We start from the raw sequence: 266,318 nt of genomic DNA, 5'->3' as shown, positions 1-266,318 counted from the left end.
TCTGTCCAGTCCCCGCTTCAACCCTCTGTCCTGCCTCGTGTCCAGTCCCAGCACCCAGCCTCAGTCCAGTCACCCATCCTGTCTCAAGCCTCAGTCCTGTCCCCTGTTCAGTCACCTGCTCCTGTCCAGACTTCTGTCTCTAGTCCCGTCCTCAGTCTTGTGTCAGTTCCTGTCCAATGTGCAACCCCAGTCTCCTGTCAAGTCTTGTGTTTCCACTCCCATCCTGTCTAGTTCGTTCCAGTCTCTAGTCCCGTCTCCTGTTTCATTGTGTAAGTTACCTGTCCAGGCTCTTGTTTAGTCTCCTGTCACTACCCTTTGTCAGTCTCCTGTCCAGTCCCGAATCCAGTCTCCTATTTCCTGTATTTACCATTCGGTCCTGACGTGTCCCCAGTTCCTGTGTTTGTTCCTATCTTGTCCTGAGTCCTGTCTCCTGATGGTTCCTTGTCTTGTCTTAGTCTGTCTTGTTTTCCATGCTCTCTCCTGCACCAGCTCCTGGGGGTTCTAGGTGTACGCATCCCGGAAGTTGCGTGTTCAGGAGGGGGCATCTGTCACGCCCTCATCCTGTCATGTCTGTTTTCCCTGCCATGTGCTCTCTCTGCACATGGCTCTGTTTGGTATTGTCCTTGTCTCCGCCTTTGTTCCGCCTCCTTGTCCGTCATCCTCATTATCCGTTTCAGGTGTGTCTCATCTGTTGATGTATTTAAGTCCCCTTGTGTCGCTTCCTGGTATTGGTTATTTGTTTTGTGTTATTTCAATTCCAAGTCGTGTTGTTCTAATTTCTAGTCAGTTGTTCCTTGTTTTCGTTGCCTCATTTCATGTTGTTATTTCAAGCCCTTTCATTTATTCAGTCGCCGTGTTTGCCCTCAAGTTCGTTTGTGTTTGTTTTGTTCTTTCATTAATAAAATCACTGTGTTTTAGCGTTTGCGTCCGCCTCCGTCAGTCCGCCGTCTGTGAATCATGACAAACAGTGAAGATTTAAGAGGAAAAAAAAAGAATGATTGTTTGGAAAAAGGAACTGTTTATTTCAAAATTATATCTACTTTCAAAAGCCGTTATTTTTTTATTACAATTAAAGTTTTGACACAAATCTAATTCAATAATTCAGAGCATTTTGTATTACAGAGTTCTGGTGGAGATCTCTTTCAACACACTTTCAATGTGAATATGCTTATCCTATAAAAACCCTATGGGAAAATGGAACAACTCTAAAGCTTTGTTTAGCATATTTAATGAAATTAAATATTTCACCAGTAATGTTGCCAATCCTACAAACATGCCATCCTTACATACTGCAGGAGTTAGCGATAGTTAATAAGAAGTGGCTACTCATAAAACGAGTCCGAAAACCAGTAAGAAATAAAGGTATGGTGATACAGTGTCCTAAATTTTGTATGTTGTCCTGGTCTAGTCAGTAAAGTCTAAGGTTATGCTGATTTTGATTACATATCTCAGAATTAAGATGTATATTTTAAAGTATACTGCTGATACTTTTAAAAACTGTATCATTGACAACATTCTCTGTATACTTTAAAAAAGTCATTAGAATCTTGCAGTGTTAATGATGTTTTAATTACTCTTCAAATTCACTCACATTCATCTGAAACATCAACTCTAAATAATAACCATTATAAACTGCTCCTCTGCAAAGTATTTACAAATACACATTTCCAATACAGAGGTCGCCATATCCCCAAAAGTTCCACCGTTACTCTTTAACACATTTAACATTCTTAGAATCAAAGATCACATAAAACCTAAAGTATTATAATATTTTGAATTAATACACTCCTGTCGTGTTCACCACAGATGAATACAAACATTTTTTCACGTGAACAAGCGAAGTTTTGCTCTCCTTGAAATTTCTCCTTCAATTTCGTGATTAAAACAAGCCACTTTTTTCCGCATGTACCTGCTATCTCTCTAATTCAGCTCACCCCTGCACTGACTCATTGACTGACTGACGCTCACAAGGCTTGCAGACGCGGAATAAAACGAAGGTAACGTGTCTGTCCGGGTTCACTAAGACGCTGCGTAAAATGGTAAACACTGGCGTTCCGTCCACAGCCACTGCAGCAGCGTTCACTCTCACTGCAATTAGGAGTTGATAAGTGCAGCAGCAGCTCCGAGTAAAGCGCTATCAAACTACACACTGCAGCAGAAGAGCTCAAGCTCATAACTCCTTTAAAGCACTTACCAGTTCAACTCTCAGGAATGGAGGCGGGAAAAACGGCGGGAATTTCGCTTTTTATCGAGCCAGGTGTTAACTGTGTCTTTCTCAATGACTAGTCTGTCCCTCTCACTGTCTGTCTGTCTGTCGCTCTCTCTCTCTCTCTCTCTCTGCGGCGGGCGCAGGCGTAGGCGTGTTGGAGCAGAAAGTGCTCATCTTGCACCAATACTTCTTTCTGTGTTTGTTCCTTTTTTTCTAAACTAAAACATTTCAAGACTAGAATTACAGAGAGAAAAAAAAAAGATTGATTCACAAGTTCAACCTTAAATGTTTACATTCATTCATTCATTCATTCATTATCTGTAACCGCTTATCCAGTTCAGGGTCACGGTGGGTCCAGAGCCTACCTGGAATCATTGGGCGCAAGGTGGGAATACACCCTGGAGGGGGCTCCAGTCCTTCACAGGGCAACATACACACATTCACACCTACGGACACTTTTGAGTGGCCAATCCACCTACCAACGTGTGTTTTTGGGCTGTGGGAGGACGTGTTTTTGGGCCTGCTGTGCCACCGTGCCGCCCCTAAATGTTTACAGGAATCCTTTATTTTCTTTATCTACACTATTTTTATAAGAAATACTGATTTGGATTATGACATTATTTAGACAGGCCATTTTATTTTCATCCAAAATCTACTAGATATAAAAATAAGACTAAATTATACTTCCACAGACCCTTGTTGTTAAGGGCTTGCTTCATCTGAGTTTCCACCAAAAGCTGATGAAAAGGGGTAATCTAATGGCTTACCAAATATAGTCTTGCCCATGCATTTTTGATGACTTTCTCAGTGAGTTGGACATCCAGGAAGAATTGATTTTTGTTTGAGACAAGGTCAAAGAGGGCAGAACTGCACAACGTACTGATAATACGGTCGTAAGTGTACACAGAATAAACTCTGTCACAAATCATTACTCTTCATTGCTGAAACAATATAAATCTGGCTTTTCGTAGACCATCTTTTTTGGAATTATTTACAAACCGGATTCCAAAAAAGTTGGGACATTAAACAAATTGTGAATAAAACCGGAATGACATGATGTGGAGGTGCCAACATCTAATATTATATTCAGAATAAAACGCAAATCACAGATCAAAAGTTTAATCTGAGTAAATGTAACATTTTAAAGGAAAAATATGTTGTTTCAAAATTTCATGGCATCAACAAATCCCAAAAAAGTTGGGACAAGGCCATTTTTTACCACTGTGTGGCATCCCCCCTTCTTCTTACAACACTCAACAGATGTCTGGGGACAGAGGAGACCAGTTTCTCAAGTTTAGAAATAGGAATGCTCTCCCATTCATGTCTAATACAGGCCTTTAACTGTTCAATCGTCTTGGGCCTTCTTTGTCGCACCTTCCTCTTTATGATGTGCCAAATGTTCTCTATAGGTGAGAGATCTGGACTGCAGGCTGGCCATTTCAGTACCCGGATCCTTCTCCTACGTAGCCATGATGTTGTGATTGCTGCAGAATGTGGTCTGGCATTATCTTGTTGAAAAATGCAGGGTCTTCCCTGAAAGAGATGACGTCTAGATGGGAGCATATGTTGTTCTAGAACCTGAACGTAGTTCTCTGCATTAATGGTGCCTTTCCAGACATGCAAGCTGCCCATGCCACAAGCACTCATGCAACCCCATACCATCAGTGATGCAGGCTTCTGAACGGAGCGTTGATAACAACTTGGGTTATCCTTGTCCTCTCTGGTCCGGATGACATGGCGTCCCAGTTATCCATAAAGAACTTCAAATCGTGACTCATCTGACCACAGAACAGTCTTCCATTTTGCCACACTCCATTTTAAAAGACCCCTGGCCCAGTGCAAATGTTTGAGCTTGTGGAGCTTGCTTAGAAATGGCTTCCTCTTTGCACTGTAGAGTTTCAGCTGGCAACGGAGGATGGCACGGTGGATTGTGTTCACTGACAATGCTTTCCGGAAGTATTCCTGAGCCCATTCTGTTATTTCCTTGATAGTGGCGTTCCTGTTTGAGGTGCAGTGACGTTTAAGGGCCCGGAGATCACGAGCATCCAGTAGAGTTTTACGGCCTTGACCCTTACACACAGCAATTGTTTCAGATTCTCTGAATCTTTTGATGATGTTATGCACGGTTGATGATGATAACTTAAAAGTCTTTGCTATTTTATGCTGGGTAACAGCATTCTGGTATTGCTGCACTATCTTTCTGCGCAACAATGGTGGAATTGGTGATCCTCTTACCATCTTGGCTACAGAGAGACACTGACACTCTGAGAAGTTCTTTTTATACCCAATCATGTTGTCAATTGACCTAATTAGTGTTAATTGGTCTTCCAGCTGTTCGTTACATGCTCAATTTCCTTTTTCCAGCCACTTATTGCTACCTGTCCCAACTTTTTTGGGATTCGTTGACACTGTGAAATTTTGAATCAATGCATTTTTCCGTTAAAATGTTACATTTACTCAGATTAAACTTTTGATCCGTCATCTATGTTCTATTACGAATAAAATATTGACATTTGCCATCTCATTCAGTTTTATTCACAATTTGTTTAGTGTCCCAACTTTTTTGGAATCCGGTTTGTATATTCCAGAATATTTGGCAGGGTTAAAAATCAATACTTGACAAACAGACAGATTTTACTTTGGTTGAGAAGCATCAGAGAGTAGGAGCTTCAGAGATTAAAACACATAAAGCTCTTTTCTGCTTGTGTGTAATCCCTCCATCATGAAATGGGACATCAGATCATATGTATGAGGTCTCATAATTGATAATGTTCTCACAGTGATCGCACATGATGGTGAAACAGATTGCTCTCAGTTGTTGTCTTAAAGTGTGATTTAACCATTTATTTCCTTTACTGAGCCATTTCTACACTGAATAAAAGAAATGGGCACTGTCAGCTGTCATAAAGCAAAGCCCATCACCAGATTTTAGAGTAGAATTCTGAATAAAGGGTGCCGTCCTGCCATCTAGTGGCAGAAAGTCGAAAGCCTAACACATGCAGGAGGGGCTAATATGGAATAATATGAGAGGGTTTTATATGAGAGAAGTTTTTTTTTAATGTAATTTAACAGCCTTAGTACATTTAGTTTATTTACAAACAGAAAAACATCCATTACTGAAAGTATGCTGTTGGACATCCACTGAAATGGTTAAAACTGCTGGGCACAAATCATTTTCAGGTACCAGTTTGAAGAGGTCAGTGATTGTTTTGGAGCTGCTGTTTCCTTTGACATTAAGAAAAGATAAGAGGCAGTTAATAAATATACACCAATCAGCCATAACATTATGACCACCTCCTTGTTTCTACACTCACTGTCCACTCTCTCCTCTCAACTGATTATACAGGAGCACTTTGTAGTTTTACAATTACATACTGTAATCTGCCTGTTGCTCTTCATACTTTGTTTGCCCCTTTTCACCCTTTTCTTCAATAGTTAGGATCCCTACAAGACCATGACAAAACAGGTATAATTTGGGTGGTGGATCATTCTCAGCGCTGCGATGGTATTGATGCGGTGATGGTAGTGAGTTGCTCGTCCTCTAGCCCTTCATCATTGATCATTGGACACTGCCCACATGATGCTGTTGGCTAAATATTTCTGGCTGATGGTCTGTTCTCACCTCAGCAGTGGCACTGAGGGATTTAAAAACTCCAGCTGCACTGCTGTGTCTGATCCTCTTATACCAGCTCAGCACATACTAACACACCACCATGTCAGTGTCACTGCAGCGCTGAGAATGGTCCACCACCAAAATCATACCTGGTCTAAGGTTGTCCTCTGGGAGTCCGGACCATTGAAGAACACGGGGAAAGGAGGCAAACAAAGTATGCAGGGCAATAAATGGACTAAGAACTTTGTAATTCTACACTTACAGTGAACGCAGAAACAAGAAGGTATTCATAATGTTTTGGCTGTGTGTAGGTGTTCAACAAAGTATGATACATTTATGCTTCTTAACTTAAGGTACAGAAATCACCTCAGTGACTGTTTTTCAGAGAGTGTGGCGGTGCGAAATGCTCACACGTTGTAATGTAAACTGCATATATTAAGTGTTAGGTACACAATACATAACTTACCTTTGCAGTTTCTGGAGAGAGGTCCTATCTGACATGTGTGTGTTTGATGGCCGTGGGACCAGCCCCAGGTCTCCAGGTTTGTAGTGAGACAGGTGGGAGGTCTTCTTCAGTGGGGGAAGTGGGCTTGTTCTTTAACAGTAAAGAAAAGAATGAGAAATATGACAGCAATGACCCCTTTCTTTCCCCACATAGAGGATTACTTCCTTTACTGGGAAATACAGGTATTGTTTTCTAGGACTGAAAAATATCATTCTAATTTCAAATCAAATCAAATTTATTTCACGTTAGTGTAATGCATCAAATCTCCCCCAAAAGAACCCTTAAAGAGGGTCATGTAGTAATTTTGTAATCACCAAAAAAATGATTACCTTTGCATGCTTGGCCTTGTTGTGAGGACAAATTCAGAGAGTGCAGGACCTTTGCCAATAGCTGCAGCACTATTCAGCACAGACAGTAGCTTTTGCATCATCTGATTTCGCCGGACAAGAACAAGCACTTCTGAGTCTTCTTCTTTAGGGACCTCCTGTAATGATCAAGTAGATTAAAACAACTGTTCATTTAATTTAACAGCTCCATCATTCCACAACTGCCACATCTCTTGTAATATTACCGTCAAGGCTTCCTTTAAAGCCACAGCAGCCTCCTGCAGAACCGTCTCCAGCTGTTCTCGCTGCATGTTCACCTCTTGAAGCTCCTTTTTCAGATGTTCGGCCTCGGCTTGTTTTTGGTTGAGCTTGTCCATAATGGATTCCTGTTCCTCTCTGAGTACATCAATCAATTCATAAAAGAGATATACAATGATTTCCCAGTATGAACGTGATGCCAATAATAATTTGCTTCTTAATTCTCTTCCACCAGATGTTTAGGGAAACAAAACTGTAAATATGTTGTCAACACAAATGATCATATTTTCATATATGACCAGTGTGCAATCACTATAATGGGAGTTACACACATTTTCAAATTTTCTGCAAAGACCTTCCATTAATTCGTTAATAAAAACACTCCAAGCGGTTTTATATGAAATTTGAAATTCTTGAGAATTACTGAATTCACTGATTCTTGAGAATTACTGTTCTCAGTGTTTTTGACAGAAATGAGCAAGGCTTTGTAAAAAGCAGATTTCAACTTTAACACACTGAAAAGCATTGTTTTTATACCTCTGTGTTAGTGTCAACTTAGCTATAACAAAGAAACAAATCAAATGTTCATTCATTCATTATCTGTAACTGCTTTATCCAATTCAGGGTCGCGGTGGGTCCAGAGCCTACCTGGAATCATTGGGCGCAAGGCGGGAATACACCCTGGAGGGGGCGCCAGTCCTTCACAGGGCAACACACACTCACACTTTTGAGTCGCCAATCCACCTACCAACGTTTTTGGACTGTGGGAGAAAACCAGGGCACCTGGAGGAAACCCATGCGGACACTAGGAGCACACACCGACTCCTCACAGACAGACACCCGGAGCGGGAATTGAACCCACAACCTCCAGGTCCCTGGAGTTGTGTGACTGTGCCACTGTGTCGCCCACAAATCAAATATTGTTCTGAAAACTGAAAGCGTTTTGATGTGTAGTGTGTGTCAAAAGAACCCTGTCACGCAGACCCCACCTGAGGTTATCATGCTTTTTCTGTAGTGCAGAGTGGTCCTCCAACAGCTGTTGTTGCACTTGTTTATGTCTAGCAAAGTTTTCAAGCTCAGTTTTCATCTGCTTGCATTTTTCTGTTAGCTGCTTCACCACCTTCAATCAGAAGAGGAAGAAAACTCTTTAATCTGTCAAACTCATTTAGAAAATTAGAGAATTCAGGCTGCCGAAATAGATTTCACTACAAACCTTTTGATTTGCAACACTTTTCTTCGTCATTTCCTCCATTAGAGACTCCGTAATCTCGTTTTCTGTCATGAGCTCTTTCTTTTGGAGTGTCAGAGCATTGTTCTCCTTGTAGAGCTCTTCGTTGTTATATGAGAGATCTCGGAGTTGCGCTGTAAGTGATGCGTTCTCATGGATGGCCCTCTTGGTTGTTTCTGGCATACTCCTCTCTGTGACTTCCCAAAATTCTGCAGCAGCTGTAGCCACACGCTGCAGCATCTCTTTCTTCAGTCTGTAGAGTAATGTATATCACATAGCTTTAAACATAGGAGGGTGAAAATATAAAAATATAAGTTTTGTTCTTAGTCACAACTGTAACCAGTGGGAAACTAAAGGATATGGGAGGACCAGTTCATTCATTTATTCGTTCTTCATTTCTGTGATTAATATATGGCTACGCTGACCTCTCATTGTCCAGCACAGCCTTTTTCTCAAGGTTGTAGATGATTGCCTGGTGCTCCTCTTTCTGACGTTTCATCTGTTCTTTCAGAGATGTCAGTAAGGTCATGAGCTCCTCCTTCTGCACAAGGAACTCCTCCACAGATGCAAGCTTCCCAGCTGGAAATGGAGAAGGACATGAGAGTCATGATTGGAATGAATACCAAATCACAACCCCTTTGCTTTAGCTGGGAAGAATACATTGATAATGCTAATGAATAATGAATATGCCATATTAAATGTATTCAGCAGTGTGTTCAGAATATAGTTTAAAACAGTATAAGACTTGAAATAGAATAAAACCAGTCAGCTTTTATCTTCATGTAATTCTCCTATCAATGTTTCTCAGAATCAGTTGTTTTTGTGATGTATCTCATGCAATGGGCCAAGTCTTCAGAATTGTCCCCCTCCTGGTCTGAGTCTTTCCTATCACAGTTTATCTGAGTGCACAAAGATGAGCTTGAACCAAGTAAAACCGAGCAAAACAAGTGCAGAGAAGCAAGTGTACATTTTTAAATATGCCAGAAACCAGCACAGAGAAGAAAGAGGACTAAAGGAAATGGCACTTGGGCTTTTGTGCAGAACTGAACTGTGGCTGGGACAGCACAGTGCACAATAGGTAGTTTTTGTGTCACACAGCTCCAGGGTCTTAAGGTTGTGGGTTCAAGGCCTGCCTTGGGTCACTGTCTGTAGGAAGTTTTCTCAGTTTGTTTGTATCAGTTGCCTCTGAGAGTTCTGTGCTCCCACAGTCCAAAAACACAAATTGGTAGGTGGATTGGATATGCAAAAAGCATCTATGGGCATGACTGTGCAAGTGTATTTTGCCCTGTGATGAATTGGTGCAGGGTGCATGATGTTTTCCTGCCTTGGGCCCAGTGATTCTGGGTTAGCTCTGGTCCCACCGTGACTCTGACATGGATAAATGGTTGCAGACGTGGAATGAATGAATAAATGAATGAATGAATGAACAAACTGTGGGTCATTATCATTTAAAGGTGATGAAACAGAGCTGTTAAACTGTGGGAGAGCTATACTGTTATTTATTCTAGTGGTGATTTGACTAGAGCATGTATTTAATAAGGTAAAGAAATATGTAAAATGCACACACGTCCTGTTAAACCCCTAATACCAAACTGAGGAGAGTAACTGTATGATACTTCATTTCTGTATTCTGTATACATGAGCAATTCTGTATGTGTATTAGACAGTATGTGTTAGAATAAAGAGCTGCTGAATTTCTTGTAGAATATATGAAGAGCCATTTTGGGCTTAATTTTCTGCTTTGAGATATTAACTGATCAAGGCTGGCTAGGCTAATAAATCAGTTAGACTCTGTGATTTAATACCTAGAGCCATGTTCTCTGAAATTAGCTTGTCCTTGTTCTCCTGGAACTCATGTCGAAGTGTGCTCAACTGCATCTCAAATGACTCTTTCTCTGCATCTTTGGCCAGCTGCAATGCCATGAGCTTCTCTGAGAGATCTGTGAGTTCATCGTCCTTCTGGGCCAAGAAGCGTTTTAGATACTGAACTATGTCCTTCTTCTCTCTCTCTGCATTGTTGTAGTTAGTGGAGAAATCCTTCTCTCTGATCTCCAGCTCATCACATCTGTGCTCATACCTGGGGAGAGAGAAAAGGGGTATAAATAAGATTATTGCAAGTAAAAGGAAGGGTTTCCTGTGATAGCAGAGTGAGTCAGCTGTTGTTCCATAAGGGTGAGGTGCTGCACCTGGTTAATAATTTGTGAATAGCCTATGATCTTGTTCTTGGTTTCATTTTAACTTCCTTATGAGCCGTGCCATAATGATGGACACGTGGATAGTAAAGCAGTTCTGAAGTGAATCTAATATATTTTTTAATAAAATCACTGGAACTGGTTAGGAGTCTTCTGCCAACTACAGCTTGTCTGGTAAGTGTAACTTAGTCTAATCAATTAATTCTGTACTGTTTAAGGTAGTTTAGATTGCTGGATAAACAATGAGCTCCACTAATTACAAACATACAAAGGCAGAACTGGATTAAGTATACTGTCTAGAACAGAAGCACCGTGTAAGGCAATTGTTGGCTTGAGTTTTCATGAGGCTAGCTTGTGAAAAGCTGCTGGAGAGTAAGAACTAAATCCAGCTCTTTTGTCCTCACTTCTCTAACTGCGCCTCCAGGTCTCGTATTTGAGCTATGTAGAACTCTTTGCTGCTCTCGTTTAAACCGTCGTAGGCAGCAGGTTTCTTCACAGACACGGCTGCCTTCGGGGTATTTTCTCCGCTTTTCTTTCTGTTCTTTTTAGAAGACATTGCTCGTCTCTCCTTCAGTCTCAGTAAAGTTTAGGGAAACTCTGTCACTAAACAAATGAACAAATGTCCAGGTTGCGCTGGTTGCCATGGACGGTCATGTGACGCAAGCGGACCCGCGGTGCTCGAGACTGTTCTCTTTTATGACGCACGGATTCTGACAAAACCCCACCTCTTTTCTGGCCGTCATTCTATTCTCCAGCCCGTGTCCAGTGATATTGTAATGTAAAAAACATATTGAATTGTTGTTTCAGGTTCTTAGTGAAACATTATATATTTTTTCCTGCAAGTTGTGAAGAGCCCCTCCATTCAAAAACAATTTGTATTATTTTTGTATTAATGTTATTATTATTATTATTATTATTATTATTATTATTATTAATATTATTGTTATTATTATTATAGTTTAGCTTTGATTTAATATTCATATACAGAATGAAGGCAAAAATGTACATAATATCTAAGCCACTTAAGGCAGAAGGGATTGTAAATATATCACTATGATGAACGGAGATTAGTATTTGGTGAGATGAATATATGAGGGACTTTGAGTATTATTATGGAGTTATTTGCAGTAAGTGTGCCTTCTCTTCTAGTAAAGCTCTACAGGTTGGAACATTGCTGTTACCATATTCATGATATTCAGCCTCAGGAAAATTAGTGAGGTCAGGCCCTGATATCAGACAACACAAATCCCACTTCAGTTCATCCCAAAGCTACTTAATGAAGCACCATCACTCCGGAAACCACAGTTCTATTGGTCCAAAGCCCAGTGCCCAGGGGTCTTTACCCCTCTTGATGAAAACTAGCATTGAACTGGCATTGAATTGGTTGCTTCAGTGCCTGTCCCATTTCATGTCAAACATTTTCTATGGAGATTATACAAACTGTGTACACATATGAATATCTGTGTCCACGATGAGTCTATAACTCCCTTTACTCTCTGAAAACTTGAGCAGTGTTAAGGGCATTTCTTGAAAATACAAATCCATCAGCATCCCAGTGACTCAGGCCTGCATGAGCCAAATGTAAATACAGGTTCTTTACAGTGTAACTAATGTAAAGTAGACATTTTGTTTTGCAATGTATTAAAATGAGAGGCTCTTTTGAGTCTGACTCTGAGCTAACTGCCACTACTAACTTGCTCTCTTACAAAGCAGCTCTGTTATCATTAATGGAAGAGAGAAAGTGTATTTGTATGGTATAGTGGTGGCCTATAGAGCTGATTATTCTCTCTGCTACTTGAGAAGCCTAGACAAAGACTGTGCTGTAAGTTAAAGTTTCTGTCTTGCAGCTCTTCCCTCATGTGAAAAATATGTAAGAAATGTTCCATTTCCTTTTTGATAAGTGATGGCTCCAGAAATGCCTGGAACAGCTTGGATTAAGCTCTGTCTTAAACATCAACCCACTCATTAAAGGGCTTCTGTGAAGTTAGGCAAAATTTCTAGTACATATTTTTAATTCTCCATAAAGTAAGCACATTGACTATAAAAGATACAATCTTTTTTTTCTTTTAGACATAATTTAAACTTGCCTTTCTCCTCTCTCTCTCTCTCTCTCTCTCTCGTGCAGCTGTAATACATCTACTGAGATGAATAAGGCTTTGAATCTAAGACGAGTAAACAAACTGTCCAGCAAAACAAAAATGACTTTTAAAAATAAAAGAGACATTTATTCAGCATGGACTGATACCACAGCCAGCAGCACAGATCTTCTGTTGTAAATAAACAGGGAACTATTTTAGTCATGCGTTGTCTATTGTGATATCCCTGATAATGTATTTTAAAACCGTGACAGAATGAGGCTGGCCAACAGCCCAGGGAATGAACCGATTCAGTTCAGTTTGATTCAGTAGCCAGTGCACATGCGCAGTGTTGCGATCCTTGCAAATGTCAGATTTGACAGACTCTCTCCTGAACAGCGGGGTTTTCACAGCATGGAGCCGAGCACCGAGATTTGAAACCGTACTTTTCAGTTGTGTTTTAACCCCTAAGGTAAGATAAACACGCCTGCCTCCTTATCAGGACTGTTATTCGTATTATTATTATCATTAATATATTGTTATTATTTTTTTTATTATTTTTTTATTGCTGTTGTTGCGCACGCAAACTTTGGTCGAACTTTTATAATGTTCTTTACTCAGTAACGATGATTCTACACTTTTTATCGACACGTATTTTATTTTTATAAATTACATTTATCTGTTCCATTCTGATGAAAGCTATATTTTCCTCAGTTTTAGTCTAGTCTTTCTTAATTATTTCCTAAAGTAAGTAACTATAATCTTTTTATATGTTTATCTTCATTGTTTTCATTGCTCCCTGCCAAGGAGGGTTCTTTCAGGGATGTAAGGGTCCTGTACAACAACTTCATCTCAGAATTATAACATGGAGTATTTAGAAGATTTTGAACTTTAAGATTCTTCACATGCACACATCCTATTATACGTCCATTGAAGAGTTCTTTAAGGAACGACATAGTGTTCTTCAGTTTTTAAAAGAGTGTTGTTCCAGTTTCTGCACTTATATTTTTATACCGTTCTAGTGGGCAGTAACTATTTAAGATATTCAAACTAATAAACATAGCACAAAAAGTAAGGATATTTTTGTTTGGTAGATTATTTCTTTGTTGTAACAATTCCTCTTGGCAAGCGGAATTAACAGGCTTTCGTATCAGATCAGATTTATTGCCCAGAAGCCTTGTTACAACAAAGAAATAATCTACCAAACACAAATTTGTTTATTTTAAATTCATGTTAATTTAAGACTAAATGAAACTTAAGTGACCTACTTAGGGCATTCCTTAATAATAAACTTAAAGTGAATGATGTAGTGGTGTCACGGTGGCGCAGCAGGTAGTGTTGCAGTCACACAGCTTCAGGGACCTGAAGGTTGTGGGTTTAAGACCCGGACCCACCGTGGCCCACCCACAGTCTTCACAGCTGGACCTTTGATCCAGGTTCCATGCCAAGATTTTACTATGGGCGGTTGGTATGACAATATACCTGGCAAGTCAGGTTCTTTAGCAGTTGTAACTTTAGTTTTAAAATTCCTGCTGTCAATTTTAAAATCCCAGCCTGGAACAAGGATCTAAGATCCTAATTTGAAGACCTCTGCTATAGTGCATTGGTCAAGGCGACCTTCAGTGGACAAGAAGGCGAACCAGAACGACAAAGACAGCCAACACTGTGCAGAATGCTGTTTTTCATAAAGGTTTTCTCAGGCACAGAATGCACTTGTTCTGGTGCCATTGCTAAAATCAGTGTTTTAGTCACTTTAATCATATTTTACTGTTCTAATGTAAGATAGATAGTTGATGCCTACTGCACATTTAATTATGGGAATGAGATATTTAATGCATGACTTCATAAATAAAGAGTCTAACTAGTTTTTGAGATGCTACTTTGGTTCTCCTACTCAAGTTGTTGTGGTTGTTTTTGGGAAGGTCCTATTATATTTACTGCATTAACTCATTAATCCAAGTAACAGATCTTTGACTTTAGTATGGATTTATTTTACTCAACTTCATGTAATGTCTTTTGCAGGAATGTTTTAGAAGGTATACCGTATTTTAGGTGTTCATTTGTTTGGCTATTTTTAATTGTACTTATGCTGAGTGCTTAGCTGATCTAAAAGAGCTTTTCTTGACTGTTGTTTTTGACCACTCTGTCTGTGCAGCAAAAGATGGGCAAACATTCAGAATAATAGGTGTTTGTAGTAGTCCTGCAGAGGAGAGAAAGGTTTAAGGAGAGAGAAGTGTGGACGTTATGTAAGAGCTGAGCTTAGGAACTTGTTTTTGTGCTGCAGTTTTAGAGCGTGACGTTGCTCTGGGCTCAGATGTGGTTTGAGTTACTCAATGTGAAGTAATTTCCACAATGAGAGAGAGCAGGCTTTTTGTGCTTACTTACATTACAGTTTAAGAATTTTTTAATATTATATATTAATATATTAACATTAGGGGCAGCAGCAGGTAGTATCACAGTCACACAGCTCCAGGGACCTGGAGGTTGTCAGTTCGAGTCCCGCTCGGGTGACTGTCTGTGAGGAGTTTAGTGTGTTCTCCTCTTTTCCTCCAGGTGCTCCAGTTTCCTTACACAGTCCAAAAACACACATTGGTAGGTGGATTGGTGACTCAAAAGATTTAGTTCATTAGATAGTTCTTTTACTTTTAAGTTGTTTTTTTGGGAACTTACAGTTGCTTCTACTGCAATCTTTAATTTATGCAAGTAACAACACTTTGAATTGAGTGTGGATATTAACTTTTTTCTCTCTCTCTTGAGACCAAATAATCATTTTCTTGTAAGAAAAATGACCTTGGTGAAAACCCAACCTGGTGCTTTCAGGTTGTTCTCTGTTCTCTAGGAAGTAATCATTGGAAACAAGTGTTTACAAACACGCTTAATTAGATGAAATGCTTGATTTACTAGCTGAAGAAGTTCACTATTGTGACAGTTCTCAAATTGCACGCTTGCTGTATGATAGACATCATTTTGATTGGTGAGTTTAATGTACATTTATTGTTCATGCAGGTGTTAACCTCTGTATCCAGTGTTTAATTTTTGTCTAAAAAGAAAACCTTGCCTTTAGAACAGGACACTCTTAGCAGCCATACCTGAGCCTAAAATCACCATGCTCAGTGCCAAGTGTTGGCAAGAGGAATATAAAACCCCAGCATTGAGCTGTGGAGCAGTGAATCTGTTCTCTGGAGTGTTGATGCACCATCCAATATATTTAGTATGTGTTGATGAGTTTGGACTAGTGTAAAGGTGGTCAATGTGGAGTGGTATAATCTCAGACTAATTTCCAGCATCAGTGCCTGACTTCACTAAGGTTCATGTGGCAGAATGCAATTAATCCTTATAGCAATGTGCCAACATCCTACCCAAAAAAGTAAGAGCTGATAATGCAACAACCAAGAAAAAACTCTGTATTAATTCTGCTTACTTTTGTACATGCAACATTTTTTTCAGTAATTAGTCCATTGACTTAATTTAATTTATTCCGTTTACAGTGAGGTGGGGTTCAGTATGCCTGAAACAATTGTAATCTGATCTGTGAGCTCATAAGATGAATGGACATTGCCTGTGGCTCATTGCCATTTTTTGTTCCATGTAGTGCTTTGTTTGGTTTTGTTGGTTAGTGTTGTTTTTACAAGAAAACTGAGAATAAATCTTTGTGAAAACTGAAACCTGTAAACTGTTTAACATTTTTTACATCCATGCCCTAAATGCATTCTTATCCAAAAAAAGCAAGAATTATGCAGCAAGTCTTGGAAAAGAATATTGATTTGATTATAAAGCTCCATAAAATGAGTGTTGCAATCTCAGAAATATTCAGTCAGGCCCTACCCAAGGCTTTAACCCCATATTCTGAGTAAAGAAGATGTGTTTGGGAAAGATCATGTCTGTTGTTTGGTGGTGTGTGTGTATATGTGTGTGTGTATGTGTGCATGTGTGTGTGTGTGTGTGTGTTTAAAATTACTGGGCCAAACTATAAATGTGCTGAGTTGTGTAACACGCCCCCTGATGCACTGAGGATCTGAGTGGTCATGGGAAAGAGCAGCACAGTCTGTCCCTCTGAATATTTCCTGTCCAGAAGCCACCTGGCATCAGCACATGAACTATACAGCGCATACACAAACCCTGCATGGTCATGTGTGTTTTTCATGCATGGGTGTTACTATGAGTCACAAACATTCAAATATGTTCTTACTGTGAGACACAGTGATCATTCATTATCATATTAAAGCACAGAATGGTCTGTAATGCTGCATACATTACACTTTGACTCTGCTTTTCTTCTCTTCATAGTTCATCTGAATCCATGGAAAACAGAGGCGAATATGTGATGGTGAGTTTTCCCTCATTTTGAATTGAATTCTTGGGATGAGCAGTGGGTTTAAAGCCTGCTGAACAAAATGCAGTTTTCATAATTCTAATAAGATTTGGTTTTGAAATGTATTTATTTTTGGTTTTCTTAAATGGTTCAGTTTTCAGAAGTCTAAAATTAGGCAATTCTGATGCAGTTTAATGTTTCATTTTTTAGGCCTAGCTCTTAAATGAATGTAGTATTTGAGCTTCTATGATGAGTCAGCTTTAATGTTTAATTAAGATTCATTTTCCAGGCTGCTTATAAAATATTTCAGTGTTTGTAAAACGATCCTACACCGCAAATTCACCAGTGTAAAATCAACACTAAATCAAATGTTACTGCAATAATTTAACACCCTCAGTGTTCAGTTTACAATAATAGTGTTGACTATTATTAACACTGGAGAATTTGCTGTGTTGTATGTTGGAGCATCTGAGAGAAACTTCAGCTCATGGGACTGTAAAGTTTTTTTTTTTTTTTTACTGTTTGTTGTACTTGAATTCCTTCATGGAAGGCCAGAAACAGGGAGGAATCTCAGTGCAGCTATAATTGAATTAAGATGGGTGACACAAAAGGGCTTGGAGCCATGCCCATATCTCTGGATGCCTGCAGTCAGCTTGGGTTTCTATAGGCAACAACCACGCTCAGTGTGAAAGCTTACTATATTGTAACTGAAAAAATACAGATACTGGTTCCTTTTATGCTTGGATTCTTTGTCTCAGGAGCTCTGATTGTTTTTAGCCTTCCCACCATTTACATTCTGTAGTGTGTATGTTGCCAAACAATAGTTCCACTTTTCCCACAGTCTAAATTTCTCACAAATCAAGTTTACAGTTGTGAATAAACATTGATAAATATCCACATATTTTCAGCTTAGAGCGTGGGGCTCTCTTGCATTACTCTTTTTTTGTAGTCCTAGCTTGAGCCCTAATAATGATGTCGAGGTTAACCGATTGCTGCAGTGATATATTAGTCAATGAAGTATTGTAACACAGTGATGTCACCATAACAACTGGACAGAACTGTAGATGTAAGTGGTGAGAAGATGTGTCCAGTTGAGGGCAGTCTGGCTTTGGGGAGCAGGAACAAGTACAGATATCCTGGGCTCTTATGGAGGAATGATCTCTATTATTTTGAGAAAAGATATTCATTTCCTTTCCCTTTGGAAGTTTTCGAAGGAAACGTGCCTGTTGGACACTCCATCAGAGAAACTCCGCAAAGAGCTGGAGGAAGAGCTGAAACTCAGCAGCAGCTATATACAAAGCCACGGATGGTACCATGGACGTATTCCTTGGGAGGTGAGTCTGAACATTATACATGTCTGCAAATGTATGGATGCCTCTGGTCTAATGTTGAGCATTTTTGTTTTCAGTTTTAATGCACAACATCCCTTTATTTACGTGTTGAGTTAAAATTGGAATTGTAAAATACAAAGTGTCCTACACCATTATATATGTTTTCTCTAAAATATTCAGCAGATAAACTGTGAATTAAATACATTATTGTGTTCAGTATTCAGTTTTTTGAATGAGTATCAATTTTGTTTACATATATCAGTATTATTACAACACAGTAGCAAAAAAAAGGTGTTTAATAACTCTGGAGGGCTAAAGTATAATTAGAGCTCAGTTGTGCCTGTGTGGGGGTGGGGTTCAACATTTGATTGCAATAAGACACTTTAATATGGACTCTTTAAGATAAATCAGAATTTTGAGATGTTATATCACAGATCTTAAAATAAATTTAAAAAATTCATGGTACAGGATATTTTTCTATACATAATTTAGATTTATTATTAAGTAATTAATCTTAAAGGGCCCTCATTCTACTTTATATTCTAGCGTGTCATTTTCTCTCTATGTATCACTTATTTTTATACTTGGTTTTACATTCCAAAATCTGAAAAGTAAACATAAATTTAAAGAGTTAAAACACAAGCCTTAAAATGATTACAAATGATAATCCTAAAGGATGCTTTTCTAGACAGACATTAAGCAACACCTTAGATACCTTCAGGGCATTTCGGAGAAGTTACTGCTGGTGTAGTTTATTGTAAGAATAAGTATAATCTCTGGGCAGAAATACGGCCTCCTGCAGAGGTGGAATGTAATTATGTCTCAAAGCTATTTTATTTCCCATTTTCCCACACTGCAGGTAGCAGAGTCTCTTGTGCTTGAGGATGGCAGTTTCCTCATTCGTGACTCTCTCACAAGTTCGGGAGACTATGTCTTAACCACCCGCTGGAATCAGAAACCCCTCCACTTCTTAATCAGCAGAGTTCTGCTGCGCTCCAGTGATACCTACAGTCGAATGCAGTATGTCCTGGAAGGAGAAACGTTTGACTCCATTCCTGCCTTGGTTCATTTCTATGTGGGAAACAAGACGCTTCTAACCCAGCAGAGTGGGGCACGTGTCCTCTCCCCAGTGAACAGAACTCTACCCCTTTGTTATCTGGAGAATATGTTTGGTCAAACTAGTCCAGAGAGGACTCCAGTAAACTCCCCCACGCACAGGAAGGAAAGCCTTAAGAATAGAGAATGCACAGGAGCAACTGAGGCCCTGGCAATAGAGCTAATAAACCCACAGAGGTGAGAAAAAACTAAGAGCCATATCTGAAATGTTACATTTTTGCTTTGTTCCATATGTTCTCTGGATTTGTCTGAATAATTCTGAACATTCAGAACAGAGTAAAACTGTTAAAAAACAGTTAAAACTGCTAATTTTACAGTGAAGTTGATAGGAACCAGTGGTTGTGATGTCTACCGTACAAAAATCTAAAAATTTAAAAATAGAAATGTAACTTGCTCTCCACAACAACAACCAGTGACTCTACATGTGCCTCTTGAGTTTTCATATGCAGCAAATAAGTGGTAAATATGAAGTCTAAAGCTACAATAGCACATTTGTTTCTGTAAAGATAAAATGTATGTATTTCCCATTGATTTGTTTCACTTTTGCTTTGAGGTAGTGATGATAAAGTTAAATGTTTTTAACCACAGGGAGGCAGTAAAGAGCTTTGCTGGAAACCTAGAACAGCGTGTTGTGGTCACCTCATCTCCAACACCAATAAACACTTGTAAGTGCTACTTTCAAGATTTTTCTTTTAAAGCTTTCAAATATAAGGAACAGAAATAAATTAGCTATGTTCAGAATGTAAGCCGTGGTACTTCCATCCAAACTGACTGAGAAAATGGTGATATTATTAATTGTTCTAAAAATTATAATAAATTGTATAAACTTATAATCCATTGTAATATATATATATACTTATATATTTCAATAAAGTTTTAGCTATCACCGCTATGAAAACAAATGTTTGTATCTTCAGTAGTAACTTTAAAGTAGAAAGAAAAGGGTATTAATTTTGAATTAAGTTAATGATAAAGACATTTCTCAGTGCATTTAACAGTAATTTATTCACCAATATAAAGAGCAGATGGTTAGCATGTATTAATAATATGACCAGTGTTCTCTTGAATAGTAGTGAAAATCTGAATTAAAAGTTTGATCTCTCTCTCTCTCTCTCTCTCTCTCTGTGTGTGTGTGTGTGTGTATGTGTGTATGCTTAGTGTACAGACGCAGAAAGAGTCCATCAGGGAACAGGAAGTTTGTTGTAGTCCCTTCGTCACCTGTTCTGCAAAGACCCCTCGAAACTCAACTGTGCACTTCTCCCACTGACAGAGCCGTCATCTACCTGGAGCCTACAGACAACATCTGGTCCACCATGACCAGGTCTAGTCAGAACACCACTGCAGAGTCCAGCAACCTGCTGTGCAGTCCAGCCAACACCAGTCAGATACAGCACAGTGGACAAGAGGAGCAGACAGTGACTGGCCTCCCGGAGGAGGACAATGAGGATTACTTAATGCCTCTTGTGGTTGAATCAGCCTCCAGTTTCTTCCCCAGTGTGTACCAGTCACCACTGCTTCCCACAGAGAATAAACCACTAGAAACAAGAGTCCTGAGGAGAGTGAAGGAGGTGCTTACAAATGCAGATACAAAAACAATGGCTCTGAACATCACCAAAGTCGACTGCATGGTAGGGCTCTGTTAGAACCAGCAGCAGTAGAATCACAGTGTCCTTTTAGATGATGCTTGTGTAAAAAATGGTTTGGTTAAAAAAAATATTTTTAAATATGCAGTTTTAATAAAGAGATTAAAATAGAAAAAAATATGACGCCTAACATCCACACAAAACCTACTTGTCCACCTGATAAACAAGAATTAAATAAGCAATATTTCATCTTTGTGAGATAGAGGTTAAAATCAACTCTTGCATTAATTAAATATGTCCACAATTATTTGATTCCATCTTTTCAACATGAAAAATCATCATCACTATCATGTAGCATGATCGCAATTTGTAGCATATTGTTGTTGCTGAGAAATGGAAATAGACACAAAATAATAGAATTTGCTAATCAAAGTAATGCCAGTGTAAACAAGCCACCTGATAACTAATTAATGGGATCCGTTAAATGCTAAAACTCCCTGACACAGTGTTATATAGGGTATTAAACCCATCTTCATTCTGCAGGTCGCTAGAATACTGGACACAGCTGTCGACAGAACAAGAGGGATGGGAGTTTGTTCAGGAATTGAACTGCTTACACTTCCACATGGACATTACCTCCGGCAAGATCTGCTGGAAAGGTGTCCACATATGAACAAAGAGCATTTTGCTGATGTCAAATACTTTATATCCCTTCCATGTAAATGTAATGGAGTTTACTGACCTCACTTTGCTTGCCCTAGGTTCCACACCATGTCCATCCTGCTGGCGGTGGAGCTGCTGGGTTGTACTGGGAGTGTGGAAGAGAGAGGAGCTTTACTGCACAGAACTATTACGCTGGCCTCAGAGCTAAAGACTAACCTGGGAAACATGTTTGGCTTCACTGCAGTAATGAAATTCCTGGAACTTCCACAGGTACAAGATAAATTAACACAGTTGCAGGTTTAAACCATGTACACTGCTAGTTAAAGGGTTGAAGCTCATTAATTCATTGTTTTAAATCATATAATTTAGGACATTTTTAAGGCTTAAAAACTTCTTAACCACCTTCAAATATTTATAGTTAACTACATTATTATTATTATTATTTGTATTTTGGAGCAAAGCCTTGGGGAAAAAAAACCTTTATTGGATTTTCCTTTAAAGAACTAATCTGTGTGTATGAAAAACCTGGCGTGAAAGGTTTTAATTGTTTTTTGGCAATACATCTTATTTCCAGGACCAAAGTTCCCAGCCATTAATTATGTTGTAAATTTGATGTTTATGAGTGTTACACATATACCACTAATCCTTCTCTAGATTTCACGTTTGGAGGAGACGTGGGCAGTTTTAAGGCAGAAATACACAGAAAGTGCCGTCCTGTATGAGAAAACCCTAAAGCCAGCTTTGAAAAGAATGAATGATGGAAAAGGTACTCTGTCACACTTCACACCACAAAACCTAATTGAAGTCAGGGGAAGGCATGTAGGTCTGTCCAATCTCCAGTTTAATGTTACATACTTTGTTTAATGCCACTTTCTGATAATCACTCTCTTTTTATATCCTTGAAGAGATGTGTGATCTCTCAGAAACCACTATCCCTCATGTGCTCCCTCTGCTTCTACTGTTTGAGAAAACTGGAGTCACTCTTGAGGGATCAGAGTCATGGGAGAGCCTGGATGCTGGGATGGACTGTGTGCTGAGTCATTTGGATGCAGCACGAACCATTGCATGCCACGGGGAGATGTTCTGTACAAATGCAAAGGCAAAACTACAAGGTAGGTGTCCAGGGTCCCTGTCTACATGTTACATGGGAGCGCATGGTAATATATTATTGCTGTTGTAATAAAACCTGAAATGGTCATAAAATATGGGCAAAATATAACAAGATTTTATTGTGTCACAATTTACCATAGGTGTTAATAATAGAAATGACTTTTTGATGCTTTAAAACATTTATGATTTACGAGTTCTGTTTGTCATGTACAGATTTCCAGGAGCAGCCAGACCTTCTAGAAATTTTCATCACAGAGTTTCAGATGCGTTTGCTTTGGGGCAGCCGTGGGGTGGAAGAAAGCAGGGAAGAACGCTATGAGAAGTTTGATAAAGTGTTGACTGCTCTGTCTAACAGACTGGAGCCACCTCACCCATCACAGTGACTTAAAGCAGTGATCACGTTACATATCTAAAGATAAAATATCTGTCTCCACTTCTTGAAGAATATCACACCATGACATAAGGAAGCTATCATGGTCCCACTCAGAGTAACTGAACAATGTTTTAAGTTATTTGTTTCTAACTTTTATACAAGTTTGTAAATATTGTAGATCAAGATTTTATTCAAAATATTTTTAAGAATAATTAACATGATTTAGTTATTTATCTATTATATCAGCAGTCGTAATATCTTTACAGATGTTTTTATATTGTCAAAAACATGCATTTTTTTACTGACAGTTTTGTAACCTTTTGTAAGCTCATTCCCATCTACTCTGATTAAACCAGATCTGCTTTAATTGTCTTTTGTGTCACAATGTTTGCTTTGTATAAGAAATGTTTATTGGGCAGCATGTTGGTGCAACAGGTAGTGTTGCTATCACACAGCTCCAGGGTCCTGGGGTTGTGGGTTCGAAGCCCACTCTGAGTGACTGTCTGTGAGGTGTGTTCTCCCCATGTTTGCATGGGTTTACTCTGGGTGCTCTGGATTCCTCACACAATACTTGTTGGTAGGTCAGTTGGCTATTCAAATGTGTCCATATGTGTGAGTGTGTGTTGCCCTGCTGGTTCATTTTTTTATGATATTTTACCAATAACAACAACAGTCTTATGCCTACAGGTGTTTAACAATACAGTGAGGTTCTAAGCAGTGCTTTAGAGTGGACTGCTTTTTTGCAAGAGGTTTCCTATCATAATAGAGGACATTAAAGTGTTTGAAAAGCACTATATAGTTATTCCTCATCTTATATTTTGTATATTGTTGCTGTCCAATGACTATAACATTAAACTCCCTTTTCTTTTAATACATCATTTGACCACAGCAGCTGTTAATGATATTGTGTGAAATTGTAATGATTAATGGACCAGTAGAATTCCAGATTTTTTTGGAATAAAAGCTTTTTACATTGACTTACACTGGAAGCTAAAATGTTTTTCCCCTGTATTTACTATTTTGGAGAAACATGTTTTGCATTGGGCAGCAACAATCTTTCAGTCTAAATGACACATTAACTAACACTTGTTTAATTCTAAAGGATTTTTAAAAATAGTTGGAAATTGCCAGGGAAAAATAATGATGATTCTTTACATATAATCACATTACCTTAATAATTAACAGTAGCAGGTGGGCAGGGGTTTACAAGAAAAAATATATAATATGAACCCTTAAATATATCCTCTTACTTTGTAATTATTTTATATGGTGGGTATTTATATTAATGGTGGGTAAATTGTGTAACAATTTAAGAATTTCCTCACCTGTTTTCTCAGGCTGAAACCTTTATCAATTCACTTATCTTGTGTTGCGGTTCAAATGGCTAATTGCTCCCTATGTAGTGCACAACATATGGATTAAAACATTGGCTCTTGCACTCAAGAGAGTGCTTAATACGTCAAAGAAAGGGCTTTTTGGTTTCGGGGCACGAATCGCCGTGTGTACAACCCCATACTTGGTGAATACTAAACTGTTTCTACAGAGAAAATAAGATTTCTTAATTCGTGTAGTGAACTACGTAGGGAGAATGGAGCCATTTAAGATTTGACCTTAGACTTTGTAGCTAAGTGCCAACGTGTAGCTTATAATATCACACGTCTGAAGTTCAGTAATTGTAACTGAAGTAGCTGCGAGACTTGTGGTGGCCCTGTTAGAGTGTTTTCCTTCCTTTTCTTGTCTTGAAATAGAAATATTGAACAAATATTTATGTTTTACCTGAAGAAATATGCGCCCCTTGTGGGTGAATGAAGCATTGAACCTGTTCCATCTTCTGTTCTACAATGGAGCTGAGGTCTGAAGGAGCAGGGATGATATTCACACTTTTCTGGGTTTACTGTACATCAACAGTTGGTGGTTTTGAAATGAAGACGATATATTGCACCATATCTGACAGCTGTGACTGCGACTTCAAGCCCAATATTCAGGGTAAGCTCAATAAACTTCTCGAGAAACCTGTAGTCTTTTGCTTTTAGCACCAAGCTAACTGGTAACAGTGATGTTAATGCGTCTATATGTTGTTTAAGAAATACCAGACATAATTACTAGCCACAAAGTATTCTTTATTATTAAATTCATTGTTTTACCATGTGGTTTAGCTGGCCTGAATATATTTGCCAGTCTGAAAGCTCAGTTGTTGTGTATCATGCTAACGTTGCTAATAAACCAATAGGCTTCCGTTAACAGTCGTCGCCAATGCCTACGTAACGTTGTCTGTAGTTCTGAAAATTCGTGTTAATAAATACTCTTTATTAAAGGTGAATTAAATGCTATGCTGAGCATAGTTTGAATGTAATACACAGAATGCCTGTCTCCGAGACATTATTAAATTAACTAGGTAGCTACTCAGAGTGTGTTTTGTTTTGTTTTCTTATTCGAAATTTTGGTTCCACTTTAAATATATTCCTTTTAAATAACCGAACCTTCATTTAAGGAGGATCTGAAAATGTGAAAGAAATCAGCGGAATCTGTTATTAACTGCGTGCTGGTAGTGATATTTATGTCATATTATGACACTGTCTTATCAATATTCTTAAAGAGACCCTTCAGTGAATTGTTTTACGTTGTTAACATGTGTAGTGACATAAATACGTCAGAAGACTATCACGAGTGAAATACGCAATAAACACCACAGAAGAGCTTTTCCATTTTGAAATTGCAGTGTTCAAATACAGGGCCAAATGGGCAAATTCAGATAGCCAGGGCTTCTTACATCATAAACCTAAGGAAACAATCGCATCAACGTGGAGGACTGGGCTTTCAAACTGCATGTGATTAGCTGAAGTATGGGGGAGATAGAGGTGGTGCTCCCGCAGTGGGGAAATTCACAACAGTACCTGCTCTAATTGACTCTACTTTCATTTTCCTTGGTTAGTTTTCCATTTTAAAGCCATCTGACTCCAAAAAGCCTTCTGGCTTTGAATGCCAAAACATTGGTGGCTGTAATGTTAAGAGTTGTTTTCTAATTGTGTATTCTTGTTTTGTTGTTGTTATTTGGGACTGAACATGGCTCTGCTCCACAGTTCAGACAGATCAGTGGAGCTTTTCCATTCCTTGTTGCTCCATCCGTCTCTTGCATGTTTATTCAGTTGGCCACCAGTTTCTTTTGAACCTTTTCAAAATACCACTGCACACTTTTACAAGCTGCCGTAATGAGTCTGACAAAACAATGTGATCGCTACTGTAGTTGGAGATTTTACAGATCGTTAGTTTGTGCTGATCGTCTGCATTTTGCAGTGTAGACAAGTCTCTCCGGCCAATCAGTGTTCTGTAATGTTTATATGTCACATTTAGTCCCTACTCTGCCCGCTTGGAGCCAGGCACAAACAGGAAGTAAAAATATCAGCTTTCAGAGGCTACATACCGGCTTTGCCTACTGGAAAAGCAAAACAGGTGTGTAGGTGCCATGTAGCGTAAAAGCGCCAATAGATCTGGGTTTATTAGATGAAGGTCAAGGTATACAGTTACAAAAACATATTTTGAACATGAATCAGAAAATAGCAAGATTTTCTACTTGAACTACTCATTTATTTCTTCCTTCACACAGGCTTGGAGTGGGATCTTTATAAAAATGTATATGGGCAGCATCTGGTGCGGGATATTGTGTCAGAGACTGTTGTTAGTTTCCTAAAAAAGGAAAATCCAGACAGACCACTGGTGCTGTCTTTCCATGGAGCTTCAGGGACTGGTAAGACTATGGTCAGCACAATGCTAGGACGCCACCTCTATGGAACAGCCATGGGAAGCCCTTATATCCACCAGTATGTCCCCACTCTGCACTTTCCTTTAGCTGACAGAGTGAAGCAATACAAGGTATTGTAGTTTTATTACAATTATTTAATCATATTCTCTGCTTTAAAACTTACAGATGTTTATTCAGTAAAGCTTCTGTAGAAAAGGCAAAAGTATGATACCTGCTATGACTGTAACTGTATGCTAATTATCTTTATCTTTATAATAATATTTATCATATTAATCAGACTGCTTCTTTAAGAAAGGCCAAGCTTTCAGACAGCATAATCAAAACTAGGACCTGTGTTAATCATACATCTTAAATGATTAATTGATTGCCTGCAGAATAAATTTTCATGAAGCCATGATTGGGCCATATCTAATAAAATGTTACTGATGTGTCGCTCATGTCAACAGTTTCTCTCACTTTTGTTTATAGTCAGATTTAAAACACTGGGTCCAGGGTAATCTCACTGCTTGTGCTCGCTCTATCTTTATCTTCGACGAGATGGAAAAGATGCCCCCTGGAGTGATTGACATATTAGAACCCTTTCTTGGCCCTTCACATGTTGTTTTCCAGACCAACTACCGTAAGGCTATCTACATCTTTATCAGGTAGGTAGGACAGAGTTTCCATTCATCTTTTTTTTGGACTGTCTTAGTGTTTAGTATGATTATCCATTACATTAGAATCTAAAAATTGTAACTCTTAATAATGACATTACAGGTACATTATAAAAATAAGAATGATTAGAATCAGGGCATTGTTTCAGACATTTTTCACACTATGTCGACATAGCAAGAGCCACGCTGACAGATTTTAGGAACTTGTAAATTACATCAAAAGTATTTTTCTGTGAACTGTTTCATCTTCATCGTTATCATTTTGTAAAGCAAAGTTTTTTTATAATATAAATAATTTTTTAATGATAAATAACTTCAAAACTATTCGAAAAATAATTATATTCCCTTACTTTGATGTAGAAATTGTTTGGAATAGGTTACAGATTAAATTTCTAAAAGGTTAACCAGTCTTTACTAAAACATGCCCTCTCAACCCTGGCAATAAATCTGTTACCAAATTGCCACCCTGACCGACAGTGTTGCACAATTGTAACTGAGCATATGAGCTGGTCTTTTCTTCCTGATTTTGTTTGCCAGAACAAAACGTGTTACTTTAACCACATGGACATATTCCTTTCATCGTTTTGGACATTTGCATGGCTGATGTGATATTCCATTGCTTTAGCACTGCAGGTCAAGAGGTCATTAACAGAGTTGCCCTAGAAAGTAGGCAGGCTGGACGAGACAGAGAGGAGATCAAGCCAGAAGAGCTTGAGGAAGCCATTGCAGAGTCTGTGTTCAACAATAAGAATAGTAAGTGACACAGGTGATGTACTAGAGATATTTTTATATTGTAAGCTGATTAATGTAATGTATTCTAGCACTATAACTAAAACAGTGTCATGATGTTTGTTGTATATACATAATTGCAGTGCCAAAATGATAACTTCTTTGTCCAGACCACTCAGTAACTAATGAATGAACTTTTCTCCTTAGGTGGATTCTACCACTCCAAAATAATCTCAGAAAAGAGGATAGCTCATTTTGTGCCATTCCTGCCCTTGTGTCGGCGCCACATTGAACGCTGTGCCCAGCGGGATTTGTGCCAGCGTGGTGAGTGCCAGCGTAGAGATGTGGCAGAAGCAGTAGGGGGCGCAGTAACCTATACTCCACAGGATGGTCAACACTTCTCAAGTACTGGGTGCAAACTAGTGCCTGCTAAAGTCAATCTTTTCTTATGAAGACAGAGATGAAATGTTTCTGGACACAATATGAAGCAGGCCAGGTGGAGTCCAACAGCGAACAGTCTTCTGTGGAAGTGAAGACCTGAAAATCAGAATTACTGCTTTTGGATTCTGCCTTTTTAAAAAACCTAAGTTTACAGCTTGGATCAAGAAGTCTTGAGATAAGAATTCATATAGATACTTAAGTACCTCGCTGGCGAGGTTTGCCTCTTCTAAGCAGAATTCTAAAACCATTGTTTGCCACATCACTCTGCTGGCGCAGAGATCATGGACTTTTTCTGCTGTTGATCATTTTAATCGACTGAAGCTCAAAATATGCCGTCGATTGCTTTGGCGGAGTTTTGAATCAAAAGGGAACAGCTATCTGGCTGAAATCCTTTTTTCCTGATTGAGAGTAATTTTAAGATATTTGGCTGGTTTAAAAATCAGGAATGTTCATGTATTTATTTTCCAAAGAGTTTGTTGGAGTGAAGTACTGTGTTTTACATTTTTACCTATAGGTGACACTGTTGTCATATTTGATTTGCAAAGCCATCTCAGTTTTCAAAAGCCAGAAATTGTTTTATTTGATTTCTGATGTAGAACCTTGTTGGAATATTAACTGATTCATATACACTTAAAAACATTAGAATATTGTGGAAAAAGTTCATTTCTGTTCATAGTTTAATTCATGACTGAAGTGTTGCATATTTTATATTTATTATAAACAGAGTGACATATTGAATGGTTTTTTATGTTGATCAGTATGGCTTGTAGTTTAGGAAGATCAGAAATCCGGTATTTATTAGAATATCTCATTTTGAGTCTTAGCCTACTACTACTCAAACAGTATAAATACTGTGTATATCTCTGTCAAGCACCAGCAACCTCAGCCCTGGGGAAGACTGCTGAATTCACACTTGTCTGGAACTGGAAAACTGTCCACAGAAAGTCCCTTCTGAAAAGCTTCCACAGCCTGTGATGTTTGGGGGTTTTATGTCATTTACTGCGGTTGGTCCGAAGCCAATGCAGCAGTCTACCAGGAGATTTTACACCACTTCATCCTTCCTGTCTTCACTTCTGCCGAAGAGCTTTAAGGAGATGCCAACTTCCTTTTCCAGCAAAACATAGCCTCCAATGCCATAAGTACTAACAAATATTTTTCTGACCATGATATTACAGTGCTTGATTGACCAGCCAACTCACTGAACCAGAATATGGTCAAGAGGAATACAGGAAACACTGATTCTCAGCAGTGTCACAAACTGTTTGCTGCTGTGTTATTCCTCATTGATGCAGTACTTCATAGAATAGGAACACCAACCAAGTATTGTATGTATGAGGGTATAAATGAACATGCTTTTCAGAAGTTGGACATTTCTGTAATGTACATACTATTACATTTGTTCTCATGAGATATTTTAATAATTTAAAATACTGGATGCCTATAAGCCATGATCAACAAAAACAAAAAAGGCTTGCAATATTTCACTTTACAGGTAATAAATGTAAATTATTTTTTTTAAATTCAAGAATGAATACAAATGAACTTTTTCACAAAGGTCTGATTATTTTAGATGTATATTGTTGGAAGTAGGACTGGGCGGTGTAACAGTAATACTGTGGTATTTAAAAATGTGTATTTATGTTATGTTGTGTTATTAAGTACAAGGCCAGAGATTTCATTCTTGTGCATTGAAGAGAGCCACAGGGAGGGGGCTCTGTGGGAGCTCACTGACTGCTGGGTGGGTTAAAAGAGAAAGGAATGAAACTGAAACACAAGAAAACCTTTCAGTCGACTCTTGGCTCATGGTCTTTATCCTCACTCTCTCACACTGAGCCTCAATTTGCTGGAAAATCATCTGCTGTAGTGTGCTAAACCACAATTGCCTTATTAGCTAGCCAGCTATGCTTCTAAACAGTGTAGTATTTTTGTTCCTCCAGCACCAGTCACTGAAATTAGCTCTCTAAGAAACAGGCTTTTATCATCAGCACGTGTGTCAGCGTGCACTGTCGGGCTGTGCTGGGCTGAACTGCAGAGCACAAACACACAGAAAGCCCTTCACTCGACTTTGTGCTGACAGATATAAGGCTCAGTGCGGCCTGACAGTGCACCCCTCTAGACACACCGTCCCTACGTTAACACCATATACCTTGACAATACATAGAGGGTATGACAAAAATGTGGATACCGCTCATTTGTATTTGGAAGGTTTTGTCATTTTTTATATATACAGGAGGTCCTCGGGTTACGTCAGTCCCGAGTTACGATGTTTCGTGGTTACGACACATCTCCCATTTTCTGTATAAAGCCTTGTTTCGACGTAAGTGATTTTGCGTCTTAAACGTCGTAACGTGAACTTCGTGTTTGGTGTGCGCGGCGGAAGAATACACGGTTACGACGTAGGAACGGATCAACGTTGTAAGTCGAGGACCCTCTGTATGTGTGTGTGTGTGTGTGTGTGTATATATATATATATATATATATATATATATATATATATATATATATATCCTCCCCTCCTTTCTCCATTACCACCCACTAAGTTTCAGTACAGTTCTAACTGCCTATTGATCCTCAGCTTCATTTTTCAAGTTGCACATTGCCCATACCAATTCAGAATCTGTTTCATGGATGGGAGTAGTGAAATAATGACACTACTAAGGGTGGATAAATAGTTTGTTTATAAGAGGAAACACTTGTATATTTTCAAAGCAATAAGGTATGTCCTGAAATGTCTTGAACATTCTGCTTGCCTTTGCCGACTAAAACAAATTTATTCAGTATTCAACCACAACTCATTTGAAAAAAAAATTGATTCTTTTGATGTTTTTTTTCATTCACAACATTTCAGCAGAAATGCATAAATTATTAATGTTTATTATACCATAATTATGTCAGACCAAGGCATTCATAGCTGCTTTGCTACTTATTCATTCTCTGTATCATGCACTCATCTAGTATGTGTCCACAAGAACGCAAATCCCCCTAAGTATGTTCATTCTGATATCTCTGCACTTATTGCTAACGTAAGTGTTCAAATTTACACAGAAATCACCACAGAAAAAGTTGGATCACTAGAAAGGGACATTTTGTAGCAACTGCTTATGAGCCTAAGGTTATCATGCCCAGTGCTAAGCATTAGTCAGAGGGATTCAAAGCCTGGGCTTTGAGTGGCATTCGTGCTCCAGAACTAATAATCTTACATCAGTACTTAACCTCTCATTCTCTTTTTCCTGTATGGGGTTAAATGAGCACAGAAAAATTACAGCTAAAAGTGCAGCGGCACAGAAGTGGTTACTGATTTAAAGAAGGGGTGTGCTCCATATGAGTGCCTTTAATTTCAGAACAAGCATCATATGAATGTGTTTACAAACTTTTGGAAATGGGAGAGGAGCCTGTTTCCAAAACAAAGCTTAAGCTTACGCCAAGACTAAAAAGTAATTTCATTTGAAATGCGTAGGATGACTCTTGGCCCCAGAAGATGCCTTACAGTAGTAAGATATTCTGACATCACCAGTTAAGTCAAATAAATCCATATCTGGGGAAACTGGCTCATGTGTATTATTGGTGCTAACTGTGACAAGAATAAAGAAACCCTGCTGTATCATGCCTGAAAAAGAAATCAAATTAAACTCCTGTTTTCTTCTTTTCTTATGAGATTTTACTTTTAACTGTCCAACACTTGACTGGATACTAGAGACATTCAATATATATATACAACAAGTCTTAGATCAGCCAATTCATTTTGCAATGCTATATAGAGAGAGAGCCTGCATTCAGCTTCACTAAATCCTTAAGTATAAGTGATATTTCTGGATTGGTTTTGCCATGTTTAAGGATATGATGACTAATGTAGGTAGGGACAGTAAAGACCCAAGTTCTAGATCCTTTTACTTTGATGTCCTTTGTAAGTATGGGGCCAGCTGTCATCTCTTTCTGATGGAAGATCTCTGCTAGATTTCCCCATCCGCCTTCTGCCACAGGAAATTAGTCGTTTCTCAACAGGAAATGAAGAGGTGTCAGATGGTGTGTGGTAGTGGTCTTAGGAGAAGGATCCTCGGGCTCGGAGAGCCTGACTTAACGCTTTTCATCAAAGGACCTAAACAAAGGTTTTTCAGTAGAGGATAAAGTTCTTACAAGTTAGCTTTCCTCTCTGTTACACCTGCATACAAAGCCCTGGTATAATACCCACTTTGAGAACTTCATCAGTCCTCATCTCTATGTGTGGGGAGGAAGATTGAAGAGAGAAGCGTCTCAAGCCTGAATGCCCTTTAACCTCAGTGTAGCGTTTAAGGAAGGATTTTCCAATGTTTCCAGTGCCCTTACAAAAAAGCCGACCGAGATAATAACAAAATGACCCCCCACTCCCTTTTCTCCACACTTGGTTTGACCCCCACGGCCTGGTTCACACGCTCTCCAGGACTGCTGTCCTCGCCTGGCCTCTGGCCCTTCCATTTGGACACCTCTCCCCATCCAAATCAGGTTTAAAAAGGCACCTCACCGCCTCCCCCTGGCAACAATGGCCTACAGCACCCCCCTCAACATCTGTGAGCTCCCCTCTGTCTGCTCATTTTCTCCCTAACCGCTCCATTATTGGCTCCCTTTCACTTGTAAATTTGGCTGGTCACAGCGCTGATGGGGCTTTCATGTGCGTGGCCAGGGTCAGGGGAGAGCCAGCGGCCGGCTGAGGGGCGGGATAGGGGCTGGAGGAGGCCATGTGTGGGCCAGGGACGAGGGACAATCACCACAAAGAGGGAAATCCTTTTGGGGTGCAGTCATTCGGGACAGTTGGCAAAGCCAACTTTTGCTTCCCTCTGGTCAAAGCTCCACCAGACCTACTGTTAAAATGACGCAAGACAACTATTGACATTCAGTTTCTTCCATCCAGGGGCCAGTGTGTTCTCTGGGGGTTTAGTTAATAGGCCTGTGGTCAGAAGCACAACTTAAAATATATTTACACAGTTTGACACCACTGGACATCCTTCCTAAGCTCTTTTATAAACAATATCCTATTTTGCTCACAATACAGGTTTTCACCGTATCAATCCCTTTTGCGATCACTGAGGGCTTGCATGCCGCTTCATCTCCATTCTCACCACAACAATGGGTGGTCTCGGTGGCAGTGGAGTCTCCAAGACAACAGGTGGACAAAGGGTGAAGGGAGGAGGGAATGCTGGGAGTGGGCTCCAAGGGGCAGCCAAGATGCCCTTGGCCTCTATGTGGTCAGTAGGGGACATGGGCCTCTCAAGGACATGGGAGAAGATGGGACACTCTTGCCTTAGCCTAAAAATGATTGATAAGCCTCCAAGCCTGGGAGAATCCTGAACCACCCCCACCCCCCACCCGCACCCTCCAAAAACGAAGGAAAAGAAAAAGTCTTTGACATTGTCACAATCCTCTCTACAGATGATATATTGCTTCATTTGCTCTCAGGAAAAGTAGTCCCACTGATAAGAGCATATTCCACTTGCACAGCAGCAGCTTCTCATTTCAACTCACTGACTCTTTCCACACAATGAGGCCATAAACCTTTCAAGTCTGTGCAGCATGCCTGAAGAACAACCTCTGAGAGAGCTTCATTTCACTCTGTGTTAATGTCTTAAGACCATGCCTTTTATCTCAGATGCAAAGAAGTAACAAGCACAAAAATGGCTTTTTAAAATAATAATAATAATAATGTCCTTGCTTTTAAAGACAAGCTTTTTTATTAATTACAATATTCTGAATTCACTTAAATAATTCTGGATTATCTGTCTACAGTTGTCAGTTGTCTGACCAGTTGTCAGCTGCAGTATATATATATATGTATATATCCTTAAAAAAACTACGTAATTAGACCTGCTGAAAGAGGTTTAAAGACATTTAGTTCAAAAAACTGAATAATTATTGTATTTCTGATGGTAGTTTAAAAATATATATATTGTGTGATTTCCTATTGTGTGATTTTTGCTATATTTCCCAGACCTACAGGAGACGCCTGTTTTAACTTTAATAATAATCAAAATAAATTGTAAGTGGTGGATATGACAGCAATCCCATCAGGTCAACTAATGAATAATGCTCACAATGATTGTTCAAGGGGGGATAGGTTAATCATATAAAACATACAATAATTATATTAAAAGAAATTAAAGTGACTGTTTAATTATTTCAGCTTGATACTTACTGATTTGTGGCGAAAATAATGTATGGGTATTTCAATCTATAACTAGATTCAGGGTTTTAATCTTTCAATATCAGACATTAGTTTGTTTTTGTGTGTTTCAGGGTAATTTATTTATTCATTCCATTATTCATTTATTCATATTCTTCATACGACTTCATCTTGTTCAGGGTCGTGGTGGGTCCGGAGCCATTGAGCAGAAGGCAGAAAAACACCCGGTACAGGGCAACAGTCCAATGCAGGGCTGCTTCAGAGTAATTTCCAATTAAATGTTATCATTAGAATTAATTTATTATTATAAAGGCTGTTAAGAATAACAGTAATAAAATATGCATCGATACCAGTAACTCGCACACACGATCAGGTTTAAATAATCCATGACTGCAAAAACCTGTTTCATATTTACATATTATATATATAACTTAAATGCATTTGTTTCCCAGATAAAAATTTGTATCCCAGTTATTTCAAGGCATTGTAAGTGTTACTTTCGATTGTGTAGTTAATGCAACTTTGATAAGGCTCATTTTAAAGCATATAAGAATAAACGCTTTAAAATGATTATGTTTAAATGTTAACAGAGTTGCTTTTCTAAGAAACATTAAAACTATATAACCAATAAATGAAAACACAAATAAGGAAATAGATTGTTTAATGAATTTGTCTGTCATGCCACTACCACTTTCACCTGCCTGAGGAGCACAAATCATAAGGTGTCAAAATAAAATAATACGAAAATAATATGCAAATATAAAATAAAATAAACTGCTTTACATGGTGTTGTTACCAAAATGTATACATTCAGTACATTCAGTCCTGTTATACTTTTTTCTTTTTCTTTTTTTTTTTTTTTTTGTAATCAAAAGCCTTGCCAAGTGTGTATAGTCCTAATCTCGTTTAATCCGATTGGATTAACACGCCATGTCATTGTTAGCCAGCCTTCCAGTCTTTGGTCCTTGCTATTCAAACAAATAAATATGACAAAACCGTCCAATCGCCCCCTACTGAAAATCTGACCCAACAGGATTTTTCTTACAATTTGTATTTTTAGCTTTCATTAATTGTATATAAATCGTTCGTGAGTTCAACTGATGAAAATTATTTAAAATATTTGGGTTCAGTAACACCAAGTCAATTGCATGTTACCACGTCAAGCATTTTAGGCTTAGGTTTTAGAGTAGCAGTATTCCTTTAGAGAGGCTTAAGACATGAAACAAGATTAATTTGTAAAATGTCACCTCAAAAGTAAGATAATGTCTTTATTTTTAAAAACTGTTTTTAAACTCTTATTTTATATTTAATAAAGTACAATAACCTGTTAGTGACTTTCACAAGAAAACACAATTCATATATTAAATGATAATTAAGTCTGTCAATATCTTAAAAAATAAAAGCAAAAAAACTAAATAAATAAAAAACGTAGATACACAGAAATGGACATATTGTATTTTTGTTATTTATAAAACAATGTTAAGCCTTTGAGGAACAAAAAGAAAATCTGAGCTTGTGAATCTTCGTGTATATTAGATTTTTATTTTCATCTGTTGCTTGAGAACCCTCATTTGACCAGTTCATCCTTCATAATGGATTTATAAATGGTTTCACAAACGTTTTAAATTGATGTCAGAAAACTACGTGCTGGGGGAAAAAAAAGTTATGTTTTCTATACAATTTTATTGGTTTGATGATTTTTGGACACTAGTAAAAAGCAGTGAAATATGAACATTTATTAATCGAACACCAAATTTAGTCCTGAGTAAGACTGATGTAAAATATAATAAACCATTAACTCCAGGTGTTCTGAGCCGAAGCACTCTGAGGATTTATAGCGTGCAGCAGATGTGTGGGAACCTACAGCAACAGATGTCCATGCACAATTCTCGATTTAACGTTTGACATTTCACAAGAATTGCGTTTGGACAATCAGTAGCTTGGGCTCATATAAACAGCAGACACGTAGGCGACAAAAAACATTAGACTGTTATTTAAAACGACATTTGCAAATTTGTTCTTACGGGTTGATGCACTAACAAGTAAATCAGGCCTTATGACACAGAATCCGATAAACCTACATATAAATGAGCTGAAATATTGTTGGAATAATTTACCTCATATTAAAATAATTTGAAAAAAAAAAATAAATAAAAAGACATAATGTGTTAAATTATTGTTCTCCCAAGCCTAGCCCTGTTTTAAGTACACTGTTCGTTGATTAAATAAAAACATGGTATTTTACTATTAAAATGAGCAAGTAATAGCACATCAGTTATAAACACCGTATTTAAATCAATATTGAAATAATCATCTCTAAAAAATAATGATTTCTAAAGAAATTAACTGCAGAAAATTGATAACATTAATTCGTCTCTGTTCTAAAGCCAGAAACATTCATTTAGTTGGAGATAAATTCTTTAGTTTAAAAATTAAAACATGTCATTAGAATAGCAGCTTGGTAAACGTCGCGTTAAATTGTAACATTTTCTCCAACGGTCGCAGTGACAACGTTAATTTGCAGCACGCGGGCTAACCGTTAGCATAGCTCACAGAAGCCGTTCGCCATTTCTGCACCTGTAAAGCTACTCCTTCACCGCAGCGCGGGAAAGCCACATAAAAATCAGCTTCGTCAGCTTCAAATCCATCCATGAACAGAGGACCGAATACCACGATGTTGAATTGCTTTCAGCTCTGCGGTTTCTCCAGTCTGGACAGGGGTATTAGCCAAGCTAGAGTGCTGGAGGTTTGGCGTTTGAACTAAAATGGCAGTAAGTAGCATGTGAAGTTCCTCTGCACATCCCAGGTAAAAAAATAAAAAAATAAAAAAAACGCAGCCTGGGTGATATCTTCGAAGTCCACTTAAAGACCACCAAGAGGAAAACCTGAGGTTAAAAAATCCAGAAAATGATCCAGTATGAAGAGACTGAGCAACAGGAGAGAGAGAGAGAGAGAGAGAGAGAGAGAGAGAGACCAAGATGCTGAGCAAGTCCCATTTAAAAGAGGTGCAGAGACTAAGGCTAGAGCTGGAGTGGGGCTGGTGGTCGCCTGGTACGAGATTTGAACACCACCATCGCCAGCGCCGCGGTGATAAATGGTCATTGTGTGATGGAGAGAGTGGTGATGAATCTCCGCCGTCTCTCTTTCAGCTCGCGCTCCCCAGCAGCTGCGCGCGGACCAGCAGCCCCCTCTAAAGACACTAAAGGCTATTTTCTGCTCTAAAGCAATTACAATCCAGCACTGTGCATCTCTGTGCCATTAGGCTTTGTGCGCCCCAGTGACGTTGCCCTCCTTTTCTGTTTTTTTTTTCTCTCTTGCGCCCAGAAAGAGCCTCGTACAAAAGGATTACCTGACACTCCATTACAAAGGGAGTTGTTCATTAACAGTTTGTAAATGGAGTATTTTTATAGGCGCACATTAGCAACAACTAGCAAACAAAACACAACAGTTCTGAATATCATTGCTGTTTTTCTTAGAAATAATAAGACATTAATAAAATATAATATACATGTTACTACAACATTGAAATATTTTAATAACAATGTACATATATCTTATGTTGTTAATGTAAAAATAGGCAAATATTACTGTTGTCATTGTTATTTAAATTCAAAATGTAAATATAGAATACAAAAACAAATTTTATTAGTGAATAACCACATTTTGTTAGTGAATTACAATAAGTATTACAACATTATAAACACTTTAATAACATTATTTTGTGTTATTTAAAACCTGTATTATTATTATTATTATTATTTAAATTATTAGTGGTATGGTTAATCATAATAATACTAATAATATTGCTTTTAATTATTGTTGTTTTTGTTGTTGTTTAATTTCGTTAAAGACTACATAAAGAATACATTGCCAGCTGTTGGTGTCCTGTGCATAATGGTATCTCCAATAAATTCAAGGGAGTCTTTAGATCCAATGATCACACTACAGAAGAGTATCATTAATAATATGTATTTACTTAAATATTTAAAAACCCATTGAAAAACCCATTATGAACTGAGGAACAGATTTGAGTACAAGCAGCTAATAAGTGACCACATTTACTTTGTAGAACCATTGTAAGCTTTGACTGTTCAGGTGTCCTTTCTGTATTTATCTAGTAAAAAGTACCCAGGAAAGAAATAATGAAATGAAAGGTTGGATTACATGTGTATTATTACACTCAGAACCACTCCTGTGATCATACTGGGCATATATTAAAATGCATCATAACACATTGGTTAATGTATTAGAACATTATTATTCTTATAGCATTTAACTCTAACTATGTTTATGCTTTATGTGTGCTTGGGAGAATTGTTCAGATGTAAATCTTTTATTCAAACAGTGGACACCTCCAGCAAAGCTGGGAGACTCTTTCTGAATAAATTAGCAGTGTTCCATCAGCCCAGTGTCCAGCCGGCTCATGACCTCTGACCTCATGGGGAAGGACTGGTAAAAGTATGATTGAACTAACCAACACTAACCACTAAATCTGAGGAAAATGCATGAGAAAGAATAGCTTAAGAGTGTGTATTTTTTCAAGACTCTGCAGTCAAAGCAAGGAATGTGTCATAAGAGTTCTTATAGATGGGAGTCTTTTCTTCATCCCCTCCTGTCTCTCTTGAACTAAGATCTTTAGACAGTCTTAAGTGTAAGTTAAATTTGTTGCCAATTATTTCATGAATAATACTTTTAGTATTAATACGTTTAGATAGCTTCATACTGGCCCCTAAGTTCCATATTATTATTTTTTAAAAACACAATCATTTGTACCATCCAAAAAAACATTTAATTGAAATCTACTACAGTACTACATTTTCCAAAATTGCAATTGTGTTTTCTTTTCACAATAAGTAAGTACAAAGACACACTTGTTTTCATGTCTCTATTTTTTATATAAGGAAAATGCCCATGTATTTGTTTTGGTATATTTTTACAAAACAATGCAAACTACTCATTCTGTTTAGCTTAGCTGTCCTCTTTTGTGCTTAATTCCAAAGCAACACATATTTAAACATTGCCGTATATTTCACTGACATTTATATATAAAGTATATCAGTACTTTTGAGTATATCCATTGTTTTCAATGTGTCAACACTTTATTTTTCAGCCACTCACATTCATTTGATCAAAGTTCAGTCTTTGAAGCCGATTGATTTTTTAGTTCTTCACGATCAAAATGTCCACCATGTGCAGTGTTCCACCAAAGGCTCAAACTCTAAAGATCACAGACTTATACATCTTTCAGAAAAACAAACCTGCAGTAAAATTGGCAGAGTACAGGCTGAGGGAGCCACTCACAAATCTAGAACTGCTTTGAAGAGGTGGACTTCACAGGGCATAGGTCTTCATAAAAGTCTTCAACCTGTTTCTGACTCTGGTGATGGTCCTAAATGCCTGAAGTCAGTAGTCATAGTTCCAGTGATAAATTAAATACCATTAACCTCAATAACCTGGATGCCCTTAAAAACACAGTAATGCTTTGAAAAACTGGTTCCTTCTTCATACTGTCCTGACTTACCTTGAGACACAGGGCACATATATGAGGATGCTGTGGATCAGGGTCCTGACATGTCCTGTCTGATGATTACTAAGTGATAAGTCTGCAAACCCACCTGTCCCTAAGAACATAACTTAGTACTGGTGGAAAAGAGGGAATGAATTTTAAGCCAAAGTTTTCTACTTTTTCTTTACAGGTGCTGAACTTAGCTGGTGCTCAGAGAAAAACCTGTCCCTCAACAGTGAAAAAACTGACAGGAGAGGGTGTCCAGCTTCAGATTTCTTGTCATTCACATTTAGGAGGACCTCCCATGTTCCTCTAACACTACTGCACTTATCAAAAAGGCACAACATCATTTAAAGTATTAGGTATCATTCAGGTTTCCTGAGCTGGTGACCTCTAACCAATGCATTACAGAGAATATCTTAACACACTAAATCTCTGTGTGGTATCTCAGCTGTATAGCAGCTGACAGGAAAGCTCTGCAGCTGCTCATCTTCTGTGCGTACAGTATTGGGATATATGTCTCAGTTCAGAAGATATCTACAGCTCACACTGGCTCAGGAGAGTACCCAGCATCAGCAAAGCCTCCACTTATGCTAATGTCTCTTTGATTTATTTCCATCTAAATGCAAACCTATAGTCCAAGATTTCTTCCCAAGAGCAATAACAGCTCTGAATCTGTCCTCATCTCATAGTCTGCCACAATTGACTTCTCATACAGATGTGCATCACTTTCAAAAAGCATAAATGAAACATTAAAAAATTGGGTCCACTCTCCCCTCGTAGCATTATTAAGATTATAGTAATTAAAAGAAAAAGTTAAAAAAAAGAATGCAGTAGTGAGAATGTGGGTCTCGAGCGTATCTGTGACCCAGAAAGAAACATACCCTGGACAGGGCACCAGTCCATGACACACACACACACACTTTCACACAAATTGGCAGTTTTGAATAACCAATCCACCTACCAACATCTGCTTTTTGAACTGTGGGAGGAAACCAGAGCAGTTACAGGAAATTCACACAGTCGCAGGGAGAAGACAACAAACTCCTCATGGTGACTCGAGGCAGGGTTTGAACCCAGGACCCAAGAACCCGGAGCTGTGTGACATGGTAACACAACCTGCAGCACCACTGTGCCACTGAGTGGGAAGTTGTAGCAATCACTATAAAGTCTATTAAATCAATGCAAAACACTAATTCACAATCTCAATTTTTTGAACCACATAAGCTTTTAAACCAAAAAAAAAATAATTTACAGTACTCTGCAGAAGTCATAAGCAGCTAAGATAATTCTATATATTTAAAATAATGCCTTCTCAGCAAGAGTGGTGCGTGTATAAAGTTGTATATAATCACAGTAAATACAAAATAATAATAATATTTACCAAATAAGAAAGCGTGGCATGGTGGTGCAGCAGGAAGTGTTGCAGTCACACAGCTCCAAGGACCTGGAGGTTGTGGGTTCGTTTCCCGCTCCGGGTGACTGTCTGTGAGGAGTTGGTGTGTTCTCCCTGTGTCTGCGTGGGTTTCCTCCAGGTGCTCCAAAAACACACGTTGGTAGGTGGATTGGCGACTCAAACCTGTCCGGAGGTGTGAGTGAATGTGTGCGTTGCCTTGTGAAGGACTGGCGCCCCCTCCAGGGTGTATTCCCACCTTGCGGCCAATGATTCCAGGTAGGGTCTGGACCCACCGCGACCCTGAAGGATAAGCGGTTACAGATAATGAATGAATGAATGAATGATAAAACTAGGAATTGGATGATAACTTCAAATAATACAGAGTTGAGATTTGGAAAAAGTTAAACTAACACATTCACAAACAGAATATCACACTCATTGGAATAATGTTATTTGGTTTTATTCAACTGTGGGGCATTATTTGTTGTTTGTTTGGAATTTTTCCCTGGATGAACTAAGCCAAATGCTTAAAGAAATAGAAAAAAAACCCCCAAAATATAATATATTCCAAAGCTTGCGGAAGTTCTACAAATAAAGAGAACGGGCAGAAATGGGAGGACACTGCCAGGAACATAAGTGCCTGTAGTACAACAATGAGATCCGCCATTTACACTGACAAAATGGCATGATTTTTCTAGTCAAGCTAAAAGAAAGGGAGCAGAACTCAGGAAAGAGAGGACTAAGACTGGTGGGGGTCAGTTATCTACACCAGCCCTTACTCCAGAACAGGAAAAAGCCTTTGGAATACTAGGCCCAACAGCAACTGAAAGGATGTCTGGTGGTGTAGATGTGTGTTTAAACGGGTTCCCATCTACCCCACCTCAACCTACATCTCCTGTGCAACCTTCTTCACCCTGCAACACTCCTGGATCATCTCCTGGCCTTTCCAGTCCACAGCCTAGTCAAAGGGCTCCTCATGCTCCAGAGACTCAAAATAATACATGTGGATGTAGTGAATGTGTCCTTCCTCTCCCTCCTCATCATCTTCCTCACTCTCCTCATCAGGAAGGTGTATGCCAGCCTGCACTGCAATGTTATGAAGCACAGCACATACAACAATTATGGCACAGCTGCGTTCTGGTGAACACCAAAGACCCCCTGATGACTTGAAAATGCCCAAAGCTCTCTCCACAACACTGTGGGTTCTGAGGTGTGCCATGTTATATCACTCCTCAGCCTCTGTGTGGGAATTCAGGACAGGAGTAAGTAAATAGCTTCGGAGTGGATAACCGCTGTCACCCAGGACATGTCCACCAGTGAATGCACCCTCCCTTGACATCTGACACACTTCAGAACTGGCCCAAATGAAGGAGTCATGAATAAATCCAGGACACTTGGCCACAATGCCCGTAAAGAGGCCTTGGTGGTTGCATATGACTTAAACATTCAGTGCAGACAGGTGTAATTAGGGCTGAAGAGGCTGGGAGTGTGTATGGGGATAAGTGTACCATCCACCACACCAACAATTCCAGGAATGTTTCCAATTGCATGAAACTAAGTGGACTAAGTGTAGAATTTCTCCTGGTGACACTTGTCAACTTCTCCCGTACTATACCAAGGAGAGCCATGGTCTCATCCCTAGGCAGACAGTATCTGTCACACAGCACATCATCAGGGAAATAAAGTTGGTCCAGATTTAAATGGAGAACTGCATGAAGACGAACTGCCTGTCCTCATGGATTACAGCGTCTCCTCAAATGGAGTCTTTGGTTTAGGAACAATATTCTTTGTACTGTGGCCATGTTCATCACATACGCACCTTTGTCAGCCCTCCTCTTGTTTACTTATATGTGTACATAATTAATCAGTAAATTTGATTGGTTAACAAGCTCAATAGGCCAGTCTGTAACCATTGCTTAGAAAATAATATATGTATTAATTTACTACTATGACTGTTACATTGGAGAATATATCAATAAATTATATATTTTACTTTGAGTAATTTCAATTGATTCACAATTGTCTCACGTGAATAAACAGTTTTCAACCCAGAAATAAAAACAAATTCATGTACACTTATGTGCAGGACTGAGCTCTTCCCACTACACCATGATACAAGCAAATAACTGTTTGTACCAGACGTACACTGACTACATCATCAGGCTGTTGGATTAGAATTATGGTGCTGCTGGATGCAATTTACGTGATTCATTAACGCTTTCAAATGTAAATTTAAAACTTCATGAATTAATGTTTGTATTAATACGTGTGTGGTGCTACTGCGCACGAAACCATGCGTCAGTGTGTGTTTAAAAGGATAATTAGCGGCCTCTATCGTTTTAAAGAGAGAACTGCACATGAACTTCAAGTTAAGAACTTAGCGAGTTACGAGTGGGTCAGACTACTCTCACATAAATACTACGTTAGTTACGAATGCTTTTGAGAAACGTTCTTAATTTTAAGAATGTTTTTATATATGAGGTTACGAAGTACTTAAGAACCCCATATATATATATATATATATATATATATATATATATATATATATATATATATATATATATATATATATTGTTGAGCTGAACCTCAGCACAACATAACTGAAATATATTTTATTTACAGAGCACCTGTAGTACTCGACTTTGAATAACCTGTGCATTTAAATAATACCAAAAATTGCTGTCTATATCTCGAGATATGTACTTCTTTATTTGCTTATCTGTAACACGCTGTTAAAACTAGCCCCACTAACTATGTTTAGTTAAATGAAAATATGCCCAAAAATGAGTACATATACTAATAAAACGAGCACGGCAGATATTCATATAATTTGTACAGGGGTTGGACAATGAAACTGAAACACCTGTCATTGTAGTGTGGGAGGTTTCATGGCTAAATCTTGCATTAATTGCACATTGCGCCAATAAGACCATGCGGATCCAATGGTACAAATATTGTGTCCTGAAGGCGGTGCCGTGTATCAGGACGACAATGCACCAATACACACAGTAAGACTGGTGAAAGATTGGTTTGATGAACATGAAAGTGAAGTTGAACATCTCCCATGGCCTGCACAGTCACCAGATCTAAATATTATTGAGACACTTTGGGGTGTGTTGGAGGAGCGAGTCAGGAAACGTTTTCCTCCACCAGCATCACGTAGTGACCTGGCCACTATCCTGCAAGAAGAATGGCTTAAAATCCTTCTGACCGCTGTGCAGGACTTGTATATGTCATTCCCAAGACGAACTGACGCTGTATTGGCTGCAAACGAAGGCCCTACATCATACTAATAAATCATTGTGGTCTAAAACCAGGTGTTTCAGTTTCATTGTCTAACCCCTGTATATAACAAATAATATTTATTTTACGGTTACCCAGTGTTAGAGGCATGAAAAGGATGTTTTAATGCTGGGTAGAACCTTGAGGGTGAACTGTTTCATACATATTGTACAAAGTCTGGGAAAGATGTTTTAGGAAAATATTTTCGACTTCACAATGAGAGCAGGCAGAATATTTGGGAGCCCCTGCTGAAAAAAAAAAGTGATGACTTCCTAAAATAAACCAATCTCTTTATAGAGAATAAATATTTTCATATTTTAATGCACAATTACTGTTTATTTACTTCCTTTAACATTAATAAATTCATGTTAATCCATAAAATAGTGCACAAAAATAAGAATACTTTATTCAGTGTATACTGTGTAATAAATTATTCAGATTTAGAAAATTAGTAAAAAATGTAATTTGACCAGGGGTTTCCAAACTTTTGCATGATATTGTGTATGGTTTAAAACAGTATGAGCCAATGGTCTACTAACAAGAAATGGACTTTCATCATAAACAAAAATATGTCCATATATGATTATTAAAAAATATATTTAAAAATCACAAGGAAAAGAGCACCATCAAATGACCAGTAAGATCATTCACATTTGCAGGTTATTACAAATGAATAAGTGTGGGGTCAGCTCTGAGTCTTCTCTTCAGCAAGATCATGAGGTGGAGGGGTTCTCTCTTTCTTTCTGCCTGCTGCTCTTCTGCCTCCTGCTGGAAAAGTCTGGAGCTGCTCTTCTGTGATCTGTGCGAGTAAAAGGTCCACACTCTGCTCCAGAACAGAGCTCAGAATGAGCTGCTCTTCTTTGGAAAATCGTCCCAAAACATGTCTGTCCACAGTTGTCTTTCCAGAGGGTCGTCCGATACCAATTCGTAGTCGTGGCATAACCTTCAATATGGCATAAGTAAGATGAGGAGAAAAAAATAAAACAATAAATATATATATATATATATATATATATATATATATATATATATATATATTATAAAGAACTAAAGTGTGGATTCACATAGTTAAGAGGTTTAAGATTTAAACTAAAGTTATTTTCCTTTTTTTTGTGTCAGATTGCAGCTGTATTTAATAAAAGCAGACTTACATCAGTTTGAAGACAATCAACACAGGATCGGACACCATTATGACCCCTGTCAAAGAAGGATTGAAAAGACTAAAGAAAAGAATTCTAGCAAACATTCAAGCACAAATACATTTAATAATCCAACATCAAGAGTTAAGTCTCCAGGAGAGTAGACGCTGCTTCTGCAGCAAATGGAAACAAGCACTGTCGTAATACCCCTGATTTTATAAGTGTTGAATAAGCAGGGATCAACATATTTTAGGCCATATAGCCTTATTTGTTTGCAAACTATAGAACTGGGCATATTTGATGTGGTTCTGTTAAATGAACACATTCTTTTGATTTGGTTTCCTTTATCACTGTGGATAAGAACGTCTGCAGAATGAGTTTGTGTACTTTAATATACATCTTACTCTATCAAACACTTTCTAAAATGCTGTAACAAATTTTGAGGTATTTATAAGAATAATATAAAAACAAATAATATTTGTTTATTTGGGATAATAATATCCCAAATAGTACAAATGTATTAATCATCACTGATTTTGGTGCAGTTACAATTAATGCAGTGTGAAAAGACTAAACATTCCGAATGATGTATTTTTTCTTCCCTATTTTCAAAACTACATGGAGCCATTACAGCACACGATGCATATGACATTCTGCATAGAGTATGTTTGTCTGTTTCCAGATGGAAAATAGGAATGAAAGAACTCCTTCACAAAACTGATGTAATTTGGAAGTAACTCTGACCTTGCACTCCCTCCATGTTTAATGCCGACTTTCCCAAGGGGTTTATCAAGTTCATCATGAACCAAGACAATGTGTTCAGGCTGCACAGAAAACTTCCCGGCTGAAACAAACACAGTCTTTTAACTCTTTGTGTATACAGTACATTGTTGAACACAGGCTATTATTATTACTCCTTGTAACTGTAGAGAGAAAATCTTGCATCTCCATTTTTTTCATATCTACATTTTCATTTTTCTACGTAACTGGAGAATTTTATACCATGAATATTCATTCATATTCTGTAACTATTTTGTGTTGTTCATGGTCACAGTGAGTCCAAAGCCTACCAGGAATCATTGGCTGCAAGGAAAAAACATGCCCTGGACACTGCATCAGTCCATCACAGGAAATCACACACTCATATAATAAGTCACATATTCACACCTATGAAGATTTCATACAGCCGATCCAGCTACATGTGTTTTTGACTGTGTGTGGAAACTCATACAAACAGAGAAGAGAACACACCAATATCCAGACAGACACACATAGTTACACAAGGTGGGGAATACACCCCAGGAACCTGAAGTTGTTTGGTGGCCATGCTGGGCCACTGTGCAGCCACAAAATAATACCATGTTTTTAAATATAGTGATATTTGTCCTACCCCTGAAGAGTGACACTGTTGGAAACACACGGTGTCTGTTTGACAGAAATGTTTTAAATAATTTTGTAACAAATAACTGCTTACAAACGGGGCGACACAGTGCTGCAGCAGGTAGTGTCGCAGACACACAGCTCCAGGGACCTGGAGGTTGTGGGTTCGATTCCTGCTCCGGGTGACTGTCTATGAGGAGTTGGTGTGATCTCCGTGTCTGCGTGGGTTTCCTCCAGGTGCTCCAGTTTCCTCCCACAGTCCAAAAACACACGCTGGTAGGTGGATTGGTGACTCAAAAAATGTCCGTAGGTGCGAGTGTGTGAGTAAATGTGTGACTGTGTGTGTTGCCCTGTGAAGGACTGGCGTCCCCTCCAGGGTGTATTCCCGCCTTGTGCCCAATGATTCCAGGTAGGCTCTGGACCCACCGCGACCCTGAATTGGATAAGCGGTTACAGATAATGAATGAGCGAATAACTGCTTACAAACCCATCTATAAACTTATGGTTACTTTAGTAAGCCATTCTGCTAGATGCCACTCACCTGCCTTAGCTACACTCACTCCGTTTACATTCATGAGCAGCTTTGGACGAAGAAGCACAAGCTGAGTGTCCTGAAAAACTGAAATGATGACCTCTCCTGACACCTGTCTGTCTGACCTCCACTGGTCAGCCACACCCAGTCGCTCGGCCAGTGCTGAAATCACAGTCATCCCGACACTGTGCCTTGAACCATTCATCCCAGGGTTACCAAGCCCTACCACCTGAAAAAAACATTAGACATTTATTTACCAGTCAGAAAGTTGCAGCTGTACGACTCATTTTTCAAATTTGAATGTTATCAAATTTAGAAAATATCACAAATAATTATTGGCTCAGTTTCCATACGGGAGTATCCCTATGCTCCCTAGTGGCTATCCTTGTCCACCTTCTACTCCAAGGTTTACTTATGATGTTTGTGTTCAAGACATTCAATAAACCACAGTGGGCTGAACAAGTTTTAACACATAACTATAGGTAGAACTCAACGATATGGGCCCTTTATTAAAACGTTAAAGCCCGTTAATATAACCTTTAAATATTCACTGAGTCAGTATTTGAGGTAATGTATTTAAAAATAAAGTACAAACCAGTTTCCTTCTAGAACTGTTCACCACATCACTGGCCATCTTCTCAGACTGGACTGTGCCCAAAAGCACACGGTTCATCAACTTATTTATCATCCGCCTCAAAGCCATCGATAACAGCCTCCAAACCTGAGACAAAATCGCCAGGAGTTTTACCTTCCTCGTTTCGTCACTCATCAGCTACGTTGAAAGTTACAGTTACGTTACATCAGCATTAAAACCACCGCGTCATTTTCACTAAACAAACACACGAGACTGTCAGCGGTGTCCCTGTCTTTACAACGTGTCTCGCTTCCTCTCGCAGCTTCTTTATTCACGTTCAGTGGAGTTTAGACCGACCTTCACAGTCAAAGCGCTCGTCAGTTCATTAAAACCCCGAATGACTTCATGCCGCTTACTAGAATTGTTGGTTGCCAGATTGTAGACTAATCATTTTCTCCTTTAGGATTTTCTGTCCACAATCTACTCAATGCGTTTTAGTACTTCAACGGCGGACTTTTATATCTTTAAACTAGATTGTTCTTTACGGTGCATGACGAAAGGTCATCTTTTAATCTTTTATTTATTTCCTTAAATCATATATAGTGACACAGATCTATTCTAAAAAACATGGCAACCGGAAACGTCAGATGTGACACAAAAAAGGAACTAAAAACCGACACCGCCATCTACCGAGGAGGATCGGTCAGTATAGACGGATATAAAAACATTTATTATTACAAGATAATAATGGTTATGAATATAGTAATAATTCCATTGTGTTGTTGGTAATATACATTAACACCTCTATATTTAATCAAAATAATTATAATGAACATATACTGTTTGTATAAATTTAATGCAATGACATGTGACATAAATATTATAACAATCAACTGATAATACTTATAATACTACTGCTACTATATACTACTAATAATACTGCTAATTATAATAATAATAATAATAATAATAATTATTATTATTATTATTATTATTTTAATTATTATTTAAAAACAAAATGTGTGGTTAATTTCGTTATTTATTTATATATTTAATTAATTACATCATTCATTATTTTCTAATTTTATAGATAAATATTATGACCTAGCTATCGCTAACGAACTTCTCCACCACTCAGTATCTAGTTACAGTTGAAGATGGTGTCTGTTTGAGTAGGTTCGCTTACTTCAGTCTGCAGCAGGTGAGTCCTTCTCGGCTTAAAATTGGCTTAAAACATTCTGCGCCCGAAAGAAGATCGTTGTTTTAGGAGCATTAATCCTTCTGAAGTCTCGTAGTTTCCTCCTTCGAGTTTAACCACTAGGAAAAGTAGCCTTTAACTCCAGAGCAGCCTCCGTTCACCCAGAGTAAAGTAGGGTCTACCTGGAAGACCGCCATCACTGAGTGATATTACAGAGGGGTGAGGGGGTCTATTTTAAGCCGTCAACATACACTTTTCAAATAGCTGTTAGAGTGTTTTAAAAAGGAGATTTTGTATATTGCAAAATATCCGTTTTGTTTACAAATATTTAGAAAATACCACTGTATATATATATTGCTTTAATACAATTCTGCACTAAATAGAGGTAATGCTAACTAACATGTATTTTCTTTACGTAAGAAATGTGTTTTGTGTATGTCAGGACTGCCAAAATGTCTTGCCCGTGTGCACTGTTTTGGCTTTGAATCAGTTATGATATCAGATATATAAAATTGTATTTTGTAACACTACCTGGCCTATATTTTGCATAAGATATGTTTTACCATTAGAAGGTAGGGGCGAGGGTTCACACTTTTGGCAGCACTGTTCTAACATATTAACATATCCAAGCCTAATACTGACTAGAATTTTATTCCCACAGTTTCAACAGTGCATAAATGGCATCTCCACCTCATCTGCCCACAACAAACATAGACAACTCTTTACAGACTGACCATACAGGCAGCCAAAGGATGCAAGATACGGAGAGTTATGCTCAACATGAAAACTACTTCCAGCCTTTAAATGATCATGAAGGCCTTCTTAGTGAGCATACACCTTTAACTCTAGGTTCAACTCCCTTTGTTGCAAGCAATAATACAGTATTTCTGGAAGAGTTATCCCCAACGGGAGTCACCCCACAATCCCTTTCTCAACAAAAAAGTCCTATGTTTGAAATACAGCCAGATGTCACTTCAAGTGGCCTCAACCATGGACCCTCTTCAACTGATAATTGTGATCATTTTACTACGTTTTCTTCTACTCCACCCAACTCTTCACATCTGTACAACAAATCAGCTTCAGAAACTGAAAGATGTTCTCCACATCTTCTCTTACCATCACAGGAGGTCATCACATATACACAATCTCAAATTCAGCTTGACCAATGCTCTGGACATACGTCAACGTCATGTTCAGAACAACTACCAGAGAATTCTGAAGCAATATGTTGGCATTCCTATGACGAAAGGGCAAAGTCAGACCTCCCTTCTGGAACTTCTGTGGCTCCAATCCAAGCAAGCACTATGAACTCTATACAAGGAGATGTACAGGAGCTAGAAAAACACAACAAATTGGATTACAACTCAGATGAGGTGCTGAATTTAGGAGGTGAAATATTTAAATGTATTGACATTTCAGATCCATCATCATTGCATCAGGGTAGCCAGAAGTGTGAGAAAGAGGACAAAGGGGACTGCGTCTCAGAAAAGGGCCTGACTCCAGGATCGTATAACTATAAACCCAGTCATTTGCCTGATCCGCCATCACTGAATAATGAACATATAAATGTTCCCGTGGAGGACCATGTCAGCATTGTAAATACAAAGAGATCCTATCAAGGTGGCATTAAACAAAGTGATTTGTCATCTTCAGAAACATCCTTTGATATGTTGTTAGCCCCTGAGATGTGTCCCCAGGTCTCTGATATTAATGTAAATCAGGTTGAAGAGTCTGATCCTTCTGATATGAAGCCACCAATTCTACCTGAAGCCAAACCAGGAGGGTCAACAGATTACATACCTGTCTTATACCTCCAAGTCACAAAAACTCTGCAAGAAGATAATCAAAGAGCAATTGATACTAACCAGTCTCAACTCCCACATGTTTTCTCAGCCTCAATCCAAAATGAAGTATGTTCTGGACCTTCAGTTGCTTCAGATCATTCTAATATTTCTACTCATGAACTGGAAGATGTTAAAAATAATGGCTGTGAAAATCTGCATGGTGAACAAGGACTGGGCAAAAATCAGGACAACCCACCTGAGGTTGGTCCCACATCAAGGAAGGAGAACATAAAAAAATCTTCAACAGATATCAGTCAGCCTGTATTTCCTGGACTAAAGACACAGCAAATTCACCGGACACCTCACACTGTATCTGCAGAAAGTTACAATAGCTACTATGGATCTACCTACCGTGATTATCAAAATGCAGATCTTCCATTATCACACAACTATTCCCTCCATTATTCCAGGGCTCCATATACCTGGATGAATTTACGTGGTCACTGGCCACAAATGGGATCTGAAGCTCAGTTTTATGACCAGGTAACAACAGTTCAGACAACTCCATTTACAATATATTACCTTTTCAATGCTCCCAAATAATGTCTGTTTAACAGAAATATCAAAAAGAGGAGCATAAGCAGAAACAACATGAGCAGTGCACTTCAGAACACAGCCACAACTCACAGCTAAGGTTCGTTTAATGTTTTATTTTATCCTTTTCCTTGTGATTAGTTATTGTTAACTTATAAAATTATCAGATTTAATGAGAATTTACATTTGCTTCCTGAGCATGATATAAATTATATAAATGATGTCACTAAAATTATTTCATGGATATCATATATCGGCTATTAGATAAACTTTATATATGCTTACTTTAGGTTGACATTGAAGTGGCAGCTTTTTTTTCTTTTCAAACAGGCAGATGAGGTGCAGAGACAGGTCTATGAGCACTGACAGAAATAAAACCTCAACATACTGGTCAGAAAACTACACTGACTATTATAACTATGGAGGTAATTCATTTTTATACTGTGGTCTTGCTTTGCATCTGCATATTTAAACAAATAGGATGCCAGCATTCATGAAAGTTTGTTTGATTTTTTATTATTTTATAGGTTGGAATCCTCAAGGACAATATTCTAATGCCTACTACCAAGATTACTACTATCCTTGCACTTATGGATACCAAACTGATTTCTCCAAAAGCAACAGTCAACAATATAACACAAAGTACACTCAATATAGCAGTCACAGCTAAATATAGTTAATTTATCTATATATCAGTAAAATTGCCAGCTTTGCCAGTTATTCAGATTACTTTTGTAATGTTTTGTCTATTATTTTTTAAGGCCTTACAACTATGAAGACTGGTGGAGATATGACCCACGTTATGATTCATCCTTTGACTATGATCAGTTCACCCAATGCCAGCTGTCTCCCTGTGATCAGAATGACACAGAAAGCAGCCACAGTGGCTACTCTACTCAGAGCATGTCTAGCACTAACAGTCAGAGTAGTCACTTTAGCTGGCATTCAGAACAGGTAATAGACTCCATACATAAATTTACCTCCATGGTTTTTAGCTTTAACATACAGTCCCCGGGAGGAAAAGAATGTAAATCTTCAAACTAACATTATTTTACAAAAATGTATTTTTAAAGGAACACTGTATCTCCTACACAAACCTACTGGCCTTTACCGATAAGAGTTTTGGCATCTAAACCATTTTAAGCAACGCAGAGTAAGTTTATAGTATATAGGGTAAACTGAATCAAACAAGCAATTTAATTCTTAATTTCTTAATTGCACTTTATTGTTTTGCAGTTTTCAGAATTATGTTTGCTAATTTTGCTATAAAAAAATGACTGATGGCTCATTTACAAAACTTTCAACTAAACAGTTATTTGGGAAGACAAGGGTTCTAGTTCAATCACCCAAAAATCCTTTTTGACTCCTTTACTTTTAACCACATAAAGAATGTAATACATATTTTCTATTAGTGTTAATGGTATTGTGTTAATTATTTGTTCCAGGGCTGGGGATACCCAATACAGCAGTACACTGACTATCCACATTATGATGGCAATATTCAGTCTCCAGCTCATTTTGTCGACCATGCTCATTTAGAGAAAGAATCCGGAAAAATCACAGTTGCATGCTCTTTAAAGGGTGAGATTTAATACACTTTCCTCTTTCCTTTTACCATACCATCACATACACTGTTTATAGAGTTCCACTATTTTTTCTACATTTCAGTAAAGTTGAATTAATGAAGTTGAAGATGTAATTACAGTGATTTAGCATAAAATAGTTTTGGAATAATATATTTTGGTCTAAACATATTTTCAGAAATTCAATGTATTGTACATTTTAAGCTCTACAATTATTAACATTAGATATAAATCACAATATGGTGCATATTCTCTGGTTATTTTGGTCATTTTGTTTGTATGAAATTTACCATTTCACTTTAAACCACTCTAAATAACTTGTTAAATGATGCAGATATTTTTATGAATAAGTTGAAATCCTCTTTAAAGAATACCTTTCCATGTTCTTCCCATAGGTCCTTCCACCTCAGAGCAGTTCCCCTTCCTTCACTGCTGTGCTCGGTTTGGACCTGGTGGACAGCTGTCTGTTGTGCTTCCAAATCTTCCCTCTGAGGGCAAACCAGCACTGGTGCAGATCCACAGCACTGAGGTCATTTCCATACATTCAGGTTCACTGTGTTTGTGTGGTGTTTATTAAGCAGTTGCCTCCTTTTAATCTCACACTAAAGAGGCATTTTTACTGGCTATGCTTTATAATCTGCTATGTGGGTTTAGCTCAAAGTGAACAATTGACTTCTCAGCAGATGATGCTGCAAGGCTGCAGGGACCAACCAGAACTCCAGGGCTTCCCAGGACCTCTAATAAAGTAAATGCTAGTTTTAATAATTAATATAAATAAGAGCTATAACATTAATTCAGAAATGTAACTTGAGGACTTATGCGCAGCTAGATAAAGGATATATTATAGAGGACTTGCTTTAACTCCATGATAAGACTTTGGAGATAATTTTAAGACATTGCATAATTTTAGTGTAAATCCAGTGGCATATCTATACTGTTGGCAGAGGAGAGAACCATGAAGTTTTTACAAAATATGATCATAATCTGGTGCTATACATACATTAATTATGGAGTTTGTGAAACTTTCTCACTTCCAAAAATTCAAAAAAGATTCTAGAAGTATTTAAATGGGGCGGCAAAGTGGCACAACAAGTAGTATCACTGGCGCACAGCTCCTGGAGTTGTGGGTTTTAGGCCGACACCAGTTGACTGTGAGGAGCTTAATGTGTTCTTCCTGTGTCCACATGGGTTTTCTCTGGGTGTTCCGGCTTCCTCCCATGCTCTAAAAACACATACTGGTAGGTGAATTGGCTACTCAAAGTTATCCATAGATGTTTGAGTGAATTAATGTGTGAGTGTATGTTGACCTTCAAAGGACGGGCGCCCCCTTCAGGGTGTGTTTCCACCTCGCGCCCGTAAAAGAATCAGAAACATCAGTGATGTTTAAATACATTAATTTGTTCATTGTATGTAAGCGTTTGTCCAGTTCAGGGTCGCAATGTGTTCGGAGCCCACCTGGACTCACTGGGCGCAAGGTAGGAACACACCCTGAAGGGGGCACCAGTCCTTCATAGGGTGACTCACACACACCCACACACACACTCACACACACACTCACACCTATGGACATTTTCGAGTTGCCAATACACCTACCAACATGTGGTTTTGGAACATGGGAGGAAATCTGAACACCTGGCCTGGAAGAAGCTCAAGCAGACACTGGAAAAAAACACCAACCTACTCACAGAAAGTCACCCAGAGCAGGGCTAGAAGCCACAACACCAACACGACCTGTTGCGCCACCGTGCCGCCCATGACACATGTTGTTTTTAATTAATTTGTCTCATAGACATAAGACCCATAAATCCGAGGTGCTGGAATTCATCAGAAAGAAGAGACAAGAATGCTTACATAATGAAACACTGGTAGAAAAACAAGCGTCTTGCCTAATATGGAAGCTCATGGAATTAATATGCAAACATAATGGTGTAAGTTATAATTTATTATATTTGGCATTTATAATTATAGCATATAATAATGTAATTATATAATGACATGATATGCTAATAACATGTAGCAAAGTGTAATGAGGTATATGGTAATGTTTTACAGAAACTTGTGGGAACTGATATATCTCATCTTTTGTTGAGAAATTCAGACTCCTCCTCAAAAATTAGCACCTCTGATCTTATCGATTTTTCAAACGAAGCACTCAGTAGAACAGTGGAAAATAAGACATGTGATGCTGAATCAGCCAGTCAAGATGATGTTTGGGCAATATCAAATGACACAGAGAAGGATTTACAGTGCTTCAGAGAGCTGTTAATCTTTGGCAAGAAAAAGGTAAATATGTATTGAATTTAATTTAAAATGCATATTTTAAAACAAAGGGTAATGCAGACATACTGCTTTGTCTGCTTACAGAAACAGTTGAGTTAAACATTGCTGTTGTTCTCAAATACCTGACAAATAGGATGCTCTGGAGACAGCGATAAGCAAAGGATTGTGGGGACATGCTTTCATGCTGGCTGGTAAAATGGATAGCAGGGCCTGTTCTAATGTGATGAGCAAGTAAGTTATAACAAATTACAACATCCTTGAAATATGCATTTATATTACACTATTTATATTACACTGCCTTGCTCCCTATTTCTTACAGCTTTGTAGCTAGGCAGCATTTCCAACTTCTCCTAAGGTGTCTCAAGTATCAGTGTTATACAAGAGGATTATACTAGCTAAGTGCAGGAAATCTAGCCTGCATGCTTATCTAGAAATATATTTAATTTGTTAAAAATAATAAAGTGACTGAGCACAATGAAAATAAGGAGTATGGAATAACGTTAAACACTGCACAGCTCTGCTTGTATATACAGCTTACAGATAGTTTCAGTATCATGCTTAATTCCTTGAATAGGTTCATTGACAGTTTAGCAGTGAATGATTCATTGCGGACCTTTTATCAGCTAATGTCTGGAAAGATGCCATCATCTGCAACTGTGAGTATGTCTTTTTTATGGTAATGTTTATTTTAGAGTTCCATGCGGCAGAAAGTGGTTTATATGGAATGAATTTGGCTTCAGTGTTTACTTTTTAACAAATATTTTGCCTGGGGGGTTTATATGAGTATTTTCTCTAGTGTTGTGAAATTAAGGACTGCGGACATTGGCACATCCACCTGGCCATGGTTTTATCAAACCACACCCATTTCAAACATCTACACCAGAAAACCATTACTAGGATGGGAGACACACTGGGTAAGACAAAACATATATGGTGTAAACATTAACTGTAGAATTGTAAAATAAACAACTGCAAGCTTCCTTAAATATTTGCATTCTTACAAGCTTAAACTGTTTACGTGTTTGTATATTGATTCAAAAATTAACAACCCCAGAAACTTTAAATAAAAGCGTTTAAATAAAAAGTTTGATTCAAGTTCAAATTTAATAATTTTTAGTCAACCTGTTTTATTTAACAGTGCATGCTGTATGTTCATAAAAATATGTCCAATGTCTAAATAAATAACATGAACTAACTTGCTTTTGCAAGAAAGTTTATAATATACTTTCATTCTTAGCTTCCCAAGGATGTTCTGTTGCTGCAAGTTTCTGTTACATGGTGGTTCAACTAGGCACGGACACACAGAGTAACAAAACAGACACCTGTCTTTTTGGGGTCAATTCCAGGTCAGCTGTTATGCACTAACTCTTCTTTAGAGTTGCCATGATTACTTGAATATTATGTTGTATTATATTATAATACAGTAAGTCCTCTACATACTAAAGAGTTCTGAAATTTCATTCATAACTCTAGTTCCAACAAAGTTAGCTTAGGCATCCAATATTTTAGTAAGCCTTCAACATGTAGCTCTATATGGCAATAAATAAGAAGATAGCTTAATAAAGTTTCAAGACAGCAGTATCAAGAGAGCCATGAAATAAAATAATACATAAAAATCTGTTATCTTGGACTGGTAGACATGTCCGCTTCTGGAGGTATAATTATTGACAGAATACTTGAACAGAATATAATTACACTGAAGACAACAAATACTGGTTAGAAAACCCCACATGTATGGGGTAACATTATTACAAGCTCACAAGTAAATAAATTACATGTGTTACATAGCAAAAATTCAACTGTATTCACAATACATTGATTCTAAAAGGTATGCCATACGCATGTGCCTAATGTAAACGTTTACTTAAACCATAGAATTTTGAATTTTGCACTAATTTAAACAAATTATAAACAAATGGACATGGACGTTATTTGTTTTTGAAAGTATACAATTGAAAGTTTTGTATGTTAAGGACTTACTGTATATTAGTTTTTACAGTGGGCCCAAATGTATTAAAACCTGGAAATACACAACAAATTTAGCAAAATTGGAAACACTAATTAAATTATCACAAGATTTTTTTACAACTATATCCATCATTATTTTTTATCAAATCAAAAGTAGCACAAAATAAATGTCCAAGATATTTGGACCCCACTGTACATTTGTAAAAATAAATAAATAAATAAATAAATAAAAGGCCTGAACTGATCAGTGTTTAATATAATTAACTTCCACAGTTTTAATTCTAGTTTACCAGCCCTGAAGTATGCTACCAATGAAGCAATCCAGCGTACTGAAATCTTTGAATATGCCCTGTCTCTTGGCTTTGATTCAGTTCACCTTTATAACTTTCAGGTATTTTTTTTTAACTTCCTAAATCTAACAAACTAAAAGTTTAGTATTTTAACATTAACATGTAATCATTACCATCTACTTTTAAAAGTTCTTTTTGTGTGCTTTAGATTTTCAAATTTATTTATGCTTGCCGGTTAGCTGAAGCCGGACTTTACATTCAAGCGCTTCAGTACTGTGAAGTGATCTCTAAAGCACTGCTAGCCTCAGGTTCAGGACACTCTCTGACCTTGATAAGCCAGATCATTGAGGTAAAAACATGACAACACACTTACAGAAGTAAAAAATTAATTAATATGTAGTCTTATGATTTTATGTCATTTTGAGGATACAGGAATTCAAAGGTTTAGTAGCAACCTTTTAGTCTGCATGTTCACACTTCAATTCCTTATATTTTATTGTTGTAAGTTCCAAAATTTGCAAACTTCAAAAGTAAGGAGCCCACGTATGAAAAGGCCTGTCCAACCTGTGTATTCCATGGGTTCACTGAGGGTCAAGCATGTAAACATGCAAGTAATTACACAAATAATTTAATAACAGACTCATTATAACATTAACATCTGGGTAACACATGAAATAGTGTGGCACTGCTGGGCTCCTAATTGCAGAAAAGTGGAGATTTTCTTTTAGGCCTCACCCAGGGTTATTTAATGGGATTATTGACATAAGTGAAAAATCAGGAGAAACTTAGCAGAAAAAGACTTTAACATTTGGCCCACTTTTTATTTAATGTGCACACATTGGCCACTTTATTAGAATCCCTTAACTCATAGAGCTACAAAAAGATGCATTATTGTATTAATATGATTGTGTATGTGTTCTCTATGTGCTCACTTTTCTGATGTCTAAATGGCAGTAGTTTATCGTTATGTCCGCTGTGCTGTTACTTATAATCATATAGTTGTCTACAAAAATGAGATACGTTGACCAGCAGTTTAAAGACATCCCAGAAATTGAATTATCATCAGAACCAGAATGGCTGATCAGCATAAGGAAACTTCACTGCCATATTTTAGTAAGTTTCTTGTAATAAACACTAGATGTCCTATTCTTTATGTCAAGCTTTTGGGTATGTAGTCTATATATGGCACATTTTAAACTTTCTGGTTTTATCATATCTAACTTTTAGGAGGAACTGAACACACATGGCTCAAAGACACAGGATACAAATCTTCCTATGTTAGAGACAAACTCCCAGGGCACACCACCAACAATTAGAACTCTACCTTCATATCAAATTTCCCTTCTGACTACAGAGAAGCCGGACCAAGAAAATTATACTCCAGATGTGCACCTAGTACCACCGGGTGTGTTTACATCTTACATGCTTGCATTTTATCCTGATTAAGAGACTATATTAATTTTTTCTGCATCTTCTTCTATGGTTTCAGCATCACAAGACATTCTTGAATATAGAGACAAACCCATGATTCCAAAGTCAAGCCAAATACTTGATCCAACTTGTTTTCAACTTAGCAAGAAGGTTAGGTGTTTTCTAGTATTTTTTAATTTTGTCATTAAATCTCAAATTCCTTTGGTTGCATATTACAGGAAATTGCACTTGTGTAGGTCTACATAGATTTTGTGTAATTGCTGCATCTTTTTTAGGCAGTTCCATTGTCTGTATCTCCAATTTACCAAATGTCTTCTCACCAAGAAAATCTAAATGGTTCACCAGTGGAGGAATCAATTCAAGACAAGCCACCAGCAGTGTTGGAACCCCAGATTCAGATTTTGCTCACTGATGTAATGCAACCTGAAGGACTAGTTCACACAGATGATTCAAACGATTTGCCAAATGATGATTCCAGTGAAACCAACGCGTCAACAAATACTCTGGTCCGTTCACAGCCATCTCCATCAACGCTGGAGCCAACTGCAGGTGATCTCCAATCCCAGTCTCTGAGCATTGTTCCTAAATCTACACAACATACACTGGATCCTCATACATTGCCTTCAGCAATGTTATCTTGCTCCAAGTCAGTGGCAACAGAATCAGAGATTCTGCCTCAGATAACTGCTCCAAATATAGAGCCCACAACACTGGCTTCTACAATGTCAGTGGCAACAGAGTGTGAACCATTACCTTGGTTGATTTCTCCTTATAAAGAGTCCCAAACAGTGCCTTCTACAACATTACCTTCCATATCATTGGAAACAGAAATTAAGTGTGTCCATCCGACAATTTCACCAACCACAGAGACAAATATGGTGGCTTCTACATTATCTTCTTCCATGTCACTGGTACAAGATTCAGTGTGTATACCTCCATCGTGTGGCCCATGCACAGATCTAAATTCATTGTCTTCTACAGTATTACCTTCATCCAAGTCCCTGCCAGCAAAATCAGAGTCTATTCCGCAGTTAATTGTGCCACTGCCTGTTACACCATCTTTTGACCACATGGGTAAACGGTGTCAAAAACACCATCCAGTAACTCAACCAAGTGTTGCTGTAGCTCCACTCCAAATGGTATCTGATAATAATCAGTGTTATTATTCTACAAAGCAGAACTTGTCTTCACCCGAGGTACAACAAGTGCATCCCAAGACAACACCCAGGCTGTGCCCAGCCTTTGAGCCCCAGTCACTTCATTCAGCTGTGTCCAATGGAAAATCTCAGCGAACAGATACTGTGGACTCACAAGCAGTGCCTCTTCTTACTGTGCCTTTACCTGCATCCCATATTTTGCCTCCAATCAGCAAAGATTATTCAGCAATCCAGGGTCAGCATGCAGCAGAGACAGAGATCAGACCTGCCCAGATGTCATGCCTGTTGGTAGACTCAGCTCTAGGCCAGACACCTCCCAGACTTTTCAGTGCAAATCCCTATTCCATGGGAGAGAAAATGGCTCACTCAAAGCAGACACACACATTATCAAAACCCTTGATACCTCGGCTCTTTGTCCCTCAGAGTCTACATCCAGATCCCAAAGACCAAAAGGTTAGTCATACTATCAAGGTAAACATAGCTAAACTTCTTAATTACAATACTGTCCCTTTCCTATAATTCATGTCTTTTTAGATTCACTCATTCATGCATATTTAGCAGGCTAATACTTTTCCACAAGGGGTCACCATTAGCAGTTTATAGCTTTGGATGCTTTTTTATAGCAGTGTTTTGCCCCTTGTTCTCTTTCTTTCATTTCTTTCTCAATTTTCCCCTTCAGCATCCCACATTATTTTGTCTGTCAGCAGGAAGCTGGAGGTGGGTGGCTCAGTTGGTTGTTTGGCAAAAAGAAGGAAGTTTGTTTCCCTGTAGATACTGGCAAATCAGTAAGTGAAAGTTGATGTCAATATAGTTAATTTAAATGTACGTTTTTTCAAACAAATAACAAATTTGACCTCCCACAGCTTGTTTGGGATGAAAACCTTCAAAGATGGGTGGATCCCAGTGAGGAAAAGAAAAAGGTTGTCCTTGTGCTTCATGTTTATAAAATGAAGAATATCTGTATTAAATGAAGCTCATGACAATGTTACTGTGTTCTTTACAATATGGTGTGATTTCCTACAGAGAAAACATGAGTTAGTGCATTCTAAAAGAGTTAATAGGATGACTACTGAAAAGTTAGGAGAATTGGCTGAGCCACACACGAAGGGGCTATCCAGTGGCATGCCCATTTTGACATCAGGTGATTTCCCTTCCACATCATTGAAATATTAGTGACTCTTGTTTTCAGCAATATCATGATACAGATGTCTTATTTTACTCAATCCAGGGCCTAAGAGAGGATATATGGCAACTCTCAATCCAGTCTTAATGTCTAACAATACAGACACTCATTTTTACACTTCATCAAGCATAAGCAGTTGTGAGCCACCAATGGTCAAGCCTGCCAACACATATCAAACTGACCGAGGTAGGTGACCGTAGTCATGGTAATAGTTCCAAACATAGTTTGTCATTGTTTACAATTTAATTTTATTTTGAGTCAAATTATTGTACATCATGACAAGTTATCTTTTGTATTTAGCTATTTCTGGACACTCTATAAAGCAAGTATCTGAACACATGGGATGGAAGCAAAGTGCCCCGTCTATGCCATATTCACCAACATCTGATGTAAGATTAAAAGGTATACAGTACGGTGCAAAAGTTTTAGGCACCAGAGATTATGAGATTTATAAAGCTATTTATCTGAGCAGTTATTTATCTAAAAAACAAACAAACCAATAATGCCCAACATTAGAATAAAGCCAAATAACATTATTCCAGTGTGATATTCTGTGTGAGAATGTGTTGGTTTAACTTTTTCCAAATCTCTCCTCGTGGAGTCATCTGAGGTTGTCATCCAAAACCTATTTTTACTGGTTAATAAATAAGATTTTAAATAATGTTTGCTGTTGATTTAACAAATTCATGCAGTTCAAGGAGAATCTGAACAAAACATTACTCACATACTACTTTATAGAAAAATATTTCTTATTTGGGGACAGCAGGTTGTGTCGCAGTCACACAGCTCCAGGGACCTGGAGGTTGTGGGTTCGATTCCTGCTCCGGGTGACTGTCTGTGAGGAGTGTGGTGCGTTCTTCATGTGTCCGCATGGGTTTCCTCCGGGTGCTCCGGTTTACTCCCACAGTCCAAAAACACACGTTGGTAGGTGGATTGGTGACTCAAAAGTGAATGTGTGTCTGTGTTGCCCTGTGAAGGACTGGCGCCCCCTCCAGGGTGTATTCCTGCCTTGCGCCCAATGATTCCAGGTAGGCTCTGGACCCACTGCGACCCTGAAATGGATAAGCGCTTACAGAGAATGAATGAATATTTCTTACTTGTTAAATATTATTATTATTTTGTATTTACTGTGATTAAATACAACTTTATACAAGCCCCACTCTTGCTGAGAAGGCATTAGCTTAAATATATAGAATTATCTTAAGTGCCTAAGACTTCTGCACAATACTATAAATGTCCATGTATTGCGTTTTACAGCATGTTTTACAGTCTGTTCATTGCCCTAGTATATACTGTAGCAGGTATATATGTAAATAGTACAGATTTGAAAAATGATCATTTCCCAGGGGAAGGCAAACTATCAATAGCTTTTAAGTAATTTTGAACCAAATATAGTGCTCAGTTTGCTGTGACATTTTGACAAATGGAGCAGGAATGGAGATACAACTGTTTTTGTTTGAACATTAATGGTCAGTAAACTTTATGCAAATTCAAGGGTCAAGAATGTATTTACAGAAATTGAAATATGACACTGTATATTCTTTACACTTCCATGTTATCTCTGATAAATTATTCAGACTTTGTATAATAACTGATTGTTTTTCCTCACATAATTTAATTGCTATCATTTTTCTTATGTTGTGCTTCACGTGAAGGATATTCTTGAAGAGATAATGTGAATATGAGGTGGTTCCTGTTCATGGAGGTCGACGACAGGATCTGGATGAAGCTACATTAAATACATTAAGCTACATAAACATAAACTGAGATGCAAATAACTGTATGTGTTAAGTGTATTTACTATAGTATTTCATTAGGAACTTTTTCGTATGACATCACTGTTAAGTCAGACACTTTTGCCTTGTTTTCCTGCTCTGTCTTTTGTGTCTTCCGAGTTCCCTTGTCTACCATGTTCTAAAGGAGCACATGGCTCTGTTTTGTTATTCTAGTCTCCTTCCATGTCTCTGCCTTTGCCCTGCCCTCTCATTATTGTTCTCACATGTGCCTCCTTTGTGATCCTGCCCCCTCATTATCCTTCTCAGGTGTTCCTTGACTGTGGTCATGTGTATATACACCCCCTTGTTGTCAGTGTTCCTTTGTCTGGTATTGTGTGTAGATATATATTTTTCTATTTATAGATTGTTCTAGTAGTTTTTATTTATCTGCACCAGTTCATGGTTGATTCCTGTTTATTCTAGTTGAGTTCTTTGTTTTTGTGTTTTCCTTGTCTTGCACATGTTTGCTTTCAGGATTTATGTTGTTTGGTTTTGGGTTTGATTGTGCTAATAAAAGAGTCCTTGAGTGTACGTCCGTCTCTCTCATCTTCCCGACACCACTGGCAGTCACTTGGATTTGATGTAAAGCCTAATTTTAGTGTAAATTAAAAATGGATTATTTCAAGGCAGATCAGAAAATCAAAACACATTCATGTTTCATATTGCTGACACTGAATAGATGTCTGGCTTCCACTAATGATGGGCTGTGAGCACAGTAATATGGGATATGTACTCATTTATTTGGCTTGATTTTCAAAAGCTTGTCCAATGCAAATCTAATATGATACAGTTACAGAGAGTCACTGATCGAAATAAATAGTATGCGTCAGCAAACTTAAAGGAACGCTAGGGAAGATAATTTTTTTTCTAGTTCCATTCATTTTTATAGCACTGTACTGAAATCAAGGTGGAGGGAAAGGGGGTGGGGTGGTATTCTACCCTCCTCCAAAACTTACATAATGTCGTTTCCGATGTGCTGATCTCGGAGTAGCAACAACAGATGCTCTGTTCTCCCTATTACAGTAAAGCATCACAGTGATTTTGAACATGCAATTTTAAGGAAAATATTACATAGTGTTCCTTTAAGTCATATTTCCATCAGTGGAAAAAAATCTTTTATAACTTGAATGAACATGCTTTTTGCTCTAACGCATGGAAATATTTAACTCAAGTCTAAGTGAATGTGTTCTCTTCATCCATATACAACAACTTTGTGGAAAGTATGGGCACTCATTCTATATTAGGTTAATTTTTATTTTTTGGATGTGACAAATTGGCAGATATAGACACTATTAAATTGTTACAAATTCCGTGTTAATGCAAGCAGTAGGCAAGATTTAAATAAAGATAGACGAAGTAGCTACTCTCTATATTTTGTAGCACTGTGGCCTAGGACTTGAGCTGCGCAAAATACTACAGTGTTTTCTGTCTACTCTTGTTCTCAAACTACAAACTTCCAAACAACAAAAAACACATTCTGACAAAACCACATTTTAACATAAGTATAAAACAGCGCAGATATTGTATATGAGAAAAAATATATAAATATGAAGTCCACATACACTACCAGAGTAGAATATACAGTACAAATTGTTCCTAAATGTACAAACAGTGCAAATGTACCTTTAAAGGGTACAGCAGTGGTTTTAAAATATAGTTTTTTTTCCCTAAAGATACATTACATTTTCTTCTCCAGATATATTTGTAGATTTCATTAAAGAACTGTGTAAAATAATTTAACGTGTTATAAATAATGTAATGTGTTATTAATCCTGGAAATAACATGGGGCAAATGAAATTATTCATTCATTCAGTCAATCATAGTCTGCAATCGCTTATTAAGTTCAGGGTCGTGGTGGATCCGGAGCCTACACATGGCAGGATCACACCCTGGAGGGGGCGTCAATCCTTCATATCCACGTTAAAATAGAATCATCCTTGATCCATACGAAATTAAAAAAATAAATAAAATCTAAAATTAATATAGAGTAGGAGCATTATGCTCCATTACTAAAGGGAATATGTACCACCACAGTAACCGTTTTTTTTCTGAGAGTATGAGTACGGATCTCAGTCACTTAATGAAAATAAACCAATTTTATTATATAGTTAAACTCTAATGAACCAATATGGTTTCGACATTACTCTCAGAATTATTCCGAAATTATTCTCAGAATTCTGACTTTATTCTAGGTATCTCATTATTATTATTATTATTATTATTATTTTCAATGCCGTGGCCCTAAAACTCCGTCGTAAATACAGCTCACAACACCCCCACGCCCCAAAAAAGATGTTCAACATTAATGCAAACCAATCACAAAACGACCGTCTCGACACCGTTGTGTTGACGCCGACCACCTTGATTTCTATTTTTCAAAATAAGAGTCCTACATGACGGAGTTGTTTGGAGAATGAAGTTTGACCCGTGTTTGTGTGTGTGGCTCTAAGGTTTCACATAAATGTTATCGCTCTGCTGAATTTTGAAATATGTTAAAGATAGACTTGGAAAAATCTCTGTCAGGATGGACACTGCTGAAGGACGAGTGTAAGTGTTGTATTCTGTCTGACGCAGTGTTTTCTGCTGTTGTTTGGCTAACAGTAGCCGCTCGCTAACCTGCTCTCAGTGGCCTCGCAGTGACGGAGTTCAGTTACTCTTACACAAAAAAATAGGATAAATGGGATAGTCCACAGAGAAAATGGAGTTGTGGAAACTATACCGTTCAATTTTAATTTAACAAAATTTGATTACATTGCCTAAAGTACATGTTTATTCTAAGTTTAAAAAAGTTCAGCTCCTCTACAGAAGCACTTTTTGGTTACTCTTTATTTTCTGCCTTTAATGAATTGAGTAAAACAAACTTCAAGTTTGGCCTGTGCATAACATACTTTTGGTTTTGTTTTATGTTTCTTATTTTAAAAAAGCTATTGTTTGTTTTTCCCTTCTTAATACATTTGTATTAATACAAAATTTATTTATATTATATAAAAATGCTTTAGAATGACCTGTTTATACACACATCCTGCAAGTATTATTATTATTATTATTATTATTATTTTTTTTACTTTTTCACAACGCACCATTAGACCAGTGGTGCACACTCGTGCTTAAGGGTGGGCTATGCCAGAATGCTCTTGTGGTTTGTTGAGAACTTTCCAGTTGGCCAAATCTACATTAGAAACACACAACTGCATATTTTTCTGATACACTACTTGCCATGCAGGTGTTTTAGTTATTTATTTTGTGTAGAGTTATATAGTGCCTTTTCTAGAATACCATGGACACTTTATACAAGCAACACTGCACAGAACACTATTCTATTCAACAATCAATCAACACACACACACACACTGGCGAGAAGTGGCAGCCAAATACACACATCATAATCATCAGAAATTACACATTACATGAATCCATTGCATCCACTGGATAATATTCATTCATCTATGCCTCCACAACACTAAGTATATATTTTTTTAATATCTTGGTTATTCCACAAGGATTTGTATGAACGAGTAAAGTGAATAATCTTTCTATTCACCCATATTTTCTGTGAGGTTTTGTTCCTGAGGTAGGTTAATATGTTGTTTGAATGATTAATGCATGCTTTCTTAGATTCAGTGTTTAAAAAATAGTAATGATGCCAAGGCTGTGAATAAGTGCAGTTATGGTTGTCCCTTTTCTGCCTTTCACAAAATCTGATCATCAGACTATTGACTGAGTACCTGCCTCTGATAAATAAATATTCAGCAGTCTGGAACTTCTGGTTGAGCTGAAACAGAAAATACTCTCAAAATGGAGGAATACAGGAGAAGGTATGTGTACTGTGTGCTGTTTATTTACTGTACTCCCAATATATATGTATATTTATTTCAAAACGCACAAAAATTGTATGAGTATTCATAGTCCAGTTCTGTTTGACATTTTATGTTTCAGCCCACTATCAAGAGATCGAACAAATCAGTCCTCATCTGAAAACTGGTTTACAAGAAGGCAGAAGGCAACAGTAACAGAAAATCAACATGGCTGTGAAAAAAAGGGGCAAGGTTCTAGTTCTGTTCAGCAGCAAAGAGCGAGTAACAGTTTCCAAACAGACCCTGCTCAAAAGGGCCACACACCCAAACATATAGGAAAGGTATCATTATGCCTGTTACTCCTTATAATTAATTGTAATCAGCAGTACAATGGAACATTCATAGCAGTAGTTCTTGATTTCTTTTTAAATGACATCCTTATTAAGCAAGGTTTAGATTTCATATCAATTACAGTGCTGAATTTTTTATTTATGTTTTTTATTTTACAGGCAGTGCAACATAGACCTGAGCCTTTTTCACATGACAGAAGAATAAACACGAGATCAGAAGACACATCCAAAAGAGGTCAATTTTTTGTAACAAAGCATAGAAATAAACTTTATCACGGGTTTGTAGTGATTTTCACAAAGATACAATATTTGAATATTACTAATTGATTTTGAGACTAATTTCAACATCTTTATTTATGTAGTCTTTTATCCACCAGACGCATTACATGCACAAAAAACATTTTTGGCACACAATGTCTGTGTCCCTCAATGGATTTTTAATTATTGTTATTTACTTATTATTATTATTATTTATTGTCCTTGATTTTTCTAAAGGTTATAGAGGAAATAGACCTTCTAAACTTTCAAATGAAAGACCCAAATCAGAAGTTAAGACAAACAGCACATTTGAAGTGAAACTGTCAGACTTTCCAGAGCTGTGTGATGTTACGTCCAGCAAACACAAACCTGCCTTCACCCAGGAATCTCAGACATGCTGGGGTTCTAGCACCTCACAAGCCCTTCAGGATTCAACAGGAGACCAAAAGGTTCGCCTGAGCACGGTTGGTTCTCTGGAAAACATTACATAGTGCATAACAAAAGGGACCAGTTTTTTTAATTTATATAATGATTGTAAGTTCAGATAGCTCTAATAAAACCAAATTTCAATTTTGTGGTCAGGATACACCAGGAGCAAAATCACCAAAACAAAAATCATCTCAGCATGTCACTTCAAAAAAAGAATCTGAGAAGACATTAACAGGAACACCAGGTGTTATCATTTTTCTTTATGGGTGTATTGTTATTGTTGAGATTTTCACACAGTCTGCTATAAGTGAGAGTAAATCTATCTGGTGCAGTGATAATAGCATTAATAATAATAATAATAATAATATGAAATTTCCTTTTTTTAGATCAAGATTCTGGGAAACTTGGATTACCCAACCCTTATGAATCACCAGCAGCATCATGGGCCAACATTGCCTCTCAGCCTCCTAAAGTCATTCAGAAGAGTTCTACTACACCAGAGGGTCCCCCATGGGTGAGGACCCATATCCTCACTCTAATAACAGCCTTGTATAACAAACATTGCTCCATTCATTGATTTATTTTGAAATATACACAGAATGTCTATTTAATTGCTTGATAATAAGTCTGAAGTTATGCTACTTTGGCAGTTTGGAGTTAGAATCTTAGAACTGAAAACACGTCTCAATGTTTCCCCTCTAATTCTATGCAAAATGTGCAAGAATATGCAAAAATCTTAGCTCTGAAAACATAACTGACTTTTCCCCCTCTAATTATATTCAAAATGTCAATTTACTGTTCATGTCAAGGAGGAAAAGTCCCAAAAACAAGCTGAACAATCTACTGAGAAAAAGAAAAGGAAGAAAAAGAAGAAATCTAAAATGGCCCCTGAGGATGTGGAGCAGCAGACAGTGCAAATACAGCAAGAGCCTCCCAAATTTGAGGTAATAACAGTATTTTCACCTTTGCTGTAATATTTTGTTTGTACACTCAGTTGTTATTTTTGTTTGTTATTGAGAATTTATTGCATTTGATCTTTTTCCTTTCTGTTCATTGTCACACACGATAGATTTTGCTAATGACGTTTACATGTTTAGGATGAAGAGGAGTTCCCAGACCTGTCTTTTTCATCTGTCAGTCCACACAAAGGGTTTAGGCATACATCCAACACAACAGCTCAGGTAAAGCCTTTAAAGAATGAACAGGTCGTTGGTAAAAATGTGTTTATTTTGTTCTCAGTTTTCTGTCTGTTATGCAGGATCCAGGCATGTCTGAGAAAGAGGGGTCATCACTGCAGCCAGAGAGTGCAAATAAGTGCAAAGCCACTGTTGGAAAGACAGTCCCACCTGAACCTAAGAAAGCACAGGTTGGTTAGGAAGTTAAATGTGTGAAAACATGGTTTTCAATGTTTCCAGGACTTGTCCTAGACTATATATTTCTTTCAACGGTGAATCTACAATCAGGACAAAATCACTGTCCAGGAGCACTACTCACATTTATATCTTTTGTCATCATCAGGGTAATGAGACATCTGCTCAAAAACAAAAATAATTTACCAATTTAATATTTAGAATTTTTAGAAGATTTATTCAATGAGTTGAAGTAAGAATTTATTAAACAACATTTCAAGGACAATATTCTCTTGGAGTCTTAATTTTAAGAGTGTTAAAAAAAAGTGTAGTGAATCAGTTTCAATTGCTGGTTGTATATTCGCTAAACTGTTTATTTATAGAATAACTTGCTCTAATCCCATGCTTCATTACATTTTGGTGGATGATAATGGCGAGTTTTTAATCGATTCCCCTTCTTGATTTCCAGCAGGTGGGTCAGAAGAAAAGCAAAGCTCCTGTACAGCTTGACTTGGGAAACATGCTGACATTTTTAGAGCAGAAGCAACAATCAAAAAAGTCCAAACAAGACATTAAGCAGCTAACTATTTCAGGTATATTTGAGAAAAAGAAGTTATATTTTGAGGCTGTTACTTTTTAATGTGGAAGCTGCAGTCCGGTTATACAGAAACAGTGATAAACTGATCCAAAGCTTCTTTATTTATGCATAATAATTTTTAAACTTTTGTTCACTGAATTTTAACTATAAACTTCTCATAAAGTTGGAGGAGCTGTACCAGTTGTCCAAAAAGAAGCAGCAGTTCAGAAGAAGCATCCAAGGCAGAAAGAGCTGATTGCTCACAACCCTTTAGATTCCACCAGTCCTCTGGTGAAAAAGGGAAAACAACGAGAGGTTCCTAAAGCAAAAAAAACAACACCCCTTAAAAGAGTGAGTGTCTGTTGCTTTTTTTCTTTAAACTATGCTTCTTTGTGTAGTTGTATTTGTATCAACAGAAATGAACTCGGGTTGATCAAAATTTTATGTATATTGTGTAGATTATTCTGAAGGAGAGAGAAGAACGGAAACAGAATCGCTTAATAGAGGAAAGAGAGACAACTCAAAACATCAGTGAAGTTGGTCAAACTGAGCCACAATCCAGTCAGAATTCAGAAGAGACCAGTGAACATATGAGTGAAATACTAACGCAGGATTTGGATTTGATGGAATGTCAACACAGTGAACAAGAGGAGACTGACCAAACAAGCGCAGAAGTCATCAACATGGATGACACTGCAGAAGAAAAAGCACTTTCTAATTCCATCCGTACTCAACCTAAAATTCACAGCAGGAAGTTTAGAGAGTAAGAAAAGCACAGTGATATTTCATATTTTTCACAAGAACGTAGACAAAATATTCGCATCTATGGCCTTCCATTGTGTGTGTTGCTGTAACTCGCAGACGTTTGTCTTAATTACTGTGTTATTACCAGCATTATTCATGTGTTAGCTCTGTTTTCTTAACTTTCTTTGGTTTATTAGGTACTGTAGCCAGATGCTAAGTAAGGATGTAGATGAATGTGTCACCACTTTACTGAAGGAACTCGTGAGGTTCCAGGATCGGCTTTACCAGAAAGACCCCATGAAGGCCAGAATGAAGAGGAGGCTGGTCATGGGCCTCAGGGAGGTTCTAAAACACCTTAAACTCAGGAAGATCAAATGTGTCATCATCTCTCCCAACTGTGAGCGGGTACAGTCTAAAGGTATCAGGGGGCGTCTAAACGTTTTCCTAAAGAATGTTTTAATAATGTTTGTAGTGTTTTAAATTATCAATACAAGGAGGAAACTGAAGTAATTTTATTCATCTGTTTATGCATTTGATCTGTTTTTAAAAGTTTCAAATGTAATAATTCACTCCCAATTTCACAGTGAAGTGTTTCAATGTGAATGATTAGAACAGTGCTTATGTTATGACTTAAAAGCACAATAGAAAAACAACAAGTTTAATACTCAGGGTAAAACTGAATTACCACTCAATCACATTTAATCAGAGGATTTAGACCAGAGGTTTGTAGGATTCATTCATTCATTCATTCACTTTTTTATGTTTAAACAGGTGGCCTAGATGAGGCTCTGCACACCATCATTGATACATGTCGGGAGCAAAGCATTCCTTTTGTCTTTGCCCTGTCAAGGAAATCTTTGGGTCGTTGTGTGAGCAAAGCTGTTCCTGTCAGCTTGGTTGGCATCTTCAACTATGATGGAGCACAGGTACATAATCTCTGTAATGTCTCGAAGTTCAAGTCTATATTTCATTTATTTAGAAAGTGTTTTAACAGTACAGCCCAGAGTCACCTGAATTACATTATATTTTCTTTACTAAGGTCAACAAAAATTTGACCTTTCATTTACCTAGTCGTGAGTGACTGAGGGCGCACCTGGTGATTCCAGGTAGTCTCCAGATAAGCGGTAACAGACAATGCATGAATGAATTAATCTAGTCATTTGCCATACACAATTTTGGACAAAAAAAAAATCTTAAATTCAGTTTCCAGTTATGTTTTTTGTAATCAGTACTGGTGTGAGACTGTATGGCCTATAGACCATCGAGTTTTGCATCCTGCTGTAGTCAGGCCAATGTCCACATTCATGTAAATGAATGGTATTTTTTAAAATTACATCTTAAACTGTCTTTTCCTAGAAGTTCATATAATTAACAAAAAGTAAGGCGAGACTTTATTGCCTTTATTGACTTTATAATGCATCCATAATGTAATATGAATTCCTCAGGACCATTACCACAAAATGATTGAGCTCACATCACAGGCCAGGAAAGAATATGAGCTGATGATGACTAATCTCGAGATGAGTCCAGATGAACAGCAGGAAGAAGAGACTGAGACACCACAGAACACAGAGCCACCTGCAACAGAGGAGCCTGAATACAGTAAGAGCTTTACATGTGCAAATGCCTGCACCTTGATATATTTTAAATGGTCTGTAGTAAATGGTTCTTTATTTGATTAAATTGTTACACCCTTTGACAGAGCTGTTGTTATATGCCCGCTGTGCTAATGAATGACAGGGAGAGAGAGACTTCTCTCTCTGACAGATGAAGAACTAACATCATAATATCTAATTTCATATACCTTTACACCTGTTTTAACATTCCATAGTGTGAGTAACTCTGACATCATTGGGCCATTTATGCAGGAGTCTCCCTTATTAGTCAGAAATCTAGTACATGCTGTAAATTCAAGGAGAAATATAATTGTTTTGTAAGAAATTGCAGGTAGGTGTAGTTAGGCCCAGTGGAATGATGATAATACAAATTTCAGAGGGTTACATATTCAAAAACTGATGATGGGCAATTTCAATGTATATTTATTTTACATTTAGAACTCCACCTACGTGAAACAGTACCAGGTGAAACTGTCAGTGTAAATTTCTGTCAGTGTTTAATTGTTATATGCTTTAAAATTAAGATATTTAAAATTTTTTGTGTGGACCTTAGTATCCTCTAACCTAAAAAAAGAAAAACTGCTGTCAGGCTGATGGTACCCTAAAGGGTACATATTCTATACTTTTTGTTATGGAACATAATTGTGCTATACTTTATATTAATTGTAGGTTTGTAAGTTACATCAATTTCATATGCCCAATATAATTCTGTAATGAAAGCTTACAAATTATTCCCCTTGCCTTCTAGAGAAGAGAATGCAATGTACCTTTAAGGAGCAAAATGTGACTTTATAATTACTGATGTACCTTTTTAAAGTTACATTAACACTGTTGGTACCTTGTAGTGAACAATAATGTACCTGTACAGAAGGTCTTTTTTCTGACAGTGTATATACCCCTATTCCTTGTCAATATTTGTTTTTGTTTTTTTTTAGTTAGAATATGGAAGAAAATGCTGGAAAAGGGTTACAACCAAAAGTTTTTGGCTTTGGAGGAGAAGTTTTCATCATTGGCCACCTCAGATACACTGCCAGACAATCATGATGGAAGTTGATAATTTTCTATTTGAATAATTCACAAATTATCTTTTGTAAGGAGTGCATAATTACATTGTTGATTACTTCATTAAATGAAAATGATTGTTCATATTTTTATGGATGTAAATGTTTACAAATTTGCACTTGCAACCCTGTAATATGTGAATTTAACCTACAAAAATATTATTTTGAACTCTACTCGGCAGCAACACCACACATTACACTGCCACAGAAAGGGTGTAAAAGCACTTACTCTTAAGTCTCAATGCTCTTTCCTGTACCTTATTTAATTCAGATTATTTTAATTTCTCTTGAATCATGATCATTTAAAGGGTTAAGCAGGTTTTTTTTTTTGTTTTTCTTTTGTTTGACAAAATAATGGCAAACATATATATAAATATGTTATGAATTTTATTTTATTTATTTTTTTTATATGAAGTGCATCTCATCTGAGATTAAGAATCAAATTGTGTTATCTCTGAACAAACAAGATTATGCCCATAGTGTAGTCCTCCATGTGAGTATGACTGTAGATAAAATATGTTTAATACAGGATACATGGCCATGAGGTGTCAGTATAGTGGCTGTTCAGTAACGTGAAGAAGAATTCTGCTCCGTATTTTAACTTACAGTCTGATTTATAAACAGCTTTGTTTTATTCAGTATCAGATATTTTTGGAAATTGTGTGAATTCTCTCCAGGTGATTGTATATGCCCTTCATAGCATGTTGAAACTTGTCAGTTTTGTTGTCCTCACAAGACCTAATTGTGTGCTTTAGCCTACTTCTTCATCAGAAAGAGCTTGAGTAGCAGGTTTATTTACCTATTAAGAGTGAAGCATAACGGACAGCTGTTACATTCTTTTCTGTCAGCAGTAATGAAAAGTAGAAATGAATTAAATTAATGAGTTCCCTGAATAGAATATTTGTGTCTCTGCAAGTACATGAATATTTGTACTATTGTACAATATCTGTATATTTTTCATTAAAATATATGAATATCCTAAATCTGATATTTCTTTTGGATAGTCCTCCAGGCACAGTCATATACATTTATTCTCCATGTGAATCTATGCTGGAAAAGATGGGGAAATATATATATATATATATATATATATATATATATATATATATATATATATAGCATTCTTATAGAAGGGTTCCCAAACCTTTCAGCTTAGATTTGAAGTAGGAAAATATTAATATTTCAAATGTGTATTTTCCCAACCCCATTACTCCACTCAGATGCTAGGCTGTTCTTCCACTGATGATTGCGTTTTACTAACAAAGTAATCTCTCCATTACAGAGATTGTAATGAATCTACAAATTTGAGACTAAGGTTAAGTCAAATAGTTACAGCCTTGTATCACATGCCAAGCACAGAAACTGTACTTTAACTTCTGCCAGCAGTGTCACCACTGACTTTTAGGCTTATGAAATCCTGGCTGAAATAAATGTTCTAAGTTGCTAAGTGCTTTAATGTTATTACAATCAGTAATAATAACTCACAACACATTATGGTGTGTCCCATTCTCTATAACAGAATGCAAAAGCAGAATGTTTTTAAGACTAATCCAAACATTGTTCTGCAATTAGTGGTGGTCAAAAGACATGGAGCAGTTAAGAAAAATATAGTACAACATTATCCTATAGATAAAAATGATGCAAGATACATAAATAATCATTTAAATATACGTTGCAACCTAAGTCCGTTGACAATACAAACCCATATTTAATGTTTGAGTCACACTTAGTGTTTGTAACAAAGCACATTCATTACAAATTATTGACTGACAAAAGCAGAGCTGGCTTTACATTGCTTGAGAAGTATGTTTTGAAACAGATGTATGTTAACAGTGATATACTACACAAATGGAAGCCACACAATCCCTGTGCTTGAATGGAAAATATTCATAAATGATATGTGGACATCCTTTTTTTCCATGCTACTACTAAACTACAGAGTACTTGCTTTCAGTAAATGTAATAAAAAGCCATAAGAAAAACTGATTAACCATTTCCATAAAGCCCAGTGTGGCTGCAAAAATAGAATGTATAGACAAATAACCCAATTTTTCACTTCAAATATGGAAATTAAATGTACAAATATTAATATTTGCAAACTTCTAAGAATACCATATGGCATACCACTTTAATATGACTATAGATTTACAGCCGTTTGTTAAAAAATACAGAGGAGCCAAGGCCTTTTTTTCATATAAAACATATTCTGAAACATAAATGCGTGTGCAGCCAGTGTTATTGGTTTTAAAGCTACATGACACCATAAGACTTTAATGACAACTGACAAACTTTTATAAACATTTAATTAATAATTATAAGGGGGTGGCACGGTGGCGCAGCAGGTTAGTGTCGCAGTCACACAGCTCCAGGGACCTGGAGGTTGTGGGTTCAATTCCCGCTCCGGGTGACTGTTTGTGAGGAGTTTGGTGTGTTCTGCCTGTGTCTGCGTGGGTTTCCTCCGGGTGCTCCGGATTCCTCCCACAGTCCAAAAACACGTTGGTAGGTGGATTGGCGACTCAGAAGTGTCCATATGTGTGAGTGTGTGTGTTGCCCTGTGAAGGGCTGGCGCCCCCTCCAGGGTGTATTTCAGTCTTGTGCCCAATGATTCCCGGTAAAAAGCTCTCGACCCACCGTGACCCTGAACTGGATAAGCAGTTACAGATAATGAATGAATGAATGATAAAAATTATAAAGGCTAACAAGAGAAATGGCCAGTTCTTATAAAGACTGCTTTGTTAATTTGATCCCAGAAAGCAATTATAACTGACATTTGCTGGAATAAGTATTTAAAAAAAAAAAAAAAAAGATGTTTCTATAGATTTATTTATTTGCAGTTGTGATACAGCCTCATGAACAACATACTGTACAGTGTTGTCCTGTTTTTTCACTAATGGAATTTGAACACTGACAAGTAACAGGTTTCACTTTATTTTTTAATTTATTTTTGTATTTAAATGATCAAGTGCACAGATAATTTCTGTAGAGAAAAATGAAAAAGCTTCCTATAGCTTATGATAAAAATGATTTTTTATTTTTTTATAATTAACATCAGGAATTTCACCAAAGGTGTGGCATGGTGGTGCAGCAGGTAGTGTCACAGTCACATAGCTCCAGGGGCCTGGAGTTTGTGGGTTCGAGTCCCGCTCCGGGTGACTGTGAGGAGTTTGTTGTGTTCTCCCTGTGTCTGTGTGGGTTTCCTCCCACAGTCCAAACCCACGTTGGTAGGTGGATTGGCGACTCAAAAGTGTTCATAGGTGTAAGTGTGTGAGTGAATGTGTGTGTGTTGCCCTGTGAAGGACTGGCGCAGTACACCTCCAGGGTGTATTCCTGCCTTGCGCTCAATGGTTCCGGGTAGGCTCCAGACCCACCGTGACGCTGAACTGGATAAGCGCTTACAGATAATGAATGAATGCTTAACAATTGCTGTCATTACATAGTGTCTACCAGGGCTTAATTTGTAAATGTGGAGGTAAAGGTGCCGTCATCCAGCAAGGGCACAAGGGTTGATATGGATCCGGATGTGTTTTACGGATGGACTGATGTGGGTTCTGGCAGGATCCTGATTCAGTTAAACCCCGGTGTCTACATAGTCCTCTTGAGCTTTTGCAATATCTTTAGCTGGGGACGTTTTGGCACCCATTATTTTTTTGTGGTGATCATCACAGGCTGTCTCTTTAAGATTGAGATTGCTGTGTTTTTGAAGAACAAGCATCATGTCACTATAAACCCCACTCACTTTGCTGTAGTCTTCTCCATCTTCTGTTGTGAGATTATGTTTACCATGATGTGTTTCCTTGTCAACATACTCCATTAATCCATTCAGATTGCTGCTGTTATTGTTCTGCTTAAGGTTAGGACGGCTGCTCTGAGGGTTTTTAAACATTTCTTTAACAGATGTGATAAGAGAACCTTCTTGGTCAGGGTCTAGTGCCTGCAGTGGTATTTCATGTGTGCTGAGGAGGTGTGCTTGTTGGTTATTTAACTGGGAAGAGTGGTTGCCTCTTAATATTCCAGGTGTAGATTCAGGATCACACTCCTGATATGGAGTAACTGTTCTTATCCATCTGTCACTCTGAACACTGTTTAGATTCTCTGTGGATAGGCTGCTACAGTCTACTCCATTTTCAATGTCTGAAGAAACCTGGTCTTTCTTTTGATGCTCCTGAGCTGATTTGCCATCCCCTTCGTCCACTACCACCAGATAATCCACTTCATCAGGGCATTCGGGAGCTGGAGGAAAGGCTTGCATGGTCAGCACTTTGAATAGATCTTCTGACTTTGTCTGTGAATAATGCACACACAAAAAAAGCATGATAAACAAGAGAGTGAATGAAGTTGTATTACTTTCATGTTTTCACAGTCAAAATTATCATGTCAGACAAACTGCATAAAATGATGTCCAATGTGAAACAATGTGCATAAACCCCACTAAAATGTTTTCAACATAAATCTGTGGTTGAGGTATAAATGAAATCCTTTATAAAAGGTCTTTTTTGGCAAAATTTCATTTTAAACACATTTATACATTGGAAAACAGTAAAATGTAAATAAAAACAAACTACAATTGTATGCAAATAATTTAAACACTATGTAATTGTACGTAGTACAAAGACAATATTTCTAATGTTGAAACTGAGAAAGTTTGTTTGTAAAAAACAATTTTCTATTTTGTATTTGATGAACTCAACACCTTCCAAAAACGTTAGCACAGGTGTATGTTTACAACTGTGTTGCATCACCTCTTCTTTAACAACAATGTAAATGTTTGGGAAGTAAGAGACCAGTTTGCTGTACTTGTGAAAGTGAATTTTTACCCCATTATTGCTTGTTACTGTCCTGTAAAGAACTGTATAGACAGAAAATGGTTTTGGGAATTGCTTCTTTGCGTGTTCATTGTGTGTAAGCGCTTATCCAGTTCAGGGTCGTGGTGGGTCCAGAGCCTACCTGGAATCACTGGGCGCAAGGTGGGAATACACCCTGGAGGGGGCGCCAGTCCTTCACAGGGCAACACACACATTCACACATACGGTCACTTTTGAGTTGCCAATCCACCTACCAATGTGTGTTTTTGGACTGTGGGAGGAAACCGGAGCACCCGGAGGAAACCCACGCAGACACAGGGAGAACACACCAACTCCTCACAGACAGTCACCCGGAGCGGGAATTGAACCCACAACCTCCAGGCCCCTGGAGCTGTGTGACTGCAACCACCGTGCCGCCCCGATTTCAAAACCAGAAAACAGAAATTCTTCTGTTTTTAATTTAGTGCCATTTGAGGGCTTGAAGGCCACAGCCAGCTAAGATTGATTTTGGGTCTTGTCTCTTACATTTGGAAATTTCTCTGGACTTTCTGAATCTTTTAATGATATTATGTACTATAGATGAATATTGCTTCACTGTTTGCCTGCAGAATTGAACCCCTCCCCACTTTTTTACTTCTGAGTCACAATTACTCTGTCCTGTTGTCATTTACTTTTTTTTGTAGCATTACAAAGAAAAAAATAATACAAAGTCCATATTTCAAATGATTTGCATATCATTGAGTTCTGTTTTTGTTTACATATTGCGCAGTGTTTATTTCAAGAACACCTCAAGTGAGTTTTAATACAGAATACAACTGCAGTGTGCATCAGGTAAGATCAGTTTTTACAACTCAGCTATCAGTTTTATAATCTTCATAGACTTTATACTTTAGTCTTCTGAAGTATTTTATTATTCTGAGTGGTTTTATCAAAAACATTATCAAAATGGTTTTAGAAATCAAACTGTAACTAAAGTGCAGTTACTGTGTATAATGTGGATATTTTGCAGTACCTTCAACAGATGGGCATCAAGGCCTTTGATCTTTGGCCCTGGAACAGGGGGCAGTAAGCAATGCTTAACACTGAAGGAGAGAAAAGACAAAATATTAACTTAAATGAATATTTTCACCAGACATTTACATGATTTCCCACTTATTCCAAGTGTGGTTGATCAACCAAGACAGGTCTGGGTACATTGCTTTGCTTTGGTAGTTTTGAATTATTGCCACAGGGCTTATATTTTGAAAAATATTTAAAAATCATTTGAAATATACTATTTAGTGGAAATAGAAAAAAATAGCTTTATTTTTCTATTGATGTGTTTCCCTTTAAGATTGTATTGTCAAACAAAGTGGGGGTTTTAGAAAACACCAACAGGGGACTTTCACTATTTGACCTTGGAAACCAAGGTCAGAATTGCAGAGTGAGTAAACATACCTGGTCGGTTTGCCACACTTCAGGTAAGTACAGCTATTCGTTTTAAACATTAAAACTCAAATTTTACAGCCCCTGTCTAAAACTGACACAGTATTTTACTCAAGAAAGGTAAGCTAAGGCTTTTTTAGGAACACTGTGGAAGTAACGTTCTAGCTGGGATTTAAAGGCTCATGAATCATTACTAAGAATAAAAGATATGCTTGTAGATCAACAAACAAGCTCAAAATTAATGTTCATGTTTGTAATGTTTGGGGTAAAAAAGCATAACAAACTTACTGTTTTATTTTGATTGCTAGTATTCCGACAGTGATGAGGAAAATGATGGCACTGACAGTGGCTATGAAGATCACAAATGAATGCTCTTTTTGGTACCCTGCAAGAAGGAAAGAAAATAAAATAAGGTACAATTATGTTCCCTAATTAAAGGTACAACTATGTACCACCACAGTGACAAATTTTCTGACAGTGTATGAGCTTGAACATTCACAGCATTCTCTTTTTTTTCAACTTGGAAAGGTAATAAAAAAAGTTGTGTGAAATGGGATCAGTTGAAAGCCTCAGGTCAGACAGCAGACATCTTGAAAAAGTTTATTCTAGGCTTTTATTGTTTACACTGGCTGAAGGTGTGTTTGTCAGACTGAGGAATATTCTCCATATCCTTTGAGATGTATCTAATACAAAAAGATCTGATAAAAGTTGAAATGTAGAAAATCTTACTGTTTGGGATTTGGATAAATGTGGGTGGACTCCATTCACTCCACCTGCCTTCGTCTAGTCTACAGCGCACTTGTACAGCATACTTTCCTCCAGGTTGTGGACTGTAAATGCTCAGCTCCTTCTGTTTGCCAGCACTGTACACCTATGATCACAACATGAACCTTACGCTTAAGCTGTGCCACCAATACACCTGCTTTTGTTTGTTGAACAAGTTGTAGAGCATAAAATATATTTTAATTTGTCTTAAAACAAGGATGGAAAGCACTGAATTGTGACCTTTGTAGAAGTTCATTGTTTAATGTGAGGGAGTGAGTAAGAAACAAGACAGTTCAATGAGGCCCTTAGCATGCAAAGAAAAAACTGCAATGCCATTAGAGAGAGATTTAGCAACAGTGTATGTCATTACATTCACGTCAAAAAAGCAGCACTGAACTGAGATTCAAACAATGTGGAGCTTACCTCCCACTCACTGGCCTGCTCCTGTCTGCTGTTCTCCAGCTTCACTCGTACTTGGTATTTGAGGGTTACCCATCCTGAACGAGTGTCCGTGTCATGCGGGGCTTCCCACTGCACCAGAGTATAAGCGTTGTCCTCTGCTCCCACCACACTTAAAGTCACGTTCTCTGGAGAGTGCGGCTGAACTGAAGATACATGTCAACAGCTGATAAATAATACTTATAATAATAAATATATATTCGTTTATTTTTTAACACTTGATTAACTTGGGTATGACCACTAATAATGATTTGCTTATTTTTCAATATTTATAGTGTAATTTGGTTTTTATTCTACAGGGTGAGTCAAAAGTGGCAGGACACCCTTATATTTCAGAAACAAAACAAGCTTGACCAGACCTTAAATGCTCAGCTCTACCTGACACAGCTACAGGAAACACTGTTCCCATCCGTTTTGACCGAAGATGGTGCTGAGCATTTAGGGTCTGGTCGAGCCTGTAACAAGCCTGTAATGAACAACAAAAGTTTTGAACTTTGTGTTGATAACTATTTAACCACAAGAGATATTGCAAATCTGACTGCAATCCATTTCAGAGACAATTCTTGTCTTCTTTGATATGCTACATGACCACATTTGCATAGGGTGACCAGATCTGAGATGGTTAAAAAGAGGACAAAGAGGTGAAAAAGTGGACGACTACTGACGTGCAGACTGACCAATTAAATGTTTACAGAGAAGGTCATCGACCAATAACGGTAGCTCTACAGTCAGACCGTCCAATCCGAAGACTTTAGGCTACTTCACCATGCCCCCTTCTCACTCAAGCGAACCAATTGGAGTAGGGGACGGCGGGACTAGTTTGTGAACGAAACTTCTCGAAATTCTATGTAAGCTCTAGAAAAACAAAATCCCGGACGTTTGTGAAATTCCGCCCGGACATTTTTTTAAGTCTAAAAAAGAGGACATGTCTGGGTAAAAGAGGACGTCTGGTCACCATATATTTGCATTAGAATAACTTGCCCTTGATCCGATATGGCAGCTTTCAAGATGGCTGCCAATGTTCCAGACATAGCCTAAAAGATTACTTGCTGGGGTATTGCAATATGTAAATTTCCCTTTCATTTCTGAAACAAAAGTGTGTCCTGTGACGTCTGACTCACCATGCATGTATTTCACATACCCCAACATCATTTAACTGATTGCATCAGATGAAGTTCATCCAACCAAATACCCCATACAGGCATAAAAAGGACACGGAGAACACGTACGGAGAAAGGTATATGATTCATGGTTTGGACTTTTTAAAAGTAAATATATTGGAACTATTTAACCTGCTTTTTTTGTCTCTTGTGCACATACATTTTGTTCAGAGAATGTTTGGGTACCAAACTCTGGAGCAGGTAAAATGAACTTGAACTCAGGTGTTTCCAAGCCATTCAATGCATCTAAGTCATCTGGCTGGTGACTAGTGGTTTTAAAGACAAGACTACTGTGTGTCTTTTGTGGGTGCTGTGCAGGACTTACTCTCTCTTCTATCCTTACATTGACATGGCTCATACATTTATTTCTACAGGAGTAGAATAATCTCAATGCTACACCTGATATTACTTTGCACTGTGTGGTGGCTAATCCAATACTTTCTATGGAACTTACTGTATTTGAAGTCAGAAATATACTCCTAGTAATAAAGTTACAAAAATGTTGAATGATGAAAAAACAGAGCCACATTGTGTTCCTAAATGAACCTTTAAATGGAGGATTCCTTAGAAAAAAATTTTCCTTCATTCATCAATTAGATTGGTGGATGGCCTCTAAAAGCATGTCTTATGCCTCACTATCGGAGAGCCACACACAGCAGCTGGCACAGGACATGTGATACAGGGCTAATGTTTTATTACCCATTATCTGTAGTACAGTCCCCTTCACTGTTCTCTACCACCAGCTGTCCTGCTGTGAGCACTGTATTTTCCAGAAACCAGAATGGAATATGTTTCTATTATTATTACTACTTTTAGTATTAAAGGTGAATGCAATTTAAAGATAATTCAATTGTTTAAACTGAAATGTCAAAATATTAAAAGTTCCTTAATTTTGGGTTCTGTTTTCATTAGTGGGTCGTGTAATTTGAGTTCAAATGCATATTTGATTGTGTAAGCTGTGTTCATGATTTTCTGATGTCACAAAAACTGCTACAAAAAGAACATTTCTGTGGAGAAGTGAGATTTTTTTCACAGTAGGGAGGTGCCACCCCTTCCTTTCAGGCCTCATTGCTCACTGACGGCTGACCACAGAAGTGCAATGTTTCACAATGAGATTCAACTGTGACATACTATAATTAAAAATCATGAAATGTTTACAATAATACAAGCTAAAAAAAGAGGACTTACCAATATCCATGACGTCCACCTCCACAGATTCAGAAAAAGTACTGCCGTAAGCATTAGTGGCTATTACTGTAATATTGTAAATAACCCAGATAGACGTGTGGGCTTTGCCAAAGAAACAAGAATTGTTCCCTGCACTGTGGTAGTCTGGACATTCCAACACCTTCTCAGATCTGCAAAAACAAATATAATAAGCTAAAATAATCTGGCTAAAATAAGAATCCCAATAAGAATTGCCATGTTTTTCCCCATATGTCTCCACAGTGTTTCCATGGTTTACCACAAGTGGTAATAACTTCACAACCCATGTTTAAAGAATCAATATTGCCGTGCTGATCACAAACAACAACCAGTATTTATGGTTCAGATAAAACATGGAACCGTAGACAATATGAAAATTTTTCAGACCACCAGAGTGGTGGGACACAGTGGTAAATCATTAAGAAGCAGACTAGGCCTTGAGCATCTGGGTGAAAGTTAAAACTAAACTCACTTGCCTCTCTTTCCTGTAGAAGAGCTGGTGGGTAGTGGGCAGACCTCCAGAGTGCCCTGGCTCCCACCAACATGTGAAGGTTTCCTTTTCAGGAGAGCGACAGTTGGTGATTTTGGGTCGTCCAGGTGCAGACTGACCTATGAAATCCAATATATTGCACTGTTACTGTATGAATCCTAAAGGCACCATCAATTACATTAGTGACTGAGGTACAAATATTTTACCTTTGAGAAGCGAAACAAGGTGTGAAGTTTAATAACATTTTAAGTTTTATTTAGTCAAGATATTGTTTAAGCCCTAGAGCCAGTGTCTACTGTTTAGTAAATGATACCGAAAAGTGGGCTTTACAGTGTTACACCAAAGAACATTCTATGAATGCAACCAAAAAAAAATAAAAAGTCAACAGAATACGTCTGGTCAAAGTTTTTTTTTTTTTTTTTTTTGTCGTCAACAGAATGGCTTTTATTATCTTTCCTGATTTATGTCCAATATTTAAATACTAGTAAATCTTACATATATATTTACTAGTAGTAGTTTTTAGAAACCATTGAGCTCACAGAAGAAGTGATACTTTTTAATCCCCTTGAGGATATGTATACACTGCATTTAACCCATTATTGGCAGTGAATGCAAACATACACAGACACATATTATTGAGCCATTTATGCACACACACCTGGAGTGTTGGGCAGCCAGCCACAACGCCTGGGGGCAGCTGGGGGTTGGATGCCTTAAGCAAAGGCTCTTTAGTATGGAGAGAGATTAGTCTCAAAATACTTTACAAAGTCACAAATATGTTTCAACATTCACAAATGAATACATCCCAATCTGTGTCTCACGGGCTGCAATTTATACAAATACAATTACATTCATAAATACGTATTTTTGGTTTTCATAGATATATCACAATTTTATACTTTAATAAATACATTTGTTTAAATTTACATTGCAAATATTTGTAAAGTTGAAGTCTCAAATGTAAAATTTATTTGTAAATTGTAGAATCTGCATTTGTGGATCAAGTCACTCATGTTTTTTGTGATGTACATTTGTTCATTTCCTCTCACGGGATTTTGGATTTTTGAGACTTTCCTTTCACATTTCACCCATTCCAAATACAAATGCAGCCTGATCCACAAATGTGGCCAGCAGGTGAACAAGCCACCACCAAATTTTACGTTTTTTTTTTTTCTAATTTATTTGTTACTATGTCAACAAATGATTAAGTAACTTAATGTAAAAATAATAGTGTTTGATATCAAAACCATTTGAATAAAAGTCTTAGTGTCAATATTAAGCTGGAGTTTTAAACAGCTGTGAAAAAACAGCTTAATGCCTCATAAATACAGGTTTGAGGTTTCCATTCAAATCAGTCAGGTTGTTGCCAGAAACACATTTCTCCGGATGTAAATTTGATTTTAAGACTGTGTTAAAATATTTGCTGGGTTTTGTAGCAAATATTTTGTCACAGATTGCTGAGCTACAAAAGTTTATATAGTGAAATTATGGTGGGTTTAAATTTGAAATGTGATGATAAAAATCTCACTGTTCAAAATATTTTAAAAAATAAAGCATTTTAGTTGCTGCATTTTTATATTTCAGGGGTTGTATTCACAAGCCTCTAGAGTAGGGTTCTGGTCTAGAATCAGTTCCTATGACCATCAGTCCTGAGGTCAGTCCTTAAAACTTGTGAATACAAGCCCCAGTTCTGTTCCCTAAGTTTTATTCTGTCTCTCAGTCATTATCAGTATTGACACAACAAAATCTCTCATGGAAGTTAAAAATTTGGCACTCACCTTTGCAGGGAAGAATCCAGGGTAATAGAATGGCCACAGTGAGGGCTAATATGACGTGCCCCCACATGTTTTCTCAGCCCCTGATGGGATGCATCCACTCACTTGAGTTGAGGAGGAGTCTACACAGAGCACATCAGCAGCTGTACCACTGTTTTGACACCAAACATCAGTCTAATAGTGGAAAACAAGCACTTAGTATGTGTAAAAACAACTACCTTTTAATGTGTGTGGAAATAAGCCACAAACATGCGCTTGATTGAGAGTAATGATCAAATAAACAGAGTAATGTTGTTAATATTTTAGATATATAAAATCTGATTAACCATAACATTATCACTGTCCATTCTCTCAGCTCCATTGGCCACAAAGGAATACTTTGTAGTTTTACAATTACAGACTGTAATCCATCTCTTGCTCTGCATACTTTGTTTGCTCCCTTTTACCTCGTTCTGCATTGGTCAGGGCCCCCACAGAGTGCTGCAGTGACACAGACAAGGGGCTATGTGTTAGTGTGTGTTGCGCTGGTGCAAGTGGATCAGACACAGCAATGCTGCTCAAGTTTTTTAAAACTGTGTCCACATACTGTAAACACAGTTAGACACATCTACATCCAATTTCCTTGTAGATCTAAAGTCAGAGACAGTACCTCATCTGTTGCTGCACAGTTTGTGTTGGTTGTCCTCTAGTCCTTCATCAGTGACACAGGACGCTGTAGGTTGGACACTTTTGGTTGATGGACTAGTCTCAATCCATTAGTGACACTGAAGGATTTTAAAAACGCAAGCAGCCCTGCTATGTCTCATCCACTTGTATCAGTGCAATACACACTAACATAAAATCACCACGCCATTGTCACTGCAGCGCTGAGAATGATCCACCACCCTGCTCTGTGGAGGTCCTGACATTGAAGAACAGGGTGATAGGAAGCTAGCAATTTATGCAGAGCAACAGAAGGACTACAGTCTGTAATTGTAGAGCTACAAAGTGTACCTGTATGGTCAGTGGAGCTGAGAGAATGGACAGTGAGAGTAGAAGCAAGGAGGTGGTCATAATGTTATGTTGATTATCTGTGTAGTTACAGTAACATTATTTGGCTAGAAAACTGAAAAAGAGCTAACAGCCCTCTACCCCCTCCCAGATGTAAACCTCACATGGGTTGCCAGATTGAGGAAAACTGACCCTAAACAAATGAGTGCAAGATGAGTTCAAGAACTTCAGAGTTTCATTGCTAAAAATAATATACCATAATCAACCTATTTACACAGTTCTACCTTAAATAGCTGACTGTGCGAGCCGGAAGTTAGCTTTTGAAAACAAGTCTTATTCCACACTTACTTTATTTCTTAATTTAAAACACAATAACTACAGAGTTTACATATTTTTATCCTGTGTTTTTTCTCACTTTCTTCATTTAACAAACATTTATTTTATTTAAAACACACAAACCATGGAGCTGACTGCCATTTATCCTGCAATTATTCCTCATTTCCTTTGATTAAAGCACACAAATGATGAAATTTACACATTGTACATTTACAGCTTTTCACAAATTACATGTTTACCAGTTCCGAAGAAAATTAGCTATCTCTGCATCCATTTTGTATTCCTGATGGGCTCTATGCTGTCTCCATCTTTTAAATACATCAATATTTACTCTCATTTTACTCCCATCTCTGGTTGTGGAGATTAATGAATCCAGTAGGATCTAACATTATCTGCCTTTGCTTGCTTGCTTCCAATGATGTATTTGTCTACTATTGTGTGTCATACCTGGCAACCTGTGTGTGGAATTTTTACAGGGGATTGGACAGTGGGCAGAATCACAGGCCAAAACAGTAAATAAATTACAAGTCAGTAATTTTCAACATCAGGAAAAAAATAAACAAAAAAAATAGTTAAACACAGAAGCCTCCACAACTAAATTTGTCATCCTTTATTTTATTATGCAATTATTTTCACTAGTAAGGAATAATCATCCACATATCAAAAGTTCAGTCTTAGAAGTGGATGTCATTTTCTCTTTTGATTTTACATTTTATTTTTGTCTATTTTATTTTCTCTGCAACAGTTTCATATAAGTTACATATCATTTCTTCCATATCATCTTTCAGGTCTTCTCACAGTGGGAGAAAACCCGTTGCATGGTTTTCAGGTTTTTCTTTGACATTCTCATTCTTTGTGGAAGTGAATGACCTTACCTCATTTAATCTCCTCAAGATATTGCCCAACAATTAATAATTTAAATTTGATTGTTTTAAATAAACTTCATTATTCAAACAGCTCTCAAAAACATTTTAAAATTGGATTTTGACCTTCTTACAGTCAACACAGTATCTGGATTTGGTAAAAGCTGTTGAATTGACAAAAGAATTCAATGATTGTGCGAGCATGAAAATTACAGTGATCTCATGAAGCTTCTTTGGAGACAGAGAGCAAACTGAGTGTACTATATCTGAGCCTGTGGAAAGGTACAAGGGTGTTGTATATTAGAAGTCACTCAGACGAGATAACTGGGCGTGGAGAGCCCAGAGGTATAGCGTCTAATGGAAAGTTACTGAATAATCCAGCTGCCCTACAGAGGATGGACAATTACCATCTAGAAAGAAAGCATGTCTTTCATGGTTTTCAGTTATTTTCATCTCATAAAAGCCTATATATATATATATATATATATATATATATATATATATATATATATATATATATAAAGCCAAAAAATATATCTTGTTCCCTATTTCTTTTGAGCTGTGAAAATGTAGCTTAGGCTAGTAACCCAGTCTGGAAAACTGAGTTGGAGGAAATGAGAAAAGATTGATAACGCACTTCATGATCACTTAATTAGCGGGGACAACAAACATCACATGAATACGTGTCTCCAAAAAGAGTTTGCTGAACTCTCTGCAGTCCTAAATAAATGGCTACATCTATTCTACATTGTCAATAATATGTGTTTATTGTAAGGAGGAAGTAGGCTAAAGTCCAGGTTTAATTTAGCACATTGCTCAGAAACATTCAGTGATATTGGCTTTCTATTCTGAGCCCAAAAGGTAATAAAACTGTGGCATGTTTTAGTGACCACAGTTTACAGGAGTGGTTCATCATAAGATGAAATATACACCATTTTCTCTTTAACACGATGTAGGCCATCAGTCAAAGGAGGCTTGGTGTCCAAATCTTTATTCTTCATTTCTTTAGTTTCATCCAGTAGCTAATGAGGCTTAAATGTAACGCAACCGTATACGACTTTGATATAAATGGACTACATTTGTCTGAAGTGGGACAGCATGGAAATGAAAATGATCACGGTCCAATTTTTAACTAGAGGAGACTGCCCCAAGCAAGTATTCTTTATGCATCCTTATATTTTCCATAATGTGTTTGCTCATGTATACGCTGAGTTCTAAGTCTGAAGCCTTACTGCCAACTAACCACTGACATCAAGAATCATTTACACAACAAATTTATGCTAACCTATATTTCTCTTTCTCTCTCTCTCTGTCTACCATAGACATAGAAATACCATCTCTCTCTCACAACCATAGACACAAATGCACACCCTCTGCTCTTCTGTCACCTCTCTCCTTTAATTGAATGTGTGAATGAGCATTCATCTTTTAAAAGGTATTAATTATTTACCATTGCTTAGCTCTAATAATTTACAACAGCGTGGCTGCTAAAAGAAGGCTGACAGCCAGAGTCGTAATCAAGCAGTGGATCACTTGTGTCTGAGACAAGACAGCAACACTAACCTTAAGATGTCCTCCACAAAAGAGGTTAATAACACAAATAGAGACCCACTGTTTGTGTCTGTAGTGGAATCAAAGTAGCTAAATGTCCTTATTCAGTCCTTAAATCTGCCACAAGGGAGTAACCTTCCCCCCGGTGGTTAACATTGTCTTAGTTACTGTGAGGGCAGGTCCTATGTCACACATGCATACATATATATGTGCATAACTGAATATATAAGTGTTATTCAGCCACAACATTATGACCACGTCCTTGTGCCTGCACACACTGTCCATTCTCTCAACCCAACTGTCAAGGCAGGAGCACTTTGTAGTTCTAAAATTACAGACTGAAGTCAATCTGTTGCTCTGTATATTTTATTTGCACCCTTTCACTCTGCTATTCAATGTTCAGGACCACCAGAACAACACCACAGAGCAGGTATGACACTGATGTGGTGGTGTGTTAGTGTGTGTTCTGGTATGAGTGTATCAGACACAGCAGTGCTGAGTTTCACTATTGGATGTAGAAGAGTCCACCAATAAAAAATATTCAACCAACAGCATAACAGGCTACGAGCCACAAAACCTGTGAGTGACAGATGAGCTTATTTCTCTGACTTTATATCTACAAGGTGGATGGTATGTGTGTCTAATACTGTGGACAGTTTTTGTGCCTGATGCACTTACAGCAACCAAAGAAAAAAAACACGTCTTTAATTGTAGAACTACATAGTGCCACTTTATGTTCAGTGGGGCTGAGAGATTGGACAATGAGTTAGACTTTACCAATGAACATCTAGGTATGCAAATTGGGCTACAGTTACCTGGAAAATGATTACAAAATAAAATGTAGGGCTAATTCTGCACTGTAGAACTACAGTAATAAAAATCACATATTGGTCCACTATGATATGAATCTGATAAACATTTGTACACGATGTCAGAGTCAGAAAGATCAGATCTAGCTTTATCAGACCGATATTTCACAGCAACATTTGATTAGAACTTTTACTCATTAATAAATTTTCTTATAGAAATGTAGAAGTTGTAGCGCACCCTGTTGTGTGTCACCAATAATAAGATATTACATACACCAACACGCAGTATTGGCTTTGTTTTGCTTATTTAGAATGTGCTCCTAGCCTATGTTTAACCTACTACATTATTCACAGTACATATGTCACATTCAAGTTGTTAAGATAATGGGTAAAAGAAAAAATAAAGGAGCTGCCTAAACACTTCATCACATTGGGTTAAATAGAATGCAACGCACATTACCTTCTCTGTGAATCCAATGCGAAATCCCGGGAGTGTGAATGAGCACCTGTAGCTCCTCAATATAAACCCGAGCTCCGTCAACAACACAATCCCGCTGCAGAAACCAGGAGGCGCTGCACGCATCAGCATACACAAGGAGGAAGTCGAGCACAACACACACACACGCAGAGGTACAAAAGGTGTTTTATTTTCCACCCGTTTTCCGACCAACCCCGCCCTCTGCCGGGACTACTCCTTAAAGGCTAAGCACCAGCTCTATGAAAGTGTCAAACAAATAAATACAGTGGATTTTGAGTTCTTAACTTGTGTTAATTGATAGTGAGAAAACATGTTATTTCTGACTAATTCAAGGAATAAAGTTTAAAATACCATTGGTCCCCCCCCCCCCCCCCCCCCAACGGTGTTCGGAAACTCTAATAGGCGTCTCGCCTGTGACGTAGATGGTGGACAACAACTCTAGAAGTCGCTCTTAATTTAATACAAAATGACGAAAAGGTTTGTTGTTTTCGGCTGCAATAATTCAATGTACAGTGGGACATCTGTGCACAAATGGCCCAAAGATCCCAAAATATCCAGAAAATGGACTAAATTTGTCAACTTCAAACGGGCACTTTGGAAAGGACCATCCGCTCACTCCGTTATCTGTAGCTCATTTCACTGGCGCTTTTCCAACAATATGGGCATGTAAGGACACCAACGAAAGGTGTTCAAGAGCCTCTGTATACGTTGTCCACCAGTGACGTCACGGTTGCGTTCAAACATTTCCGTAGCGAGCTCGGGTTTTTCCGTCAATTTAATAAAATTGTCAGTTTTAATGCAAATTAAGCTGCTATTTTCATTTTAATTAATACTTATATATGTCAGTGAAATATTCATGGAGGTCCATTAAGTGGTGCTTAGCCTTTAACAATTGGACACATTAAAAGACCCATTTAAAAATGGGTGATCCCACTGAAATCATGAGAGACAATTTATTATTTTAATATATATTTGTAATAATTTCTTAAAAATAAGTTGCAATTGCAAGTCCAGGTCACCACGGTGATTATCAGTAAATTTAGAAAAAAGGCAACCAGTCTTAAAGTTTTCATAAAAAGTATTCATAAAATGTAGTTTCCCTCAACTATTAACTATCAACTAATACCTGTAATGACAGAAACATCCAATCGTATCACATGGGGCGGGGCTTTTCTGAAGACGGGTGGAAAACAAAAACCTCCAGACAAAAGACGCTCCACTGTTTGTTTGATTAGTGCCTGTGATTCCTATTTGGCAGGAAGTTGTTTGGGGAAGAGAGCAGTGACTTTTGTTATAAATGTACTGTCATAACAACACATACACACACAGTCTCTCATCGTTCTTCTGAGAACTTACACTTACACATTTCAGCAGCCGAATAATACCTCACCTAAACCAAAATGTTCTCTCGTTTTTTTCAGTCTGTAATGGGAACACTGTGTTGTCAAGCGAGGGCCAACAAAAACCCCTCGTTTTCCAACAAGATATCATGTCCTCACAAGGATAGCGATACAAGTACAAACGTCTCAGAATAGCACACCTTCGTTGGGCGCGCGCACACACAAATACATCAGGAAGTGAAGTGTGAGACGTAGACATGTTGTGAGATGAGGTGGATTTCCCCGCATCTGCCTGCGCGAGTAAACTACAACAATGTCTCGACTTGGCGTTTGCTTCTGCTTCTGTGATTAGCTCAGAGGTAAGAGCTTTCATCTAGAGTCTGTTCAAAATCTCCCTGAAGGGGGGTTTGAGCTGAACTCGGATTTCTTCATTTATCTTTTAATACATTCCCTCTCTAGCTTCAAAATAAGCCCAACAACTTCTCGTAGTTGTTTCAGAGAGACTAGAACATGGTCTAGGTGCCTTTTTTTGTAGAGTGGCTAACCGTGACTGTTCCGCAGGTAAACGACTCCTCCTGGGAAAAGCTTTCTACCAGACTGACCTACATTCATCATAGTCCACACTATGTCTCAGGACTCGCACGACAGCTCCCTAAACATTAATTTTCTGAAGGAGTCTGTGCTCAGAAGACTCTGTGAGTGTCTGGACAAGGCCAACAATAAAGGATGGAGAAAACTCGGAGAGACTGTCAACACTGACCGGCGCTTTAAAGTGAGGTAAAATCTCATACTGACCAATGTTTCAACCACATGGTGCTGGCAGGTTTTAAATCAGTGTTAGACATTTGAATTTAAATCATTCATTCTCTCTTTCTCTCTCTCAGTTTGGACGATATGGAGATGTGCTCTCTGAAGGTGTTGGAGGTGGAAGGCAGTCCCTCTCGGACTCTGCTGAGGCTGATGGGAGATCGTGGCTGTACCTTGTCGAATCTGCTTGAGTTTCTGAAGATAATGGGACACACTGAAGCCATTCAGTGCCTTAAATCAGGTAGACTGCTGTCCCTGGTTTGACACATTAGCAGTTGATGTTGTGAGATACATTTTTTAAACAGCTGAATGAGGTAAAGTCCTGGAAAAAAACATTATATCTCATATTTTGTCATAAAGGCAAGGCAAGTTTATTTAAAGAGCACCTTTCGTACACAATGCCAATTCAAAGTGCTTTACAGAGCGATACAGAAAAATTACAGTAGAATTTAAAGAGTAAAAGAAAAAAACAATTAAAAAATACAAATGATTAAAAGCTATTCAGTAAAATTTAAAAGAAAATAAAAGGCAATAAAAGATTTATAAAAAAGGACAGTTATTAAAATGATACTAGAAATAAAATAATTACATCTACATATTTAATTCAATCTAAGTGCAGCGCTACTCAAAGGTTTTTTCTTCAATTATCATTAATAGGGATTCAGATCCTGGTCCAGCCTCAGTCAGTGGCAGTAATTGCTGGTCACAGTGTTCGACTCAGCTGCTACGCTGCTGGAACCTCTACTGTACAATACCAGTGGTTCAAAGCAAAAGAAGAGGTAGGTTTCTGTGGACTGTTTTGGTCATATTTACTATAAACCATTCATTTTTAATCAGATTGTAAATTTACCAGTTTAGTGCTCTCCCTCAGGTTCCTGGCAGTTTTTCTCCAGACCTTCTTCTGAGTCCTGTCCAGCTCCAAGATGCTGGATTCTATATCTGTAGAGTGAACTGTGGTGAATCATTTGATTTTAGCCAGTGGGCACAGGTGGACGTCCTTGATGTTATACCATCATATGGTGAGACATTTCTTTACTTTGCTTAGAAAGGGTGTGTTTGCAAACTTTAAGGTCAAAGGGTCTATATTTGGGCCACAGTTGGGTTCCTCACCTGTTAATTACATGCATGTTAGTTTCATTGTAGTTACTAAATGATTTTAAGTAGAAGATATTTAATAAATAATCATCATTTTTTTAGTGTACTACATCATATCAAGTGAACAACTGTCCTTCACCTTGTGTTCAAAATGCTCCAAAATTACTTAATACAATCTTTACACTTTGAAAGTTAAGAAGCTTTTTTCCCCTTTCCTTTAAAGTTAGTGTTTTGGAGTGATTTGTACTGTGATATATAAGTGCATAATATAAGAAATTAGTGCATATATTAGTGCATATATATGTGATAATATATGAAATATAAGAATTAAAATATAAGGAAGTTAAGGGGAGTGTACTTAAATGCATATTAAAGGCTAATGCTCTATAATAAAAAGGATAATACTCATTTTTATGACTATGTATTGTTAAAGCTGTTTTAGATTTTTTTTACAACTTTATAATGACCACAGCCAATAAACATTATCATATGTTGACTGATCATATCTGATTGACCTCTGGTCCATTTATTAAGACTAATATTGGTGCAGATGCAGAGCATGTTAATCAGATTGTCACTGTTTCAAAGTGACTGTTTCATTTTTTCATGCTACACAGGGTTGATGTCTCTTCCTTCCGAGGGACGGCTGAGGGTTGTAATTCAGCCTAAACCTCAGTCACTGGTAGTGGGAGATGCTCTGTATCTGGAATGTGGAGCTGTGGGAAAACCTCTGCCCCACTTCCAGTGGTACAGAAACGGGGTTCCTCTCAAGAATGCCACCAAGAGGAAGTTCACTGTAAGAGAAGGAACAGAGAATACAGAGTGGTGGTTTAAAGTTCTTAAGCTGCAACAGACACAATGCACCACACTGTAGCAAAATGAGTACAAGTTTAATTCAGCATTTCAAATATTACACAGTACAACATCCAGAAATCAGCACCACTTATCCTAATTTGGTTTTCCAGCATCATCAAGATACAAACAATCACACAGTCAGAAGTTAGGGCAAAATCTTAACCCCATGTTAAAATTCAAGCCTCTTGCTAATTGAATATGATTAGTGTTATTGTACTATATGTTATTGTTTGTAACCCTCATGCTTATGATCTGCATGGCCAACTATTCCTAAGTTTAATGAAGTTGTAATAGATCCACTGCTGTAGGGTCCTGGCCATTTATGCTACTAGTAACAGATCTGCTACTAGATTATGTTCAGGATTTTTTTAGAACTAAGATGTGAGATGATGATATTTATAATATATAACACATAATGATATAATATCCTCATGTCACCAGCTTCTGCTTAGTGATCTGTCCTGTGAAGCTGCTTTGTGACAAAGTCAGTTGTAAAAAGTGCTATACAAATAAATTAGATTTGATTTGAACACTCCTTTTAGCATCAAGTGATGTCTATCTTTAAGAGTAAGGTGTTAACAAGACTGAACTTTTTTTGGTTAAATTAGATCTCATATGTGTCGCTGGAGCACCAGGGAAGATATCGCTGTGAAATTTCCTCCAACAATGAGCGAACGTGGAGTAATGAAGTTGCCATACTCGTAGGTATGTAAGCTGCCTTTTTCCATGGCACAAAATACACAATGTACTTGATATAAACGCAAATTAAACTTGACACAAGTTTTGGCACCAATTGTTTTGATGTATATTGTTGAAATTAAAGTGGAAACTAATACACATTAAATTCATCAAATTAATTCAAATAATTTCAGGGAAAACACAGTTCAACATAAATTATTCAAAGTGTTGTACAGAAGACAATGTGTGCTATCATACAGCTGTACCTTTTGTATAATTGTACTGTATATAGAGTTCAGCTTTAAGGTAACTGTTCTCAATTTGAAACAAAAGGGCCAAGGACATCCTTCAAGTTTTCAGGGGCAACAGAATGTTCTGAAGGTATTCACTAAGACACAGTGCCCTTCTTCTTGCTGATCTGGGAACTTTGGGCTTTGACTTTCAGATAATCACTATATGCATCCAAATTTGAATCAACGTCTTCTTAATACGTGCTTTAAACATACATGGTTTCCCTATTTTACACTGGTTTTCACCTGCTCATCATAAATCTTACGTAGCGTTTTGCTGACTGCCTCAAAGGAGGTAACTGTAAGACCACACTGTAGATCTGAGTTACTGCAAAACAGGATATGGTGGTGAGATACTCTCATTTGTGCATGTACTAAAAGACATGGTGTGCTTGCTTCAATTTATGCTGGAATATGGTTCTTTCTTTATGTTCACACAATTTAGTTAATTATTATTTTTTATATTGTATTAACTCTTAACTAAAAGGTAGTGCAAATGTGATACTTGTTTAACAATATTTATACATTTTTACTTTTGGGGATTTGTAATTTGTAGTTACAAAATGTAGGTAGAAATCCATTGGTCACCTGTAGCAGTGTGGTTTGGATTTATAAACAGACATTTGATGCATGAGCTGGTGCATAATATATGAAGTGTTTTGCTCCAAAACATATGATAGATCACCTTCAGGTATTTTTAACCACTCCTTAACATTACAACCACTTCCTGGTTTCTACACTCACTATCCATTCTCTCAGTTTCATTGACCATACAGGAGCACTTTGTAGTTATACAACTACAGACTCTAGTCCCCCTGTAGCTTACGTTGTTAGCCCCATTTCACCATGTTCCTCAGTGGTCAGGACTCTCATAAGAGTTGCTGTGTATTGTGCCAGTACATTTGCTGTCAGTGTTTATAAACCTTAGTAGCACAGCTGTGTCTGATCCACTCATATCAGTGCAATACACAATAACACACCATCACCACATCAGTGTCACTACAGAGAATGATGCACCACCCATTTCATACTTGCTCTGTGGAGGTCCAGACGATTGAAAGAAGGGTGAAAGGGGACAAACAAAGCAACAGATGAACTATCGTCTGTAATTGTAGAACTATAAAGTGCTCCTTCATGGTCAGTAGAGCTGTGAGCTTGTGTCTGTTTGTGCATTCATATTTTTATCTATGGAGTAGGCATTTGTCATAAACAAGTATTCAGATTTGTGTGGCCTTGTTTGTGTGGTCTTCTACTAAATTACAGGTACCAATCATGTCTTTCTCTCAGTTCTGTCCAATGACATCCTTTGCTTTACATTTTAAAGAATTGTGTAGTCATTTCAGATTTTTCATTCATATTTCTTGTTTTGCCAGATGACTTTCTTGCCTTTGGACAGAGTAAGTGTTTTCTCCCCTAAACATACATTTGTGTTCCTCAAGTGTTTTTTTTAGTCTTTAATGTTCTTGGTAATTGTGGTTCTGTGGGTTTCCTTTTCAGTTAACAGTCTGGAAAAGCCTTATGGTGAGTAATGTATAAAAGCAATACTCAAAACTATAGTTCTACGTTTGTGACATTTGCATTTCAAAATAATGTATAACTTTTTAATACAATGTATCTTATAGGCCTGCCTTATAAGTTATTCACTGACATTTACCAGGCTAAATATTCTGTTAACACACACATTTAGATTTAGGTTTCCAGTGGTTAACAACAATAGATGTAATCTATTTTTTAAACCTAAGGTTAAAGGGTTATTACATTTATGAAATACATATTTTTTGCACACTTTTTTCTGCCTGGGGATGTTGTTTGTGTGTTTTTACTTTTGTATATTTCCACAGTCCAATTAAATCATGTATCTTCAAAGTAGTAAATTTACCAGAGAAGAAAAAACACTATTTTAATTTTCAGTGGAAGTCAATGTAAAAATATTTTTTTCCAAATTTTAAAGTAATTTCTATTGGTCCATTTCATCATGAGATTTTCACACAGTGTGAAGGACCGCTGCTGTGTTCAACTAATTTAGTAAATGAAAAATCTACCAAAATGGAGACACATTGTTCATTGGAAAGTAATCATAAGTTTAGTGTACCTGGCTGCAAAACCAATTTCCTCTTGGGGACAGTAGAGGAACTGAACTTTCTTTGTGGTTCATAGAATTGGTGATTTGCTTCAGTGAAAACTTTGGCTTTGCCTTAATGAAAAATAATCTTTTAGCATGTTTATGTTTTAATACCATAATATCCCCACAGCTACAGACAAAGTGGCCCTCCTCATTGGGAACATGTCGTATCAGAACCATCCTCAGCTGAAGGCACCTATGGTGGACGTGTATGACCTCACAAATCTACTTCGGCAGCTGAACTTTAAAGTGGTCTCACTGCTGGACCTGACTGAGTCAGAGATGCGCAATGCAGTGGAGGAATTTCTCTCTCTGTTGCACAAAGGCGTTTATGGTAATGAAGGTTTATATAAGGGAGAACTCAGAAGGGCTATGTGATATGTTATCATGATAAATTACACCACATAGCATTAGAGTTAGATGTTAAATGCTGTATATCTTGATACTGGCAAAAGTTTCCTGTTTTTGAAAACGATATAAAAATGTGACAAATTAATGTTCCATGTCTATCCAATAAATTAACGAAATGTAACAAGCAGATTATAACTGCAGTGAGTCAAAAACACTGCAACAGAGATGCTACCTTCTGTTTTATTTCCTCGCAGTAAGACAGAAACATGAGCAATTAAACTCTGCTCTGCAAACAACCTCAGGAGTAATTATAATTTTAAGCTGCCCAACCCTATATTATGCATACCTTATTTTGATATTTGTTTTAATTGATTCATTTGCAAATTTTTTGTTGCCATATTGTCCACTCCTAGCACCAAAATGTTTATGTATGTTTATGAGATTGCTCACATACCTTCCTCTGTTTACTCAATTTTTCTGACTGTGGAAATATGTTCCTCTCTATAGGCTTGTTGTACTATGCTGGTCATGGGTATGAGAACTTTGGTAACAGCTTCATGGTGCCGGTAGATGCTCCAAACCCCTACCGCTCGGCTAATTGCTTATGTGTGCAGAGTATTCTGAAACTGATGCAGGAAAAAGAGACTGGCCTCAACGTCTTTCTGCTTGATATGTGTAGGAAAAGGTACGCTCAGAAAAACATATTTAGTCTTTAAAAGCTGCTAGATTTAAAGACATACATGTGCTCTATTTGGGACAGTTCAAAATATATTTTTAGACCTATAGACTAGTTCATCTAGCCCTCTCAGTTTATTTATTTGTGGTCAGTATAATCAGATCGTAAAAGGTGACGGGAACTATGAATCACATCTAAGGACTTTCCATAGTTTAGTCGTAAGCAAATGTTTCAAGTGCATATTTTGTTAAAGTGAAAAAATGTCAAAAGAAAAAAAACTTAATTAATTCACACTTATTTTTACATGGAAATGTACATGTTTTACCTTTTACCCATTTACTATATGCATTTTCTTATCAATGTTTTTATTTTTCAGAAATTTTCATGATAAGGACATGCGAAATGTCATGCTTAAAGTCACAGCCAACATTGTGTTCGGATACGCCACGTAAGTGCTATGGTTAAAAACTTTAATTTCATACATATATCTTTTGCACACGATCAATAACAATATATGTAACCTTCCAAATAATTCGGTCACGGTCTTTTTTAAGCTGTCAAGATGCTGAAGCTTTTGAATTGAGCTCCAGTGGACTCACCAATGGTGTATTCATCAAGTTTCTGAAAGGGCGCCTCCTGGAGGATGAAAAGATTACTGTGCTGCTGGACAGAGTGGCAGAAGGTGTGGTGAGCTCGTCTTATCTTCAGTGTGTTTCTAAACTTTAGCAGAAGATTTGCAAAATGTTTGCAAATTTAAAGAAAATTTGCTGTGCTGAAAAGATCTAAAAAATAAAAAAATTTAAAACAAAATGCAGACGAACATTTTAATTTGGGATTAGCAACTTACAGGCACATACAAGCTAATAATACCCTCACTGATAAAGAAAGACCTTCATCCATATATTGATTCGTTAGTGGTGTTGGATTAGCTACAATATTTTCTCATGCTAAAGCATATTATCACAAAATTATAAGCAAGTATCTTGTTGCCATTAGATGATATGTTGTAATACTACGAAGAGTTGGGTGAACTGCACAACCATGAACACTCATACTTTAATCTTCTTGTTCTGTGTTATGTCATGTTGTAGATATGGGCCAGTTTGATCCTACTAAAGGGAAGCAGGCTCTTGAGATCCGCAGCAGTTTATCAGAGAGGCGCTCCCTGACCGATCCCATCTTGCCTGGAGACTGTTCCGACGTGGCCCAGGCACACAACCTGCTTTGGGCTAAAGCACATGGTAATGCTAATACCCTTAAGGAAAACATTTTAGTTGAACAGGGTTTCCAAATATACTTTAGGTTTTTCAAGGGCGTATTAATGCTCGATTAGGTGTTTTGGGAACAAGAAAAAACTAAAGTGTTCTATGCATTGTGCCTCCAGTAGTTTTTAAATGCTGTTTCTCACATAGTCATGTTATTGAAAATCATTTCTGTGTGCAAATTTGTAACGCATTACATAGAATGATGAAACTTTTGGTTATTAATTGTGTTCCAGAGCTGCCAGAAAGCATGACTCTGGACTTTGACTGTGGCGTGCAGATAAAGATGGGCTTTGCGGCAGAGTTCTCCAATGTTCTGATCATTTACACTAACATTGTGAAGAAGCCAGAGGAAATGTCTACCTGCCAAGCTCATCTCATCAACCTCTCTGTAAGTCTCTAAAGATGCTATTTTTAATCATTATTGCCAAGTTATGTTTAAAGAAGTCTTTTCAAAACTAGTCCTCCTTTTTTTCCCTTAATTTCTGTCAGTGCTTTGAGGAACAGTAAATACTAAAACATTTGCATATGACCGGAGGTGTATTCATTCTTGTTTAGAATGGACAGATTTAAGATTTTCTGTTGACCTGTTCCTGCAGGATCTGGACCCTAAAGTGATGAATAAAGAGACTCCGGAAGAGACAGGGAGCTACTTGCTCTCAGGCAGCCTACCCCAGCACTGCCTCTACACCAGACTCAGCTCTCTACAGAAACTCAAAGTAGGACTCTAATACTCATGTATTAGGCCTGAAGATGAAAATGATTCATTCTGGTTATTTTGGTAGTGCTTAAGGGTGAGATGTAGAGGATGCCAGATTCAGACGTGTAGAGGAACACTATACCGGCCAATTAAGGTTATATTTTGTCTGAGTCTATCTTTACAGGGTCCTATTTATTAACATTAGTAATGGCCTTTTAGTATGACTTCAGTAGATTGTTGCTACTGTGAAAACAGGCTCAAACGTAATAATAGAAAAGGATGCAAAATGTAGACTTCAGTTTGTTCATTAGGAAGTGATTCAGTGCAACTTCAAATATCAAATTTTACCAGAACCACAATTAACTATTCTAGTACAAGTATAAATATATACAGAATTTGCAAATGCAAATCCAGAAATTAAATAAGAACAAAAACTATGTATTCATTCTCTAGACTGCTGTTTCTCATTCACCTTCTCCACTCCACAGGAGAATCTGGTTTTCACTGTCTGTCTGCAGGCTGAATTTACATCTCTGGAAGAGCAGGTCCAGTGGACCAAGGAGGTGGATATTGGGAAGCCTCTTATAGCCAAGCTGGATCTACACCGGCCCACCAGGAGAAACAGCTGCCAGCAGACTTGCCTCATGCCTCATAGCCCCTGCAGCAGCCCTAGCCCCAGCCCAGGAGCTGAGAGGCTGCTGCTTCAGCAGATTCCTTTTCTGCAGCCACCGCACAGCAACCCCTACCTCAATGTCTATGAGCCTCTGCATGGAGCTGTGGGGGGCTTCGGGAACACTCTACACGGAGATTACGAGTATCATTATGAAGAGAGCCCTTATTCACCCTACAGGCCCTTACCCAGTGTGCCCATTGAAACCACGGATGATATTGAAGATGTGCAGAATAAATTCATGAATAGCCTGCATCTATATAACCTGCCTTGAACATCAATACAGGCACTGGGACAGATATGGTCATATGCACAACTTTGGACAGACCTAGATGAAATGGGTATTAATTAGATTGTTGTATGTGGAAAAAATCACACAACCTCTACAGAGAAAATACTTCTGCACTTTTTTTAATGCACAACAGTGATTATTGAACATTTTGGAAAAAAATGTGCGAAGTTAGGGAACACCATCAGTCAATATTTGGGAAAATATTAGGTTCTTTAGAAAAGATTGAGATAATTTCATTCATGAATTTAGATATAATTTACATTATTCAGATAATTTTTAAAAATTTGTTTATGAATGGATTTTGCACAGAATATTTTTTTTAATTGAACATTGTTTATTATCTGTAATTGTCAGGGTCTTACAGTTCTCACAGATGTAGCTCTAATTTTCCACCCTGTAACAAAGTTCTCACACCACCCAGGCATTTAATCCCATTTGCTCAGTCTTCTCTCAGTCATACCTTTGTTCACCTTAAAGTAATTTAGCTAGTTGTCATACTACCACCAGTGTTGGTGTAGTCAGTACTCAGAAAATAAAACATATTTAATATTAATATGCAATTTAATATATTAATCAACATAGACTTTTAAGGAAAAATGTGAAGCAGCAATTTTTAAATTTTTAAAAAAAGAATTCAGATATTATATCTAAATTCTAGGCCACCGTTCTCCTGTAACATGCTTGCCAGTCAATACTACCACCACTAATAATGATTCTATATGCAGTTCTCCAAAATCAAAATTGCGTATGAGTAGACTGCTGAAAACTGTATAATCTATATATTTATCAAACTGCAGTATATTATTTACCTCCAAAATAAGTACCTGAGTTCTTTATTGTAATCATTGGCCCTTTACATAACAGTGCACTTTTCCTCAGCCTTGGATTTCATCTCCACCAGAGTGGCCTGCGCTTTCTCTTTGATCTGATCCATGTTCATATTTTGAATATTCTGCATTTGATCCAGTATGGACTGATTTTCATCTTCTTGTGGAGCATTTTCATCCACCATCTTTACCAGTTCCTCTGGCACATCGATGTCGTCTCCTGCCTGCTGAATCATGATCTCATCCTGCTCACTCTATAACAAGTCAAAAATAAAGGAAATGACAACCCGTTTGCATGTTATGCAATTTGTAATACTTGTTTCATATTAATTAGGGTTCAATCACTCATTTTATTTGTTATTATTCCAGTCCTTCAACATTGAAAGTGGTGTTTAATGTAGTCGTTTGGGTCATCCATGTTTCTAGGGCCTCCATGTATCATGGCCAAATACATTTAGATTATTTTGGAATGTGTGTATATTTTTCAACAAACAATAGTTACACTTTTAATTCAGTTTCTAACCAATATTATGTTAAATTTGCACTTATTGTAAACAACCTGCTTGGGTTTTCCATTGTGTACAGAGTTTGTGCTGCTTTAACCCACAGCAGTGACAGATGGACTAGACTCTGTCGGTCATTTACGGCATGACAAAGCCCTTAATTCTGTTGCTGTGCTCTAATCTCTTGGCGTAATGCAACTCTATAGGCTATAACCACTCATTCTGAACTGTTGCTATTCTGGTGCTGTTCTGTGAAAGAGAATTAATCATGTGCACTGTGAGGAACCACCTTATATTCAAGTACAAAATCTCACCTTTGGCAGACGGTACTTTTCTCTTAGACAGGACCTCAAACAGGCCCTTTCTGCTTTTTTTGTTGCAAACTCAGCATCTCTTTCCATTCTTTGTAAGAAAGGAGTGAAAAGCAGGAGAGAAGACTGAGACACCAGAAATTATTTTATTACATTAATGTCTATTAAACTGTTATATTTCATTCCAAAACCAAGTAGCTGTTTTCATACAGGCCCAAATGTGCTGCACATGTACATTATGCCACTATTTACCATTTATATTAAAGTTAAACGAGTAGGCATGTAGTCATGTAAATGTAAACATACATTTCAATTACTGAGTAGTTTTCATCCAATATCTATATCTTAAAAATCAATAGTGAAAGCAGGTATAAATATACTAAGCATGTATATTTATGCACTTGCTTATTATGTTTATATATGTGGTAAACTAAAGAAGGAAGGAATCTAAGATGACATCATCTTGTAGACACAGCGTTCTAAATGATTCTTGACTTGAATGACTTCCTAAAGAGCCCTTTATATGCCACACATGCTTTACTTAAGAATGTTGTACTTACTTCTCCTCCACCAGTTGTTTCTGGTACTCCTCATACTCCTCTCGTGACATTCCATCTCTAGCCATGGTGCCAGAAGGCCTTGCTTTTTCGGCAGGAAACTCACAATGAATCTCCACTGAGGAGCCATCCTACAAAAGCCTGCTCTTCTCTTCTCTTTTTTTGTGAATGAACCTTCCTCCCAGCCTCATGATTGGTCTGTTCGCTGACTAAATCCACCGAGGCTTTCCAGCAGGACAAGCCGCAGACGAGTTGCATCACTAAGGACACGCTGACAACGACCTTGGCCAAAAAAAGAGAGAACAGGTTTGCCAAACTTCATAAGCTGGACTTACTGCCATCAGGATAAAAGTGACAATCAGTTTTAGAGTGAGGGAAAATATGTTCCTGTAGTCATGTTATTCCCTGACTTTTACATTAGGCCATTCGCAGGTTACTAATTAAAGGAATGATTCAGTGTTTGAAATATGAACATTGATTTAATGTGAAATTATCTTTATATTATCCTTAAATTATTTAATGTGAAACTGAGATTTCTTTACAGTGGTATAGACAGGAACCAGGAGTCACCATATATACGACACAAAATGTCAATTATTTTCTATATAAAACCATGGCACAAACATCCTGCTCGTATCTCTCCAACATTAAAACATCATCAGGATGTGTGTTAAGTCAAAACCTTATGGTAAAACTATGGTGAAACTTTTTTTTATTTTTTTTAAATCTGAGATGTCTCTGATGTTGTTTTGCAGCTCTCACACAATCACTGAAGTTTGAAGATGGAAGGGTGCTGATATTTACAAGGGTCCTGAAGTCTGCACTCCGTTTCTAGTGCTCCCTTTTTAGTTAGGTTTGTGTGGGGAAATTGTGCGTTTGGTTAAATTCATTGGGCATTATCTCTATTTTCAGAGTGTCTCAAAAATCTGAAAGGCTCATTGAAGACACAATATAACAGACTATTCATATCCTGAAGAAATGTCATTGTGGAATTTTTGTCATGCAAATATAACAAGTGATATGATGAATATGTGGAAACATGAGTTTTAGGGTATATGTACAATGGCATTTTTATTTTTTTAATTATAAGATTATCAAGAATCTGCAATTGATATTACACAAGGTGTAGTACAAATGTAAAATCCCAAAATGCAGTGTTTAATTCATAAAGTTGTGTTTGTTTAAACACTGAATGTCAGTGTGTATATTCACACTGTCTGGTTATTTCTAATATTACTAGAAATATTTATATAGAAATTTGTGTTTGGTAGGTTATTTTCATTTGGACAGGAGCAGAGACAGATGACAAGACTGGACTGAAACAGGACAGGACTTGCCAGGGGAACAGACCAGGATGTTCACAGACACTGAAACACAGTGACCAGGACAGAAACAAACAGACACGTGCTGGGACATGGCCAGAGACTAAAACTACTGGGGAGTGCCCAGGACTTGCAAAAGTCTGTGGTGAGGTCTGAGAAGCCAGCCTGGGCACAACTCCAGGAATTGACCCAAAAGTCCCTAGGACCAAATCTAGGGACACGAAAAGAGATGGCTGAAGCCACAGGAACAGAAGTGGCAGGGTTCGCCGCCTTCACAGGGACTGCAGAAGTGGCATGGTTCGCCGCCTTCACAGGGACTGCAGAAGTGGCATGGTTCGCTGCCATCACAGGAAAGGCAGATGCCGCTTTCACAGGGACAGGAGCAGCTGTGAAAGCTGCTGGCACAGGAACAGGAAGAGAGGAAGCAGAGGACACCGCCGGCACAGGAACAGAGGCGAGGTGTCGCCTTTGAAGGGCATTCAGAGAGGCAGTGAGTCTTGCAAGCATCTCCATGGGGTAAGGGGCAAGGGGCAAGAGGCAAGGGGCCCTGCAACTACGTCCACAGAGGCAGGGGCTTGGGCTGCTCACTAGGCACGTGTTGGAGCTGTTGAGGGTTTAGGAAGGCTGATGGGCACACACATGAGGAACCAAATATACCCAGGAAATGTGCCCCCATCAGCCTCACTTCCTTTGTCCTGAAGTTTGAAGCCAAGAGCACCAACCCTCAAATTTCCCTGGACCTGAGGGAGTAGTCCTCCAGTGAGGGGGGAGACTCAAACGCTGCTTTCTGCTTCCTCTGCCCCTCCGTCTCACTCTGGACATTGTTAGGACCGGGCAGACACAAATGCAATAAACACGAGACTTATTTAAACAAAAGATAACAAAACAGAGAGACTTGGATAACTAGAAAGGAAACTTAGATAAAAAAAAAAAACCTAGACAGAGAGACCTGGACTAATAGAAAGAGATTAAACCTACAGAGAGCTTAATAAAGACCTGAACAGGGAGCACTAAACAGAGACCTAGACTTGAGAGAAAGATACATAAACCTAGACTGGGAGACAAATACCGACAGACCAGGATAGGGAATTACTGACTAGAGACAGGGAAATGCTAACAGACTAGAGAGAGACCAAACAGGTACACAAAGCACAAGGAAGGAATAATAAGAAGAAACAGACCGACCAACCAAACAAGCACACTCAGGGAAGGAGAAACAGACTAGACAAAGAGGACTCGCATATAATGTGAAAGAGAAACAGACTAGATAGAGGAATGTCCAACAAAGAAAGGCTGAGACAGAGTAACTTAAATACACACAAGGACACCTGAGACTGATAACGAGGGGGCAGGATTACAAAGGAGACACAGATAGAGCCACTGATGAGAAGGTGGAGCTAAGGCGGGACTAGGGCAGAGACAGGAACCACAATAAACAGAACCATGTGCAAGAGCACATGGTGGGGAAAACAGACCCATTACAGGACCAAGGCATGACAGATCCACTCATTACAAAATGTTAATGTAATAGTATACATTTTTCATTTTAGATCTTTTCAGCTGTCTAACAGCAATACTATGCACAGTCAGAATATTATGATATATTATTGAGTTTTAAAACTCACTGTCCACTTATTTAGACCCACCAACCTAGTCCACTTTGTAGATGCAAACTCAGAGACAGTAGCTCATCTGTTGCTGCGCAGTTTGTGTTGGTCATTTTCTAGACCTTCATCAGTGGACACGGGATGCTGTTGACTGCATATTCTTATTCTTAGTCCAGAAGTGACTCATTAATTTGTGGATATGGAGTCCTTACTAACCCACAAATCGCAAAATAAGAACACACGGTCAGCTCTAAGTTAGAAAACATGACTTGTATATATTGCTTCACTTCTAACAAAATAAGGGGAATCATTATAATTATGCTGCCTGCTCATTTGAGCATCTCCAATCACAGCATCAGACACTCCTTTATGTGCGAGTAAAAATGAAGGGATTTAAACTGATTAAATTAGACATGACAAGAATAGCGATATAAGAACTGCTGCTGGCTAAGTTAATTCTGGACAGGATGAGAATAATGCTATAGAGCTTGATGCTTTTGGTATTTTGACCAGAGGATTTCACAGATATTCCATTAAGGCCCCCAGGTAGCTCTGGTAACTGGTGCAAAAGAGTTATTATATATCACACATTATCACTTTAATTATAAGTACTTGAGTAAATGTAACAAGGTTCTACTCACCCCTGAACCAGCACTTAAGCGCATATGTACCCAAAAAACTGAATCAAGTGCTGCTGCAGGGCAGTGGGTGCCTGGAGAGTGATGTCTGAATACATGAGTAACAAGAGAAAGACAACAAACTACAGAATACCCTTCGCTGCATCAAGAATAAACAATATATATATATATATATATATATATATATATATATATATATATATATATATAAATATATATATATATATATAAACACTACATTCTGTGAACATGAGCTCATGGCCCAAAATACAGTGTGCTGTAGTCTGATGAGTCCATATTTCAGATTATTTTCTGTAAAATGGACATCAACTTCTCAGTTCCTAAGATGAAAGGAACCATCCAGACTGTTCCACCCTCTGCGGAGACAAAAGGCTCCATCCTGTGTCTCAGGATTTGAATGCTATGGCTGAGCATGCTTTCGTGTAACTTAACAATTACTGGCGGCTTGAATTTATCAACAACAAGACAGAGGGGCAGCTCAGCCAAAGAAGGTAAATGGGCTCTGAGCACGTCCATGGTCCCTCAAAGCAGCTAGATGTGCAGCTTCCACACAAGATGAGCTGCAATTAATGCAATAATAACATTATCAATGAAGACCACTATTTCGTCTTCGAGGGGCCACCTGCTTTCATCAGTTATGGTATATAAAAAATAATTGTTTCAGTTTATGTAGATTTAAAAGTTTTGCTAAAAATGTAAAGTTAAAATCCTTTGTACTAGAAACTGGATGTAGTCTCACTGTCACATGATATAAATTTTCGTAGCATTTAGCCCAATTGGCAAAGATTAAAAAGATAAAACTCTGTTTTCTTTTATAAAATGGCAATAATCAAATCAATACTAAAAAAACTAACAAAAAATTATAATTTTAAATAATGCAGTGATTGCCATGAAAACCCATCTGTATATAAACTTCCTGCCTTATAATTATGGACTTGAGTATCTAGCCTTGTGTCCAAAATGGCTCCCTATTCAACATTCCCTATATCATTCACTACATAGTTCTCTAGTATAGGGAACTAAATTCAGGAGGATAGTAAATGATTTCAGACACTATCTTATGTGGGATTTTACCAAACAATGCTGTGGATTATGGGTAATCTGCTGTCTGTCAGTGTACATGTGTTTTTAAGGATTGTTTTAGTGCTTTTTTTTTTTGACGCTATTACAAAATAGTGGAACCCACAAAAAGTGCACTATGTAGTGAATAAGGCACAGTTTCAGATACAGCATTGGTTTCCTCTATTATGCTCATGTGTTTAACTTTATTTAGAAAAAAATCTTCTTTCCTGCCTGGTTGCTAAAGACTTTTATTGCTTATTGTTTATGAATTATCTATTAATTATTTGTTGTAAACCCAGCAGTAGCACAGAACTACTTTGTAGTACCTTCAGATATTTACACTGACAACACATCTGCAGCTAAAACTATTTGTAATATTCAGTAATTGTAAAAGTAAACTGTTAATGTTAACTTTAAACGGTAAATGTTTCTGATGGCCAGTGTGATTCGGTATACTGTAAATGTGCTGAACGTGTTCTATTATGTTGTAAATTCTGGAGCTTGCACTCATTCTTGAGACTTCAGTAGTGGGAAAGCTTTAGAAGTAACAGCTACAGTACTGAGTAAAGCTGAAGTTGAGGCAGAATAAAATGTTGTAAACTGACCTTCCCTGACAGTGGTATGATACAGCAAATCATAGATTTTTGTTCTATTGCATTTTGTTTATCCTCTAAAAACATTGTGTTTTAGACCCACCAGCACCTCTGACATTTGTAGCACCAGCAGATGTTTATAACACCATCTCAACATCTGCAGGTATGCCAAATAAGATGCTGATCTCAAAATCGAGGGTGTGGGAAAAACTTTCAAGTTGTTTCTTTTTGTACTCTATCTTGTAAATATGTACATAATAAATAAATCTCAATATTTAAAAGTACATAGGCTTCCTTTAAGTAGATAAATATGACTGATAAAATAATTTAATTCTTATATCATTGCTCTGAAGACTTAACCTCATATCTCTAAAACTGCAAACGGGGAGACACTGTTCTGCCATGCTACCATAGATCCCGTTTCCAGGACTCTGAAATTTGGAAACTCGAAAGAGACCCCTCTGGTAAGGGAAACTCCAACCAGGAGCAACAGAGTGGTCTTGCCCTAAAGGGGGCCTCTCGCTCCCTGTAGAACCCTCACTTTAGGGCAAGGTAGCCCTGTTCCACCTGGTTGGAGATTCCCTCAGCAGAGGAGTCCCTTATAAGAGTTGGAGTTTCAGGGCTCCTCTGGGTCCGGTATTATGACTAATACCTTTAAAGGAGCTACAGAATGTAATAGAATAAAGATCTGTTGCCCCTGAGGTATGTCATTTTACAGCTTCTTTAGAGGTAGCAATCAAATCAAGTGTGCAAAATGTACTACTTTAGAATCTGCCTTATAGGCAGCTGAATTTTATTGTATAACATCCTGTAGCTTCCTCTGAGACAACAGTTATAACACAAATGTGTAGGGAAGTACTTCTTCAGAATCAGCCTAAAAGGCCCCAGAGCTTTCTACAGCTTCCTCAGAAGCTTCCATTCAAACAAAACAAACAGTTCTACCAAATTATGAAACAGAACTAATGTACATTTTACTGCAAATGTATTCCTTCCAGAGTCATTTCTGGCAGTCAGAGCAGGCACACACCACAGGTGTGTAAGTGGAGCTTTACCGGTGTATGGGGCAGTATTTAAAAATCATCACCCAATGTGTTTTAGCCACATTTGTCCCCACATATTGACTGATAACCAATTACATTATTTCTGCCTCAAAGTCAGCTCTGCCTCCAGAACCATTTTGAGTAGTAATTTTGTACTTGTGCACAAAACAGTGATCCCCTCATTACAAAATGTTAATGTAATAGTATACATTTTTTATTTTAGATCATTTCAATTGGTTCATTTGTTGGAATCGCTATTTTCATATGTAAAAAAGGAGATACAGGGTTTTATCAGATTTTTGAGACACATTCAAAATAAAGAGATAATATCCGCGGAAGGAAGCTAAACGTGTAGTTTTTCCACGGTATGGCAGTTGTGTTCTGCCATCTAGAGGCGACAGGATGCAACTACTGCACCATTTAAGGTGAAACAGAAAATCCTAATAAGAAACTGGTAAGTAGCCAACTTCAGTCGTGGTTGGATGTTGGTTCGATTGGAGACAGAATCGATTGCTTTTCCTTTGTATCCCGGATATGTTCTCTGAATGTTTTAACTCGTATTTTGGCATCTGAATGTGGTCTATCGAATCTGAGCAACTTCAAAAAAATATTGTTTGAATTTTTTTAAGCTTGATTTTTTTTATCTGAATTTATTAATCTTGAATAATAACAGTGACAACGTGTTCTTGAACATTCACGAATTCAATTCAAGAACAGATTCAAAGGTGGTAATATTTCAAATCTGATGAGACATATTTGCTATTGCTTAGAAGCTCGTGTCACTTTTCCAACACCTGCTGATTCGACACGGTGTACCGGAGCTTATAATGAGTCACTTATCCTCACGTGATTATGAGTTGGAAGCTTCGAAAACCTGAACCACCGGAAACCACTGGTTAAAGGTTTTGTCACTATCCATATCACAGTGACCATTGAAGGGACAGTAAAATGTTGAGCGCATTTTCTGTAGCATATTTTCCAACTTTGTAGACGACTTTTATATTCCTACATAGCCCTCATATTCCCTATAAAATCATGTTTTCATGATTCACAGATGAGTGGTTACTTTGTTGCTAATACAGGACTTATATTTTATTTTCTGTAGGCCTTACACATTCTGTAATCAATAATGACAATATTAAAGCATTTTTCAGCATTTTAATAATTAAACATGATTTTCAGCGGATGAAAACAAACAACAGTAAGTCTACACAAGCATTAACATGCTTCGCAGTGTTGATCAGCAGGCTGCAATATTTTATTCTGGCCACCAGATGTCACTCTTCTCTGATGTCGAATTTCGAGGTCCATTTGGTGCAAGACGCTTGAGAAGGGTAATGCTGCCGTCCGGAGCGCCAGTGGGCGGAACATATTTCAATCATTTTCGACTGCAGCCCATTAGACAAGAGTCTTTGTGTCAGTCATATTTTACTAAGCCAATCACCACTAAGCAGTAAGTTGCAAGGCCGGGGAATTTACAGACTTGTTTTAGGTATAACTTAAACCGGATTTAACAGACTGTTCAGACAGACAGATTAGTCTGTACTGCTATAAGTAGGAAGCGAGGTTTGCTTGGAGTAAGTTAGAGCTCACCTTTTCTTAAAGATGAACATTTATGTTTCACATGATATGTATCTTAATTTTGAATGATAGGCCATTACTCTTGGTTAGTCAGAGGTGGAAATATTTTGTCAGAGGAGGCAGAAAAAAGGTTCATCAGTGGACCAGCGTACACAAGGTGTGATAACACTAAACAGTGATTGATTTCAAGGTAGTAAAATTGGTGTTAACACTTTTTGAACTGAATATTTGACAGTGTGCTAACATTGTTATTACCTATTGCATTACAGAAAGTCCTGTTTTTAAATTCTGAAATTGACAACAGATTTTTTTTTACAATAAAAATTTACCTACCCTAACATAACTCTAACCGCTGTAGAAATATTATGTAAGTTTGCTTATGTTTCTTTAAATAGTGAGAGATCATTCATTCATTCATTATCTGTAACCTTTATCCAATTCAGGGTCGCGGTGGGTCCAGACCCTACCTGGAATCATTGGGTGCAAGGCAGGAATACACCCTGGAGGGGGCGCCAGTCCTTCACAGGGCAACACAGACATTCACTCACACACTCACACCTATGGACACTTTTGAATCACCAATCCACCTACCAACATGTGTTTTTGGACTGTGGGAGGAAACCGGAGCGCCCGGAGGAAACCCACGCAGACACAGGGAGAACACACCAACTCCTCACAGACAGTCACCCGGAGTGGGAATCGAACCCACAACCTCCAGGTCCCTGGAGCTGTGTCTCACCAAAATAAGTACGGCGCCAAACATCCCCACTGACTTCAGCAAAATAGGGTATAGCCTATTTATAGCCAGGCTACCATCTGGTAGGCTGTATAGAAGCATCTGTACTACTACTGAAGAAGTTGCTTTTTGTTCTCAAATTTCTGATTCTTACTTAATATGTCTCTTCATATGCTTTCATACATTGATGTCAATGCTGCTATTCGCTTTCATTTCTCATATATGGACTGTAAGCTTTGCTCATTATTATATGTTTAGTACATTTCTGCAAGTACATTATACTTTAGAGTCATCTTTCCTCCTGTATACACTGTATTGTACAGCTGTAGGGTAATTTTCTCAGTCTCACCACAAGCATTTCAGTGTGTGGATGTCCTTGGCATGGTGAATATGCCAAGGAGGAATGTGTAATTCAAATAAATCTTTGTGGAAAAATAGCATTTGTTACATTTTTTTTGGTTCATTTGAAAGATGAATAAAGTATTTAATAATAAAACAAAGCAATAATAAAACACTGAATTATCAAAAAATAATTATGCATACCACTTTAAATCCATGCCGTAGCACAGCTTTCGAGACACTGAGTTCTCATTCACTAGAACAACAAATAAACAGAGTTAGAGACAATGAACATAAAACTAAACAAACGGACTAAACCTGGACATGTTGAAGGACACCTGCAATAAGGACATGGGAAATAGCAACAATATAAACACTAGTGTGAAGACACAGAGTCCAGGACAGGACCAACCCAAAAAACAAAGCTCATGAAAAGAAAACTAACAGAAACGCTGCCAAAACAAAGCAAATTCTCTGAAGACAATGGAAAGGTATGGACACTGGGAACAGAGAAGAGAGACAGGAATAAAAATAAAGCCTGACAAAGCCGAGACACTACAGAATTAAAAGGAGAGTGTGACATAGAAATAATACAGGAAACATTGACCCAACACGAGTCAAGACCTGAATAAAGACCAGCGAGAGGAACACAGAAATTACAGAAACTTACACAAGGAAACAAGCACGTATATTTATATATATATATAAATCTTCCTCCTCCTCCTCCTCCTCCTACTACTACTACTACTACTACTACTACTACTACTACTACTAATAATAATAATAATAATAATAATTTAAGAAAGGGCGGCGCAGTGGTGCAGAAGATAATGTCGCAGTCACACAGCTCCAGGGGCCTGGAAGTTGTGGGTTCGATTCCTGCTCCAGGTGACTGTCTGTGAGGAGTGTGGTGTGTACTCCCTGTGTCTGCGTGGGTTTCCTCCGGGTGCTCCGGTTTCCTCCCACAGTCCAAAAACACACGTAGGTAGGTGGATTGGCGACTCAAAAGTGTCCATAGGTGTGAATGTGTGTGTGTCTTTGTGGGTGTGTGTCTGTGTTGCCCTGTGAAGGACTGGCGCCCCCTCCAGGGTGTATTCCCGCCTTGCGCCCAATGATTCCAGGTAGGCTCTGGACCCACCGCGACCCTGAACTGGATAAGGGTTACAGATAATGAATGAATGAATGAATTTAAGAAAGGGGCTTAAAAGAGAAGAAGAAAATGTTGAAGACATTATTCATACCTCAAAACCTATGTTAAACAAAACTATTTCATACACTTTCTGTGCAGAAAAATGTGTAGACTTTTCAAAAATGTAGTTTCCCTTTAAGCATTTCATGAATTAAAAAACTTAATGCTGATCAAGTTCCTTATTCCTTGTGGCCACAACATTTCAAAAAGCCTCAACATCTTGTTTATGACATTGCTGTTCATTATTATAATCTCATCCAGACAGTTTCCACTACATAATAAAGAGGCTACATAGATATTTACATTTTTTAAATAAAATGGTTGGATTATATCACTGTATTTGTGATGTCATAAAAAACAAAGCATTTATATAATTCATTTTTTATTTAAAAAGAATGTTATTCAGCCTGGCCTGATTTCTGACAGAGGCATAATATAGGCAGCCAATCTGGACAAAGGTAATTTACATACATCAGTCTTAAGGAGTAGCAAAAACAGCTTGTTACCATGGTGATCATGTATTGATTTAAAATGATTAGTTGTGGATCACAAATGCCACTCCAAAAATACTGGTCCTTTATCACTTCAGAGAACACAGTTTCAATGCTCTGCAGACCAGTGCTTGGGGGCTTTATACCCCAATAAACTGATACTCTGCACTGAGCATGGTGACTTTAGGCTGATGTGTAGCTGCTACAGAGTATCGTTTAATTTAATTTAATTTCATGCTTCTCTGATTCTGTGATTATACAAGCTGTGTTTACACAACAAAATGACTTTATATTCTATAGACGCATCTGAAATAGCTGAATTCATTGATTATAGCTGATGTTCAAAACCTTAACAATATATGCAGTGTTTTGTGTGCTGTTACATTATTCTGAGGCTTAAATGTCTTAACATTCAGGGCTCCCTTTAAAGAGACTGTGCTATTGTGTTTCTACACTGGCCAAACTGACTGTATTTAGCATCATGGGAGATAAATATGAACGTTTAATCATGTAACTATGCATCATTGGTAGAATTTGTAATTATTGCCTTTTTTGCTTTCTTAAATGTGTGCTGGTAAACACCTACGTGACTGTGCTAACTGCAGGATCATTTGATACACCCTGGGCTTCAGCAGCTGCTCCATCCTCATGATTCATTTAAAACAAGCAGGTCCCACTGCAGCAGAGTCACCATGGCTGCAGGAAGAGGAGAGGAGGAGCAAGAGAACAGAAGAGAGGAAGAGAGAAGGGGGAGGGCTGCATCTCATGCGGAAGAGAACAAGATGCCTTATTCCTAGACTAGAGTAGAGGACATACACAGAAACCTTGAGTCCTGCTCCAAACACTATGCATCTCATCATTCTTTTACTTTTCTGCCAAGGCGTGAATGCAGGTGAGGCATATGTTTAGTATGTATGTGTTACTATTTGATACTACCTGTATCAAGATCATTATATCTTGTTTTGCCTTTAAATAATTATATGTATATCTCCTAATTCAATATATTGTAATCCAATATTAATAATTATCTAATATTTAAGTGTATTGAGATTTAGCTGTGTACCAGTTGTTTGATCTTTTGTTCGTAATGTTGTGACCTTGTGGCCTGATGAAAACCTTTACAGATCTTCTAATATTTCTCAATGTGCTTTGAGTATCTACTCTCTGTATCCGGAAAAGAGAAGTTGAGTTCTTGTTGCGTAGCCCATATGATGTGTAATTTACTTGAAACACAACATTTTAAGGCAAATTTCATCTTGGTATGTGATCCTTTGCTTGCTTTCCCAACAGCACATGGTCATCACAGGAAATAACTTAATTTCTCTGATGTTCAGCCACAATTGTTCTCACATTTCCTGATTATTATTTTTTTATTTATTATTTTAAGGATCCACCCCGTCCTCCAAGACTGGGGATGCTGGGAATGTACACATAGCTAAGTTATCCAAAGGTAAACTGACCTTTTCATGTTCTATTATTCTGCTGAGCTCCCCTCACAGCAGCTAAGCTAAATAAATAAGGTTAGCTTGAGCAATGATGTTTGACCCTATACTATGTCAAATATATCTTAATAATAATCTCTTGCTGAATGCAGTAGAAAACACTATTCTTTTCAATCCCGAGGTGAAGGCCTTTAATGTAATTTTATTTTCTTTTTCCTCCAACACATAACATGGCTAGTGCTGGCTTTTGAATCTTTCTGTGTGTGAAATACAGTAATTACAAATATTCATGAAACATTTTCTGAGCATTTCTATGATTTTTAAGAATTGAAATCAAAGATGTCATGAGACAGATTATGTAAATTAGTTGTAATAGTAAAATAACTGCAACCTGAAATAAAAGAGAATGTATGTACAGTACTTTAGGAAAGTGACATATTTTTAAATGCGAAACAACTCATGGAACTATTTATTAACAAGCTCATTCACTCACTCAAATCCCCTAAATCTTATGCCAGTGTAGGTTTACATTTTATGTTGCATATTGTCACCCTATGGCAATGAACCATAACAATTTATTATTAATATATTATTACTTTTTTCTGTTAATGTAGTGTTCAAATGTATGTCATCATTTGTTCAGTAAACGCTACTGGAAATGGTGATAAATGCGCAAGGAAATTGTGTTAGAAATTCTGATTACGATATTGCTCTGCACAGGAGTGTTTTCTGATGTCCATTTCTTAATTCACAGATAAACTTTATGACACCATATATGTTGCAATCGAGAACCCTGAAACAAAGAACATTTCATGTGAATATAGTGACACAAGCAAGTCACTTGTAAACAGCTACTGGGTATTGAAAGATGGAAACCGATCTCAAACAAGTGCTCCACAGAAGGTGCTTAACTATACGTAAGTATAAACAGTATGAATTTTCTTAGCAAACAGAGTTCTAAATGGTACCCCCAAAAAAACATGATTTTGAATCATGGAACCCTTTGTTTGAGCAATTAACTTCTATTTCAAAAGGTTCTAAAGAACTAATGACAGATTGTTAAATGAGCATTTGTTTATATGGTTTAGTTTGCAGTTATTTATAATCAATCAATTAATAATTATTTTATATGGCACTGTGCAAAGGATATAGACACCTTGAAAAAACACAAACAAAACCCCTATTAGGATAAAAACAATATTATTACAGTAAGCTGTGAATGTGTTGGTTTAACCCTTTCCAAACCTCTCCTCATGGCAGTCCAGTGTGATTGTAGTCCAACACTTCCACTAACTCCGTGGAACCAAATATGGCTTGTGACTTGTAATTTCACATTCTCCGTTTCATAAATTACTTATTGTATACGATATAATATATACAAGATTAAGGTACCATTTGGAAGCTGGTGTCGTGTAATTTATGGAAATAAGACAACTAGTAAGGAATCTGCCTCAAACATATCATGTGCCCAAAATTAAAAAGCAGAAATATGAATATCATTCATTTTTACAAAGATGTCTCTCAGGATTATGATTGAGATTATGATGAGGTTTTAAGCAGCAATTTTTTTTTATTACAAGAAACATGTAATTTGTAACAGTTGATTTGGAAATGGAACTTTTTTTCATTTGTCTTAAAATATGTCTGTGGTTATACACCTTTTATGTATAAACCAGCCATCATTGAATTCCTGAGATTATTCTGAAACTAACAGGCGCTTACTTTCTGTAAACTACAATCTTCCTATCAAATATACTTCACTATATTTATCAATTACCCTATGACAATAAAATAAATGAACAATCCCAAGAGAATGGATTATGATCATGCAATACCTTATATAGACGCGTCCATTTGACGTCTCATTCAAGGTAATGGAGCACTGTTTTACACTATTTTTGTGTATTCCAAAAATTCATTTATTCCAAACCGTCAAATTAATAATCATTCAAATTTGGCCATTTTAATTGAGATAGAAATTAAAAAAAATTTTTTTCCTGCATTTATGTTTTGTATTTATTGTAATAATATATCACTTTATACATGCTCCATGTTTATTGAGAAAATAAATCATTTTAAATATATTATATCAGGTGTCTACATTTTTTGCAATACAATACTGTATTTTGTTAATATATCCATGCATAAATAAAATATAAAAAAATCATGTCAAACCACTCATGTGATACAAATGCGTCAGTCTATTTTACTAACTTTTAATTTACGCAATTACTTGTAACATCACTACTTTATCATTACAGATTCAATGCCACATCAGTAGGAAATTATTCGTGTGTATTCACATTTTCAGAAGGAGAAGCCAAAGCTAACTTTGTTTTTAAAGGTATGTGGGCATAAATGTACACAACAAAACTAACAAAAATTAAGTAAATAAAAATATTCCATTAATGGGGACACATTCACCAGCTGTAAAACAGAATGAACTTATGAAGAAGTTCAAAATCAGTCTGTCCACACTGGCATTATTATTCTTATTTTAAGTGTAAAATATTGCAGTGCATCTGATACTTTGTATGGTTATGTTTTATTATAGTTCCTTCAATTAAAGAGCGTGATAAACCAATTGTGAGCTACATTGGTGACTCAGTGGTTCTAGAGTGCCTACTTAAGGAGGGATCAACCACCTGGCAATGGTATGCACTCAACGGCACTAAAAAGGTAAAGTACTTTAAGACTGAGACTGGGACACAGCACTTCATAAATGCAGTTTATCTGTTCATTGAAAGCTTAAGCAAATGTGATTTTTGAAAAATGCAATATTTCACAACATTTAAAACATTTAAAACTGAATTTAGAATCTCAATTCTACGCACTGAACATTTGAGGGGCTCCCAAACAGCAAGGTTAATGTTGCAGAAGAAACATTTTTATAGAAACATGATTTAGGAAGTCTTAATAGTTCTAAAACATTTTTACTGGTTCTGCTTAACACCTATTTGCATTATTCAGAGCTTACTCAACGACACTGATGAACCAGACAAGTATAAGATCCAATCCGAAACCAACAAAACTAGCCTGACTGTGCTGGACCTGATTATGGAAGACTCCAGAAAATATGCCTGCAAAGCTCAGTTTGGTGTCGGCTCAACGGAGGCCTACGTGGAGCTGAAGGTTTTATCTTTCACTGAGCCCCTCAAGCCTTTCTTGGCCATAGCAGCTGAAGTGGTTATCCTGGTCACACTCATCCTCCTCTATGAGAGACAGAGCCACAGTCGGAAGAAAAACTCTGAAACAACTGGTAATGTGGAATAAATATTTTCAGCAGTCAGTTCCAGGACTGGCTCATAGTTCATTGATACTGCTGTTATAGCGGGTGTAAAATTTTACTGAAGAAACTGAATGTAAATGAAAACCAATAAACAAATTCTTTACTCAACAACATCAAATAATTAAACATATCAAGATCAGCATGGACAACCCATGTGCACTGATCACAGACGGAACAGGTTTGGAAGAAGGAAATATTTCAGTGTGTGTTCTTGTTTCACACATGAAATTGGGATATTTCATTAAATTTAGACAATGAAATACTGATAATATTATATATAAACTAAGTGAAATAAACAGCAGCAACAGCTGTTCATTCCGACCAGCCTTAAACAAACCATTGGTCAGTCCAAGCAAAGGAGGTGGGGCAATCGTCAAAACTGAAATAAGTTTGTAAAAATGGCTAAAAGATGAAGGCTCAGTGTATAACACAGAAATAAACATCAAGACTTACAAACGGTTTTGTCTCCTTTTACAGAAAATGGACCGCAGTGTGAACAGACAAATAAATTGTAAGTAGAACATTTTTTCACATAATCGTTAATTGTGAATCTGGTATTACAGCAATAACATGGGTTGTTTATCTTGACTTATAAATATTCATGTATCCCTATTTGTTTTAGGACACAGGATGACAACAATGGGGTGGATGGAGGAACCACCGCAAGACAGAGAAAATCTGAACAGTGAAAAACGTGCTGTGTATCATTTTAAAAGCCATTATACATTACCAGTGATAAAAATATTAATCCTCTTAGGTGCTAAACTTAGACAGCTGTTGCTTTCTGAATGTGTTTTATCAAGCACCCTAACTCTGCATGTTTGAATATATCTCACAGCAGTATCATATTTATTAGTAATATATAACCTGAATATCGTATAAATACTCCCCACAGTCTAACACCTGTACATGTGCTCATCTGCAGTGTTTGTCTAAATTGTTAAAATCTCCAGGTCTACTCCAGCTGTACCCTGACCTTCCACTCATGGGATGTTCATATTCAAGCACTTTTGAATACCTCATAAATATAAAATATTATAAAAGCAATACGGATGGGGTTAAGCTGAACTACCTTTGTGTGTGATTCAAATGTACAGCATTAAACTAAAGAAAATAACTGGTTTAAAAACACAAACAAACATAAAATTCAAGTATTTTCAAAATGTCATTATAGCTTGTTTTTCCAGGACGTTTTGTATTGTCAAGCAATGTTAACTGCTTAGTTACTACCACGACTGTGCCTCTAAAAAGATTTAATTTGCAATATTTGCTAATAGGAATAGTACTTCACTTTTTTTTTTGAGCTAAAGATAGTGAGTGATTAATAAACCAATTGAAGTGGCTGTATGGATCTGTGGTGTATAAATGGAGTATATCAATATTAATGAGTGCAAAAGAAGATCAATCTTTAAATTTCTTCAAGAGCAGATAGCAAACGACATGTCTGATATAAAAGCCTTGCATAAACGGCTTTCTATATGTTCCAATTTTGCAGAAAGTATGAGATATAAGTAATTATTCTACTGGGAATTAAAAATAAACAAATAAAAATTTACTTTAGTAAACTTTTGTTATTCAACTTCTTTACTGTGATTGATATATTTTCAGTTTCCTTTTTTTTTTGAAAAATGAAAGCTGTAACAGATAGTTGTATATTATATATTTATTGACCATTTATAGAAAACATTCTACCACCAGTTCATCCTTGAGTGTCTCTTGGCTTAATTGTGTGGCTTGTTTAGCAGAAACTGCACAAGAAGCCTCAGCACGCTGTCGTCCCAGCCGAGCACATCTCCCTCCATGATACTGTCATAGAGACACATGCTCTCTGTGCCCCAGCACAGATTCTTACGGAGATTGTCGGGGGTGGAGAAAGAGCTCAGGGCCAATGTGTTGAGCTGGTAGCAAAAGAAAGAGAAGTACTGACCATCAGTGATGATAGCCTGGGACACAAATGGCCTGCTCACATCCTGCTCACTCCAGAACCCTGAAGAGACAAACATGATAGGTGAGGTCTGTGGTTAGTTAAGCCTCTCCTAAACTTAAGTTGAGAAATAATATTCTAATGGTAATGTGGCACCACATCTATGTCAAATCTAGAAGGTGCAAAAACACCAGGTGGAATATATGAACAAACTTGAATGGCAATAGGTACACATCCACCGTGTTTGTTTCTCTGGAGAAGGCTTCAGTCAGCGGGCAGTCACAAAACATGACACCAGCCAGTAGTTTTTACTGACAGAAACAGCCCTGACCCAACATCCTTAATATCAAAACCCACCCATTTCAAAACTCTTTAACTGCTTTAACTGGTATTAGTGCTTAGCACCCCCAGGTGACCAAAATGTGCACTGTTCAAGATCATATTTAGTTTCATGTACAGTATTTAGTTTTGTTGGCCATCTATTGGTGGATTTTGCCAATACCAGTAAATATATGGAACCTTAAAATGACCAACCAGATCATATATCAGCCCTAGTATAACTCACCCTGATACATGGCTTGTGCACCTGTCCATGCAAAAAGACTTGCGATTGCATTGGCTCTCAGAAATGTCTCAATGTGTTCAGGAAGGTTTTTCTTGATCAGTCTATCCCTGTAGAACTTAGCAGGAACCACATGGAACTGTGTGTGACCGTAGCAGCATGGATCTTCCAGTTTAGCTCCTATGGGGAGGGATTCAAAATAAATAAATACATTTACAGTGCAGTTTCTCTGCAGTTTGTTTGCCCCCTTTAGACACAGCATCACTGCTTCACTGAGAATTATCCATCACCAAAATCTTACACACTCTGTGGTGGTCCTGAACATTACAGAACACGGGTTAACAATTTACACAAAGCAACAGGTGGACTACAGTCTGTAACTGTAGAACTACTAATTGCTCCTGTATGGACATTGGGGGTGAGCAAACAGACTGACTGTAGAAACATGGTGTATAACATACATACAAGAATGAATATTACTCCTACAGCCTGGACCCTTATAATTAATAACAATAACAATGCTGCCAAAAACTTTCCAAATCACTACATCTTAAATAACTCATATGCACAAAGATTTACAAACCTGTAAAGATGTTATTTTCATACTGTCTTCGGAACAATGGGAGGTGGTCAGGCTCAAATTGGATTACTGGGACTTCAGCAGATACATCTGCCTCAATTGGCACAAACTACAAGAAAACAAAACAGTTTCAACCTGAATGTACATTCGATGAGTTTACTGACCTTAAAACTGAAACCATCTTCTACATGTATAAGTAAGGACATGGCAACTGTACTGCCATGGACTTGAGTGTGAGAGAGACACAGACAGAACTGGAAGAAACTATCTGGAAATTTGGACCTCTGATAGTTGGTGTGGGATCCTTATCTGGCTGTGGGGTTTGTCATCAATTTGAAATCTCTGTGGTTCAACTCTTCCACTTCTGTGTCCTCTTGGAATAGTCCGCTCTCCATTCAGCCAATAAAAATTGACCTGGGGCTCAAAATCTGCAAAACAAACCAGGTAAGAAATGTGTCAGCATGTCAAACACACCATTTTAATTCAAGTTCTAAAAGCCAAATAATAGATACATTTATGTCCAAACTTGCCCAAATACAACTTCTTATTAATAAATTCAGCTAATTTACCATGCACCCATTGCTGAAAATGGTTTACAAAGTTTATAATGTACAGTCTGTGTAAAAAGGCAGACAGGCAGAACCAGCTGCACATGAGCCTAAGTTTTAAGGTCACCAGGTGAAATGACAAGTGTCAGCCAGGTGTCAAGCCCCCAGCACTGGGTCACGGTGCAGTGCAACTATACTCTCTTATTTGATGTGATGGAGCACCTTCCAATTCTTTTTGAATGAGTTTTAGAACTAATCTCCAAACGTCAGTACCTGACCTCACTACGGCTCTTGTGGCTGAGTGCAAACAAATCTTCACAGCTATGCTACATCATATGATATAAAGCCTTTCCAGAAGACTAGAGACTGTATACAATCCATGTGAGGGCCTGTAAGGAAGAAAGTAACGGATCCCTAGAAACCTACCTAAGCTCGAGAGGCGAAGCACTGGGTTGTAAGTGGCCAAAGAATTAACAAGGCCGGCCACTATATTGGTCAAAAAGGGGTAAACCATCTGTTCCTGCCGTTTGTGAAGAAATGTCCTGCCTTTCTTCATATACCAGTTCTCCTGCAGGAGAGAGTTACACAGCGCTGATCTGAGTTCAGGCAGAGCAGAGTCCTCCATTGGTTGGGTCTCCGGGCCAGACTCGGGTCTAGAGGAGTATTTTTCTGGAAGTCCGGACAGGTACGCGGTTCTAGTGAAGTGCTGGTACCACCGATCCGCTCCTAGAGCGAAGGTCTGCGGGTAAACTACGTACTTCATCCTCTGAACGCGGCTAAGAGCGCGGATCTTGTCCTGAGGCTCGGCTGCACCCAGCTGCTCAAAGCTGTCCAGCAGGACGCGGCGCTTGGCCGACTTGCTCTTAGCCGTACGGGAGGGCAGGACCGGCGGGTACTGAGCCCCGGAGGAGACGCTCTCCTCATGGACATGTCTTCGGCAGGTCAGCCTCGGGGGCCGAGCAGAAACTGACCGCAGCAAGGACAACTTACCGCACACTGCCATATTTAACACGGGTTTACTTCACCACACACGAGCTCATATTAACACTCAGACTGAAACACTGCCCCCAGTGATTGGGAGGAGGAATAAAGCTACCGATATATCACAAAAAAATGAAATAATTAAACAAACAAATAAATAGAATATTGTAAACAAGATCATTTTGACCATAATTTAATTCAAAGGGTCCATCCTATTGGGATTCTATTGCTCCATTCAATAGGACATTTTCACAGAATGAAGGCCAGCTGCTTGGTTCAGATGATGTGGTAATGGACAATAATAATGATAATACTTTTTTCAGGTATCCTCCTATGCAGCCAAAGAAAATAACGTCTTATCTGGAGTAAGGAGAAAAAGAACTGGGCTAGTGCTCAGTGGTTCAAAGTCATTTTTTTCCAGATGAAAGTAAATTTAGCACTTCATTTGAAAATTAACTTCCTAGTCTAGAGGAAGGGTAGAGAGCCACAGAATCCAAAGTGTCTAAAGTCCAATGTGAAGTTCCCACAGACTGACATGTTTTGGGGTGCCATGTTATCTGCTGGTGTTGGTCCACTGTATTTTATCAAGTCCTAAGTCATTGCAGCCTCTATCAGGAAATTTTAGATACGTTCATGATTCCATCTGCTGACCAGCTTTATGGGGATGTCAATTTCCTTTTCAAGCAGGACTAAGTACATGCCCACAGTGCCATCCCAGTAAACAAGGAACGTCCCTGGACGTTCAAAATATGTCTAAAAGTAGTCTGTCCGTCAAGGACATATTTTAAATGTCATTGAACGTCCAAAATCCATCTTAATAAGTGGTGACCAATTAATAACGTCAATGGACGTCCACAATACGTCTAATAGTCGTCTTTTCAAAGTCTGTGTTTGGACGCCTTTTCAACTTTCATTTTCAAACTTAAGAGAACGTTGATTAGACGGCAGTCATTACGTAATTTTACTGGGAAAACTTCTACCAGATTATTTTCTGACCTTGATATTACTGTGCTGGATTGGCCAGTCTACTCTCCGGACCTGAAACCCAAAGAAATTATATGGGATCAAGAGGAAGATAAGATTGTTTTAAATGTTTTAAATACTGTATATTCTTTATTATTATTATTATTTATATATATATTATTTTAACACTACTTTGCATTTACTACCCTCAGTAGTTGTGATACAGCAGATAGTTTTGTTTGTCTGTCAAAATATTGTATATCGTGAAAATGTCTTTTTATTTTTAATTATCGAGATGTGATTTTATCACCCACCCCTGTCTTGAAGATCTCATTTTATATGAGTGTAGTAAACTGAATGTTCACACGAGGCGCTGTTTGTTCTTCTCAGTCAGAACTGCGCATGTGTGAAATTTACAGCCTTAGAGGAGAAATTATGGCGAGAAGAATTTTACACAGCCGCTGTTTTCTGCCCTTCGTCCGCACTTTACCCCGCCCTGCTCTCTTGCTCCAGGTCTCTGGTTTACTGCAGATTTGTAAGGGTGCTATTCAGGTTAGAGAGTTAGCAGCTAATTGGGTCTTTAGTCGTCATTAGCCATATAGTGTCAGAGGCCGCTGTTCTCTGCTCCAGAAACTTTGGTCTGTTTATTTGTCTCTTTCTTTCTTCCTCAGAATCACAGCTTGTCCACACACAGTGATGAAGTGCGCCTGGCAGAGGAAGCCAGCAAGAAATATGGCAAACCAGCTCCGACTATCTTCTCCAAAATTATTGATAAAAGTATTCCTGCAGATGTCATTTTTGAAGATGACAAGGTAATTAGGTTTGTTTGGTGTAGCTAACATACACTGCCTGGCCATAAATTAGTCTCAAACTCTACTATTCTACACTCACTGTCTATTCTCTCAGCTCCATTGACCATGGATACACTTTGTAGTTCTACAACTACTGAATGTAGTCCGTCTGTTTCTCTGCTTAATTTAGACTTTCTTCACTCTGTTTTCAAAGACAAGGAACACATTCATTCATTTTCATTCATTATCTGTAACCGCTTATCCAATTCAGGGTCCAGAACCTACCTGGAATCATTGGGCTCAAGGTCGGAATACACCCTGGAGGGGGCGCCAGTCCTTCACAGGGCAACACACATAGTCAGATCATTTTAGTGCTGCAGTGAAACTGACGTGGTGGTGGTGATGCATTACTTTATAATACTCTGATATGAGTTTATCAGACACAACAGTGCTGCTGGTGTTTTTATACATCTCACTTGTCACTGATGTACTCACAATAGTCCACCATCCAACATATCCTGTCAGCAATGCCCTGTGGACATTGTCCAGTGACCACTGATGAAGTACCAGAGGATAATCAGCTCTGCATCTACAAGGTGGATGTGGAGTGTAGAGTGAGTGGGTGCATTGTTTTAAAGCCCCAGCAGCACCGCTAGATCTAAATCACTTACACCAGCACAACACACAGTGTATATTCACTGAACAATCAGTGGGGATAAGAGAATGGACAGTCAGTGTAGAAACATGGAGGTGGTTTGTGTGTGTGTGTATTATCTGTCAGGTTATTTAAACTAGTTTTAAAGCACTAAAAGATGTTTCACACTGACAAAAGTTTTACATTCAGTTAAACAAATGTATGTAAACAAATGTCCGATGCGTTTACAGTATGAACTTGAACTAAGTTGAACTTAATCCCTTAGTGATGCAAGCTGCAGCAAAGTGCATTCCTCTGATACTGATTGCTGTAACATTTCTTTCAGTGTCTAGCATTCAGGGACATCAGTCCCAAGGCACCAGTGCATTTTCTGGTTATTCCAAGGACTCCTATCCCAAGGATCAGTGAATCGCATGATGACGATGCACTGGTTTGTCTTTGTTTTTCCCTTCATTATGCTGTATTATTTCACTGTGGGAATTATATTAATACCTTGAAGTTTTCCTCTGCAGCTCCTTGGACACCTTTTGGTGGTTGCTAAAAACCTGGCAAAGAAAGAGGGATTGAGTGAAGGTTTCAGGATCGGTATGTTTATGTATTTGCTTTTCTAATATATCTGTGTTTTCATATGCATTTTTTAATTATAAAATGTATTTTATTAATTTAGAGAATGTGTATTCCTTGCAGTGATCAATGATGGAAAAAACGGAGCTCAGTCGGTTTACCACCTACACCTCCATGTCCTTGGAGGACGACAGATGGGATGGCCTCCAGGATAAATGGACTGTTTATAAGTGTAAATCAAAGATTGTATTTTATTATCAGAGATGATTAAATCAGTTTAGCAAATACATTTATAATTGAATAACAAAATTGTGATGCAAACATAAACAACATTAACAGTTTTGGTAAATAGAACTGCTGGAAATTATAAAGTGCTTACAGCATTTTAGTTTTCAGTAAGTTCCAAGGTAAAGAACACCCAAGGAATATAAAGTTTTAATGATTACACAATTACACCTAAATGAATGAATGAATGAATAAGTAAATAATTATGTTTTCATCTGGTATCAAATCAATCAGTATCCCTCACATCAAACTGTTTGCATTTACAACATGACAGTTGCAGAGGTATTTGTGCCATGACCTTCATATGTTGTTACATGGATGGGGAAGAAATGCTGCTATGCAGTGTTGCTTTGACAAGATTGTTTTCTGTTCTTCCGATGACTGCATGTTTTCACACTCTGCTAATATTTCTCAGTACCCAGTGATAATGGAGAGTGCTTTATATTTTTATTGACGTTTTTCAAATTGTATAGTAGATATATTAGAGCCAATTTCTGGAAGTGTTACTTAAGAAACTTTAATGCCTTCAGTACTCTAATTGGGAAATAAAATAAGCTAAACTTAAGACAAGTTCTGGCTTATATGTCATTTAGTCCATGACCTGCTCAGACGGATTTAAAATTAAATCGGTGGTGTGATCTGGTGACCTTGATAAAGAGGATCCAGACTACTATGTGACATTTCAAGTTGTGTTTATTGTAAGTGAACTTTCATCATTGTTTGCAAAACTGTCAGGTTCCTATCCAAAGAGCAGGATGTCACCTACCCTCATTTTGACCTGATCAGATAATCCATGACAGGAAACTTCTAAACCTTCCACATATACTGGAAACTAAGAATGGAAACCCTTGTAGGCAAAAATAAACTACAATGCAATTTAAAAATTACATATTGTATATATACTTGTTATTTTTTATGTAGCTTAACTCCAGCACCATTGTCTGCAATCTTATCAGCTCGAGACCGCTCTGCGTGGCACCCTTTTTATCATTTGTGAATGTACAACCTCCTCTTTCATGTAAATCTCTGTCTTACCCAACCCTCAACCACTGCACATAAAGAACATTTATTGGAAATATTGATTTATTTTTGCAATAAGATGATGTTTTCTATGATTAAATGTCCAGTTCATTCAGATTTCTGCTGCTGCATTCTCCATCCATAAAAAGAAATAGGGATGTTGTGCAAAATGTAAATAAAACAATGTGATGATGTGCAAATCATTAGAACCCCATATTTAATTGATTAAAGCACAAAAACAACAATTAAAAAGCTAAAACTGAGAAATTTTATTGTCAGATTTTGAATTTGATGCCATGTTGGTCGACAAATGACTGGTAAAGTTGTGTAATGCTACAAAAAAGAGGTTAACTGGCAACAGGTCAGTGAAATGATTGTATTTAAAAAGAGCATCTCAGAGAGTGTCTCAGAAGTAAATATATTATATATAAATTATCAATGAACATAGATCAATGCTACATCAGCAAAAGCAAGTTCAAACATACATATGTAAAAAAGAAGCCATATTTATTAATGATCCAGAAACGCTGCCATCTTCTCTGGGACGGAGATCCATCCATCCATTATCTGTAACCGCTTATCCAATTTAGGGTCGCGGGGGGTCCAGAGCCTACCTGGAATCATTGGGCGCAAGGCGGGAATATACCCTGGAGGGGACGCCAGTCCTTCACTGGGCAACACAGGCACATTCACTCACACACTCACACCTACGGACACTTTCGAGTCGCCAATCCACCTGCAACGTGTGTTTTTGGACTGTGGGAGGAAACCCACGCGGACACGGGGAGAACACACCAACTCCTCACAGACAGTCACCCGGAGCGGGAATTGAACCCACAACCTCCAGGCCCCTGGAGCTGTGTGACTGCGACACTACCTGCTGCGCCACCGTGCCGCCGGGACGGAGATCATTTAAGGTAAAAAGAGGCAAAGTGAAAAATTGTGCTGTGGTTCAACTAATGAAAACTTGAAATTCCTATTGGAAATCATGGCAGCTGCTTCCTCTAAAGAGTAGAGGGATTGTTGAGATTATTTTAAGCACACTGTTCAAACGCCAGTATCTGTGATGATATTAGGGGCATTGGAGCACATGGAGTGGGTGACTTTACAGAAGGGCACATCTGTAAAGGCACCGTTAATGCTGAATGATATAAGGGAGTCACAATCTGTTAAGCAGCTGAAAACCTGTATCAAGCAAATATGAGAAAACATACAGGTTTTGGAGCAACATGTTTCCATGCATCTTTTTCAGGTAAGGCCTTGCTTATTTTAGCAAGACAATGCCAAGCTGCACTCACTCTGCGCAAATTACAACAGCTCTGTTTTGTAGTGAAAGATGGATGCTATATTAACTCAGAGTCACTGAAAACATTTGGAATATTATGAAATGGAATCTGCACATTTTTAGAGTGGCCTTTTATTGTAGTCATCTTAAGGCACACCTGTGCAATAATCATGCTGTCTAATCAGCATCTTGATAATGCCACACCTTGGAGGAGGATGGATTATCTCAGCAAAGGTGAAGTGCTCACTAACAGCTTTAGACAAATTTGTGAACAATATTTGAGAGAAGAATGCCTTTTATGTACATAGTGAAAGTCTTAGATCTTTGAGATCAGCTCATGAAAAATGGGAGCATGCAAATGTGAATTTGACTTTTTCGAATGAAAGTGAGTATTTAATAAACAGACAGGGCATCGTTCAAATGACATATACACTCTTAAAAATGATGGTTCTACAAGGGTTCTTAACGAAAGGAAATTGATTATTGGTTGCTTTGCATTTTGAAAGGGTTCTTCAGATCGATAGGGAATGTTCTATCGATGGTTCAGTGTCAAGCTTGTCACAATGGAAGAACCGTTTTCTAAAAGGTGACATATGCAACCATCTATAGCACATTCGCTATCAATCTGAAGGGAATTGCACAATGTAAAGGGCCCATTAATCATGCAAAGGTTCTTCAAGCTTTCAATGTTCTATATAGAACCATTTCCTTTAATGTAGAACCATCATCAAGCGTGCAGCCTAAACAACTTACACCTGTAACTGCTTATAACAGATGCCGTAAGATTCACGAACTGACCTTTTGCTTTGATCAGTGTTCAGTGGCTATATCGGGGTCTGATTGTGAATGTGGACCTTAGCCAATGTGCATTGCTTTAATTTGGTCATGGTCCACTATTAGCCAATCACGATGCAGGAGGTGCCTAAATACGAGTGGGGTAAAAAAAACAACTAACACCCGCATTCGGTGACTACCTGTGAGCGAAGGAAGGCCACGTGACACGGAGTGTTCGTCCCGAGCAGTGCTGTATGTTTGTAATAATCCCTGATCTTTGTTTCATCGTCTTCCTTCACACATTAGAAGGCTGTACTGGAGTTAAGTGCACCGTTTATCTCTTCGTTACAGACAACTGGGAGTCCATAACAAGCCCAACAGAACCTGCATGTCAAGATAAAAAAAACATCTCCCTGTGAGTAACACATCTTCAGTGGGACTTGAATTATATTATCATTGCTGTTATCGCACGTGCGTAGAGTACCAGTACCTGCTCCTAATGAAAATGTTTTATATCTTTTAATCTGTTTGCAAAAGTGGAGACATCCCCTGTCTAATGATATATTTTGTTGAGTTTGTATGCCTTTTTACAGAGAAGCCAATTGTGCACATAAAAAAAATTATGGTTTATTTGAAATTTTTAAATATAATATGGTGCCTATGCAAAATTGACACAAAAGAAAAATGCCATATTTATGTTTGTGGCATGTAGAGGATGTTTTCACTGATGTTCACATTTGATAACAAACCTCAGCATGTCATTTTACCAGAGATATCTATATAATTGCATACAACTGCTTCCTGTCTGTCTTCCTAATCACAAGACTTCTGGAAGAAGTACCCCTTTCCATGTAGTTATTCATTTAGCATTAATGTCATTTCAGTGAATATCAAATGTGTTATGACCGTAACCCTAGGTATGCAAATGTCATCTTGCTTTCAGTGCATGTGTGTCTTATAGGAACTTTCACCGTCTTGCGTCACAGACAAAAAGGTTGGGGTATCTAAGTAACCTAAGGGCACTATTTGTATAATATTTGAGTTTCTGAAATTTGAGATTGCTCACATGTGATATGGTCTGAGGCATAGTGTAGTTCACCCATTTTTTTGCATAATTGTGTGCAAAAGTTCATTTAAGTGTAGCCCTACATGTTGCCACACTAGTGTTGTAATTATGAACTTTGTCCTTTGCCCTATTTCATTGGTGATGCTGACGTGGGATAGAAACCCTTTAAGCTTTGAAATGGTGACTAAACGTGTTATAATAAATGACACTGTGCTATCTAAATTATAGCCAGATTCCACGTTACATACGTTAGTATAGATGCTGTACTTGTTGAATTTCATTAGCTGTAAATTACCCTAGGGGGCACCATTGCTTAGGAAATGCGTAGGTCAGTAAGGAAGGTGAGAGCCACATTTAACATGAACTTCTTTTTTTACAGTCTAATTACTTTAGACCTATTTTGTTCCCACTGAATGGTAATGGAATAAGCTAGATATAGGTGAAATGTACACTGACACTGAAACATACCGTACCGGCTACCAGCTGCTTTCATCACTCTTCCAATCCTAACAAGTCATTGGCACACTTAACAGACTTGTGTGTTGCAAGAACATGGTGACATAAAGGCTTCAAATAAATGGAGTTCAGAAAGCTAGTACTGGGGGCATAGGGAAACAACTATAACTGAGCTGTGTGTCTAGTCAACGTTGATAACAGATATTATTAACAGTCTTTTATAATTTATTAGTCAGTGTGTTAATCCATTTTTATTGCAGTTATTATAATCAAATCTGTTTTAAGAAGCTTGTGAGAACACCTAATATCTGTTAGTGACTCTGTGCAACTCAACAAATCCAAAGGAATTCACTCCATGGAAAATAATACTCAGAGGTAAGCATTAATTGTCTCACTCCAACATAACAACAGCTATACAAATAACATGGATTAGACGTCACGTGTTTGTCTCCAAGTAAGCATTGCTGTTTATGTTCTTTGTTCATCTCCTGCCAGTTTCCCAAAGGTCTCAAGCCCTTTGGAAGATACTCGGGTACTGCAGGGCTCCAAAGCACAGGTTAACGGCATCTGTTTGACGTCTTTAACTGACTGCAATAGCATGAACCGTATGGACAGCAAAGTACTTGAGATCTCCACTACGGATGATTCTGGGATTGACAGTCCAACCATAGATGCAGATGCTGAGCTTTCAGAAGAGGTCCAAGGTTTATCACTATCAGAGCTAAACCTTGAATGTGAAGATGCCTTTGCTGGGAGCTTTGAGGAAGCTGTGAAGGCGTCAGGTGGAGCTGGCAAGATCACAGGTAAGATTAAATCATTTCGGCAGGATGAATTACTGCCATTATGTTTATTTTAAGGAATATTTTGGTCAATCATGCATAGTATGTGAATGGTTATGGAATCAAATGTGTGGTCTCTGGAATCAAATACAACATTTTGTAGGAAATTGTTTGGTACTCAAAATATGTAGAGTTTCAGGCTTCAGTCTCCGTCATTATGGGGTTTTTTTTAGTGATAAACATAAACCTGTTTGGTAAGATTAGAAATTCCACAGCTTTGAAAGTAACTTAACCCGGGTCATCCCTAATGTTAAGTCTTCCTGTTTTATTATTTAGTGTGCTTGTGTCAAATAGGCAGTGCAGTAGTTAGACCATGGGTGGATAGAGCACTCTTCTATTAACTTTGAAGTTTTATTTTGACTTACTTATCATTTATTTTGACTTACTAATCATGCCGGGTCTTTGTCCTCAATGCTGTCCTGGTTCAACAGTGGAAAAGTCTATCCCAGTTGTGGGTGACGTGTGCCTGGCTCCAGCAGAGCAATACTGGAGCACTGTTAGGGACAAGGCAGTGAGGCTGAGGATGGCTGAATCAGGCCCAGGCTCTGAGCCACCTTTCACCATCCATCAGATGTTTCAGGCCACAGTGGATATGTTTGGAGACCAAGCAGCTCTCCGGTGGAAGAAAGATGGAGCTTGGGTCACATTTACCTACAAAGAATACATGCAGCAATGCCGAACTGCAGCCAAGAGCTTTCTCAAGGTAATTAGAATAACATCAAATGTTTGGTTAGAAATCAGGATTTTAGAATTTTAAACCTAAAAAGGACACTAGGGAAAATATTTGGGATTTTTGCTCCTCTGGCTCCCACTAGTGTAATTAATTTTTACAGTGCTGTGGTAAGTGTGTGTGCGTGCGTGTGTGGTACTGAGCCTGTGCATTTGTGTGCCATTTCTGTGGTACTGAGCCCAGAGTAGTAATGACAGAAGCTCTATTCTCCTTAGATTTTGTGCAATTTCTGCAGTACTGAGCCCGGAGTAGTAATTACAGAGGCTCTATTCTCCTTAGATTACCACAGTGAATATGAAGCTGTAATGTTTGTATACCCGCCTTAGACAAAGATCGTTGTCAGGAGTTGGCGCAAAACACAGCTGCTTGGTTTTAACTAAAACGATTTGGTGGGATAATATAATCCCAGCCTCTCTTCACTGGTTGCTGAATGAAATTTAGAATTGGTTTTGGTTCTTACTTAAAAGGCTTTACATTGTCAGGTCCCTGTTAGGTTTCTTTTCAAGTACAAGATCACTGAGATCCACAAATTTAAGGCTGCTTTTTATTCCGAGAACTAAACTAAACGGAAAGGGAGACTGCTTTAAAATGTGTTGCAGGGCATTGTAAAGGGCGGACACAGCCTAAATGATAGGCCTCTCACTCATTACTTGCTTGTGTATTCATATGTGTCATTTTCCTTTTTGTTTCTGAAATAAAAAGGTGTCCTGCGACTTTTGACACACCCTGTATAAATTTACCAGTGTGAAAGCTCTTTGAATATGAAAACAGTTGTTCATACATATACTTGTATATTGTAATGAATGAATGAGAAGGGTGTTTTAAATGATATTGCTCCATAGACACCTTTATGGCACCTTGACAGTTTAGAAGCTGTAGTAGTTACTATGTAAATATTTAAATTAAATTAATTGAACAATGAGCCCGAAGTTCATGGGTTTTAATGTGATTGAGAAAGACACTGTACTGACCTCATCGGTAGTAAAATGAACCTGATAATATTAAGATTGTAGTGCTGTTGTTGTGCAAATTTAGACACCAAACTTTATTTATTTAATTTAAGGCAAAATGGTTGTTAATGTGTTAAGTGTCAGGAAAGGGGGCACAACAAAAGAAACATCCACTGGTGTTACTTGTAAAGGACAAAGTTAGATTATCGACTATAGATTATTTAAATAATCACAAATAAACACAAAATCACATTTAATGATGATGACGTCTTATCTCTGGAGTGGCCAGTTCATTGCTCTGAAAGCAACAAGATTTTCTTAGTTTGCATTTTTCATTGTTTTTTTCTATTTCCTTATGTAATATTCTCTTCTTATTGCCTACAAAATGTATAACTATTCTGACTGGAAATTAAATGAAAATATGATCTCTGATCTTTTTAGTGTGTTAGCTAGGCTAATAATATGTAAGACATGCATTACATTATGATTTCTATATAAACAGTACATTGGACTCTTCTTTGAACATTTATTGCACCGAGTGAGGGGAGTTCACAACTTAAACTCCAGTTTTACAGCACTTTAACATAAAATATATTTTATCTATATAGACTGCCTGTATATGAATGTTATCTATGTGTTAAATATTTAACAATGTGTCTTGACTCTCTGTATGTGTTTGTCCTTTATCTGTAGCTGGGGCTGGAGCGTTTCCATGGAGTTGGTATTCTAGGCTTTAATTCCCCTGAGTGGTTCATCGCAAATGTTGCCTGCATCATGGCAGGGTACTGCTTCTCAAAATAGTTTTCATATTTGATGCTATAGTGACGTGTGATCATGTTTAAAGGCATGAAATGCATTGTGTCATTTGTATACTAATGTAAGATGTGATCTATGTGCTTTAGAGGCCTTTCTACTGGAATCTACACTACCAACTCACCAGAAGCCTGCCAGCATGTCGCTCATAACAGTAAAGCCAATATTGTGGTGGTCGAAAACAACAAACAATTGGCAAAAATCCTCCAGGTAAAAAACAATTAACCATTGTTTAAATGGTGTGGTGTAGGGCTGCATGATACTGAAAAAAAAACAGATATTGTAATATTGTTATTTCAATAATATTTTGATTTCTCCTGTCTGATTTCTCTCAATATTTCTCAGGATTTCCTTCACTTTCCCTTACCTACTCTGTTCAGGATGTAGATCAGTGTCTGGAGAACCTTTTTTTTTCTGGTATCAATGAGTCACAACATGATGGAGATATGCACGTTAGCACGTTCGCCTCCCAGCACTGGGATCTTGGGTTCAAGTCCCATCTGGGTGGAGTTTCCATGTTCTCCCCGTGTCTGCGTGGGTTTCCTCCGGGGTCTCCGGTTTCCTCCCACAGTCCAAAAACATGGAGGGTAGATGAATTGGCTTCCCTAATAACTGTCCTGGTTAATGAGTGTGTATGTGTGAGTGAATGTGTGTGAGCCCAGATATGGATTGGCGCTCTGTTCTGGGTGAAGTCCTAGTGCCCGATGCAGTCCTCCAGGTGGACGGTCATTTCTGGTTGAGAGTACGCTGTGCGCGTTTGGCTGCCGCTTCTCGCCAGTGTGTGTGTGTGAATTGAGCATTCTGAGCAGTGTAGATTGTAAAGCGTCCTTGGGTATCTAGAAAGGCGCTATATAAGTGTAACGATAACTACAGCCCTAGTGTGGTGTTACAGTTTAAAACCAGTGTGCAGCTCCTCTAATGTATGATTTTAGAAAGCAGGTTTCTGGTCTTTTATTTTTATTTAATGTGTCAGGTTTTAATTTTTTTCTGTATTGCATCATTAGATCCTTCAGACTTATCATTTAAATAATTCAAAACGTTATACTGTTGATCTGATTTATTAAAAAAATAAAAGCTGAACTGATGTAAAGTATTTAAAGAGCCAGGCAGCTGCATGACTCTAAGGAGATTTTAAGCTAAATAGCAGTAATGTCAACTATCTGCATCCATTTTGTCACCAGCTAAAAGAACATTATGTATAAACATGCATCTAAAATCTTCCAAGCAGTTGTACCTTCTACATTGGAGATGCATCTAAATCAATTTCTCTCTAGAAACTACTTTCATTGTGTAGGAGGTGAATATTCAAGTTAACAAAAGAACTGATGGTTAAAATTGCATTTTTTTGGTTGGAGTATTCCCTCAAAGCTGCTGTTATTTTAAATTAGGTCAGAGATCAGCTACCACACTTGAAGGCTATTGTTCAGTACAAGGGGGAACTGGAAAATAAACAACCAAACGTATATACGGTAAGCCTCTACATTTAATTACAGAGCTGGTCCAATGAATGTTTAATTTTACCTTTGGCTATACCTAAAAACTCACACTGACACATCATTACCTCAATAATGTACAGTATGTGTACTTCTTGACTTCAACCTTGCCAAACTTTGGCACAGTTGTAGACAAATCGTTTGAACTATTATCAGTGCAAACAAATCTCAATAATGTCTCAATACAGACACATTTTATAAATGAGTATTGGAATACTCTACATTTATATCAGTGATGGCCCCCTCCAACTGAAGCTCAAATCTGTTTTTAAATGTGATCTGTTCTTGCAGTGGGCTGAGTTCATGAAGTTTGGTGAGGAGATTTCAGATGCCCAGCTGGATGAAGTGATTAACAGCCAAAAGGCAAATGAATGCTGTAGCCTTATCTACACCTCAGGAACCACAGGGAACCCAAAAGGAGTCATGCTCAGCCATGACAATGTGAGTTTCTCTGAGACCATGACATAAACAAGATTTTAATTAAAGGGTATTGAAATCTATTCCTTCTTTACACTGTTAATATTAACACAGAATGGGCAGATTAGATATGGCAAGTTGTTTCAATGCCATGATAAAAATATTCACTCAAGGTTAATCAATAAATAAATTTGAACTTTTTTTTTACCATTCTTCTGACCAGATCACTTGGATCTCAAATGCAGGTGGTACTGTGGCTGGTGTAAACGTGGGAGAAGAAATTGTGGTCAACTACCTGCCCCTCAGTCATGTGGCAGCCCAGGTCTTTGACCTGTGGATTTCCATGAAGTTTGGTGGCATTACCTATTTTGCTGAACCAGACGCCCTGAAGGTTAGCATTACTTTGTTTATGAAGTAATGTGAGCAGTTTGTAAAGTAAACTGAAGGAGTGATAGAAGAACTGCTTTCCATTCTGTAAAGGACCATTTATTGGACAGATCTTAAAATGACCATTGATGTAAATGTCTGTGATTTAGTAAATTACCTTTTGTTTTGTCACTATTGGTTGTGATGGGCACTGTGCTCCTATAGGGTTCACTGGTCAATACTCTGAGAGAGGTGAGACCTACAGCGTTTCTGGGAGTTCCACGCGTTTGGGAAAAGATGCAAGAAGGGATGCAATCTGCTGGTGCAAAGTCTTCTGTAATGAAGAAGAAAATTGCTGATTGGGCCAAGGCCATAGGGCTTCAGACAAGCTACAACAGCATGAATAGGTATGATTAACTTTACCTCGTCTTGCAAATCTGCTTTCCAACCTACATCCAACATGTTGCCTTGCCATTATCTACCAATAATGCACTGGACGTTGCTAAAAAACTAGAGAATTTTATATTTTCCATGAAATGTGCAATTTAAATTGTTATTGTGCATACTTATAAGGGTACATAATATATATTTTTAACTTATTATAACAACAACAACAACAATAATAATAATTCATTTATTCATTGTCTGTAAAAGTTTATCCAGTTCAGGGTTGCGGTGGGACCGAAGCTTACCTGGAATAATAAAATTATTATTATTATTATTATTAGTAGTAATAGTAATATTTAAATCAGTTCTCATCTGTATGGCTAAATGCTCTTGTACTTTGATCTACAGTGATACATCTGTGCCCTGGGGCTTCATGCTGGCTAATAATCTGGTGTTCAAGAGAGTGCGTGCCGCCCTGGGGCTGGACCGCTGTAAGGTTTGTTTCACAGGCGCTGCACCCATCACGAAGGACACACTGGAATATTTCATGAGCCTCAACATTCAACTGTATGAACTCTATGGTATGAGTGAAAGCACTGGACCTCACACCATGTCCTGGCCCAACAACTTTCACCTAATGAGGTTTGCCCCTGTTCTATTTCCGGAGGTTCAGTACTTTTTTTTTTTTTTTAGATTCAAATATAAATGCTCAAGTACTACTTGTCTGTTTAAATAATTCTGGACAAGATCTTGACCAAAATTGCCAATCCTGATTAATAACATTGACTTACATAGACATTAATAAATACTAAAACCAGCATATAAATATTTTCAGGATAACCACAAGTAACCTAATATCTACGTGACACTGTTTTTCTGACATTAGGTTTTGTCATGACACGTTTTCTGTGGTGAAACCACATAGACTTTGTAGCTCAGTATGTGTTACAATGACACAACACTGATAATAGCACTGCCAAACCATGCTGTTTGAACAGAAGTCAGGATTTTCAGAGGCTGTAAATAAAGTGAATTTAATTTACGTAATTATAATATTTAAGGCATGTTATCTCAATTTTGTAACACTGTGACATACACGAAGATGCAAAATCTGTGATTATCGCCTGACACAGGTTTTAAGTCGTTCTTTTCTCACCGTTAGTCATCATGATGAGCTTAAATATGTGTCATTTATTCATATGAACACTGCCTTTTAGTAAAATTACTATCAAAAATCATAGGCACTAGACACAATGGTAGACTCACCATTGATTCTAAATGTGTATTCATATTCCAATATTATTCCACAGCTGTGGTAAGGTAATACCAGGCTGCAGAACAAAGCTTGACAAGCCAGATGCAGATGGAAATGGGGAAGTTTGCTTCTGGGGACGAAATGTCTTCATGGGCTACCTAAACATGCCGGATAAGACAGAGGAGGCTCTAGATTCAGACGGCTGGCTGCACTCCGGAGACCTGGGAAAGCACGACCAAAATGGCTTCCTGTACATTACAGGCCGGATAAAAGGTATATGTGTAGATTTTAGCCTAAGAAGCACACTAAACATTTTAAGGAGAATTTACTAGAATGACAAGGAGACCATTAATAATACTGAAAGCAGTTTGGTTAGGGTCAGGTTTAGGACTGTTATTTCAGCACATTTTAACATGTGCATCCAGATAGCTGTAGGCTCCATTATTATATTATGGCCTCTTTTAACATAGATTTAAAATATTTATGCTAAATTATATCTGATTTTAATTGAAAGAGAAAATCTTTTATGGTTTCAAAACAAAAATATTTTATATGTATTTTACAGAGCTGGTTATCACTGCTGGAGGCGAGAACATCCCACCAGTCCTTATTGAGGATGCAGTCAAAGAAGAAGTGTCCATAATTAGTAATATCATGTTAGTGGGAGACAAAAGGAAATTCCTCTCCATGCTTCTCACACTGAAAGTAAGACTATTCATATTTATTCATCCTATTCAGCCCTTACTTTTAAAAAATAAGGCTATGGAAAGGGTTCTTGTGAGCAATAAAATATTATAGAATTGTACATGTGTTCCAACAAAATATTATCTTGTATATTTGATTGCACTAGTGATAACAGTAACAAACAAAAAACAAAATAAAACAAAACTATTCAAGGCAAATTTGGACCTGGGGCAGCAGGTAAGTGTTGCAGTCACACAGCTCCAGGGGCCTGGAGGTTGTGGGTTTGATTCGCGCCCTGGGTGACTGTCTGTGAGGAGTTTGGTGTGTCCTCCAGGTGCTCAGGTTTCCTCCCACAGTCCAAAAACAAACATTGGTAGGTGGATTGGCGACTCAAAAAAGTGTCCGTGTGTGTGTGTGTGTGTGTTGCCCTGTGAAGGACTGGCGCCCCCTCCAGGGTGTATTCTCACCTTGCGCCCAATGATTCCAGGTAGGCTCTGGACCCACCATGACCCTGAAATGTATAAGCGTATCTGGACCTTTTAGGGATAAGATGCGGGACCTTTTAGGGATAACATTTTTCAGTTGTAAAATTTAAAAACGTCTTGCATTCCTCAGTGTAAAGTTGATGAGAACGGAGAACCCACAGATGAGCTAAGTCCACTGGCTGTGGACTTCTGTCAAAAACATGGAGTCGCCGCCAGCAAAGTGTCTGAAATCATCAACAACAAAGAGCCAGCCATTTATAAAGCCATTCAGGACGGAGTAGACAAAATCAATGCCAAAGCTACATCAAATGCTCAGAGGGTTCAGAAGTGGACCATTTTGCCACGGGACTTCTCAATATCTGGAGGGGAGCTTGGTAAGGTTTTATTTGAATTATTCTATTGTATTATTTTATAATCAAGGATATGGCTTAGATTGTTGGTATTGAAAAACTGATGTACATTTTAATTTTAACTTATATTGTATCTTCATTTTACGGTCCTAATTAGAATGGGCTTCTTTCCAGAAATGATTGTTGTGTGAACAATTCTTATCACAAATGCCCCCATGGTTATCTAAGGGGGGTGTACATGCAAACTACAAGTGAGAGTGTTAACACCGTTTCATCAACAGCCAGTCTGTTGTTTTGAGAACCCTTGCAGCTTCTTTGTTTATATAAATATAATTCGTTTTATATTTTCTTTTTCTATTATCGTTTGACCAGGTCCCACTATGAAGCTCAAGAGGCCTGTTGTCGCAAAAATGTACAAAGAAGAAATTGACAAAATTTATGAGGAATAATGGACTTTAACCTGTGAATGTGGACAAAACTGGACAAAACACCCCCCCCCCACTCCAGTTACCTTTATCTTGTTCAGAAATGTATCAAGTTTCTTCACTCCAACTCACATACAGCTAACCAGACTGTGTCTCTGTTTCAGCTGTCAGTGTGTGTACATAGCACTTTCAGATGATCTCTGCACTTTTTATACATAAGAGGCTCAAACATAGCCAAAACTAGTACCTTAAACTTTTGACATTTGTGTTAGCTCTGCTGAATCTGTCGGGCAGTTTCGCTCATTGAAATACTGGTACAAGATTCTTGGATAATGTCTGATAAGTTGACACTATTGTCTATTCATTAAACCATTACTCTACCAATGTTTGACAATAAAGGTGTAGGTTTAATTAATTCAAAGACAGCTACTTAATGCTTTATTAGTATTTTGTAAATAAATTGTTTGTGCATGATTAGTAAATTATGTTTTGGGGATATTATATACAGTTACAGTGTACAAGTTCAGCACAATAGACAATAAGAAATCAGCCTTGGGAGTGATTGTTTTTCTCTGGTCATAGTTCAAAAGCCAAACTGCTATTCATAACCCATGCTTAATATAATGTGCAGCTCAAGCCATGTTAGGATATTGCTAGAGGAAATGTAAAATCAATTGTTCATCTGTTTTTCAAAATAATGCACATTTAAGTTTGTATTGGAAAGCCATTATATGAACTATTTTTTTAGAATAAAAGATTATAATTCAATCAAAATATTTCAGATAGGCACAATATATATGAAAGTATTCTTTTTGATTAATTTGTTATTATATTTATCACTAAATTAATAATGAGGAGCAGCATGGTGGTGTAACAGGTAGTGCTGCTGTTACACAACCCCAGGGCCCTGGAGCTGTGGTTTGAGCCCTGCTACTCTAAGGTGTCCATAGGTATGTGTGAGTGTGTATTGCCTTGTGATGGACTGATGTTGAGATGGTGTTGTTTATTGTCTATGTCACAATAAATTAAATTATATTTTCAGGATTAAACATTACATTAAAACCTGCATTATACCACAGTCTTCGGCTTGAGTTGTTAAAGTTTTGCTGCTGAACCAGTTTCAGATACACTATTCTTCTATAATACATTCTTTGTTCACTTACAATTGCTGAAGAATAGTCTCTTTTGGGTTTCACATGTCACTTACATTCAGATAAAACCTATTCGTCTCATATTACAGTAATTCAGTATACAGCAGTGTTAGAGCAAAACGTCCTTTCAGAAAATCCAACACTGAAATACCTGCATCTGCTTGAAGAAGGGGAAAACACACCAACATTCACCTTTGAGCTCTGAAAGCTAAGATAAAGAATGGCCTTAAGGTAAATTGCTGAGGTGTGAGAACAAGTGTGTGAAAGTTTAAAGCATAAAATAAATGTATCACATTTACACAGCATCAGAATGAAATATGGATTTTTGGCTGAAAATAGAACGTTTTTTCCCCTCCCTATTTTTGATGTATTAAACCAGGATTATGGAGTATTTATCAGCTATAAGGACCTGACCTCAAACATCTTTCCCAATAATGTCAAGTGCGGTCTTTCAGTTATGGACAAAAATGCACTTTAACCATAATCTGTAGAGGGGCTTCAGACAGAATAGGACATAAGATAAATAAAATAAATTATTATAATTATGTTTTCTGTCCTTGTATCCTCATGTTAAAAATGTGAAAAAAATATCTAGAGTGGGCCATTATATATGGATACACCTTAATAAAATGGAAATGGTTGGTGATATTAACTTCCTGTTTGAGGCACATTAGTTTATGGGAGGGGGAAAACTTTTCAAGATGGGTGGTGACCATGGCAGCCATTTTGAAGTCAGCCATTTTGGATTCAACATTTGTTTTTTCAATGGGAAGATGGTCATGTGACACATCAAACTTATTGGGAATTTCACAAGAAAAACAATGTTGTGCTTGCTGTTTTAACGTAACTCAATTTTACAAGTTTCTCTTTGTTTACAGCCATTGACATGTCGCAGAGGTTAACACGTGAGGAGCAGTTAGAAATTGTGTTGATGCCCGGTGAACACAGTAACTGGGTCATTGCAGCAGATATCAGTGCAAGACACCCTGTGAGACCACCCATCTCCCATGCTACAGTTAGCAAACTGCTTGCCAAGTTTCGTGAAACTGGTTCAGTGTTGGATTTGCCAAAATGAGGACGCATGAAAACTGTCACTAATGAAGAAACATCAGTGGCTGTTCTAGCTTCATTCAGCAAGAGCCCACAGCGTAGCACTCGCCGCATGTCACTGGAGAGTGGCATCAGTTTGAAATTCCCAATGAGTTTGATGTGTCACATGAACCTCTTCCCATTGAAAAATCAAATGTTGGATCCAAAATGGCCGACTTCAAAATGGATGCCATGGTCACCACCCATCTTGAAAAGCTTTCCCCCTCCCATATACTAATGTGCCACAAATAGGAAGTTAATATCACCAACCATTTCCATTTTATTAAGATGTATCCATATAAATGGTCCTTCCGGTAGTTTCTGGTTGTTTAGATAATAGCTAACAAATCACACAGAAACACGATGCAGGTTCACACTGAATACATTTTGTTGTCATTGCAAAGCAGTACAATGAAATTAAGACTCCGCATTTAACCTGTGGCAGTGAACACACACACACATACACAGTTGGCAATTTTAACACGTATTTGGCTGGTGAACATATAAACACACATCCAGAAAGGCACTGGGTAGCAGTTGCTTAAGGGCACATTAGCCATGGTTCCACCAGCATATTTCCTGCTGGGCCAGGAGGCTGAAAGAGTGACCTTTCAGTCCCAAGCTTGCTTCTATAACCTTTAAGTCATGGCTGCTCCAGATTGATTGTAATACAGTGATTAGAATACATGTGACTATGATAGACTCTGTCAGAAGAGTGGACATTATTAATGCATCTATCTAATGTTTGTTCCTATTATACGGATGTTTGATCCAGTGATTCCTGTGCCACACAGGGATACCAACCGTGTAGATCTAGTCTCTGTAGGTGAGCGTTCCCCTATGACAGTGAAATTATTAAAATAAGACCTGGCCAGTTACGTTGGTGCCTTCACTCTGTCAGGTAAGGGAAGATTTCCATAACAAAAAGCATCGTATAATTGGTTATAAATTTTATGCTGCTGTTCTCTAGTGGCCATTAGTCCAAACTGCATGAGCTTGTGAACGTTGGCATACATAGAGCATTCAAATGCAATGTGGTCCCATTCATGTGATTTTTTTTTTTTTTGTGAGAAGTTTAAAAAAAAAAAAGATGGATGCTCTCAAGATGCCATGTTGATTTTAACCTTTCTATGGGTGTTTTTTATGGAAGCAAAACAACTGAATATGTGTTCATTGTGGATGTTTAAAAACAACATTGCTCTTTAGAATTAATTTACAATTTTACATTATTATTTGACATTTTACTGTATTGAAAATTTAAATTTGTTCGACTTAAGACTTAAGACAGCTTAAGACTTTGGAGGGTGTTCATGTGGTGCCTCCTGGAAGGAAACTCCTTTTTCTGGTAACACCACTTGAATGCAGCAAGAGGTCATGATCCACAAACTGTCCTGTAAGGAACAAACTGCATATAACGGGTCCACAGCAAACCCAAATGTGGTGTTTTGGACACTGGTCAGCCACCAAAACCATACTCAATGACAAGGTTTAAGTAGCACAAGACCAGCATAATCCGGTGTAGAAGTTGTGTTGGTTTAAACAGGTGTTAGTGCATTTTAAAATGGCCAGGTGCAACATAATTACAATGTAACTTACCACAAACATGACATAGCTGAAGTAAAACTTTTTTTCCTTGTTTTCTTTTTAAATGTCACTTATTTAGGTTTAATAACTGAAGACATAATATAAAAGTCCTTTCAAATATTTTTCCTAGAATCACACATTAAAACATGGATATTAATTTGTTAGAAGATGTGATTATCATAACCGAACAGATTATACAAAAGTAGCCTTGATAACTGATTCAGATTGTCCAGCAATAAAGACCCCTAGTCTAACTCTAATTCAGATTTAGCCATTCACCACACTGTCCTTCACAAGCCTCTCCATCTAAACACATTCAGATTGATGTATGTAAAGCTGGTCTAAATACAGCATTGTCAACACATTTCTGAAGGTATGGTTCTTTACTTATCTGTAGCCTCATAAACAACAGAAGTTAATGTTTAATTCTGTATGTAGGATTTATAAACCCCTGTGTTATCTTTATCTGAAATCACAGCTTTTCAGCAGCATTATAAAGTATATGCTTTAATTAAAAGGTTTCCCTCTTCGTCTTCACTTGTGCTTGTACCCCAAACTGCAGGTGGATTATGGGGAGCTTTGGGAGACAGCTGTGGAATTACAGAAACTTTCTTGTGGCTTTTCTCACTCCTTTGCTGCTCCTGCCTCTGCCATTGGTTGTCAGCACCTCGGTAAGTGTATGTGTGGGTAGTGAATAGGTATCTCTAGAGCCTCAGTATGCTTGATGCACAAAGTTAAAACCCAATTTCTCTAAGCCAGTTAACAACTGCATTGTCCTTTATATAAGGGGATTTCTATGATTGTAGGAATAGGCTGTTCTCTCTGGTTTGTTACCATTCAGTAGCTCCATATGGTGGAACAGTGTGTTTGAAGGAAAAAAAATGTTATTTACTGTTTGAATTGCCACAGAAAATCATTTGTAACTTGAATTGTTTAGTTTTAGCTGTTGCCTGAAATTTGAGACATACCCACCCTAAGTAATTTGAAACAACAAAAATAAGTCAATATTATCCACCTGTAGAGTAGGAGTAGAGCAATATACTAATCTCAGGTTGTGCTTTTCAATGTTTGGAGTTCTTTTTGTTGTCTAAAAACTCCAGATTCTGTTCTCTGACAGGAGCAGGGAGTTTTTTTTTTAACCTACTTACAGACACTGGGGCTTTGTGATCACAATAAACTGGTTTGACCATGAAAAACATGTCTAATGTGTTTACAAAGCTCCGGAGTCTGTAAACAGCAAAAAAACCTCTCTTGGTCCAGTATGCTAGGCTTTCTCTCTGCTCATGGCAGAGCAAAGCATCTCAACTTTTTTAGTCAGTGGAGAGAACTCCACACATTGAAATGCATGAACCAAGATAAGGATATTGCTCTATTCCTGGGCCATAGATGGGTAATAGATTCTCACTTTTTTTTTTTTTCATTTTTGGATTACTTAAGGTGGAAATGTCTCTAAATTTGAGAGATTGCAAAATGCTACCAAACTTGAGTTACAAATGAGTTTCTGTGGTAACTCAATCAGTTAATTACACAAAGCTTCTGAATATAAACAAATGAGAGAGAACAGTGTTTCCCCTTTGTAAGTGATGACTAATTACAATAAATAAAGTAAAAAAGTCTCAGTTTGTCTGTTGGGTTTTCCAGGCCGTCTGAATCATTTTCCAGAATGAAAGATGCTACTTTCACTTTACTCTAATTCAAGAATTCCTGAGGTAATTTATCCACTGTGTGTGCGGCCCTCAAACAATATAACCATAATAATCATCATAGTATTCAAATTTCTGTAAATCTGTTCGACCAAAACAAGTAAAAAAAAAAGGCATTTCTATATTACACCATGTAATCTGGAACATCTCTAGTGTCGCCTGGAAAATTACACTGCCTGAACGTCTTATCAGACCATCAGATTTTTTTTCAGAAACCAGTTTGAGTGACCTTCTATATTTATTCACCCTCTTATCACAGCTGTTTAGGTCGAACTATCACATGCTCTGCTCTGTGGTATGTGTCTATTTGTCGGCAGACTTCCTTTGTTTCACATAATGCAAGAAAAAAGGCAGCGGTGCTATAAAACTAAGCTATTAAAATTCTATAGGTGAAATGTCACAATACAACAATTTCACAGTGCTTAGGTTAAGATATGTAATACAGTGTGCAGAATTATTAGGCAAGTTGTATTTGAGAGGATTCTTTTTATTATTGAACAACTTTGTTCTCAATCAACCCAAAAGACTCATAAATCATCATCATCATCATTTTCTTCTCCGCTTCTCCATTTCAGGGTCACGGAGACTCATAAATATCAAAGCTTAATAATAAATAAATAAATAATAAATTTTTGGAAGTTGAGGTGGGTTTTTTTTAGATTTGGCTATCTTAGGAGGATATCTGTTTGTGCAGGTAACTATTACTGTGCAGAATTATTAGGCAACTTAATAAAAACAAATGTATACCCATCTCACTTGTATATTTTCACCAGGTAAACCAATATAACAACACAAAATTTAGAAATAAACATTTCTGACATTCAAAAACAAAACCAAAAACAAATCAGTTGCTTGATCTGTTTACGATCAACATTGCGTGCAGCAGCCACCACAGCCACCCAGACACTGTTCAGAGAGGTGTACTGTTTTTCCTCCCTGTAGGTCTCACATTTTATGAGGGACCACAGGTTCTCTATGGCGTTCAGATCAGGTGAACAAGGGGGCCATGTCATTATTTTTTATAACCTTTACTGGCCAGTCACACTGTGGAGTATTTGGATGCATGTGATGGAGCATTGTCCTGCATGAAAATCATGTCTTTCTTGAACGATAGTGACTTCTTCCTGTACCACTGCTTGAAGATGTCTTCCAGAAACTGGCAGTAGGTCTGGGAGTTGAGCTTCACTCCATCCTCAACTCGAAAAGGTCCCAAAAGTCCATCTTTGATGATACCAGCCCATACCAGTACCCCACCTCCACCTTGCTGGCGTCTGAGTTGGAGTGGAGCTCTCTGCCCTTTACTGATCCAGCCTCTCGCCCATCCATCTGGCCCATCAAGAGTCACTCTGATTTTTCTAAGGTATTATGGACTGATGAAATGAGTCTTAAGATATTTCTTGACCCAGTCTTGACATTTTATCTTATGTTTCTTGTTCAAAGGTGGTTGTTTTTTTGCCTTCCGTACCTTGGCCATGTCCCTGAGTACCGCACACCTTGTGCTTCTTGATACTCCAGTAACGTTGCAGTTCTGAAATATGGCAAAACTGATGGCAAATGGCATCTTGGCAGCTTCATGCTTGATTTTCCTCTATTTATGGTCAGTTATATATTGCCTTTTTTTCAAACACATTTCTTGCGACCGTGTTGGCTATTTGACATGAAACACTTGATTGTTCGGTGATCCCGCTTCAAAAGTTTGGCAATTTCAAGACTGCTGCATCCCTCTGCAAAATCTCACAATTTTTGACTTTTCAGAGTCCATCAAATCTCTCTTCTGACCCATTTTGCCAAAGGAAAGGAAGTTGCCTAATAATTACGCACACCTCATATAGGGTGTTGATGTCATTAGACCATGACCCTTCTCATTACAGAGATGCAAATCACCTGATTTACTTAATTGGTAGTTGGCTTTCAAGCCTATACAGCTTGGAGTAGGACAACATGTATAAAAAGGATGATGTGATCAAAATACTCATTAGCCTAATAATTCTGCACACACTGTATTGTGATTCACCATGTACAACAACAAAGAAAGCATTCCATTCATGTAAATATACATTTTATTTTTTGCTCTTCATTTACCATTATTAAAACAAAAGTGAATAGTGAGATAGTTATTTTCTTCACATTTACATATCTTGAGTAACTTATAGTAAAACCAGACTATTAGACTTACATGCCACGCTATAATGTTTCACCGTGTAAATATTATAAAATGGAACCTTAAGGTTAGGATTGGTCTAGGAACATCTTTCTAATGACTAGTAAAATGTACTCAAGCATTTGAATATGTGTACTTTTAAACAGTAAAAAAAACCTGTTTCCAGAAAAGTTGGGACATGTTGTAAAGTGGTATAAAAACTTGAATCTGTTATTTGTCTTTTTTTATATATGTGATGTAGAGGCCTATATTGCTCTCTTAAGTTGATATCTTTTGACAGTAACAATATGTCTATTTCAGGCTTCATTCTGCTGAAGTTACAACAGCATGGCTTTGTGAACACAGTTTGTGTGTGTGTGTGTGTGTGTGTGTGTGTGTGTGTGGGCATAACTAGTCCACATCTATCTTCTACTGAAAATGTATGGTACATCATGAAGAGAAGAATCAGACAGGGTGCGTGTTGGTGAAGGAACAGTGCTGTCTCCTCTCTCATCATCCACAGCTGAAGTGGCATTAAACATGTCATTTTACGGGTTTTAGCAGTTTTCATTTTTACACCAGTGGATTCTGTGCCAGATATCAAGGCATTACACTTCTCAGCCTCCTTGGAAAAGGTCTTTGCCAAGACACTGAAAAAGAGAATTGGTCTGATAGTTGAACCACGAAGGATTCATGGATTTGTGGATTCAGAAAGAACCGTGCAGGTTTGGTCCTGGCTGTGGAAAAGCTGATCAACTCTTCATCTTTTGGCAGAGAATTGAGGGTCATGTTAGTTTGCTACTCCACCCTTCATCTGTTTTGCTGATATTTAAAAAGGCATATCAGTGTGTTTCCTGAGTTATTCTGTAGGGATTTTCAATGAGTATAGGGTGCCAGGGTCACTCAAGCAAATTGTTCAGTCCTTATGCATTTGTAATCGAGAGTGAGATGCAGGCATAGCCTGGGACACAAAGGCTTCCGTTGGGGGTTCAGGAAATGTCATCTCTGTCTTTTGTGGATGATGTTGCACTCCTGATTTCTTTTTATGGAAGCCTTCAGCAAGCAATTGAGAAGTTTGCTGTCAAGTTGGGAAGCAGTCAGTATGCAGATCAGCACCTCCAAGTTTGAAGCCATGGTTGCCTCCGAGATAAAAAAAAACAGCATTCTCAAACCAGATAGGATGAGAGTGCCTATCTCTGGGTCTTGTTCAGGAGGATGAGAAGAGGAAAGTCATGAGAGTCATGAGGAAGGAACATGAGATCGACAGTAGTTCTTATTTACAATGGCAGCCTGCCAATCAAAGCATGTGTATCATACTTACCACTTTTTTATATAGTCCCTTTTTCCTTTTAAGTGTTCAATTTCATTCTGTTTTGTTCACACCACTGATTATTGTGTGAGTTAAAACAAAAGTGGTGATAAAAACCCTGTGCATATCAGTTAATATCCTCTTTGTAAAACATTTTGACTTGCAGGAAGCTAAATGTGGCTTTGTGGTCCTCCTCATGGCACTGTACTGGTGTACAGAGTGTGTCCCGCTGGCGGTCACCTCTCTGCTCCCTGTGGTTCTCTTTCCCATAATGGGCATTATGAAGTCGGAACAGGTACGCTCCACAGCATAAGACAATTTCTTTGCAGAGTGAAAGCCTGATATATATATGGGACCTTTAAAAATTGTTCAGATGGCTCTTGAATGTTCAAGGTTCTACACAAAACTACTGATTTTGCTAAAAGCCTTAAAAATCTACTGAACTCTAGTTTATTTATTCAGTATATTTTTGCTGTCCAAAACTTTCATGCATCATACAAACACAAGATGTCATTTGTGTCATGTTAAACTTTCAGAAATATTAGACCAATAGAAATTCTATTGGATTAAATGTCTTTGCATTAACTATTAGAAGTTAAGGAGGTCTCCTCTAAACATGCCAGGGTGGATATACTTGACTTTTTGGCATTTTTTTGTGGCTGAGAAACTGAATAGAGTGTGTGTGTGTGTGTGTGTGTGTTATGGCGGCAGATAGCTTTTAAGAACGTAACGGCAGGGAGACGACAAAGAGAACTGAGGAAGATAGGCAAAGATGAGCTGGCCTACATGTGGATGATTAGGAGATCGAAGGCTATAAACATTGTTCTTAATAACAGCACATACCCAGAAACAGTGCCCAGTGCCAGCGATGTGAATCATGTTTATAAATATCAGGACTGTGAGAACTATGGAAGTCCTCCGTGGAAGGAACTGTTAGATCTAAATCTTCCAAGTGAGGAGCCTGATACTACCCTATTTTCATTAGAAGAAATTGAAAGTGTGATTAAGGGCCTTCCAAAGAATAAAGCTAGTGGATCAGATGGTGTCACATATGAAATTATAAAAGTTAATAAACAGCGAATTTGTGGAATAGTGAAACAAATATTTAATGTTTGTCTGATTAATAAGAAAGTACCGGACTCTTGGAAGGGTGCTTTTATCCACAGGATTCCGAAAAAGGACAATGTGCCCGATGACCCGACTACATGGAGGGATGTCTCTCTGCTTCCTACTATTTATAAGATTTTTATGAAAGGTATCAACCGTATATTACCATGGCTGATGGAAACAGGATTATTATCCCCAAATCAAAAAGCCCATATAAATCGACAGGGCATGAATGAGCATGTCTTCAGTTTGAAAACTGGAATTGATGATTTTAAACATGAATCTGCTAAATTTTATGCTGTGTTTTTGGACTTTAGAGATGCTTTTGGCACACTACCCCATGAAATAATGATAAGACTGCTGGAAGAAGTTAATGTACTGAGAGTATACGTGGACATAATTAGAGATGTATACAACAGCTCATTTCTGCAAGTGATCTGTGGAAATCAAATCACTGAGCCAATCAGACTTAACATAGGGATAAAGACTGGATGTCCTTGGAGTGCAGTTAATTTTATCATCGCCATAAATCATTGGATCAAGTGGCTTTGTCAATGTGCTCCTTTGGATGTAAGATCTCCGATCCCAGTCCAAGGTTTTGCAGATGATGTGCTGTTGGCATCGAGGGAGGAGAGTGTCATCAGAAACATGCTCCTGTGTACGGACAAGTTTCTGCAGTGGTCTCACTTAGAGATGAAGAGTTCAAAGTGCGCTGTGTTCTATGAAAGACGCAGCGGGGTGAATAGATGGTATAGAGCTAAAAGTGATAAACCACCTGCATTTACTATTGATGGAGAGATGATTAGAGTGTATGGAAGGCATGGGACACCAGTTTAATGTCGCTGGAGAATGGGAGAAGCAAATAAAGGACATTGTAAAAAGCTTCACCTCCAGGTTGGACTTAATAAGTTCCTCACCTTTACCTGTAGTTATGAAACTGCAAGCTGTTCATGAAGTTGCACTGGCTAATGTGCAGCACTTGTTTGCTAACATTCACATACCAAAATGTACTTTGGATGAGAGGAATAATAAAACAGTGTATGTGGTGAGGAAGTGGATAGGTTTAAATTCTCATTCAACAAGATGTGTTTTGTTTCATAACAGAAGGGAAGGTGGACTAGGGGTCCCAAATATTGAGTGGATCTATGTAGCAACTAGGATTTGTCATTTGCTGCAGATGTTGAATAATGACGATTTAGCAGCTCAGCAGCTGGCTCGAGCTTCACTTATTTTAGATTTTACAAAGCGTAAGATCTCAACTGCAGGAGAAGGAGAAGATAATTTTTGGGGATTTAGGAAGAAGCTGAATGGGAAGTTGGATGTGAATGTGAGTGGATTTGGAGTACGATCAGACTGGCCTGATTTAAATGATCTCTGTAACAGGGCTCATATACAGCTGAGTTGGAGGGATAGTAGAGGTCAGTTAGTAAAGGTTAGTGATGAACTGATACAAGATTCAAATGTCTGTGTGGAGGCAGAGATTGAAGACAATGGGATATTTAAGAAATTGAATATGGATCACTGTAGAACTGAGATTTTGAATGTCTTTCAGTCTCGGTTGCGACGGCGCTGGATGGAGCTGCGTTTACAAGGCAAATTAGCATGTTTGCCCTTTGTGGACCAGTTAGTGTCTCATGTTGTGTTGGGAAGCTCTGAACTTGATCAACAGTTCTTTAGCTTTGTAGTTAAAGCTCGCCTCCAAGTGTTACCAACAAAGTATAATCTGTCTCTTTGGTATTCGTTACAGCATAAACATTATTGTTTATTGCACGATAATCAAGAGGCTGAATCTGTAGCACACATCATGGACGGTTGTCCAGCTCTTAAAGGACTTTATATTCTTAGACATGACCGAATTGTACATTTATTAAGTAAGGAGTTTGTATCTATGTGTCGTTCAAAAACGGTAATTCATGTGAATGAAAGGGTTAAGGTAGAGTGGTTTTTATCTTTGAACCAGGAGAGGTCACAGGTCGCTTTTAGTAACTGTCCGAATTCTCCTGACATTGTTCTGATTAATGAAGGGAGGAGGAGTGTGATGATTGTGGAAGTTGGATGCTCTTACGATGGATATATGGAGTTGTGTTACACCTCTAAAGTCCTAAAATATCAGCCACTGATGGAGATTCTTCTCCTGTAAAGTAGTTGCCTTGGTGTTTGGAAGTTTAGGGCACGTTCACAGGCTGTGTGTGCATGGCCTACGGATTGTAGGACTGGGAAAGAAGAAGGCCAAGCACATAGTGAAGTATTGTTCTGTTTATGCAGTTATAGGGAGTCAGTTTATCTGCAGAAGACGCTGTCATCTGTCTCCATGAGAAATGCATACTGTGAATTTAATTATGAACTGTGCAATGACTCTGAACCATTATTTGGGTTTTATATGATATTGTATTTTATATGTTAAATCCAAATAAAGTATTATATGTGTGTGTGTGTGTGTGTGTGTTTCTTCTGCAGGTTTGTCAAAACTATATGGGTGAAGCTAGCATCATGGGAGCTGGTGGACTGATAGTGGCAATAGCTTTTGAACATTGGAACCTCCACAAACGCCTTGCTCTGGGTATTCTCCTGCTGGTGGGGGCGAGGCCAGCTCTGTGAGACACTGAATACTGTTGAGTTTAAAAAAGAGCATGAAAAAGATTGTATTACTATACTAATTTGGTACAAAAAAAGTAAAAATTGAAAGCAAAAAAAAGTTAAAGAAGAGAAGCCTTCAATATTGTTTTGAAAATATATCTATAAAAGCACTTTCCTCCTTTTATTCTTTTTCTCAGGTTGATGATGGGGTTTATGATCGTTTCAGCCTTCCTTTCTATGTGGGTCAGTTCTGTTGGGTCCACAGCAATGATGCTGCCCATCGTCCACTCAATTCTGGAGCACCTCAGAAAGAGTGAGGCTGAGGCTGAAGCTGAAGAAAAGCAGATGAGCAGAGTCAGTCAGGATTTACACCTCACTCAGACCAAACACAGCACTGAGGAAACGAGAACAGGTGAGAGAACGGAGGGAAACAATGCACCATAATATCAGTTCATGTTCAGTCAACCTTCATAAGTCTCCAGTGAGTTAAATGAGCAATCAGTCATTTCCACAGAGATTCTTCTTCACATTATGAAACAAACAGGTATCAGCAACTAAATATATCATGAACATGGCTGGACACATGTGGGGAAGATACTCCTTGGAGTATAACTTGGTAACTTCAGGGACTTCAAAGAAATTTGATTCTTCAACTGATGTGAGTTAGAAATAATGTAAAACTAATAAATATATTCATAAATATTGTTTGCAATTTTGAAATAGTAAAATTACTTATTCCACCTTTAAATGCATTAAAAGAGTGACAGTTTATTCAAACTTAAATTGAGTTTGTGATTTAAATAGTTTTAATCAGTGTAAATCAAATCAATTTTTTACTTGTTTAATGGAGAATCTGGTAAATTCAGCAGTTTTTTCCGCTGTGGAGGAGGAGCCAAACCCAGAGGAACTCTGCCATACTGAAGCAGAGCAGCTGAAACAAGAGCAAAAATATGTGAATCTCAGAAAAGGAATGAGTCTGTGTGTCTGCTATGCTGCCAGCATTGGGGGAACAGCCACTTTGACTGGCTCCTTCCCCAACCTCATTCTCAAAGGCCAGATTGACAAGTAAGAAAGACTTAATCAACTATTATAATATCTTTACCCAGAACTATAAACAAGACTTGGAAAGCCTTGTTTTGCTGGATCGCAGTATCTTCATAGATCCACAGCTGGATCACAGTCATTTATGTGGATCCAAAACAATATATATATATATATATTTGTTTGTGTATTTATTTATTTACATCATTGCATTACTTTCTTCACATGAATCTGACAGTTTTATCAGAACAAAAATGAATTTATCTGCTGTAAGAATTGAAGAAACATATGTACATTCCATAATGTCCTATGTGTTCCAATGCAGATTATTTCCTGAAAATGGAGGTGTGATCAACTATACCAGCTGGTTTCTGTTTTCCTTCCCCCACATGGTGCTGATGCTTTTTCTCTCTTGGCTGTTTATGCAGTTCATGTACTTGGGCTTCAAGTAAGTCATAAGAAAGTGTATTTTACTGTAGAGTTATATTTCAACAGAGGTGGTGGAATTGGTAACCGCTGAGTGAAATAAACTGGATGATGTTTTTCTCTCCTTGCTCTACAGTGTGAAGCAGACATTTGGCTGCAGGAAGGCCAGCACCAGTGAGAGGCTGGTGTACAAGGCAATGAAGATAGAGTACAGGAAGCTAGGCAGAATGAGTTTTCCTGAGTGGTGTGTGTTAGTGCTCTTTATTTTGCTTGTGTTACTGTGGTTTACACGTGAGCCTGGATTCTCCACTGGCTGGGGCTCACTGCTCTTTAACAAGGACAGAAAGTAAGTCTACACACATACATAAGTACATATACACACATACTTCAAATCAGCCAGTACCGTTGAATAACACATCATAAACTCTTCATTTGTTGGCAAGTCTAATAATTCAATCTAATCTTTAAAGGCTATTATTGGATAAAAAAAACTATACTATTATTATAACAAGATATATATCAAGATATAATAAGTAACTTGTATTTCAAGCAGCAAGTGTTAACTGAACATCAGCTCTCTACATAAAACATAGTAGTAACACATAAACATTTATTATATTGTAGTTTTAAAAATCAACTATATTCCTTCCATCCTACATTTTCATATCAAACATTATCTTTATAGCTGCAATAAGCTTAGATCTTGAGATTAGTCACAAGTTTTTACTTTGTATTTCAGGTTTGTGACAGACTCCACAGTCTCCGTTGTTATCGGCGTACTGTTCTTCATCATCCCCTCCAGAATGCACTTCTCATGTTACAAATTTGGTTCTTTAAATATAAGTGGTATGTTTCATGTCACACCTATCTGTTTTCAATATTGGTATTCATTAACTCACAAAATTTACCACATTTTAACATTCGTTAATTTTTTATTGAGTGCGGCACGGTGGCGCAGCAGGTAGTGTCACAGTCACACAGCTCCAGGGACCTGGAGGTTGTGGGTTCGATTCCCGCTCCAGGTGACTGTCTGTGAGGAGTTGGTGTGTTCTCCCCGTGTCCGCGTGGGTTTCCTCCGGGTGCTCCGGTTTCCTCCAACAGTCCAAAAACACACGTTGCAGGTCGATTGGTGACTCAAAAGTGTCCGTAGGTGTGTGTGTGTTGCCCTGTGAAGGACTGACGCCCCCTCCAGGGTGTATTCCTGCCTTGCGCCCAATGATTCCAGGTAGGCTCTGGACCCACCGCGACCCTGAATTAGATAAGTGGTTACAGATAATGAATGAATAATTTTTTATTAAGTTTTATTCATTTCCCCGCTTTTCCTTTTCATATATATGTTGTTCCTTAATATAACTAGCACTGGTCTGCAATGGAATTTAGTGAATAAACATTTAAATACATTTATATGCATTAAAACTATTTTTGAAAGAAATAAACAATTTAAATTCCTGCAACCACAATTAAAAAAAAACAAGTAAGACTAAGAAATTCTGCATGAAGGAAAATACATAGATTCTTGGCCATTTTGTAAAATTTGTCTTATTGGTTGCCAGTGTAATCACATGTCATAGTTATTAATGCAAATATCCAAAAATTTGCAAATCAATTATAAAAAAAAAGCAATCAAAAGCAACTCTTAGGCAAAATCACATGTGCATAAGTTTACAAAAAGTTTGGGGTGCAACATGTTTGTCCTTACGTTTGTACCCATCTGATCACCTGGATCACAAAGACCACTACATCTCATCTTAAAGGTTTTGAAAGTGCTCTGTCATTGAGAGAAAAAAGTTCTATGTTGAGGGGATTCATACATTACAATACACCTGACATTAGGTATTGTGCCATGTGAGTTTAGACGTCTGCCTGCTCCAGGGGGTCCTATTCAGTTGACAATCCATTTCTATAGGAATTACATAATTATGAGAGTTAAATTGTTTGCCAAAATTAAAACTGAAGTAAAAAATAATAGAATTAAAATTCAAATATGTTTTTGCAATTTAATTTATAAAACTTGTGTGCCGATATCCAGACAAAAATATTTAATATAATAATTATATTTGCACTCAAGTATGTGTCATCACTGACAAAAAGTTTAAAAAACCTTTTTGTCATTTCATTTTCAAAACTGGTCAAATATTAATTGAAAAAGCTAATTGGGGAAAACTCAATCCCCACTTTATATAGCTTCACTATCTGTTGCATACTGCTTTTGAAAATGAAAAGCTAAACACATATTGCATTTTCATTTTAATCTTGACACTTACTATGCAGTTCATGAAAAATAAGTAAAGCCAAGTTTTCTTTTCCCAATTATTCTTTTCATTTAATATTTGACCATTAATATACCAGAATATTTTTGAAAATGACAAAAGCTTTTTTAAAATCAGTTTTTTTTTTTATCATTTATCATTTATTTTGTCATGATATTTGCGCACACCTTTGAAAAAGAAATGGCAATTTTTTTTTTCAGTTTTCATTTTGCATCCAATGTGTGCAGAGGTGTCTGGATACTTCTGATACTTCTGGATATACTTAACTGGCTTTTATATATATATAGCAGGTTAATAAGTTTTTGCTCATTCACTGGCAGGCAGGAGGAAATGGAAGGCTCCTCCAGCTCTGATTCAGTGGAACCTGGTGCAGAGTAAGATGCCCTGGAACATTGTGCTGCTGCTTGGAGGATCATTTGCACTTGCCAAAGGGACTGAGGTATAAACATACTAACAAACTGGACATATGAATGATCACAGTGTTGACCACCAGCTTCAAAATCACGAGAATGTGTGTAGTTTATACTTTTTATACACAATTGTCCACTAGACAATACTGTGAGCAATCCAGCAGTATAGACATCAGTATAGTCATCCACCTTTCACAGGGTAGACGTTATACCAGTGATATAAGAATAACTGCAGTTACGCATAGGAATGTGGTCTTACATCAAGATAAGAAGACTCTTTTATGATGCCATATAGACCTTTTTTAAAGATCTTTAAAAACCCTAGGCTGTGTTTATTGCATTTAAAGGCGGAGTTCAATTTTAATCTATTTACAGTGTCTCTAAAAGGGTAAAAAACACATACTGTATCATTCTGACACGCTAGGCTCTCTCTCCGCTCATAGCAGTAAAACAGCATATTAGAGGTTTTTAGACAATGAACAGCCCCCAATGTTGAGAAGTATGAACTGAGATGAGGATATTGCTCTATTCCTGCCCCATAGGTTGGTAATTCTGACATGTTTTTACTATAAATGAATCCGACTCTAAATGTGGGAGAAAGTAAGCTAATAGACAGAAGGTGCTACAAAACTAAACAACTCGTGTAACACAGGAGTCTCTGTGGTAATTCAAACTGTGAAAAAATTCTTACAGAAAAGCTGAACTTCAACCACGTACAAGCAACAAGCGTTGACTTTCTGAACGTAAACAAACCAGAGCACAGCATTTCTCCACAATCGTAGCCATTTTTTAAAATGCCAGTCTATAGTAAGAGTGGCAGTGGGATACAGACATTGGTTCTTTTCTGATGTTTGAGTCTTTTTTTCTCCCTGGCCACTACACAATTTATTTAAAATGGTTCTCCAAGACTTCTTTGGTAAAGGCATTAGAAACTGAAATGAAATACATTTTAAATAAATGGTTCTTTAAATAAACAAAAATAAAACAATTTCTTTATACTTTTTGCTATTAAACAGGCACTCAGTGGAACCATTTTACCATGCAATATATATATTTTTTTCATTCAAATATTTCTTTGATGGTCCTGTATGTTTAGCTATTTATTATTTCCCCCCCCACACACACACATTAAAAGTGAATATGTATTTGACTCCTTTCACTTACAGTCACTTATGTTATGCTCTTAAATCTGTTTACTGCTTCCTTAAATAATGTTCTCTTAATTCCTTCTTGTTTTAACACCTTTTTTCTCTTAATTGCAGCAAGGGGAGGGGGGGGGGCTGTAACCCAATTTCGTTGTATAAGTAAAATGTACAATGACAAAGGTTTCATCATCATCATTTCATACAGATAGAGCTGAGTCATCAAAGTCAAAAAACACTTACACTGACAGATGTCCTTTTGTGTCTGGCTATGTGATTGTATCTAGGTTTCCAAACTCTCTATCTGGATAGGACAAACCTTGGAGCCTCTGAAGAATGTCCCCCATGTCGCCCTCTCTTTTGTAATCTGCATTGTGGTGGCTATGTTGACTGAAATTTGTAACAATGCAGTAATTGGCACTGTTGTTCTGCCAGTACTGGCCTCTATGGTGAGAACAATACAGAATAGAATTAGAAACTAAGAATAATTAAAAGCCCATGTTATGGACATATTTAAATGGTTAATGTAGTAGTATGTTAGCATTAGATAAATTACAATCAGAACTTACCAATCACTCCCCAGATCATAAAGCAATATCTGAAGGATAAAGAATAAAACGAGGTTGAAATAAGCTAAAGAAAACTATGCATAAAATTAAAGAAGGATATAGATTGTTGCATCTTTAATATTTTTGATATGTTCCACTCATGTTGCATTACTCAAGGCCAGTGCTGTAAAGCTGCACCCTCTGTACATCATGCTACCATCCACCATCTCCTCCTCCCTGGCCTTCATGCTCCCAGTGGGCACAGCCCCTAATGCCCTTACATACTCCTATGCTAACCTCAAGATCATAGACATGGTGAGGACTCTCTTCTCTCTCTGATTTTGTGAGAAATTTGTGACCCTGAACTGGACAAGTAGGTAAAGACAAGGAATGAATGAATGAATTTACTTAATAATTATCAGGGTAAGGCACCCTGAGTACTGCTGTTCTGAGCTAAAACTAGATCCAAATGTGAGTTAAGGGAACCATATTCAGCTTTGTAATCAAACAAAGCTGGATTTATAGAAAGAAGAGTTAGTGTTTGTTTAGTTTTTCTAGCATTCAAAAGATTGAAATCACATCATATTAATAACTTCTATTTTTTCTGTAATAAATTATACACTGTCTACATTGTAGATTTAAAGAATATAATTTGTATTATAGGTTAATATTTATAGATATTATGTATATTGGCATATGTCATATAAATCACCCTCAACCATGTTTTTCTTTTAAGGTCTATCACTTGTATAAAACTAATAAGTATCTGTTGTTCCAGGCAAAACCTGGTTGTGTGCTGAATTTGCTGGGGATCCTCTGCATCAACTTCGCTCTCCACACTTGGGGCATTGGCATGTTTCAATTGAATGAGCTTCCACCATGGCTCAATATCACCACCACCCCTACCCCCAACACTACCATGTTTCCATAAACTACTCTCTGATGTAGATGAATGCCTGATGATAAAACAGTTAGTTCATTTTAACAAGGCTAGGAACTGAAAAAGGAATGCATTCAAAAGGTAAATACACACTGTTAGCTTGTTTTTCTCAGCTGCAGCCAGTCAATGTAGATCATGTTTAGATGTAAAGGGGAGTATACGAATGTAAAAAGAAGAAGAGTGAGATATCTCCACTCTCATTCATAGTAATTATTACTATTTAATTAAGCAATTCTTTTTAACATTTTCCAACCTAATCTCTTTCTTCTACCTCTGCGGTATGGTTCAGTACTGAAGCACCTGGCCATTGTCTTCTGTTATAATTGTGTTGAATTTGCAACAAGAATGTTCTGTTTTTGTTTTGTTTTTTGTCATTTCTGAAACACATTTCCAAAACTTCACTGTGGAAAAATCAGAATTCATTAGTGATGCACACAAATGGAGATTAGGTTGATGGTAAAAATGACTAGATGTGATTATTTTAAAGAGCCACTATTTGACTCTGTAAAAAATATATATATCAAGGCAATGTTTTTTTTTTTTTTGTAAAAATGTGAATCTATACATTTAGATTTCCTCAAACAATACCAGTCATGTTTGTAGCATGTTTCAATTGCACAGCTTGTAAAATTCTGTCTGTTGGGAGAATGAAATCAACCCAGATATGTTTTATAATAATATAATCAAATACTTTTCCCCCTGTAACCCAGATGAACTAGGCTTTGTTTGTAAAAATGTGTGACTCTGTCTTGAGTGTCTAGCAAGCAGTGAGGGTTGAAAGTGGGAGGCTAAAAAGCTTCTGCTGTTAAAACAATTTATATCTCATATACCATTCATACAGCCATGCAGAGGCAAAACACAGAGAACAACTGCAGCTGTTTCATAGAGAAAGTCAAGCAACTGCCACAAAAATTAACATGGAGGTTGTGGGTTCGATTCCCGCTCCGGGTGACTGTCTGCGAGGAGTTGGTGTGTTCTCCCCATGTCCGCGTGGGTTTCCTCCAGGTGCTCCGGTTTCCTCCCACGGTCCAAAAACACACGTTGGTAGGTGGATTGGCGACTCAAAAGTGTCCGTAGGTGTGAGTGTGTGTGTGTGTGTGTCTGTGTTGCCCTGTGAAGGACTGGCGCCCCCTCCAGGGTGTATTTCTGCCTTGCGCCCAATGATTCCAGGCTCTGGACCCACCGTGACACTGAACTGGATAAGGGTTACAGATAATGAATGAATGAATGAATGAATGCTAAGTTCAACTGAAACCATCAAAACAGGCTGAAATAACATTTTATGGCTATTTTAAAATAATGTATCAGATGACAGCATCAGTTTAATGTTTTAATCTGGCATTTGAAAAGCAAAAATTGGGTTTTTGTTTTCTTTTTAAATAAATAGTGGCATCTGCACATTTGCATGAAAGCAAATGGTTTTTTCGGGGTTAGCGATGAGTACAATGGGGAAAAATGTTAACAATAAAACCTTCTTCATCAAACCTCAGTGCCAGATTTAAACATATATCACAACTAGTTTATCTACACTGGTGTTTAACACTGAGACAAGGATTTGAAGTTTCAAGAATGCTTATTAATGGTTACGCCTTACATTTTCTTTAGCAGAGCGTATTTACAGAATGGGTGTCCCAACTGTTTATGAAAATCAGGTTTGACTGATTTAAAGAATACAGCAGGCAGTAATTCAAAAATATATTTATTACAAACATCTAAATATTTAATGATTATCACAGTGAAACCCGATTGACAATCTGCTGTTTTGAAACTAATAAACAGGTGAAAATCTATTGCTTATATCTGTTCAGTAACAACAGCACTCTACAAAGAGCTTTTTTTTAAACTGTAGTTCACCCTAAAGTTGTTTAGGGTTATATATATATTTATAAAGCAGTGATTTAAATATATTTGGCATGTGGTCATTAAAGAGACATCTAGAGACAAATCTGTTGGGTTTTTTACCCATGTACAGATTCTGAAGACTCAAACACATTACACCAGTTTCGAGCACAGAGATAGACTGGAGAGCTAGCAAATAATGAGGAAATATCCTCAGAATTATATAAGAAGTGTTTTTATTTAAAATCATGAATGTTGCTTTTAATATAAAACCTCAAAGTTGCCTTGTAGTTATAGATGCCATAATAAACATTAAAGAATAAAAGAAAATAGGCAACATGTGGTGAAGGCAATAAATCTGTTTTAGTGTTTTTATAAATTTGAATTCTTGTGTGCATTATGTCAATGGCAGAAGCATCATTTAGTAATAATAGCCACTGCCTTCTTTATCCAGGAGTTGCTGCTGAGCACAGAGAGCATGAAGCGAGCCACATCTGCTCTCGACACAGCTTGTCCTACAGGGACATCATTCTCGTCAGGGACATAGTAACCTTCATGAGTCAAATACTCCTTCTCTGCAAAAAATAAAAAATAATAATAATTATTATTATTATAAGAATAAATTGGAAGATTCTTGAAATACTTTACCACAGTGATTTTAAACAAACAATCCTTAAGTTACTCTTCTTTAACACACCTGTTACGGGTGTATTCTGAAGTCCAGGTGGCCTTACTACAGTCCATTCGATGTCATCGGTTTCTTTCAAGAGTTGCTCCATGGCATACATATTGGTCAGAACACTTCGGATCATTGGCAGCAGCATGTAACGGATAAAGAATGAACAGTTGGCTCCTGAATTAGCTGTAAAAATAAATATCACAAGACAATTAAAAGATATAAAAGACAGCATGTGATATTCAATGACAAAATATACATTTCACAAGTCACAAGTTATTTAAGTCTCCATCTCTTTTAAGCTCTATGAGAACAGCTTCAATTGCCTAAAGCTAAGACACTTACGTTCAGTGTACCACGATGTCATGGTGACAATTCGATTCACTCTGACCTCTCTCATAGCGTTGAGTGTTGCTGTCATGGACTCAGTATAACCAGTCACTCCAACCAAGGGAGCCGGTGGAAACCCAAGGCACGACATCACAGCATCCTGGTCTTTAAAATGTGGTTTCAAGCTTTCTTCTGAGAAAATACTTCCCTCAACCACCTGTCATGGGACAGGACACGTGTTGAGAAGAAAAAACTCTAGCTGAGTTTAATGGACTTTTATCTGGATTATTTTTTTTACTTAAATGAAAAAAAAGCAGAAACAAAAATAAAGGACCATAAAAGTTTTTCTGAGTGAATCCACAGAAGTATTTTGCTTTCTTAAGGCATCATGTAGAAAAAATACTCATGTCTCTTAAATGTCTTGGTTTTTAACATTCAATTATTTCCTTTTCCACTAGGTTTATATATATATATATATATATATTTTTTTTTTTTTATATGCATGAGCATCAGTCGGCAAATTCACTATGTAGAGATGAGAAAATACATCATCTGATGGTGTATAGTAACAACAAATGAATGCTATATTTAATTTCATGCATTCCTTGTCACTTAGTGGTGGATTAAAGTGTTTCCAAAGCAATTTTTCAATGTCTCTGGTACTGAATCCATTCAACAATTCATTGAAAGTTGCATATTGGTCTGTAATTATATGCACTACATCTAAATTATTTAACAATTTATTAGTTAATTTTAAACCGCTACAAACCATAATTTAATTTAAGAGTGTACATTAATATTAAACATATTGCTTGTAATAATGCGACTTTTCTTAAATTACACTGCGTAGCTGAACACATTCTTTACAATTTCCTGAAATACCTTGAGGTTGTCATGGGTTATAGTCAGTTTTCCAGGATTCCTGACGATGGCTGTGACGATGTGGCCATGCTGCAGAGCTTGGCTGACCAGCTGCTGACCAGTTTGTCCTGTGGCTCCAAGAACTGCAATCTTCATTTTTAAGCAAGATCCACACAGTCAGTCCTGGAAATGGTACAGATTAATGTTAACAGTTAGGAAAACCAGTCTACGGTTATTTCCCAACTCAGGGTAATGATTTATGGAGGACCAAACCTCCCAAAAAAAAGAAATACATAAATAAACGTGGAATTAAAGAAAGAAAAACTAATGAGGAATGTAAAAAATATTATATTTATATACAATTTATAATGTATTTATTTATGCATATTTTTATTGTTGTGTACTTATTAGTCATATTTATTTCTGTATTATTTACTACTTTCCATTATAAATTTCAACACAGCAGAGGTGCTGCATCAAAGGAGCTGTGTCTCCCGCTGCCCCATTTCTGGGAGCAAAAGGTCCACATGGGGAGAGCAGTGTCTCCCGCAGTTACATCTCTGGAGCAGAGATTTGTCTCCCCGCAGCTCAATTTCTGGGAAGTTTCAGCTGTCTCTCCTGCACACAGTCAGTGTCTGTGTTCTGTTGAGTTGTGCTATGGGTATATCAAGGCTGCCATTACTATGATGGAGCAAGACCTGTACAGTTGATCTACAGCAGGGGTGTCAAACCAAATCCACGGAGGGCCGTGTGGGTGCAGGTTTTCTTTCCAACCACGCAGAAGCCACACCTCATTCCACCTGTTTTTAATCATTGGATATAATCAGTAGATCTTGACTTTCAGTAGTGTGGGGCTTTTGCGTGGTTGGAAAGAGCACCTGCACCCACACGGCCCTCTGTGGATTTGGTTTGACACCCCTGATCTACAGCATCTGGCATTGATCAACCAATAAGGATGTTTAGACTCTGTGACATCATTGATAGACAGCCCCTTATTATCATAAAAGAGCAAGGGAAAAAAAAGAATCAGGAAATAAATGAATGCAAAAAGCAATAGAAATAAATGAATAAATAATAAAATGAATACATAAAAACTAAAAAAAAATAAACAACAAAAAAATACTTAGAAAAATAAAAAATAAAAAATAAATGTAAAAGTTAAAAATATGAATACAGATAAATACATTAAAAAATACATTTATACAGAAATGAATAAAAATATTAAGTAGTACAGAAATAATTATTTAATAAATGAATGCACAAATTTTAAAAATATGCATAAATATACAAATTATATATTATTTTACTTTATTATTTGTTAAATATTTTGCTTATAACTTATACTTTAGGAATTTTAGTTAGAAAATAAATGGCCTCTATATAGCACTGTAATCTTATTCAATATCAAATTCAGATTTTTTTTTTCTTATTTTATATACCCATATCCCATGGACTAATACGTGATGCAGAGAAAAGCGCCCTCTAAAGAAACCTGACATCCATCTATCCGGAAATGTACAAGTGCACAAAACACTGTTTCTATTTACAAACCAAAAACCCCTCCACGGACTGCATGACAGAAGGAAATACAAGCAAAAATGCAAGATACTTGTGTTATATATAACTTTTAACGTTTCAACATTATGTTTGGTGAAGGATGATATGACGTTATATTGTTTATCATATTTTTCATGCAGTCACCACAGTAACAGGAAAGATATTTAGCAAGCTACTTAAGCGCAACATTAAACTGACATTTTTGTGTGTTTACAGTTAAAACATTTAATTATTAAGTTATCATAGCCGCGTATCTGTTCATATAACATTCTGTTTAAATGTCGTTTATCATGGATATTCTTGCTTTCCCCGCACACTAACGACACTGGAGTCTGTAGTAACTTACTTGTGGAATTTGAATGTCTTCAGCTGCAGATATGCAGAGAAATATTTTCCCCTTTAAAACAAAGGAGAATGCAGCCCAATCTTGTGTTTAAAGAGACTGCAAGTGTATTCTCGAACTGAAAGAAATCCAGCCGCTGCACAGCCCCAATATACACTCCACAGAGGAAGGTAGAATCTCCAATGAGAGGTCAGTTCTCAAATAAGCATCAGCTCCCTATTTAGTGTGCAAATCACAATAGACTTATTCACACAAACTGTGCGCTATATGTCCAATATGGATTTGTGTATACTTGCCAAAACCCAAATGTCTGTTTTATTCGGGGTATTATTAGCTGCTCCTGTCCAGGAAACATTCTTCAATGACCTACGTAGTGCACTACGTAGGAAGCAGTGCGGTTTGAGACGCTTCAGTATTGTTGCACAAATCAAGATTTTAAAATTAGCCGGATAAATAAAGCCCTTGGTCGTCCATTAGGACTGTCTCTTACCAGTCCTTCTGTTGGTTAAGCTTGACCTTGGACTAAAAATTACGATAGAAGCCTTGCTTTTTGGAAATCCCCTTGTTTGTCTCCGCTGATGTTATGAAAACAGCTGTTCACGCATGCGCATTGAACCCAAAAAACTTGAATCTTGCAGGGAACCTTCAAAGATCATGGAAATAAGAGTAATTTCTCCTTTATACAGTGTGTGAAAATTGAAATTTGGATCTGTCCCACTCAAAACATTTCCCATTTAGGGCAAAATTGTAAAACATTTTAATATTAATTTAAGGGTTTGTGTAAAAATAGTCTATATGCACACTTAATATGTTTCATCTAAGCTTTTGTAAAAGTGAATTTTACTAAACAATATGTATTTAGACGAATTTGTGTGAATTGTTTATCCAAATATTACCGATTACCGCTGGGTGGACTCCAGGTCGACTCAAATTCTGAATCCATGAATCGATTCCAAGTGTTTATTCAACTCATTAACCCAATTTATATAAACAGTGGTGACGGGCATCTAGTAAAAAATGTCATACTGTTTCTAATAAACCTTATGAAGAATACCTTTAGAATTTTTTCGTAGTTAATTTTGTGTGTAAAATGGGTAAAATGATTTCTTCCTTTCTTACGGATTTTAGGTTACTTGGCTTCATTCAAAGTAAACAAAATCTACTAATTTATATATGTTGTTGAAGATTACATTTTCCCAACAGGCATTTTATAGCAGGTCTGGTTTAATGAATTATATATGTATGGCTTCTACAGCTGTCCACTACGTCCAGTGTGCAGACTGAGTTTTGGCTCACCCAGAGTGGACAGGTTTGGTGTTTGTGTGGACAAGCCCAAATGTGGGCTGCTCACATAAAAACACAAGAGACCAAGAGACTATTAAATTGTGCTGCCTTGGGTGGACAGATTCAAAAGTGCGCTAAACAGGTAGTCTTTAGAGATTCACTGTGGAATCGAACCTCAATTCCCGAGGTCTTAGATCAGAAGAATCGACTCTTCTTAAGATTCACTGTGTGCTCTACCTAACCCGTTCGCTGAGTTACTCAATGAGGAAGTTAACAGAGATGATCTCTGCTTGTGGGGTTAACACAGTCGCGACTAAAGCCACCGCAGACACTCAGCTCTCCGCTCAGGACTCACACACTGTGGTTGGTATCTCATAATGAAATTAGTGGTCTTCTGGGCGGTGGTCGGACTGTGTGGAAGCAGTTTTTCTCCTCCTGTCGTCAACATCAGTCTAGACGACCCTGCAGAGCTGAGATGGGCGCCTCTTGTCAAGATTTTTGACAAAGATTTCTTAAGAAAGGCAGCTGCAGAAGTGATCGAGTGAGTAATGCATCACTGACACTGATGTGACCACGGTACCTTTTTATTGCCCCTGTGTTTATTGTTAGTTTTGGGAATGTGTTTTTTTGTTGTGTTTTGCCAGATTTAAAGATTAGTCTTTAAAATACGGTAAAGTATGTGTAGAGCTTTTCTAAAGTGTAGAGCACCAACCTGAGTGAATGTAATATAGCACGGCAGTGGAACGTCTTTATGCATTTAGGATCTACAGCATCTCCCGCTCTTTGTAGATACATTGTATAATATGTGAATATCATATATGTGAATATCATATAATGGTGCCCCTGTTCCTATCACATGCATTTATTTGTGCATGGGCTTGAACAGCTTGTAAACTCTACAGAGAAGAAGAGGAATATGATGCTGTGCACATGGGCATATTAAGGTCATCATGGTTAATGTCAAGCGTGGGTTAAAATGTAGATGTAAGTGGAGAAGTGTTTGAGTGGGGTTTGTCACCTATTACTTCCAACATCATTATCTGACCTCACTATTAATTATGTTGCTGAATGCAGTCATATCCACACAGCGAAGATTTAATATATAATTTAAAGCTTTCCTTCAAGAGTAGAGGCTACAACGGGGGGAAAAGCACCCTGATTTCAGAAGACACAGAGTGGGCCGATATCGAAATCTTTTGCTCGTATGGAGTTTCAGCACAGGAACTGAAGTACACCATTGCTCCTTGCTTTTTGGATCCATTTTGTCCAATAAAAAATAAAGCTGGAGAGTGATAGATAGAGGAACTAGTTAAAGTAGAGAAAGCAGAACAGCTGATGAATCAGTGCAAGCAGAATAATATCAAACTTAGGAATGGAAACTAGTATAAATAGTGAGTAAAAATAAAAAGAAGACTTTTGAGACTATGCTAACATCATATTAATGATAGTGTTCATGTTTAAGAAGGCAATAGCCATAACACTTGGTAAGAAATGCTTTTATTTAATGAACATTCTCTTTCATTAATTAAAAGCATTTCTTACCAAAAGATCACCTCACCCAGCAGGACAATACACACATACAAATGGACGATTTACTAAAACACACCCATGACCACGGTACGAATACACAAAATGACACAACAAACCTAAATAGACTTATCACACAACTAAACTACACAACAACAACAACAACAACAACAGATAAAATCTACAGAGTATCTCTTTCACCAGGGATGTGGTAAACCATGGAAACGTCTGTGCATGGCTGTGCCCAAATCTCCCAAGAGGACAACGCAATCCATGGTTCTTGTAGTTGAATTTAGATGAGTTTATATTTATGTTATATTTCTTTTTTGTCTCCTTACAGTAGCACTGTTCCAAAATGGGTACATTATGCTGTCCACCCTGTGGTAAAAGCACTGGAGAAGTATGTTCCCCAGCCATATGCCGGTGAGATCAGAGGCATGTCTTCATTTTATCAGTCTGACATCTCTGACATTATTCTTCTCAACTTTGCCTACGAAGTTTCAGCGTATGTATTGCACATTCATAACACGTGCACTTTAATGAACCAAATACTTCACATTATGCACCTACAGTACACAGTTTAGAGAACAATTCCACCAAAATCTTTATTTAGTTTCCAGCCAAATTACGATTTTAAGCCACTACATTGTTTTTCTCTGAGTATACCTCAGTCTCTGGACACTTGTTACATGTATGGGGTGGGGGTGTGTGTTTGTGTGCCATATACAATAAACAAACAGGCCAACTCGTAGTCAACAATAAGATGATAAGTGAACACTTCACCTATTAAACCTCTGTTGCTTACCGCCCAATGTGTCCTGACTTTTTCCTTTTCTATAAAATATACAGAGAATATAAAGATGTAGAATATTTGTCTTCTACTTGGGACATTTGACGATCACAGACCACTTTATGTTTGTGGGATAGTTTTTCATTCATTGACTTGATTCCTTTATGTTTTACAGATTTTGTACCAGTATTGTGGCTCAGAGCTCTAAGGGAAATATTTACCATGGTCGAAACCTGGACTATCCCCATGATATCTTGAGAAATCTTACCATAGATATCCTGTTCATCAAAAATGGAAAGGTTAAAGATGGTCATATGTTTGATTTATAGTTCTACATTAGATGATATATATATAATTTCATCTCTTAAATCTTGCATCTCCAAAACAGTAACCTTTCAGCAAAAGGAAAAGAAAAATGTTCTGCTTTTACATAGAAATTATTCATGTAAAAATAATTATTTCTAACAATGTATGTGAGTGCATTTGTTATGAATATTTGGCACAAATTACAGGCAGGTTTCATTTTTTAATACATTTATTAGAAAAGAAAGCCAATAAATAGGTAGATATTCTTTTGCTCTGATAGCAACATTATGACCTTGCATTGACCAAGTAATACTACTAAATTAACCATATCTCTCTGAATTGTCTGTTCCAGGTGGCCTACAGAGGCACTTCGTTTGCTGGTTATGTTGGGCTATGGACTGGACAAAGTGCGAACAAATTCACCGTGACAGGGAACCAGCGAAGTAAGTGCAGTTTCTGACATGACCTCATTACAAATTTTACATTCGCTCATCTAACTGTTTGATTTTCTCTTTACAGGTAAAGGTCACTGGTGGGAAAATGTCATCTCAGCATTTCTTTTGAAGAGTTCTCCTGTTAGCTGGCTGGTGAGAGAGGTAAATAAACCAGTGGTGCTGAAGTTCAAATTATAAGACCACCAGGGCTGACATTAAACAGACATAGGACCAGCAGATATATGCTTTAATAATAGACTTTTACTACAACTGGCATGTGTCTAATATTGCAGTCAAAAAATCAGAAAAATTTAACCAATAGTGCACTGAATTACAATTTTCGACTTTGTCTTTAGCTTAGAATTTCCTTTTATCATACTCTGCATTTCTTGAATTTCCCCTGGGGATCAATAAAGTATCTATCTATCTATCTATCTATCTATCCATCTATCCATCTATCCATCTATCCATCCATCCATCCATCCATCCATCCATCCATCCATCCATCCAAAGTATTAAAGTGTTTCTTTTGTATGATTTGCACTAAAGCATCTGTCTGTGTTTGTGTGTGGAGACTCTTGAGGAGGCGACAGATTTCCATGATGCCGTAATGAAACTTTCCAAGGTGCCCATCATCACTGATGTGTACTACATTGTTGCTGGCGTCCACTCAAAAGAAGGTGTGGTTATCACCAGGGACAGGAGTGGTGCTGCTGATATTTGGGCTCTGGACTGGGTCATGGGACAGTAAGCAATTGCACTTATTATTATTTCTGAATCAGCAATCAAAATTTGTTGTTCTACATGTACATCAATCAGATTCAGGTATAGGTATGGCAGCCTAAAACAATGCTCAAGAAAATGTCCAAAAGCTCATTATATAACTGCTTTGGTGCTTCCTAATATATCTAGGATTTATTAGCACAGGAAATAGTTTTCAGGTGCTTCTGGTCTAATACAGTATGCTAAAGTTTGAAAGTAGGAAGTGTGAGTCATAGCAAAGCAGAACAAGTGCTGAGTCTTTAGAAATCCAAAAGTCAAAATCTGTTAAAGTCTGGAATGAACTAACTACAATGTATATTCCTTTACTTGAACAGAAGCAAATCAGCACCAGCTCTAAACAGCATGTGTAAGAATGGCTGTTTCATTGATGAATGAATGATACTAATATGAGATAATATTTTTGTTTTATTCTAGATGGTACCTTGTTGAGACAAATTATGACCACTGGCTGCCCACACCCAAAAGAGATGACAGAAGGTGTGCACTTTAGTTATTTTAGCTATTAATATATTAAATTAATATGCAATGACTGTATTTCATTATAGTATGTATTTATGTATGTGCTTACACTTTCCTACATTTGCTTGTCTAGAGATGTAGCTATGAAAGCATTGAATGCTACGGGACAAAATAACATAAACTTGCGTTCTCTTTATCAGGTAAAAACTCTCTCTATGTCTTGAGTGTCTTAATCGCAGTGTTCTGCATTAAACCCAAATTATATAGAATGAATACAACCAGCCAGACATTTCTGGCTGTGATATCCATGTTGTTGTTCTGCCCCAAAGAGCATCTGCATTTGGATAACACATCAGTTTTAATTTATTTAAAGGGGCATTGTATGGTTGTGACAACAAAGATCCTCTTGTTTAAATTCTGCTAGAGATCCAAACATGGCACTTGGACAGTGGTTCTTTATCCTCTTGGTCCCTCAAAGGCATTTGTAATTGGAGGACACTGAATCTCCAGCTTGACCATTCAGCCTGGATATATTCAATCAATTATATTTTCATCCTTACCCCATCACCAGAGTTGTTCTTTGTATTAGTGATCAAATAACATAATGGTTAAGTTATTTATTAATGAAGATATATAAAAACAACAAAGTAAGGCTAGTTTTGTATGGTACATATTATACATGTGTGCATTTACCAAGACAAATTCTTTGTATGTACAACATTCTTGGTGAAAAAAAATATTCAGAATCAAAATTAAAATAGAAAATTGTCAGAAAAAGTAACTGACAATTATTATTATTATTATTATTATTATTATTATTATTATTATTATTATTATTATTATTATATTTTAAACCATAATTAAAACCATCAAATGTGGTTATTTTCTATATATTATGGTTGATTTCACAGCACATGTGTGGTTACTGTTGTTTGCTTGTGGGTCTGTTATGTTTTATAGTATTTTATCCTGTGTCATTCCCACAGTGACAAACCTCTTGCTCTCTTCCAGGTTTTATCAGTGGTTCCTGTTTGTAACAGGTGAGATGTGTTTTATTTGTGGGATGTGATCATATAGTAGATGGTCTTTCAGTCACATGATGATGTAAAGTGCCTCACTGGAGCTTTCACTTCCCCTGTGCATCAGCTTCTTTATACATACGAGATTTTCCCCACTTCCTCTTTCAGGACATATTAGCTTCTGAAATGACACTAATAACCTCAAGGATAAGGGACTTGAGAAAAGTTGACAGTTACACAGCTAACAGTCTGTGGAGTCATAGGACAAACCAGCTCAGAGTTCTCTAATAAGTCTTTGTCCCATGACTCATGTAGTGATCTAACTACAAAGAATAAACGTAGATTACTTACCGCTACACTACACTTATTCAGCATATAAAGAAATAAATCAATTACATATAAAAAATAGCTATAAAAGAATAGTATAATATTAATATTTACTGAAGATTAACACTCACTTTTTTCAATTAGCTTTAATAATTTTTTCTCATAGTCTGCATGTTTAAAGATGAATTGCTTACTGTTTGTTATTCTACTTTATTCTAGAACTCTACTGTATTATTTTACTCTAGCTTGTTTCATTTCGTTCTGTATATTTTTAAATTTTTATTTGAGCTGTGGTTCATTGTCATTTAACAAAAAGACAGACTCTCCTATTGTGAACAGGGCTTTTTAGACAAGGGTATAACACTGCTGTGGTGTTTGATCCTTGTGGTACTTTGACAAAAAATGTTAAAGACATTTCATTAATACCCCAGGTATAATATATATACTATGTGCCATTTATGTCTCTTTTCTGTAAATTAATTTGCTATATGTTATTTACAATACAGATGTATCTTTTTAGCAATTAAAAAGAGTAACAACCATTTATAACATGCTATAACAAATTTTAACTCAGAGAAGCAGCATTAATTTATTTGCAAACTTAAATAATATCTGTTGTTAAGATTTTAGGAAATATTTTAATATTGATTTTTAGAAATAGTGCTCAACACAAAGTGTTCAGCAGGAGGTCCTATGTTTACATATGCTACATTATTGCTCTTTAAGTGAACTGTATAAGTATTGAGGTATATTTGAAAGCTTAAATCAATAAACCACATACTAACCTAAATCTTAACTGGTGTCTAGAATCACAATCTATACAACAGTAATGAGTGCAGCTGTCCCGGAGGAATACAGAACTGTGGTTAGAGAGGTGAGAGCATCTATCCCTGTTTGCACACAACACATGTCTCATATAGTTTAAACACTAAACCCAGTAACCAATCTCAAGTGAAGTTTACACCCTGCCTTGGTGTCTCTCAGTTGAAGGAGTAATCTAGTGCAGTGGTTCTCAATTATCAAACCAAAATCTCCAAATACCTCCTCTAAGTCACATCACAGAAAAAAAAAACCTCACAAAACTTTTACAGGGTAAGCATACATATAGGCCTGTCACATTAGCCATTGTTTGTGGTAAATATATTGTCCCAGAACTAATTGCAATAAACCATATTATTGTCATTTTACAACCAACTGTTTATGCCACAGGTAAAATGATAATAAAATGACATATGAATGCAATTACACTCATTTAAAGAGCAATGCATTTTAACAAAAACTTAATCATTGAGATTATCCAGACAGTGGATTTGGAATATCAATATTGTTTAAATATATTCAATAAATAACACATAAATAAAACAAAAGAGCTAGCAGGTAGTGTCACAGTCACACCACTCCAGGGTCCTGGAGGTTGTGGGTTCAAGTCCCGCTCTGGGTGACTGTCTGTGAGGAGTTTGGTGTGTTCTCCCTGTATCTGTATGGACTTCCTCCGGGTGCTCCGGTTTCCTCCCATGGTCCAAAAACACATTGATATGTGGATTGGAGACTCAAAAGTGTCCGTAGGTGTGAGTGTGAGACTGAATGTGTGTGTGTGTGTGTGTGTGTGTGTGTGTGTGTGTGTGTGGCCCTGTGAAAGACTGGTGCCCCCTCCAGGCTGTGTTCCCGCCTTGCACCCATTGATTCCGGGTAGGCTCCAGACCCACCGCGACCCTGAACTGGAAAAGCGGTTACAGACAATGAATGAACAAATGAACAAATCGACATCATGGCCCCAGAACAGAGTGTCCAGAGCAAACCAGAGAACAGAACAGAGCAAGTGGTTAAAATACTGATGGCATTCATTCTTCTGTAAACAAACCAATGATAAGCCATTATTGTGATACGCCTACATAAATATGCACTTACCACTTACTATTTTAGTGAAAAGGCTGAGTCTAGCCAAAGAGACTAGATCAGTGAGCTTTAAACGCAGATCTGGCTGAGCATCCATTTTGTAATGTTATGTTACTTGGTATTTTCACCTCTTTGAAAGTGCTAAACAAAGTTCTTCACTAAATTTTCATCGCTTACCTGCTTTTGCAATCTAGGAGCTGGCAGGGCAAAATGTTTCTTGGGATTTGGAAAATGGGGTGACAATATTCTTTTTTGTAGGTGTGACCACATGGTATATTTATTGACATATGCTCACATGATTCTTTTTCAATGTACAACAGAAATTAATTTTAAACAGAATTAGTACAACTCTGAATCATATTGTGTAATTTACACAAAAAATGGTGTCCCGCCAGTAGTACATGTACAGTTTGAGAATCACTGCTATAGTATTTTTAATCTACTATCCACTGCATCTCTAGGACATTGTCATACTACAATAACTACTGTCATACAATCTATTTACTAGTGTGCACTGTGGTCTCATGAAAAGGATATTAATAGGGAGTTTTTCTGTGCTGCTCTGTGTTGGCTTTAGACTTAATGTAACATTCCTTTGAGGGTTCAATAACATTTGACCATGAGAACATTAGTGTGAACAAGAACTGATGATGGATGATTAGTTCCGGATCACAAACATCATTCCAGCTCCAAATGTATTTTCCGGGAGTGTCACATATTTATACTGCTTCACAGTATAATGCTGAGGCTTTAAGCCCCAGTGAGGTCCTGTTGTCAGTAATCTGTACTTTTTTGCCTCTTCTTGCGAAGTGAGCAGATGATCACTTGTTATGAAATTGAAAGGGAAGTGTGTGACGGCAGTCTTTCGAAACTTGATGACATGCCCTCAGACTTCTTTTTTCATGTTGCCATAGATATACAGCAAACATTTACTCTAGTTTCCCAGTAAAAAAAATCCTCTGTTTTCTCTCTTTTCACAGACATGTGATGAGTCCATTTTTGAGTCCAGTATTATTGACTGACTGAATGGGAAACACTGAACAGGTTTAATTCCCAGCATGATGTTTAAGTTGTACTTTGTGGGGGAAAAAACAGTTCTAATAATTAGTGGCAATTTTACAATGCTATATAGGTGATGTATGCAAGTCCCTCACTGTCACAGTGTCAGTGTGATTTTAACAGATTTTATATTTACTGGAGAATATATTGCAGCAAGGTAAATAAAACTTTGGACCAGCTTTCAGACAGAGTGCCTTACATTTGAGAAGCAGAAACGTAGCATGTGTTTATGTAGTAAACACATATTTAAACTGTGTACACTGATCATGGAACCACAATATACATAAATCTTTATCATTTATTGCATAAATCCTTCCCATATTTGGTGAAGGACAATAAATTTGTACTTTTTTAACCGTGCTGTTCAGTTGTCAATGTGTGTGTATTACTGTTATTATTTTTTTTCTGATTGTTATCTGTGATGCTTTTTACATTGTAATTGTAATGTCTTTGTGTTCCTGAAAAAACACAATATAAAAACATTGTCATATCATTATTATTAACTTTTTTGGGTGGTTGGTGATGAAGGATGATTTTTAGGGGCAGAAATCACAGAATCTTTCTGAAAGTTGAAGCATGTTTACTAGTGTGTTTACTTTTAATAATTCTTCTGTTATACATACCTTCAACTACATGTCCATTATTATCATGAAAGTCATAAAATGTTCAATCCACAGAAAAATATATTAATGTCTTTACAATTTGTGACCACAATTAATGGCACTGTACTTACAGTAGCACATTCTGTTTTATCCTAATCACAAAAATTGATCATGGTGCACCTAGCTAATCACATAAGTCTCTAGTAGTGCCAAAGGCTGCCCTTTAACAGAATGGCATTTCCTATATAAAGCTCAGTGTAGTCGCATCAAGCTATTACCCTAATCCCCTTGGGGCTTGTTTTCTTAATTAAGCTGACTGCTGCGGCTGAAGAAGTACAAGCCACACTACGGGACTGGAGTTGTGTAGAGCCTTAGGAAGAACAACCTGTTTTGTTGTTGTTTAGACATACAGTGGCTAGTAATAAGGACCGTGGATCACCGACAGAGGATATGGGGTTGCCAAGAAGTAAGCAGCCCTCATGTCTTCATGACTCATCTCCAAACGAGTTGTGTTTGTTGTTTTAACCACATTTAGAGATCAATAAGGAATGCATGGCATGCGTACGAGGTAAATATCCAACCTTTCAAGGAATTTCCTTGCTGAGAGGAGACTTCCACCAGGTGAGATTCCTTGTGGATTCTTTGTACTTATTTAAGGCTTTCATGTACAGATTTGAGGTCATATGTATCTGTAGGATGCCTATGAGAACTTAACAGCCTTTCAAACAATAACTACAGTTTTCTTAAAAGAAGCTCAATAGATTACAAGACTAAAATTATAATTATTTTTATAGAATCATATAAATCAAATGGTTTATTATAGTATTAATATACACCATACTAAATCATTTTGTATGGGAGATGTAGTAATTAAATAAACTTACATTTAGTCCAGGAAAATTTGTATAACTAATAATCAGGGTTTCAGGTTTTTTTTTTGTATTTCCACAGGTAAATTATTCTATTCTAACATCACAGCATCAGGGTTTAAATCTAAGAATGGATTTTGTTTTGAATGAATGTGAATCCCTATTCAAAGGATTGTTTTGCAAAGGAGTGTTTTCAAGTGATGTTGTACTGTGACCCCAGTTAAAATGCCATATTTAAAAAAAGACTATACTTCTAAATGTTTTAATAAACATGCGGTTAATTTCCTGCATGTGATACTGGGAAAACTAAAACACATAAGGTGCTGAAATTATAGTTTATTTTACTTTTCCCAATATTTTAAACTCAACTCACTTTAAAAGCAGATTAACCAAAAGCATGCACTAAAATTGCAGGGAAATGGCTTAATGTATTATTATTACATATTTTTGTTTTTTCTAGAGCACCTTTTCACAAACATTTCACCCTCATTATGGACAGGTGTCCTACCCATGATCCCACTGCATCTTTCTACCCCTCCTTGACATGTTACTAAATCTCAACTTCTTTCCCCTGCTTTTGCGAGCTTCCCACCACTGTGTCAATCCACCACACCACCAATCTATATCTGTGAAAGAGTGAAAAACAAAGTGAATATCACATTGTTTTTCACCCCACCGGTATACAGACAATACAATAAACAGTGCTGTGAGGAGGATTGAGGCCAATCAGAGTGTCAACACTGCCCTGTTGCTGAACTGAACTGGGATTAAACTGGCTCCTGGATCTGAAAGCACACCAGAACAACATGACATTAACTTTGTCTGCCATTTCTCGCAACAAACATATTTAGCTATGGCAATGAACCGAAATATATTAGTATTGATTGTACAAAATGTAAAGAAATAACATTAATGATTTATGGTATTAAATAATGATTATTTGTAATATATTTTGTGGCTAAGTCCTCATGCTTTGCAATGTTTAGGTCTTTTTTATATAATGAAATTTAATGCTTCACTTTACAGGAGAAGATATGGGCTGTGGCGTCACAAAAGGAAGTAACTTCCATAAAAGATATGACAAAGGTAACAACACCAGTAGCATATTTCAGGTTACAGCCTGTAAATGTCCCTTAACATTGTGTGTGTGTGTATTTACACATACAGTTATGAGTGTATGAATAAGTCAAATATTAAATATGATCCTAGATTTGTCCTCTGTTAAGATTCAGATAGTAGCACATGCTGCTTTTGGCCCAGTGCAGTTTTTAGAACTAGCGAAATAGATAGGTTAGATGCATTTAAGTGTGTTAAACATTATAATGGTATAGCCAGATTTATGTAGTTTTTATCATATAATGTCCAAGCTACTTTTATATGTTGTAGCTAAAAATGAATTTTGATTAATCACGTTTTCCTCCTCCTCATGCATACGTGTAGCTGCTATAAGTAAGCAATTTCTATCTATTTGCCTCCACTTGTTTTTTTTACCCTCACTTGTAGCAGCCTAGACTAATTAGAGTCTAAGCATTGACCTCCAGAAGCCTTTTTCTTGGCCTTCGCAGCTACCCCTGGACAAACTAGGACATGGCCTACTGTTGGACTTGGCTAGCCTTTTGTGATTGGTCAAGATGTTGTTATGGGCTACACTCTGTGAGCCTGAATCTGATTAGTGGGTCAATAATTTTTAGCCTGTAAGTGAGACTGGGTCACATCAGAGACATTATAAAGGAGGGACTACTCACTAATTGACAGCTGAATTCTGGGAAATAGAAAGTCTATTTTTAGATAAACTGTATATAATATTTACAGCAAAAGTCCAGCCTTGTTGAGGTCCTGACCTGCAGTATGTTCTTTAGACTGTTGAAAGAAAATGTAGCTACATTCTAATGATAAAAATAAACAAAATACTCAATTTGACCTAAAGTGAGCATAATGCATCAATCCACATGTACTGTAGTCACTCTAATATGATCACAATTAATACTTTATTATGAACAATTCTGAATTCACTGTTCCATTCTCCCTGAAGCGATCAGAGCGGCGGTTCTGATTCAGCGCTGGTACCGGCAGTATGTGGCTCGCATGGAGTTGAGGCGCAGATACACTTGGAATATTTTCCAGTCCATAGAGTATGCCGGGCAGCAGGACCAGATCAAAGTAAACAATCATGTGCCTGTATTAAATTAAACCGATTTTATGGTAGATAGATGGGTAGGCATAGTGTATGTGAAATGTATTGTAAATTAGCTTAGCCAGTATTAGCAATCAGGAAAAAAAATAACATTTTTCTTCTCTCTCTTCACAGTTGTATAATTTTCTGGGTTACCTTGTAGACAACTTCACACCCTCCAGCAGTGAACGTAAGATCCCCTGCTGTGCAGGCCTTGAAATCTTGTAGCCTTTAGTGAAGTGGTCTTTAGTGTCATTCAGTATAAATGGTATAAATTCCAACAATATGTCATTTTCATTTGCAAAATGTTGTGACTCTTCAAAATATAAACAAGAATTAAAAACCAGTCAAATGGTTACAATTAAATTACAATTAAAGTACAATTAAATTAACTCCTTAATTTAAATGAAAATAGTGAAAAGACAAAATTTGAAATGTTGAAATATGGTGCATATTTACCACTGTGTTGCATCACCTCTGCAAATGTTTGGGAACTGAGGAGGTAAATTGCTATACTATATATAAGTGATATAATTACCCTTTCTTAGTTGTTATAGGATTTCAGCTGCTCAGTAATTGGTTCTACTGTGGTTATAGTGTTATTTCAAAATGCACCAATCGTTTCCGGTGAGTGACAGGTCTGGTCTAGTTTAGACTCTTATTAAGCCGTATTGCATGCAGAATGTGGATTGGCAGCATCCATTACAGGCAACTGTAACTGTACAGGGAGACCGAGTTTGAAAACCTTTCCATTTGTAAGCTAATGTTATATGTACCACTCCCTAGGAAACCTGATTTCTCACATCTTCAGGGAAAATGAGGTGTGCCGGGACACAGAGTGGGAGAGATACTTCAACTACAGGAATATAGAGGTGCCAGAAATCTACTCAGGTCCTCGGCTAAGCTTTCCAATGGACGCAGGTCAAGCTGCTGATCTTGTAGAGGCCTTCAGAAACAAACAAGTAGGTGCTTAAACTAAAAGATTTGTTTTCAGACTTAGTATGTAACTTTTCTCTCATAGACAAAATGACAATAGACCATGCCTCAGAAAAACACAGACTATCCATTTACTGGCATTGCTTTCTTTGCTGATCCAGTTGTTTAGTCATGCACACATTTACAGAACTGGATGGAGCTCCATTTCTCCAGTGTACAAAATTCGTCAGCTCTAGAAAATTGTATTCTCTGGAGTCATGATGCTCCCACCAGTAACTTTGAGCTGAGGTTGTGTGGCAACTAACCATCTGACAACAGTACCTTATTTTGCCAGTGTTTATGTGGCTCAAAGCAACCTGATCCTCCCAGCAGTTTTTCAATTTCTGGTGTAGACCTCCTCAGAAGAGTGAAAACTGTTACAGTTTTAATGGGCAACCAACTACCTACTAACTATAACTACCTTCAGAAGAACCATTGCATGAACAGATGTCTAAAATCTAGTGCGTTTATCTTTTTGAGTGTCTGTTTTTTCTTCTTACCGAGCAGCAGCTCCATTCCCGTTATGTTCTTCAACTTCTTGTTGAAACGTGGAAGTTGCTCAGAGTTTTGCCAAATATCAACCGAATCTCCACTTGCCATAGCAAAGAAATTACAATTTGTGGTAAGTACTTTTATTCAAGTAGATATTGATTCGATATCATGTTCTTGCACTCCAGCATCATAAAAATTCATTCTAATTTTAGGTGACTTACACGGACAGTTAGAAGACTTGCTACTAATATTTTACAAGGTAAGATCTGTGTCCTTTTTCTTCAGTTGGTTATTTGCCATTTAATTTCAGTCTGTTTTGTCTTCCAAAATACAAGGGTACATTTACTGTATATTTTTTTAAGACTTCTGTAGAGAAAAAGGAAGAATTAATTTAATGCTTTAGTCATGTGGTTTCTTTCACAACTACTGTGAGAACAGAGCATATCACATCAAACCAAACTGAAATTACTTAAGCTGTATAAAGCTAATGTAAAACAAAGCGCCTGTGTTCAAACCTTTTTTTTTTTTTTTTTTTTTTTTGACCAGATAAAGGTGTGGGACTGGGAATGTGATTTATAATACTGATTATTATGTTTTTTGTAAATATGTAGAATGGGATGCCATCACTGGAAAAGGCTTATGTTTTCAATGGAGATTTTGTGGACAGAGGCAAGGACTCCATTGAGATTCTGCTCATTTTATTTGCCTTTTTATTGGTGTATCCTGGGGAAGTTCACCTTAATCGAGGAAATCATGAAGATCACATAATAAACCTGAGGTATTTAAAAATTAACAGAAATATATATTCTAGAAATATATTGCATAGTACTGAGCAATGCAGCACTACTGCATACCATTATTTTGGTACTTTCTGGTGTTTTGTGAGTTGGGGTGGTGTTTGCAATACAACATCAGGACCTGACTGTGGTTGAATGTAAACACAGAAAGTCCACACAGCAATGTTTGGATTTTCCAGAAAAGTACAGGCTACTATTTGCAGGAAAGGGAAACAAACACAGATATATAATATATTTAACGACATTGTATTAATACATTCCTATATACAGTGTAGGCGCAGTGCTCTAAATATATCTCTGCTTCTATTTAAAGGTATGGTTTCACCAAAGAAGTGCTGGGCAAGTACAAGGTAAGCCTTTTATCAGCTTTACAGCACTTTCTTACATACCTAATTATTCTTCAGCTTAGGATTCGCTTATAGGTTGTTTACATTTGTACGTGAGCACCTGATATGACCCTTATGTAAAGATAAAAGAGATTCCACTGCTCTTTCTCAAAAACAGCTCACGCAAACTGCAAGCAGCACCCTCTAGTGGCAGGAGGGGTCTGTAGGTACAAAGATGAATTTTTATTCAGAATTTTTATTACTACATTGGCACTATTATGAGCTAACTATATTCCATGTGTCTGTCTAGGAAAACCTAAAAGGTAATACATTTCATTTTAACCAGGCAAACTCATGTTTTTTTCACAGTAAATGCAGGTCAGTCTGACACTAAGAGGATTACATTGTCATTATAGTGCTATGGCCCAGAGAATCAGTCGTCTTTAGTTCCATCAGTATTGACTGTTACTTAGGCTTTAAATAAACACAGTGACACAGTTGTTGACTAAAGTGTTATTCTCATTAAGGGGTCTGGTGAATGCCACGGCACAGCAGCAGCATCAGACTTAGCTGATGCTGAAAAACTGAGAGTAACTCTCATTTGAGACATTCTTCTGCCATTTTAAGAATAATTTCATACATGTACCTGCCAGTGAAAACAATTCAGAACATTAACCATACATGATATTTATTTGTCTAAAGAGACAAATAATGAGATAATGTGATATTTTATTCTTGTGACAATAATCTTAATATTTAATTTAAAGCATTAATTCCAGTGTAAACAAAGATAAGACTTTTTTCCTTTTTCCATTCAAGTTTATTTTACATACGTTTTGTTTCTAATGTCCAGGCAAACCTCTCTAGGTCAAATAAAGATGGTAGAAATCAGAGTGACTCAGTCTAGAGATTAGGGGCAGATTTACTCAATCCCCATCCAAATAATGTTAAACAAGTAGGTCCTGGAGGACTTTTCTGAAAAACTGTTGCTATAAAAGAAACATGACTAATAAAGAGGATTTTTCTGCACATGTATTTTTGAATGAAATGCTTATTTGTACAGGGCCTACAACAAGTCACACAACCTGTGTGTAGTCCACCTGTGTAGTCAAGCTGTGTGTAGTGAAGAAGCAAGGTTCAAACATGCAGAAAATGAAAGAAGCATAGTTGTATTTGACTGCAATTATAATTTAATTCTACATTTAATTCTACGATTTTTTCACTTCTTGCTAGATTCTGTGAATGAAATACATTAGAAGTTGCCAGCACAAGCAATTTTTAAACTGTAAAGATTCTGAGCAGGCTTAGCTGGCCATGATTTTGAACAGTCCATCCACATAAGGAGTTAAATTACAATAGAGTGCATAAACACCTCATTGCAAGTCACATTAAAGGCACATAGCTCAGCAGTATAAAAACCATAGGCACTGATTTAAAGAACATGATCAGTTTCTGAGGACTATTTGTGTTTATTTATGTATTTATTTTAGATGCACGGGAAAAAAATCTTGAAGTTGCTGCAGAAGATCTTCAGCTGGTTGCCACTGGCTACGGTGATTGATCAGAAAGTCTTGATAGTGCACGGAGGGATTTCAGACACCACTGACCTAGCCCTGGTGGCCAGAGTAGACAGACACAGAGTGAGTACACAAACAAACCCAATTAATCCATAGATTTCATTCTTCAACAGACATCAGCCCTTGGGAAAATCCTGTAATCTGATGCAGATAAAATACAGAAAAACAAAACAAATACAAATAAACCAAAATAAAAAATCTGCTATTTATAAAATATCGAGTGTGCAAAATCATTTACAGATCCTTCTTACTTTTTTCAAATTTCACAAATCACGTTTTATTAATATACATTTATTTAATATTTGATGAATATGTTTGTAATGATATATTTATATATGCTTTCATAATTTATGCTTATGTTTTGGAAAGTGCTAAAAATCTGGTGGGTTTTCTTCTTCTTCTCCAGTATGTGTCTGCTCTAAGGCCTCCAAAGAAGAGGATTAGCTACTCTGCCCGGACTTCAATAGACTCTGAGATGGATGAGGATTTGTCCGGCTCTAGATACAGTATACTGAACAGGAGACGGGCTTCTATGACTTATTACAGGCAATTTCCTTCCCGAGAAAGCTTTCAGCGCCGCTCCCTGCAGGACTTCTCGGCCACTGTGGCCCGGACCATGGAGGAGGAGCTGGAGATCCGTCGCAGACAGGCAGCTCTGGCTCGTCCTTGGTTCAGTCTCTCCTACAAACATCTCAGTACATCCATGTCGTCTGGATCCGACTCAGACTCTGTGGAGGCCTTTGACAACATTAACAATGAATGGAAACAGGTGGGCTGTTTGCTTAAGACCGCTTCTTTGTTGTGTTTAGGTTTGTTATATTTTATAGGAGACTGAACTGTGTTAAAATCCATGTTTGTTTGACTATTCTGCATTAGGCCTACATTTTCTCTCAGATTTTGACCTGTCAAATTGTATTTTATGGTCAGATTCTGGACTTGCTGTGGAGTGACCCCATGATGCCAGATGGCTGCATCCCCAATGAAGTCCGCGGTGGCGGCTGTTACTGGGGTCCTAATGTGACTGAGGAGTTTTTAAATAGACACAACCTGCAGCTTATAATCCGCTCCCATGAATGCAAACAAGATGGATATGAGTTCTGTCACAACCGCAAAGTAAACCTAATCTCCAGTTAAATCCACCATTAACGTACCTAGCCCCATTTGTTTCACGTGGAAGGCATGATGTCATGCAATGCTGTGATTCTAAACCAGAGGGGTTAATTCATTGAACAGTAGAAATAGGAGTCAGTGACAACAAGAGCATGTTGACATTTTGTAATATTCATTCATTATCTGTAGGCGCTTATCCAGTTCAGGGTCAGGGTGGGTCCAGAACCTACCTGGAATTCATTGGGCGCAAGGCGGGAATACACCCTGGAGGGGGCGCCAGTCCTTCACAGGGCAACACACACACACACACACATTCACTCACACCTACAGACACTTTTGAGTCGCCAATCCATCTACCAACGTGTGTTTTGGACTGTGGGAGGAAACCGGAGCACCCGGAGGAAACCCACGCGGACACGGGGTGAACACACCAACTCCTCACAGTCAATCACCCGGAGCGGGAATCGAACCCACACTCCTCCAGGTCCCTGGAGCTGTGTGACTGCGACACTACCTGCTGCACCACCGTGACGCCCCATTTTGTAATAATCTTTCCTTATTTATATCTCTAAAATAGGTTAAAAAAAAAAGCATAAAAAATGCAAAAAAATACAGACATACAGACTCGCTTCTCACATGTAACTCTAGTGTCCAGTGATTGCAGGTAGGTTCTGGACCCACTGTACCATGAACTGGATAAGCAGTAACAGACCATGAATGGATGAAAATCTGTATCTCTAGTTTCACTTAGATAATGCTGTGTTTGCAGGTCCTCACCATTTTTTCTGCCTCTAACTACTATGAAGTGGGCAGTAACAGGGGGGCGTTCCTGAGGCTTGGTCCAGATTTAGTGCCTTATTTCATCCAGTTCCAGGCCAATAGTATGACCCGGGAAATGAGTGTCAGACAAAGGTAATCAGAGCTGGGTTTTTTAAATAGCACATGTTTAAAGCACAATCAGATTATGATTTAAGTTTTATTAAGATTTCTAATTGTTTTTAAGTTTTCAACCTTACTTGCATCCATATACATTTCTGTATATTGTATCGCATTCCATATCTTCAGAATTTGTTAACTGATTATTTATTTGGTCAGACCAGATGGAAAGGAAAGGAGACTTAAGTCTCTAATAATAATTCCTCAGATATTTCTCCTTAGAAATAGAGACCAGGAATCTCCCGTGATTCATCTTGAATTTTAGTGGCATAGCCTCCATTAAACTGCACTTTAGTCTCAGTACATTTTCATACTTTTGACCAATTAACTTTTCTTTTGGGACATTTTCTTGTTTTAATAAAACCAGAACATTTCATTTTGTTTAATGGTAAAAAAGCTTTCATTAGCTGTTGTCCATAAAACTGGCTTTTAAACTGTAAGCGTTTTTCAGTGTTTAGTAGCTAGGCTCTGCTTCTCACAACAATAGAGTGAAGCTTTTCCACTTCTGTACTGCAGGTGGTGATCTACTGTCATTGATTTTTCACTTTGAGGTGTGCCATGTGTTACATTCTCACAGCAGAAAAGAGATTAAATAAAACCTTAAACTTACATTTGTCATTGTTTAAAGCAGGGGAGTTCTAATTTGCCTTAAATTAAAGTTAATAAATTAAAGTTTATTGTGGCACTGATTAAGAATTTGCTCATTGACTTTGTTCCATCATTTTGTTTCTGTTTAGCGTCAGACGGACGGAGCACTTGGCTCTTAAAGTTCTGAGAGAACAGCTGTTTGCGCACAAGTCAGACCTCATCTGTGCCTTTCAGGAATATGACAAGGAGAACAAAGGTGCAGTACACAAACTCTTAATCAGAAGGGCATATCCTCCCAAAATGATTTAACTATGTTTTTATGTCTAAACCTGTTAATGTTATAGCCTTCTTAAATACAAATATTGTTCAGTCTTTTATTTTTTTTTCTTTCACATAAATATAGTGATAATTTGTTTTTATGTCTGTGCTCTCTATGCTGTTTAAATTGATTTGTACACACCCTACACACATGTTTATCTGGATGAGTTATATTTAACCTTTCACTTAAGTTAATTTTTCTTGCAAACTGTGTAATTGGACTGTGACATGATTATTTATATTCTGGCCCTGTACTCCAGCATAGTAGATCTTAAAGTAACCTGTGATACTGCTAAAATGTGGAATGTCAATTTCTACGTGAAAGTTTATACTATACATCCACATCAGATGAACCATGTAAAAATTGTTTTCCTTTCCTTTAAAGTCCTCTAAATGCATGGGAAATGTAGCTGAACTGCTGACTTGTTAAGGGTTGTGGCCAGTTGCAATTCAGTGATTTATTTAACAGAGATCTAATAAAACATCTAGAACTGTTTCTAGGGGAGGCATTTGTCTCTAAAGTCTGTTTTTTAGCCTGAGAACCAAACGCTGCCGGTAAAGAGACATGGCCAAAACATTAATTAATTTATTCATTGTCTATAACCGCTTATCCAGTTCAGGGACGTGGTGGGTCCTGGAATCATTGGGCGCAAGGCAGGGACACACCCTGGAGGGGGCATCAGTCCTTCACAGGGTGACACACACTCACACCTCTGGACACTTTTGAGACGCCAGTCCACCTACCAACATGTGTTTTTTGACATGCTGCAACTCTGTGTTGAGCTGCTCATGAGCAATAAGTTGAAAAAGGAGAGATGAGAAGAAACATTTTGTTTTAAAAAATGGAAATTTCACAATCATTCATTCATTGAATTTTACATGACGTTTGAAGTCAAAACAACAAAAATGTATCGCTGTTAATTTATTTACTGGTTGAATGATATCTCTATCAAAAGTCAACATTGTGTAACAGACACCTCTTCTGCACATGCACTGCTCCACTGTCTCCTTGATCTACTGTTATATAAGGAGAAGCAGGGGACAATGATTTCAGAACCTTGTGGAATTCAGAAGATTTTTTTTACCATTTCATTAGCTGCTTTAATCTCAATCTGTGCTTTTGCCTTGGCAGCCTAAGAGGATCTAAAACAGAGCCAAATCCTGTGAAGGATGGAATTACACTTTCAGAGTCAAATCCACAATAGCAGTGGACTCTAATTGACTATTATATTGATATAAATCCTGCTGTAATCCAAAGATTGTTATATCTTTGGGAACCAAACAACAGAACTCTTTTGTCCTGTGTGTCCAATCTCAGGCCTCATCTCTCTGAATGACTGGGGCAGTGCCGTGGGTCAGGTTCTTCATCTGGACTTGCCATGGAGGATGCTAAGCACTCAGCTCATCACCACCACCGCTGACGACATGCTGGACTACCACAACTGGATCCGAAATCTTGCCATAAACGAGCCCAGCTGTGAGGTACACTGATGCTTACAGGGGTGCTTTGATAAAGCTGACATGTTCAGTCTCAGTACTTGATTCTGCTTGCATTCAGTGTTGCACAGTAACAGAGTACACTGTAAAAAACATTCCCTATATATTTCTACATGAAAATCAAATACAACATATGTAAGTATCAATATCTTCAAGTCTACACAGCTGATATAGTGACATTGTCATATCTCACTGCATTGAACAAATGGCTCTTATAAAAATACACTCTAAAGTTTGTAAATAAAAGGATTAAAAATGTAATGAAAAGAAAATCAGGAGTTGGTTAAAAATATCTGTTCTTTCATTAGCTAGGAATGAGAGGGCTCAGGGACTGTTCTGATGGGCCCTATTTTGGACACCCTTGATCTATAGCCTTGATAAGTAATTGAGCTACCCAAACATTGCTGTTCAAGCAGGGAGTTTGTCTTCTCTGGCAAACCTCTGCTTTCGCTATCATTTTTCTCAGAGAAAGAAAACACAAAACGACAAGGGATCTTCAGAGAAAAAGTCAAAACAATATATCAGGGAAGCCAGTGTGCTTAATTGCACTGCTTCTGCTGCAAGACCAAGCACCTCAGGGACAGTCTCACAATGAGTCTCATTTTCTGACCATAAATAATACACATGCAGAAATGTGGACTGTCACATTGTTCTTCATGCTGTGTTTAGTGTATAATCTTCCTGTTCATTTGTTGTGTGCAGCACATTGAGCAGAAGTTGCTGGAGACGCTTTACAGACACCGCTCTACTCTGGAGACCATCTTCAGAATAGTAGACACAGACAACTCAGGTATGTAAGCAGAGTCTGATCTATTAACAGTGAAGACATTAACTTTGGACAGATATGAAGACCAGTTAATTTTTTAGCTTCAGAAGAGTATATAAAGAGTATATTCAGTATATTCTTCCTCCATTAACCTCAGTGGCCTCAGTGGCCATTAAAATACTTTGAGTTCAATAGGGAAAAAAGGAAAATAATGAAATAAATTGAATTTAACTTAAATTCTGAGAAATGCAACAACTTAAAGTTCAATCACAAACCATCAACAGAAACATCTTAGAGGTGCTGGCTCCAAACCTTATCTAGCATATCACGGACCCTGACTTTAAATGGATCTATGTCAGCATTCTTGGCTGTATTTGCTTTCTTTGATGATCTTGTATTTTCACCCCAGGTGTCATCTCTTTCGAGGACTTCCGTCAGACATGGAAATTGCTCAGCGTCTATTTGAAAATGGAGATTTCTGAAGAAGCCATCAATGACTTGGTGGTCAGCACTGACACAAACAAAGATGGAAGCATAGACATTGATGAGTTCATGGAGTCCTTTCGCCTGGTTGACAAGAACATGCTGGAAAGGGGCAAAAGCCTATTCATGCACAGGTCAGAGGGCCAGGATGAACCACAGAAAGAAAACCCTCCACAGACTGAAGAAAAAGAAGGTGGACTTCTGCCTCCACAACAGTAAATTACGGTGTGGTATAGATGGTTTAACTGTTCCCAATGGAGTTATCTGAGTCCGTTAAAAGTAATTTTGAGTTGTACGCTTGATACTCAAAAGTAATGGAGTGGATCTTCAAGGGATTCATAGAATGGATTTCCATAGGGTAGTGCTCCGATTGAGATTCAAGGTCACAAGGCTTGGAAGAGTCAGTGAGTTCATGACCGAGAGTCGTGGACGCTTTCTCTGATAGGACTGTTCCAACAATCTGAAGCCAGCCGGGTTTATGGATAATCCTTCTTACACGGAATATTTGATGCTTGGGGCACCATGAAAAATGCCTGCAGTCCTAAAGTCTGGATCTTTTTTTTTTTTTTTTGGAAATACTGTGGGATCTTTGATTCTCAGAGAGCTCAGTGTCAAAGAAAAACTGCAAAGACTATCAACACCTTACTTCCACAAAACCAGTTCTTTACAAACATCAGAATACACTTTTATATATTTTATTTCCCATGAAAGAGGAAATGAAATACAAGACATCATTTTTCAGTGTCAGAAAAATAAATTATTTAACAAATATCTTTGGCACTTTAATACAAATACAAATTTAAGTCTGTCAGTACTATTGCTATAATTAACAGCTGTAATCCCCAAAATTCTTGGCGCTGACATTATGCTTTATTTCAAAGAGACACTAACAGTCATAGAAGCACATACCCAAAACACACCTTAACAGCCATTTACATAAAGGAATAGTCTACAGGCAATAAGCAAAAAACAACCAACAAACAAAACAATCATGTGTTTTTGATGTAAATTTCTTAAAGAAACGTAAATTGTTAAATAAACCTAACTGCCACACAAGTCCAGTTTAATTAGACAATCACATAAAAGAAAATGGATTGTTTTCCAGTACAATGCATTCATTCATTCATTTATTCATTGTCTGTAAACACTTATCCTGGAGGGGGCACCAGTGATTCACAGGGCGACACACACTCACACCTATTGACACATTTGGGTCACCAATCCACCATCCAACGTGTGTTTTTGGACTGTGGGAGGAAACCGGAGCACCCGGAGGAAACCCAAGCGGGTACAGGAAGAACACACCAAACTCCTCACAGACAGTCACCCAGAGCGGGAATTGAACCCACAACCTCAAGGACCCTGGAGCTGTGTGACTGCAACACTACCTGCTATATTTAATAATAATAATAATAATAATAATCAATTAAATTTATATAGCGCCTTTCACAATGTAGCTGTTAATGACTCTTGTGACACTGAAAAAATATAACTTTTCACATTTTGACCAGAAAATAACTAAATGAGTGTGGTGTACTCTATTACTTGACAATCTCAGATAGTATTATAGTATTTTTAAGATGAGGAAGAGATTGCTCTACAGATCTCTAGAGAAAGTTTCAATGGATGACAAATTTGAAAGCAACCACAATGTTTTACTGCATAGGTATTGTGTACAGTACATGTCGATAATAGTAAGCATATATTTTTGATTGCTTATTAAACATGCTTTCATACTTACTGATAGGTCTGGATTTTCACTGCATGTGATTTACAGAAGGGTGTCCTTTTAGGAATACAACTTTCACTCGTGATTGCACTGGGCTGAAGCAGGGAGACTTTTTCAAAGCATTACAAATGCATAGCATCTTTATATAAGCAGGCATGCAATTTCAGTATAAAAATTAAATAACACCCTGTGTTGTCAGAGTTAATACACCTGAGGTGCTACTTTGTTTTGCTGGATAGTGTTAAGATTGTGCTGAATGCAGGGTACACTGCTGAGTCAATCAGAATGCCTACCTCTGAGAAATGTTTACAGTAGGTAGGGTTATTTCTTTTGAAGTTATTCGGCAGTTTGCAGCAAAACAAATACATTGGAAGACTTCTGGTTTCTTTTGTGGAGCAGGCTATGCTTTGATTTTACACTAAATACATCATAGTGTGGTTTAACGCCATCACTGTCTCATTTAAAGCAGCTCAGTTGCTCTTGTGTCCAGCAGGTTGTGCTGACGCTGTAGCTACAGTATTAGAACAGGACAAAAACACTTTTGGAGGCCTAACAACCGTGTTATATTAATTGAAAGCGTGTTTATTATTACAAATGATATGTCTTGAGTAAAACGCTTGCAAAGCATCCCTCATAGTCTAAAATAAATGGTTGTAATAATATTCTGACAATCTCAAAATATTAACTATGGGCAATATGGGGGATTGAAGATGTTTTTACTTGCTTTTATCATTTAATTTCTGAGTTTGAGCTACAAGTTACCCAGTGCACTTCCTGATAATTAGACTTGATTAATTAAGCAAACAGTTATTGAAAAATATAAGACATTTTTATCAGCTGGTTCATAACCATACCTTCATCTTTATCTCAAGGTATCATGCATCCTATTTACACTGACTCAGGATATGTGTCCTTCCTAAGGGAGGTTACTTTGGGCTAATATGGGAAATTGTTTGTGCATTCATGATTAGAGCATCGTGAGGTCAAGTGTAAAGGCCAAATGGATAGCATGCAAAATTTAAAGCTGGACATAAACTTCTCAAGGCTCTAAGAAAGGCACATAAGTCTTTGGCGTTCAAAGAATTGTAAAAAGAACAGGAACTTAACCTGTTTTTAAATGCATGTCGGATATGTTCTGAATTAAGGGGTTGAACTAGAGTGGATTCTTGGAGGGCCAGCCCCAAATTTGTGCTGTTTGTCATTGTGTGCCACAATAACAACCTGTCTGAGAATGTGGGTGTTCAGCCTGCTCCGGGTTGTATTCTGACATTTTTAGTTGGCAGTGTGTAGGTGGGGGGAAAAGCCTGAACAAGTTCAGAAAGATAGAGGTCACTTGTTCTAACACGTCTAAAGGCCATGAGATTCTCGTTTATCCTTGAGGAATCTCAAGGTCTTTGTCATATAGAGGCCATCATAGCGTAATGTACTGTACTTGCATTTCCTGGCAGTACTTTTGAATTTTATGAGGATCTGTATTTTTTATAACATCTAAAGTACTCATAAAACTAAGCCACCATTACCTGAACCACTTTTGATGTACTGGCTTCATATTAATTAATCTGTTGAAAGAGACAATTATGGTGTTAGCAGGGGAAAAAAAACACACCCAGATATTTTGCAGTGATTGCAACTTCTTTATTTAAATTTTTTTGCAAATAACACTAAAAATGTTTACAAAAAGCACTGTAGAAACATTTGTGCAGTGTAAATTATCAAAACTAAAACTGAATATTACTTTGTAATGGTTTTGCACCTAACATGATGACATGAGGATTGTCATATTCAGCAGCAAAAAACTCAATGTGTCTCTGAGGTGAACGTGAAAAAGATGAAATTCTCATTAAAGAGCGTCAGGAATGTGAACTGAAATGTGGTGGGAACAACTGCTGCACTGCTTGCACATGTTACTAAAGCAAATTCAATAAACCAGGATGATATGGCACTAGAAGTTCATCCCTGAAGGAGGGCGTCATTCATCTAAGAAAATAATAATGAAGGAAAAAGTTTTGATTGCATTAAAAATGTCCCTTGTACCCAACGTGGCACAGTGGCAATCGCCCTAAACAAACAAAAGAATTCTCAAAGATACTCAGCCTTCCTACGGCAGGCCACATCAGACAAAAACAGTGTGGCGGCTTCTTGAGAAACTTGTAGCACAGGAGGTCATTACACAGAGTTAGCTCACACCCCACAGATAAATCACAAGTCTTTCTCAGTCAATGCCACAGAACATATGATCCATATACACACTGCTTCAAATCACTGATGTGGGACCAACGCATACTCATAACCACTTTATAAATCCGTAGGGGGGGGGGGGGGGGGGTATAAAGAAAAGTTAGAAACAGAGGATCCCAGCAGAGATATTACAAAATTATTTATAAAATACAGAAATTAACAGAACTGAAATAAAATACCTTACAAAGTCCAGTTAATGTACATAGCATTGAACATGTGGATACATAAATATTTGTCCCAATACAAAATTTATTTTTTTATATAAAATTTCCTTTTATACAATGTATTGCTGTGTCAATACATAATACTGAGTGTTCTAGCACATTGTGGCAACCCTTGATATTGAAAGCTGTATGGTGTAATAAAGGCTTCTCTCGAAAATACTTATCTAATTGTTTAAATCACTTGGTTGCCTTTTGCCCTTGTTGGTGATGATCTTGGGTTGTGACATCGCTATCGTAAAGTGGGGAAATTGATGGCACTATAGCAGTATCTGTGTAAGTAAACAAACCAGGCGAATCAGTCTATAAGGTTATCTTTGGTTGAGCACATGGGAATGAACTGATGAGAAGGACTCTGGGCTCAAAAGTACACTACATGGATTCCGCCAACCGTGCGGAAATGGCTCAGGTTGTAGATCTTAAAAATTCAAGTCAGTACAAGTGGCACATTTCACTTTGCGATAAGGTGAACCGGTGGAGTTTACCACAGTCTTGGTTTGCGTTTAACGATGAGCAAAGGGCAGTGTTGTAAATCAGTGTACTACCGCATGTGCTGACTACAAAGAGACATGCTACCGACCGTTATAGACTACTAGGAACAAAGTGGCATTGGTCTTGTAATATAGTGAAAGCTTTTGTTCATTTACCAACTACATCCTTAACGACAGTGTATGCACACTGCTTTTCTAGTTCAAATTTTGCTCCAACACTTAGATAGAAATTTAAACATAATATAAAACAAACTTCAGAAGAGTTTGCCCCAGTACTTGATGGCCATCACAGCCAAAGTAACAGACAGCCATGTGAATAGAATGTAACATATACATATTTTTGTATATTTTGTGATGGCACTGCTGCTTGGCATGGTATGTTGCCCGATACCAAACAAAGCACGTAAATGGCTATGAAATGTTCATGGGTTTATGGCATCTGTTAGCAGCAAAAACAAAATGCATAGAATAAAGAAAACCCCAGTAGATTTGAGTGCCAAGAGAAGCAAGAAACAAAACTAGCAAACAACTAAATATGAATAGGCAACCACAAAAATTTGGACATACTTCTGAAATGAGGACCAATGCATGGACTTACAAATAACAAAAAATGTGCACAAACTTTTTTTGTGAAAAGTGCAGATTTTTTCCCCCATATGTTGATGTCTATGGCCTTAATTCACTTTTGAGGTGCCTTAGCTGAAGGCTCTGAAAATCATGGACTGAAACAGAAAAAAAATAAAATAAAATAAACAGAACACAATGGAAAACAGTGATTCAAGTGTCAAGTTTGTTAAGGGTTGTAATTTGCCCACTGGCTTACAACGTTAATGCACAGAAGCATGCAACTCTAATTATAATTGCCCAAATTCTGCTCTCCTCAGCCTTCATCGAAGACACTAAGATAAAATGCTGCAAACAAACTCCCAAAACAAGAGCTTGACCATGTTGTGCTTTCTCCAAGTTGCAGAATATATGTCAGTGCCTGCTGTATTCATAACATAAGGGCTTAAAGTCAATGATCTGCAGTCAATGAGTTGTTTTAACAGGCTTGTTCAAAAGTGGTCTGACAATTTTACTACAGTGCTATTGAGCCCTTTTTCAAATGTTGCCATGGCCATGCAGCAAACTCGTGTATGTGTAAGGCAAGGAATAGGTTCAAGTCTCACTTGTGCATTTTGTAAGCCTTTTCTCCCCATTTAGGGGATCAAAAGATATTTTACAGCACGAGGAGACCCTCAGAACCCCTTAAAGGTTGAAAGAGCGAGTGTTACTTAACAATCCTGGCACCTACTTGGAACTTGAGGGCATTCAGCCAGTGTCTGGCATCCAATACCTTCAAAAGATGTCAGAGGGGGGAAGTTTGATAAAGACCTTTAAAATCGCTAGTGTTCCACTGCATCAAGCTTAAGAGTGCACGTGCCCCTCCAAAGCATTTCACAGCAGTGTGGCTATCACATATTCAAACACAAAACACAAAGACACATTCACCCCTATGACCGTTACTGGACTGGACCCAGTACATTTCTTGACAAGGGAGACCTCCATTTAGCTTTTTAAATAGTCTTAGAAGAGGCACACTTTCACTTAAATTCAGTCCTAATGTCAAAAAATATGGCAAAACATCTGTGTTAGTTGAAGTCTGGCCATGCAGACTTCAGTACAGTAGTGTGGCAATAAACATCATATATTTGAAGAGCATTGGCACTGCCTAAACACTGATGTTCAAGGTGGCTCCTGCTAGCCAATTGAAAGCAGCATTTGATGTGTTCACCTCAACACCCTCCCTTTGTTCTTTTCCCCATGTTCACAGGGTAAAAAAGAAACTACACATCCATATGCATGCAGGTGGACACCATCTTCCCAAAAGGTGGGTGAATATTTTTCAGTCCACAGGAGCTACAAAAAGCACTGAGTGCTTCTAGTAATACAATTTTTTGTTTTTGTGTCAAAAAATATGGCAGTTTGAGAAGGCCATGCTCAGAGAGCGAGAAAAAGTCAGCAGGATATAGCAGGTCTGCCAAGACAACAGCAGCCATTTTTCGGCTGACGGTGGCTTTTCTAGGAATTGGCCCCCCAGAACATGTTGCACAGTGGAAAGACAGAATGGGGGAGAAAAAAAAAAGAAAGAGGAAGAGGGGAAAAGGAACGTCACTGAGAGGTGGATCCCTCCCAGGGAATTCCACACAGTGATGTTCATCAACACTTTTGTGCCTCTACTGGCGACATGGCAATGTAGGAGCCGTTCTTCAAAGGTTGGTTAGGGTGAGTCCCAGGGGAGTCATCTGATTTGTTGCTGACTGGAGTGTAGGCTGTGTCATCTTTCGTTGTCTGTGAGGGTATAGAGAATCAGAGTTTAATGCACATACTCAAATACTGAATTTAACTCAAGTGGGGGGAAAAAAAAAACAAAACTCCCCCACTATAAGAATGGTTGTGCGCTACCACACAGCTAAATCTTTTTGTTTGCTACAATCATTCGAAAACTAAAAGACAATACTACTTTGTACCAAATAAACCATGCAAGAAGAGCAATGAACATGATTTGCCTAAACAAATGCATGTTACTGTACAAAAAAAAACAAACATACTAGAAAATATTAACTGACTAAAATGGTCCTTCACTTATAATTAACTTAAAATTATGAACAATGACAAGCAAACAGTGAGCAAATAAAAGGAAAAATTGGGGGAAATATTGACTTACAGCAAAAGAATGAAAAGCTTCTGTAAAATCAATACGTTTTACTTCATTCTGAACAGGAACACAAAAGGGGGAGGGGACAATGTTACTGAAAACGAAAACATGGCAGCAATATGCAAAATATATATAAATTTGTATATAATGTTACACTACACTGCAGTATTATGATGCTAAAAAAATACACCACAATTGTTGTGTGTTTAAACACAAATTTAAAATTTCTGGTGCAATAAATTGTTAATGTAAAATAAATAAATCAATGCATTTTTGCAGTGAAATGTTAGTAAAAATAAACATTGAGTAAATTAAAAACTGCACATGCAGTAAGGGTTAGCCTTGTGCACAAATCCTTCATGCAGGTGGGCAAGGAGTGGGGGGAAAAAAAGAAAATATTTTGTCTTTTTTCTGTTAGCATGCTAATTACATATAGGTCTGCTGTGTTCTGTTTATGGTGAACTAAGATTTTTATTCATTCATAATGTGATTTTACTTTACAATATGTGCACTGTAATAAGTCATCACATTTTAGCATTAGGAGAAACAACTGCAGAGGCTTTTAGGAAAACATCTTGACAAGTGACATAATGGAGACTTCCTGAAGACAAGGATTTCTGCTTTTAGTCATTTTGTTTTGTTTTATGCATTATCTATGTAGTGGCACAGTACAGTACGAGGAAACAAACATTGAACTCCTGTAGTCAGATATTACTATCAAGAAAATACGTTTTACAAATAAATCTCCTATATTACCATTCTTATCCTATTGCTAATAAACTATGCCACTATCCACTCCCTCTATCAAACTTTATCAAAATTAACTGGTTCTATAAACGTATTTAAGCCAAAGCAGAGGGCAATATGATCATTTTTGTTTTCACGTTTACATCCAGTCTGCTTTGAGGAGTGTAGCACTATGTGAAATGAATTTTCTGTGTCAAAAACGTAGGCAAATATTGTATTTACGAGTACTGAGTCATAATGGCTTACGTGCTCTGCAATTGAACATAGCTCCCCCAAGTAATTTTAGAAATGTTAGTAAACTGAACATAATTTTTGCTATATTACCTTTCTCTGACGGTTTCTGCACACCAGGAAGATGAGGACCAACAGTAAGATGATACCCATGCCCACAATGATCACAGGAAAATTTGACACAATTGTCACAATCAAGAGCAGGGTTTTCATTTGGCTGGCAGAATCATCATCAATGGTTGCTGTCTGAAAAAGCAGCAAAAAGCAGATATTAACCAAAACAAAATAGCCTAAAAGCATTCTGATTGTGACTAGCGTTTTATTCCATATAACTGACATGAAAGTACTCATACCTCGTTGACATACATGATTGGAAAGATAGTTTCATTCAGGAATTTTGTTTGCCTGAAAATGAGAAAAAGACAACAAGAATGAAACATACAATTTCCAACAAATTTTGTTGTGTTCTTAAGACATTGAAGCTGCTGAATGTATAGAATATTAGAGTTATAGGAAGTGTGACATGGGTACGTACGGGAAGCCAGGGACTCTCTTCATTATAACATTGAGTTGGGCTCTCTTACAGGCACGAATAGGAACCCCGGTAGTCTAACAAATGAAAGGAAATAAAAGGAGTTAACCCCCGAGTTAACTTTAAATCAACTAGCAGATTTAATCATCCATTTTACAAATAGCCCTGACCATTTAAAGATACCAGTCTTTAAACAAACAAAAAAAGAGGTCAAAACAGCAGACTGATGAAGACACATTATAACACTCCTGCAGTAAATATGGTCAGATTCCTGCCAATCTTACCGGATTCAGATCGAGGTAAGTTTCATGTTCTTCCTTGTTTGGGTTCATACCATCAATTGCTTCAATGTAGTGTTTATCAGCTTGGTAAAAATGTGGGAATGACACAACAATAGGTGCACCTAGAGAAGAATGGAGAGAAAAAAAAATAAGCATACAGATGTGACCGTTATGTATGGCTATGTAATTGATAAACCCAGGGAACCTTTCCCCCCCAAAGCTTAGGTGATCAGGTGCAGCAGGACTGTGACCTGCCGGATTTAAACAGGAGTAGGCAAATTCCACTTTTTATTTGCTATGTGTAAGACAATTTGACCTTGACATACATATACTTCAGCTGGTCAAACCCAGCAATGAACCGGTTCCTGCAAGTTACAAGAATCTACAGTTCTATGTCTAATTTCCTAAAGATTTATGTGACACAGCATTTTTTTTCCAAAATATACAGTGCATATGGAAAATTGCATTAATAAAAGAGTTTGCATGTGATAAAGAAAATTTCATGACCAGTGAATATTGTTATCAGCACTGATGTATTAAGGAAGTAATAAAGAGATTTAACATAGCTATGTCCTAGTTGATCTGCAATTGTAGGCCAGCCTGGGGTGAATAGCCCTAAATTGGTGTTACTTATTAAGCGTTTGTGTGCTCTACGCTGATTTCTATCACGGTCCTGAAGTGCGCAAACAATGACAGACAGCTAGGAGACAAATTTGAGTTGAAGCAGTGCACAAGTTGAAAATATGTCAAAGTTGTATGATTGAGATGTTGGCACACTTTATATTAAAAAAGGGACATCTGAAAATCTCAAAATCTAAAAATGGAGGCAGACATGGTTTTATTTTATAAATTTTTTTTTTTTTTTCGGGGATTTTTTGGCACGTAGTTTAGACTTCTTGATAGGGTTTTAACACAATTAGTACATTTTATTTAAAAAATAAATAAATAAAATATTGGTATAGCTGAGTTTGACTCACCTTCACGGCAGACGCTGACTTTGAGCACACCTTTGCCCAGACAGTCACCAGCAGGAACACAGAAACCAGCATTGTTGGGGTTTTCATCGGGGGCTGCAAGAACATCAGGAGGAGGTGCAAAGCGGAAGGCAGGGATTCCCTTCACTTCTGTATCATGCACATATCCCAGATGGATAGACCTACATTGGAGAAACCAGGGGCTTAAGTGTACAGCAATTGCCTGCTTACTATCAATACTTTATGAAGCCAAATATATGATATAATTATATTAAAGGCTGAAATTTGTCCAAAGTGGAGTGTGCTTTGTGTAACATACCGGCACAGATCTGCTGCAAAGATATACAGGAGTTCATTCCTGGATAGGAAAGTGTGGAACACGCTGCCATCAGTTCCATTTATCATGTTACTCTGCTCTGATGACCACCAGTTCATCTTTCTAGAAGGAAAAAAATTCACATGCTTTAAAGATTAGATAACCTCCTGTACTGTAGTGTCAAAAAAGGAATACCAATTCTAAAAGATCTGCTAATTAAATAGTTTCAAAAGTGTCTTTAAATTGATAGGTTCTGGTTAGGAATTATGAGCACCAGGATGAACTGTTCTGTCTTAATATGCTTTTTTTAGACTTTATACTTTGCTGTTAGCTTGGCATGCACCCAGTGCAAGCACTGAAATTTCAACAAGTGAAAGTGAAGGCCATGACATTTCAATAAGTAAAAACCTTAACGCCAACTAGGCCAAGGGCACTTTGCGTAAAGCACTAGATACCTTATGCCATTCCATGTATCAATCTTGCCATAGTCCATGTAGTTCTTTTCTCCAGTGTGAAAGACAAATTCACCTTCATGGGTTCCATTTTTCTATATAAATAAAAATAATGTGGTTAATGGAGTTAATTCACATGTCATATTCACAGTTCTTATATAGTTTTCCAGGATTTGGATAAGACCCATTTCATATAGACTGTCCACTGTCCAAAACAACCAAAGAAAATGTCTCAGTGAATTATTAATTCAAACCGATCTGCTCTGGGCTCAGTTTCTTCCTGTTCAGCACATTGAACAAAATGTTACACATCTCGGCTTTCATTCATCATCATTTCTAACTCCATTCAAACGTTTAAGTGTAATGAGTCCAAACCTGGTTAAAATAAATCAGGTCACCAGATATAACCTTGCACTGCAGCACATGTCTGTGACTGAGTTCTGATCACTGAAATATGTCAGGGGTCAAGTTTGGCTGCATGAGTTGCACAAATTTAAGAAAAAAAAAATCCAAAATTAAATTCTCTTAGTTTAAACTAACAAGATGAGACAAATGGATTTCCCCAGCACCTAAATAAGTAAATGACAGCAAAACAGTGTAGATTTAAATTAAAAAAAAAAAAACAACACACACACACATTAAAGATTCTTACCTTATACATGAGGCCAAAGTATTCATCTACGTCTGGCTTCAGATTATGGAGTTTAGACATCAGTGGGTCTTTGAAGCCCCACAAGAACTCGTGTACAGTGCGTGTCATAAACATGGTAACACCCAGCGATTTTATGTACATGGAGACCAGTGGCCGGATAAAGAATGAATAGGAGTGCATCTCATTCATAACAGCCTGTAAAGAGACAAAAGGTAGGATTTTACACATTCAGTAATCATTCACAACATAACTTTTGGGAGTTTATGAAGAATCTATGAAGAGTCTATAAAGAAATGGCAGTTCAAAAGATATAATGTGGTGGTTTGATTGAGCAAAGTGATTAACCTAGAAAATCAAAGAACTTACAATGAACGGGATGTTGGGGGTAGTTAACAAGTCAACCTCAGGGTTTCCTGATGACATTTCAGGAAGAAACACAAAACTCTTGGGATTTGTGGCAAAGATCTTCGTGCCATTCTCCAAGAATGTCACATTCTCTCGTGGCCTATATTCTCTGATATCATAAAGACATAACATTCATTGTTAACGATTCCATTTGAATAGATCAATTCAATCTTCTGAACATTGAATCTCTAAGCCTGTTCTATTACTCAACAGCAAAATAGCTAAACCAAATACGGTTCTTTGGCCCACAGCAATTTGTGCCAATCAACTGACTGCTGCTACTGAGTGATTAAAGCTTCATGATGTTTGGCATTTCTGGGTGAACATTTCCTCTGTTCTCTCTGACTTCCCTTTTTAGCAGAGTCACTTCCGGAGTGCTGTGACGCTCCAGATTATACACATGCCAACAGACCAAAACATTGATAAACAAATAATTTAACATTCAGTTTAGAAATTTAAAACCTCTTTTCCAGCAATGCAACAACTTGTGCAATTTTCTGAAATGTACGGTATATAATAGGAGGGGAAAAAAATAAATTAAAATTTGGCAAAGGGAAACACCTAAAAAATGCAGTGCTGTAACCATCATACCTGTAAGTGTAAGGGCCCATTTGAGTCACACGAGGCTTTTCTGTGCCAGCAAGGAATTCGTCAGGGTTGGTAACATTGAAGAAAAAATACTGCATGTAAACTGGTGGTGGTGGGTTTATCCAGCCACCTAATACTCGACTGTTTTCAGCTAGTGTAATCTCCTGAAAATGAAAAGAAGGAAATATGTCAGTGAAGGACATGACTAGGACAAGAATAAAATGCTTAAGAATAATTGTCTTCTTCTAAATACCACTTATGTGAAATGTATGTTAAGAAACCTCTGTCCAAATAAAAACTGAAGAGACACATGACCTCTTAGCAATAAATTATATTGATGCTGACTCGGTTTGCCCCAAATTTGAATAAAGTAATTTATACATAGAGCAGTATAAACTCAATGTATAAAGGATTGCCCAGGAAGGATGTCACTTGAAGCAGACATGACTTGTAAACCTTTTGAGTGATATGTGAATGGCCTCTACCAATCTAAGGTAGTTACATAAATCCAGCACACAAAAACAAACTAGCATGTTCTCTTCTGTGCTGAAGAAAAGTAGAATCCCAGAGACGTACTGGGTCACTATAGGTCAGCTACGAAGGGAAACAAAATGTTTAGTCAGCAGTATGTGACAGACCGAAACCTTAAGTTTCATTGTCAGAATAAAGTAAATTTGCTTAGTTGTCATGTTAAAACAAAAAGACGAATTGGACCAAGTCTAATCTAAGTCTAGTCTTATTTTTCTCCATATATATGATCAGAGGGGAGAAAAGAGATACTTAAATATTTACATATGCTGTGAACTTCAAGAATTGTAATTCTTTTTTATAAAGAATGTATTGCTCCAGCTACCACTTTCCAGGTGTCAGAAGGTTCAAGAACAACTTGGTGATTTCAAAACAATTACAGTATTATCACATGTGGTTGCCTTGAAAAGTTGATAATACTGTCTGGTTTATGAAACCTTGAGCAGAGAACAGTAAAATGTCACAGCCTTGTAAGCAACATATATAAATACACGAGAATATCACAAACATAGGACAGTCATTTTTAATGTTTCTTGATTTTTCCACAGATAACAAGAATTATTGTATAATTATGTGTGTTGGTAGTTTCATTACAAGAAAATAATTGTTACTAGTTCACAAATAACTCAGTATCTTGCTTAAGATAACTTGCATTGAAAAAGAGATGCTGCGAATTGACACAAAAACAAAAATAGATATACAACGGTAAAAGGATGTCTCACTTATTGGAAGGGGAAATGCTTTTCCAAATAATAAATGATGTGAAAATATATAAGTAGTCAAAACCAAATAAATAAAATGCTATAAAAAATAGATCAAATGCTATTTCTATGCTATTTAAATTACTTAGGTAGGCACAAATAATGGAGTGATTAAAATGCCTTTTTAAAAAATGCATGTGTAAAGCTGAAATGAGAAATATCTCACCTGCACTTTATAAAAGGGGGTTACTACTTGTATTTTCTGCACTGTGATTAAAGTATGATTTACCTGAAACAATCTTTTAGCCATTCAGTTTGCTCACCCATGTATGGTAAACCCCAGCTATAGTTTTGTCACGCAACTCCTTTACCACAGGACTGGTTTTAACTCAGGCTTACTGAAACACTACCACGATCCGTATGTTCCACTATAAAATATTTGGTTCCAAGCGTTTAAATAGGTGTAGGTTTTGGATTTCTTTAGAATGCCAAGTACAGAAATTCGTCGGACCACACCTTAGCCTTTATTTGCCCATTTCCTTGTGTCATTTCTAAGTATGTCACCTTAAACGTGTTTACCTAGCCTCAGCACATAGGTTAAGGTTATCTGAAAAGATAGCACCATGATAATTTCAAGATATATATATATATATATATATATATATATATATATATATATATATATATATATATATATATATATATATATATATATATATATATATATATATATATATATATATATATACAAATATACATTTTTTTAAGGAGTTACAGGTAAGCCCTAAACTATGGGCATGATAATCATCCTTGAAAAGAAAGATTTGTATGTTCCTCAAATATGTCACTATCCTCAGGGACAAAAATATTTGATTAATTCAATTACATATTCCTGTTTATTTTCTCTGCCTTCCACAAGTGCCAATTGTACAAAAATGGACTAGAAAAGACATGTAGGTTAAAAAACTGGTTTAAATCCAGTTTTGCTGTGTTGTGCAGGTTTTGAAGTTATACTACTAGAAATATGAAACAGTTTAGAAAATTAGGTCTGTACTCAATTTTAGTCTTTAAACTAAAAAATAACACTAAATAGTTCATTGAAGATTAGGAAAAGATTAGGAGGGTTCAAAAACTCTACACACAAGTGTTTAAAACGACATAAGGAAAATGTAAAATAGCACACATACACTAGTCTTACTAGCTGAGGGCTAAGTCAGAATCATAAACACATAAACATACTATTCAACACTGTCCGCACCCTGTTCAACAGTCATGAATGTCCTGAGGTCTGGGGGTGGGGGCGAAGAAAAATAAAAGATTCAATCTGATTGACTTAACTACGGTCCTACACATTTCAGTAAGAATAAGTACATGTTGAGCTCTGTGTACTTTGATTCTAGATAGAATGACTTTGGTTAGCTTGGTGTATACAAACGTGTAAAAATACATTTAATCTCAATTAAGCAAAGTAAGACTATATACATTATGAAGAAATAAGGGGTGAATCTACAGTTCCATACAAACAATTGACAGCTCTTGATGACTTTGTTTTATTTGCCGTTGTGCTTTCATTTGCAATTGTGTTGCATTTAAAATAAAAATTGGCCTGTAATAATTATGGCACCACTTATATTTATCTTTCATTTGTCCCCACTAAGTTAGCCTTAACATTATTAACATAAATTTTGCTTTAAGGCAGAAACATGTTTCTGTCGAGAAGCACTTTTTTATTCCTTTCTTTAAATCAACAACAAAATAAAAATTATTTGACCAGACCACTGTCCAAATATTTGCTTGGGTCTGTGTACTCCAAGACTGGCTCCTATCTGCATTTGTTTAGGAATGAAGGGGTCACTATGTATAGCATACAGCCCTCCTAGTTAAAATTTCCTGGGGTGTTACAGAATTCCAAGTATTTCTCAAGGAGAATTTCCTTCTTGAAGACCCTTCCCCCACCTTTCTTTAACGACATCACACCTCCCCCTGCCTATAACCCTAGCACCTAGCACCTCGTTAGAAAACGGGACAAATCAGCTGTTTAGGAGATAAAAAAAACCCTCAGTATAGATCGAGAAATGCACCTGGCTCTTGGAAACCTAGGGAGAACCCGAACAGCTCGGATCCTGCGCAGTATGACAGATGTGGATGACCAACCCACTCGGATATGCTAACGTTAGTCACACAACCGCTGACTGAAACACATGGAATATTTGGCTGTTACTACTGGGGTTTGGAGGAGACAAACCAGAGAATGAAGTAACAACTAGTACATATGACCACTCGTGACAAAACAAACCCCACAATTTTCCAATAACTCTGGGAAACCGCCTGACTGACTTGCTTGTCGAAACCTGAAGTATAGCCAGCTACATCCTGGGTTGGTGTTCTGTTGGGCTGTGCTTTTAAAAACACGGGAAAGTCTCACTGAATGTATAAGTGGTCCTTTATCTAGTTACACGGAAAAGTACTGTGTTAAAGTGTCCCTTAAGAATTCAAACAATCATCGTTCATTCAGTCCTAAATATTATCCTTTAAGCGGCGAGTATCGGAACTTGTCCCACGCAGTGCAGTAGTCAGATTTAAGGTAGTCCCGATCCTTTACGGCGAACGTAACAGTTAGCGGCGTATGGGAAATAGTTTCTGAAATATTTGTAAAATTAAAACAAACCCGTTACAAGAAGACCGTTACAGAACCGTTAGAATTGCGTCATTATTCACAACTTCGAAAGTCGCTAAGCCGGATAACCGCTACACACCCACTAAAACATACGAGCTACCGGCTATACCGTTTTAATTAACTTCGCAGCCGCACAAATTACAGAACCGAACCGAGACAGCGGTAAATGATCTAGATTTGAGCTCGACTCACCTTCTTGATCCGTTCTTGAATCATTGTTTGGAAGACCTGAGCCACCAAGAGGGCGATCCCCACTATCAGCAGATGGGCGCACACGATGCCGGTAGCGTAAATGCAGCAAGATTTTCTCATTTTCTCGTTTGTCTCTTTAAACTGAGTGAGAAAGAGAGGTAAGGTACGTTGAGAACAGCTCTAAAGCTGAACAAGGTCCTCCTCTGACTTTTAAGTCCTGAATGAGAGCGATTTCTAACTGGAGTCTACTCGTCCCTTGTTCCTACAGTAGAAATGTAGTAAGGTTGGTGGGGTCTCCGATAGACTGAGCCAGCGAGTCCGGTTTAGCTCTAGCAGTAACTAAGAAATCACCGTTTCCTGCGGTGCAGAGTGTCTCGGACTTTTTGGCTGAAATAGAAATGCAGGCAAGCGGAGGAGGACCTGTCTCTCTTTCTCCCCCTTTACTCACTCCATTCAAATGAAGGCAGTCATGCGGGAGTCTTCAGGTTTTGGAGGCTGGGTGGGTGGGGGCTGAGCTGATGTCACATGTTTAAATGTGTTTTTTTTAAAACGGCAGTGTCAGACAAACGAAGCCCGAGTCATTAAGATCCGCTTCTCAGCACTGAACTGCAAAGAAAGCGTATTTAAGCTGCTGGCTCTTATTTTTTGGAGAAAAGTGTCTAGGAATTATGAGCTCGTCAACTTTTATTGTGGCAGGGAAGTCAACTTTGGAATAATTACATACGTGTATTCCTGACAAAACTGAAAAGTTTTTGAATACATTTAGGAACACACATGCACATACATTTATGTTCCCATACGGGATGTATGTGAGTCTGAGTCTCAACTTTGTTAAGTGTCTGTGAGTGAAACAGCTGTTAGCAATAACACTCAGTGGCTGGTTTAGGTATTATAACCCTGTCATTAATGATAAAGCTCTACTCCGTTATCTCGCTGAAGAGGACGCCTAACACAGCGGGACATTCCTGTATTGAAGTGAGAAAGACGCGGACCGTTATGTCTTATCTCTGTCAGGGCTCCTTAAAGCGCCGCTCAGTGAACATGAATAATGAGCGGAGTGACGAGGTTCGTAAACCTTTTGTTCAAAGAGCTCCTGATCTGATTGGTTAACGTAGTCCCGGACCACCGTTCTAACGCCACCCCTTGGCGACGCTGATTGGTCCGAGGCGCAGGAGCGCGATGCAGAATTTGATCGACTGATTTCGGGGCGAGGCTTATTTAAAGGGGCCAGTGCGCTGAGCTGAATAGCGTGTTGTCCCAGTGTCAGTCAGCCTGCAGAAACACACACAAGAAGAATGGAAACGCTGTATTTCCTTTGCATTGTTATGCGCCTTTGAACTTCCACAGTAAGCGCCTGGACTACAAGCTTTTGATTTAATTTAAACATCCAGGCACATATAGATTCGGCAAAAAAAGATCCATTGTGTTTATGTCTCCACCTAAATGCCTTTCCATGCCCTGCATTGTTGCAGTTGGACAGTAAAGTTCATTGCTTCAGCTTTCTCTGTGGTGCAGGGTAAATGATATGGCCAAAATAATCACAGTACCTAAGGGCATATTCATTATACACATCACATATCATGATATTTCAACACCCAGATACAATAATGCTATATTTAAAAAGTGCCATAAGCTACCTCATTTATTCAGATTTATTCAGTGCTCCCCTATATACACCTACCTTAAACTCACCCACTTCCACATAAAATATAACAAAGCAGATTGTTCATCAGCATAACACAGTGCATCATGATAATCTAAATGACTATATTGCTCCAAAAATTATTATAATATATACCAGTCAACCAAAGTATAAAATTTACCTCCTTGTCTATAAACTCATTGTTAATTTTATCAGTTCCACCCCCCATATAGATTCACTTTGTACAATAAAAGACTGTAGTTCATCGATTGTTCTACTTATTTTGTTAACTCACCCAAGACCAAAAGGTGGCAGGTATTATGAGTGCTTCATTATTCTCAGCAATGCAGTGACACTGACATGGTGTCAGCATGTTAATGTGCTGCACTGGTGTAAAGGGATCAGACACAGCAGTGCTGCTGGCATTGTAAACAAAATAATGCCACTTCAGAACTTGGCCCACCAAACAAATATATCCATCCAGCATCTCCCTGTGGGCAGCATTTTGTAACTAATGATCACAAAGTAATCAACAAGGTAAGTTGAATTGAACAGTGATGGACCAATGGTTTAAAAACTAGTTCTGCTGTGTCTGATCCATTCATGCCAGATCCATTCTCACCACACATTAATACACCAACAACAATAATACCCGCTCGGTGGTGGTACCTAAAAAACAAGGGGCTTAACAATATGAAGAGAAACAGATGAAGAACAGTCTAATTATAGAGCTACAAAGTCACTTATATAGTATTTGGAGCTGATCAAATTGACAATGAAAAAATAAATCATTTTAATGTTTTGGCAGATACAAAACCTTTAATAAGTACTATTTAGTGTACTAAAACAACTTATTTCTCAGTGCTTTTAAGCAACCTAGCTAGAAACTGCCAGCCTCTTTAGTTACAGCATGTCCAATGCAGTATCATCACTGTTTACAGACAACAGATTTTCTTATTTACTTCAGGTCTACCCACCCACAGGCTCAAAATCCTTTGAAGAAAAATATGACCTTAAGATTAAGGATTCACCAATGACAGTATCTGACATTTTTCAAGTCCCTTATGTATCTATCTGTCTGCAGATCTAAACATTTGTCCATGTAGATGGTCATGTTTTATATAAACCAATTTTGTCTGTGATACTTATATAATCCCAATATCAATATGAATCCCTAATAAGATTGCAATTCAATGTCTTAAATAGCTTTGACGTACTGCAATAAATATGCTGAGAACATTCATTGCATGAGAACATCCTCTGAGAAAATCTTGAGGATGTACAATCCGTTTTCCTTAAACACGAAGCAGTATCAAAACTTTTAGGATAATATTGACACCAATTTCCTTATTTCCAATATTGTTATTTTCTCAAAGCTTGTGGTCTGGCGTCTCAGAGAAGAAAACTTGCCTCATATATTTGGACAGTTGATAAAGCTGAATCAACATGGCCCACCAGCAGCTGTTGGAGTGTTACTAACAATATACTGTTTATTCCCATGGTGCAGTTGGAGTTGGAGAAAGAAAGTTAATTAAATAAAAAAAAGCCTAAATAAGTAAGTGAATATAGCCCTAACCTGAAGCAAATACCACAATCTGTGCAAAACACTTTAATTTGGGATGCTTATAGTTCTAATAAGGAATGATCATTGCAATGGCAATAACCTGATAAATATTTAAGCAACTTAATATGCACAGTGGTCATTCTTGACTGGATCTCATATTCTTGTGATACTTAGGGGGTGAGGGACATTCAGCCCTTGAAGCATCTGTCCAAACAAAAGAAGTGAAAACAGACCACAGTCAAGTGGAGTTCTGTTTGGTGTCTTATCAATGAAAACGAAGACACACTATCTAAAGCACAATTTCCATTACATTATTAACTTAATGTTTAAAAGAATTCTGAATCAGAATCTAAGTTATTGAGTCTTCAGTATACTCGTGTCACATTGGCTACTGTACAGCACACATTATAAAAGCCAAAGACATTTAAATACACATCACATCTAGTACAGAAAAATTTACCTAGTTAAAAAGTTGTTTTTGTAAAGGAGATTGTGTAACTGTGAACATTCCTTTTATGACTGGTTTCCCAGACGTGGATTAAGTTTATTCGTAGACTACAGCACCAATGATAAATAATCATTGAAAATTCTTTTGAAGTCTAGGATTAGGCTTAATATGGGTCTGGGAAACCAGTTTTAAAGAAAGAACATCCATATAATGTAGAGGTGCTGTACCATTTAAAAGTATTTCCAGAACTGTAAGTCCAAGTCAACAATTTAAAAACCCTATTTTAAGAGTGTAAAGCAGGTTAAAATATATATTTTTTTAATTGGGTGAAAATTCCATAGAACTCCATAGACTCCATAGAACAACGAAAAGTTATACAAAATAAACTTTTTCTTCCAAGAACTGTACATTCAAACCAAAAACCATTTAATGACATGTATTTTTAACTGTGTAGTGGCAGATTCTTCAAATTTGACATTAGGGTACATTCAGTGATTTATTTAGAACCACACACAATGAATGTAGCAGAGCACGTCTTCTTAGAAACATATTCACTTTCTAACAAATGCCAAACCCATCTGTTATCCAACAAGTGATACGAGTTCACATAAAGCTGTTTTGTGTTTCCTCCTTTGTTCCATGTCCCCATCGAGACAGTCTCTTCCTCTGTTTCCAAACCCTTTTTTCCCCAAATGCGCACGCAAATATGTACTTAGTGCATCCTATTTCCAGACACAAAAGGGCTGCTCATGACGTTGGTGCAGATTAATAATACCTGTTAATTTTTAAGCAAGACAATATTCTATCCAGCCTTCTTCCAAATATCCTCTAAATCTGAGGTTTTCAAAAAGTAAAATTTAACACCAACATATGATGACAGTTGGCAATACATTTTTCATATCAGTGCATGTGAAACTGCAGGCCCTTGTGCTTCCTAAACTGTGAGAAAGTAGAGTGTGAATAACTTTTCATACATTCCAGAACAAGGCGACTTTTCATGATGGGAAAAGTGGACACATTCTGCTGATCTGTATGGCTATCTATTCTTCTAAAAAGTATTCAGTTTTTCCCTCACTAATCTGCCAAGTCTAAGCATTGCACCACACCATCATAACGAAACCTTTCAACTAAAGGCCTCTAGCAACAAATATGACCATATGCTTTGTAAATAACAGCCAAAGGAAGACTGGAAATATGAAAACAGTTTTACTACTAATAAAAAGTCCTTAGAAAACAGCGTGTCAGACAAGTCAGACAACTATTGAGGCATAACAAAACATAGAAATTCAAACTTGTGATTTGCCCCATTTGTCCTTGCCTTTTTAAATGTCCAGCATACTGAAGTGTGTTCAATATACAAAGGTTATGAAAAAAGATGTAATGTAATTTGACCTTTATGGGACACAACAGACCAACATTTCAAAGGCTTTTTTTCCTTAAGATACTATTACTGATTTTCTTAACTGTAGTTTTAGTTACTTTTCCTAGGCTACTTTTTATTTTTTCCCTGAGTCATTGAGTATATGTTACCTGTTTGAGTTTATATTACTTAACTATGAACACAAATCATTTGCGCAAATTTGTTTGCAATTCACATCTACTTCCACTTTCTAAACCCATTCTTACAGTTCCAGTCAACAGTGTGGTAACCACATCAGGTTGTAAGCAGCAGGAATTTTGGTGCTGGGAGCAGGAATGCAGCTGTGTACAGCCTGGTACGCCACACTTGTTGCAAAAGCTAACAGGATCTAGACACTCCCAACGAGGGTAAAGAATGATATCCAAGCATAACCGTGGGAGTATAGCACCAGGAGCTGAGAGCCAAACCTTTTCATGCAATGAGATTCATTGAGGCTCAGGTCATTTATTGCAGCTTGAGTCAGACTGTGCTGAATTTATGCTGAGTGAAATTCTCCTACAAAATCTCCCAGGAGAGAGTGGAAAGTCAAGGGAAAACATGCCACTACCTTAAATAAGGACTCCTAAATTGTCCTTGGCTTAAATGTACCCTTTGAAGTTCATCATACTGTTTTTGACTAAAAGTACTGATTTACATGAACATTCTTAGAAAAGAGAGTTCTAATCATTTCTTCAGTTCTGGAACGGGAATACAGGCTCACACACCTTTATTTATCATTAAATAACTTTTTTTTTCAAGCATTTAAGAATGAAAAGAGAAAAAGTCAGGGACACAATGCATTCATGCAGCTGAAAGTACTTTTGAACAGTGGGAAAACTACCAAACTTAGAGAGAACTAATAGAGGAGGTGCTGCTAATGTGTCATGAGTTAGGGATTTAGTTTGAGCTTAAACTACAGTGTTGCACATCTGCGTTCAGGAACTGATTCCTAACCGTTTATCATTCTTATCATTCAATTTTACATCCTTCCTTGCTTAAAATAATTATTTGCACATTGGAACAGAACATTGGATGGAAATTGTGCTTTTGTTCTTGTTCTGTTTTGCCCTCGTTTTCACCCAAGGTGTGGTGGAATTCCTAGAACAGAAGCAGGGCAACACGCAACTGAAAAGTATTGTTCACAGCCAGAGGGGTGAGGGACTTTGAAGGAAATTGGGGTTGGATACAGGAGCATGGTCCTTTCTCCTAAACTAATGACCAACATGCATATGTGAAATCGTTGCGCTGTACATGTTTTGCAGTCCAGACCGTGACAGTATCTAGTGTTTTTGATGTTGTGGCATTTATATAATTAGAAACAGGGAGGTATATTTCCGAGAGTTTATTTAAAGTTATTACAAGAGTTCCTCCATTTGTAAAATAAACGCTTTAACACCCTGAACATGCACATAGTCACTCAGGTTTCACAATAAACAAAAAACAAACTTCTTAAAGCTTGTTCCTAGCTTTAATATTTCCCTCCATTGTCCAAGTATTCTTAGTGACAGCTCAAACTCTCCTGAGAGAAATGTGGCTTATCCTGTTGGCCTCTTGTTCCCATAAATGAGCAAATGAAGGTGGGAGGATGAACTTCAAAAATAAATCTTGCACTCATGTTAAAGGCCATTCAAAGTTTATTTCTGTTTTAGGAAAAAATATATTTTACGTATTTTCTTAAATACAGCTTCGTGATCGCTACAAATCATTTCAGACTTAGTTGAGAAGTTGTCTCACTGTAGAGTATGGCCAGACACACCGGTGCATTTCTTCGGAATCTGAAGAAAGAAATGAGCTTGATTTTCTCCTATTTCTCCGGTGTTGTCTTGTTCATCTGGTGCTGACAGTTTTGGTGGTCTGCATGGAGTCCTGGTTTCTCAGTATCATTAAATAATTCTCTTTCAGTTTTAATTCTTTGACTTAGCAGTTTCCTTTCTTGTGCAAGTGGATAATCATATCTCTAATCTCCTCTGAAATATCACCTGAAAATACATTTCAGGATTTTTTTTCTGGTAATAATGACTGTTTTAATGGAAAGCTAAATAAAATTAACTGCTTTCAATATGTCTATCATACAACAGAGATATGTATAATGTTCATGGTATAAAACAGGAAATAATTAGGCTTCATTGTTGTGTTTATAGATAGGAATGCCAGAATTATAAATGCTTTGAGACAAGGCCAGAAGATGATTGTTTGAAGCTATTAACTTTTTTGTGCAGAAGACATGAAACTCATACTATAAGCAAAATAACACTAATATTGCAGAAAACTTGATGGAAGATTCACATGTTTGCACAATGCTCATTTAGCTGGGGTGTCTAGATTTCATAAACACTCTTAAAAATACATTCCTCTTTGGTTCTTGATATGAGTGTTCATTTCAAGGGTCAAGCAAAATATTTAATTGTAATGTTTGATGAAATATGCTGAGGTCATTGTGACTATTCTGCACCTTACTGAATACACAGTCTGGTGGTTTCTAGATTGGGTAAACGGTAAAAGGAAATAAAGTACAATTTTATAGAACAATGCATACAGGCCAATAAAAACCCAGCGAGCACAGCTCAGTCACGGTTGAAGGCCACACGGGTTGAAGATGGGCATGGGCTCTGGGTGGGTCAGTACATAGGCTACTAATGGGACCTGGATGGGCTGCTGAACTCGGATAAATATGGGAAGCCATGAAATGCTCCATAAATGGGGGCCACATGGACTCATAGTGGGTTGTCTTAATTTAGAGAGATTTTTTGCCTTCAGGTGAGCTGAAGTCCATATTGCCCTGATGGGCTTTATATTTAACCCATCCTGGTCCCATGGTCTCACAGACCCTGAAGGGCGTCCATATGTGCAGGCAAAATTTAAACCATGGAGAAAACTTGCTGGGCTTCTCATATGATTCCTACATGGGTGTGTTGGCTGGGTATAAACACCTTGCTAAATTTACTCTAGGTCAATGGTGTAGATTTGCTCTTGACATTGGTGAGGACCTAACAATCTACAACACCCCCCCCCCCTATTTTTTTCCTTTGTTCCGTGATAAAACAACAATATAAGAGAACTGACAATTGGCAGTTTGTTGTGCAGTTAATTTACAAACCTTTGCCTACTGTTATTATAATGGACTTTAAGTGACTTACATGTTTCTTTGAAAAACAGCTCATGTCCACCTTCTTCTTTTTTAATGCCATCCTCATGATGCACCTGAGTCTTGCACAGTAATACTCGCTTATGACGGGAAAGTTTTCCTTTCAGTTTTGGCGCTGCTAACAACCAAACTACAGAGACTCTCATGAGAGCAGGGAGAGGCACAGCCAATCACACTGGCCATATGTATTACGGGGAAGTAGGACTTTTTTTTGGAGGGGATCAATTTATTAATAATCGCTGGACCACGCAGATAATCGCTGGATGTTGGGGACATGTCACCTCCATCCATGCTAATTCTACGCCCTTGCTCTAGGCTGTTGAACCTGTGGGTGGCACAGTGGCATAGCAGGTAGTGTCATAGTCACACAGCTCCCGGGTGCTGGGGTCGGGGATTCAAGCACCGCTCCAGGTGACACTCTGTGAGGAGTTTGGGGGGTCCCTGTGTCTGTGTGGGTTTCCTCCCATGGTCCAAAAACACGTTGGTAGGTGGATTAGCGACTCAGAAGGGTCCATAGGTGTGTGTGAGTGAATGTCACTCTGTGATGGAATGGCACCCCATCAGTGGTGTATTCCTGCCTTGCACCCAGTTATTTCGGAACTTACTGTGACCCTGAAGTGGATAAGCAGTTACTGACAATGAATGAACAAATGAATGTTGGACCTCTTAACGTGATCAGATCAAAGGGAAAAAACGGCCTTTATATATAGCTCCCTTTGTCTCCAAACTTACATAACTGATTTCTCTTTTGTATGCAGGACCTCTTTTCCCCTATTTCTGGTACATCACATGGCCTGACATATCTACCAGCACGCGATTGGTTCTGAATGGAATTCCATTTACTCTCCAGCCAGCAGGAACTTTATACCTGTCTCAGCTGTAGCAGCAAGCCCTGGGGGAATGACCCTATAAACATTTAATAGTGCTGTACATGCCTTTAATTTCCCTGACGGCAGCTTTAATAGGGAAAACTCTCACGGGAGATATTCCCACGTATGGAGATTCTCACTAGCTGTGCAAGCTTAATTGTCTCCACACTTGTCTACAATGTCTTCACATTTTCCTGATAATGTAGCTGTCCATAAATATTCTTATTAATTCTTCTGGACTAGTACTTGCCATCTGTGGCTGGAAGCACAAGAGAGCATAACTGTCCTCGCTCCCTCTGGGTGGTTAGGATAGCAGCATCTAAATTAGGGAGAAAAATTTGTAAATATACCAAATAAAGATTACTCAAGTCAAATATTATTCTGATTGTTCAGGAACTTTGTTTCAAGGTCAGTCTAGTGAGCAATATAAGGGTGTGCTGACTGATCAAACAATTTAACAAGCATTTCAATTCACTTTATTTCTCAAGCCACTGTCTTAGTTATCTAAAGTAACTTTCTTGGTCTCAGCAGTAACTAAGAAACACCCTCAGAACACAAACACACACACACGGCTCCTTGGAATGGTCAGACCACACCACGTTTTGGTTTTCCTGACACGTTTGCCTTAGGTGTGTGCAGAGCAAATAAAGTTAATTTGTATTTACTCTTATAAATGTGCCAAAGGGTTGACCTCAAATGGGTATAAGACAAGTAACAAGTAAAGCAAAAGTACATGGGAAGTTGTAGCTTTTCCAAAAATATCAGTGGAAATTGGATGAATTTTTCCACACATTTTAGATGGTTGTGTAAGTTCTATACAAGAACATGTGTGAGACACATCAAGGTTCGCTGATGCCCACATGGTTCAGTTTATACAATGTACAGTGATAGAGTGCTAATTAAAAAACACTAAAACTAAATAAAAATTTTATATTCCTACAGGTACTTCCTAATGAAAAATATTACATGGATAAGCTACATTTAAGATATTTTCCCAAAGATGGATTCTAGAAGCCATAATAGATGGTTGTTCAAAAAGTGATCAACCAAGAGAAAACTGGACCATTATTTGAGACCGGTAAGAAAACATCCTGAATCTTCAGAGGGTTTCCTGCAGGCCTGCCGGACTAATCAGTGAGTTCTGATGAGCTGCTTGAGTTGGCCATTAACTATCTTTCTTCTGCATTAATGTTCACACTTAAGTTGTTGTTTGACTGACTTACAAAAAAATACAAATTAGTGAGGGGTGCAGATTCTATTTTGACTGGATTCATTCTGTGCCATGTGAGCCTTCTGTTTGAATCAGATCCTACAGTGATACTAGGAAACCAAGACACACTTTATACATTTCTGCTTCTAATCAGACCCATAGTGCAATATGGCAGTTTTGGGCACTGAAAAGCACCTCCAATATTAAGCCTAGTCATGCGCTATATTTCCTTTTTAATGACCATCCTGTTTAGTCTAAAGCTAGGCTGAAACCTTGTTTGGGAGACTGGCTCTGAAAGTAATAACAAAGTCAGTAAGTTTTATCACATATTTTTAACAATGATAATTTATCTGAAAACCAAACAAAGCAACCGAGATTAAGTGACTTGCTCAAATGCTTTTAGTAGAAGTGTGCATCAGTAGGATCACACCCATGATATTCTGACCGCTGAATGATTGACCTGCCCCATTTCCACATCAAAATAATATGAGTAATTATGTTAGCAAGACGCATGTCTTTGCTTGAAGACATAAGCATGATGAAGCTTGTTTGTCATGAGGAACATTAAAGGCCCCAATGAAATTCCCTCTAAGTTCAGCATTAGTATATATGAGATGGTCTTGTGATCAGGGGTGTGAAAAGCTGTCACAGTGGACTGAAAGGTTAAATGAGAACACTGTATGCTTATAGCATCCATGGTTTCTTGGCTAGGTTACTTCAGATTTAATCATATCCAAGCTCATGCTCATTGTAACGTATTCTTACAATAATAGCTCACAAGTGTTCTGTTGAGCAATATCATAAAACAGGGGTCAGCAAAGGCCAATGACTCTAGTTCTTCGTTTAAGCAAAGCAGGAGCATAGCTCATAATACTGTTTAAATATTTGAGGACATTTAAATTCAGTTTTGTTTGAACAAATGTAATTATTTGGTGCAACGCAGGAACACACCCAGGACAGGGTGCCAATCCATAACTGGGTATCACACACTCATGTAATCACTCACAAACTCACACGTGGGAATACACCAGACTTCTCAAAGACAGTGACCTGAGGCAGGAATCAAAACCATGACTCTGAAAACTTGGAGCAATAACACTACCTGAAGCTCCACTGTGCCACCCCTTTAGACCATTGACCCATTAGAGACTTCTAGATTTACAGTAAAAACCTTTTCCTATACTTTAATGCCGTTTGCATCAACATGTTTCCTGTTATATTATGAACAATGGAGCATTCCTTTATAGAGGTATTTATTACAATGTTCTTCAGAAAAACAGATGTGTATTTTTTCTTGGCCTAGCTACAAAGAAGTCCTTTATCTCCTTTATTTTGAAGAGATTATATGTTAAAAACAATTTTAAAGGTAAATAAATCAAATAGAGTAGTGGTTTTCCAATGGTATCACTCTAAAGAATTTGTCTGTTTCTTAATAGCACTGTTCTAATTTTGCTGCATGTTTGTATATTTCATTTACTGAGATGTAAAAAGACAATAACAGTAGTTTGATGTTGAATGGTTCATTGTAAGGACAAATACTGACACATTCTTTGCAGTGTTTGGTGAAAGGAACCAAGTGTTGCAATGCACATAAGGCAAGTTACACTAATTTTAGTTCCAAACCCACAATGTGATTGGCTAGGACTGCAAATATTGCACAATAATGAGAGAATGTTATTACTTTACCTTGTGGAATGCTGATAAACTATTTGTATTTTTTCTGCAATGACAGAACTGTGGTAATATAGCACTTCCTCTCCTGTATTATTCCTTATTTGTAGCCATTATATTTACTATATAAAACAATGACTGACAATAGACGTCTCCTGTGTATTATATATAGTGTTGAGATGGGTAAAATTATCATCAAACAATGTTAAAATGTTTTACAGTAGAACATCTGCATGTAATTCTCTACCATAAACTGATTTGTAAAAAGCACATTTTAGGACAAAACAATCACAAAACAAATGCCATCTGCATTAGTGCATGTGCTCATAAAAATTCCATTTAATAGCTTAGTGTGAAATAGCTCTACAGCCATCTATTTGCAATCAGCACTTCTGTAAATTGTACTGGCGTAATAAGTTTGTCTGAAATGGGACATTTTGAATGAAAACAAATGGTTTTTGTTTAAATCTTATGACTTTATTTATGCAAACAGTTTATAACATTGCTGGATTTCCCGTTTAAAGTTCTGTGTGTTGATTAGCAGTTTTTAGGAAAAAAAAAAAAAAAAAAAAGGAATGTATCCCAAAAACGATTCTAAGGCATAGCTCCAAAACAAATATTTTGCCTTTTGTTTAAAGTGTGTCCATCTGTGTGCCTATATTTATAACATGGTCATAAACTACTGAAATGCTTCTGACATTAGTTACTTTATGTTCAAATTATAAAAGATAATTTGTTTTTATGATCATATACTTTTTTATTCGTGTTTATGACCTCCTACCGTTCGATATTCTGAGTCATGTTATAAAACCATAATCACGCATCATTTTCCAACTTCTGTTAAAAGGGTGCACTCAACAGGGCAGAGAGTTTTAAAACTGAGGTTGCAGAGTTGCAATGAAGAGTGAGAGGACAGTATTGTCCTACTTACAGAGCATTAACTGAGGATCTGGCTGCAGACAGAGCTGCTTCTGTCTCTTTTCCCAAATGTAAACTCTCTTCCCGGCCTCTTTATGAAGCCAAACCTTCATCACATGTGTACAGCACGCAGAGCCACTGGCATGAGCTGGATATATCAGAGCGAAATTACTGGAATGTTTATGTTTGTGTTCATTCCTCACATGGCTGGCTTTTGCTTAAACTTAATTTAATACTGATTAAAAAGCAAGCAGCATTTGCCTTAACCTCTTAAAACATAAAGGCCTGTAAGGAGGTTCACACTTCAGCTCCTCACTACTGTACATCATAGGAGTAGTTATTGAAAAACATGTTAGGTAATGCTCTTTTTTCCCCTCCTACACAGACTGGTTTGACTCAGGTTAAAGTTTTGACTCAAATGCAACCTTTTTAGTACCTGCTGTCCCAGACCTCAAAATATAATACACCACAAATATCACAGAACTTACATAAGAAACTCAGTAAAAAAGCATAGTTATGGGTGTTTACAGCTTAAGCCCCAAACCACCATGCCTAGTTGTGATCACTGACTGTGCTTTTTCATGAACGACACAATCATGTGTTAGACATACATTTTAAATGTTGGTATATTGTTTAAATATATATATATATATATATATATATATATATATATATATATATATATATAGTTAAACTCTTACTGAATGTGTAGTGTATTCTTATAATCCCAGTTCTCTTAAACAGACAAGTTTCATCCAAACTTGGCAAAAATTAGAAAAGGTTCAGACAAAACATGTGCTTTCACCTGGTCATGCAGCCAGAAAATGGCCGATCTAAATATATTTGAGATTTTTTTTTTTATTTGACGTTACACATTAATTTCGGCTTTTCTCATAGATCTTGAGAGGTGGAAATGTGAAAAGTAAAAATAAAAATCTTCTCCAGGATTATAGTAAAATAGATACTGTTACTTTCTGGACCTGGTGTACACTGTAAGAAAAATATTCATTGTTGTGGTACGCCCTTAATGGTACATTTCAGTATCTTTAGTTAGGGAATATTATTGTACATTATTCTAATTGTAGTTTTAACTGTGTTGATTTCATACACCCCATTTCATCTCCAAGACAGTTCTTACACATTTCTTTAATGAGTGATTACAAATATTCACCTCTCCTTCTGGAGAACAGAATGTCATGTAACTTAAGGGAACACAACTGGAATTTAACAGCACTGTTCTACCTTTAAAGGTACATTACACTGTTTGTACCATTAGTGACCATTAATGTAACTCTACCGTACATTTTTTTCTGAGTGTGTAGCTACTTCTGAAAATTTTTACTAGTTACACTAAATGTCGTTGTTAATCTCACTTCTTACAGGGGCTTTACAGTGGGGAATGGTGGAAATACACTAATAGTCTTTTTGGGGTAGGGGAGTTAGGCCCAGAAAATCTGCCCCAAACATTTGTGGAATGCCCCTGATCTCACTTGTAAACCTGCTTTTAACATAATCCCAATATACAGGTGCTGGTCATAAAATTAGAATATCATGAAAATGTTGTTTTATTTCAGTAACACCATTCAAATAGTGAAACTTGTATGCTATACTCATTCATTACACACAGACTGATATATTTCAAGTGTTTATTTCTTTTACTTTGATGATTACAACTGACAACTAATGAAAACCCCAAATTCAGTATTTCAGAAAATCAGAATATTACTTAAGGCCAGTACAAAAAAGGATTTTTAGAAATGCTGGCCAACTGAAAAGTATGAACATGACAAGTATGAGCATGTATAGCACACTCAATACTGTTGGGGCTCCATTTGCCTGAATTACTGCAGCAATGCGGCGTGGCATGGAGTCGATCAGTCTGTGGCACTGCTCAGGTGTTATATGAGAGCCCAGGTTACTCTGATAGTGGCCTTCAGCTCTTCTGCATTGTTGGGTCTGACGTATTGCATCTTCCTCTTCTCAATACCCTATAGATTTTCTATGGGGTTAAGGTTAGGAGAATTTGCTGGCCAATTAAGAACAGGGACAGCATGGTCCTTAAAACAGGTAATGGTAGGTTTGGCACTGTATGCAGGTGCCAAGTCGTGTTGGAAAATAAAATCTGCATCTCCATAAAGTTGGTCAGCAGCAGGAAGCATGAAGTGCTCTAAAACTTCCTGGTAGACGGCTGCATTGACCTTGGACCTCAGAAAACACAGTGGACCAACGCCAGCAGATGACATGGCACCACAAACCATCACTGACTGTGGAAACTTTACACTGGACCTCAAGTAACGTGGATTCTGTTCCTCTCCTCTCTTCCTCCAGACTCAGGGACCTTGATTTCCAAAGGAAATGCAAAATATACTTTCATCAGAGAACATAACTTTGGACCATTCCGCAGCGGTCCAGTCCTTTTTGTCTTTAGCGCAGGCAAGATGCTTCTGACTTCTGACACTGTCTCTTGTTCAAGAGTGGCTTGACATAAAGAATGTGACGCTGAAACCCATGTCTTGCATACATCTGTGTGTGGTTGTTCTTGAAGCACTGACTCCAGCTGCAGTCCAGTCTTTGTGGATCTCCCCCACATTTTTGAAAGGGTTTTGTTTCACAATCCTCTCCAGGGTGTGGTTATCCCTGTTGCTGGTACATCTTTGTCTAACAATTTTTTTCCTTCCCTTTGCCTCTCTATTAATGTGCTTGGACACAGAGGTCTGTGAACACCCAGCCTCTTTAGCAATGACTCTTTTGGACAACTGTCAAGTCCACAGTGTTCCCGATGATTGTGTAGCCTATAGAACTAGACTGAGAGACCATTTAAAGGCCTTTGCAGGTGGTTTGAGTTAATTAGCTGATTAGAGTGTGGCACCAGGTGTCTTCAATGTTGAACCTTTTCACAAAATTCTAATTTTCTAAGAAACAAAATATATCAGTGTGTGTGTAATGAATGAGTATAATATACAAATTTCACATTTTGAATGAAATTACTGAAATAAATGAGCATTTTCATGATATTCTAATTTTATGACCAGCACCTGTAGATGCAATCCCAAGGAGCATAAGAGGGTTCTCATTCTGAGCATAAATCTATTACATTAGATTTTTTTTCTCCTCAGTGTTTTTATTTAAACAAGATCGTGTACATGTATTATAATTATCTATTTCAATTATATAAGAGCATAAAAAGCAATGAAGACAATTAATGAAATTACTACAAAAAACACAAGCATTGCTAAACAACCCAGACCAAAAAGACGGAGGGAGGATAAGGGTTAACAAAAAAAAAAAGGAACCAAAATGATAAATAATCAAAATAAAAATACAGCAGCTGTGTTGATTGTGCAAATAATAGGTTACGTTCTGTTAACACTTATGATACTGGCACAGCAGTCACTTTCAGGCATGTCTAAGGCCCTAACAGGTTTGAGATTGTTTAAAAATTACTTACAACCTCAGGCTACACATTTTTTGGAAACAATTGCCCTTCACAACTACTTTAGCACCTGGGTAACTCGTATAAAACAAGTACATTTCAGCTTAACGTTTTAAGTGAGCAGTGAAAATCTTCAGGGAAACATTTTAATGGCTGTAGAAAAAAAATCCATATTTATGAACAGTGAAATGTTCTACCCCCAAATTACAGCCCATAGGGGTTTTACAGTGTTGTATTAACACTTCCTGTTGTAGGCCTCTCTCCTAAGCATTTAACTGGAGATGGTTTATCAAAATGACTAGAGGACTGACCTGGCCACAGTGGTTTGCTGAATGTATGCTTAACTTGTTTATGCTCATATTAAATATAAACTATGGGAGATGTTAACTACAAAACTACACCACACTAAGCCTTACAAATTTGGAAACATTCGGGATTTTTTAATTTATTTACTTTGTTGTTGTTTTTCCCCTGTAATGAATGTAGTGTCCGTCTTGTTGATGACAGTGCGCCTCCTAGTGGTGCTCTCTGTGTAAGGAGTGGGCAGGGTCTGCTTCCATAGCAACCACAAGCGCACACACTAAACAGACCTGGACAAACGTGGACAACACTTGTATACGTTTTTGGGAATTAAAATCGATGTAGTTTGAAGATCAGTCAATACAAGTCGATGACTGGTACAAAAAGCAGCGAAATGAGCGACAGAATGTGTCCCACTGTGCTCCGAGAGTGCGCCCCTCAGCATCCGTGGTGAGTCCCTTTCTTTTGAAGACTTAAATCAAGCTATTTGTAAAATACCATACATTTATTTATTGTATGAATTGAATGGGTGTGAACCTTGTCCCCAGTGAAATTCAAAGCCAATGTAGATCAAAAATCAAAATAATGACTTACAGATTATCTCAGAAAATAGATACTTACTCTCTTAAAATAAAATTATTTTAACAAAGTCTACACAAGTCTTATAAAGAAATAAATAACAAAGAAACATTGCAGTGAAAATCAGATTTTTACAATATAAACGTGTCTGTGTGGTGTTTTTGTAAGATGTATCAAAAGTGAAATAAAAAGTGTATTTCCGCTGCAGTGTTCCAAAGGCAGTGTCACAGGGGTGAACTCAGAGAGCCAGGGTTTCTTACATCATAAACCTAAGGAGCCAATCCTGTAACTTGAGGGGTAGGGATTCTGAACTGCAGGCCAGAGGTGGGGGGTTATGTGAAGGCGAGGACAAATTACAAACGCAAAGATCAGTACTGAATGAAGGTGTAGAGCTTAATTTAAGCCATTTCAAGGCATTGGGTGATAGAAATACATTTTTAAAAATATATATTTTTGATAAACAGATATTAGTTTGTATTTAATCAAATTATTTCATGGTACAAGAAACATCTCTTATACTAGTTACTAAATCAATATGTTGAGAAAATAAATGAAGTATGACTGCTCCATGTTTCATAATAGGCCTGAAGATAGGCAGCGATAAAAATAAAAAAAAAAGTATAGCTCCAAGTCAGGAACAGGACATGAATTCACAATTTATCTCAATGGTAGGTTTGTACGGTATAAAAATCTTTCCCGTTATTTGCTGCAGGTATAAGGAGAGACTGCGGACTAAGAGCCTAAAGCAACCGCTGAGGAAGCAGCAGCTCTGCGGGGCGGTGGATGGCAGAGCTTGGCGGTTTCTGCCCCCGGGGCAGGATGACTTTAGAGATGGACTTCCGGCGCTGCGGAGCGGCGTGTTGACTGAGTCTCAGCAGGGTGTGACTCCTCCGATACTGGGTCTGGAAAACCGGGCCCGTCCGGTAACGGGACTGAAGAAACGGTTCAGTAAAGACCAGGTCTGCTTCACCAAACTCAACTCTCTGCGCCAAACCCGCCGCCAGTTTGTGGAGGCGGTGGAACACCGGCTTAGCGCTCATCCCCTAGTCTTGTATCCGCATTTAATTAGCGGACTGCCCCCCCAGGTAACCGTCATATTACACACGTGACACTGGAAATTTGACAGCCATCTTGGTGAAAACCCTAGGCAGTTATTTCTTTCAGTATTCATACCCCAGTAAACAAGGAACGTCCCTGGACGATCAAAATAGGTCTAAAAGTAGTCTGTCTGTCAAGGACATATTTTAAACGCCATTGAACGTCCAAAATCCATCTTAATAAGTTAGTTAAGTGGTGACCAATTAATAACGTCAATGGACGTCCACAATACGTCTAATAGTCGTCTTTTCAATGTCTGTGTTTGGACGTCTTTTCAACTTTCATTTTCAACCTTAAGAGAACGTTGATTAGACGGCAGTCATTATGTTATTTCAATGTTGAACCAGGTTAAATGTTTACTGGGACAGGACCACCAGACTCTGAAGGGCTGGAGAAATATGCACCAAAAATTAAACAATAACAGTAATCTTTCAAAAACAAGTTTGAAATAGTATTTTTTTTTTACTTTGTTTTCATGCATTTCTCTTCAAAGAGTTTTTCCCCCTGAGTGGCTAACTACTTCATGTTGAAGTAATGAGCGTTCCCCTAAACCCCTAAAAACAAAATAGCTAATTAAAAAAAAATAATTAAATTAAAAAATCTGCTAATCTAATGGTGTGTCAGCTGCACCTCTTACTACTAGCTAGATTTTGAGTAAGTAGTATAGTTTCAGGTGTCACCATTGAGTATACTAAAAAATTCACAATGCATTCTTAGAACCATTTGAGTTTGATTTTTAGATTAGATTTTTGAGTAAGGTAAAAATGGACACAGTTGTCCCACAATCGAACAAGGAGCAGAAAGGAAGGAGGTTCTTGCCTCACTGTCACAGTAGTTCTGGTTAAATGACAGTTAGGGCTTATTTATTTATTTATATACAATATAAAATAATAAATAGCATTAGATATTGTTGTTAAATAAAAAAAAATTAAATTAGACATTATAAAAACTACTATAACAATTTTAATGTGGTGAGCACACGTTTATATTCTTGTTCCTATATGGTTAAAATAATCAGTATATGAATGCTCAGTAATGTTTGTGTACGAAACTGTAATAACACAAAAGCATATGACACATCATAGATTATTGATGATATTATGTAGCTAGCTTGGCAACTGGTAAATGATAAAATGTTAAAGCAGTAATACTTTAATACTTTGTGTACTAATCTGCTGAACTCAAACTATTAAGATTAATACCAGTATCTACTAGTGTTTCTCAACCCTGGTCCTCGAGAATCCCATGTAAAGACTTGTATATTAACTGATTATTTGAATCAGATGTGTTGGGAAAAGGAAAAGCAAGAAATATGCAGGGCAGGGTGCCTTGAGGAATAAGGTTAAGAAACTCTTCCATGTAATGTCTGGTATTAGTGTGTGTTACACAACTGGGATGTAGCGATCAATTTATGACATAAAAACCCTGGCTGTGTATCCACCCTTTAACACATCACAACCACAGAAGACATTGCGTAATACTCCACAAATCCCAAGGCCAAAGCAAATAGCACCCGTCTTTCTAAACCCACTGCTAACTTACATGGTAATGAAAACCTGCTTGGAACTATAAGGCATTGTGCAACACCATGCTGAAGACAGTGAGATGGTGTTCACGCGTTGAGTTAAATACATGTTTCTGTCCAACCTCTGGAGGCTCTTAATATGGGCTGATTGAACCCTCTGCTACACTTGTCAGCCTGTAGTCGTTTGGTTGATGCTGTGCAATTAGGCCTTAAAAATATTTCCCTGAGAATTTTCATACTTAAGTAATGTTAAGCCTTTAAAATCACCTTGGAAATGCAATACTCAGAAACTTAGAGTTCTGAAGTTTTTACATTTGCATGGTTTCTTTGACCTTGAAATATTGTGCCTTATGTAATTTGTCTAAAATTATTTTGATGTTGTTCGAGACAAAGCATTTCCTTCAGCTGCTTTCTCCCACTACAACTGCCTATAACACAAATCAAACATCAGAATTAAAATGAATTTATATCAGTTCTGCCATTTACATTTGAATGGTGAAAGAACAATAACATTGAAAACACAAAGAACATTCCCTTCCTTTTCCTTTACACAGCTGTTTAATGACGTGCTGTACGTCCTGGACCCGGAGATGCATGTCAAGAAGGAGTCAGATGTTATTTGTTTTGCAAAAGAAGAAGATCGTAATGAAAACAATGTGGCAACTTTTGAAGGCCCAACCCAAGAGTCATTAATGGAGAAGAAAAAAGAATCATCTCTCAGCAACATGTATGTTTTCTAGCATAGCACCCGAGCAACATGCTTTACTGCTTTTTAAACTGAACAAGATCAGTGAATTTATTGATCTCATGTTTTTATTTCTGCCATTCTGTTATGTAGTTTTAGCAAACAAGGTTACATTAAACCATGCTGTACTTTTAATACATTTACAGCATGACATTTTTAGTTCTGTTAAATGGGCCAGAGTAACAATAATTGCAGAGTTAATATTGATCTTTTATGTACATCTGGTTGTTGTTAGAAAGGTATTTATACTGTAATATGTCTTCCTTATTCACCATTTAAAGACACATTATCTGCTTTATCACTGATTTTATTAACTCTAATATAATCTATGAGTTAAAAAAAAAACCTAAAATGTATTCTACTGTATGATACTCACATTTATACCTATATTAAAACCTGCTATAAGTGTTGTTATCCACACACTCTCTGTGACATTAATTCGTTATTACATCCACAGATCCTTGAAGGAGGAAGTAAATGGCCTTAGTTCTAGGAATCCCTATAAATGGCAGGAAGTTAAAAAGACCTGTGCAAAAGAGGACCAGATGGTCGGTGAAAAATACTGGCACTCACCCTCTCAGGATGAAGACATCAAGAAAGTGACCAAGCCCTTCTGTGACTGGGTTGCTTCGCTGGTCAGTTTTTGCGTCACGGCAAATACACTGCCTTATTTAAGAGCCAATAGATCACAATTTACAAACCTCTAAAACGCTGGGGTTGTTATTAAGATGATAAAGAGTATCATTTAAACACAACCACAGGTCTGATAAATACAAATCAATTCTGTCCCTTCCTATATTTAATTTCCTTCTAGAAGGTAACCTTTCATCTCTGAACACTTAAATCTTTTAGGGTGGGGACACCAGCAATTTCACAGAGTCCACAGTTCTGAGCCTGTTTTTCAATGTCCATGAGAAGAAGCCTATATTAACATTACCTGTTCAAGCACGGGAAGCCAAACAAATTCCAGAGGAGCTCTGCACCACTGTAGAGTGCACGGGTAAAGAACACTCAAGCTCTGCACAGGTGAAGGACATAGAGCAGCATGGTAATCATTTATAGTCAAAATGTATAGGGCTTAGTATCAGAATTGTACTGAAGAAGCCAAAAATCTATTAAAAAAAGGAAAACAAAGAGTAAATTTAAAAATTAAAAAAAGTTCCCATTAAGCTCAAAAATAAACAAAGAATATTCAGATGCATTTGCAATCCGTATGTTATATGGAATAGTTCAGTAAACTATTAGTTTTAATTGTGACTGGGATTTTTAGGTCCATTGCTGTTGGGTTTTCTTGTTTCTTACTAGGTGTTGTGTCTGACTGTTGTGTTTGATTATATATGTTCTTATCTTTGGATTAATTTAGACTAATTAGGTTGTCTGTCTATACCCCAGGTTTGTAGTCCCAGTATAAATCATGAGACACTGTATTTAGATTCAAAAAAATGGAAGAGGCATATTGTTAACAAGAAACTGAGAGATCCTTCAATACCTGGGGACGTGGAGCTTGAGCAGCAGCCCACTGAAACGGTAGGTGTGATCATTGTGCACATATAACTACTAGTCACACTAACTCAACTGTCAGAAAGGGAAACTGTAACTGCAACATGTAAATAAAAACAAAATGCAGTCATTCAAATTTTAACTGAAAACATAAAACAAACAATTTAAATAGTAAATAACTTGAGTATTTTCTCACCTATAGTATATATATCATTTAAATACTTAGAGAATCTAGACAACTCTCTACATGTAAAGGACAAGGCCTAAAACCAGTATTGGTTTGCTGTGGCCTTTAGGACGTCGTGTGGCACTGCCTTGAAAACAGACACTATTCTGTAATGAACATCACTGCATGGGCTGTTGTTGTTCTATACATCCACGAAGTCAAGTTACAACTCACAATTTGAAAGAGGAAAATATATAAACAGCATCCAGAAATGCTGCTGCATTCTCTGGACCCATGTTCATTTAAGATGGACAGGAAATCATTGATGTCACATCCTCCAGGCTAAAGAGGAGAGGGACCACCCGGCACATTTTTATACAATTATTCTACCACTTTTATCCCTGTTTGGAGATTCTGGAATGATAATGCAAGGCAAGATCTAAGAGCCAGGTGACGAAAGCGTCCATCTGTAGCCACGGCAATGACAGCTTCCTTCTTTAGCCTGAAAGCAGAAGGACATCTCATGGTTTGTCCCTGAATTTTTACCCTCCCTTTAATTGGAAGTACAATCCCTGGCTCAAAGTGAAACTTCATCTGAGTGGAATGTTAGTGAAGAGGAAACAAATTGGGAAAGACAGAAAGTTATATTCTGGGATGGTCTGACTTATTTCAGTAAGACAAGGCCAATCCACATTCTGCATGGCTCCTTAATAAGAGTCCAGTGACTGAACAAGATACTAGACAAGAGTAAATCTGTCACCAGCGGCTGCTAATAGCAACCAAAGTAGTTTTTCTCTAGTGGTCTGTAATATTGTCCCTAGCAGTTGCCAATGAGGGATTTGTAATTTAGCTAGCACCCTGTAAATCTACCACTAATAGCTACGAATATTGACACGGGGAACTAGTCTCTTTTGCAGCATATGTGTTAATGTAAACCCTGTTGTTTGGTGCTGCTCATTTTGCTTATTTACATTTTGCAGTATCCCAACATTTTTGGAAGTGAGGTTTGTATATGCAAATAAGCAGATAGCATAAGGATAGAGCCTTTCAATATTATTCTTTTATTAGATATGTGACATCCATTCACATTTCCTTGTTGGGCAGGACAAAGAACTGAAGCACACTCATGGAACGCTGGCCTTCAGGCACTTCATTATCAGTGAGGGACTGAGGATGCCCCGGGTAAGGCCAAGAGTTTTTCATTCGGACCTCAGAACACAAGAATTGTATAACGTCCCAAATCAGCTAGGAATTTATTGTATAATTCCTTGCAGTTTCTCAGCTCACTCTTAGTGGAGGAGGAGCAGAAGAACAGGACCAGAGGGGCAGCCACATCCTCATCACGCAAGGGGACAGGAAAGCTTTAAATATATCTCAGGCCTTATTCCTGGGTGGCACAGCTGAGCTGTACTTGAAATGAAGAATTATTAAAGGAGAGCGGTAACTACTCTGGTTTAAATGAGATTACAATGGCACCTATTCAAGTTTCTGATTTTTACAATATGTGAGAATATGGAAAAAAGGATATTTGTCAACATCTTTTACATATACTTTTAAAATGTTTCTTTTTTTTTTTATTGTCTCATTAAAGGCACTTTGAATGTAAAGACAAGACACATGTTCAGTTCTGTATCTAGGTGACAGCTTGGTGTCTTCTACTTCTACTGTAGAAATTCCACGTTTTTTTTTTTATTTAAAAAGCCTTTATTTGAAAGTCATGGCAGGTCTAGAGGTTCATGTGTTCAGAGGGCCTCTTGTTTTTCTAAATCCCTTCATCCGCTTTTCTTGGCTTTTTATCATGCACACCATGTCTGCAAAATTAACAGAGAAACATAATAAATACAAATGTGTGTTCTTTTATCTGCCTGGACATCTGTAAACTGTCTGTTCTCTTATACTATACTCCTACCTTGATTCTTTATCTGAAGATCCTCCACTAAATTCTGAAGACTGTCCAGCTTATTCTGCAGTTCTTCGCAAGTCTGTCTCCTTACTTCATTTTGGTTATTGGCAGCTGTTTCAATAAAGCAAATTAAGCATGTTTAAATTTCTTGAACTGGTGTGATAATCATTTTTACATACACTGATCATCCATAAGATTAATACTACCGTATTTTCCGCACTATAAGGCGCACCTAAAAAACTCAAATTATCTCAAAAGCCGACAGTGCGCCTTATAATCCGGTGCGCCTTATATATGGACCAATATTGAGCCAGGTCTCGCAACTACGGTAAGCAGCCGCCTACTTCATTTTCTTCCGCGCGCGGTGCATGCTGGATATATACCGGTATATATATTTCATTTCCATTTCTTTTTTATGTAAAGACCCCAAAATGGCTCCTACCGTGTTTCCCCGAAAGTAAGACAGTGTCTTACATTCTTTTTACCCCCGAAAGTCCCACTATGTCTTACTTTCGGGGTATGTCTTATATTGGTAAAAAATGTCGATTTTTGTTTTAACCATAAAATTAACATTTATTAACAACCTGAACATTATGGTATTCACCATAAAACAGTTTTATAAAAGCAAGTGCCAAGAATGTCTTGTTACAACCGTATCATGACGGTATTTCCATGTATAACATGTAAAACAATGAAAAACGGTAAGAACGAACAGTTTGAATATGTTATACTGGAAGATAAAACAGATTTATTCCATGACAACCATGGCCATGCCAATCAGAGTGGCCACCAGCGGCTGCACATGAGGGCACTGAGGCTGCGTGTTGGACCACGGACAACATTACTGCTGCTCCCGCGGCCTCCACATCCCTCCGCTCATTCCGCTCCAGATCCGTCCGCATCCCGCAGTTAATGCAGCAAAAGGTACCGGTACTATGGCTTGTATTTTTCCAACGTACAGTTTACTATGTCTTACTTTCGGGGTACGTCTTACATTAGCCGACCCCCCTAAAACCCACACTGCGTCTTACTATCGGGGGTGTCTTACTATCGGGGAAACACGGTATTAAGAGACACGCATATGACGCAGAGTTTAAACTCAAGGCGATCAGTCACGCAGAAGAACACGGGAATAGAGGAATAACTTAGTAAAGTGAGCTTTACGTGTTTATTTTGTGTGTTGTGTGATTTTAACTTTTGAGCAACGTTGAGTTATTGATATATTGTTATCGCTTTGCACTATTTCGAGTGTTACTATATTGTGATTATTGTTATTATTGAATCGAGGAAAAGTCCCCCCCCCCCCCCCACTATGTGGGGTATATTAACATTGCACTACATGTTTTACCTTAAACTACGCTGGGTTGTAATCTATTAATAAAGTTGAACTGACCTATCTGACTGTTTTGTTGACATTCCCTTTAGCGCAGCTCCATCTAATTGATGCATAACGTAACCCCCAGCCTCTACTGTAGCGTCTATTGTATGCGCCTTATAATCCGGTGCGCCTTATATATGGACAAAGTTTTAAAATAGGTCATTCAATGAAGGTGCGCCTTATAATCCGGTGCGCCTTATAGTGCGGAAAATACGGTACTTCCTTTTTTTTTTTTATTTATTTTTTTTTATTTTTTTTATTTTTTTTAGCATTCACTGTTCCTTCTCTCAGTTCCACTGATCTTGCAGGAATGATCTGAGTGGTGGATCATTCTCAGTGCTTCAGTGACAATGGTGTGGTGGCATTGTGTTAATGTGCATTCTGCTGGGGGATCAGACACAGCAGTGCTTGTCACAGCAGGGTTGGAGTTTTTAAACCCCTCAGGGTCACTGCTGGACTTGTCTAAGCCACAGATGCTCCGCCCACAAGTTGATGGAGAGTGATACTTTCAGTGCACTAATCTGGCTTTCTGGCATTCTGACTGGTTCGCTGTTCATCCACATATATGCACCTCTGCATATCATTTTGTACTGACTCTGCTACTGGTCCAAACTGAAAGACTGCCTCCACACATCATGCCAAAATAGCAGACTCGTGATTGGTGATTGGATTGTGTGTCAGTCAATTTTTTCTCCTGCAGTAGTATGAAAGGCGAAAGGTACTAGATTCTCTGTAGAGTTTGGCAATGCAAGGCTACTACTAGACTAATAATAGTCCAACGACCAAAAATATCCACTACCCAAACGATACCTGCTCTGTGGTGGTCCTAATCATTGAATAACAGGGAGCAGAGCAACAGATATACTACAGTCTGTAATTGTAGAACTACAAAATGTATACTTTCAGAATACAGTGAGTGTAGAAACAAGGAGGTTGTAATAAGTATTTGGCTGATCTGTATATTGGTTTGCGACAAACATATTAAAAAAGGCGTAGTTCATGTTAGTATTCAAAAAACACTTTTTATAAAATTCAGATGTTTCCTGACCTTTTGCTAGCTCTCTGGTCTATTTGTTTGCTCAAAACTGGTCTAATGTGTTTTTTACGACGCCCTAGTTTCTGTAGATTAGTAGACAAATAAACTGGCTCAGTTTGGTGTTTGGTGTAGTGTGCTAATCTTTCTCTCTCTTTGAGACAAAGGAGAGAGCTCTAAACGTTGAAAAGCATAAACCGAAATCAGGATATGGCACTGTTTCTGCTTCAAAAGTGGGTAATATTGACTTATTTTTACTGTGTCAGATCACTTAAGGTGGAAACGCCTCCAAATCAGGAGATGACTAAGTGCATTACCAAAAGTGCTACAAAATTAAACAACTCCAGTTAAAAATTTGTTTCTGTGGTAATACAAACAGTGAATAAAAAGTGAAACTTCATCCATGTATAAACAACTGCTGTTTTTCTCCCTCAAACACACGGTTTCACCTTACAGCTGCATATCCCCACAATCGGAGATGTTCCCTTTAAGTGGTCACATCGAGGAAATGTGCATTCATGACCCATAGAATTACCAGGTGTATACGTCTATAAGCCTGACAGTACATTTTTGGTCAAATTTTGATACCAAGTGTGAACAGTCATAAATTAGTCCATCAAACATACGTTGATATATTTACTGATTACAGAATTAAATATTAGATGAAGACCTTATTTTTCTGAAGGAAATACCTGGGCTTTGGAAAGTGGGGCTTTCGGTTTTTAGAATATCAGGGACATCAGAAATTAAGAGAGAGTGGACTGGAGATCTCCGTCCCAGTGCAGTCATACAAGATGAAGGTCTGTAGCAAGGCCTAGCTGCTGTAAATCCTGGTTCTTCATCTGAGAAATCGAAAACAAACATCAGGTCTGAATTGAACATTACATGTACCTTATCCTTAAACTTACATTAAAGTTAACTCTACAACCTTGGTCAACATCTCGTGACTGATATTTTGTGACATAAACCAGGGCTTTTGTCACATGCTGTGTTAGAAGCAATTGTCCATTCATTAGTTACAGTGGTTATTCACAGAAGCATAGGCACGAGGACTCACTGTCTGCTGAATAAGCACAGCTCACGTCCAGTTTATCGAGGTCAGTCCTTTGGAGAGGACCCTGCTCACTGCATTACAGCAAGACATGCAAGAAAAGCCACACATGCATTAGCTGCAATTCAGAGCAATCATTTGACATTCACATAGTGCAAAACAAAGAAGACAGAAAGCAGAAACCACAAGCAGGAAATACTTCTATACGTTCATTTGTTACAGAATACCACGCATATATATAGGTGTCTCAAGCAAGCTCAAAGGAAGCACTGTAGAAACAGACACACTTGCATGAAGGAATAAGCAACAAGCCTTTGGCAATATTAAGCTCAAGATCCTGTCACTTGTAACTGTCACTGTTTAATCACCCTTCTGGCACTTTGGCTTTGGTGACTTCAAACTGCTATTCCACATTTTTTCAACTGAATTCCACAGTTTTTTTATGTTTGTTTTTTTGTTTTTATTTAAAGTTGAATGTTTAATGCTTACTGAGTCTGACATTTTCATCGTAGTGATTTTCTGAACATCTGAATTATTTAATGCCTCCGAAAGCCATGCCATTTGTTGCTGGGTATCCAAGTCATAGCATAGTTTTGCATCCTATACAGTACACTATTTTACACTGAATTAGTAACTTAAGATTCCAATCACACTGTTCATGGCTTAATGACTGAATTATGAAAAGTCATTGGCATCGTTACGCAATGATGAGCATCTAAAACCTAAACATGTTGAGAGGGCTTTCAGGGTTTTTTTTTGGTGGGTGTTTTATTAGTCCTGCGCACGTCCCACCCAGAATGCTATGGTTGCCAAGCAGAATTAATACAGAATTTAGCTGATGTGATCATATATGTGCAAGCAAGTGGACCGTTTTACAGACATGGTGAGGCAAATATTACTTGTGAGCTGGAGAGAGACTGAACATCTGTGAAATGGTGGGAGGCTACAGCAGGTTATGTTTACACATCACATCATTCACATGGATTCAGCATAGAGAGCTTGATGTGCAGCAAATTCAAATGTTGTCTATTGTAAAAGTTTTTTGTTTTTGTTTTTTTGTTTTGTATTTTTTTTTTTTATATTTTCAATAAGAGGTTAGTTGAAGTGGGATGGAGGTGGATTAACCACCTCCATTGAGGTTGAGGTGGATTAACACATCTGTTAATAATTCACTAAAATTGTGAAACCATGAATGTGCTGTATTTCCTGGTAATATGAACAATTCTTTCTTCTCACTGTTTCTCTGTTATTGCTGCCTATATAGAGGCTACATGATGACTCATTTGAGACTAGTTTCTTACTTTGTAGCTTTCTTTTTCCTGTAGCTTTCATCAGACCTCATCCTGGTGGCTAGGCTTGTGTCAGGACCCTGGCTCTCACTGATTGCACTGTACAATTCCGTTAACGTACTTCGCAGCTGCAGAGTGGGGCTAGGCCTTTGGCATCCTATGTTAACCTGGACACAAGCCAGAGAAATCATGTTTCAAAGCATTCCTTCAGATAAAATGTTGATATTTGGAAAACCCCCTTTTCAGATTTATACCTCTGTATGGCTGGTGGAGTTGTTCTGAAAATTAGGCAGTTGCTCTGGCATGGTAGGACTGGAGATGGGGTGGGATCTATGGATGTTGCTTATGGCCCTCATGTTTTGGCCTTGTAGTTCCTACACAAGATACACAAAGCAATATTGTGAAAACAGGGGAATGATGATAGCAACCGATGTTCATAGTTGGAGAAATTCTTCAGAAAAATGAATACCTTAAGCTCTAGAGCATGCTGGAGTTTCAGTCTTATGATCTCTTGTTCTTGCTTCTGGATGAACTCTTGGCACTCTGCAAAGCTGTCTGACATCTGGAAGTGATAAAGCATAATGGTCAATGTACATGGTAAAAAAAAATCATACCCTTCACCTTATAAACACATGTACTGAAATATATTCATCATCTAAAATGTAGATCAGTTTACTGAGAACCTTGTGCAGGGCTGCATGCATTTCCTCAACCTTGCTCTTCAGCAGTTTCTCATTTGTACGCAGTGTGTCCAGTTCAGTCTCCAGCCTCTTCCTAATCTCCTTTTCAAAATGCAGCTCCTGCAAATGACGTTTGCTCTTCATCACCAGATAACGCTTCTCCTGCAAATCCATATGCACATGTATAAATTGGAACAGAATGCTTACAAGTTTCTGTTTAGAGTTTTAATCAGGCCTGAGATTCTGTCTGAATGTATTTCAAATCTAAATATATTTTCAGGAAATTTCCAAAACCAAAAACTAAACAGATATTTTTAGAGCTGAATTTTTCAACCACTATTTATGCCTGTGATTTAAACAGGTGATGTTTTTGTTACTGTGTATTTATGAATACTAATGGTAAATAATCTTTGTTTTGACTAAATTACTAAGATTAGTTGTTGACTGAATGGTAGATTTAGAAATGTAACATGGTTAACAATATACATGACAGTTTTTTTATATAAAAAAAGACAAATACGAGAAACTTCAAATCTGAACATTACTGGTGTGGACCAATGTTTAAAAATTTTTTTTAAATGTAGTGCTGTGTAAAAGCATGATGCATTTATTATTATTTATATTTTATTATTATTATATTATTATTATTTATCAAGATGCACAGCTTTAATTAACATTGTTTAACATTATAAAACCATTCATAAACAGAATGGAGTTACTGATAACCAGCTGTACCTGTGTAAGCTTGTCTGTGGTCTCCTCTAACATCTGTACATGGCTCTGGAGATGATCAATCTGCTCTCGTTTTGCAGTAATTTGCTTCTGCATCCCCAAGGCTACCTGCAATCCTGTAGTGCCAAACGTCCCAAAAAGAAAATAAATAATAAGAATAAAATAAAATAAAATCTGTGTATCACCACTGCTGTCATCAAGTCACATTTTCTGTTTGATTTAAAATAGTGTTTGTATTTTTTCAGAGGTGAAGAATATGTTTCTGATGCAATCCTAACTGCCACAGACTAACACAGGCTCAGTAGACAAAACTTTTTACATTTCAACTTTGAATAACATTCAGAATCAGTCATATTTTTTAAGCTGCTTCACATGAACTGTAGAGACAAAAGCTAGGCTATAGGGTTCAGCTATTGTCAGCATGTAAAAGGATGTTTTGTTTAGCATCTAAATGCACTTAAACTTGTGTCATATGATGTCACATTGTTCTTGTTCTCCCTGAATGTCCCTACGACTCCTTCAATAGCACCAAAACAACACTGCAAGCTGCTTTACAGCAATCTGACTTTTGTGGTTAGTTTGTCAAATGCAAACACAAGGCTCCCTAATGCATTTATCCAAATACAATGCATTACTGTTATTTAACAGTATCGTACCACAATGACGTGGTGTGAAAGCAGCAAACGAACAAACGAGGGAGTCGAATTACGTAGTCACATGACGGAAAAGAACACGATGGAATAATAGGAGGAAGTTACAGCTCTAAGATGCTCCAAAACTAGCCTCTCAGTGTGTAGCCTTCCTGCCATTATCCACAACCCAGGGATAATACAGGGTAGGCCACACTCCTTAAACAGATTAAATGACTCCAGAGAGTCAAAGTGTTTGGTCTTCCACCTATTATACTAAATAGACCTAGATCTCACCACTTAGGACGAACACTGAACTTTAACTTTTGCTATAAATGTTTTTCGTGAAAACATCCTCTAGCTTTAAACATGAGCCGGGTTCTTACTGGAGATGGAGGCCCATATTTCTGTGCATATTTATACAAAGTTTCTTAAACAATCTGTTTCATTTGTTAAGTATGGGTCATATAAAGGGAAAAAGTTCATTGGGCAAATGGGTGTGTGTGTGGGTTGGGGGGGGTGTTTGTACCATGTCCGTCAGCTCCCTCCAGTGTTCTGAGGGTGCCCTTGGCCTGCTTCAGTCTTGTTAGAGTGTGATTTAGCTGGGCTTTGAGTATTTTGTTCTGCTCTTGCAACTCTTCTGTCTTCCTGCTGTGCTGCTCTATCAAAACCTCCTGCTCTTCTATACAGAACCAATACAGTGTCAGTAACCGATAATTAGGCAGCTGGATATGGCAGAACACTAAGACATTTTAATGTCATACACGGACAAGTGACAAATTTATGTTGCTTCCAAATTAATAACATATTGCCATAGTACTATATGTCTTGATGTGATTAATGATAAATGATTAATGTGCGTTCATCACTTTTTGTGTATACATGCTTTTAAAGGTAGAATTTAATGGTGTAATTAGAAGTGTATCACTTCAATAATATATCAAGTCAAACACCCATGCTCACAAACGGGGCTAATGAATTCCAAAAGCTATGATTATTTGGGCATAAACAGAGTTCTGTTAAACAACGATAATTTATCTGAGCTAAACCCCTCTGTATAAGTAGAACTTTGTACTATGTCTTGAACTTAGAAACATGAGAGTATTGTAACACCTTTATTTTCCTATTTACTGTATTGCAAAAACCACCTATCATATTGTACAATGCTGTTTAATAGTTTTCACTCAACCAGAAGATTAGCTATACAACTGTAAAAGTAAAACCCTCATTAGGCTCTGTGTTGAGTCATTTACCTTTGAGCTTGAGCTGATTAATGCAGCAGTTTTTTTCTGAAAGCGCTGCCTGCTGCTGAATCTCCTTTACCGCCACTGAACACAGCCTGCCTTCGGGCTCCTTCAGGGCACACTGCTCACAAGGAAAGCACAGATAACACGTAGGAAATTATTGTATCAATGACAAACAACTGATGAATGTAATACTCCAGTTAATTCACTGGTTTGTATTTTATTTACCGACATCCAATTTCTATTGATTTGCAATAATTAACTCATGCACTACCCTTGGCAAAAAATAATGGGATCACCACATTTTGGAGGATGTTCACTCAGCTCTTTTATCAAATGAACAAATCATAGATATGATTACTCATACATTCACTGACTGTAACCGCTTATCCAGTTCAGGGTCACGATGGGTCTGGAGCCTACCCGGAATCATTGGGCGCAAGGCAGGAAAACACCCTGGAGGGGGCGCCAGTCCTTCACAAGGTAACACACACACACACACACTTTTTTGTCGCCAATCCACCTACCAACGTGTGTTTTTGGACAGTGGGAGGAAACCCGAGCTCCCGGAGGGAACCCACATGGACACGGAGAACACACCAAACTCCTCACAGACAGTCACCTGGAGTGGGACTTGAGTTGTGTGACTGTGACACTACCTGCTCCACCATTGTGCCGCCATAGATTAATTTATTGAAAAAATTAAATAAAAGAAAAAGTTTAAGGAATCACTCAAAATTGAACATGGAATGAATGAAAGCATCAATCCAAAAGCAACTTCCATTATCATCATATTATGTAGAGTATTCCCAATGCGATCTCAAGGAACGTTATTGGGCTGATCAAGGAAATTTTTATATCTGATAGTAGAATTAAATTATAGAATATATAAGAAATTATAGAATATATAAGAATATATAAATCATAGACTATATAATATATAAGGTATATATTTAAATTTATACATTGTACCTTGCCCAGAGTCTTAATGTTAATCTTCTCAGATTGGGATCAGGGGCAAAAACACTTTACAGGGACATACCTAAAATTGCTATTATTTTTTATCCTGTACAAAATATTTATAAAAATTACAGGCCTATAACACAACCTTACCATTGGTATAAAGTGTAGAGCTACAGTGAAAGTGTGTGTAATAAACACATTTTCAGTCAGTAATTGTAAACCTAAAAAACTGCAGTCATAAAAGAGCACCTGATAAATAACCAGTGGTTATGTATACAAACTACCCTAATAAACCAGGAATCTGATAGAAAAAAATCAAACATCCAAAATGATTTATTGCTATTTTACCTTCAGCTGATGGTTTTTAAATCTGAGCTGCTTCAGTTGCTTGGCTAGACAGTTCCTCTCTTCTTGCAGGGTCTCCAAAGGCTTCCTCATCAATTCTGTGTTCTTCTCTCCATCTTGCAGTTTTAGTCTGAGCATTTCCACCTCAGCCATCATTGCCTCCACCTTGTTCTGTGCCTCATCCAGCTTCTTTTGGGTCTTTTGTGCCTCCTGTTCCTGGAAATGCATCTCTGCCTCTTGCTTGTCAAGCACAGCCTGCAGCTGCTTGGTCTCTTCAGTGCTCAGCTCCTGAGGTATTTTGGTGATATTTGAAATACTAAGAATAAATAGCTATTTCCAAAAGTCTCTGAACACATGCTTATCTAGTGTTTCTACTCAGCGTTTCAGCTGTGCTGTATTAACAGCCTCTATTCTTAGGTGAAGAATTTACACCAGATGACGAAGGATTTAATTTCATTCAGCCACAAACACATTAGTGTAGTTATGTTCTGATGTTGAATCATTAGAGATACTGGATGATCCTCCATCCAACCTGTTTCTAAAACATGTACTAGCACTACGCCAACAAAACTACTCTAAATCAGACTACATTGTTGTAATGCATTCTTCTAATCTGTGAGTCCTGACATTTTTGGTACTGTTGTTTGAGGGAGTGGACTAGGATATAAAGCTGCTGGATGCCTATGCTGTGCCAGAGCTGGATGCTCTGGCCTATGTCCCTTTCCCTCAGCTGCTGTCTCTGCTTGCGCTCCACAGAGAGCACTTCTGTAGTCTCACTGAGATTACAACTTTATATTACTGAGATTCTGAAGCTGAGATTCTGAACAATTTTTTGTTTGTTTTCTACAGTAAAAATCTAGCAAATGTACAAGACGCCATATTTGCATTACCGTAAGTCGACACAGCTGAGAGTCCAGATCCTCTGCTTGTTGGATTGAAAGGTCTCTCTCTCTTTGGAACTGTTCTGCCAGTGAGTTAGCCCGGGTCAGTGCCTCCTCCAGAGTTTTGACCTTAACAAAGAACCAGAGATTCACTCCCTTTCTCAGAAACACACTTGATAGTTTCCATATGCTCAGCTGTTTTCTCAGAGCATATGGATACACTCAAGAATATCAGCAAATGGCAGAAAATTTTTTATTACAGTACAAAGCTCTAATTCATCAGGAATGTTTGCTTTCTGGTGTTTCTGAGAGGTGGTCCAGATGGTCTGGCTTTTACCTTTGCTTCAAAGGTCTGCAGTTTTTCCAGTAGTTCTGACTGCAGTATGAAGAGAGAAGACTCTAGATTGCTTATCTGAGAGTGGTGCAATGAGGTCTCACATTCAACTTGTGCACTTTTGGAAACATAAAAAAGGCAGTGTTTTCTATAGAGAATTTGGATTATTTAAATGGTGCATTCACCTTAACATTGGATAAAAACATGGGTTATCAAAATCAAAATTTCTTTCTGCTTCCACCACACTTAGCTTTGAGAACGTGAGAGATTAGCATGAGCCTTACTGTAGTTGTTCCACCTGGACATGGAGACGTTCAGCGTTACGGTTAGAACTTCTTAGTTTCTCAGTCAACACTGCCATCTCCTGTTCATGACTGGAAGTGAGCTGTTCAGTTCTAAAACAATAAAGACAGAACCTTTTTGGGTGAATGTTCAAATCAGCAACATTACTTAAAGAAATACTTAGATTTATAACAATAAAAAACCCAATAATAATCAATAAACAATAAAAACACAACAACATCTGATTAATCAACAGACATTCTCTTTAGTTGTGTAAGTTACAAAGACGCTGTCAGTTACTCATTCCCAACCAAGTCATAGAAGTATATATACTTTTCTTGGTGCTCCTTCAGAAGACATTCTGTTTTAGTTTGATCTTCTTTTTCAAAGTCTTCCAACTGATTCTCCATCTGCAAAATATGAAAAGTGCAAAAGCTTTAAAAATCAAATGGTAGGTGATAATCAATCAATATGGATAATTTTAAAGATTTTCTTAGATCCAGTACCATTGTGCATCTCTACAATTTTTCCATTATGCAAGATGCAGTCAATCAGTCTACACATGCTTGATGTTCAAGGGAGAAGAAATAATGCTGATTTTTGTTCTTTTCATGATTTAGTTTGTGTGAGATTTCCATCTAAATTGGTGAGGCAGCTTATGACTTAGGCAACCTAATAGAACCTGAGTAAAGTATGATTTGCATTGCAATTTAAATACTTGACCTTTGCAGCTCCACTTACACACTAAAAAAAGCATGTTTTTAAACAAACTCGTCTTTGCTGATCTACTGGGCTAATTAGAAAACTTGTACGTTCACTGTTTGACAGAACTATCAGTAAATTAATGTGATTGTACTTTATTAATATAAATATAGACAGGTGCCACACTATAGATAATATCATTTAGTAAATGTAAAAGTAATACATTTTATAGAGTTAAAATAATAATAATATAAAAATAGACATAATCAGGTGTTAAGGGTTTTAGCATGTTTGTTGGACAGCAAACGGCAAGAAGTTAACGTATTGACCAGTGGCTGTACTAATAAAATAGTTAGGTTTATGCGTAAGGGGGAAATGTTTTCAAGAAGGTGCACAGGCTACAAATTTTGGTAGATGGGGTGAAGCATGAGACTGGAAATTGCTGGTGGACTTAGGAAAAAAGCTGCAGGTCCCAGACTGCATTGTGTAAACTACACTGAGGCCAGATAAGGTGCTCTACTCTGAAAATAAATGGATAGTTTATTTCATAGAGTTAACTGTTCCATTTGAGAATGCAGTAGATGACACATTTGAAAGGAAGAAGCTGAAGTATGCAGACTTGGCGGCTGAGGTGAGGAAACACGAGTGGCAAGCACATGTATGACTGGTGGACATAGGTGTTATTATGATAGTTGGTGATGAAGCACGTAAAGTTCACATGGGACTGGTGGCACAGCTCATGCATTAACGGTGCCAGTGGGGCTAGGTACAGCCTTAGTCACCATGGAGTCTGGTGTGGATTTACGGGTGGGGTGGGTCTGGGACGCCAGACTTCAATATTGAGCCTTCTGGAGGCGTTGTGGCCTTAATTCAGCAAAACAACAACGAGAGGAGGTGCCTACCTGATGACCCCTGTGAAGAGATAGTGATACAGTGGGCGGTTTGGGTACTCATGGGCTGGGCTCATTGAGTAACCGTAGTTGTTAAGGATAGCTGGTTGCTGGTCGGATCATAAACGGCCACAGCAACCTTAGTGTTGAGGTGTAGGATTCAACAGGAATTTTGTGGCTGCAGGTAGGAAGAGTGTGGTGAGTCCTACGTGAAGCTTTAATGGTTTGGCATAGGATATTTTACATCTTATCTTGTGTATGATCATGATTACTATATAAATGTCAGAAGTAAGTGACATGCCTGTTGCAGTCTATCTTGGAGGCTACAGTTGTCTTTCTCCAAGTCCTGTAGTGCTTTTTCTACTGCAGGTCCCAGCAGAAATTCTGTAGGGCTGAAGGTACCATCACAGCCAAGATAGTTGCTTTTTCCACTGCATTTCTCATAATTTGAGAGCCTGATGAACATGTCCTGGAGCATTTCGTCCAAACACTTTGCTCTCCTTCTAAAAGCAATGGCTTGGTCCTCAGCTTCCATCAGCTTCTGCTCTCCTGATTGCTTTAATGAGTCCAGCTCAAGAAGAGTCTCCTGTAGCTGCCCCATTAGCTTAGACTGCTTTCTGGATTCCTTCGTTCTGTTGTGGGATATTGGGGAATTAATATATGCATTTGAGAGGGATTTTGAAATAATTGGATTACAAATTTTAATGTTAAGCATTTATTTTTTACCTTAGTTCCACCAAACAATTTTTCTCAGTTTCACTCTCAAACAGTTTTGTCTGTAACTAGAAGATGGACGGATGAAAATTACTGTTCTGCTGATCAAGCAGCTTGTGTGCCTGCAAGATCATTGACAGGTAGACTAACAATATAAGGCTGTTTTGTATCTTGCAAAGTGATCTGATATGATTCACAATCACCATGAAATACACTACTGAAAGGCCACATTTCAGCATCCCTTTACTGCCAATCTGTTGTTATGGTTTGTCTTAATGCAAATAATAACATGAGAGTGGAAATCAGATAACCTATCTACTAACCTGTCTGAGATTCTTTTGTAGGTCTGCGACCTGCTGAGAATACTTCGCTATAGCATGCTCAAGAACATCTTTCCCTGGAAAGTTCAAACATCTTGTGATGTTTACATCCACTTTGTTCACCACGGTTTGCAGAACTGGTTCTGCAGATGCTTCTAACGTTCTGCCTACAGTACAGAAGATCAGAATTATGCCCCTGAAATTTATGTAGTTCTATTAATGAAGACATCAATGTACAAGGTAAATTATATTTACACCTTAAGTATAAGGTATATTAATATTCTCACTTGAAGAGGTGTAGTTTACTGGGACTTCTGTGCTGTTAAATGTATGACCCATTCTCTCTAACGTCTGTCTTGTAGCTTGTTCAACATCTTCTTGCAGCTTTTGAGTGTCCTTAGTCTGTCTCTCCAGTTCTTTGCTGTAAAATGACATGGAGCGAAATGGACATGAAAGTTTATTTGTTTTTTTCATTTGTTAAAACAGGGCCCACCACTTTTTTCTAAAGGGAAATCTGAGCATGATGCATTTTTGTTCAGGTAGTGTTATCTTTACCTTAGAGTTTCCAGATTGATGCAGTTTTTTACTGGTGTGTCTTCCTCCAAACCTGAAATGCATTCTTCGATTAGAGAAGTTTAACTGTGATTCAATTAAAGGTGATGTTAAGTTGTTAAACTAGCCAAATAACGAACAAATCTAGCCACGAAATACTAACGTTACTGATGCAAACAAAGCACCCTTCACATCAGAACATTCCTGCAGGTGAAGCAAAACTACGGAAAAAGACGGAACTGGAGTTTGCTTCTTGTTAACACCCGTTTCTTCTTTTTCGTATTTTCCCTTTCACCTTACAAGCTTCTAGCCCCTTAACTATACTGCTGTATCATATAAAGTGGAACATTAAGTTAGAATGACTTCAAGTTATTCTCAAAAACTCCTAAAAACAAAAAACATTTCATACTCACTAACGCTAATATCATTGAGAGGCTCCAGAGACATCTGTAACTGCTATTTTTAGCGATGCTCGGACAAACAGCTTGTGTAATATAAAGTTGTACAGCACTGTTAGCTAGCGATATGTTTCTTGTCTGCCGCTTCAATCAAGCCCGACTGCGCCTCTTAGCTAATGCTAACTAAGCTTAGCCTGCTGGAATCGAGCTAGCGCTCTCATTACCATGGCAACAGACAACCATACACCAGCGAGGCACAGTTTTGTGTGTGTGTGTGTGTGTGTGTGTGTGTATGGGGGTCGCAGGTATTTTTTGGAGAGACTTTAGTCTCAAAATATTTTACAAGATACCTAAATGTTAATATACAAATTCGCAAATAAAAAGTCGCAAATATGTTTAACTATTCACAAATGAATACATCCCAATCTGTGGCTCACGGTTTGCAGTTTGTACAAATACAGTTAAATTCATAAGTACATGTTTTGATTTTCATAGATATATCTTAATATAATTTATGTTCGAAAATTCCACATTAAATATTGCGCAAATGCGTCTCCATTTAAGTTGGTCCCCACATCTTAAAACAACAGTGCCAAAGGCCACAAGTACATATCTCTGAGAGTGAGAGGCGCGAACGCAGCAAGGGGCCGGAAACCAGCACGTGGGCGATCTATGTTTTGTGGGAAGGCGAATGTAGGAAAAGCAGCGATTTGAAAAAAGGGCATAATTTCTCTCCAGCAGAATTAGATACCCTCTACTAGTTATATCGTTTAAAATATTAAGTATCAGTGAAAACGAAATACATAGCACTTCTGGTATTTTAATTATATATTTTTGGTAATCTGATTATGGGGTGAACTGCAAACTTATGAAATCCATTAGGTCTCTCATGTCTACAATCATTATTTTAATTTGATTACAGAACTATAGGACTGTATTATTTGTTTTGTATTCAGCACAGTATTCGATTATAATCAGTTTAAACGTGTAAACCCTTAAGTAACACTATAGAAAATGGCCCACTATTCAAATAAATATTTAAAGCAGCTCCTTTCCATTAATGGACATGGGAGAAATGGTGCTAATGATTTGCAAATAATCATAATATTCAGCAAACCTACCATGACCTCTCAGTCACAGTGGGTTTATATGACAATAGAGTCAGTGCATGTAGCTACAAGTGAGGTGAACTTAATAAGATGGAATTTCACTGTAATGTAGTTATGGTTTAATGAATTCCAAGATAGTGGTGCAACCTTTCAGGAAATTTGGCTCAACTTAAAACTAAGAAAATAAACAGACATTCAGAGAAGTTCACTGTACTTCATGTCTCTTGTTAGGAAGTGAGCAGTAGTCTATATGTAAGCAAACGTTATCATTCTCAGTACATGTGGTCTCAGTTAAATGGTTATTCTATTTTTATTGCAAGAATTTCACATATTAAGCCAACCACAAACAAGTCTGTAAATCACATAATGCTGAAAATGTACTCCATATAATGTACTCAATGTTTACAAGGTACAATATTAATGAAAATTACTGAAAACTAAACAGTTATTACATGTTCGCCAGGCACACAGCTTTACTACAAAATACACAATAATCTAACACAATATCCCAAAGAACTCGCTGACATTCTCTTAAACTTCCAAACAATGCTCAAACAGAGCAATTTGAGCTGCATTAGTTGTTAGAAGAAAGAAAATAACTAGGATACCTATTTTGTGCAAGGGCATTTTATGCAAAGGAGGTCATCACAGTTAACCATGACAGCCTAGGTTTCTAAAAGTATGAACCTATACAAACTGTTTGAACTGTGGTGTATAAGGTGCCCTGCAGTCTAGTATCTGTGTCTTAAGAATTGAGGTGAGGGGCCCTACAGTCCAGTTTCCATGCCTTAAAAATTATGGGGTGAGGGGCATGCTGTAACCATTGGACCTGAGACCCTGCTCATCAACACGAGCTTTTAGAAACAGCTCCATATCACCCGTTTTCAAAAACAAATAAAAAGGGTTCTTTAGCCTCTGGGTCATCTCCAGAGCCTTTATGCCAACTACATATCTCGAAGCCAGCGACATGCTTGAGTCGTGTTTAACATGTTCTTCCGCGCTCACTTGGAGCTGCCTCCAGCCTGCAGAGATACCCTTTTTGCCAAAGGGCACTCCGCCAGTGGGCGTGAGTAAAGGGCGGAGCATATGACAATTATTTTTGACTGCAGCCAATTACACAAGCGAGTCTTGATGTCAATCATTTTTTATTAAGCCAATCACCAGCCAGAATTAAGTCCTCTCCTACTGGGGTTTGTTTTGCGGCTGTAAAAACATGGCGGAAAAGCACTAAATTGCAAGGCCGGGAAACTTACAGACTTATTTTAGGTATAAATTAAACTGGATTTAACAGACTGTTCAGACAGATAATCTGCTAGAATAGTAACTTATATTTATCAAGTGTTTAGTCTGTACTGCTATAAGTAGGAAGCGAGGTTTGCTTGGAGTAAGTTAGAGCTCACCATTTTTTTAAAATGAATATTTATGTTTCACATGATATGTATCTTAATTTTGAATGATAGGCCATTACTCTTGGTTAGCCAGAGGAGGCAGAAAAAATTTCATCAGTGGACCAGCGTACACTCAAATACGACAGAGTTTTAGGGCCACAGTGTTTAAAAAAAAAGAAAAAAAAAGGAAAAAAAGATTCAGAGAATAAAGTCAGAATTCTGAGAATATTCTCGGAATAATTCGCTGTGTATAATGGAGCAGACACACAGTGTAACTGTGGAATGCTGTGTGTTGCGTAAGTCATACTATGGTATATATTTCAGGAATAAACACTCGGTTCTCTTCCACATCAGGACCACAGTGTGAATAGTATTTAAACTCTGAATCGGTGCATGAACCCATGGCATGTAGTTTCACGATACAATTAATGATCACGAAAATGATAGATCCAGAGTGAGTGGAACTCCGGCGTGCCCATGAGACTCCATCGCGTTACGGTTCGGACTCGTACAATAAACTAAACTCTTATGCATCGCAGTCAGGGGCTGCACTGACGGGGTTGTCATGTCGTGTGAATGCGTTTAAAAAATAATTCTGTTCACTTCACTGACTGCTTCTTTCACAACTCACTCACGGCACACAGACTGTGAGTCTGTCTGTCTATATATTATAATAAATAATAAACCAAACAGTATTTTTCTAAATATTCTGATTATATTCTCCAAATTATACAGATCTTTTTTACTCAATCTTTTTTTTTTTTTTTACACCGTGCCCCTAAAACTCCATCGTACTCAAGGCATGGTAACACTAAACGTTACTGGTTTATGCTCTAAATGTTTATGCTGTGGTTGATTTCAAAGTAGTTAAATTGCTTGTTAACACATTTTATTTCTTTGAATAATGGGACTATTTTATAATGTATTAAAGAGATATATACTATTTCTATATTATTTCTGGTTTAAGAAATTGTCAAATACATGTTTAAAATACAAAACTTTAAAAGAAATTTATCTTTATTAAGAAATAGTAATTACACGTTTGTATTAAACGTGTGTGTGTGTGTGTGTGAGACATTCCTGAACGTGGTGTGTGATGATACAGGCCTTGCCTACGGAACGTATTAAAGAGGCAGTTGTACCTCATAATGGCATTCGAGATCTGAACGTGTTGCAGTGCGGATGAGTGTCCAGCTTCTCTCCCTCTCCGATTCGGTCAATCTACAACACAAACAAAACAATGGTTTCGAGCAATAAGATCTTCCCCAGCGCTTGTGCAGAAAAAGAAAGGTAAAGGTTTTCAAATGAAAATAGATATATTTCCAGTATGTGTGTGTTCACTGCCACAGATGGGTTACATGCAGAAGATACATTTCCTTGTGTGTTGTACAATGACAAAAAAATTCATACATTAATAACTTTTAATGGAACTCAAAATAACAACATGCCCTGTGAAGGACTGGCGCCCCCTCCAGGGTGTATTCCTGCCTTACGTCCAATGATTCCAGGTAGGCTCTGGACCCACCACGACCCTGAACTGGATAAGCGGTTACAGATAATGAATGAATGAATGAATGAATGAAAATAACAACATTTTATTCCAAATAAATTTTGAATATTTCAACTGGTTCATTATTAAAGGATCACACTGTGTTTGTATATGTGTGTGTATACATGTGTGTGTATATGAACACACTGAATTGTGTCTAATATTACAAAGCTAGCAGATTCCTGAATGAACCATAATTGTCAGTAGTGTGTGTGTTCTTGTGAAACAATGTACTTACTGTAGCAAAGAACCAGAAGGAAGAATCTGCAGGAATGTATAACGAATACAAATCATATGTTAATGTTGGTAAAAAACTCAAAACCCCAGTCACAATAGTTATTCATTTAAACTGCTGCATATTTACATCTTACTTAACATGACTTTAAAAATGTGGAAACACTCAACTCAACTTTATTTATAGAGCACTTCAAAAACAACAACAGCTGAAACAAAGTGCTGTACAAAGATGGTTATAAAAGAAAAAATATCCAATAAGGAGAAATAAATAACTCAAATAAAACAAAGCAAAAGTCTCATGCTGGGTTGAAAGCCAATTAATAAAAATGGGTTTTAAGATAAGATTTAAAAATTGATAGCGAGGATGCCTGCCTAATATATAATTGGAGACTATTCCACAATTTCGGCGCAGCAATTGAAAAGGCTCTATCCCCTCTGAGCTTACGTTTTGACTTTGGCACCTCCAGGAGCAGCTGGTCAGCATTGGGGCGGGTCCATTTTAAGATTTAAAAACAAATGAGAATCTTAAAATGTACTCTAAAATGCACAGGCGTCCAGTGGAGAGAGGTCAGAATGGGAGTTATATGCTCCCTCTTACACGATCCAGTTAAAAGTCGGGCAGCAGCATTTTGTACTAATTGGAGACGTTTGAGAGACTGGCAGACTCCAATATAGAGTGCATTGCAGTAATCCAGCCAGGATGTGATGAAGGCATGGATTACTGTTTGAAAGTGCTCATGTGCGAGAATTGGCTTCACCTTTACCAGCTGCCTCAGGTGGAAAAAGCTGGACTTAACTACTGGGCCAATTTGGTGGTCCAATTTAAAATCACTGTCCCTCGTAAAACCTAAGATTAAGATTGTTGGCTTCAAATACAAATTCAAAAGGCCCAAGTCAATCAGAGGGGCTTCACGGGGACCACTGGGACCAAACACCATCACTTCTGTTTTGTTTTCATTAAAATGTAAAAAATGACTTTAATGTCATTAAGACATAACAAAAGTGGTTTAATCGAGAAAGCAACTTTCTTCTTACCAGGGTCATATATCTGGCTGTCGTCAGTGTAACAATGGAATGATGCCATGCTTTCTCAAGATAGAACCCAATGAAAGCAGATAAATTGAGAAAAGAATGGGTCCTAAAACTGAGCCCTGTGGAACCTAATATGATGGGGAGCTGAGGAGGATTCTGAGCCTCCTCGTAAAACGTAGATTATGTGCTAATAATATAATTTAGCTTAGTCTGAATGTCCAGCTCTAACTTACATTACTTTGGGCTTGTGATTCAGTGGGTGTTTTTAATTTGCTGTTCACTAGGGGACAGAGAAGTCATTTAAATTCTGAGGTAACCTTACACTAACCCGGTTTGCTAACTGAGAGACCAACAAAAGGTTTAACCCTGATCATAACCCACATTTAACAAACAAACTATTCATTAAATACATGGGGTTTGTTGAATTCAAAATCGGACGTTTTTGAAAGCGGTTATTTTCAGAGTTACAGAGTGTGAGACGGTTGTGTATCGATTGACGCTGAAGAATCTGTTAAAAAAAATGTTTCAAAGCACAACAGGCTCAGTGACATGTTTATAACAAGCCCCTTCCTGAAGTGTATGCTTCAATGAGGTTAAAGGGTGAGTGAAAGGTGTGCATTTATTTTACAATATTTTTTTGCTTTAAAGAAATATATATTATTTATAAATTATTTCTGGTTTAAGAAATCGTCAACAAATCAACTGCAGCAAAAGCCACGCACTCTTTGGAAGTGAAGAAAGCATAAAATGACTTCCAGTGATCTTCATCTCATAGCGCCTGGGGATATGAGTTGAAAATCAGAGCTTAATTGGCTCTCTGATTGGTTAGTGGAACCACACCTATTGGTTTGTGAGCTTAGAGGCAAAAAAACAGGTCCCATTTTTCCGTGGAAACTGAGCAGTGCACGTGATAAGCTTTTAAATGGTAAGTTAATGCATTTTTATTTCATAATTTCAAAGTTATGTAAAATAAATTTACAATTTAGTTTTTTTCTGATTTATTTAATGCATTTGAAATGGTTCTGTGGTTAAACTGTTTATTTATTTATTTAATATACACGTTTGTTGAACTTGTATGTTTAACCAGGCACATACGTAGACATTTTAGAGTGCAAAGGTTTTAAACTGGAGAATAAAATTTTGTTAAGTCGACATGCAACGTGTGAAGGAAAGGAGCAGCATCGAGAGTACATTCAGGAGAGCAGAGCGGTGGACTGCAGAGTGGGGGATGGGCGCGTGCAGCACGGACTGAGTGGGGGATGGGCGCGTGCAGCAGACTGCAGAGTGGAAAAGTTTAATCACAGCTACAGAGAGAGTTGGGTGAGGGGTGCAGGGCTCTGCCATATAGTAATTAATAAATGGTAAACAGGACAACCGTTTTTGGTCAAATTTTACATGTACATCTAGTCTAGTCTTTAGTATATTTAGCCATTTACAGCCATGTTTTCCCTGTTTCTTAACCCTAGCTCTGCAGAATATTTACAGTCTGTTATATTATACAAAATACTTATTCATTGTATGTATTAAGTATGCAGTGTACAGTTTGTGTAAAATTACAATGAGCATACTGAGTATGTTGTTTCCTTAAAATGTTTAGTATTCATATTTACTCTTTTTCCATGATAAATTCTATGATTTAAAAACAGTATTAAGGAAAATGTTAAATAGAAGAACAAGACGAAATCCTGTGGCAGATGCTACAGAACATATTCTTTCCTGCAAGGACAAGCCTTGGTTTAAAGAAAGATTTATCAACTGTTGTAGAAAACAATTTTATTACTTTGTGTTTGTTGACAAATATCCTTAAATGATGATTAGTTAAATTAGCATTTATAACTACATACTCATTGTGTGAAATCCTGTACCCTATATGCATTTATATGAATGACTAACCAGCATTTACATTATGAATTACTTACACATGTAGTTAAACATTTTTGCTTGATTCTGCACTACTAACTCATATGATAATTACTCTTAAAGACATATTATAAGCTAACTTCACTATATGGCATGATAACTTAATATTGACACACAGTTTTAATTCTTAACGTCTAACCTTGAACAGATGTGCACTCCAGGATTGTAACACACTGACATCATAGTGTTGGGCATGGAGGCGCTGATCTGTAGCTTCTGTTTGTGGCCTTGAAGTGTATTTCTAACTCCCTAAATTTTAGTCTCTAGGGAAAAAGTGCTGAGAAGAGAGGCCCATTGTAAGCCTGGCCAGATAATGAATGTCTTCAGGGTCACAACAGGCACCTGAATATTGCACGTGAAGAGCTGAGTACTAACACGTGAAATTATGCATATTAATATATGCTAATCAGCCAGAAACGCCTCACCACTAGGCTATACGTCATCATGGGTATAACTTTTTGAGTCAGATGATGGGAGGTCAGAATTTTCACTTGGGAGGGGTATCACACTGTTCTCAATGTGTTAATTCTCTTGGATCCAATATTTTGTAAAATAAATACTTTGATTTGCTACGAACTTCACTCGACTGGTGTCTGCGACTCTCTCGTGACGGACACGCCTTCCCCGAAGAGGGAGAGTGTATTTTTGGACCTTTTTGTAAACTTTGAAATACTTTGAGAGTGGTCCAAAGGAACATTTTTATCTTCAATTGGTGACCCCGACGTGCGGGAGGTCCAGACCGGACACCTTAGGACTCCTTTCCACTCGCGGCCGCAACATACTAAGGTGGGTGTGCAGACCCTGTTTTATTCAAATTCTGCATATTGGATTTTTTAAATTGGAGTGGTGTGGAGCCCCGAAGGTGGTCCGGAGTGGGGTATTGAGCAAATCAATTTATTTTAAATATGTTTTTATAATTTGTTATTGGTTTATTCTTTTGGGGTTGCTTGGTTATGGAATTTAAAATGGAATAGATGGACGTTGTACCCATCATGGAATTTAAAATGGAATAGATGGACGTTGTACCCATCATGGAATTTAAAATGGAATAGATGGATGTTGTACCCATCTGAGACAGAGTGGTGGCGTCCTCAGCTCGGAACCTGACGAGGTTTCGTGTTAATTGCCTGGTCTAAGGGTAGGCCGTGAGAGTTCGTCTCCTCAGAAGTATATTCATAAGCGGAAGTTGTCCCGCGAAAAATAAAAAGAGCGGATGTTGTTCCCGCCACAATTTGGTGTATATTTTAATGAAATTTGATTGTGCATTCATGTTTTATGTCTGTTTGGAATTGCCTGTTATTTTTACAGGCTGTTATGTGACTGTCGTGTATGTTTTTGCTCGCTAGAGGGCGATAGAGGAGTGTCTTGCTGTGTATGTGTATGTGTGTGTGCCAGCTGAAACAATTTTTTTTTGGGAGAAAATGGAGAAAGTGGGGGACTGATCAACCCCCTTTTCTTCTGCGGTTGCTTTTGAGTGTGTGTGTGTGGAGAACTCTCCATGTGCTGTAAAGAGCCATAAATTTTATGTGAGTGTGTTTAGAGAAAAGGGGGGAAAAGACATCTCTGCCTAGAGAGTGTCAGAGAGAGAGAGAGTGTGTTTAAAGAGAACGGAAAGTGTCAGAAAGAGAGATTTAGAAATTAATAGGGAAAGAAATTTGTAATGGTAACAATTATGAGCTTCGTTCAAGGACAGTTATTTAAAGAATATGAACCTCAATAATATGAGGGGCTTGTTTATTTATGACAATGAGCCTGAACGGAAGACGTTTTAAAACAAAATATATAAAGTAAATTAAATGAGCTTTCTTGGAGACTATACATTAAGAAAATATAGACAATGAGCTCCAGAAAGATGTTTTTAGAGGTTGAGAATAGGAGAAAGGAGAGCAAGGTGTAAAGCTGAGTAATTAATAGGATACATTGGGGTAACTGTAAGGTTTAAACATGGGAATTAAAGGGAAAATTGTTAATTGAACACTTGCTCTAATTTTGAATCTGGTTTCTTTGATATTGTTAATTTAGACTTGTAGTGGATAAAATATATTTTGTATTTTGTTTACTGTTTACTGCTTATTGTCCTAAGAATATTATTTTTCCGGTTTAGTTTGCATTTTTTTAACTATGGTAGTTCGTCTAAAAATTTATTTTCTGCCTCGGTTTCAATTTTTTCGTTCATCATAACATATTTTGTAACTTGCTTGCTAAATTCAGTAGTTCATAAAAATTGTGTTTTTGCTTGCTAGAATATATCTTGTGATTTCACTGTGGACTGTTGAGTGTCTCTGGAACATTGTTTTCGTACCTTACATATAGTCTTTGGTTTAATTCTGTGTTGTGACCTCACTGTCCTGTCTTCCTAGCTTTTTTGTTGATTACAAATTCTATTTCATATATTGGTGTGTTATTTGCTTCTGACTTATAAGCTTTTTCGGTCCGTGGGTCGGTTTCATACTTCATGTAAATTAGGCTTCACTTGCTTTTAAATTCAATACTGTGTTTGAAGACAAACTTATGTTTTATATCCACCTGTGAAATTATTCACAGAGCTGAGGTGGTCCTGCTTTTATTGGCTGTGTTTCAGAACCTGTCTTTAAAACTTAGATTTTTTTCTCTTCTTTTCTATATATCGTCCGAGGTTGCGTGGGTGTTGGGAAACTGTTTTGGTTCACTCTGAATTGTGATGAAACCTAACGGTGATAATTGATTTGCATTTAAGGGGTGAACTAGAACGAAGACCATTTCAGGTAAGGTCCAATTTTTTAATCAGTTTCTTACAGACACTATGGCTACTCCTAGAGACTTGAATAATGAATTAAACGCCATTTACGGCATGGGGAATTGGGAATGGAAACCGTTTGTACAACAAATTGAAATTATTACTGAGGGATTAAAACTGGGAGAAATACATTTGAAAAAGCGGGATATTGTGCACAAAAGTGTGCTCCAGAGATTTGAAATGTGGGCTAAATTACACACAGGGGAGAAAACTTCTTCAATCACCTGTATTAATCAGTTAAAAAGAGAGTTGGAGGAAATATTATGTCAGGCTGAAGCAGAGGTTAGTAAGGCTAGCCTTTTCCAAAGACCTAAGGCAAACACAAGTTTAAATATAGCCAAAACGGACATTGCGGAGCTTCAAAATTTTAAAATGGCGTTCCTCAGTCTCCTTCCGCAGCTTGTGGTTTTGAAAACACCAGGTCCGTCACCTTCGAGCGCTGTATCACTCACTGCCGTGAAGCCGGAAGTGGACATTGCCTATACGAACCACAAGGGGGAGGAGCCTACAGCTCCTACAGCTCCGCCTCCCGCATATAACATAGGTCACGTCACACCAGTTGATAATGTCCCACCAGTTGATAATATCCTCCCTGTTTTCAGTGTTGATTCCGGCAAAGTGAGCGTACAGACAGACACAAGAGGCCGGGATTTTGCTTGTGAGCAGCCAGTTCAAAGTGACAAACACACAAACGCACACACAGACGACCCATTCCAATTGCGAAAGCCACATGAGTCAATTTTAAATACACACACGGATATTAACACCGACTGTTATGACATTATAGATGACACGGGAAAGCATGTAGAACAGGATAATCCGCGCCTTGTCGATAAACAAACACTAACAACACCATTTAAGAACCCGATGCCACGTAAAAATAAACAAAAAATCAGGATTAAAGCTGATTTAGAGGGCCATGTCACAACGGATGACTCTGACCAAGATGAGGGACTTATAGCAGATGATGAGGACAGTGCGAATGAACGTCGTGGTGGTAGACGGATTTCTGATTTGAACAAAACATTGCGTGCCATGGAAGACCTCATACTAGAAGAACAGAGACAATTGGACCTAAAAAAACAGACTTTAGAATGCGACATGCACACCTCAGACAAAACGGACATTTTGAGACGAAGCAACAGACCCCGACACCCGCCTGACAGGTATATGTCTGACACTAACGTTGATACTATGCTTCCATTAGTGGCCACTAGTACTGGAACATATAAATATGTACCATTATCACTAACTGATGCACAGACTTTGGTCGATCAGCTTCCGCCTTTATGTAGTGGAGCGGCTGCCTGGTTAAGAAAGCTGGACAGTCTGACAGGTGGCATGACTCTGGCACTTGGGGATTTTAGAAACATTATTAAAAGACATCTACTCAACCTAATTATGATCTTTTCCACATTCACTCACAGCGCCTTACTGACGTTATGAGAGAGATGTGGCCAACCAGAGCAGCGTCCACAATCCCATTATATGCCTGGGATGAAAAGCTTAGCCCAGGGGAATATATGGGTAAAGCAGTTGAGGATTGGACTAACACTACAGGGGTTCACCCTGCTAGGGGGCAGCAGGTGGTTTGGTTTAGGACTGCAGTTGTGAAAGGCTTGCCAGCCCTCATAGAGGACGATCCTAATATGGGCCCTGACGCACCACATGACTTGTGGGTTAGACACGTTTTGTTCCATATGAACAAATATAAGGAAAAATTAGATAACAAGGACAAGGAGACACTTAAGTTACAAAGAGACCTATTAAGTGTTCAACTAACAGAAGCCAGGAAATCTATAAATGATAATATAAAGCAAACAAAGTCTGATACCATGATGCCTATCACTGCACCACCACCTAATATGCAGTCACCACGAACATTTATGAACACAGACACATATATGCCTACTCAATCAGGGCCACCACAAAACCCACCGTAATTATGTTAATTATTAATAATTAATAAGTCCATATTTCTCATATCAGCCCTACTAAAGGGGCAGTGGGCGTGGTAATGGCAGGTGGAGGGGCAGGGTCCGCCGTCAGACAGGGGCGTGCCTAAGATGTGGAGCTTTGGACCACTGGGTAGCACAATGTGAGGCACAACACCCACAGGCGGCACCAAAATCGGAGCCATCACATCTTCCTGCTGGCCAATACAGCATGGAGCCGTGGGGTGGACATTGACGGGGTCAAGAGGAGCACCAGGACAGCAGGGCCAGGGCAGAACCCATGCTGTCATTAACTGTGGGGGCCTCAGAAATCGTTTTTCTGGTAGACATGGGAGCCACATGGTCAGCCATCAACACAGTATTACCTGCACATCTGATGAGCGAACACACTGTGCAAGTAAGGGGCTTCTCGGGGACATCTACATCACTGCCAAAAACAAGACATTTGCCAGTCAGTACTGGTACACAGACTGTGTCACATTCATTTTTAATTGCATCACAAGCACCCTTGAACATTTGTGGTAGAGACTTGTTGATGAAAATGGGAGTTACTATTTTATGCCAACCTGATGGGATCACACTTACGTCGTTGGACGGACATAAAACTGTGGCAGTGGTGGGGTACACTGACAGTATGTACCTGATGAGACCTCAACAGGATGAGTCGGTAGACATTTATTGGGGTTTAGTGACTGGACAGACGGACCCGTCACCACGACTCATTGCCTTGTTCCACCAGTGGTCGCCTTGGATTACAGCCATGGTACCCTACATCTCTCCGTTCGACCCATTCCATGTCACCCTGTTCTATGATGTAGGGGGAGATTTAACTTACTATGAAGCTTTTCAAACAGAATTAGAGGGTACACAGTGGTCGGTTGACACCACAGGGATTTATGTGGGTCCTGAAGGGGTGGCATCTCCTGTTTCACTAACACCACAACAACATTATTGGTATAAACTGTCTGACACGGCGGCACCACAAACCCTTAATTGGATAAGCGGTTACAGATAATGGATGGATGGATGGAATTGTATGTAGAATTGGATTTGTGCACCTGCAGTTAAGAATTTGTGAAGGTGTAACTGTTAAGTTGCATTTGTGGGAGAGGAACAAATCTACTTTGCAACTCCTGAGGAGGTTTTCTCTGTGACTTCAAATTATAATAAAACACGTGTGACTATTTTCTCCAGAACAGATTTCACTGTCACTGGTGCTCAGGGGTTTTGCTCCAAATATAACTCCATAGTGGCACACTTTCAAAAGGAAAGAAGCATATTCTATCTTTCCGTGGTATATTTATTGTGGCGTACAAATGCAGGCGTTTACAATTTTGCGTGGAACATGTGCCCCATCCCTGTGGTTCCTATGCCAATTAAACTAAGACTAATACTACTTCAAGTGATATTTAAAAAATTTTGTTTTTGTGACACCCAGATGGAATTCAAAGAAAGTGTACATTGTTTTTTCACATGATGTTGTAAGCCATTATATTGAGCCAAACAGTGGGTAGGTCTTGTATGCTTGATGTCTTTCCTATTTAATAATTTCTGCTTATGTTCTTAAAGTTTGATATTTAATTAGAAGTAATTAAAAATTAACTTCATTTACATTTTCCCCTTTGCTGTATTTTAGGAAGGGGAGTATTTGCTCTGGTGAAAATAGAAAGAGGAAGTTTTGTCCTTGAATACCAAGGACAACGTATTTCTCAAAAAGAGAGTTCAGAGAGACAAAAAAATGTATACAGGAAAATAAAAAATGGGTTTTTGTTTGACTTTAAATGTAATGGGAGTAGCTGGTGGTAAGTGGCTGCCTGTTTAGGATATTCTAGCTTTCCTTCTTTTAGGAAATTTTAGGAGTTAATTTCTAACAGATAAAATGAAATTACATGAATAAATGATTAATACCTCATACTGACATTTATTTAAGAGTCATATTAAGTAGTTGTAATTTTAGCAGTTGGTGTTGTAATTAAATATATCTGAATTTTCTTTTTCAGTACAGATGCTGCCAAAGAAGATGATCGAATAGTAAATGATGATCACAAAAATCCAAACTGTAAAATTAAAAAAAATACTGGTTAAAGGCAAGCCACATTTGTGCTTATTTGCTATGAAGGACATAGACCCAGGGCAAGAAATAACGTACAGTCATGGAGACAGTCTCTGGCCTTTGTGTTCACTGGTGAGTTTAGATTTAGATTTAGGAATTAGATTTAAAGGACAGGGAAAATATTTTCATTAAATATTTTTTGTATACTTTGTAATATTATTTCAACTAAACTATTTGTAAAATATAAAAAAATTGGAATTGGAAATTTGATGTCTGCAAGACACGGGACAGAACCAAGTTTACCACTGTTACATTTCTTTTTAATTATACTGTTTAATCATTTGGGAACTGAGGATACTAAACTAATAAAGTGGAATGTTTGCCCATTCTGGTATGATACAATACTTAAGCTGCTCAACAGCCCATGGTCGCTGTTGCCTGATTCTAATATCATTATTAAAATAGGAGACAGATCTAGACCACAGGCAGGTTAAGCTCACGCTGTTGTAGCACATACCAAATAAGGCATGGCATCATCCCTCTGAAATAACCCTAGACTTCCTGGGGAAAGACCTAATCATTTTTCTCTAAAAATAGTAATGTTCACATCCACATCAATAGAAGCTACTCACATATGCAAGTCATCCATGCAGTGGTCACTGATGCCCACTGATACCTCTCGTAGGGTTTTGCCCCTGTCACTGATAAAATTTGGATGGTCCATTGTGTCAGTGGTACAGAAAACATGATTTATTTGGATTTTTCATTAGGTACAGTAGATTTTGAAATATACTGTATAGAACATTATATATTTTTACAATAATTCACTCACAAAGTTTGGCACAAAGTGGTGAGAACCAACCCATCTTTGCTTAAAAACAGTGGAAGCTTTTTACCCAATATCGATCTACTCTCTTGTTACCAGCTCACCTGCTTGTTATGAAATGCTTTAAGATTAAAATATATCTTGAGTGTCTATACATATTGTCCCTTTAAAATTTTGTCTCTGCGCCTGTGTTGAATGCAGCCAATTCTTAATTTTTTTTATATTTACAAAATTTAAAAAAAATTAGGTAATTAGAAACACATCTTAAGGCAGACTTAAACATAAACAAACTTAAACATTCTAGACTTTAACACTTGAACACTGATAAAGACAATTTCTGTGTTCTCTTGCATGTCTGTCGTGTTTACATTGTCCATTTTAAAGATGACCAAAACCAACCAATTATCCTATGAATCTCAGTGTACTTTACTCACCACCGGGACACAGTTAAGCATGTTGAAGCATATTGATACGCAGCAAAATAGTAGTTTTGATAAAATATTACCATGTTTGGAATTCATGTGTTATATATTAAGAAATATCCGTATGTCCAGTCCTTATTTTATATTTGGGTGTAAGCGATGTTCATGTTGCTTCTATTAGTCCTTATTTTTGTAAAATTTTTTCCATGAGCAATGAACATAAGCAGTATGAAATGTCTGTTGACTGGTCTTTGTCTCACACCTTGCAGGACAGAAACATTAACAAATCACCTGAAGATCCGGATCTTTTGTGATTTCTCATGAGCAGAGAGCAGAAATCATGGCAGCACAGGTAGAAATGGATTATCCATACACTCTATTTGGACAGTTTAATAATAAAAATAACTGCCCTAATAATGATGCTCCAAATCTTTTCTGGGGTAAAATGTTTTGACCTGAGGGAAATCTCAAATGTCTTGACATTGGACTGTACCAGAAATGGGGTGTGTGTTGTGTCCTAATTTTGCATCTCGGCGTAAATCACTTTGAATAAATTATTGTTGATACTTGTTTTAGATTTTAATAGTCAATTTTGTGGTCTTTTTCTGTTATTGTTTTAATATTACTATGCCTACGTTCATTTAGACTGACAGCAGAATCATGCGGAGCGCAAAGCTTGCCAAGTATGGTGCTGAACCAGAAACATCTTTGGCCCCTGAGGAACCAACAGTGGAGGCTACTGCTGCACAGGTTAAAAATGAACCTATTTTCATATAATAGTAAGCTAGGCATTTCAGTATTTCTTTCCATTAAGGGCTACTACATCAGTTCTGCCCTTACCCAATGATTGTTCTGACACCAATATTCCAAGACTGTTTTGGGGTAAAATATCTTGGTGAAGTTAAAGGGGACTTTCACGGTTTTAATCAAAACACACATTTATTTATATACAATTCTGATGATGATTCCTCATTATTTGCTGCTTTCCAGTAGTTTTGCGTGCTTAGAACCTATCTAATGCATTTCCAAAGCCTGTTTAAAAAAAAATTATAAAAAAAATAGAAAAAGAAAAATGTCTCGGTCCACTGTGTTCACTCTCTCAAGAGTTCTGTTCATGTAGCATCAATGCCATCCTCAAATACAGGCTGGAGATGTAAGAAGCAGCAGTATTGTCTATATTGTGAGAAGCCATTCTCTAAAATTTCAAGGCATCTGCAGTATGTACATCGCAATGAGTCAGATGTGGCTGAAGCATTCAGCTTTGATAAAAAATCAAAAGAGAGGCGAGTGCGCCTGCGTTTGTTAATAAGCAGAAAAAATTTTGTGCACCATGCTGTTGTATACAGTGAGGGTAAGGGTGATTTGGTGGCCTCTAGGAGACCTAAATAAAACCTGCATTCACAAATGACTTTACACATTGCATCCACTGCCAGGGTCTGTATGCAAGAAAGACACTTTGGAGGCACATTAGAAACTGTCCACAGAATTCCAGTTTTAATGAGTCTAGGACTGGCAAAAAGAATGTGCAGTCACTCAGTTACATGGCATTTTCCCCTTCTCCTGATCCGTCCAAAGCATTTTGGGAAAACAGTCGTATGCCAAATGAAGCTTGATCAAATTTCTGATTTGATCAGGAAAGATAAATACATACTTCTGTTGGGAACAGATGTTCAACAAACTCAACCCAAGTTCCTCGAAAAACGATTACATTCGACAAAAAATGAGAGAAGTAGGACGTCTGCTGTTTGAGGTAAGAAGAATGACACCTATGAAGTGCATGGAAGATTTTGTATTGCCATCCAATTTCCCCCATGTCATCAAAGCAGTGAGAAGTGTTGCTGGACACTGTGAGGAAACAAATACATAGAAGACTCCTTCACTCACTCTAAAATAATAGTGGGACGAGAGCAGCTTGCTCAGGATGCGCGAAACTTCAGAGTTTTGCAAGAGTATAAATGGAACGAATCAATCTCAGCTGCAGCAGGAACAACCCTCAATGAGGCAAAAATGAACAAGCCACAAATTTTACCATTCACTGAAGATGTGAAGACCTTGCATTCTTTTTTAAAAACAGAGATGGAGAAATATAAGAATGCTTTGAAGGAAAAATCTGATGTCAAAAGCTATGCAAGCTTATGCAAACTGACACTTACCAGAGTCATACTTTTTAACAGAAGGAGGGGTGGAGAAGGAGCAAGGTTGAAACTAGAGTCTTATGTTTCAAGAGAACAGTCACCAATTCATGAAGACCTGGCAACTGGGCTTAGCGATTTTGAAAAGAGTCTCTGTAAACATTTTCAAAGGGTGGAAATTTGTGGAAAGAGGGGCAGGATGGTGTCTGTACTGTTGACACCAGAGATGGTCAATTGCATGGATCTCCTCATTGAGAAAAGACGAATTTGTCAGGTACCAAGTGAGAATGTACACCTTTTTGCACGTCCAAATGCTCTCATCTTATTGTGGATCGGATGCTTTGCGTGAGTATGCAGAAGCCTGTGGTGCAAGAATTCCAACAGCTCTTTCGTCAACAGTGTTAAATTTAAAAGAAAATGAAGTGGATCAGCTTGCCAACTTTTTGGGTCATGACATTAAAATTCATCGTCAATACTACCGTCTGCCTGAAAGTACTTTGCAAATGAGCAAGCTTCTTATCGCAATGGCGAGAGGGGCACTGTCAGAAATTCAGGGTGTTCAGCTGAATGACATCGTAATTAATCCAAAAGGTAGAGGAACATAACATTTATTTATAAAATTAGAATTTATGAAGTGCAGTAAGATCAGGTCCAGTGGGTCATTTAATGTGATGATAATTTGGCAAAGTGAAATGTTTTTGATACACCTGTATTTTGTAATATCATTTTCACTAACCAGTTTTATACGTGATTAGATTAAATTGAAGACACTGATGCTGATACTTCAAGTGATGAGGCAGAGATAGAAGACCTTCCGCAAAGCCAGAGCCCAAGAGCTCCTCAGCCATCAACTTTAGAAAATCCAGGCAACTCAGATCCAAATGGTAAGCTTAGGTTAACAAGTTGAGTTGAGGCCTAAATTGTATATAAAATCGCCCAAAAGAAAGAATACTACTGTTGAATTTGCTGGTCGCATAGTGTAGCTTGATTTTTCTCCTGTTCATGCTAATTATTCCATGTAAGTTTGTTTTATTCATTGAATTTTTTTTGTCTGATCTTTTTGTTTAACTTAATCCTCTTTGTTTAATCTTCTTCCTCTCTGCCTGGTAAAGCACTCTGATGTGGCTGTTGCGTTCATACCTATTTTGACATTTCCAGATTACAGTGCTTTTGGAGTAGGCTGTTTCATTGTGCTTGTGCATTGATCATAATTATAGATAATATTGCAGCATGAATTCAATTGGTTTTAACATTAAAAGAGTATATGGTGTAAAGCATTTGTCCAAATATAATGTATACTATAGTATTTGGCTTGCAGTTTTAGGATGGCTTTGAAATATTCTATTTTGTACAAACACTATATTTAAAAGTTGTAGGCTGGTGATTTACATTAGTGTAAATTTTATTTATTTATTTATTCATTTAGTATTTAGATCAGCATAACGGAAAAGGAGAAAAGCGGAAAATCCTTTTCTGACCAAACTCGTCTACAAGACCCAAGTTCAACACAAAGCAACGCTAAGGGAAAACAGTTCTGGAATTTTATTTTATATGGCACACAGATCAACTAGTCACTTCATTATCCTTCAGTTTTCTACACTCTGCCTATTCACTCTGTTGCACTGACCACACAGTAGCACTTTGTAGTTCTTCAGTTATTCTGAATATTTTCATCACTGCACTGCAGTGACACTGACTGGGGAGGGCAAAAATATAAAGAGCCACCACCATTTTCCCTGCATTTACAAGAAAGTAATGTCTACACCACGTTAAAATTTAGACTAGACAAGGCTGGTATTATTTTCCCTTCAACCATAGGCATCAGTTTAGAAGGCAGATTCTTGCTTCCTATTCACAATTTTTGTATTTAAGCATGTAGTTCCACCTTAAATGGGTCTGTTTAAGAGTCTCCAGCTACTTATTGAATACTCATTTCCATCTTAAACAGCTATGCGAAGCTAAAGCTAGCGCTAGGATTATAAACTAAACTCGTTTTGAAACACTAATTTCCCATCTTATCCATTTAAAACACACAACCAAAGAAAGAGTAAAAAGATGAATTAACAAGAGTTAAAAATAATAAATAAATGAATGAATGAACACTCCCAAGTGCTGAAATATAATACTGCACGTAACCCATTAGAAGGCTTTAACAGTGCTAGTAACAGTGAGAAAGCTAGAACATTTTCAGTTTCACACATTCATTCGTTCACTGCCTTTAACCTCTTCTCCAGTTCAGGGACGCGGTGGGTCCGGAGAATACCCAGGCGAGAAAATTCCACCCTTCGGAATTTTTATTTAAGAAAAGCAGCCTGATCTATGGCATCGGAGCCAATTAAAAATTTGAGAGAAGAGAAAATAATTTTCTGTGAGGAAAACCACGTCAGGCAACGAACAGTGCTCTCGCAAACCGGAAAACATACACTTTGAGTGAAGAAAAACCCACCGGATTCACCTTGTGTGCGAGGGAAAGCTTCTGTGCTTGTGTTCTGACAGGGGGTCACCATACCAAACACAATACACCCCAAAACGCAGTGAACAGCAGACTATAACATTAAACCTATTATAGTCTTGTTTACCTTCTCGCGTTCATGCGGTCGCCGTTCATTTACCGTAATAGCATGAGTATAAGCGCCAGATAACGTGCAGTTGGCTGTGCTAACCGGGAATAGAAATGAAAGCTTATCGTTATCAATCGAAAATTAATCACGAAACATATCGATATCATTTATCGCCCAGCAATACAACCAAGTGTACATCATGTCATTAAAACATCTACCTACTAGAGAAGTGCTTACACAGGTGCTGGTCATAAAATTAGAATATCAAGAAAAAGTTTATTTATTTCAGTAATTCCATTCAAAAAGTGAAACTTGTATATTGTGCTCATTCATTACACACAGACTGATATATTATAAGCGTTCCTCTAGTAGATAGATGTTTTAATGACATGATGTACACTTGGTTGTATTGCTGGGCGATAAATGATATCGATATGTTTCGTGATTAATTTTCAATTGATGACATGACAATTGTCCAAATGACGACCATTGACACCTTACACAAACAGAGCACGACACAAAAGGTCATTGCTAAAGAGGCTGGGTGTTCAAAGAGCTCTGTGTCCAAGCTCATTAATAGAGGGGCAAAGGGAAGGAAAAGATGTGGTAGAAAAAAGTGCAGAAGTGATAACTGCACCCTGGAGAGGATTGTGAAAAAAAACCCTTTCGAAAATGTGGGGGAGAGTCACAAAGACTGGACTGTCATTTCTTTTTTTTATTCTTCTGACATATCAGATGTGTTCTGTGCAGTTTTTTAAGTTAGTAAAGTTCAGCCAGCAATATTCTTATACCTTCTTTGTTCAATATATAACCGTCATTGAATAGTTAACACTGGTCACCATTCACCAGTTTGCCATTTTTATTTTAATTGTTTGAGAGAGAAAATTTGCAGTGGATTGAGCAATGTATTAAAATGTTTTTAATTATTGGCTGGAAGATAATATAAAAGTAAATGAAAAATTGATGCGTATTATTATTATTGCTATTGTTATTAATAATATGATTATATTGATAACATAATTGTAATAACACAATGCAAAGTTCCTATAAGTGAATACATTGTCCCTGTCCAAAAAAAAGCCCCATGCATATCCACTTTAGAAGAGATGGATAAAAACCTTCTTTGGAAGTCAATCTAAAATATTTTATTCCATTTTGGAGTATTTTTATTCGTCCATTCATCATAGCAGACTTGAAAGTGTGTGTATTGTATGTCCTGGAAGTTCACATAAACCTGAAAGTGTCCTATAATTTCACAAATAGGTTTCCTTTGTTTCTGGAACCTCCAGAAAGGGATGTCCCCATTTGTAGGTAGTTGGTCTGGTGTCCTGAAATTACACAAAAATGTGTGTGTGTGTGTGTGTGTGTGTGAGACATTACTGAACGTTGTGTCTGATGTTACAGGCCGTACAATGCTACAGAGCGTATTAAAGAG

The 266,318-nt window shown here is 37.6% G+C and overlaps 20 protein-coding genes across 43 annotated transcripts; 12 read left to right on the top strand and 8 right to left on the bottom strand.

The window, feature by feature from the left end:
- Positions 1-5,334: 5,334 nt before the first annotated feature.
- On the bottom strand, positions 5,335-10,980 carry LOC136677468 (cilia- and flagella-associated protein 157-like). The gene is made up of 9 exons (XM_066655012.1): positions 10,736-10,980; positions 9,945-10,216; positions 8,565-8,718; positions 8,125-8,392; positions 7,901-8,031; positions 6,899-7,049; positions 6,657-6,811; positions 6,289-6,417; positions 5,335-5,434 (listed from the first exon to the last, which is right to left on the bottom strand). Exons 1-9 carry the CDS (start codon positions 10,885-10,887, stop codon positions 5,407-5,409), a joined length of 1,440 nt encoding a protein of 479 aa, XP_066511109.1. The 5' UTR covers positions 10,888-10,980; the 3' UTR covers positions 5,335-5,406.
- A 1,808-nt stretch (positions 10,981-12,788) lies between these two features.
- On the top strand, positions 12,789-23,214 carry LOC136676926 (SH2 domain-containing protein 3C-like). Of its 2 annotated transcripts, none has more exons than XM_066654227.1 (11): positions 12,789-12,878; positions 16,694-16,733; positions 17,924-18,052; positions 18,909-19,342; positions 19,754-19,830; positions 20,324-20,733; positions 21,292-21,407; positions 21,510-21,681; positions 22,066-22,177; positions 22,317-22,523; positions 22,735-23,214. In XM_066654227.1, the coding sequence occupies exons 2-11, from the start codon at positions 16,707-16,709 to the stop codon at positions 22,902-22,904; spliced, it is 1,854 nt and encodes a 617-aa protein (XP_066510324.1). In that variant the 5' UTR covers positions 12,789-12,878; positions 16,694-16,706; the 3' UTR covers positions 22,905-23,214. The 2 variants fall into 2 exon arrangements, with proteins under 2 accessions (XP_066510324.1, XP_066510322.1); XM_066654225.1 differs by having other exon boundaries at positions 20,324-20,793.
- Positions 23,215-24,721: 1,507 nt separating this feature from the next.
- On the top strand, positions 24,722-32,078 carry LOC136676183 (torsin-2A-like). The gene is made up of 5 exons (XM_066653024.1): positions 24,722-24,880; positions 26,499-26,764; positions 27,123-27,298; positions 27,933-28,060; positions 28,244-32,078. The coding sequence occupies exons 1-5, from the start codon at positions 24,736-24,738 to the stop codon at positions 28,486-28,488; spliced, it is 960 nt and encodes a 319-aa protein (XP_066509121.1). The 5' UTR covers positions 24,722-24,735; the 3' UTR covers positions 28,489-32,078.
- A 13,126-nt stretch (positions 32,079-45,204) lies between these two features.
- On the bottom strand, positions 45,205-48,991 carry LOC136677232 (probable peptidyl-tRNA hydrolase). Its single transcript, XM_066654705.1, has 5 exons — positions 48,459-48,991; positions 47,873-48,092; positions 46,696-46,795; positions 45,964-46,009; positions 45,205-45,755 (listed from the first exon to the last, which is right to left on the bottom strand). Exons 1-5 carry the CDS (start codon positions 48,630-48,632, stop codon positions 45,498-45,500), a joined length of 798 nt encoding a protein of 265 aa, XP_066510802.1. The 5' UTR covers positions 48,633-48,991; the 3' UTR covers positions 45,205-45,497.
- Positions 48,992-51,654: 2,663 nt separating this feature from the next.
- LOC136677070 (protein transport protein Sec16A-like) lies at positions 51,655-64,164 on the top strand. 5 transcript variants are annotated; one of them, XM_066654461.1, is made up of 26 exons: positions 51,655-51,962; positions 52,037-52,113; positions 52,344-52,438; positions 52,541-52,655; positions 52,775-52,967; positions 53,459-53,594; positions 53,992-54,125; positions 54,280-54,341; positions 55,386-55,524; positions 55,649-55,879; positions 56,010-56,107; positions 56,451-56,532; positions 56,673-56,790; positions 57,114-57,222; positions 58,118-58,235; positions 58,343-58,483; positions 59,134-59,247; positions 59,362-59,539; positions 59,624-59,715; positions 59,841-61,175; positions 61,427-61,507; positions 61,586-61,642; positions 61,746-61,863; positions 61,951-62,091; positions 62,206-62,294; positions 63,561-64,164. In XM_066654461.1, the coding sequence occupies exons 1-26, from the start codon at positions 51,906-51,908 to the stop codon at positions 63,582-63,584; spliced, it is 4,134 nt and encodes a 1,377-aa protein (XP_066510558.1). In that variant the 5' UTR covers positions 51,655-51,905; the 3' UTR covers positions 63,585-64,164. The 5 variants fall into 5 exon arrangements, with proteins under 5 accessions (XP_066510558.1, XP_066510559.1, XP_066510557.1 ...); XM_066654462.1 differs by having other exon boundaries at positions 54,277-54,341; positions 58,130-58,235; XM_066654460.1 differs by having other exon boundaries at positions 54,277-54,341; positions 61,430-61,507.
- Positions 64,165-66,091: 1,927 nt separating this feature from the next.
- Positions 66,092-74,805, top strand: LOC136676817 (selenocysteine insertion sequence-binding protein 2-like). 3 transcript variants are annotated; one of them, XM_066654057.1, is made up of 17 exons: positions 66,092-66,228; positions 67,391-67,496; positions 67,618-67,816; positions 67,985-68,060; positions 68,321-68,532; positions 68,666-68,756; positions 68,899-69,026; positions 69,322-69,456; positions 69,610-69,693; positions 69,771-69,878; positions 70,331-70,454; positions 70,623-70,789; positions 70,897-71,201; positions 71,380-71,600; positions 71,954-72,108; positions 72,628-72,784; positions 73,734-74,805. In XM_066654057.1, exons 2-17 carry the CDS (start codon positions 67,477-67,479, stop codon positions 73,850-73,852), a joined length of 2,301 nt encoding a protein of 766 aa, XP_066510154.1. In that variant the 5' UTR covers positions 66,092-66,228; positions 67,391-67,476; the 3' UTR covers positions 73,853-74,805. The 3 variants fall into 3 exon arrangements, with proteins under 3 accessions (XP_066510154.1, XP_066510153.1, XP_066510152.1); XM_066654056.1 differs by having other exon boundaries at positions 68,321-68,547; positions 70,334-70,454; XM_066654055.1 differs by having other exon boundaries at positions 68,321-68,547.
- Positions 74,806-76,915: 2,110 nt separating this feature from the next.
- Positions 76,916-91,081, bottom strand: LOC136676722 (prolactin receptor-like). Of its 2 annotated transcripts, XM_066653910.1 has the most exons (10): positions 90,951-91,081; positions 85,945-86,115; positions 84,825-84,892; positions 84,149-84,285; positions 83,659-83,828; positions 81,275-81,456; positions 80,816-80,957; positions 80,375-80,471; positions 79,674-79,743; positions 76,916-78,141 (listed from the first exon to the last, which is right to left on the bottom strand). In XM_066653910.1, exons 2-10 carry the CDS (start codon positions 86,009-86,011, stop codon positions 77,428-77,430), a joined length of 1,647 nt encoding a protein of 548 aa, XP_066510007.1. In that variant the 5' UTR covers positions 86,012-86,115; positions 90,951-91,081; the 3' UTR covers positions 76,916-77,427. The 2 variants fall into 2 exon arrangements, with proteins under 2 accessions (XP_066510007.1, XP_066510008.1); XM_066653911.1 differs by lacking the exon at positions 84,825-84,892 and having other exon boundaries at positions 84,153-84,285.
- Positions 91,082-92,493: 1,412 nt separating this feature from the next.
- LOC136676720 (mucosa-associated lymphoid tissue lymphoma translocation protein 1-like) lies at positions 92,494-102,774 on the top strand. 2 transcript variants are annotated; one of them, XM_066653908.1, is made up of 18 exons: positions 92,494-92,667; positions 92,870-93,085; positions 93,193-93,356; positions 93,773-93,894; positions 93,987-94,134; positions 94,828-95,006; positions 95,674-95,770; positions 96,077-96,124; positions 97,407-97,430; positions 97,531-97,554; positions 98,286-98,489; positions 99,014-99,191; positions 99,559-99,630; positions 99,737-99,864; positions 100,274-100,423; positions 100,681-100,835; positions 101,044-101,163; positions 101,633-102,774. In XM_066653908.1, exons 2-18 carry the CDS (start codon positions 92,934-92,936, stop codon positions 102,086-102,088), a joined length of 2,421 nt encoding a protein of 806 aa, XP_066510005.1. In that variant the 5' UTR covers positions 92,494-92,667; positions 92,870-92,933; the 3' UTR covers positions 102,089-102,774. The 2 variants fall into 2 exon arrangements, with proteins under 2 accessions (XP_066510005.1, XP_066510006.1); XM_066653909.1 differs by lacking the exon at positions 96,077-96,124.
- A 178-nt stretch (positions 102,775-102,952) lies between these two features.
- On the bottom strand, positions 102,953-104,580 carry LOC136676723 (complexin-4-like). Its single transcript, XM_066653913.1, has 3 exons — positions 104,308-104,580; positions 103,751-103,838; positions 102,953-103,187 (listed from the first exon to the last, which is right to left on the bottom strand). Exons 1-3 carry the CDS (start codon positions 104,370-104,372, stop codon positions 102,960-102,962), a joined length of 381 nt encoding a protein of 126 aa, XP_066510010.1. The 5' UTR covers positions 104,373-104,580; the 3' UTR covers positions 102,953-102,959.
- Positions 104,581-115,675: 11,095 nt separating this feature from the next.
- LOC136676836 (embigin-like) lies at positions 115,676-120,663 on the top strand. Its single transcript, XM_066654088.1, has 8 exons — positions 115,676-115,815; positions 116,311-116,373; positions 117,120-117,282; positions 118,627-118,709; positions 118,920-119,044; positions 119,336-119,624; positions 120,132-120,165; positions 120,277-120,663. Exons 1-8 carry the CDS (start codon positions 115,770-115,772, stop codon positions 120,341-120,343), a joined length of 870 nt encoding a protein of 289 aa, XP_066510185.1. The 5' UTR covers positions 115,676-115,769; the 3' UTR covers positions 120,344-120,663.
- Positions 120,664-121,307: 644 nt separating this feature from the next.
- Positions 121,308-124,322, bottom strand: LOC136676835 (large ribosomal subunit protein mL65-like). Its single transcript, XM_066654087.1, has 5 exons — positions 123,695-124,322; positions 123,003-123,148; positions 122,724-122,829; positions 122,144-122,320; positions 121,308-121,641 (listed from the first exon to the last, which is right to left on the bottom strand). Exons 1-5 carry the CDS (start codon positions 124,269-124,271, stop codon positions 121,376-121,378), a joined length of 1,272 nt encoding a protein of 423 aa, XP_066510184.1. The 5' UTR covers positions 124,272-124,322; the 3' UTR covers positions 121,308-121,375.
- Positions 124,323-125,590: 1,268 nt separating this feature from the next.
- Positions 125,591-128,784, top strand: LOC136676837 (uncharacterized HIT-like protein Synpcc7942_1390). Of its 2 annotated transcripts, none has more exons than XM_066654090.1 (5): positions 125,591-125,725; positions 125,884-126,024; positions 126,984-127,088; positions 127,171-127,243; positions 127,346-128,784. In XM_066654090.1, the coding sequence occupies exons 1-5, from the start codon at positions 125,615-125,617 to the stop codon at positions 127,435-127,437; spliced, it is 522 nt and encodes a 173-aa protein (XP_066510187.1). In that variant the 5' UTR covers positions 125,591-125,614; the 3' UTR covers positions 127,438-128,784. The 2 variants fall into 2 exon arrangements, with proteins under 2 accessions (XP_066510187.1, XP_066510186.1); XM_066654089.1 differs by having other exon boundaries at positions 125,591-125,764.
- Positions 128,785-130,064: 1,280 nt separating this feature from the next.
- On the top strand, positions 130,065-142,297 carry LOC136676632 (long-chain-fatty-acid--CoA ligase ACSBG2-like). Of its 2 annotated transcripts, XR_010796308.1 has the most exons (18): positions 130,065-130,197; positions 130,627-130,838; positions 130,938-131,001; positions 132,369-132,483; positions 132,604-132,911; positions 133,379-133,650; positions 135,321-135,409; positions 135,530-135,650; positions 136,829-136,909; positions 137,225-137,374; positions 137,574-137,741; positions 137,942-138,123; positions 138,512-138,745; positions 139,414-139,631; positions 139,924-140,063; positions 140,658-140,901; positions 141,250-142,015; positions 142,158-142,297. XR_010796308.1 is itself a non-coding variant. In XM_066653743.1 (17 exons), exons 4-17 carry the CDS (start codon positions 132,464-132,466, stop codon positions 141,324-141,326), a joined length of 2,304 nt encoding a protein of 767 aa, XP_066509840.1. In that variant the 5' UTR covers positions 130,065-130,197; positions 130,627-130,838; positions 130,938-131,001; positions 132,369-132,463; the 3' UTR covers positions 141,327-142,297. The 2 variants fall into 2 exon arrangements, 1 of the variants encoding a protein (XP_066509840.1); XM_066653743.1 differs by having other exon boundaries at positions 141,250-142,297.
- A 3,398-nt stretch (positions 142,298-145,695) lies between these two features.
- On the top strand, positions 145,696-160,730 carry LOC136677353 (solute carrier family 13 member 2-like). The gene is made up of 12 exons (XM_066654881.1): positions 145,696-145,797; positions 150,445-150,573; positions 153,843-153,979; positions 154,160-154,374; positions 154,832-155,027; positions 155,329-155,451; positions 155,566-155,775; positions 156,169-156,275; positions 158,020-158,138; positions 159,539-159,700; positions 159,977-160,114; positions 160,578-160,730. Exons 1-12 carry the CDS (start codon positions 145,696-145,698, stop codon positions 160,728-160,730), a joined length of 1,791 nt encoding a protein of 596 aa, XP_066510978.1.
- A 1,720-nt stretch (positions 160,731-162,450) lies between these two features.
- Positions 162,451-167,292, bottom strand: LOC136677173 (flavin reductase (NADPH)-like). Of its 4 annotated transcripts, none has more exons than XM_066654614.1 (5): positions 167,242-167,292; positions 164,467-164,628; positions 163,600-163,801; positions 163,276-163,440; positions 162,451-163,153 (listed from the first exon to the last, which is right to left on the bottom strand). In XM_066654614.1, exons 2-5 carry the CDS (start codon positions 164,599-164,601, stop codon positions 162,996-162,998), a joined length of 660 nt encoding a protein of 219 aa, XP_066510711.1. In that variant the 5' UTR covers positions 164,602-164,628; positions 167,242-167,292; the 3' UTR covers positions 162,451-162,995. The 4 variants fall into 4 exon arrangements, with proteins under 4 accessions (XP_066510711.1, XP_066510710.1, XP_066510712.1 ...); XM_066654613.1 differs by lacking the exon at positions 167,242-167,292 and adding an exon at positions 166,836-166,947; XM_066654615.1 differs by lacking the exon at positions 167,242-167,292 and adding an exon at positions 166,642-166,800.
- A 592-nt stretch (positions 167,293-167,884) lies between these two features.
- LOC136676848 (N-acylethanolamine-hydrolyzing acid amidase-like) lies at positions 167,885-177,497 on the top strand. 2 transcript variants are annotated; one of them, XM_066654108.1, is made up of 11 exons: positions 167,885-168,170; positions 169,497-169,661; positions 170,122-170,245; positions 170,605-170,695; positions 170,772-170,848; positions 171,261-171,433; positions 171,884-171,946; positions 172,062-172,128; positions 172,940-172,968; positions 174,082-174,148; positions 176,151-176,916. In XM_066654108.1, the coding sequence occupies exons 1-11, from the start codon at positions 168,007-168,009 to the stop codon at positions 176,190-176,192; spliced, it is 1,062 nt and encodes a 353-aa protein (XP_066510205.1). In that variant the 5' UTR covers positions 167,885-168,006; the 3' UTR covers positions 176,193-176,916. The 2 variants fall into 2 exon arrangements, with proteins under 2 accessions (XP_066510205.1, XP_066510206.1); XM_066654109.1 differs by lacking the exon at positions 174,082-174,148 and having other exon boundaries at positions 176,151-177,497.
- A 1,237-nt stretch (positions 177,498-178,734) lies between these two features.
- On the top strand, positions 178,735-191,568 carry LOC136676790 (serine/threonine-protein phosphatase with EF-hands 2-like). Its single transcript, XM_066654015.1, has 16 exons — positions 178,735-178,786; positions 179,733-179,860; positions 180,009-180,063; positions 180,660-180,835; positions 181,356-181,470; positions 181,553-181,599; positions 181,952-182,118; positions 182,451-182,487; positions 183,954-184,103; positions 184,447-184,809; positions 184,968-185,153; positions 185,920-186,062; positions 186,824-186,930; positions 188,311-188,474; positions 189,192-189,279; positions 189,665-191,568. Exons 1-16 carry the CDS (start codon positions 178,735-178,737, stop codon positions 189,955-189,957), a joined length of 2,271 nt encoding a protein of 756 aa, XP_066510112.1. The 3' UTR covers positions 189,958-191,568.
- Positions 191,569-193,090: 1,522 nt separating this feature from the next.
- LOC136676962 (lysosome membrane protein 2-like) lies at positions 193,091-206,836 on the bottom strand. Of its 2 annotated transcripts, none has more exons than XM_066654283.1 (13): positions 206,392-206,836; positions 202,297-202,457; positions 201,667-201,814; positions 201,301-201,495; positions 200,652-200,743; positions 200,200-200,319; positions 199,884-200,062; positions 198,910-199,028; positions 198,629-198,702; positions 198,447-198,498; positions 198,187-198,339; positions 197,125-197,172; positions 193,091-196,748 (listed from the first exon to the last, which is right to left on the bottom strand). In XM_066654283.1, exons 1-13 carry the CDS (start codon positions 206,509-206,511, stop codon positions 196,617-196,619), a joined length of 1,593 nt encoding a protein of 530 aa, XP_066510380.1. In that variant the 5' UTR covers positions 206,512-206,836; the 3' UTR covers positions 193,091-196,616. The 2 variants fall into 2 exon arrangements, with proteins under 2 accessions (XP_066510380.1, XP_066510381.1); XM_066654284.1 differs by lacking the exon at positions 206,392-206,836 and adding an exon at positions 205,604-205,847.
- A 16,478-nt stretch (positions 206,837-223,314) lies between these two features.
- Positions 223,315-230,033, top strand: LOC136676963 (protein FAM47E-like). 4 transcript variants are annotated; one of them, XM_066654287.1, is made up of 8 exons: positions 223,315-223,440; positions 224,282-224,528; positions 226,747-226,919; positions 227,395-227,572; positions 227,790-227,963; positions 228,330-228,464; positions 229,672-229,785; positions 229,878-230,033. In XM_066654287.1, exons 1-8 carry the CDS (start codon positions 223,361-223,363, stop codon positions 229,968-229,970), a joined length of 1,194 nt encoding a protein of 397 aa, XP_066510384.1. In that variant the 5' UTR covers positions 223,315-223,360; the 3' UTR covers positions 229,971-230,033. The 4 variants fall into 4 exon arrangements, with proteins under 4 accessions (XP_066510384.1, XP_066510383.1, XP_066510382.1 ...); XM_066654286.1 differs by having other exon boundaries at positions 224,282-224,654; positions 229,708-229,785; XM_066654285.1 differs by having other exon boundaries at positions 224,282-224,654.
- LOC136676960 (coiled-coil domain-containing protein 158-like) lies at positions 229,701-264,795 on the bottom strand. 5 transcript variants are annotated; one of them, XM_066654280.1, is made up of 24 exons: positions 264,778-264,795; positions 249,208-249,233; positions 248,563-248,641; positions 244,529-244,580; positions 244,261-244,394; positions 243,977-244,140; positions 243,666-243,721; positions 243,241-243,571; positions 241,681-241,757; positions 241,350-241,460; positions 241,069-241,183; positions 240,741-240,860; positions 239,854-240,138; positions 238,552-238,663; positions 237,828-237,980; positions 236,673-236,785; positions 235,941-236,099; positions 235,727-235,819; positions 235,512-235,631; positions 235,270-235,424; positions 233,975-234,042; positions 233,610-233,759; positions 230,513-230,617; positions 229,701-230,414 (listed from the first exon to the last, which is right to left on the bottom strand). In XM_066654280.1, exons 5-24 carry the CDS (start codon positions 244,310-244,312, stop codon positions 230,338-230,340), a joined length of 2,616 nt encoding a protein of 871 aa, XP_066510377.1. In that variant the 5' UTR covers positions 244,313-244,394; positions 244,529-244,580; positions 248,563-248,641; positions 249,208-249,233; positions 264,778-264,795; the 3' UTR covers positions 229,701-230,337. The 5 variants fall into 5 exon arrangements, with proteins under 5 accessions (XP_066510377.1, XP_066510375.1, XP_066510378.1 ...); XM_066654278.1 differs by lacking the exons at positions 248,563-248,641; positions 249,208-249,233; positions 264,778-264,795 and adding an exon at positions 244,939-245,078; XM_066654281.1 differs by lacking the exons at positions 248,563-248,641; positions 249,208-249,233; positions 264,778-264,795 and adding an exon at positions 244,689-244,813.
- Between the last annotated feature and the right edge of the window lie 1,523 nt (positions 264,796-266,318).

Source organism: Hoplias malabaricus, chromosome X2 (genome assembly GCF_029633855.1).
Source record: "Hoplias malabaricus isolate fHopMal1 chromosome X2, fHopMal1.hap1, whole genome shotgun sequence".
Classification (NCBI taxonomy): domain Eukaryota; kingdom Metazoa; phylum Chordata; class Actinopteri; order Characiformes; family Erythrinidae; genus Hoplias; species Hoplias malabaricus.
The sequence above is the reverse complement of the archived record's forward strand: the minus strand, read 5'-3'. Positions and strand labels throughout refer to the sequence as shown.

Bases quoted from the DNA above. Each gene is read 5' to 3' on its own strand.
- LOC136676926 (XM_066654225.1), top strand. From the start codon at position 16,707: ATGGAAAACAGAGGCGAATATGTGATG. The intron at 16,734-17,923 runs GTGAGTTTTCCC...TCCCTTTGGAAG, and splicing joins ACAGAGGCGAATATGTGATG to TTTTCGAAGGAAACGTGCCT. The intron at 19,831-20,323 runs GTAAGTGCTACT...GTGTATGCTTAG, and splicing joins TCCAACACCAATAAACACTT to TGTACAGACGCAGAAAGAGT.
- LOC136676723 (XM_066653913.1), bottom strand. From the start codon at position 104,372: ATGGCTAGAGATGGAATGTCACGAGAGGAGTATGAGGAGTACCAGAAA. The intron at 103,839-104,307 runs GTAAGTACAACA...TTTCTTACAAAG, and splicing joins AAACAACTGGTGGAGGAGAA to AATGGAAAGAGATGCTGAGT. The intron at 103,188-103,750 runs GTGAGATTTTGT...GACTTGTTATAG, and splicing joins AAAAGTACCGTCTGCCAAAG to AGTGAGCAGGATGAGATCAT.
- LOC136676848 (XM_066654108.1), top strand. From the start codon at position 168,007: ATGAAATTAGTGGTCTTCTGGGCGGTGGTCGGACTGTGTGGAAGCAGT. The intron at 171,947-172,061 runs GTGTGCACTTTA...TTGCTTGTCTAG, and splicing joins CCCAAAAGAGATGACAGAAG to AGATGTAGCTATGAAAGCAT. The intron at 174,149-176,150 runs GTGAGAGCATCT...CTCTTTTCACAG, and splicing joins ACAGAACTGTGGTTAGAGAG to ACATGTGATGAGTCCATTTT.
- LOC136676962 (XM_066654283.1), bottom strand. From the start codon at position 206,511: ATGAGAAAATCTTGCTGCATTTACGCTACCGGCATCGTGTGCGCCCAT. The intron at 199,029-199,883 runs GTGAGTCAAACT...ATTCTTCTCTAG, and splicing joins AGTCAGCGTCTGCCGTGAAG to GTGCACCTATTGTTGTGTCA. The intron at 198,703-198,909 runs GTAAGATTGGCA...TTCATTTGTTAG, and splicing joins CTTACCTCGATCTGAATCCG to ACTACCGGGGTTCCTATTCG.
- LOC136676835 (XM_066654087.1), bottom strand. From the start codon at position 124,271: ATGGCAGTGTGCGGTAAGTTGTCCTTGCTGCGGTCAGTTTCTGCTCGG. The intron at 123,149-123,694 runs GTAGGTTTCTAG...TTTGTTTTGCAG, and splicing joins GCTTCGCCTCTCGAGCTTAG to ATTTTGAGCCCCAGGTCAAT. The intron at 122,321-122,723 runs GTTTGTAAATCT...CCCTCCCCATAG, and splicing joins TGAAAATAACATCTTTACAG to GAGCTAAACTGGAAGATCCA.
- LOC136676963 (XM_066654285.1), top strand. From the start codon at position 223,361: ATGACTGGTACAAAAAGCAGCGAAATGAGCGACAGAATGTGTCCCACT. The intron at 226,920-227,394 runs GTATGTTTTCTA...TTACATCCACAG, and splicing joins GAATCATCTCTCAGCAACAT to ATCCTTGAAGGAGGAAGTAA. The intron at 227,573-227,789 runs GTCAGTTTTTGC...TAAATCTTTTAG, and splicing joins GTGACTGGGTTGCTTCGCTG to GGTGGGGACACCAGCAATTT.
- LOC136677468 (XM_066655012.1), bottom strand. From the start codon at position 10,887: ATGTCTTCTAAAAAGAACAGAAAGAAAAGCGGAGAAAATACCCCGAAG. The intron at 8,032-8,124 runs GTTTGTAGTGAA...TTCTGATTGAAG, and splicing joins AAAGTGTTGCAAATCAAAAG to GTGGTGAAGCAGCTAACAGA. The intron at 5,435-6,288 runs GTAAGTTATGTA...TTAATGTCAAAG, and splicing joins TCTCTCCAGAAACTGCAAAG to GAAACAGCAGCTCCAAAACA.
- LOC136677070 (XM_066654458.1), top strand. From the start codon at position 51,906: ATGAATTTACGTGGTCACTGGCCACAAATGGGATCTGAAGCTCAGTTT. The intron at 51,963-52,036 runs GTAACAACAGTT...TCTGTTTAACAG, and splicing joins AAGCTCAGTTTTATGACCAG to AAATATCAAAAAGAGGAGCA. The intron at 59,540-59,623 runs GTGTGTTTACAT...CTATGGTTTCAG, and splicing joins TGTGCACCTAGTACCACCGG to CATCACAAGACATTCTTGAA.
- LOC136676790 (XM_066654015.1), top strand. From the start codon at position 178,735: ATGGGCTGTGGCGTCACAAAAGGAAGTAACTTCCATAAAAGATATGAC. The intron at 181,471-181,552 runs GTAAGTACTTTT...TTCTAATTTTAG, and splicing joins CAAAGAAATTACAATTTGTG to GTGACTTACACGGACAGTTA. The intron at 184,810-184,967 runs GTGGGCTGTTTG...TTTTATGGTCAG, and splicing joins TTAACAATGAATGGAAACAG to ATTCTGGACTTGCTGTGGAG.
- LOC136676817 (XM_066654055.1), top strand. From the start codon at position 67,477: ATGGAGGAATACAGGAGAAG. The intron at 67,497-67,617 runs GTATGTGTACTG...TTTATGTTTCAG, and splicing joins ATGGAGGAATACAGGAGAAG to CCCACTATCAAGAGATCGAA. The intron at 68,757-68,898 runs GTGTTATCATTT...TCCTTTTTTTAG, and splicing joins GACATTAACAGGAACACCAG to ATCAAGATTCTGGGAAACTT.
- LOC136676720 (XM_066653908.1), top strand. From the start codon at position 92,934: ATGTCTCAGGACTCGCACGACAGCTCCCTAAACATTAATTTTCTGAAG. The intron at 98,490-99,013 runs GTAATGAAGGTT...TCCTCTCTATAG, and splicing joins GTTGCACAAAGGCGTTTATG to GCTTGTTGTACTATGCTGGT. The intron at 101,164-101,632 runs GTAGGACTCTAA...TCCACTCCACAG, and splicing joins GCTCTCTACAGAAACTCAAA to GAGAATCTGGTTTTCACTGT.
- LOC136676632 (XM_066653743.1), top strand. From the start codon at position 132,464: ATGGAAAATAATACTCAGAG. The intron at 133,651-135,320 runs GTAATTAGAATA...CTTTATCTGTAG, and splicing joins CAGCCAAGAGCTTTCTCAAG to CTGGGGCTGGAGCGTTTCCA. The intron at 135,651-136,828 runs GTAAAAAACAAT...ATTTTAAATTAG, and splicing joins AATTGGCAAAAATCCTCCAG to GTCAGAGATCAGCTACCACA.
- LOC136676722 (XM_066653910.1), bottom strand. From the start codon at position 86,011: ATGTGGGGGCACGTCATATTAGCCCTCACTGTGGCCATTCTATTACCC. The intron at 84,286-84,824 runs GTGTGTGTGCAT...TGGATTTCATAG, and splicing joins CTGGCTGCCCAACACTCCAG to GTCAGTCTGCACCTGGACGA. The intron at 83,829-84,148 runs GTGAGTTTAGTT...TTGTTTTTGCAG, and splicing joins TCTACAGGAAAGAGAGGCAA to ATCTGAGAAGGTGTTGGAAT.
- LOC136676960 (XM_066654278.1), bottom strand. From the start codon at position 244,972: ATGTCTCTGGAGCCTCTCAATGATATTAGCGTTA. The intron at 235,820-235,940 runs GTTCTCAGTAAA...TATCACTTCCAG, and splicing joins TGCATGCAGCCCTGCACAAG to ATGTCAGACAGCTTTGCAGA. The intron at 234,043-235,269 runs GTAAGAAACTAG...GCTGTAATGCAG, and splicing joins AGGAAAAAGAAAGCTACAAA to TGAGCAGGGTCCTCTCCAAA.
- LOC136677353 (XM_066654881.1), top strand. From the start codon at position 145,696: ATGGGGAGCTTTGGGAGACAGCTGTGGAATTACAGAAACTTTCTTGTG. The intron at 156,276-158,019 runs GTATGTTTCATG...ATTCACTGGCAG, and splicing joins TGGTTCTTTAAATATAAGTG to GCAGGAGGAAATGGAAGGCT. The intron at 160,115-160,577 runs GTGAGGACTCTC...CTGTTGTTCCAG, and splicing joins ACCTCAAGATCATAGACATG to GCAAAACCTGGTTGTGTGCT.
- LOC136677232 (XM_066654705.1), bottom strand. From the start codon at position 48,632: ATGAGTGACGAAACGAGGAAGGTAAAACTCCTGGCGATTTTGTCTCAG. The intron at 48,093-48,458 runs GTTTGTACTTTA...TGTTTTTTTCAG, and splicing joins ACAGTTCTAGAAGGAAACTG to GTGGTAGGGCTTGGTAACCC. The intron at 45,756-45,963 runs GTAAGTCTGCTT...GCCATATTGAAG, and splicing joins TTGATTGTCTTCAAACTGAT to GTTATGCCACGACTACGAAT.
- LOC136676837 (XM_066654089.1), top strand. From the start codon at position 125,615: ATGTGTGAAATTTACAGCCTTAGAGGAGAAATTATGGCGAGAAGAATT. The intron at 127,089-127,170 runs GTTTGTCTTTGT...TTTCCTCTGCAG, and splicing joins CGCATGATGACGATGCACTG to CTCCTTGGACACCTTTTGGT. The intron at 127,244-127,345 runs GTATGTTTATGT...TATTCCTTGCAG, and splicing joins GAGTGAAGGTTTCAGGATCG to TGATCAATGATGGAAAAAAC.
- LOC136677173 (XM_066654614.1), bottom strand. From the start codon at position 164,601: ATGAAGATTGCAGTTCTTGGAGCCACAGGACAAACTGGTCAGCAGCTG. The intron at 163,802-164,466 runs GTATTTCAGGAA...GTCCCATGACAG, and splicing joins TAACCCATGACAACCTCAAG to GTGGTTGAGGGAAGTATTTT. The intron at 163,441-163,599 runs GTAAGTGTCTTA...TTATTTTTACAG, and splicing joins GACATCGTGGTACACTGAAC to CTAATTCAGGAGCCAACTGT.
- LOC136676183 (XM_066653024.1), top strand. From the start codon at position 24,736: ATGGAGCTGAGGTCTGAAGGAGCAGGGATGATATTCACACTTTTCTGG. The intron at 27,299-27,932 runs GTAGGTAGGACA...CCATTGCTTTAG, and splicing joins GCTATCTACATCTTTATCAG to CACTGCAGGTCAAGAGGTCA. The intron at 28,061-28,243 runs GTAAGTGACACA...TTTTCTCCTTAG, and splicing joins TGTGTTCAACAATAAGAATA to GTGGATTCTACCACTCCAAA.
- LOC136676836 (XM_066654088.1), top strand. From the start codon at position 115,770: ATGCATCTCATCATTCTTTTACTTTTCTGCCAAGGCGTGAATGCAG. The intron at 115,816-116,310 runs GTGAGGCATATG...TATTATTTTAAG, and splicing joins CTGCCAAGGCGTGAATGCAG to GATCCACCCCGTCCTCCAAG. The intron at 119,045-119,335 runs GTAAAGTACTTT...TGCATTATTCAG, and splicing joins CACTCAACGGCACTAAAAAG to AGCTTACTCAACGACACTGA.